General features: G+C 42.7%; 21 protein-coding genes and 1 pseudogene across 36 annotated transcripts in view; 7 read left to right on the forward strand and 15 right to left on the reverse strand.

The window, feature by feature from the left end:
- The window catches only part of LOC133953452 (uncharacterized), a 5,154-nt gene extending 3,868 nt beyond the window's left edge, over positions 1–1,286 (forward strand). Inside the window, exons 6-7 of the mRNA XM_062387375.1 lie at positions 1–125; positions 1,161–1,286. The exon at positions 1–125 is cut by the window's left edge and continues 880 nt beyond it. Of these exons, the coding sequence (XP_062243359.1) occupies positions 1–125; positions 1,161–1,286 (251 nt within the window). The remainder of the gene's footprint in view (positions 126–1,160) is intronic.
- A 2,506-nt stretch (positions 1,287–3,792) lies between these two features.
- LOC133953453 (uncharacterized) lies at positions 3,793–7,813 on the forward strand. Its single transcript, XM_062387376.1, has 7 exons — positions 3,793–4,265; positions 4,354–4,681; positions 5,019–5,820; positions 5,915–6,124; positions 6,226–6,623; positions 6,781–7,521; positions 7,634–7,813. Exons 1-7 carry the CDS (start codon positions 3,889–3,891, stop codon positions 7,811–7,813), a joined length of 3,036 nt encoding a protein of 1,011 aa, XP_062243360.1. The 5' UTR covers positions 3,793–3,888.
- A 1,217-nt stretch (positions 7,814–9,030) lies between these two features.
- LOC133954488 (protein PERCC1) lies at positions 9,031–10,151 on the reverse strand. Its single transcript, XM_062388935.1, has 2 exons — positions 10,058–10,151; positions 9,031–9,964 (listed from the first exon to the last, which is right to left on the reverse strand). Exon 2 carries the CDS (start codon positions 9,947–9,949, stop codon positions 9,104–9,106), a length of 846 nt encoding a protein of 281 aa, XP_062244919.1. The 5' UTR covers positions 9,950–9,964; positions 10,058–10,151; the 3' UTR covers positions 9,031–9,103.
- Positions 10,152–10,613: 462 nt separating this feature from the next.
- Positions 10,614–14,619, reverse strand: LOC133954487 (toll-like receptor 2). The gene has a single exon (XM_062388933.1). It carries the CDS (start codon positions 14,612–14,614, stop codon positions 12,269–12,271), a length of 2,346 nt encoding a protein of 781 aa, XP_062244917.1. The 5' UTR covers positions 14,615–14,619; the 3' UTR covers positions 10,614–12,268.
- A 2,457-nt stretch (positions 14,620–17,076) lies between these two features.
- On the reverse strand, positions 17,077–43,666 carry tmem131l (transmembrane 131 like). 4 transcript variants are annotated; one of them, XM_062388071.1, is made up of 34 exons: positions 43,479–43,666; positions 42,711–42,784; positions 39,243–39,286; positions 32,141–32,212; positions 29,858–29,981; positions 29,642–29,758; positions 28,418–28,522; positions 27,472–27,549; positions 26,234–26,387; positions 25,935–25,993; positions 25,748–25,853; positions 25,566–25,668; positions 25,208–25,328; positions 24,894–25,064; positions 24,739–24,805; positions 24,459–24,582; positions 24,293–24,362; positions 24,090–24,199; positions 23,893–23,962; positions 23,613–23,746; positions 23,224–23,366; positions 22,932–23,118; positions 22,469–22,654; positions 22,206–22,355; positions 21,564–22,110; positions 21,355–21,467; positions 21,006–21,175; positions 20,697–20,903; positions 20,442–20,520; positions 19,872–19,978; positions 19,621–19,753; positions 19,146–19,216; positions 18,831–19,021; positions 17,077–17,485 (listed from the first exon to the last, which is right to left on the reverse strand). In XM_062388071.1, the coding sequence occupies exons 1-34, from the start codon at positions 43,600–43,602 to the stop codon at positions 17,177–17,179; spliced, it is 4,620 nt and encodes a 1,539-aa protein (XP_062244055.1). In that variant the 5' UTR covers positions 43,603–43,666; the 3' UTR covers positions 17,077–17,176. The 4 variants fall into 4 exon arrangements, with proteins under 4 accessions (XP_062244055.1, XP_062244054.1, XP_062244057.1 ...); XM_062388070.1 differs by having other exon boundaries at positions 24,739–24,808; XM_062388073.1 differs by having other exon boundaries at positions 18,888–19,021; positions 43,479–43,664.
- Positions 43,667–45,082: 1,416 nt separating this feature from the next.
- mnd1 (meiotic nuclear divisions 1 homolog (S. cerevisiae)) lies at positions 45,083–58,098 on the reverse strand. Its single transcript, XM_062388081.1, has 8 exons — positions 57,801–58,098; positions 57,086–57,151; positions 55,773–55,830; positions 53,616–53,764; positions 52,303–52,377; positions 52,072–52,186; positions 48,514–48,558; positions 45,083–46,104 (listed from the first exon to the last, which is right to left on the reverse strand). Exons 1-8 carry the CDS (start codon positions 57,801–57,803, stop codon positions 45,998–46,000), a joined length of 618 nt encoding a protein of 205 aa, XP_062244065.1. The 5' UTR covers positions 57,804–58,098; the 3' UTR covers positions 45,083–45,997.
- A 128-nt stretch (positions 58,099–58,226) lies between these two features.
- trim2a (tripartite motif containing 2a) lies at positions 58,227–76,495 on the reverse strand. Of its 6 annotated transcripts, XM_062388076.1 has the most exons (13): positions 71,508–71,645; positions 70,504–70,682; positions 67,998–68,176; positions 67,043–67,280; positions 66,648–66,799; positions 66,250–66,430; positions 63,475–64,198; positions 62,858–62,961; positions 62,545–62,712; positions 61,793–61,961; positions 60,887–60,957; positions 60,641–60,781; positions 58,227–59,713 (listed from the first exon to the last, which is right to left on the reverse strand). In XM_062388076.1, exons 3-13 carry the CDS (start codon positions 68,129–68,131, stop codon positions 59,561–59,563), a joined length of 2,235 nt encoding a protein of 744 aa, XP_062244060.1. In that variant the 5' UTR covers positions 68,132–68,176; positions 70,504–70,682; positions 71,508–71,645; the 3' UTR covers positions 58,227–59,560. The 6 variants fall into 6 exon arrangements, with proteins under 6 accessions (XP_062244060.1, XP_062244059.1, XP_062244063.1 ...); XM_062388075.1 differs by lacking the exons at positions 70,504–70,682; positions 71,508–71,645 and adding an exon at positions 76,353–76,495; XM_062388079.1 differs by lacking the exons at positions 70,504–70,682; positions 71,508–71,645 and adding an exon at positions 73,623–73,653.
- Positions 76,496–88,423: 11,928 nt separating this feature from the next.
- Positions 88,424–110,829, reverse strand: fhdc1 (FH2 domain containing 1). Its single transcript, XM_062386933.1, has 12 exons — positions 110,696–110,829; positions 99,851–100,588; positions 98,225–98,286; positions 94,999–95,101; positions 94,754–94,839; positions 94,075–94,175; positions 93,183–93,253; positions 92,710–92,817; positions 92,053–92,123; positions 91,495–91,612; positions 91,188–91,352; positions 88,424–90,821 (listed from the first exon to the last, which is right to left on the reverse strand). The coding sequence occupies exons 2-12, from the start codon at positions 100,328–100,330 to the stop codon at positions 88,605–88,607; spliced, it is 3,582 nt and encodes a 1,193-aa protein (XP_062242917.1). The 5' UTR covers positions 100,331–100,588; positions 110,696–110,829; the 3' UTR covers positions 88,424–88,604.
- Positions 110,830–112,018: 1,189 nt separating this feature from the next.
- arfip1 (ADP-ribosylation factor interacting protein 1 (arfaptin 1)) lies at positions 112,019–126,073 on the reverse strand. Of its 3 annotated transcripts, XM_062388813.1 has the most exons (10): positions 125,551–126,073; positions 123,597–123,961; positions 119,471–119,572; positions 118,847–118,955; positions 118,205–118,306; positions 116,614–116,726; positions 116,091–116,312; positions 115,802–115,959; positions 114,787–114,961; positions 112,019–114,697 (listed from the first exon to the last, which is right to left on the reverse strand). In XM_062388813.1, exons 2-10 carry the CDS (start codon positions 123,957–123,959, stop codon positions 114,542–114,544), a joined length of 1,500 nt encoding a protein of 499 aa, XP_062244797.1. In that variant the 5' UTR covers positions 123,960–123,961; positions 125,551–126,073; the 3' UTR covers positions 112,019–114,541. The 3 variants fall into 3 exon arrangements, with proteins under 3 accessions (XP_062244797.1, XP_062244798.1, XP_062244799.1); XM_062388814.1 differs by lacking the exon at positions 118,205–118,306 and having other exon boundaries at positions 125,551–126,068; XM_062388815.1 differs by lacking the exon at positions 123,597–123,961 and having other exon boundaries at positions 125,551–126,062.
- A 516-nt stretch (positions 126,074–126,589) lies between these two features.
- On the forward strand, positions 126,590–143,528 carry fam193a (family with sequence similarity 193 member A). Of its 4 annotated transcripts, none has more exons than XM_062388808.1 (23): positions 126,590–126,981; positions 129,025–129,099; positions 130,680–130,922; positions 132,734–132,909; positions 133,018–133,185; positions 133,587–133,833; positions 133,977–134,101; positions 134,193–134,340; positions 134,447–134,521; positions 134,613–134,687; positions 134,767–134,879; positions 135,791–136,033; positions 136,171–136,327; positions 136,503–136,649; positions 137,105–137,383; positions 137,674–137,896; positions 138,349–138,702; positions 139,196–139,475; positions 139,576–139,762; positions 139,893–140,132; positions 140,254–141,157; positions 142,006–142,087; positions 142,515–143,528. In XM_062388808.1, exons 1-23 carry the CDS (start codon positions 126,760–126,762, stop codon positions 142,606–142,608), a joined length of 4,857 nt encoding a protein of 1,618 aa, XP_062244792.1. In that variant the 5' UTR covers positions 126,590–126,759; the 3' UTR covers positions 142,609–143,528. The 4 variants fall into 4 exon arrangements, with proteins under 4 accessions (XP_062244792.1, XP_062244794.1, XP_062244793.1 ...); XM_062388810.1 differs by having other exon boundaries at positions 138,349–138,654; XM_062388809.1 differs by having other exon boundaries at positions 134,459–134,521.
- Positions 143,529–148,342: 4,814 nt separating this feature from the next.
- Positions 148,343–152,486, reverse strand: tnip2 (TNFAIP3 interacting protein 2). 2 transcript variants are annotated; one of them, XM_062388607.1, is made up of 6 exons: positions 151,239–152,486; positions 150,312–150,608; positions 150,104–150,193; positions 149,719–149,982; positions 149,512–149,628; positions 148,343–149,391 (listed from the first exon to the last, which is right to left on the reverse strand). In XM_062388607.1, the coding sequence occupies exons 1-6, from the start codon at positions 151,539–151,541 to the stop codon at positions 149,104–149,106; spliced, it is 1,359 nt and encodes a 452-aa protein (XP_062244591.1). In that variant the 5' UTR covers positions 151,542–152,486; the 3' UTR covers positions 148,343–149,103. The 2 variants fall into 2 exon arrangements, with proteins under 2 accessions (XP_062244591.1, XP_062244590.1); XM_062388606.1 differs by having other exon boundaries at positions 148,343–149,394; positions 151,239–152,480.
- A 2,416-nt stretch (positions 152,487–154,902) lies between these two features.
- sfrp2 (secreted frizzled-related protein 2) lies at positions 154,903–157,733 on the reverse strand. The gene is made up of 3 exons (XM_062388906.1): positions 157,128–157,733; positions 156,791–156,871; positions 154,903–156,494 (listed from the first exon to the last, which is right to left on the reverse strand). Exons 1-3 carry the CDS (start codon positions 157,627–157,629, stop codon positions 156,190–156,192), a joined length of 888 nt encoding a protein of 295 aa, XP_062244890.1. The 5' UTR covers positions 157,630–157,733; the 3' UTR covers positions 154,903–156,189.
- Positions 157,734–173,873: 16,140 nt separating this feature from the next.
- dchs2 (dachsous cadherin-related 2) lies at positions 173,874–208,144 on the reverse strand. The gene is made up of 20 exons (XM_062387377.1): positions 206,396–208,144; positions 203,989–204,180; positions 203,673–203,904; positions 195,296–195,532; positions 191,990–193,018; positions 191,713–191,900; positions 190,916–191,015; positions 190,662–190,831; positions 189,182–190,016; positions 188,459–188,698; positions 185,301–185,435; positions 183,516–183,725; positions 182,529–183,389; positions 182,329–182,442; positions 181,294–181,505; positions 181,044–181,195; positions 180,229–180,359; positions 179,837–180,123; positions 178,815–178,956; positions 173,874–177,382 (listed from the first exon to the last, which is right to left on the reverse strand). The coding sequence occupies exons 1-20, from the start codon at positions 208,142–208,144 to the stop codon at positions 174,789–174,791; spliced, it is 9,810 nt and encodes a 3,269-aa protein (XP_062243361.1). The 3' UTR covers positions 173,874–174,788.
- Positions 208,145–209,756: 1,612 nt separating this feature from the next.
- Positions 209,757–211,949, forward strand: LOC133954196 (uncharacterized). The gene is made up of 5 exons (XM_062388515.1): positions 209,757–209,949; positions 210,026–210,226; positions 210,406–210,617; positions 211,387–211,527; positions 211,741–211,949. The coding sequence occupies exons 1-5, from the start codon at positions 209,813–209,815 to the stop codon at positions 211,947–211,949; spliced, it is 900 nt and encodes a 299-aa protein (XP_062244499.1). The 5' UTR covers positions 209,757–209,812.
- Positions 211,565–215,989, reverse strand: plrg1 (pleiotropic regulator 1). Of its 2 annotated transcripts, XM_062388514.1 has the most exons (16): positions 215,848–215,989; positions 215,529–215,635; positions 215,053–215,186; positions 214,742–214,792; positions 214,562–214,655; positions 214,362–214,449; positions 214,170–214,268; positions 213,970–214,062; positions 213,725–213,874; positions 213,528–213,629; positions 213,282–213,384; positions 213,059–213,167; positions 212,594–212,733; positions 212,263–212,456; positions 212,089–212,173; positions 211,565–211,927 (listed from the first exon to the last, which is right to left on the reverse strand). In XM_062388514.1, exons 1-15 carry the CDS (start codon positions 215,854–215,856, stop codon positions 212,114–212,116), a joined length of 1,533 nt encoding a protein of 510 aa, XP_062244498.1. In that variant the 5' UTR covers positions 215,857–215,989; the 3' UTR covers positions 211,565–211,927; positions 212,089–212,113. The 2 variants fall into 2 exon arrangements, with proteins under 2 accessions (XP_062244498.1, XP_062244497.1); XM_062388513.1 differs by having other exon boundaries at positions 211,565–212,173.
- Positions 215,990–218,302: 2,313 nt separating this feature from the next.
- Positions 218,303–222,381, reverse strand: fgg (fibrinogen gamma chain). The gene is made up of 9 exons (XM_062388669.1): positions 222,138–222,381; positions 221,995–222,042; positions 221,693–221,879; positions 221,488–221,572; positions 220,757–220,887; positions 220,123–220,256; positions 219,295–219,479; positions 218,836–219,113; positions 218,303–218,713 (listed from the first exon to the last, which is right to left on the reverse strand). Exons 1-9 carry the CDS (start codon positions 222,198–222,200, stop codon positions 218,529–218,531), a joined length of 1,296 nt encoding a protein of 431 aa, XP_062244653.1. The 5' UTR covers positions 222,201–222,381; the 3' UTR covers positions 218,303–218,528.
- A 4,521-nt stretch (positions 222,382–226,902) lies between these two features.
- lrata (lecithin retinol acyltransferase a) lies at positions 226,903–229,437 on the forward strand. Its single transcript, XM_062388670.1, has 2 exons — positions 226,903–227,544; positions 228,882–229,437. The coding sequence occupies exons 1-2, from the start codon at positions 226,987–226,989 to the stop codon at positions 229,032–229,034; spliced, it is 711 nt and encodes a 236-aa protein (XP_062244654.1). The 5' UTR covers positions 226,903–226,986; the 3' UTR covers positions 229,035–229,437.
- A 556-nt stretch (positions 229,438–229,993) lies between these two features.
- LOC133953455 (WD repeat-containing protein 19-like) lies at positions 229,994–233,012 on the reverse strand (annotated as a pseudogene).
- On the forward strand, positions 233,011–236,138 carry si:dkey-30k22.5 (lecithin retinol acyltransferase family protein). Its single transcript, XM_062388516.1, has 2 exons — positions 233,011–233,502; positions 235,569–236,138. Exons 1-2 carry the CDS (start codon positions 233,011–233,013, stop codon positions 235,722–235,724), a joined length of 648 nt encoding a protein of 215 aa, XP_062244500.1. The 3' UTR covers positions 235,725–236,138.
- A 6,015-nt stretch (positions 236,139–242,153) lies between these two features.
- On the forward strand, positions 242,154–243,291 carry npy2r (neuropeptide Y receptor Y2). The gene is given in 2 exon segments (XM_062387379.1): positions 242,154–243,041; positions 243,043–243,291. Coding segments are annotated over 2 exon segments (1,137 nt in total).
- A 3,278-nt stretch (positions 243,292–246,569) lies between these two features.
- On the reverse strand, positions 246,570–257,988 carry LOC133953563 (PDZ and LIM domain protein 3-like). Its single transcript, XM_062387526.1, has 7 exons — positions 257,830–257,988; positions 252,947–253,098; positions 251,688–251,772; positions 251,403–251,590; positions 249,621–249,748; positions 248,373–248,484; positions 246,570–247,801 (listed from the first exon to the last, which is right to left on the reverse strand). The coding sequence occupies exons 1-7, from the start codon at positions 257,920–257,922 to the stop codon at positions 247,612–247,614; spliced, it is 948 nt and encodes a 315-aa protein (XP_062243510.1). The 5' UTR covers positions 257,923–257,988; the 3' UTR covers positions 246,570–247,611.
- A 4,018-nt stretch (positions 257,989–262,006) lies between these two features.
- The window catches only part of LOC133953564 (sorbin and SH3 domain-containing protein 2-like), a 42,974-nt gene continuing 32,401 nt past the window's right edge, over positions 262,007–272,579 (reverse strand). Inside the window, 13 exon segments of the mRNA XM_062387527.1 lie at positions 262,007–262,187; positions 262,665–262,771; positions 263,043–263,080; positions 265,988–266,179; positions 266,345–266,473; positions 266,601–266,715; positions 267,088–267,185; positions 267,468–267,547; positions 268,632–270,452; positions 270,792–270,974; positions 271,644–271,686; positions 272,440–272,490; positions 272,492–272,497. Coding sequence (XP_062243511.1) covers positions 262,126–262,187; positions 262,665–262,771; positions 263,043–263,080; positions 265,988–266,179; positions 266,345–266,473; positions 266,601–266,715; positions 267,088–267,185; positions 267,468–267,547; positions 268,632–270,452; positions 270,792–270,974; positions 271,644–271,686; positions 272,440–272,490; positions 272,492–272,497 — 2,925 coding nt within the window. The 3' untranslated portion in view covers positions 262,007–262,125.

Raw genomic sequence — 272,579 nt, forward strand, 5'->3', positions numbered from 1 at the left:
CCAGCACAGTGGAAGCTGACCCCGCCCCTAAAAGGCCATATAGGCGAACAGTGGCCAGCAACACTTGCAAAAAGTGTGGCCAGTTCCGCACTTCTGTCACTGGACACAGCCAGTACCATGGAAAGGTGTATTGCCCTCAGTTTGAAGCCTTAACAAAAGACCAGTGGTTGGAGGAAATGAGGAAAAAGATGTAAATAGTTCATATTTGTAAATAATAGTTTTATTGTAAATAGTTTTTTTAAATGTTTGTATTTAATTCTGGGTACTACTGCGATAGTCAATTCCATATGCCCTGTTTTTTATCTGTCTGTTTAAATTCAATGTTTCTATAATTCTTATTTCTATGAACACATAAAACTGGTTTACAGCAATATATGAGTGGGTGTTTTTAATGACAGTTAGCAGCACATCAACAACAACAACAACCTCCATAAGAATAATTATGGTGATTCTTATAATGATGAAGCACATTCAATAAGAGAAACATGGTTTGTGAAGTTAATATGGGAGGTGGTCTCTGATGTACAGTAGAAGAAATGTCCTGATGAGGGACCGGAATGGAAAGATCCTCCACTCCTGTCGTTTGATGAGTCCTGTGGAGTGGGAGGTAGTGCAGGTAGGTGTTATTACACAATGAACTAGTCTCATAACAATATAATGTGTAGAAAAATAGGAGGAAATTCGTAATCATATGAGGAATGAACACGCACCTTCGCAATCCCGGAGTCTAGGGTTCGAGTCCCACTCGTGCAATGACCAAAAACATCAAAAGTGTTATATTTGTGTCTAGTCAGCTAGAAATACATTTATCTAATAGAAATTGATATAAAACTTCACATCGCTCCTTTCCTTTTCCTTCTTTCCCTTTTTCCTCCCTTTTCTCCTCTTTTCTCTTCTTCCCCTTCCTTCCCCCTTTCTTCCCCTTCCTTCCCCTTTCTTCCCCTTCTTTGACGGACTATTGTTCCCCAGCTTTAATCCCAGCAGCCGTCGGATCGTCCGGGGAAATGTTTGAAATGTTGAGGAAGATCTGACCTGACAGCCAATCAGGTTCGCGTCCTCAACATTCAGCGGCCAATCGCTGGGGCGAATTGTTCCCTTCGCTCGAACATTTCAAACATTTGACCAATCACAAGGCTTAAATGTTGAAATGTTTGAGACAGCTGATGTGGGCGGGGATGCCTCCGGGAGGGGGCAAGCTGGGGGCGGTCCCAGAGGACGAGCTGACCTGGGAGGACCCGCGCCGCCGGAGTTTACGCTACGCTAGCTTGAGAACGGTCCGACGCTAAAGCTAAGTCTTTCATTCGAAACTACCAAGTTCTTCAAAATGGTAAGAATTTACACATTGAATAGAGTTGCATGATTTGCCCTTAAGTAAAGCAGTTCTTCCACCTGTCTTGTTAAGTTGTCATATCCATGTATTTAGCTAAATGCATTAAAATAAACTCTGTTATCTGACGGCGATTTCGTCGGTTGTCATGGACGGACATTTGTTAATGTTATTTATTTAAGTTGGCTCTAGGGTTAACGTAGTAACATAGAAATAATTTCCCCTGTTGTCATGTTGTCATTGACTTTGTTTTCGTTTTCCACGTTATAAACTGGCTTTCTTTTTCTTGTGTCGACCGAGGGGTGGGGGTGGGGTGCTTAAACTGGGGTTGGGGGAGTTACAGTATGAATACAGTTTACTCTCAGCACTTACACATTTAATACAGGGGTATGACATAACTATACATATAAGAGTAATTCCTCCTGTCACCTAATGTCGTCATATACGTGTATTTAGTTTTCTTACAAACACTTTCACCATTATTTCACCTTTTATCTGCTGCCATTGTTTGCTATTGTAATAGGATATATATATACATGTATATGTCATGTTCTCATAAACATGTCTTTAGCTACCTTCTATAACATGCTTTAGTTTTCATCTGTCATAATACCCTTATGCCACAACTGAGTTTTTCATAGGATTATTACAATATTGCAAGACTGATGGTCTGGCTTTTTCATGTACTTACAATTTAAAATGTATTTTAAAAGTTCATGCATTTCTGTCACCAAAGGCAACATCTTGGGGTATAACATAACTATACATATAAGAGTAATTCCTCCTGTCACCTAATGTTGTCATGACCGTGTATTTAGTTTTCTTACAAACACTTTCACCATTATTTCACCTTTTATCTGCTGCCATTGTTTGCTATTGTAATAGGATATATATATACATGTATATGTCATGTTCTCATAAACATGTCTTTAGCTACCTTCTATAACATGCTTTAGTTTTCATCTGTCATAATACCCTTATGCCACAACTGAGTTTTTCATAGGATTATTACAATATTACAAGATTGATGGTCTGGCTTTTTCATGTACCTACAATTTAAAATCTACTTTAAAAGTTCATGCATTTCTGTCACCAAAGGCAACATCTTCGAAATCACATAAGGGAATGGCAGACTCAGAGTGGATGTCACGGCTGAGGAAGTTTGCCAACACTGGGTCCTGGCCTGCAGGGGAGGGAAACAGGCCAGCTCCCAGGCAGAAGAAGTGGTACCAGCTTTATCAAATGGTATATGTACATAAATTACCCTAATTTGCATTGTTTTATACTATCACAATGAATGTTATACATAAAAAGCAGTAACTTAAGTTGTATGCACTTAATTAAAATGTACATCTATTATTTTTAGATTGAGAAATGTCCAAGGATGGGACATTCACATCAGTCTTTGTTTGGTCATGTGAGACATTGTACATGTGGATTCCACACTCAGAAGGTAATCCTTTTCAATATAAGTAATATATATATATATATATATATATGTATTTATATATACACAACACTAATGTATGTACTCATGACACAACAGCCAACCACAGCAAGTACTACCCAGGGTCCCACAGGGCAACAGGCAGTAGCAGTGGCTCCCACCCTTCCAGGCACAGTGGTGCAACAGGCAGTAGCAGTGGCTCCTGTCCTTCCACGCACAGTGGAGCGACAAGCAGCAGCAGTGGCTCCCACCCTTCCAGGCACAGTGGTGCAACAGGCAGTAGCAGTGGCTCCTGTCCTCCCAGGCCCTGTGGGGCAGAAACAAAGTACAGCAGGCAGTGCGGTCCCAAAGCAGCGACCCCTGTTGAATTTGTCAATGGTATTCAGAGATTAATTAAGATTCACTGAATGATTGTTTACAATATAACCCTCTCGTGACACAGCCTTTTGCTCTATTGCCTTTCAGTTTACAAAGCCTAGATTTGGTGGCTCCCATGTCACGGCTGCAAAGCCGAATCTTAGTGCTAGCAGGAGAGTAACACAGGTAAATAAGAGATCAAATTGCATCACTTTACATTGTGTTTTTAAGACAACTCACTTAGACTGAATGCTTTACAGACCCAAGCCACCAACCTCCCCACAACTTCTCCGGCCAGCATTGCTATCTTAGTAAGTATTTTAGGTATAGGTTTTCCCAAGACTATTAACAGTATTAAAAGCCATTCAAGTCTAAAATAAAATTTGAAGCCTCAATATTATTGTTTCATGTAGCGCGGCTGTTTGAACTAATAGCTTATGTTTCGATTGTGTTGTCAATGTATCTTCCTTGCTGTGTATTTACAGGCTCCAGACCCTCAGACACATGCTCAGGCTTCGGTGCCTGTCCTCAGCACCACAGCAGTGTGTGCCTCTGTGTCAGTGAGTTATTTAACATTTAATTTCATACTGTGGAGCATAAGCAGCGTCTTTCATCATAATAAAATATGTTGATCCATTTTTTTGTTATTGCACAGACCGCTGACTCCAGGACAGAGACTGAAACACAGCTGCCCCGTTTGTGGTCAGAAGGCTTGCCTCCTGTGGACCATAAATGGATTGTGAAGTCTCTGTTCAAGATGGGGCCAAGAGGAAAATTAGTGCTTAAAGAGAATCTGAAGCTCTGGCACTTTCCACCACAGCCTAGTGGCCTTTACCATCAGGCTCCGGGTCCAGACCGCTTTTTTGCCCATCCACTTCTGGTCTGGATGCCTTACAAGCTGTGGAAGGTGAAGGTGGTCTGTCCAAACCTTGCCTGTGGAGGGCACCAGCTAACAGGAGCGGGTCTGCACAAGAGGGCACGCCGAGTCCTGGACGAGGACAGGATGTACAACATGGTGACAGAGACACTAACCTGCACCAAATGTAGATCCAGCCACGTGTCCTGGAGTCAGACTGTCCTCAAACAACTGTCCAAGGCACAGCAGACACAATTCCGGGTCATCCTCACACAAAAGTGATTACCGTTAATTTACTCTCTTGCCTTTTCAAGTAGAAATGCAGTATATAAAATACAATTACTGATATATCTGTCTATGATCAAGGTTTGCATGTGACATCCGGGTGATCCGAAAACTGCGGGAGAGAGGCCTTGGTAACAGCCCAACGCAGCTTTTAAAGAAGCTGAAGGAGAACCACACAGAGGAGTGGATGAGTCGCGCATTGATGTACACCGACGAGTGTGTGGACTTCAGCGAGCGACCCGCACTGCTGCCCCTGTCGTTTCCCGAGGCTCCAGAGCCTGCTGTTGTGCCGAGCTGTAAGTGGCTCCTGTCCGTTTACTGCCAGGACATTTTGACGAGGGTGGATGACATCATGGCCAGGATTACCTCAACATATGGCACAGTCCTCAAGATGGATTCCACCAGAAAGGTAAAAGAATCTTTGTCTTTCAAATCTGCTGATTATATTAAGATTAATAAGTAATTGATTAGTCCCTCAATGGGGAAATTTAGAATGTTACAGCAGCAGAAAGACATAAAAATAAGTAGCATGTAGTACTAGGGTGAGGGATATAAAGAAGGATATAGAAACATAGTACAGTGAATTTTGCACCGTTGAGAAGTGTTAAAGTGACAGTCCATAGTGAGGTTGCATGTAGTTTTACTAGGAGCAGAGGTGGTTGTATAGCCTTATAGATATATTATTAACGACTGCCTGTATTTCTGAATCATGTTCACAGAGGTCCTCTACATTTTTTGTGCTTCAGATCACCAAGAAGCTCGCTGGAACAGCCAAAGGGACAGCCCACTGGCTAACCTCTGTGGGTAATGAGTACGGTCAGGTTCTCATCAGTGTCATGACCGCTCAGGAGGGAGCTGGCCTGGACTTGATGGCAGCGGGATTGATGAAGAGGTACCAGCTGGCTGGTGTGGATCCCCCTGTTGCCTTATATGTGGACTGTGGCTGCTGCACCGAGGGAGGAGAGACCAAGCTGAAGGCCAGATTCAGCGGGTGGCCGGACATTATTGTAAGGCTTGATATCTGGCACTTTATGCGCAGACTTGCTCTGGGATGCACAACAGATGCTCATCAGCTGTACCCAGGATTTATGTCTCGCCTTTCAGCGAGCATATTTGAGTGGGATGCAGCTGATTTAGCTTTGTTGCGAGAAGCAAAAAGGCAGCAGCTTCGGTCCCAGGGTCTGCCCTCCCTCACTGATGGCGACATAGACAAACAACTCTCCAGGGAGGAGATGTCTCTCCACTGTCGTAGGAGGACCCGTGGTGAGGAGACCACCATTCGCCTGCTGGAGGAGCTGCTTGGGTTGCTGATGGGCAGCAGAGGTAATGACTCCAGTGGTGTTCCCCTGTTTGACCGAGAGAGGATGGAGCACATCTGGCGTGTCCAGAGAAAGCACGTCAAATGCATCCAGGACCCACCAGGTGTTGCTCTATACACCAAGACAGGGGAGCTCACAAAGGGAGGTGTGCGGTTACCTGTTTACAGATGTGCCAGGGGCTCTACATCTCTCGAGTCATTTCATCTACACCTCAACCGCTTCATACCAGGTTTGTGTCTGTCAGACATTTAAGTTTATATGCTGAATAGTCCAAGAATATTTCATCGTTTGATATTTAATATGTATTTAATGTGTACTTTTAGGGACGAGTGCCAACAGTCTGAACTTTCAGATATATCTCCTGGAAGGGCTTCACAGATGGAACCACGACCGGGGGGTTGCTGCTCTGTCCACTGGACAATCTCCTTTGCGCAGCTACTCCAGTGACCTGGTTCAGGCCCTCAACAACAATTATCAGAAGCTGTTTGGCAGGAAGGTGGTACCACAGTTCTGTCCACCCTCACGGTACACTGGTAAGCATTTGTGATTGCATTGGTAATTTACCTCAATTTTTAAACCCTTTATTAACTGTATCAACTTTTGTAAACAATCTAATTTAATTCTGTTGTTTCAGGAGAGCTCATAGGGATGCAATATCTGTTCCGGCAGACTGGTCAGGCACTGCAGGATATGCACCCTGATTCAGAGGAAGCTGCAACCCTGATAGAACAGCATGACGTGGAGGACGACATGGAGCTTGATGAGGGTTTTGCTGACATCATGGAAGATCCCACTGTGTTGAACCTTGGGGTTCCTCAGGCTTCAGCATCTCAGACTCCTGATCCCTCTGCCATTTCTTCTCCTCTTCTCTCCCTGGTTCCTGGTACATCCACCCTGGCTCCTAGTATTTCCACCCTGGCACCTGGCTCATCCTCTGAGGTCCCTGGTACATCCACCCTGGCACCTGACACATCAACCCTGGCCTCTAGTTCCTCCTCTGAAGATGATATTCATGCTGAAGATGAAGACATGGTAAGTCTAGCTGTGTTCGTTTTAGAATATGCATGTAGATATGTGCATGCTTCTTCACTATTTTTGATTACACATGTTAACATATTTTATCATTAAACAAAAAAAGTTTTGTGAGTGAAAGTTTTACACCCTATAAACTGTTGAATCTTTTTTACAGGCTGTTGATGACCAAAATCTCCCCGGATACCAGCATGTGGACAGACTTGCTGAGTATTTGGTGGCGCTTCGGGATCAGACGTCTCTTTGTCTTAGCAACCAACAGGCGAGTAGGATAGTGTCACTGTGGGACAATCTGAATCAAGGTGACAAGCAGCGGGTGGTTTATGCCGCACGACATCAGGAGAGACTTTTGAGTGGACGCTTCAGAACTCCAAAGACGCCCTCAAAAACCCCTGGTGTGGAGAGTACCACCCGCTGCATGTTGGGTGCGAGTAGCACACCTGCCCAGTGGCCTGACTGCTGCCGGTTGGTGGAAACCATGTTCATCAGACTCTGCAATATACACCAAAGCCCGGCAAAAAAGGGTAAGAGGGCTACTTCTCGGTGGTCCTTAATTTTGAGGGATTACCGCAAGATAAGGCAGCTTGTTGTCGGCAACTGCCGGGTGATGCAAGGTTCTGAAATTCAGCTGGTGGAGGTGAATCAGAGCACGCTCATCCAGTGGCATAATCACCGGCAGAAGAAACAGGAGCTCTCTGTGCTGCTCCAAGGCACTGCATTGCCTCCAGCCCTGGCAGAATCCGATGAGCCTCTTCAGGAGGCAAGATTGCTCCCTGCTGCACCCACGCCTGCCCGGAATGAACATCAATACCGGCTGCCGCAGAGTACAGCAGGTCAGGCCAAACAGAGGCAGACGGGATCTGGTCAGCTCCCTGTCAACATAAGGCCAAAGGGACCAGTGAAGAGACAGTTATATGCAACCCCACCAGCTCCAGCACCAGGACCCATCATTACACCTCACATCTTAACACCATCCGGACTGGTTCAGGTTGTCTTTCCTGTGCCAGTAGGCAGCTATCCTCAAACCAGTGCGCCTACCAGCACAGTGGAAGCTGACCCCGCCCCTAAAAGGCCATATAGGCGAACAGTGGCCAGCAACACTTGCAAAAAGTGTGGCCAGTTCCGCACTTCTGTCACTGGACACAGCCAGTACCATGGAAAGGTGTATTGCCCTCAGTTTGAAGCCTTAACAAAAGACCAGTGGTTGGAGGAAATGAGGAAAAAGATGTAAATAGTTCATATTTGTAAATAATAGTTTTATTGTAAATAGTTTTTTTAAATGTTTGTATTTAATTCTGGGTACTACTGCGATAGTCAATTCCATATGCCCTGTTTTTTATCTGTCTGTTTAAATTCAATGTTTCTATAATTCTTATTTCTATGAACACATAAAACTGGTTTACAGCAATATATGAGTGGGTGTTTTTAATGACAGTTAGCAGCACATCAACAACAACAACAACCTCCATAAGAATAATTATGGTGATTCTTATAATGATGAAGCACATTCAATAAGAGAAACATGGTTTGTGAAGTTAATATGGGAGGTGGTCTCTGATGTACAGTAGAAGAAATGTCCTGATGAGGGACCGGAATGGAAAGATCCTCCACTCCTGTCGTTTGATGAGTCCTGTGGAGTGGGAGGTAGTGCAGGTAGGTGTTATTACACAATGAACTAGTCTCATAACAATATAATGTGTAGAAAAATAGGAGGAAATTCGTAATCATATGAGGAATGAACACGCACCTTCGCAATCCCGGAGTCTAGGGTTCGAGTCCCACTCGTGCAATGACCAAAAACATCAAAAGTGTTATATTTGTGTCTAGTCAGCTAGAAATACATTTATCTAATAGAAATTGATATAAAACTTCACATCGCTCCTTTCCTTTTCCTTCTTTCCCTTTTTCCTCCCTTTTCTCCTCTTTTCTCTTCTTCCCCTTCCTTCCCCCTTTCTTCCCCTTCCTTCCCCTTTCTTCCCCTTCTTTGACGGACTATTGTTCCCCAGCTTGAACGCAGCGCCTTAGACCGCTCGGCCACGCTACCTGTAGCAACCCTTAATTTTATCAGTTTATAATTAGTCTAACAGAGACATACAAAAGTTCACACTCATATTCACACATATGGACAATTGAGATTCTCCAATCACCCCAACCTACATGTGTTCGTACTGTGGGAGATAACTCTTGTGCTCTTGTTCCAAAGAGAGAGACAGAAAAAACAAGACTTGAACCCAAGACCTTGCTTTGAGGTTAAAGTGCAAACCAACACAAACCAGTAGAATAATACAGGATAGACAGGAATAAAGGAGACACATTCAGGACAAGTTTTATTACAAAGAGTGAACAGGACCTCAGAGCTGTTAGCACAACTATCCTATCAGGGTTCAAATCTCAGAGACACAGGAAACAGACGTTATTCTTTTTTATTAAACTTTTTACAAAGACAAACTGTGACAGACACTACACTTCTCACACTTACTTCAATGCTGCATGTGTGTGGTCTCCGTCAGTGTGTGTGTGAGCTCTGGGTTCGGATCCCAGTACGCCAGCAAGTCGCTGAAGTCCAGCTGATTGTTTTCCAGGCCGTGTGCATTGTGGTCTGTGTTAAAGGGCATGTGTGTGTCATTGTCGGTGTGCGCGCCACCCTGTGAAGGTGTGTTTGTGTTTGTGACGTCAGGTGTGTTGGTGAAGCCGCCCAGGGAGCAGCAGGGGATCGGCTCGGTCCAGAAACTGAGCGGGAGATGCCGTTTGACCATCGGCCGGCCGCGGCCCAGACTCGGGCTCACGTGGTCGAAGAGTTCAGCGAGGGGCCCCAAAACGGAGTTTCCCTTTGAGACCCCGACTGCTTCCTGATTGGCCGCGGAGGAGCCGCTCTCTGGCTCCTCCGGACTTCCCGCTCTGGCTATCCTCAGCAGGTCGTCGTAGTAGCGCAGGCGCCCGCCGGTCATGGCGGAGACGGAGTCGCTGTAGATGTCACGAGCCTCGTGGTCCCCGGAGCAGCGTCCGAAATACCTCTGAACGTCCCGACTGATGAGGTCTGCGAACGTCAGCAGCTGCTTGGTCACATCCAAGGCGCAGGGGGCCGGGTTCAGAAGACCCTCCTCTGAGCAGTCGTCCTCCTCTTCCTCCTCCTGAGCGTCAGATTCTTCATCGTCTTCGTCGTCTTCTCTGTCCTCTTCATCTTCCCTCTCCTCTTCCCTCTCCTCCTGCTTGTCGTCGCCCTCCATTTCAATGTCGTCCTTGCACGGAGAGCTCTGGTAAATCATGGGGAAGTAGGCCGGAGTCTGGGCCTGGACGAGGAAGTTCCTGATGACGCCTGCCGCCATGTTCGCTCGTCAAAGCTGCAGAGACGAGACGAGAGGTGAGAATCTGACAGGACAGAAGGACGGTGACCGGATCAACTCTTTGAAAATACTTTACAAACGTTTCATTACCCAAGAGAAGTTGGAAATTGGCTGAGAATCTGTTGAAGAAAAGGTCTGGTCAGGTCACTGATGGATCCACCTTCCTGTTTGTGTACGTGCATGTGTAATACTGGGCCACTGGGACTGTCACCGTATATATACCTCAGCACGCGGCCGCAGACGTGTGTGTCTCCCGTCTGACGAGGCGGCTTCCAGAACAAATATTTGACTGACGAATTGGTCAAACACTCTTTGTTTACTTTATCACTGGGAAACCGGGGAGGGGGTCCGAGGCTAATGGATCCTCTGCCAGGGGATGATGGAGAGTTGTTATGAACACACACACACACAGACACACACGCTCAGTTGCCTGTTCCGTCCCCGTTATCGGGGCTAGTTAAAGGATAAAAAGAGCGTGAAATCAAATCACATGCTGTTTTGACTTCTAAAGGGGAACACTCTGCACCGACATCGGCCCAGCACTCGTCTCCCACAGCCGGACGCAGCTCGTCATGATCCGTGACGCTCTGCAGTGATTCTTCTTGTTTTTAATCAGACGCAACATTAACCAGGCAAACTCCCGAGAAACAGATGGAGAGATACTTTATTGATCATCAGGTATCACATAGAACAATCAACCAAAATAGCATGAGAATAATAAACTGTGTCGAGAATAAGTGAAAATCAAACCACCAGATCTGCTACGATGGTGTCACTGTAAAGAAGTTTGTGCTAATGGAGATATTGACAATACAGCATTTTAAGTATAAGATGATTTGATGAGTTTTGAAGCCTAATATTCATACAGATTTAAAGATGAATATCTGAAGCTATACAAAGTTGTGCATTAGACTATCACAGCCTCTACAATCACGGTGCAGCAGATATATAAAAAAAAAAACGTAAAACGTAAAATCAAATACAGATTAAAACAGGCAGGGATGGTAATAGCTGCCAAGTGACGTGGTTAATGCAGATGATGATTTAATCAGAGAATTAAACTCTGAGGTGAAATCAGATCAGAGAAAAGATCCACAAAGCAACAGACTGTCCCCGAGGAACAGGTTAGAACTCAACATGACAATAAACCAAGAAAACATGTGTTAAACGATTTAAAAGACACGGTTGGAGATGATTTATGTTTTTGTGACTGTCAACAAAAAGACCAAAACAAACAACATGTTAGTTCATTCTGTCGTTTCTCAGAATGACCAACTTCCTTTGCTCTGTGCCGCTCACTGCCCCCGCCCATTTGATCTTACTTTAACTGAAAATGAGATGAGTGTTTGTGTTAATTCTGTCTTAAACATATGATCTTATTTGGAAAAAGAATGTATCCAGCAACACTTTAACTTTCCATCTTGCTCACAATTTACCACAAACCACATTAATATGGATAAACCTTTTTGGACATCTTATCCTATAAAGAACATGAACTTTTACTTCAGAACATTCCCTGAAAAGCTACAATAAATTCCAATTGATTTCTAGATGAAGAGTATTTTAACCAAGATTTAAATATGTATGGTTGTAAGTTACAGGTATAAATCTGAACAAATATGAAATAAAAACCTTCTAGTCATAAACATTACATTATTCTAATGAATCTTCAATTGATGATAAAATGTCCTCTTCTTTAACGTGTCCAATTTTTTGCTTTTAAGGAAAAGTCGATGAAGTTGAGGGTATGAAACATCGACATCTTTCTTAAACTTAAAATGCACGAGTCATGCATCAGAGCCTCTGCATGGATGTAATGAGTTGATGAAGTCTCACTGAGTAACTCCATCACTCCCTAGATTTTACTGACCTTTACGGACATCTGTAACTCTGTACATATGTGCACGTAGAGCATTAATGTGTTGTTTGTGTGCGTGTGTGTGTGTGTGTGTGTGTGTGTGTGTGTGTGTATATGTGTGTGTGTGTGTGTGTGTTATCAGGACACCCTGGCTCCCCTGGCCTCCCTGTCATCAGTATCCAGGCTTCTGTGTTGACTTTAGGGCTAAAGATCAATAGCAGCAATATGTCAGCTCTTAAGATCATGACAATAAATTACACACGTTTTTAGGCACACAAGCACATGAACTCACACACACACACAAAGCAAAGCTATCGTCATTAGGACTTTGTAAGGACTTCTATTCATTTTGGATAACAGTATATTCCTCATCTTAACCACAATCAGTTCATACCCAACTTTAGCCTGTAACCCAAAACCCAAACTTCGAGCCACATCATCGATCAGTGTTCTTTAATAGCGACTCTCAAACTTTGCCAGAACCTGTCCACCTGGTTGTCATCATCGGGCCACTCCAGGTACGTCCTGGAGTTCATGACCCTCCGCAGCCTGCAGAACTTCTTGGGGATGGTCTCTTTGTCGATGGGCTCCAACAGAATCAGCACAACCGTGTCGTCGTTCTGGTCGAACAACCTGAAATGGGTGTAGTCCAGCTCGTACTTGCACCACTCACTCTGGACAAAATGCTGAGAAAGGACGAAGAGTGTTTTGCGACTCTTCTCGACGGCGTCCATGATGTTGTCCAGGATCCATCCACCGGGATTAAAGTCCCTCTTGTGGAGGCAGAGTCGGAGCGGGGGCTCGGACTGCTCCAACTCCGGGACCAGATGCGCATCCACCCAACCGGAGTCCATCTCGCTGTAGGACACGAAGGCATCGTACTCAAGAGCTCCCTTTTTCAACTTCGGCTTCCTCTTGGCCCTCAGCCAGGCCCAGGTCATCTCCATGTACCAGGCGACGTTGAACTTGTGACACAAACCTGCAATGAGCAGACACACCACCAGGAGGCCCAAGCAGAGCAGAGAAAAGGATAAAGCTGCGTGGCACTCGAACGCCGACAACCTCACGTCCGCCACACTCGTTCCTCTGAAGGCGTCGGGGGAGTTGCAGATGTACGACTTCAACCCGTCTTCGATTCTCACTCGATGTTCCGTCAAGCCGCTCGTCACCAACTCCACAAAGTCACACGAGCAGACGTACGTGTTACCTGCCGCCTCCAGACTCTTCAAACTATCAAAAGCACCTAGATCATTTCTGCTGAAAGTCTGTATGTTGTTGTTGTGAATGAAGATTGCTACAAGACGAGGGTATAAACGGCCGACAGGCATAATACTGATCTTGTTGCCGGTGATGAACAACTCTGTGAGGAGAGGCAGTCCCACGTTGAACACGGTCAACTCGTTGTTGGATAAATCCAGGATGTGCAAACTGGGCGGCAGACAAGAGGTCACCTTCGTTAAATGTGTCGATGAAAGGTTTAGAAACGTCAGACTGGGAGGCCAGTTACACGTCTCAGGCATAACGTGAAGCATATTTCCGCTCATGTCGATGCTGGTAAGGTTTTCCAGTTTGGTGAAGAGGTGGCTGTTGAGTGATCGCAGGTGATTTCTGCTGACGTTGAGGGTTCGCAGACTCCACAGGCCCCCCCGCCCGTCGCACATCATGTTGCTCAGCGTGAGATCACTGAAGAAGTTGTCACTGACGTCCATGTACTCCAGCTCGGAGAAGTCGGCAGCGGATTCACAGGGGAGGGCGAACACCTTGCTGTTTTGCAGAGACACCCGTCGCAGCCCCCTCAGCAGCGGCTTTAGGAAAAAGACAGGTGGAAAATTGAGGAATTGGGGGATGTCCACGTTTTTAAAGACAGCAACTTCCACCTGGGAAGAGTTTTTCTTCGTCCAAATGTCACCCAGAGGTAATAAGTGGATTTTTGCATCTTCAAGTGCCAACGTAGATATGTTCGAGTCTGGCAGAATGTTTAAAAGACCCATCCATGCTGAAGTCGTCATGATGACGTTTCTAAAAATAATACCTGTAATACCGCAATTGAAGGCCACTTGAAGTGGGTACATGTTATATTTGGAGAAGAAGACTGTTTCAGTGAAAGTCAGCGTTGTGGTTGGGTGTGCAACATCTGAGAGAACCGCTTCTACGAGCGGTCGATTCCTGTTAAAGGAACCATGTAGACCAAGGGTCACACGGCTAATGGGCCCAATTCGTCTCAAACTTCCTTCGGTGTAGTTCAGTAGGTTTTTCCCGTCAAAAACCAGCTCCTGAAGACCAGTAAGCCCCGAGAAGTCTGTTTCTCTGACAGATTGAAGGTAAGGTCCTCCAAACTGGAGGGTTTTCAATTTCTTCAGAGGCTGGAATAGATCGACTTCACCCAATGATTTGTATCTGTTTCCCAGGAGATTCAAGTGCTGAAGGGAGAAAAGGTTCTTAAACCAGTCAGCAGACAGCGCAGCCAGCTGGTTCATGGACAGGTCCAGTGTCTCTAAATGAGTCAGGGGGACAAAAGCTGGTCCCTGGATGGTTTTGATTTTGTTGTGACCCAAGATCAAAGACCTCAAACTGGCATATGCGAGAAAGTCGTCCTGCAGAATCATCTCCACTGTGTTGAATGAGAGGTCGAGTTGAGTGATGTGCTGCGGGGGGGCTGCAGGGACTTTCGTCAGGTTTTGGTTTGAGCAGTTCCACAATGTTTCATCATAGAAGTGACACTGGGGACTGGAAAGTGAGAAGCTTTGATGCATTAGAGGCATCAACACGAGAAACATCAGGATCTTCATGTTGAGCTCCTGTAAACCACAAAGACCAAAAGAAAAAAATCAGGCCTTTTGTTCCAAACTGTTGAAGAAGACAATAAGACAGTAAACAGCCATGCTATTAAATTAAATTGTGCCAAGATTAGCAATTTAGCACTGAACACAAACTGTGAGGAACATGAAATCTGAAATTTAAAAGCAATTAATTCAGTAGCATTACACCTGTAGCCACAAATTTCAACCTCATGGTGGCGCTAAAGTAAAGGTCGGGGATTCATCCTCTGGGGACAATGAATGTATTTAAAGTATGTGATGCCACATTTCCAACTCTGCAGCCAGGCTGTGGCAAAAAAAATACATTAGTGGCTGTTGTTAATTATCAAAAATGGTCGTATTTATCAAACTATTCCTACGTCATCTAATATTAAAAATACAAAAATACATTGTGAGTAAAGCAAATGTTGTCTGAAATATTTTTGGGAATAACTAAATCATTGAGATCATCAATGATCATTTTTTGGGTTAAAAGCTCCATTCACTCGTCTTATTTCCTAAAATATAGATTGTTTTAACATTACAAACATTTTGATCTGTATCTAATAACATGAATGCCTTTAAACCATGACAGTGTGACAATGAGCCGACGTGTAAAACACAAGCACCTTGACACTGAAGCAGCTATACGGAATTTAGAGATTGTTAATATTATTACATTTATCTGGGTGAATGTGAATCATGTCCTTCTTCAGTGTCAAAGGGAGAATTATTACCAGACGTGTCTGTTCCAACCGTTTCGCCAGATTCAAATACTGCATATTTAAAATAAAATGTTTTTTTATTGACAAAATATTTATAAATATTATTACTAAGCTCCTTTAGCCTCACTTTTGCTGTTTTTAATCAACAGTTTAAATTCTACTGCATTAATTCAACAGGGGACTCATGATGGAGAAATGTCTGTGGTTAGTGTGTGAAATGTATTTATAAATGAATAAAAAGGCAATGTTACATTATTCAAAGTCACATTTAATTCTCAATGCTGATTAAATTACCCACTGAGTCTTTATGGCAGCAACCAAGCAACAAATTAATTTACAAAATTGTCAGTGCATGATTTAAAAAATTTGAATTTGTCTGATACAGTAAATAATCCTGCAGCCGACTATAAAACAGAGATGAAAATACCTTGTTATGGGTCGTGTCCTCCTCAAACCTGCACCAGCAGAATCATGTCAGAAAGTTGAACTCGTTTTCTGTTACACTTCTCTAGTTTGAAAACCATTTCCCCAATTCTCACTATATTTATCGAACATCAACAGGAAGCAGTGGCTCCACTTCCCTGGCACAGCTCCAGGATCAGATCATTGCTGTGACAGCAGGAATACTGTGGTTTGACTTCCCAGATGAGTTGTGTGGCAAAACCTGACAAAAACAGCAGGAAGAGCTGGAGGCGGATCTGCAGCTGCCGGAACCCGAACCCGTCTCCGCTGTCGGCTTCACGACTGAAAGGTGCTCGAACAGCAGAACTTTGATGAGAACCATGAAAGTGTTTGTGTGAGCGCGTCTGTCTTCTGACTGACTGACAGCGAAATCTGACTCAAGGCAGATGCACCTTTTAGAGTTTGAGGAGGGAGAAGCTCTGCAAAGGAGCTTTTCACTGCTCTTCGTTTGTTTGTCAGCAGGATTTCACAAAAAGACCATTTCCACAAAACTGAGTGAAAGGATGAGACATGGGTCAAGAAGAGAAGACATATTGAAAGGGTCTGATATCTGTGATTTAGTGCAACTTGCTGCTGATCCAAATCAAATTCCAACTCTAAATGTGCAGCAAGAAATCTGTAACTTACACCAACGTGTCGCTGAGGTGATGAGGATCCAGTCGTTACTGAAGCATCTTCATTAGTTTAAGACTGATTCTTACTCATCTCCTCCAGGTCGTCTGTGGTGTCTCTCTCTCTTCCCATCGGATCCTTCTCATCTTCATCACTGGGGACAAGTTCTTACAGCCCTCCGTCTTGCAGTTATATTGCCTGGTGTTTGTTTTGATGCTGCTCAGTCTGGACCGGACAAACCAGTAGTTACGGAGTCGACTGTGAGCGCCTCTGGTTCTGTTGAACCGGGCCTTGATGCTGCTTATTAAGGCTTCTGAGATAAATCTGCCCCCAAAGCCTCACTGATGATGGTTCTTTAGATCTATGCCCCAAACTGAATTGTTCAGAATTGAAAGGCCGATTCAGATAAACTGCAGCTCGCTCTGACAAATGATTCATTAAGTTTCAAAGAGCAGCCAAGATGGAACGGCAGGAGGGTAAATTATTAAAAGAAACCGATGTGCCGTTCAAGTACAAAACCTTTTTTTTTTATTTTCTATGATCAAAACTGCAAAACATCTAGAAAAATATACAACAAATGGTTAACCTTTCACAACATTAAACATTTGAAAATGGGAACATAAAAGAAAAGAAATATTCACATTTTCCCCAATATTGATAAAAGAACATTCATTTTTATTTCCTTTCTTTTACATATCAATGTTTTTGTTTTTTTATACGTTTGCCAATATTGTTTTAAGGTCTGCCGTTGCTTTTAAACGTCTCCACAGTAGCCGGAGTCGTTGGAGAGCTGTGAGTTGGAGCTGCGGTTGGAGGAAGAATTCCATATGTCGAGGTTCATGTGCGGGCCGAACGGGTGGAAGCTGGAGTACTGCATCGGTCTGCAGGTCCCCTCTGGCTCCCGGGTGAAGGGAGAGTGGGGAGGGGTGATGGGGGACACGGGGGACATCGGGGCTGACCTCTCCGGCTGGAAGTGGCTCTGGTAGGGCTCGATCTGCGGCGTCCAGATGGATCCGAACAGGCTGGACATGGGGGAGAGGCTGCGGGTGCCCGAGAAGTACGGCTGTGGAGGAAGAGGGAAAACATGAACTCCTTTCTAATTGTTGAAGCTGGTTTCAAGGCTCAGGTGTTACCGTGCACAGTCGTATCTCAGCACCTGTAAGAGCTCTGTGCTGCCGTTGAGCATTTGACAGTTTGCTTCCTGGAGACATTTTGCATAATTTAAGTCTTGTCCCTCCTTTTCAGCTTAAGGCATTCGAAAGCACAAAATGAACGTCCTCACCACGGGACCAGTAGAAGTATTCTTTTTTTTCTTCTATTGTTTAATTCTGTTTTAACTTCCCGCAATTAGTCTAATTGTCCGAACTACCCCCCCCCCCCCCCCCCTAAAAAACAAAACAAAATGAACCTTGGTTCAGTTGGATCCGGACTGACACCACCTCTTTGGGTTGGAGTAACTCTTGGTCCTGTGGTTGGGATCATGGTCGGAGGAACCCTTCACAATCGTTACTTTGGTTCTGACCAAACAGAAACCAGGAAGGAGAGCAAGGTTTCCCTCCATCCTCAGCAAAGTAGTTCACATGTACTTGTGACCAGCGTTTAAAACACTTGCTCTGTTACTACAATTTACTGAATTTCAACAATCTACTAACAAACACCAGATCTGGTTTATCGAATCGGCTGATAATCCGCTCATTAGTAACAGGAGAACTGCAGCAGCATGCTAGATGAAGCAATTGAGTGAAAAGGAGAAGCAGCAGATAAGAGAAGTTTATAAAAAAAAACACTGTCTCAAACTGAGTCTATTAAAAGACATGAGATGTTCCTTATTTCTGATATAAGAGCTGAAAACTTCCCCTTAAAGGAGCGGGAGCCGAGGAAAGAAGAAGCTTCTGCACCAGCCCCTAATGCTGTGGTTACATTTTAAATTATAAATCACAGTGAACTATTTTGTGAGAACCTGTAATTAACCATAGTTGCCCTGTCCTCTCTACCTGTTCAGTGTTTGCCAACAGTCGTCCCCATACAGATGTAGTGTTTAATGTTCCAACTATTTATCAACTTTAACCGTAATATTACTCATTTATGTTTAATTTAAGACAACACAACTTAGACTACATCCTGTAGATCGATATTTTACTGTCTGCTGCTCAAAGACAAACGTTGTTCTTTTTAAGTTTTATACTTATTCATAGAGTTGGGCATTATTAATTAAATTTGACAGTTTTATGTGAAACCTTAATTAAAATAATTTGATGTATGGTTATGTAGATCATCTAAATGTAACTTAACATATGCATATATAAGGGTTTTTGGTTGTTGAGGAAATAATCTGTATATATTAATCAATAGACAGTATAATGGTTAGGAGCAGCTCTATGCCACAGATGTACATGTATCTCTTTTACTTTGGTAGAGGTCATTGAGGTGAGACAGGTGTGCGCTTTGGGGATGTGAGTCGTCACCTTGCTGCCCACACATGCTGCCGTGTCCCAGGTGGAGGGGGGTTCCTGTGGCTGTTCCTCAGTCCAGCATGTCTGGTTGCTCTGTGAGTTCTGAACCTCCTGAGCTGGAAAACCACCTGGAAAAGTTCCATTTCCTAAAAAACGTGAACAAACAACATGTACTGAGTTTCCATCCATAGACAACTTTAAGGACCCAGAATTAGAATTAGACATATCAATATAAAACTGGATAAAATTAAGCTACACATCAGCTGGTACCTATGAAGTTGGTTTCCTCGCAGTAGGGATAGGGGTTGTTGCACTGGGTGTTTGCACTATTCCAAGTAAACCTGCAGGAAACAAGGGAAATAAATTCTCAAATTATAAACGAGTACCATGCGCCGACACCTCCTGAAAGACATTTGAAGCAGACAGGGGTGTCACTTACATACATGTGCCGCAGCCATTTAATTCAGGAGATTAAAGTTAGAAATTTTTATTAATTTCGCCTTTAAATTAAAGTTTATTGTGCAGCTAATAGAAACTTAATCATTCTGTTCCCACAATGTGTAAAATACAATAACAGTCCACTTCTCCTTTAAAGCTGCAACTGATTTCTGACACTAGGGGGCAGACGAAACCCACCAGATTGCTGAAAGATAGCTTATCATGTGTTTTGTTGTCCTTTTTATTGGCTGTTAAAATAAAAACATATATTTGTAGATTTCAACCTGATATGCAATCTAACACTTACCCATTATACGGTCTGGTGGGGGGTGGCCGAGGTATGTAGGGGAGCGCCTCAGTGGTGTTGTATCTGAACTCAGTGGTGAGAGGTATGGACGGAGCCGACCACGTCTCCTCAGGTAGATACTGAGTGCTCAGGTCTGAGGAAGAACACAACCACTTTACATTAGACTTTACAGTGGAAGCAATGGAGATTTCTTATAGTTGAAGTTCAAACTTTGCTCCGGAGACACAGAGGTTTGTTATGAATCTCTTTACCCATGTTTCTTTCCATTCCTGCAGCAACAGAAGCAAAACTGGGAACAAAGCTGGAGGCTGGGGGGTCTGAGCTTTGGCACATGTCCTTACGGTACAAGTTGTTCATGCTGAATGAACAGAGGAAAAACAAAGGTTACAGGTCAAACACAACTTTGATAAAAACAATTATTCTTCACATCAGTTTACAATTTTAGTTCAAATCTAATATAGTTTTCAAAATTAAACTACTTTGTTTTATCGGATATACTAAAAGAATAGATTAAAACCTCCCTGTATAACTTAACTATCTTTTAGTTTTGACTAAATTCTTAATTACCTATTTCACTTTATTTTATTCAACTTTAAAAGTGCTGTGTACAATCCAAATATAGAAAACTCCTTATATTTTTTATATTTTCAAAAATATTGTCCAAATTAAAAAATACATGAACATGTTCATTTTCTACTGACCATCTCTAACAAACCCTGAAAAGTTTCCATGGAGGTTAATAAAATCACTAGAGCCTATTGTATCCACGTGAGTGAGCGTGTGTGGTGTGTGTGTGGGGGGGTGTGTGTTTACTTTAGTACCTTAGAGCCTTGTAGTTAGTATTCATGTTCTGGTAGCAGTCTCTCTCCACTGGGTGGACATTGTACTGCATGGAGTCCCCTGTAAAACCAAAGCAAATCATTATTGTAAATCATTCTTATCTGTAATAAAATTACAGTTACTGTTGAGCCACAGAAAAGAACCACTAGACACTCAAAGGAGGAAGTTGTGTAGCTCTAATATCAAAGTTTGAGTTCCTGTATTGATAGACAAGGCCGTGCGTAGAGGCACCGTACTTTTTCTAGATGAGGTAGTGCAGGCGTGTGTCCTGGAGCCGGGGTCCTTGTCTCCCTCTATGCTGCTGGCACTGCTCCAGCTGCCCCAGCTCCCCCTGCTGGCCCTCACGCTGCCTGACGAGCTCCCGGAGTCCGAGCCTGACTCGCACACTCCACCAGCGCGTCGCTCTGGGGCACACTTTCTCCTCGGGCGGGCAGGACACACACCTGTCAGACGACAATCAAAGTCAGTGATGTAACACTCAATTGTCAGTTGTGTGTGAATCTGTCAGGCTGCAGCAAACTGCGACAGGCCAGGTGTTCTCCCACCGTTTGGTTTCAGGGGGGTTTCGGCACTATGACTAGGTTTTGGTGCTTCTGGCTTGGAGCTGTTGCAGCAGCGGTTCCTGTTCCGGGGCGCGCTGACGATTCGCTCTCCTGTTTTCCACTCGGGTTCCTTTTCCCTCTCTGGCATCACTAGCATGTTGTGCTCCGGAGCGCTGGTGCAGCAATCACACAAAAATATAACAGTTTAGTGATGACATCACCGTGTTTTTACTGATGTAGCTCTCTGCTCACTAATTTAATATTTCTAATCAAAGAGCCTTATCAACAGTTATTTCACTATCAGAATTAATGTTCAGAGTTTCATGGATAAAAAGTATTCAGTGACGTCTACCTGGAGACAGCCTCTGTCTTCCTGCGATTCCTCTTTCCCTTATTATTCCCGAGTGCAGTGCCAGTCTCGATGCTCTGTGCTTTCTTTTTCTGGCCTTTGGTATCTTCTCTCAGCTGCAGTGTTAAAAACAATAAAAGGGATTATAGATATTGTCATAAACCCTTCTTCAGATTGTATTTTTCAATGATTTATTGTACGCTGTTTCTTACCTCCAGTTCTGAGCTGTCCCTTTTGTCAGAGGTGATCTTCTCTGCATAGTGCTCAGTGCAGCTCTTCTCAACAGGACTACACACTAACAGACCTGGTCTAGGTCCTGGACTCAGTGTGACGTTGTGTGGGAAACCAGCAGGCATTTCCATGGGAAACATAACTGCTGGGGCTCGACCTTCTATAGTGATATGGGGCTCCTCTTTAAAGTCTGCGGGTTTCTTTTTATCCAGCTCGGTGGTGAAAGCTGGTTCGTTGTTGTTGCAGACGTCGGAGTCCGGGGTCAGGGGAGCGTCTGGTGTCAGGTCCTCGTGCTCTTCATCCACTGTCACAGCGCCACCTGCTGGAGACGAGCTGGGCTTGTATTTGGAGTAATAAAGCGAAACTTTGTGTTTCTTTTGGGTTTGGGCTGGCGTAGTTGCGGTGCCCTTCTTCGTGGACTGAGGACGCTGGGTGGGGCTGTTTGCCAAGGCAGGAGAGCCACGCCCCTTTCCTTTATCAGAGGTGTGACAGGTGTCCACGTAGCTCTTACAACTTCCCTTTGTTTTACTGCACAAAAAAAAGACACATTTTAAGAATTTTTAAAACACAAAAAAATATCAACTTTACATGGAAAAGATAACCAAAACCATCACTGGACATACTTCACTCCATTGGGTGTTATATTGTTGACAGAACCATTGTCCCGGGACAGGATAGAGTTGTGGTTGCTTCTGATGCTGGGTGTGAAAAACTCAGTCAAGATGTACTGAGCCTGATGGAACGCCATCAGACAAACACCGAACAGCGAGAAGCTGTGGAGGAAAGAAACACAAGATTTGTAACTACAAGAAAAAACTGAGGATTGTACCGGAGACTGATAAAATGTTCGTGGAGGAAATCCTGGAATAACTGAGAAGGTACTGACCATGTGAAGATGAGGGTGATCACCCAGAAGGTTTCCTCCCAGCTCGGGCCGGGAACCACCTGAGCACAGAGAGGCAACATGTGGTGCGGCAGGGTCACGTTGAGGGTGAAAGGAAAAGAGGTGCCACGGGACGTCACCAGGGTCAGGTCCCGGATCACCCAGGACGAGGTGAAGTCTGGGGTGAACCTGAGGAAACACCCAATCAAATAGGAAAATTAATACAACTACTACTTTGTTGTGATGTAAATAAAGTAAAAGGTATGAAACTAAGTAAAAAATACAGCTGATAGAAAAAGTTAAATTGTGAAAATGCCCCTCTAGGATGTAAAACGTATGTTTACTGGCTGTGGTTGAATGAAATAAATCCTCCCTTTCAATTATATGTCACCATTACTTAAATACTAAGTGAACCAGATTCAAAATTTCCTCCGTAAACAATCCATTACGCTTGAACTCCACTTACGCGATGGTGATCTCTGCGGAGGTGTTGTGGTCAAGGCTGAAGGAGCGACACTGCAGCACCTCAAATCCAAATCCCTGACACTTGTATCCATTTATATTCATGAACATGACTGTCAGGGGAAGCTCTCCTGCATTCTCCACCTTGAAACTTTTTCTGATGGCGAACAGCGGCCTGTTGGTGCGCAGACCTGGGAGCGACATATGGGGACAGTTGAGACATTTGTGAAGCAAATACTTCTAACTAAAATCAAAGACAATAAGTTTTGTATGTTCGATGAAAACAATGCTCTCACCATCGCGACACTCCATCAGGGTTGACTGAGGGACGTTGAAGCGCAGCGAGGCTCCCAGGCCCGGGAGCTTCCCTCCAATTCGGAGCAGCTCTTTGGCCCCTTGGCCCTGAACCGTCACCATGTCGAACACAGTCAAGTTGTTCCTGAGGGAAAAAAACACACAAACCAAGACCTTATTTTCACACCTTAGAAAGAGAGAAATGAATCAACAGAGCACCCAAAGCCTGGTATTTATTAGAATAACATTATATTTCAATATTGACGATCGTCTGTGTTCTCATCATGAACCAAATTAAGTGAATTGTGGCTTGAAGTATATATAGCAGATGCATTAAAACTGTTGGGGAAAAAGGATGATTATATTCCTCCTATTGGGGTGAATTAAATACCTGATGACGAGAATGGTCGTGGTGGGTTTTTGTTCAGTTGGAGTGAAGACCACAGCGACCTCTCTGGCCTCCCAGGGCTGCAGCAGCAGACGCAGGACACCCCCTTGTGACATGGTCCCCATATTTTCACTCTCCTGGGGGCAGGATAGGCAACATGATTAAACAACATTAAAGCACAACAACAATGACAGTGTTCTACACGTGTCTCATGAACCAACAGTCAGAAAGCTATGCTATATATTAACAGTGCCACAACTTTATTAACCAGGGAGGTATTTACCTTTGGGGGAGAAGCTGACAGAGAAAACTCTGTGGTGCTGATGTTGACCGAGAGGGGGCTGATATTAAACCTGCCAAAGGAAAACAATGCGATTTTAATCAGAGCAATATGCTGGAGCATCGTGGCACGAAGCCGCTTGAGCAGAATTTGATTGAATCATTGGCTGTGATGTAAAACAGTGACGCTGCTCTGCGTACCACTTGGTCAGGAGGTCCAGAGCCTCTAAAGGGGCCGGATACAGGGAGAGGATTCTAATTTCTACAGAGACCACAGAAGAGGAGGGATTCTTCAGCATGAAGGTCTTCACCTGAAACACAAAAAAACAACTTCAAGCTTAAAATCTTTCTTAAAAATAAATGAACTATTATTTTGAGAGCAGAGTCTATAAGGAGTTGCCCACCTTGCTCTCATTGACTGGTGTAGCACCAAAGTCCAGAGCAGCAGACGTCTCCACAGGGAGTCTGGGCCACCTGAGAGAACACAAACATTCATCATTTATGAATGACTTAATTCTGGGAAATACACATCTTCAAGGTTCACAATGGCATGAAAAGGCTAAGACTCACCTGCAAGGCAGTTTGTCTTTGTGGTTCTGCCATCGGGAGCAGAGCTCAGCTGCCAGTTTGCTGTCGACCGCCCAGGACGAGAGGTAAAAGTCTGGGAGGAGAGAACGCTGCCACTCTGAATGACCTGATGTGAGAAAAGGAAAAAATATATATATTAACATTAAAATATGATGATGTTTTTAGCAGTTTTCAACAATTCTATTTCAGAATTTGAAAAGCCAAAAAATGTAGATGACTTCTAAACTTTTTATGACTTTGCTCAATGGTGATGACAATTTACCTGTTTCAGACAATCTGAGAGGGCAAGGTCGCCCACACTCTCGCTCCGCCTCCAACACCACCTTCCCCTGCTGGGAGAATGAACAAATCATTACACCACTGCACTGATCCCCCATCCAACATATTACTTACTAACCACTTAAGCTGCCATTGTACCTTGGAGGGAGTAGAGTGAAAGAGGAGGGGGACGTGCAGAGCTGAGCCGAGGCTGGTTTTCAGATTCAGGGAGGCCAGTTGATTGACTGGCAGCGCCCTGCTGAGCAGCTGGAGGGACAGGATCCGCCAGCAGCCCTGGGGAACTGTCAGTGGACCGCTGAAGTTCTTCACCTGACCAACAGAGGGAGGCAGAGATATTAGTGTCATAGCCTGTCCTTACCTTTACATCCTTGTGGTAGAAATAAAGTGTTTTATATAAAATAACAGAATGTTTACTGGTCACCATCTGATCATTATGGTGCTGTGGTGCATACCTTCATTACTCCGTGCAGTTTCTGTGAGAGGCTGGCCTTCATCACAGTGAGCGGGAGCATGAGGGTGTTCGTCATCCACACGTCCACCAGGTCGGCATCTCTTTGTTTCACCTGGAACAGGCTGAATAAACCCCCCCCCCCACGATTATTTGCAGGAAGACAAAATAGTTTTAAAATTGAACTATGGTATATTATTCAGTAACATATGTTCAACAATTACTGCTTATTCAGTAGAGACAATTATTATAAATGCATGTTTACTATCAGGTGCTGGTTTCTATTTGCAACTCAAATGTTTTAAAAAAATTGAAAAAAATATAAAATAAGTGAGTAAAATAGCAAAAGGTCTCCACATTACCTGTGTGTGATATGTAGTCCAGGGAAGCTGTAGGTTGTCCTGTCCCCCAGAATATTTAAACCGATATGACTTGTGCATTTTCTTCCATGGCCTGGCAATGAACCTGACAAAGAAACGTGTTAAGACATTCAGGTTTCAATAAAATGTCACACCGCAGGAAGTGAGAAATTTAAAATATTCACCTCTGCAGCCAAGGGTGGCAACTTCAGTGAAGTTTTTTGCCTCTGGTCTCAGATGAACCTGGTTCACTTCTAAGCTGACTTCCCCTTTTGATAGCACCTGCATTTCCTGGAAAGATAAACACATGTATAAAAAACTGAACAATTCTACTTAGAGGCTGTGAAAAAGCAAGATAAAGAGAAACCCCACCTTTACATAGAGTTTCTTGCCTCCAGCATTTAACAAATACACTCCTATATTTGGTTCCCCTGTAGGAAACAAACAGACAAATACAACTGAGCACATATATACATTTTATAATACTAATTTACTGATTAGTTCACACAGTAATAAGCGATCAAGTTTACAGTGAGTCTTCCGATATGAAAATAATTAGTACATTCAGTCCACGACAGAATCAAGTCTGACTGCAAAGACGTTTACTGGTGATTTTAGTGGAGGATGACAAACTGTGATTGGATGTTTCTGTTTTGGTCGCAGACACCTACCTACTGCAGCCTGTCCAGCAGTGGGGGCCACCAGAAGCACCAGAATATGCTCAATGACGTAGGGCTTGAGCTTGTCCAGGTCAGTGGGCCGGTCACCACGGGCCGACAGATTAATCTGCAGACTGAGGCGCTCCTCACTCTGGAGGCAGGACCCCTGGGACGGGACAGGAAAGACATACCAGTCACGCACCGGACAGATTCGGATAAGAACATGGGAACAATGAGAAGCTTAAGAGTTAAGTAAATAAACAAAAGACAAACAAATGAAAAAGTGAAACATTTTGAAATTTTTCTTTTTCTTTTTAGGAAAGTCACAGGTGGTAAGGTTTCATTGCTGTTGACCAACTGTCACTGAACACTGAGGGAACCGGAACAAGAAGGCAGTAACCTAGCAGTGCCACCGACCCTGTGACTAACACCCTCATAAAACTGATAGATCACTGGAGTGCAAATCTGACTTGGCTTGCCTTGCTGACGACCAGTGGACAGACGCCCTGGCTCAAAGCCACTAAGGCTCAAGGACGTCAAAAGCAAAACCTAATCACTTGAAACCAAGTTTGCTGCTGCATTCCTTCCTGACTGATTTAATCTGAGTAGAATCGACACTGACCAAATACCAGTTCACTATTTTGTCAGTGAAGGCCTGAAAAAAATAACAGAGGAACAGGTGTTGATCTTGGATATAAGCTGAAGGTCGCAGCTGGGACACTGAATGGATGATTTCAATCATGACAACATAGTTTGGTCTGCTGCGGTCTCTTGCGTCACCAGTGCTGCGCCGCATGTGCACTGGGAGCCCCAGGTCAATTATTAATTCTGTTGAGAAAGCAACTGAAAGTCTGGCGAGAGACCTCACCCTCCTCAGAGGCTCTGGAGAAAAGTGAAGGTGCTGCCTTTTCAAACTGACATCGTGGTCTGCGTTTCCCTGTAAAGCAACTTGTTTTCTTCTTGGGATATTTGCATTAATTTAGTTTTTTTGTTTTATCTTTGCGTCTGTTGCATGTTAGAAACTTCATCAACATCACAAGGGCTGGCAGGAAAATGACAGGAGCAACTGATTCAGACATTTACAATCTCACATACGGTCCTTCAGGCAAATGTCATTAAAGTGTGCAGCATTCAGTGCATGTCTGAAAGCAGCGATAATCTTCCCTCTGTCAACTGAAAAACCACTGTCTCCAAATTCAAGCATGTTTTAGTTTTCAATGATCAATTCAAGGGCGAGTGAAAAGAATTACCTGAGGGCTGTTAAACAGACTCTTGGGTAAGCTGCACTCCAGGAGTAGACCCACAATAGTGATGTTGGAGGCATCTTCCTTCAGGAGAAACATCACAACAAGCAGATTAATGACTGAATATAAACATTGAAAGGATGTTTGACTGAAATCTAGTGGTGGTACAGTGTATTACACTTTATAGTACAGTGGAAACAAGTTAAAGTGATCACGGATATACTGATATAGTGTCAGCCTTATCTTAAAAACTTGATTTCCCTCAAGTTCTGGGACTATCTTACAGAAATGCAGAGCAATACATTATGAAGATCACTAGGATACTAACTCTAGTCTTTAAACATACTGTTAAATGTCCTGGTAATTACAAACCCCAATGCAGGCCATGCAGGGGAGGGTTGAACATTCAGTTAATCAGTGTTTAAACCTGTATGTGAGAGGCTGTCGCTGTACAGCAGTTCCAGTCTTTAGTGATTTCTAGACCTTCAGGTTCTTTGCACTTGGCCAAACTGACATTTTGCAACTGCCCCCCCACTTCCTGTTGTGGCAGGGAGGATCTATTTCAGATACCTTCTCACACTTCCACTGCGTTGGCTTGTTTCTAAAACCATGCACTCGTTTCTCATTCAATTACATGGTGAATTACAAGCTCATATAATTTTATATTAATTGTGATTAACAGTGTTTTTGATTATCATCTACTGGTAAATATTTATTTCTTGACCATGGAAAGAATTCTAAACATTAAGTGGGATCCTTCTTGCCGTCTGAGCGCACATTCAGTAATTTCACAGCAACAAGTGCTTGTCAGTGTGTACCACAGAGTCTGTGTGTTTGCATTCAGCCCTCGTTTATCAGGCATGGCAGGAAAGAGGAAATCAGCTGTTTCCAATGATGAGCCGTTATTTGCTTATCTGTGTGGCACGCACAAACCATTTGTGTAAATACATACCTGAGTTTGGGTCAGCTTAATGCTCTGGATTTGAGGGAATAGTAGCAGACTATCCTTTCTTTGAATGGATTTTAATGACCCCCGATGAACTCCTGCCCCAAAAAGCTGGAAAAAGAAGAGTGAATATTAATAAAAAAAAAAGGATTTCATCACAGTCAACAGGGGAAACAAAGGAGCTGTGTCTTTTATTAGGCCTGAGCTGAACTTTCTAACATGCTAGGTAATGTTTTTGTTACCTAGCCAATTAAAAAAATAAGTTGGCTAATAATGTAACACCACAAAGGATGTAGCAATTTTGTATGTTATTAAAGACAATAAAAACACCAAGGGTACCATTATTTAAATTGTGGAAACAAAATAACAAGTGGGCGGATGTCACCGACTGACAAAGTGTCAACAGACAAGTGTGAAAGTGTGCAAAACACACACGCCAGTCCGGTGTTGTTGGGCTCTGTGTTAACATTGAAAAACAAGTGAACGTGAAAAGGGTGTGGCTGCTGGAGGCTGCACATGATAGTCCAAGTGGCTGCGTGCCTGGGCGTGTTCATAAGCACATTTCAGAAATACTGTGCAGGTTTGATACGGGATGGACAACATTCACAACTAACTGCTTGTGGAGTAAATCATGTGGAGTTTGTAATTATTTTGCTTTGGTTCCACTGCGGTTGACCAAGAACACAATTCAAGAAGAAAACAAGCTTCCAAGAACTGACATCGAAACTTCTGAAGAGTAAAACTGAAGAGAGAATACATAAATCCAACAACGGTAAAAAAAGGTCAGCTAAGATCGAGTGGCTAAAGTGGAACTTCAAGACCGAATCTGTGACTTGAGTGCAGTGAGTCCAGAGGATGCAGCAGTTAGCAGCATGTGGATGAATATTTCTGGACCACAGTCATATTTTTATAGTAAAACTGAGTATAAACAGAGGTCGGTACTGTAAACAAATGTGTTTTTGACTTCCTTTGTTTAAGCATGTGCATGTGGGATGAAATTGAAATGCGGAAAAACAAACATTGCTGATGCTGGTAAAGTTCAGAGCAGAAGCCTGGTCTGCTGTTAGCTTGATGTCTTAATTATTGAAATAAAAACGTTTGATGAGACTAATGTTGGAAAGCTCATATAGAGTTAATACAACAAACTGGTGAGCATCATTCAGAAGGGCCACAATTCATTTCAAACAGGGCCCTGAGGCTGTACAGAAGGGGTGTATGAATGGAACTGACCTGGTATGACAGCAGCCCATGGGCCGATGTGTTTATAAATAATGTGTTTTCTACATTGCCCTCCTCAGACGGGAGGAAAATTAGTTTAAAAGATGCCTTCCCTCTGGGTGGGATCACCTGGGAAAGAGAAAGAAACGTGAGCACAATACAGACACACTAAACATTTGAACAGAATTCATTCTGAACACTGTGTGGTGCACACATATGGAAACTTACTCTTCTGTGAAAGGAAGGTATGTAAAAATGCCTGCTGGATGTAAACATTGACAGCAGTGTCACAGGAACTTCCTGGCTGGGGTTGTGTATATATATGGTTTCAGCTCTTGGAAGCCCCAGCGGTCTGTAAAGACAGAGAGAACAGCATCATAAATAAATAACTTCTCCACTCAGCTTTTACCCAGGAAACACCGCGGTAGCCAGCTGAAAACCTGAAGGTCAACAACCAAATTTATAAAAGGCCCGAAGTTGTTCTCTACAGAACTTTTCTGTACAGTGTGAGTCAGCTTCCTCTAACTAACCACCATCTTGCACATTCGGAGTCGGGGGCTGTGCAGTAGCGATTGGGAACTGAGACACGGTAGTGAGGCCCTGCTCAAACACAGGCTCGACCAACCGAAAGTCAGTCTCAGCTGTTAAAGACGTTTCAGTAAGATTATGAAACATCGAATAACTTATTGGAAGCAAACTTACCAGAAAAATTAACACTTAAACACCAGTGTGACAAGAAGTACCTAAAACAACTCAAAAATGTTTTTAGTTAGGTCCATGTCCTATCCACTAACATGGAGGAGGCAGGATTTATGACCCCAGTCACTAGGGGGCGAGCAAGACACTATGGCTTCACTTTTGGGGGCTGCCTATGTTTATATACAGTCTATAAATAGCAGATACTGCAAACTAACTGCTTATCGAGTAAAACCATGCAGATATGGACATAAAGTAGGAAAACATTTTGAGTTGGATCAGCTCAAACATCAGATCTCTGGAATCTGTAATTTCTGATATAATCCACCATATAGACTGACACTCAACTTTTACGGCATTGCAAAATAAGAAACCATTTCATTTACTGTACCCTGCCACAAGCTTTTCAATTGATGATGTCAATACATTTAATTAAAAAGACTGTTCACAATCTAACCTTCTGAAGTACCGTGTTCTCACAAATGTATGGAAAGTACTTTCCTATGGGCTATATCAAAAGCTGACTGGGTCTTAAGACATAATGCAAAGTATATGCATGACTTACCGTACTTTTTATTCCTTCGATATAGAGGGGAGGGTTGTGACATTTACAAGAACCTCTCTACAACATAATGCAATTTAACACAACAGCTTTGTAATAAATACGGCCACTTTGAAGTCTTTATGGTTCAGTGTTCGTCGAGTCTGCTCCAAAGGGGGTGCAGTGTCATTTTTATGTTATACTTAGATGGCAGGGCTCTTGTTGTTCTATTGGAATGCATTTTAGAATAAAGCTGTCAGTGGTTGTGGTGCTTTATTTGCACACCTGGTACATAACCTTTAAATGTGGAATGTAAACACATTGTTATATGAAGCTTAAAATACCTGTTTTTACTGCTTTTAATTTAATTAAAAAACACATTTATCTGCCCAGCCCTGCTGTGCTTTAAACAACACAGCTACTGCAAACTGTTCAAGTCGAAAAGGCAGCGGTAACGCAGAAGCCTGTGCAACAATGATGACACTATGTAAAATCGAGCATCACTACAGCAAAGGTAAACATTTAGGAGACTCAAATCATGCCCATGTTGATCGGAAAACAGACAAGCTCTAGTAATAAAGTCTATTCAGAAGCCTGAAATAACACACTCGAGTACTCAACCAATAGGACAAGGTCAGCGCTGAAAGCCCCACCCCCAAGGTTTATATACTTGCACTTTCCCCAAAGTGGGGACTATTTGGGAAGTAGAACGAATTACCCCGGAACACAATTTAGAACCTGCAATTTTAATTCAGTTCCTGCATAGGTTCCTTGTTCCAGGGGAAAGTTCCTGCAGTGTAAACACAAGGCTGCAAGCTGGTGGTCGACAGCCAGTGTCTTGAGATGGAACAGAGCTGAACACAGTCAAACACCAAGAAGCACATGGAGTTCAGTGAGCTGATGTAATCAAAGCTGGTCTGTGTGAACATGTGTGCTTCTCTCTGCAGAGGGAGGCCACAAATACAAAAAGGATTTTTCTGTTCCTGGGAAAAGAACACTGAACTATAAATTATTTTGTTAAATTGATTTTTTTTATACACGCACTGTATATGGGTCTGCTCGAGGTTCCAGTGCCTACTTAAGGGAGAATGTAGGGGCTCTGTAAATAACATACAGGCTAGACTTGCTCTATATGAAATAGCGCCCTGAGATAACATCTGTTATGATTTGTTGAAATATAAATAAAACTGACTTGACGTTTCAGAACCAAATGAATAACATGGATGCTTGTTCAGACACGTCATATTAAAATGAGAAATGAGGGCAGTACTTACTGCGTTCCGAACTCCAACGCTGGGGGCTGAAAATGTAAGGGCCTCCCATTCTCAAGCGTGTATGGAATGGAGCTGGTGGAGAGAGGAAAATCACAATAGGAATAAAAATTAGGAAAAAGGAATAAAGTCATATTTATTAAGTTAAAAACTGAAAACAAACACTTGAGACAAAAGCATCAAGATGTTACATTTTCCAAACAACTTAAGGCACGAACACTGTGTCCCCTTTCTGGCCGAGCATGTGACAGTTCACAGGGATGAATTAACAGTGATCACGGCCTCGGGCTGCTTCACAAACCATTTACTTGCCTGCCTAACAAAAGAACTAAAAAAGAATTAACTATCATAGGGAGATGTGAGGCAAGTAAAGACGATTGATCACTTCCACATGAAAATAATTACCCAAACTAGAAAAAAGCTTTGCGTCATCGTGCGAGGACCTATTTAAAACTCCAACACAACAATATTTACACAATGTTCCGTATAATCAGGGTATTCTGGAGATTTAATCATTCAGAACTTCAACCAGCCAAACAATTTTTTGATAAAACTTCCTGTGTACTCACAGGTATCAGTTTAAACAGTTATACCATAATAAAATTACCATCAAGCTGGGTTCATAAATCCAACAATTTAAGCAATTTTTATGAATATAACATCACTTTATGAATGTAATGGCATGGAATCCATAAATATGTGGATTGTGTGAAGTCACAGAAGCTCCTTTAGGTGCTCCACTGTTTTTATTGGTGACGCTGTGGAAGATATGCAGTGCTAATGAGCTTGGGGAACGGGTGCTATTAAAAAAAAAACTAAAAAAACAGGGAGACAGCAGCTGATTTGTTGGTGCATGCAGATCTATATTTGTACCCGTGTGAAAAAAGTCTGAACTCTGTTGATAGATGACTCAAACAACTGTTAAGCAAGTGAAAAGAGGGTTTGAGCGTTCGTGGATCACTAGTAATGATAATTCAGATGTCTACGATCTCCCCAACATACTGCCACCTCTGCATTTTCATTATTTCACTAATGCAACAAAACACATTTCTCATTTCATAATTCAGGAAACGGTTATAGCAAGTTGTGACGCTCGTAAATATTACTTCTAACTTCAAACTGCATGCGTCATGGGACCATATTTAATTAGCTCAAGATGCATAATGACTGTGATACCCCTGGGTGCATTAAAGTCAGGGAACATGGAATGAGGGAACATTTTGTGGATTTAGAGAATTATTACACATCAATCAAACATCCAGCCAAAACCAAAAGATTACTATTTTACTGTCACATGTCACAAAGACAATCAGCAAATCGTGACAGTTGAGAAGTTTAAATTTAGAGAACGTTTGACACTTTCAATTGAAAAATGTACAAAATAGTGAAAGATCACCATTTACACGTATTAAATGTGTCGGATCAATCAACTAATTCTTTCAGCACCAATCTAGTTTACCATCAAGGGTGACAAATGGTCCGGTCCCCAGCACCAACACCAATGTGAGGCCTGGGCTTGTTTTGTTAAATATGCAGGGTCATTTCTATGCCATTTATTAAAATAATAGTTTGTCTAAAGATGTACAAAAAAAATGAAGTGCATTAGTAAAGACCTTCACTAGAACCTGCAGCACAATTCAATATGAAACCCAAACGGGTGAAAGGACAAGGAGGCAGCAGCATAAGAGAATATGAAGAAAACTTCCACATCAACCCAGCTACAATATAAACGGACATTGAACGAGAAGAGTCTGTTTTTTCTCCGTCAACACCATCAGCACCAAATCTACAATTTCAACAGATTACAACTTCTGCGTAGTTTCCGTCACCACATTATTTATTTATTTTTTTTTCATTTCCTAGTCAAGTTCAGATTATATTCATGACAAATTTCACAATTAATATTGCAGGAGCAAGACAAATCAGTCAAAGTCAGTAAAATACGCTGCACATAATGAATATGGAGCAATACTAAGAAATGGGAAGTTAAGCGACGGGCAGCAGGAAGTACGAATACTCTCGGCTGCATTTTGCCCACAGCAGCAACACCACATCTGGTCGATTTAAAACGTAACCACTCTTCTACCAATGACCCTTCATTAAAACACACAACCTCATCTACAGCTGGTTGCAAAGACACACACAGGGTGGTTAAACGTCTTGAGGTTTCTCCTGACCATTACAGTATGACCGTACATGAATTGAGCACCGGATTATTAAACATGTTAGTAACTACAGTTCCTCATACTAGTCACCAATAGCCATCTGCCACAGATAAATAAATATATATATATATATAGCATCGGGGGTGCATTACCTGGAAAAGACAAGCAGACTGTTGGTACGGGAGAGAATAAATTCATAGTTTTAGATTTGCAGAACAGTGGTTAAAAAAAATAGTTTGTGAGCCATAAATCCTACTGCAAGATATCATACTTGTTTCACCGACAACAGAATAAAATGTGTAACTGAATTGGAATTCCGCTCTATTAAAATACTGTATATGTGAGAGAAGCAAACAGGTAAGTGGCAACATTCAGCAAACTACTCACACTTATGTCATAAAAAATGGTGATGACTGTACTCTGCAACCTAGCGAGACTTAGCAAATTCGATCTACTTTCTATGGAAAGCAGTTGTTCTAGTTTTCAACTACATCCTCATTAAGCCATACACAACGTTTTGAGCCAGTCTGCTTTACATACCAACTCCCTTGATAAGGTTGGCAGTCTTCCTGATGTTATCCTTATAGAACGTTCTGTAGAAAAGTTTTAGGTATCTTGTTTCACACACTACCTTCAGGGGTAAGTGTGATTCGTCCCAATTTTTTTTTTGCAACATGACAATGATCACAAACATACAGCCACAGTTGTGAGAAACTATCTTAAGCCCAAATAAGAGTCCTGCATACAGATAGCCGGGTTCCCACAAAGCCTGTAACTCAACATCATTAAGTCCTCGTGGGATTAAGTGAAGCGACAGATGACCCCGAGCCTAAATCCACAGAACTGTGCAATGTTCTCCAAGAAGCTTGAACCGTTCTACCTGCCAAGTATCTGGAAAACCTGTGCAGAAGAGTGGGAGAACTGGTCCCAGCTGCCATGAAGTCCAGAGCCTCAACCGTGACAAGCAAATAAATTTAATGTTTCCAGAGCTGTATTAGGGGGTTGTGTGAGGAGATTATATTGGTATAAATGATTGCTGACACATTCTCCCACTTCTGGGACATGTGTCATTAGGCAACTCTTCATAACTGGAGCGGCATGGACTTGAATGACTTAAAGGTTAAACAAGAAAAAACACATGGACACTGGAGTTTAAAAGTTGTTGAGTTTCATGTTCAATACACTTAAGACTCACATGACAAGAAAAAAAAAAAGAAGGTCCGTGTCATTAAACTGGTGATAACTTTCAATTATTAACAGCCACACACTGGTAATGAATAGTTCTGCAAATATACACAACAGATGCAAATATTAGGGGAAATTATATCCTGTCAAGGCAGCAAACTCATTTGCCAATCTAATTTATAATGTTTGCAGAAGTTCCATCGTTTTACCTGTAATAAAAATGTCTGTACATAATGAGGCTTTTGTACAACTTCCATTAGAGACGAAATCTTGATAAGTCATTAAAATGTATCTGAGTTTAGGAGTGGCTCTTACTTGACAGCAATTACAACCAAATTTAGAGTGGTTGGAGAACTGCTGAGACAGCCAACTGAGTGATGTCAATATGCCGGCATCTGTTCAGTCTGTGTCGTTCAGATCTGTATCTTGTTTTGATAAAAGTGGTTGAACAGAACAGCATGTACTACTGGGAGAGAAAAAAGAATCATACACTTGACGCACTGTATTGGTGAAAGACTGATGATTAATTATATATTCTGCACCACATTAACTGCCACTTGCCACCTGTGCCAAAGCTCAAGTGAACTGGGTCACTTTCTGAACAGCAGCTAAGTGCTTATTGGCATTTTAAAAAGGATGCAGAATAGAAAAGAGGTCAATGCTGAGACAACAGAAAAGAAAGGCTCTGACAAATATGAAAACCCCCCAAAAAGCAATCTTCTCTACCCTATCTTTCTTCCGCTCTGGTTAATCAATAAGGGCAGCTTTCTGCATTTGTGCCCTAACAAGCATCAAGATAGGAAGAACAGAGAATCTGCTCAGTCGTCATATGAAACCACAGTTTACATCAGACTATACTGCGCTGGGACGAGCAGACACACAGGCAACTGGGGCAACGCACAACAATGTACAAAGACATCAACTACTTGTCAGACTGTAGGTGCCGTTTTACTGTGGAGGGGCAGGTGTGAAAACAAAGTTTAACAAGTTTGGCACCGGTGACTGGGGCCCGGCTGGGATTTCTGAGGGTCTAAGCCAATATGTTATTAGGGTGTTAAAAAATTCCGAAAGCATTACATCAGGCACTATATATATATATATATATATATATGAAATAATTTTGTAAGTGAGTACAAAAATGTTGTTGGCCCCTTAAGACATAGAAATGTAATCTAGTCTTGATATTTTACAGTTTAACTTTAAATAACCACATATATCACACGATCTCCAACTTGATGTTTTGAACCTTTGCTGAAAAGCAGATTGTAGACGTCTTATTGATAAATCTCTATAAACAATCATTAGTTTATGTATATATACATATTTGAAAGTAGCATAAGTGTTAAAAACAGAAACCTTTAATGTAAATATACGACTGAATCACTCATGTCACTGTAGGAAAAGCACACGTCAGGTGTAAATGATGAAATGAATTACTGGCCCTTGGACAGAACAGAGTCATTGTTAATGTGATAAGGAACACCTGGACCGTTCCTGCAGTGACCAGTCAAAATGTCAGCTGTGAAAAAGGCCTGTGACGACTCGCGAGCAGTGTCAGGTTCACATCAAGTGTCAGGTTCTTGTTGGTGAAGGGGAGGGGGGGCATTACCTCGTCATTTGTTATGTATAAGTCACTTAGTCTTTTCTGTGAACTCAGCAGCAGCTGCTCTTGAGGAAAAACTCAGTCCCTTGACAAGCGAACCACTGAGCTGTAGTCCAAAGGTTCTGTCCACTGTCACAGTACAGAAATAACAAGTTATGTTTGGCTCCATTTGATCCCCTGGATCTCACTCAGTGTTAACGGTGACCTCAGCCGCGCTACAGGCAGAGAGGTCAGGACCAGAGGAGAGATCAGGTCAACTGATGTTCACACGTTTGTAGAAGGTAAAGAAACAATGAGAATAACAGTGAAATGGAAACCACATGGCACAGCAACACTAGTGCCGAATGGTTAACACAATTACGATAGCTAGGTTTGTGTCGGAAAGATCTATGGCTTTTAAATTAACACAATAAAGGATGAGGGTATTATGGAAAATGACTGTAAAACAAGCTCATGAGACGATAAGTGGAGCCAAGACCTTTTGACACCAGACTGGACTGAGAAGGAGATATCATTAACCTCTGCATTTGCAGGCGGCTCTGCTCTACAGGCTGGAAGAGAGTGATGGCAGGCCTGCTAAGTACCTGATAACCCAGGCACGAGAGGCCTCGCAGCCCACAGCTCTGCAAGTCTCGAGTTCACCCGGCAATACAAAGCCTCTATTGCTTCTCAACTTCCCTGCATTTAAAAATAGGAATGACCCGGATGCAGGTTTTCTAAACAGATCTGTAGTCTTCACGCTGATATAAAAGGGTTATTTTATTCAACACTGGAAATCGAACTCCACAACCAAAGAAGATATTTAACAACTTTTTTCGAAGGACATAAGAGCAGCACCTAAAAATAAAATCTATGGATTTAAACATCAAGTACTCCTTTGAAAATGCTAAAGTTCTGTTCTAACATTACTCACAAGGAAAGATTTTCCAAACAGGTGTGGACCGAGTCATCTTGCATTAACTAATGGGCATAATGCCACTATCATGTTGGGTTGTGTAATAGAACTACTGGCATAACTCATCAGCAGAGCATGACACACATCTTGCAGGGACAGGTTAGCTGAACTTCACCCAACATGCTGAGGTACAAACCTCAAGGCAAGAGAAGGGTTAAAAAGGAACACGGTGAGCTAGCTGTGGTATATGACAGACGGGGCTCGTTACATTACTGACATTGCTTCTCTAAACAGAAAAACAAGGAGCGGAATGTGTGCAACTATTCACTAAGGAGGTATAAAAAACCAGCCTGTAGCAGTGACATCATCAGCCCGTTACCAAATATGACCACGACTTGGTGAGATTTTGCTGTGAACATCCATTTTCCCAACAATTTTCCTACGGGAAAGAAATGCAGCTGGGAAAGACGGACCTCCCCTCTGTTTTCTTTCAAGGAGTTCTAAAATTAGCCAGGAATTTGGTTCTGTGCCTCTTTAAACACACGCCCCCCCCACCCAAAACTCTCTCCGTCACACACCCCCCTCACTCACCGGCATAAACAACATACAGGGGAAGACTTTTAAAGGGCTTAATAGAAACCTTCGGTCGAGCTACCCTGAAACCACACCAGGTCGTTTGTCTGAGTGAATACAAAAACATTTCACCTTACAGCTGCAGTGTAACTCTGCATAAACCATTCCAAGAGCCGGTACTATAAATTTCAGAATGTTGTATATGTTTAAAGAACGTTGGAGCATTTCTTTTTTCAAATCCAGAGCACAGTTATTCTTTGGTGATGTAGGGGTAAGCTAGTTTTTCCACTGGGCTGTTCACAAACTGAACTCATGCCACGGCTCTGGTTTCATTCTGTGCCTTACAGTGTAATTCTGGGACACACCAGAGGAACACACTTCAGCGTGATGCAATCTGTATGCTGGTTTGCTGTTTTGTTAGTAATTATGTGGCTTGGTGGAAACTCCACCTACTCCCAAGTGCCACTCATGAACAGGTGGAAACCTCTCATCATCTCCATTCACTTTTATGATTGCTGAATGCATGTGTGGCTTTCTCTGACCAATGTTTGCACTAGGAAAGTTAGACTCTTTTTTTCATGTTTTTTTTTTTTAGGTCAGTTTCATCGGATGTGCGCAGGAAGCCACAGACGAGCTTCAGTTGTCTGCTGTTCCCACAGAGAGTGAACAAAAATATGAACCTACCTGTCTTCTAGAGGAAGACCATCTTTTTTCCGCTCCCTCTCCACCTAAACATGAAAGAAAAGACACATCATTGATCACAGTTCGAAAAGTAGACTCCAGCCCATGTTCTACTTCCACACTGTAGCCTGGAACAAAACCATATGAGGAGATTGTGGGATGGAGGTGGCCTCGACATGACAAACTATCTCCTAAACAAGACGTACAATGCATATTGACACAACACCAACTAGGGCTGATATAGTTGATATTGTGGATGGATGGAATTAAAATGTGTTAAGTGGCAATGACATCACTCCTTTCTTTACTCTTTTAAGCAGTCTTGGATACCTTGAAGGGAGATATATAAATCCAAGTTAGTGTTGTGATTATTACATCATTATTATTTCCAGTGGAAGGCAGCAATGCAATGGAAAGAATAAAAGCAACAGCCCATGTTGCTTTGTTTAGAGATGAAGAAATCAGGCACACAATGCAACACAATCACTTCCAATATTTGAACATGGTGCCGATTTAAAAAGTAAGACAACAAGCAGAAAACATTAATCTGCAAATGATGTCAGACAACAGTGGTTTCAGGAAATCCCAATTTGTTGTTTTGGCAGAGTATACTCTCCACAGAATAAAACCATGAACATCCGTTGTCACACTGGTGATAAACAGTGTTTACAGTGTAAACAAGTTTGAGACCACTTTCTCATTCCTACAAAGAACAGAGGATACTTCCAGACATCCACACATTTCACAAATCATGTCAACTTAAATTCACTGGGATTTAATCTAGTTATTCTTAACCATGTGCACACGTCTAGCCATTGCCTAACCAGATTACACTGTGGATGTCAACATACTGCATGTACTGAGTTCATGTCTCTTCAGAGAACATTTGACCGAAAGTGCATTACAGCTTACGGACTTTTCAGTGTTGCAGTGTTGGCTTGGATCAAACCCTGATTGAACACTGGTGTGTTAACGCCGCCGCAAATTTGAAACACGGAAGCTAATGTGGAGAAGTGTGGTCAGTTTCAGTTTCGGACAGTTTACTTTCACTGACTGGGGCTTGTTGACTGGGGATCTGAGGCAGTACAAACAGCAAATATGTTTAACAGTCACTGACCTGACCCAACATGGAGGCGAAGGCTAATTATTTTGATTGGCCAGTGGGCTCAGACGGAGAGGGCCCTGTTTTGTGCCAGGTTCTGGGTTCTTGCTGAGAACTGAATGCTTCGAGGGAACATGCAGAGCTAAAGCAGGAAACTATGTGTGAAATGCCCGAGTTCTGACTGTCTGCCAAGTATGGTAAAAACTTTATGGGCTCCGCTTTGGCTTCATGATCACACACAAAACAACACCAGTGGGACATATATGTTATATAGTAGCTGTCTGAGCAACATTACCATGGAGCAGGTTCTGTCGGGCACTTTATTGCCCCCTCACCCATCTTTTCACCACCTCACTCAATCCAAATACTAACATAAAAAAAAAGAAAAAGGAAATGACATCCTCACAACAGCAACATGCTGCATTTGTGTGATAATAAAAGAGACTGAGCCACATCATTGTTTACTGATGTAGAAACATCCTTTATGACTGGCTTTAGTTTAATAAGCCAGTGTATGCAATGCTGCAAATCAAATAGACGGGTTGCTATATGGCCCGACTGCAATTATATGATCTTTGCATTGCAATGGTACCTTGATTTGTAAGACATTTTATTCAATGCATAACCCAAAACAAATACATTTTTATTTCTTGACTGTTTAATCTAGAGGCCCTTTGGAATTATTGTTTTTCAAACTTTGAGATAAAATTTGATTTTATCTATAACTACACATGCCTTGTCGGAACCTAGCACAAGCTACAAGTCTCAGCTTGAAAAGCTCCAACTGATACATCAATTTTATCCTACAGTGCCTCCAGCAGCTTTAAAGCTTGGCAGGTTAATAGCTTCGGTGAATAAGAGAAAATGTATTTTCCTGCTGATTAAGCACAACAATGACAGCACACATGATGCTGCTGTTTGTGGCAACAGGTGAGCAATTACAGGCAGGAGGAATATTCAAAAGGTAGAACAACAGTCAACAGTAAATGAATCGGATTCTAGATGTAGGGATTTTAAGATGAATGTAGGGATTACATTTTTTAGGACAAAGGTTTGTATACAAAACACAGCACCTGGAAACTGACCTTATCCAGCATTTACTAGGGGACTAGACAATACAGATCTTAACATATTGTCCTTAGTCAAAACCATAACATGAGGCAAAGTTAGGAGGGAAATCAAAATAGCAACAATTAAACTGTCTATTTATGCTCACATCTGCTCAGGTATGACTGTGGGCCGGATCTGAAATCAGCTTTAATTATGTGACACTGCACATGACCCGGCATCCCCACTTCAGTGAGCCTGCGGCAACATACAATACTTAAATAGCTGACCAGCAGCAGCAGGGTATAGAAGAAAGACATCCAAGTCATGCTCTATTTCACATAGCCCATGTAACTGAGACAGTCCCTCCATTCTCTGCTGCCTAACCCTAACCATGACATCCAACAATGTCAACAATTCTGCCATCTGCCAATTGATCGGCAAGGAAGGGACGAGTGGAAAAACATGTCCGGACGCACACATAACCAGACATAACTTCCATGTTAACTATTTAACAGAGTATGTGTGTTTGGTGGAAGTCTGCGCTCAAATCTTCCCCTTTGCTTCCAATGCAATCCCATTACCACCGCTATCTGTTTACAGAGCCCTGCAGAAAATTGCCACACCTCCCCCCCTCCAGGTAACATGACAGTCAGCTGGTGACCTCATGACAGATCAGTAAACACTACCCTCCAGCAATTAGTGCTGGTCTGTCTTCAACGACCAGTGATGAACACACCCCCAGTGATGATCACACCCCCAACTGCTTGAAAATGTTTAAGGAAACAGGAACTAAGTTTCTTTTAAAAACTAAAATAAAGAAGCAAATCTTGCAAACTAAAAGGAGGAGCAGAATAACTGGTACCTAGTGTGAAAGGAGGCAGTGCAAGCGTGCTCCCTCTCTCTCTCAGTGTGTATTGGGGACTGAACTCCACAATGGACACTATGTACAAAAGAAAATAAGGAGGAGCCACATGGCAGGTGGCCTCCCGCTCTGGTCCCAGTTCAGCTCAGAGAATTGATCAGTGGCTTCTTGTTCACCAATTAAAAACATGTGCACAAAACTGTAATCATAAAATTTTGGATCTGGCGTGGATACTGATGTTCACGTAGACAGAATACACTGAATATACACAGAAGAGGCGAGCTGCAAAAGTGGAGGCAAACAACAATAGAAGATGCACACGTGTTCGTGCATGTGGCTGCGTTTGCAAATGCTGCGGTTCTATAAAAAGGTGTTTCTGCATAGACACACACACAGACACACACAATCCCATTTCCTCCTCCATGCGATAAGGCGGAATGGGTTTAGGGATGATTACCTGAAGCGGGGCTAGTGGCTCTGCATCCTCCGGCTGCCAGACCTCGACCACGCCGGTGGACATCTGACTCAGAGCTTTGTGGGAGCAAGAGATCAACAGTGAGACGTCGGGAGGTGGGGAGGGGGATTTCAAATAAAAAGACACACGAGTAGAGAATACAGGCACGTTAACACATCGAGATTTATTAGGATGCTAAACAGTGTGATCTGGTGTATTGTTAAGTGGAAAGCAGCGAGGTGACAGGAGAGGAAATGACTGAGCCCCCCCTTCCTCTGACAAAGGCTGTTTGCTAGCTGCTCGCGGAGGAGGAGGAAGGCTAGCTCGATGGCTAACGAACTTGGAGAACACATCTCCCGTGGCCGCTGCGCTACACACGACTACAGCTCGCGTGTGTCCCCGTGGAGCTCGTGTTCCCTCAAGACAGAAAGGGACAAATACCCTGTTTAAACCCCGGTGGTTCGTTTGTCCCCCCCTGTCTGAAAAGTTCTGGTTTGGTAGAGAACCAGAACAAGGAACTGGCAGCTAGCATGAACGAGCAGAGCTGACACACACACACAGCTCCAGCCCTCCTTTAAAAATATAATAACACACCTCAGCCACTTAAATATAATCTGAAATATTTTAACACGTATTTATAGTTTAATAATTCCCCTCGCTAGCATCCGCTGTCAAGTCAAGCTAGCTAATTGTTATTTTTTTGGTTACAGTCGTGTGTTTTTTTTTTTTTTTTACGCATAGCGAAAATAAAACTAAAAGGTGAGCACCGACCTTGCAGCTGCGCCCCTCCGTGCTGCACGCACGGTAAAAGTAATTGCAGTATTCCTAGTAGTATATTGATCCAGGTCTTCCTGTGACAGTGGCCGCCCGGTTGGAAGTCCTGTAGCCCCGCCATGCTGCCCTCTCCTCAGCTAGCGACCAGCCGTGTGTTCCGCCGCGTTGCTTCTTTCTTCTCTCGCCGAAGCAGCAGCAGCAGCGGCGGCGGTAGCAGCAGCTCCCTCCCCCTGTCCCTCCCTCCTTCCTTCCTCCCTCCCTCCCCTCCTCATGCAACATCCACAAGACACTCACAACAACACTGAGCGCCGTGTGTCCGCTGCTGGAGGCAACACACAGCTGATGCACACACAACATGCAAGGATACACAAGTACAATGTCCCCTGCAGTGGTGGGTAGTGATTCATTACTGTGCTCGGGCCCCTGGACTTCACCTCTGTCCTTAATATTTTACTGTACACTTTCACTCGCCAGCACCTCAGAGGCATAACAATACTCTCTCTTTGCAATACACTGGTTTATGTGTAAACCACTTTGCTGGTTATATTCTCCCACTGTATATTTTCTGTTTACACTGTCTATATTAGAGCATGTTTAATTATTATTTTGGACTGACCTCTTTGCTGCTCTAACATGGTACTTTCCCTGCGGCGGGACTAATAAATGATTATCTTATCTTATCTTATCTTTCTTTTCTTAAGATAAGTCTGGTACCTGGGGATCTTATACAGCTGCCATGTAGTCGAGGTCAATAGAGGCCAAACAGTTGTTTTTACCCCCGGGGCTCCACAGAAGGAAAATAGTTCAAACTAGCTAAACCTCAACCAGCAGTGAAATGCTGTTGCGTCAGTGCAATTGTGCACTTTATCTCAGTCAGTCGCCATTTGACCTCTGATATGTGATAACATTTAGCCAATAAGGCGTCTGCACCTACCATGGATTTAAACTGCAGGACTCAAGTATTTTTATTTGTTGTATTAGTGAGTAAAACCTGATCTGAATACATATCAACAGTCTAAGTATTATGAATAGTCCACTGATAGAGAAAACATTAGGGGAAAAATACTTTATTTTATATTAACCTTATGACTACTAGTTGGTCTTTTGAAGATCACATTTCTCTTCAGGAGCTCCAGGAAATGACTAAGTTAGGTGAGTGACACATAGGTAAAACTATGCTCTGTTTAAGCATCTCTGACTCATGAATCATAGTTGGGACGAGTTGGGCAGGTACACACATGAACACACACTCAGGTTACTAGTTTGCAGGTGTGTCAGGTCCTCCAAACCAAAGTGCAGTGAGGTACTTAGATTTTTTTTTTAGTGGATCAGTGTTGTACTAACAACAGGCTTAGGGTTGCCACAATAAATGTACATATGATAATAGTGGCATTTGCCCATTGTCTAGTGACTGATTATCCCTATGAGTCTATATAATAGAGCTTAATCACTACTGTGTTTCCAAGGATACATAATGTGCCCATGACATTTGTTTCCTAATATAAACTTGTTCTCCTCAACGACTTAGAGATGAAAGAACTCCAATATACTGTCAAATAAAAGAAAGTAACATGTTTACATGTAATTAATGACAAGACAAGCAGAGAGCACATTTGAAATTTAACTCGACAAACACAGATAAAACTGAACGTGACAACAGGGTCATTGAGTAAACACAGAACATGCAACTACCTGTTTTACATCTGGTTCAGCAGGAAAAAAAAAAGGGTTGAAAACGCAGAAGTTGAGTCATTCTAGATATTTCATGGCAACAAGGTTCCTTTTCTGTTCTTACAGAGGTAAAACAAAAATACAAACGATTTGGAGGCCTGCTGTAAATGCATTTAAAAGAATACAGCTGCAGGAAAAACGTCTTGTAAAACTCAGAGGGACGTTTTAGTTGCAACACAAGAAAAGGGTTTCTGCAAAAAACCTAAATATGTACAGCACTTGTAGACACAACATATCCTAAGCGTATCCTCTATAATTGAATTCTCACATCAGTCCCAGTACACTTATGAATGAACAGAATACGCTTCGGATTAAACAGTTTTTTTTAGCTGCCCGACAAGTACATGAAAATAAGGCATAAAAATTGCCAAAGCATTCGATTCCAAACCATCTGCTAACACCATATGAATTAGATCACTGGTGACACATCGGTGTTAAGTGTTGATTCCTCTCCATCATCAACTTGGAGTTCTCAGTTTTCATGCAAACAGGTGTCCCCAACGTCTGGCTGCTCAGAACCCACTCACTCCTCACAGCCACTAATGGACGGTTCAGTCTCTGGTTGCACCAAAGCAAAAATATCTGCTGATAAAGTCCATCTGTTGCAGCAAACTCACGGTTATCCATCCGGACTCAAAGCCCACCCCCGGGCTTTTGTATAAATCCTGGTAGCTTTATTTTCACTCTAATGCGCAGAACAGACGTTAGAGACCAGGTGCGGAGGCTTCAAACTGAAGCTTAAGCTCTTATTTTTCCTCTTCTGGTGTCCACGAGCAGAATATGAATCAGTCCATGTAGTCAAAGTCCTCAGGGATCCCGAAGGCTTTATTGATGCGGCTGTCATCAAAGGAAAACTTCTTCTTGGTCCACGACTTGATGGCAAAGACATTATCTGAAAACCAAAATCACACTTCATGAGTTGAGATACAGTGACAGGGCTGCCCATCAGGATATATAGAGTGCGGCAGCAAAATGAGCCTGGGATTATGAGAGCTTCACTCTGATCTCAAGTTCTTTCAGTCTACGAATCTAAAAAAAAAAAGCCCAGAAAAATGTGTGTGTGGCTCAGATACATTGAGAACCATTCATCCAATCACCTAAAAAGGAATAAGGAACTGCAGACTGTGGAATGTGCTGCGACTTGGACACACGCTATGTTCAATATTGATAAACTTTAAATGCACAGGTCTATGTACTGAGCACTTCACTGAACTTTGAATAAACAGGTGAATAGCTCTTTGTGCAGCTGTGGCGGAGCAGAAAGCTGCAAACAGCCCCGTTGCAAACAGGCAGGTTTAGAATAGACAATGCACAAATACCGACTAATGAAAGCATTTTAAACAGCAGTCAGCATTTCCATTCAACTGTGGGTCAAACGCTCTCTGTTGACTTGTGATGAAAGCAGGTGATTTGGAATACATTATCTCTTGATCTAATGATTCATGGTGGTGAATTTACCTTGAGAATCTAATGTGAGAATTTATCTTTGCAAAGCACAGTAAAAAGCTAGAAACACACATTTATATTCGGAGTGATCTGGATTCACAAATCAACTTTGTAGCCGATTATAAAACATTGAGAGTTATCTATCTACAATGTAGTAGTGATGGTGAACAGCGGAGCTATGCAAGATGACTCTGTGCATCCATTTTACATCCATCTATGACTTTTACGTATTTGAGTCATGTTGATCACTGTGTGCTTTCATACTGCATTCCTATTGGCTAATGGCTCTGTGTCCATGGCTATCTTTGGTCACAAGACTGTGACAGATGTCTTCAATCCTCTCCTCCTCTCAGGAGCATGGTTTTAAAGATATCGCCTAGTTTCTTTCGTGTATGTCTTCTTCTGTCTATAACAGCACAGCTTGTACCCGTCATAACTCTTGCCTGCTCACTGTACATCAATTGTTAAGTGAGCTTATATAATTTAAGTGAAATGATTTATTATGTCTGGGCTTCTATGTAAGCACTTGTCAATGTTTAGATGTCTGTCAGTTTCACGAGGCTACACAGCACAACTTCTACAGAACCAGTTGCAGCCCTCGGTGACTGAACTCACCTAACAGGATTGTTAAAGGCCTGCAGGGGTTTGCTGCGCCCTGCTCTATAAGACAAGTGTTCTAGTGAACAGAGATTACTGAAGCTACACAGTAAACACATTATTGTTTTATACATTAAAAAGGGCTCAAATAGATTAATCCACCACTTCTACCCATCCAAGTAAAGATGGTATTACAATGGTTCCAAGGAGAATGTAATCTACTAATGGTCATCCATGCATTTTCTTATAAAAATGTAGATCACAGCTGCAACATAATAAGTGACCATTACATATTGTAGTTTAAAAAAGCAGCCGTTGTTGCTGACAGTGCTGTGAGGAACCACCTCAGGCGGTTTCATTTTGTACTGTCCACCACAGATGAGGGAAGGAGAACTCAAGGCTGAGGTAGGTATGACTCACAGTCATTTAAATTTAGTATAATGCTATGTCAGTAAAGTCTAAATTTTCCAAGTCAGACTGAAAGCAGGACTTATGAAAAATGTTGAAAGAGCAGTGAAACACTGCAGGCCTGGCCGGTCCCCATGGTCCCCAAAGGTCAGCCGTCTCCATGGATACGATCGAGGTCAACTCACGAACACACAGAGAGCCTAAGTGCCGACGACCAGGAGGTGACAGGCCGGACACAAGTGCCCTCGCAACCTTCGTCAAGTAAGTAATCAATGGAATGAGCCAATCCACAGTCATTGTAAAGCTGAATATGTGCTGAAAAAAACCCAGGTGACAATGGCTGCTTTCAAAACAGATACTGCGAACGTGGTGCGGAGGAGGTGCACGACTGCACGTGTGAACGCAAACGTCCGAGAGAGAGGCAGGAACTCCTCCGCTGTGTTGTGCAGGTGTGAAGCAAAAACAGAAAACTGTTTTGACATATTAAGTCATTTCTTGAATAAATATAGTAAATCTTTGCTAGTTGAAGTCTCTCAAAGGGAAGGGGTTTGTTTGTCTGTATAATAACAGTAATGAGTCACATGTCACATTGTGTTTTTTTTACATTTCAACGGTCATACTTCACCATTTAATAAACCAAAAAATGATGGTGATTTAACCAAACGTCTTTAACGGCTGTTCAACAGCATAAATCCCCCTGAAACCATCAAATTGAAAAACGACTTAAATTATTAATTCATATTCAGGAATAGTTTCCAATTATCTAACTGATTAAAAAAACTCATTTTTGTAGCTGGATTCCAGACTTCTTATACCTTTGTTTATGAATTTAAAACTAAAGATGGCTTACCTGTCCACCTGGAGACAGCCTCTTTCGCTGTGATATTTGACTTTCCTGAAAAAGAAAGAACACAAATCAAATTCAACATTAATCCTTCAGGTAGTTTTTGCATCTCTCTGTAAAAAGATGTAATGAACAAGTCCTAAACAAAAGCAGGGAACTCCACTTAATTCATGCACATGGAATATTGTCTCTACCTTCAAGCAGTACTTAAAACATTTTGATGAGTCCATGATAACAATCCACAGGTGTTGATTTATCTGCTAGGACAAAAAAACAAAAAATCCAACTAAAATATCTGGTGCATTCATCACAGTTGCTGGAATGAGCCTGAACAGGTGGAGCTCCCACCACGCCTTCTCTATGTTTATTTTAGCTTTTAATGATTATGCCACAGTTAAAACAAAAGTTGATGTTCACGATTATAAACCCCAGCTCCTAGTGCGAGGGACTGAATGGAAGAATCTTAGACTCATGGACCTGGAGAAACTGTAATTACTGCCCTCACATACATGCCATGCATACAGCTTTGTTTTCTTCATGGTATCTTTTGCCCGCCCACAGCATCCCACTTGGGTGTTGCACAATTTGTCAAACATTTTTGCCTGACAAATCCAGCTTAGATCAAAAAATGTCATCTGTTCACTGTCGCTGGCATTTGTGTTTTCAATGGGGATTTTACTGAGAACACCTCGTACTGTGGGTGTGATCTAATGAGATAAAACACACACTCTAAGTCCAATGCACAAATGTATTCAAATTTAGTTCAATACATTTACTTTAGTTTCTGAACAGACATTTGCTTTTCAGATGTTTCCCTGAGCCAATGCGCATCAGATCTGCACGAACAGGTCTGAGCGCGCCCATTGTGCAAGTTCAGTATAACCCCCTTCAGGTGCAGACATATCATAATGTCATGCACACTCTGTATAACTGCACAACGCTCTCATGATACAATCTGAGTTTCACTGGAGGAGGGGTGGGTGGTTAGGGGTTATCTGCAACAGCGCTGTGCGTGTGGTGTACTTAAAAAAGGAGAAAACAAAACCTGAAGGCAAGTGGAGACAGAGATAAATGCAAAAGAAAGAACAAGAGAAAATAAAAGAAAGCCTCTCTTTTCTCTGCCTCATTAACTTCCGGGTTCATCTTTCTAATTTCGGTGCGTCTTTGAATAGCAAGCCGAGGCTGAGCATGAGAAAACGTTGCTGGAGCCTCCGATTTCAGTTAGAGGGGCAAGATCCAGAGAGAGTTGGAATGTCTTCTTTGACCGAGGCCTGGGTAATACATTTTTTTTGATTATGCAATATATTTTTGATAAATGGCACAATAACAAAAGTGATATAATGATATCATCTTTGGTCATATCGCCCAGTTCTACTTTCACCTCCACCATTGATCAAATGTCAACAAATTCAGTTTACACAGTTGTCTTAATTAAACACCTGATGATATGAATTTAAAGAGAGTTGAACTGCTAATTAAATTGATGTTTTTAAACATTTTTAATATCCCTGTAATGAAGTATGTTACAAAAAATACTTAACTCTTTAAGGTCTGTATGCCTTGAACACAACGATTCATTTGCTTGTCGCATACTTGTTCAAGTGCAAAAAAAGACTAAACAATAAAACCAATAGGACAATGGGGATCTCTGGTTTCATTAGCACAAGTTATTATGAATCTGCAGTGGAGTGACAGTCAGCAGTTGAGTTGTGGTGTGATGTTGGAATGGAAAAAAACAGCTGAAGTGTGTGTGCACACCAAATGCAAATCTGATGCAACATTAGGAGCAGCAGGTAAACAAACCAGATGGTTTTAATGATACCTTAACTACACGTGTACATAAAGTGACAGACACACACCCCTCAGCTGAAACATTAACACTAAGCCATTAGGGATGCTTGTTAAATCGTTATTAGCTGTGTACAAACCATGCAACAGGTGCATCAGTCAGTAAAGAGGTCATTCTCAGTGAACTGTTTTTTGTCTTAAAAGCTTTTAACCTCATCTCTCAGGTCAGAGGTTACCAGGTTCATTCAACTGACATTAACACTGAAAATCTAGTGTTAAACCCAGAAGAGATAAAGATGTAAACTGTTGAGTGATCATTTATGATAAGTTCCCACTTTCTCGCTGACTTTTACCGTGAGAAAGTCTGACTCTGTTGCAGAGCAATACAAAAACAAATGATTGTAAATGACACCAGGACCTCAGAATTGACTCCCTTTTGGTTGTTTGACACAAGATAACCTGTATTTAATTGTATTTGACAGCAGACTTATATTGACAAAAGGCCCAGAGGCATTTTTGTTCATTCGTACACAAGAATGTGGTCATACATGAAACTGTCAACATTTAACTTGAATTAAAGCTTCAATATGTGACCAATATAGTGTTGTTAATGTCTTATTTTGAGAGCTGCTGTTAAAAGCTCGAGTAAATCAGGCTCATAAAACCACCTGGCAGCAGCGAGGATATACTCTCATCTGAGTGAGCCTCGCCCTTCCGACCAATCAGAGCAGGCTAAAGTCAGGCGTTGTGACACATGGCACTCGTGAACACCCTTCTGGTGCACGCGGATGCACCGCAGGTGATGTGCAGGATGGAATGTGACCGAGCAGGGTGAGGGAGCTGTGAGAGGAGCATCGGATCGACTTAATCAATTTAAGCACTTAGATCAAGGTGCCTCCCATAATGCATTAGGATGCATTCAGACCATATACAGCATGTAGAGCTGCATGAACACCCAAGATAGCGTTGGGCCACACCTGTGTCTGTGTGTGTGAGAGAGTTGGAGCTTTTGATTGGTGTCCAAGTTCGTTGCAGCCCTTTTGGTTTTAAAGGGAATTTCTAACACCAATTAAGCTATCTGTGTTTTGAATAGCTTAAAAAAAATAGGTGAAAAATGTTGATGTCTGCCAACTTTATGGAGTTTTTATTTTATCACAACAATATTTGCCAATTTCTAGGAGACTGGAATGGAACAAAAAAGCTTTCATGTTAAGTTTTAGTCATAAACTCCTCAGGTGCTTAGTTTCTTGGATGTTTCTCCATTGAATCTCAGTTTAAAAGATCATTCACTGGTTGCAAAACAGCACCATCTGCCTCTGTGAGCCTCTTGATGTCGGAACCCAGCGCTCCATCTATCTTTCAATTAGTCTAATTTCCTTTTTATTACAAAAGAAATGGTGCAAATTAAGAATGAGTGGCTGTCATCAGGAAGCAAATGCAGTTGAAGATATTGTTTGATGTTTCCAAACGTCTCTATTTCTGTCCAGACTACAAAGCAGCCTAGGAGTTTTAACCGTAACCCTAAAACGGGACAAGTGGCGTTTACAAACTTCTGTTTTAGAAGCAGAAAAACTCTGAGCTAAACAAACAATGTAAATGTTTGGAGACAAACAAGAACTGAAGACTACATTTAGTAAAAGTACATTAACATTTCATTACTGTGCTGGACTGTGCAGCATTTTACACAGGGGTGGATTTCTCTTGTCAGTAATTACAGGGGAACTGATTTATGCTAAAGCTTAAAAGTTCAAACAGTCTTGGTGTGATTTTACTCACTCATCTCCTCGACAACTTCTGGGTCACATTCTCTGTACTTCTCCACCTCGGCCTTCAGCTGAGTTCGTTCCTCTCTCAGAGCCTGCAGCTCCTTCAGCAGGGAGCTTCTCTCTTTCTAAATAGACACAGATCAGTTTATGATAATCATTCATTTGAATTTATGCACTTTATGTTAAAAACACGTAGATCTTTCCATATATATATTAAGGAAGTATGTGAAACTCTTCTTACTGTATCTTGACGTCCGACTTTTGCCTTTTCAACAACTTTCTGCAGACTCACTTTTCTCTGTTTGGCATCAGATATCTTAAAAAGAAAACCGCATTAAATGAAATTCAAATATTGATATCAAACTAATTTTAAAATCCAACAGGATTTAACGGGGATTTAATGGGATTTCATGAAACAAATCAAATCAGATGTGCTTCATACTATTTTCCGGCGGAGCAGCAGACTTTGTCCTTTTGATTTTTTTTTTAAATAGCAAAGAAAAGGCCAGAGGTTATAACCATTAAAGAAGAAGAAGTTTGTCTTAATTTTCTTTGATTAAACATTTAATTTTTTCACCAATTTCCCAGTGAATCATCAGTGGATCTTGATGCATACTTAGGACACTGATATCTATGAGTGGGGGCGATTTGGGACTGTTGGATCTTGGTGGAGCATTAAGGTCGACCACATCATTACAGAAATGATTCATCTGCATTAATATATAATTAGAGTGCTGCTGAAGCACACTTTTAGTTAAACTGGCAGAAGGGAGCTATGTTGAAAATTATACCCCCATCAAAACACTAATTTCTTAGTCATAACATCCAGGACTCTATCATTTGTATTACTACAATTATTAAATAGATGCTGCCATTCAAACATAACACACAACATATTCTTATGGCCAAATTCTGTGGTGTCTTACTAAAGGCTGCACAGAATATCATTTTGTGTTGTGGTGCGACCAAGTGTCATTATCTCGAGACAGATTGCGCCTTCGTAACTTTTGTCCTACATATCTGGTGGCCAATGTTCTCTGTGGAGTCACCACCCTCACACCATCTGTCTGCCATGCAGTGGGAGAGGGAAAATGGGTCATCACAGATAACTGGATATTCAAAGACGAGCAGTGATGAGAAAAGCTCTCTTCACAGCCACCAAGTGAGACATCATTTTGAATAGTTATTTAATTCAGATCTAAAACATAAAACAACACATGAATAAAAAGTCTTCCTTTGATTCAATCGCTGTTTTTGCTCACTAAAGGCAAAACTAATTTACTGTAAACTGCAGTGAACACATTGCAAAGAGGAAGAAATCTTTCTCTACTCTCAGCCCATCTCTGTGCGGATGTGTCTTACATAACAAAGCAGGCTGGTGTGAAACTACCTGCATAAACCACAGCTCTCAGGAAAGACGCATCTCAATTATCGAGTTCAAAGCTTGATCTCTTTAAGCTACACACCGTGCTCCTCTGCTGTGATAATTTTTCAATTTAGTAACATCTGCAGATATTGAGATCTCAGGTCAGACTAACAGCTGTGGGGCCGCACCTGTTTCTGCAGATCCTCCAGTTTGTGCTTGCGAGCATTTAAGGCCTTACTGGGGAAGGCCCAGTAGTAGTTGGACGTACCCACTCTTTCACAGTCCACCATGTTGTCGTCCACCAAGCTTTGCAGCACATCCTTCACAGTCATGGGAGCTTAAAGCAGCAGAGAGGCAAGGACACCTTCACATTAAAACTCCACAATCCCTGATATTTTATCATTGCATTGAGTTCCCAGAGTTGATGCTATGTTTAGATTACTGATTTGATAACTGCTAATTCAGAAGGTATGGCCAGTACAAGATGAGAAGTCTTTGGATGTATTTGACCAAACAACTGCACATTTTAGTAGAATGCCATATTATACAAAAGGATAAAAAAAAAACACACAAGCCTAGCATCAGCTCTTATAGTTATGTTCTCCTGGCAACTGTTCACAAAACGAAACCCACACATCTGCAGCATATCTGGCCGGTTTATATTTATCTGAGAGAGCGTTGCATGAGAGGATGTGATAGAGCAGAGTTTGAACAGTCTTGAACAGTGTCAGTGGTGAAATGTGATACGCCCACACGTTAGCTCAGGCGTTCCACCGTGAAAATGAAAGAGCTAATCTGCTGTGGTGAGTGGCCGAGTCCTGAGAGGATGTTGAACAGCAGCAAATGTAAAAAAAACGGATTGAAAGTAAAACATTCTGCATGAACAACCACACTCTTTCTATGCTTGACTCTGCATTTCCCAATCCTTTTCTTTCTCTTTCTTAATTTCGTGATTGAATGAACTCTTTGCCTCTTTTCAAACCACTTCCTTTTAACAGTTCCTCGTGTGTTACCACTCATTTCCCTGAGATCATTTGCTTGGCCCCTTTCTCACATTTTCTCCTCCTCTACAGGAAAAGGTGCCCAAAATGTAGAGCTCTTGTTGCCCTCCCCCCCTTTCCCCATCACTCAGTAACTAAATTATGCCCCAGTACAGGGGACAGAAACATGTGCTTTTAATCACAGCAACAAGATCCAGTTTCAGCAGATTCATGTTTTGTCCAGTTTAAAACCAAACCCCTCCTCGGTTCTCTCGGAGACACAACATGGATCTGTTCCTCTGCAGGAGTGAGCACTTTAAAACCTGCTGTTCTCATGAAATCTCCCCCGATACTCGTAATGTAAGGCTCTATATTTACACAGAGAGGGAATGTGTTTTATTTATTTAAAACCCTTTCAGCTGCACTCTGCACTATGAGATTTCTGCTGTTGATAAGTCTGGTTCTACTTAAACAGGCCAACTGAATACAGTTAACATGGTAACGGCTAATCCAGGTTGCCGTTACTAACTCTGTAAGCATTTCACCGCAGTGTTTATGAAGGTGTAATAGCAGTTGAAAGAAGAGTATAGAAGTGGCGAGCAAATAGTGGTCAGAATTTGGGGTCTCCAACATGCTCCCTTTGGCACACACACAAATCTTAGTTTTACATTTAATAGTTGGAATAAAATATTTGCATTATTTTTCACATTTAATTTAGGTAGCAATGTAAATACAACGCCCTGTAATCTGACACTCCAGTTCATTTCCTGTCTCTTGATGTAGCAAAAAGCATACAATTGCAAAGTGACCTTTAACATCAGCTGCTAAAACACTGAACTGACTTAAAAAAATGTGCACATGCCCTTAGTTCCTAAAGTGTAATGCAACAATAAATAGCTCAGACAAACATAAACATGAGAAGTGCATCTCTACTGATTATCTCTCAAATACTTGTAGCCTTGCTGGGCTGTAGAAAGACAAAGGATTCTATGCTTTAGAAAAGGCTCAGCAGAGACATGAAATATGTGACAAATAGGAAGATAATCCCAAAAACATTTTGCTAGAGGAATATTTACCCCTAGCAAAATGACCTTTGTAAGTGACATTTAAGATTAAAAAGACTTTTCCGATCAAATCAATGCTTTTAGGACTTTGAAACTTCCAGATCCTCTGTTCTATCTATTAGTCTGCAGGTGCAAAATTCACATTTCTGTCAAAAAAAAAAGATAACTCTAACCTTTTCATTTGTTTCTCATATTTAGAAACCAGCCGGGGAAATGCATCAACAAGCAAGTACATAGTTTGTTAAGAAGAGAGCAAACATTGACTGATCATTAAAAAGTACAACTGTTGATCATTACTCACATATGCCCTTTGACTTTGGGGCAATCTTCTCAATGTCTTTCAGTTGAAACACATCTTTCTAGAAAGAGGGTGAGACATTTTGTTTTTTGATCAGTCTCACAGAAAAATGTATATAAATTAATATAATTTATAAATGTATGCATTGATATCCAACAATGTTTTAATTGTGTATGTATAGTTACATGACTTTGAATGTCTCTCTTAAAACCATTTTGAGGAGCCAATTAACTGTACTTTCATTCAAACAATTATATTTATTGTGGCGCTGAAATCGTTTTATTAGTAGTATATTCTTGTTATTATCATTATCAATTGGCCAAATAGAGCAACTGCTTCTTTACTTTGAAAGGTGGTTGGGGTATTTGTTTAGGGGGCCTCCTGGGCCCCTTCAATTTGGGGTTCTTCTGGGCTCATCTTACCAGTAGGAGACCCTGGGGTGGGCCCAGAACATGATATAGAGATTATATATCTCATCTGGCATGAGAAGGCCTAACGATGCCCCAGGAGGAGCTGGCAAATGTTGCCAAGGGACATATGGGCTGCCTTTCTCAAAAGGTATACTGTGCAGAAATTCCATAGACCACAATCTATAGTTTAATATAAATGTAATCCCACTTTATCATCATTCCTGAGCAAGTAGAATTGTGTATCGGCTGATACAGCGCTCGCTCCTAGTATTGTCTTTTATTATTTTGCCATGTTTGGGATGATTATCTGCTGCAACCTTTGCCCCAGCTAATGAACAGCCAGCAGGGTGTGAGTGCAAGACTCTATAAAAAAAACTTAGCAACCAGATTACTTCATTTCCACCACCTCTGTGTTCTCTGCCAGTGTGTTGCATGTTTAAAAGGCTGCCGGTCTGTTTGCATGTTTGACTGAAGGTGGAGGTGAGTTACACACCCTTACCCACACTGAGTTCCAACCCAGTGCAAATTTCACTTTGCTAATTTCTACCCTAATTATACAAAGAGTTTCTACAATGTTGAGATGTTACCCTTTTCAGAAAAGCTCAAATTTAAATCAGACTTCTTGAAACTGATTAATTTATGAGAATACTGTGTGCAGATCCTATATTTAAACAAACCTTGTGTATGTTGCAGGTTTTTATATAAGTAACACAACTGTACATGTCAACATAGATTGTATTTTAGTTTTAATCTACTTTACAAACTAATCAGTCAATACTACCAACATTTAACCAATGCTGTTGCAGAAGAGTTAAAGAAAATAAAAATCTATATTGATCGCTTTAATTAAATCTATGCATGCACAGTATGAATTGTGTTACATTGTGTGGCAATGGGAAAACTCACAGATTCAAAGAAAATCTCCATCATGCGAGTTCTCTTCTCCTCCAAACTCAGTCCTCTCTTCTTTGACTGTGGCAGAAAATGTAACGTGACATCAAGTAACAATGACAACTTTCTACTTCTATTATTCAGAATGCAAGTACAATAAACAAGACGTGCTCTCAAATTACAATTTGAAAAAAGGAGTTTGTCAGTAATCAGAACCAGAGACTGAACACGCTGCACGTACATCAGTGTTGTTGTAATACACTTTGCAGCCACCGGTGTCAGCAGAGAGCCACACTTGTAGCCGACGAAGAAGAAACGCAACATGGCTCCATCTTGGATTTCACATATGATGCGTTTTTAACTCAATATTTAAGAACTAACTCATGTTTAAGTTAGATTCGTACAAAAACAACAACTCCGTCTGTACTATGTCTATAATCCCATCATTGGTGCCTCAACAGGGACCTTATTGAAAATAGTCGTTTAGCTAAATAGTGCTTATGTTTGAAGAACTGTCCTGACAGTGGATAATGACGCTAATGGTTGAATAACACGTAAAGTTGTCACCGTATTTTAAGATGTATGACGCAAAGTAAATATGTGAGTGTCCTGTCGTCGCTGGGAAACGTCGCCCACTCGTGTTGTTCCCGTTAGTTAGATGCTAACTACTAGCTAATGCTAAGCGGTGGAGCGTCACACAAACAGCTGATAGACGTGAACATGTACTCACCATTTTTGAATTATCGGTTATTGTGATGTCACTCACACACACACACACGTGTGGTTATTAAGACGTAAACTGTCGCTCCTCTTCCTCTTCTTCTTCTTTGCGTCTGTTTGATCCGAGGAAGTCAAACGTCACATTCTGAATTTTCCCGCGGGTGGAAGTGACGTCAAGGTGTCGCCTTCCCTGTGCCTCGGAAATTCCCGCGCGTTGAGGAGATCCGGTACAAAACGTGTCATAGACCGACGGGATTTATTTAACTATAAAATTGTGTTGTTTTGTTTATATGTAATGTCACAAAAACCTTCACGCACAACCAATGACGTTAAACAGAAATAAACAGGACTAAGTTTATATAGGTACTGAAATAAATAAGTGTGTTGAGCGCCGAGGGCCTTATTCTCCTAACAGGTTACAACACAAACACAGCCATCTTTTCTATGGGCACTTTAATTCCATTTGGCATTACAAATACAAACAAGACAATGGATAAACAAATAATTTAACACAATTGGGTAGAAAATGAAAGACCAAATTCAGGACACCTGATGAAAACTTTGCGTAAAAGACAAACAGTTTGGGATCAAGGCTTTCAAATAGCAGCACTGTGCATTTTCACAACACACACCTCGACTGTTGTATGATAATTTGCATCTACAACTTGTTAGTTTTTTTGTTCCTGACATTTGTGTGACGTACGCTGCAGCTCGATGAACAAACCCTGTGAGTGAGGACTGACTCACATTACTGAGTTTATTTTCAGCACTTCAGCAATTTACTATAATTCGGCAGCAAATCCTAAAATGATGCACTTAATCACAGCAGATTGCGTAAGTCGTAATGTCAAGAGGCTTCTCACTCAGCAGAACTCAGCATGTGTGGTACTTTAATTTATCACAACACACACACACACACTCTCTCTCTCTCTTGCGTATCTTGCACACACACAAACCCTGTGTTTTTGTAAAACCCAAATAAGCAGAAATCATTATGGTTTATTTAAAGTGATGAAAATTACACTGACTCGTCATTTTCACACAGACAGAAGTATTGCATTTGAAACAGTGCCTCTATTTAAAGTTTATTTTGTCGACGTTGTTAAGTGTCTGCTTTAAATTAAAGGTATATATTGTGCACAGCAGCTTTTCAGGTGTTAATTAGTGATATTAGCATGCAAAGAGATCCCTAATCATGCTGGAAAATACCCATTAACCTACAGCTGCTGGGATATTTTTACTTCTATATGGTGAAACAGGCAAAATGTGAGGAGCATTTAACAGGAAGCTGCAGTTACTGAAACTTTAAATAGTTTCCCCATTGATTTCCAGGTGATTTTCTTTGCTTTAATTTCAATTTCACTTAAAACAGTGCCCAGCTAGTTTTTGTGTCTTGGAACAAGTGCAACAGCTTCATTTTTCCAGTTTTCCTTCCATATCACAACAAATCAAAGATCTAACATTATGTACAGTACTAAAGCTTTATTGTTCTGGTGGGTAAGATGAGATGTGAAAATGTGTGACACCTCAGTCAGCAACAGATCCTCTTGCTTCATTCACATCATCACACAGGAAACCCTCCCTGTTTTGTGTCCTCAGGGTCAAAGAGGACACCACACGTGGAGACCAGTCAGACAGACGGCACAATGACAGCAGGACTCGAGGAGGAACGGGTGAGGGCAACATGTACCGGTCGATCCGTGCTACTACTATCTGTGTATGTGTGTGTTTCTGTACAGGGGTGCGGTTTGTGCGTCACAGGGAGAAGGGCTACTGCAGGTAGCGGTAGACCTTGAAGCAGTGGTTGCCAGAGTCTGCGACCACCACGTGTCCGTCGGAGGTGAGGGCCAGACCCTGGGGGCCGTACAGAGGGTCGGCCGACGTGTTGATGTACGAGAGGAACGAGCCGCTGCCGTCAAACACCTGAGACACAGACACATCAGCTCTGTTAGGTTTGAGGTTGTGTTGGGGTCAAACTAGGAGCCGTGCTGAATGGGTCAAGCAAATGTTTAGCTGTGATAAGTGAGTGTGAATGAATGTTCAATTAAAAAATATCTAAATGAATAAAGGATGGTGTATGAAGAAAACTAAAACATAGAATTTGGAAACACTATCAGAATTTTGCAGTTTTGTTTGCTAATAATACTACTATGACTAATCATAATGATAAATGTGTATAATTTAAAAACCACCATCTGCATCAAAAAGTATTTAAAAAAGGCAGCAAAATAAAACCTATTGTACAGTATGTGTTGATTTAAATATATATTAGGGAGCATCCAACAGCAGGGGGCAGTGTTGTCACCACCAAACTCCAAAGACCAAATATTTCCAGTAAGTAATGCTGTACATTTATTTAAAAATATAATACAATCATTTAAATATGTCCACATTTGTTATATTCTGTTAAAAATCATTTCAAATCAGTTTAGAGTCAAACTGAAACTAGCAGCCAATTCGTATCAGAGGAAGGAAGTTTAATTTCTCACAAGAGGCCACTTTTTTTAATATCTCATTATGACGAAACTTTTTTTTTAACTAAAAGATGATTTAATAAAAAAGAGAGCTTCTGATTAGGACTGCCATTGGTCATTTGATGTGATCTGAGGACGAGATGATCTTATATTCTGATTAATTTGTATATCGCGTTTCGGTTTCAGTGTGTGATCACCTTCTTCTGCACAAGTGAAGGTGGTGCAGTTTAAATATTATTGATGAAAAGGCGCGACCAGCATCATGTTAATCCAATTTGTGTAAGAAGGTGTAGAAATCACACACAACCTCCAAATCAGAAAATATGTGTATTTTCCACATACTTGTTGTTTGGTACTTTTCCTTTTCTGTACTGACCTGAATCCTGCTGTTGCCCCAGTCTGCTACTATAATGTTTCCATTAACATCCACTGCCACTCCTGTGGGTGCATTGAACTGGCCGTTTCCTTCACCATTAGAACCAAACTTCAACAAGAACTCTCCTTCTGTGTTGAACACCTACATTTTAAAACATAAACAAGTTTACAATTTTTTTAAAACATCATACGCCTTTTTGACAGTTCACATCAGTAATACACTTCCACTGCTCTTAATTGTACTTACCTTCACTGAGTGATTGTGGAAATCAGTCACGATGATTTCATTGTTGTTGTTGACGGCAGCAAAATGAGGACCTGAATAAAAAAACACAACAGTATCTCTGATTCAAGTCAAATTCTGATCTTAAATTAGATTATAGAAACAGTTTGTTCCAGTAAACTGTTACAGGACAGATGATCTCAGTCCACATGCAGCTTTTTAAGTAGATGATGAAGTTATGAAAACAAAAAACAAAAGAATTAGGAAAGAAAAATCGGATTAGTGGGACAACATGCTGCTTTGAGGACACTTGAATTATAAATCTAATTATTAAAAAAGAGGCCCTTTTTTCTATTGGTATCAGGCTAATGAATTGTCAGCATGTGAAGTTTACCACACCAACTAGTAGAGTTTCAGTTTACGTTTTTTTCTGGACTCATTTGAGGTATGTTTGTTAAGCCCACTGAGGCCACCAAGACCTTGACCTTTGACCCTGGACCATCGAAATCAAATCAGTTAATCGAAGTCAACATTTGTGCTAAATCTGAAAAGATGAACTCAAGGCTTTCTCAAGATGATCCTTTCCCGGCGTGAAAAGGATTTTGTGACGTCACAGTGACCTTGACCTTTGTCTTTACACTATTCAAATCAAATCAGTTCATCCTTGAGTTGAAGAAATTTCCTCAGGGCATTCTCGAGCTATCGTGTACTGAAGAATGGATCTGATGGACGGACGTGTGGACGACATGAAAACATGAAGCCTCTGGCCACTGTCTGCAGTCGGCGTGGAGACATGAGAACCCAGAGGTCAGAGGATGATGAGACGATCTTTATGGTTCCTGGACTGAGCGTCCTTCATTCCACATGCAGGGGTGCGCGGGCTGCAGAGAGCCTGTAGGGGGCAGTGCGACGTATTACCATTGAGTGTACCTGCAAACTGCCGGTCGCCATTTCCGCGGTTACCGAACTTGGTGACCAGCTTGCCGTTGAGCTGGAAGATGAAGACGCAGCACGACTTGTTGTCCACCACGATGATGTGGCCGTTTTTGTCCACCGACACGCCTTTAGGGCCCATCAGCTTCCCCGAGCCGATCTTGTTCTGCAGCAGGAAAGTACTTTATGACTTAAACATATAGTAATACTAGTAGAGTACATTAAATGTGAGTATTAGTCTGTAGTCTTAAGTGGATTTATCAATTTCTGTTTGTGCAAGATAAATGAATATATACAGTGAACACACTCCATAAAACAGTCATAAATAAAAAGAGTAATTCATATTGTGAAGGTGGTTAAGAGAAGATTCAGCGACTGGGCCACATGGCAGCTTCTGACATTTCACTGGATCCGACAGGATTGTAAATGTCAGAAAGGAAATAGGATAAATTCCAGCATTAAATCATGAGACTACTGTTGGACTTAAAATGTCCACTGTCTTCTGTCATTCAGGGTCAAAGACTCAAGAGAAAATATTAATGTGTTTTTTGACATTTTCATCATTTTACCAGAAAATAATTCTTGGATCTTGGTGGGAAAGTAATCAGACACATTAAGGGGGCTCTATGAGTGAGTGCAATTTAATGTGGATTTAGAGGTGCTTCTCAACGGGAGCTCCCTGGTAAAATAAAATAATAATAACAATTTTTGAGTATAATTTGTTTTGAGTATAAATCATTGTGACTCACCTTAAACTTGCCCTCGCTTGAGAAGATGCTGACCCACTTGTTGTCGTAGTCGGCGATGATGATGTCACCATTGGGGTGGACGGCCACACCCGTCGGCCGCTGCAGCTGACCCGGCGTCCGGCCCCGGATACCAAAACGACTTTTGAACTGGCCATCGTTGGAGAAAATCTGTGTCGCACAAATAAAAACAGGAGCTTTAAATATCTGATGTGCAGCAGTTTGAACATGAACAGAGTCAACCACCAATGACTTCTGGCTTCCTCCTTCAACCTCTGCAGCATCTGTTTACCATGAGCAGGAGTCCTTGTTTTACCTGGACACACTGGTTGTTGCTGTCTGCGATCAGAACCCTCCCCAGGGCGGAAGCGGTGACTCCCTGCAGGTTCGTGAACTCCCCTTTGTTTCTCCCTTTTGTACCTGAAAGCATGAACATGTGTCATTAATACTCTTTCCTTCTGGAATTCTTACTTTCTTTATCGATTAATCCATCAACTACATTTATTACAAAAATAATTAATTAATTAGTCTATAAAATACCACTCAATAATAGACAAAAAGCTCATTGTAATTTCCTAAAATCTTCAAATGTTTGTTTTATCTGATCAGTTCAAAACTCAAAGACATTCAGTTTACACATATAGTAATTCAATTAAATAGTAAATGTCATTTTTTTTTTAAAGCACGAAACCCAAAACATTTTGTATTTTTTCTAGTGATAAATAAATTATGAAAAGAGTCAAATGTATTGTTAACCACTACCACTCTACAGACAACACACAGTATAAAAAAGTCCATATTCAAACTTCTGTGACCTGTTTGCATTCAAAAGCCTAGAAGCTATATTTGACTTGTGATCCAGCAGAGGGCGCTCACTATCAGCTTGACCCATATGCCCTGTTGCTGTAAGTGAATCAGTAATGTTTCTCTCACCGATCCTGAAGATGAGGTCGTCCTCGATGGGATTCTCTTTCCTCCTCCCGGTGCTGTACATGCTGGCCGGCCTCTTGATGGCCTTCTGCTTGACGTGCCCACTGCCCGGGGACTTCAGCCTCTTCTTCACGCCGTCTGAAGTCGGTGACACGTCGATGGACTTGGTGGCCTTTATCTTAAAGGGGCTTCCCTTGATGTGTTGGTCGTACAAGCGCAGCGATAAGTTCAGATTCCCCTCTTTCGGGGCTGTGAACAGATACTCGTAAGTGCCGTTCTTGTTGTCCAGTATTTCTCCTTCACCCTTGCTGCCATCGGTTGAGGAGATTTCTGCAGTTATGACCGCGTTACCCATCTTGCACAGTTCTCCATCTTTGTCTTTAGTGGTTACGGTGATGGAGGTGGGCACGCCCACCACGCAGTGCCGTAACGCCTCGCCTGTGGCCACAGACTCGGAGGCCACCGCGTTGGTCGTCAAGATGGTGCCCAGGTTGTGGATGGACTTCTTCAGTCCGTCCGTCTCCACGAGGAAGTCCAGCTGGTCGTTCTCCCCGGGCTGCAGGGGGAGCTCCTGGCTGGCCAGCTCGTTGAGGCGCTCGCTCATCTGCTTCTTCACCAGCAACACCTCGGCCTCGGAGCCGTGGCTCAGGGCCTGCTCCGTGAAGTTACAGCTGCTGTTGATGCCCTCCTGACCCTGCATCAGGGTGTCCAGCTGGGCCTGGAGCACCTAACACACACACAACACCAGGGGGCAGCAGGGTTACCAATTATCTTTTAGACTTAAGATCCTTTAAGAAGCAGTGTTGTCTGGCACCAGGTCAACAGTTAGTGTGCCAGTATCTTATATTGAGGGAAAACCCTAAACTATAAAGATAATCTTGTGAAGCAAAGATGTATATTCTTCTTTATTCTTCTTTCATTCATCTCACAGCCCTGCAGATATGATTCATCTGATTCATTCCCAGGTTGGATCCACTGAAAACAGCCTCACATAAAAGCCCAGCCAGCTGCACTGCTTTGCAAGAATGAAAGTGAAAGATATGCAGAATATAGATAAAATCTGGAACATGATCCGTCAGCATGAAGGGAGTGAGAGCATATCTCCGTACCAACATGGTGGCAAAACACACAGTGTGTTGTTTTTGTTGCTCATGTGCGAACTGAAGACCTCAATGTCAGAATCACACAGCTGAAGCTTCGGTGCAGGGAAACAGAAGAATAACTGTCAGACGTGGTTATGTCATGATGTCATCATCTCTCATGGAACGAGCAGAGCCTGTCGGTGAAGTTACTTTCACATTTACTGACCAATAACAACAGAATCAGTCTCAACAACCGACTCTACCAAGTCAAACAGACTTTTGATGTTTTCTCATGTCACTAAAGTGTTAAACTGCTAAACTGCTAAACTGCTTCAATTTCTCTCGACATTCTGACACCTGCTGGATGTTTGTGGTTTCATTGTCTTCTCCTCTACACTTCGCTTCTTTAACAACAACAAATATATCATTACAAAACAGAATTAATAAAAAGTCTTTATGAAGAAAATCCTACATCTGTAGTGTTTTAATATATTTATGCACAGGTGAAATCTGGATACAAATTTTGATTTTATAAATCAAGATAAATCTATTTATTGGGTCATCTTCAATCACTAACAGTAACAAGAAACTTTCAACTATATTCGAGAACAATAACCCTGTTATAATATGAACAGTTATGCAATACATGTATATTCAATATGGTGATAACATGGCCACTCAGCCCTGGTGGAGGTGTGTGCTCTTCAAGTGCCCTTCTAGTGTTTCTTATGCGTTCAGCTTTGTAACCTGAGCAGAACGTGTGATCATTTGAGCAGATTATAAGTCTACATGAGTCACATTAAGATCATTAAATCTGTCTGTAGCTGCATCTCAAGATTAATGTAGTTAATGCTCTCAAAGCTGATTTCTTACTATTTATCCTGATTACTGGAATAAGAACACACTCATTAAATCACCAAAACAGACTCACCCGCATCTGACCATCACACTCCTCCTCTTCTCCAACAAGAGAGGCCATTATCACATCTGTCTCCGATTACAGCCTCCTACTACCCTTCTCACGTCCACTCACTGACGCTCTGAACACACACATCTACACACTGTGGGAACAGACATCTACTGGAGAGAGAGGACCGAGTGTTCGCTGCCTGAGGAGAAAAGCTGTTGTGATCTCACTGCTCATGATGACACACCCAGACCAGCCAGTCATACTGTACATACAGTGCACTGGCTCCATCTAGCTACAGCAGCAGCAACTCCCACATCTGACATCCCCCAGTGTTTTGACTGCACACCAGCCGGTGACTTGTAAATCATTAGCAGCCCACGTGACGCAGCTCCCAGACTCCCAGGCTCTGAACCGGACCTGGTGATTGGTCAGGGTGGTGCACCAGCTCCCCCCCGACCCCTCCTTGTCTTTCTGCCTGTTAATCGGCCGTCAGACCAGCTGAGCCCAACTGACAGATCAGCAGGAAACGCTCTGTCGAGTGGAGCTGTGACAGGTTAAGTGCTTTCCCGAAATAAATTAAAACAAGGTCAGTTCTTTCTCCATTATTTCCTCATCTAATGTCCTCAATTATCTTGATAATGTCTGGTTAATGCAGCCACAGATAATAACTACAAAGCTCAGGTTTCAGATCTCAAACTACACTTATCTTGATGTCTAAAGTCTGAACCACACATTCAGCCTTCTCTCTGAAGCCACCCCCTGAGAGCTCTTTGTGTCGGACCCCACCTTCTGCTTGAGGCCGTAGTTGACCTCCAGCTCCATGAGCAGGACGCTCTTGCGCACGTTGAGGGTCTTCTGCAGCTCGTCGAACGTGGTGTGGATGTCATCTTCGATGGAGCTCTTCTGACCGGTCAGCTGCTGCAGGATCTCCGACAGCGTCTGCAGGGACGAGTCGATCTCCGGCAACCTGGGGGCGACGGAGGGAGAGCAAGGCTGAGCGGAGAAGTCTAAGAGCAGTCAGCCATCACATGACGGAGCCGCATGCACGAGAACGAGGACTGTGCTTGGTTCATTCATTCCATTATGAAATCCATTATTATGCATGTGTAAGGGTGGCTGTGACTCAGGAGGTAGATCCCGGCCTTTCTATCACATACCCTGATGGCTGTGGTGCAGCATGTTACCTCTTCTTGACGGCGTCCAGCTGGTCCTGCAGCGAGGCCTTGTGCTGTTCCACGACGTCTTTCAGGGGCACGGTCGGATGTTCTCCGTGCTCGCCGCTGGTGCACTCCTCACACATGGCTGTCTCACATGGAGGACAGTAAAACTCCATGACCTAAGCAACGAGACAAAAAGTAAACATGAGACCTAAACATGGGGTTGAGTGCGTTTCGAAAAATGTGGATCAGTCCACCATTTTGATCCAGATGTACAGTCGACATTCATGATCCCCAGAAAGTTGAAACCAAGGTACTTTGGCGACACGCTGACTTCACCTCCAACTCCACCTTAATGAGGATTTTGTTGATTTTTAATGAATTGCGAGAGAAGATTGGAAATATACAGCTGTGACCCTTACGTTGCCTCCATGGTTGGGGCAGGAGAGCAGCTGGCCTGTAGCCACGGCGGTGATGTTGTTGAGCACGGCGGCCTCCTGGCTGCAGCTGCCCGGCTCCCGCTGCAGCACGTCCATCAGGTTGGTGATGAAGAAGTTGTTCTGCAACGCCGCCACACCCTTCTCCGGCAGGATCGAGGTCTGGCGGCACACGGGGCACGACAGTGTGATGCTGTGGGCCGGGATGTAGTTCTGCAGGCACCTGCAGGAGGAGGATTGATGAGTGGGAGCGTTCTGCACAAAGCTGAATCAAGAGGAGTCAAAGGAGTGGGTGGTGGAGTGTGTGTGGGTGTGATGCATTGAGAAGGGGAAAGATGAAAGACTCTGCTACACTGGATACAGACACTGATGGTATACTGCATGGGATTTGAGACTGTGACTACACAAAGATTTAAACAGAAAGTTGCTTCAATTAGAATCTTATTTTTCTCAGATGGCACAGCAAAAATCATCAGCATTCAACAAGAAGCTTCAATGTCATAATTTACTCATTTATTATTAGTTATTTGAGCTTTAAATTGTCCTCTAGAGGTTGGAATCTTTAAAATGTTCAACTAATGCTTAATAGGACATAAGTAATGCTAAATAATGCTAATGACATATATACATATATATATATAAAATCAATAATCACATATATAATTTCCATCTATCATAAATCATTGATATTAGCATTCGACATATAGCAGACTTTAACCTGAAGATCGCTGGATTATTTCACAAAATCGTAATTTTAAATTCAAGAAAGACTATTCCTCGATCAGCCCCCTTAATCCAATCCAATCCACTCTTCCACCTAGTTTCAAGAAACTCAGCTCAACAGTTCTTGTGCAGTCCCAGTTCCCAGACTTTGGAAACACAACTTCCTTGGAGGAAGTAAAAAGACGAGCTTCCTAAAACAACATGCAGCTGGACTCACCTCTCACAGAAGGTGTGCAGGCAGGGCAGCACTTTGGGGTTCACGTAGCGGTCCAGACATATGCTGCAGATCAGGAACTGCTTATCGATCTGACGGACCACAGGGCTGGGGAGAGTGGAGCCTTCACTGGCCATCCTAAAGCCCGGACATGCGAGTCCCTCTTCCTCCTTCCCTGCGCCCTGCAGAGAGACACGGAGACAAAGTGAGGACGGAGCCAAGTGATCAAAACAGCGATGACCTCGGGGACGGGAAGAGGAAATCTGTGGGTGGAGTAGATCAAAGGTTGAAGCTCGAAGGAAAAATACCTGCTTCCTTCCAGGAAGAGGAAATACACAAAAAGACTCATCAATCAGCGGCTTCTCTAACACAACCCTTAGAAGTGTTAATATTAGAAACATTGACCGTCAACCTCTCCTCAGTCAGACAGTCAACAAGGCAGAGGAGAAACAGAGCCGTGTCTACATGTAACCTCTCATCACTGGTTGTGTTCGCCCGTTGAGCTGAGAACATTCAACCAAGGACACGGATTCACAGTTGACTGAGCAGCATGAGGACATGTGACCTCATGTTACCTCACATATACAATGAATTAGTATCGGTATCAGTGTTTTTAGCTCTAAAGCTGCATCCAGACATGCACTAAACTCTAGATGTTCTTCTGGAGTTTTCCAGAGGGGCTGAATATTAGAACACAAATGTCTGGGTCAATAGCTCCAGACATTTTCTGGAACTTTTCCTGACAGCTAGTAAAATGTGAGGGAGTGAGTGGGCGTGTTGACAATGTTATGAACATTTGATGGAAACGAAAGTGGAAACCAAAACAATAGAGTTCAAATATCTCAGGATATAAAGAGAGACAATGAAGCTCGAGAGCTTTTAGCGATTAGGGTCAACACCGGAGTCGATGGGCTGCAAACAAAAACAGGTGGTTTCTTCTGCAGACTTGATACATTATGACCTGCCTCCGGCACGTGGCACCCAGACCCCACCCCTCGCCGAACGCCACCCGCGTTGCATTTTCATATGTGAAAGACAACACTCCAGAAAATACCCGAACCTAATTTTGCTGCCATTTTCCAGAAATAAAGGCATGTAGCACTACATGCTAGAAAAATACTGAGAGAATAAACATTATAAATGATTTGTCCTTCTTTTTAATGTTATTCATTATGCTGTGTTACAGTTGTATCTGTGTGACCCCTTAAGAGGTTAGGAACCACTGCAGAGACAGAAGCATCTTGTATCTGAGCTGCACTGGAGCTTTGTGATAAAAAAGCACTTGAAGCTATAAATATTTGATCACAAAGTAAAAGCAAGGCACTCACTAATGAGCACATGTCGGTGAGAAACAGGAAACTGGAACTACCACAATAAAACCCTTTGCACAATATGATGATATTTACAAAGATTCTTCATCATCATGTACACATCCAACGTGGCCTTTATTTATTCAGCTTCATCAAAAGCATCTTTTCATGACATGATTTTCTCTCCTGTCTTGATTTCCCTGTAACATAACCTGGCAGCTAACTTAGACACAGAAAGTGTGTCAGTGCTTTTATTGTCCCCTCACCCTGGAAGAGGACAGGAAACCCTTGGGGACTGTTCTTCTTTCTCTCTCTCCTCCTCTCTCTTCTATCTTCATTAAATATCTCTCCCTCTTTCTCATACACCTCTCCCCTCTCTGAAAAGCCTGTACCTGTGACCGTGGTGAGTCTGTAAGCCTGAAAACACAGAATGGAGGATGAAAGGACTGTTGTGATGGAGCCGTTATGGGTTATTACCAACATTTTCCAATATGTCACACAGCTGGTATGTAATGTGTTTGCTGTGAGCTGCTAACCCGTCGTGATGCTGGTTTTCAGTCCACTTCAACAGAGCTGCTCTAGCATTTTGAAACAGACGCAGCAAGTTACTGCACCTCACTGAAAACCTCAAAACACTGTTCACAATCGAATCCACCATCAGGGAGAAGCTAAAACAAGCTTTAAACTCTTATATTCTTAAATCTCACATTTATATCAACACATTACAGAAAGTAAATCACCTGTATCTGCAGCTTGAATCACTGAACGTCTGCACAAACACACACAAACACAGATCTCACATCATCCGGCTGCAACTCACCAGCTCCCCAGGAACAGACTGAGCAGCCGAAGAGCCGAGCGACAACTATTGCACTGATTACAAATCCAAAATTCCTTTAATCCCCGTGCAGACAGACACAACAGGACAACAGAAGCAGCCCTGTGTGCTGACAGTGCACAAGGTCGCGGCAGCCACAGAGCTCTCCACTCTTACGTAATCAGATCCGTAGCATGAAGCGGAATAATTCCTGCTGGGCTGAGCTGTCAGATAATAACACACAGAGGCGTGTGCTCATGGGAAAGGAAAGGGGGGGGGGGGATCTTATTGTAGACAGTCTTTTTGCACGTGGTGACGCCAGGAGAAAATAGTTATCATCCCCTAAAACAGTTATTCCAAATATCGAAAGAGGATGACTCACAGTGCTGCATCTGTGAAGCGATCAACAGGCGTCATCCACCCCCTGTGCACAGAATCCAAACTGAAACGCAGTCGAATCCCTGTCCACCTGCCTCGGGGTCACGTCAGGTCACACATGTAGTGATGCTCCTTCCAAGAGACGACAAGATGTGTGCGAGTGTCACACACGCAGCTTCCTCCCTGTGTTTGTGGGTGTGCACACACACGTGAGCAAAGTTGAGGAGGGGCCATTCAGCTGGATTGTGTTTCCGTTTTTACATCCTCCCTCCCTCCCTGCCTGCCTCGCTCTCCCTCTTCACTTCCTCTCCTCCCATCTCTTGCGTTCTTTGCCCGGCCCTGTGTCGCCCATTCAGCTCCCTCCCTCCTGCCTCCCTGTCTGAAGTAAGTGCTGGCTCACCGCAGTGCAGCGAGCGTGTGCAGCATCAGGAGTATGCGAGCGAGTATTGGCTGCTGGCTGAGGATCCTAACAAATGGAGAGGAAGGGGGACAGCCGTGATGGGTCGCCTCTGTGGCCAATAGAGCTGAAGTCAGGGGGATCTGAGTCGGTGTGTGTATGTGTGCAGGTGTGTGTGTGTGTGTGCGTCCTGCTGACTCACTGCTCATGCGGAGGAAGAGGAAAGAGGCAGAACGCAGAGAAAGTAAAGAGGAAGAGGACAGAGAATCTTGATGTTAAGCACAAGGGGATTAAAGTATTAAAAGACGTTTGCACAGGGACTTATATCCAGAGATACTTATGTTAGTGCATGCACACATTCCTTCATATCTATACACACACACACGGACACACACTAAAACCAAATCCTAATGCTGAAACAGTCCATTAAAAGTCAGTCAGAAAGTGAGGAGCAGCCAAAATGTGATACCTTCCCCAATATGTCCTGTCCTAACTCAATCCAGAACTTTGCATTGCCTTCTCATTATTGGCAAACCAGCCAAACCAAAACTTTAACCGAGACCAATTCATGCCCAACCACAACGTCAAGCTAACCACAATTCACATCTTACCACAAACTTTAACCAGGACCTCTGGAATTAGGTTTTGCCTCATTATGACAAGGCTTTGGTCCCCACGAGGTCCACTGGTCCTGACACGGTCGTTGTTTATACTGGAAAAAGACCTTCAGAGGCACGAATAACAAGGACACACACACACACACACACACACACACACACACACACACACACACAGCACCATGTCCCTGCAACAGATGACCTTGTAGAAGTCGAGAATGATAACGTTTGCATGTGGTTGTACCTTCATAGTCTCTTGTCATGAAAAATGGAGGCCGAATCCAAATGTGCGTCACGTGATTTCACACTCAGTGATCTTGTTCACAACATGTTTCAGTTTCTGCTGGTTCCTGTTGACCGACACACAAACAAACACCTATGACATCATCACCTCCTTGGTGGAGGTAATGAGGATCCCACTCTACAGGGAACTGGCAGCTCTTCACCTACCAGAGAATAACAAAATGCTAAATAACTGAATGAGATCATTTCTATTATTCTGTTTCAAGAACAGCAGGAGTTGAACGTGAAAGAGGCTTTTCACAGACTTCATCACGCCTGGCAGCCTCAGCGCTGCTCCAGTGATCTCATCTGAGCCTCTGCCAAACTCACTGGGAGTCAGTCCGAGGAGCACGGCACAGAACAGCAGGGGCCGGTGTGGCTGTGGAGGAAAACCCAAAAACAACCACAACCAGCAATCGGTTCATTCTGAGTCTGCAGCGTTAACGTGCAGACGAATGACACAAGCAATAGGTCCACAAAGCTTCATCTGGGATTCACTGTGAAAGGGTGAGGCCGGATCAAACCTCGGGATCAAATCAAAAATGAATTTCAGTGCTCGTGTTCTTTTGTTATGTCACAGAGGGATGAGCTCTGACTACACGGATGATACTTGGTGAAATTTATTTGTTTTAGCTTTTCATCTGTTCTAGGAGGACGTTGACAATAGGAAAAATATAGAATATTAACGGCCTTAAACTTCGAAAGTTCTTACTCAATCGCTCAAGAAGCTATCAAAGCCCCCACAGGATGTTTGAATGAGTGTATATAGAGGCCGCCTTCACTTTGGATGATGCAGACTTACAAAAATGTCTATCACCAAACAGCAGACTGCTCCATCTTGCTTTATTTCTTATTTGGTTAAACGCATAGTCCACAAACCGGACACAGGATACAGAGTTTATGACCTATACTGCAGCCAGCCACCAGGGGGCAATCCGGCTGATTTGGCTCCACTTTTAGGAGTTGTAATGATGTGGTCCAAGATGTGTCTATGTGTCAACCAGTAGATTGCATATAAAAGCTGGATGACACAACTCCTTTTCCTTTTCTTGTCAAAACATTTAAAGCAAAACTATCTTGGACGGATCTCAAGTGCTTTCGATGTCATGTCATACACATAATGAGTCAGTCTCAGCTGTCAATCATGACGTGTCGCCCTGTTTTTATAGCATCAAATAACTCATTTTTTAAAAAAAAAAAAATTATCAGAAAAATGAACACTTGAACTTCTTAAAACAACAGAAACTACCTATGAAAAAAGTTTAAATTTAAGGTTAAGACTGTAAGAGCTCGGGGGCAGAAACACATCCTCACACTCTGAGGAGTAAACACGCCACTGAACCTGTTTCAGTTGCTTCCCTGTTCACACCCACACATCATCCCCCCTGATGCTGTCAGACACTTTAAAGGCTCCATGAAACTACAACCACAGCTTTTACACCAAACATGCATGAGCCTCCATAAAAACAACTTTAACCAACGATGTACTTCAACAGTTCTGTGCTGAGATTCTGGGTCAAGCTGTAAATTCAAAACCAGCTCGTTTCCACTCACTAGAACCAGCAGAGGAAGCAGCTCTTTGAAGCAGGTTCTAGGTTCTCATGCAGGCTGCAGAGGTTCTGGACTGAGCGTTACTCTGGGTTTCCCTCTGGTGTCCGTCCAGCAGCTCTTTCCAGAGCACTGACCTCAGCGCTTTCTGTCGTTTCCAAACCCACCAAACAAAACGCCATGTCACGCTGCACAATGATGACGCCGCTCTGTCCCAGCCACCACTTTGTAAACATGTAAACAACCCGGCTGAAGACAAACAGGTGAACGTGTACAAACCTGGAGACCAGCTGGTTTGTCTCTGAATGTTTTCTTAAGGTTTTATTGTGTAACACCCGTGAGTTTGTCGGGTTGAAAGTCCAATAGATCACATGCAGGTCTGATGAAATGTTAGTGTCGGACTCACAGGAAAGTTTAAAGCTGCACGTTTTGTGTTTATTTTACATTTGAAGTCAGATTTTAAACTTGCATGAGTGTTTCTTTTTATTTTATTTGTTTAACCCTAGAACTATTTTAATTCCAATTTTGATTAGACTGTTATATATATTGTTTTGTCACAAATGACTTATTATTAATATTTTTTAATTTAATTTATGTATGTGTGTATTCAATTATAAATGATCATAACATAATGTTAGTGTCAATTACAATTCATTCATTTTTTATTATTATTTAAGAATTTCTGTTCATCTATGCACAAGTTTATGAATTTAAGAAAATCTCTTGAAACATTTGGAGAAATTTGTACAAGTTCAAACTAGGTCAACATGTTTCTCATGTCAGCTGCGATATAAAGGAACATTTGACTTCTAAGGAAAATACACTTTCAGTGGTTGCTCTTTTCCACCGAGTGAGAATTCTGATAAAAATGTCTGAAGTGTGGAGCTGAGGTGATTGATGATGCGAGCCCTGTGCATTCTGATGTAAATATGTCAACATATTTGAAGTTTAATAATCACCATGATAAATCTAATTTGTGCACAGTGGTGGAGAAACTACAATTTCTGTCCTCTGAGAAAATAGGGAAATGCTCCTGTCAGTGGGTCACTTGGCTGCCGACCATCCAATCTGTGGACGTGAGATACGACTGATCTGACTCGGGACCTGACACTTTAAACAAGCAGCAGAATCCCATAATCCAGCTAAAGTCCCCACAATCAGGAGAGGATCATCATAACGTATGTTTATATACCCTTTTTTTATGCTTTTTTTGCATTTTAATCCTGTCGGCACCTAAAGACAGATGGTCGGCCTTTAAGGCTTAAATCCATGAAGTCCCTGGTAACCGTACTATTCCACAACATGGACAAAAACAGCTACGCAGCAGCTTCAGGGCCCTTCACAATAAAAACCACACCTTTATATGACATTTCCAGTTTTGTGTGTCAGTGAAATCTGTGACCTTTCATGCTTTTGATGCTGTAGAAGGGGACACAAGCCCCACCCCCCTCCTGTTAATCTAAAACATCCAGCGGGTTCGGGATGATGAGAGATTACAGCGGCAGAGCCCTGAACATCCCCTCGTCCAGCCCCGAATCCACCCCCCCTCCCCCCAGAACAATCTAAAACCATCTGTTAAAAAACGAAACAAGCCGCTGATGAAAGTGCGTTGGTCGACTTTGTGTTTGTCTGATTGTGTTTACTTGCTCCTGAGAGAAAGGCGGCACTCGGGGGGGGGAATAAGGAAGCCAGTGCGTCACTTGGTTTTATATCTGCCAGCCATGTATCTGGTGACACCAGATAAGAGCCGTGCCACGCTCCGTGTGTCAGAGCAGTTAGCTGACCTCAAATTAACGTCTTCAGATGTGCCAGCGTCAGACCAGTGGAAACTGTCCATGATGCACATCTGTCAGCCAGAATTCACTAAAACAGAATCCCTGACTATGAACAGTGATATTGTGACAACTGACCTTATTCTGAATGAGACACTATTATTTCCATTATGTCGTTTACATGAGTTACTAATAAAATGTAACGTGTATTTTCCTGTTTACATGTTACAGTCCCATTCTGCTTGTTTACCCTCCAACACAGAACATACGATGTAAAGCAGTTGGTAACTGTTTCATGTCGATGTCGCTAAATGCTGCAAAACATAAAAATGCTGAACGTTAGTTATCGACGGAGCCTTCTGTCTGTATTATACATTTTCTTCATCTGTATATGTGAACGTCTTCTGAAAGCTAGCAACGGATGAAACAGACGAAATGGAGCAGTACCGAAGGAAGTCATGGGGGGCACTGTGGCGAACAGTTACAGCCAGGTGTTAAGTTTATCAGATAATGCTGTTTTCAGAATAGATATCAGAATAACGTTGTTTATCGTGACTCACTGTCCAGACAAAATGCAGCTTTTCAGTAAAACAGTGACAGATGAGAACAGTTCTCGTTTTCATTTACTTTAATCAACTGCAAAGTTTTATCAGCAAATGTAGCACGTTCTGTACCCTGCATTAATCTAAGAAAAGATAGAGCTGTGTGTTCTGCAGATTGTAAAACCCATGGGGTCTAAAACTTCTGGCCATGCAAAGCAGTGTATGAACATGCCGCTGCTTCTCAAGGACAGACCAGCTGCAGCCTGCGAGCGTGGCAAACAGAAACAGGAAATGAGATTGCACGCTGTAGTGTGTCTACAGAATTCATGCACCTGCTCAGAAAAGCCTTTTAAAGCCCACATGCTGAAGGTAAACAGTGTTTCTCACGACACCTGAGATCGTGTGAAGTGCAGCAGGAACCTGTATTTCTAGTGTTTCCTCAAAAGACCTTCTGCACAACAACCTGGAATTACAGAGGCATCTTTTAATAAGTATCTTCTCCTGTTACAGAAGCTAAACACACATGGAGACTCTACTTTGCATGAAGACTTCTCCAAATCAACACCAGCTCAGCTTCTTCTTCCTTTATATGATACCTATTTTCTTTCTTCTTGTCATTTCTCCATCTCTTACTCACACTTTCCATCTCATCTCTTCATCTCTCATTCCACCCCCCAAAAAAAGATCCCACTTACTTCGACTCCATGGCTTCTCCCTGTCCTCTCTCCTCCCTGGGGTGAGAAAATAAAAGCAACACTGCTCTCCGTCACCTAATCCTCCTCATCTGTGATACACTGTGGTGTGTGCAGCCAGTGGGCAGAGAGGGGAACTCACGAGAGGCCTGAGCTGCTGTTACAATAATCCAAACAGACTGACAGGGTGCCATTGGGCGAGCGGGGATCGAGGGGGAGGGCTCGCCGCCGGTGTGGAGGGCAGGGATGGACCAATCGGAAAGCCAGGGAGGGGTTTGGGATTCTAAGAAGGATTGTGTTGCTCTTTAACCCCAGTGAGGGCAAGAGTCCCAGAGGTGTGAGACGCATGGAGGAAGGAGGGTAGGACAGAAAGAGAAAGACAGACAGGAGACTCACTATTGCATCTGTCCAAGTCTTGACCCTGGTGCATATGCAACAGCTGGAGTTTCTTACCTTTTGTGTCAAAGCTAAAGTGTCCATGAAGAGCTGAACATTGTGATTTACTGCAGAGTCCCAAATCAAAGCTATTCCTGAGAATCCTTGAGGTACAAACACGCCTGAGTCACAGTAACTGGAACAAGATGCTGAGACATGGCTGAAGAAAAGCCTCCACAACCACAACAGATTGTCTGAATGATCATAGCAGGGCATTTACAGTACACAATATCTCAAAGAGCAAAACTGCAATTATCCACCAGCAGCTCTAGCATGTTACCATCGCTCCTGTTTGCCCCCAGGGACTGAAGCTGGTAAACAAGAGAGAGATGATGCAACAGAACGAAAGACGCCAACTCAGGAGAGGTAGGAGGAAGAGAACGAGTTTAACCACAAATCACCAGGGATGAAATTAAAGCAGCGAGAGACGATGATCTGGCCTTCGATCCCCAGCGTGCACCAGAGCACATGTTCTGTTCCAATGACTATGAATCTGGTCTCCACTTCATCCCACTGTCTGGAAATGAAGCTAAAATATTTTGGATATGAACCCTGCCATCTTGCAAATCCCTTCGATACCTGTGCTGGGCCAATCACGGGTCAGTCCCAGTGGCCAATCATGATATTTCATCTTGTTTTTAGGGCATCAAATAACTAATTCGACCTGTACTTTGACTTTTTAGTTTGGGCCGTGTGCCTGTGTCCCTTCTGCTAACATGGAAGAGGCAGGATTTACAAAATATATTAGAGTCAGCCACCAGTTGGTGATTTAGACACAAACATGTTGTCTATCTTTATATGCATTCTATGGTCCTGATGCACATGGCAGTATAAAATATGTATCCAGCAGGTGGCGCTGTGAATTTGAATGCATTTTTATCTTCAGGCTGTGACTCATATCCAACATGTTCAGTTTGGGGCAGATCTGACTGTAAATAATCAAAATTCTAAAAGTTTCACGGCAAAACATTAAAATCTAAGACATGATGTTCTGTGTTAAGTGACAACTAAACTGATCTTATTAAAATCATAAATGATATAATTATATTATAGATCAGATATTTTTTGCCCATGAACATATTTCACTTGGTATGAAAGTGTAATGCGGGTTAGGCCCTTATTTACAAATATGTGGTGTGTTTGTAGAGTCATGTGTCTTCATGGAAATGTTATAGACGCACGCACGCACACACACACACACACACACACACACAAACACACACACACACACACACACACACATATATATATGCCCCCTGGAGAGTTTCCCCATCTCTTAGAAGCTTTAATCTTATTGGCCGGCCCCAAACAATGTTTATAGTAATTATCCAAATGCATCTGTTTTCCTGCTGTATATCTAATTCCAACTTAACTGGATTACCCACTGCACAGGAAGTGGCTCCATACGGAAACAGGGCATACCATTATTTTATTTATTTTCATCTTAGCGTTGTATAATGTGATTATGTAATTTGTGAGATAAAGTAAATGGAATCTGTTTAATTCGATGTGAAACAGGGAGTCTAAATCATTAACTGAAGAGAAAATGAGACTCTGGACCCAGAAAGGTACAAAAGCTCTCAAGATATCTGAATGGCAGAAGGAACTGAACACACACACATACACACACACACACACACACACACACACACACACACACACAAACTTTGCTACTTTGTAGGTTAAAGGATCATCATCAGTTTTATTTAAATTATCTATGAGGTTGTTGATGTTGTCTTTATGCAATGCTGATGCCCCCTACTGGCTGACACACACTTTACACACTGATAGTGTTTGTGTAGGAACAACACAGATCCAGTCCAAAGATCTGACCTAACAATAATTGACTATTTTATCAAGACTTACAATAATTATTAATTTTAGCTGTACTATTTATTTCTTATTACAAACCTGTGGGTACATCGACCCATGGTAAAAGCAGAACATGTCAATATGATGACAAAAACTAAACAAAAGAAAACCAAAATGGTGAAAAAGTATACTTGTGACTTCTTACGTCCAACTAATGAATACCACATCGGCTAAACTGTGGCTGGTTGGTGTTTTTCTAGTAATTGTAAGGTTCACATTAGTTGGCTTGGTGAGTTCCCAGTGAATCAATCAGCGGTGACCAGACAGACTCTGTGTCGGCGTGGTCAAGTCCCGGCAGAGCTCATCATCGATCCTGAGAGGTCACAGTGTCGCGGTGCAACACACACCCACATCAACCCCAAGGGCTTTCAATCAGTGGACCACAACACAACATCAATACCAACACCAGTCACCGTTTGTAATGTGCAAATACAAATCAAATCAACTGAAGTGCTGCAGACGGAGTATTCAACAGTGGTCACTAGATATTTGGATTGGATCATATTAGTTGTAAACTGAGACAGGCTTTGAACAACTCACAGACAAATGGCTCCATGACACTGAGTGAACCTAATGCATGACTACAACTGTGTGTAACAGCAAGGTTAACCTTTCACATTGCGTGACTCCAGAACACTGACTCATCTTGTGGAGCTGTGTTTGTCCTGATGAGCAGGAGAATGAACCTCCGGCTGCAGCCCAGTCAGTGTTTACTGCCGTGGAGGCAGAGTTCCAGTGTTACTGCACCGCTCTCTTCTTTCTATTCCACCAATATCACAATTACTGTATTCAATATCTAATGTCACAACGGCTGGAAGACCTTTAAATATAAGTAATAGCATTTTCAGACACGTATACATTTTCCGTTTAAAGAGGTGATTATCTTAACAATTTGTGGTTTCATTAGGAGACTGTGTACAAAGATGGACGACATGACAGCTCCACAAAAGTGAGGCCAAAGTATCATAATCGCCCCCTGGTGGCTGGCTGCAGTATGGGTCATAAGCCCCGCCTCTTCCTGACAAATGAATGGCTTCCTGACATATTGATGAGATTTTATCAAACAGTGACAAAACAGGATGGTTCAATTCTGTTACTTTTATCAAGAACATTAACTTTTTCATCTTCTCGTTAAAATGTCTACCATGAACGTTTGTAGCATCAGAGCACAAAGAGGTTTTTCATTGTAGTTATTTTGAGTTGTTATAGCGCCCCCAGGTGGAACCCACCATTATGACGGCTCCATCTCAGAATAAAGGTATTTAACACCAGTTCATCTATATTGATAAAAATAGAATATATGGTGGGAAAAGCTTCAATTTCAGTATCAAAACTTATTTAACGTCAAGTTCAACATCGAATAACTGGAAACTACAAAACGATAAAACACTCAGCATCTTATCAACAAACCTGCAGCTGAAGCCTTCTGACAATAAACCTGAATATCAAACATAAAGTTGTGTTGTCCTACAGATGCTGCTTGACTGTATTTGACAAATGCATCAGCAGCTTCATTCAAGTTTTCCCAGATTCAACATGCTGACACAAACACCATGCCGTGCTGCTGCAGACCTGTCTTGGGAATCGAGCTGCAGTAAACGGATCAGCACTGAAGTGCAGCTCGTTCATAAATTAACAAAGACACAGGCAGAGTTTGGTCATGACACTGGCACTTTAAATGATTGGATGCATGTGTAATTTTTAATTGAAATCAGATCTAATTCTGCATCTTGCAGCAGCACTTCTGGTTCATGCAATAAAAGTATAAACATTGATTCTACCCATTTTCCATAGAAGCACATGCAGTAGTTTTGGTTCCACTCACCTAAATGTGACGCTCTCTGCTGCTGTGAGAACTCCAGAGACGTGTGAACGAGTCAGAGGCTGAGCTCCTCACCCTCGTGTTCCCTGAGTGAACTGCTCCGCTCGTCTCTCCTGCAGCCGCGTCCCGTCTGCAGCTCTGATCAAACTACAGCTTCTCTGCCACCTCATCTATCAAAGGGGTCTGCCGTCAGTAAGAGGGGAAGGCGACTGCAGCCGGGATTCACTTCAATGAGCTAATCCAGTCCCGAAAATACCATCAATATTACATTATTGTGAGTGTAAAAATAGAAAATGCATGCATTATTTCTGTTTTATCCCTACACTGGTTATACAAGCAGTGTTGTGGAATACGTGACGCACAGAGTACCCAGGAAATGGCCTTATAATTTTTTTAATTGAGGTTACAATATGTTTTTAAATCAGGCTTTTAAAGTCAACTCTACACTTTTTCTGGTTAAGAACATCATGGGTTGGTTTATGAAAAAACATACAATAAATGTTTTTATCCTACAAAGGAAATCTGAAGCAAGATGCAAAGCAACAACAGATAGTGGCAGAATAATAGAAAAAGAAAAGTACTGCAATAAATAATTTATATGTACATTCATAGCTGTGGATCAAACCTTTGCAGGTTTGATCCACAGCTATAGAAAGTGCTCATGTGAGGTTATTGCTGCTAAAACAGCGTTTTCAACTTTTCCTCCACCAGGTCTGTGGACGCTGGATCAGATCATATTTTATGACCAATTAAAGCAGAAATTCTGGTCATTCCAATTTATAAAAACTGGATTTTATGGCAATTATATGCATCAAATATGAAGCAAGGGGGGAAAAATTAATAGCTTTACTCTGACTATATTTGCAAAGTTTCTCAGCCTCCCGATGGGACGTCCCAGTCCCGGTTGTAACTGTGGTTTCCAGTCGGGCCCCTCCCTTCTTATGAGGGAGTCGGTTGCTGGGACAACCCTGCATTATGCAGCAGCCCATGAAAGACTCTTTTCAGATTTATAAAAAAAAGGAAAGAAAGAAAAGAAAAGAGCAGAAAGAAAGACAGAAACAGGTTATTTGCATTCCTCTTCCATTACTGATTTGGTGCGATAGAGAAAAAAGTGAGGTTTTATTGTGTGGTGTGTATCGGAAGAGAGGGAGGGGATGGGGAGGGGGGAGGTGTCTATCATGAGGCATTTAAAGGCCTCACAACTATTTTAGAAAACTAATGCAGTGTGGATGTTTGTGTGGGTGTGTCTGTGTGTGTGTGTGTGTGTGTGTGTGTGTGTGTGTGTGTGTGTGTGTGTGTGCCTCAGTCAAAGGGCACCTGCTTAGCATTCACAGCACAGCCTCAGACCCAGTGCAAATATTTCTGTTTGTTCGCACCATCGCACCTTAGGTACAACAACAACTTAATAAAAGTGATGAAACACACGATCAGATCATAAGAGTTTGTGAACGTGTGTTGTAGTTCTTTCTCAGAGACACAGATGTTAATACTCTGTAGAAAAACTGAAAACAACTTCTGTCTCTGACTTTTTCAAGGCTACTTCCTTATATCTGGATACTTGATATATTTATTAATGTATTATGTTCTTAAAGGGTTTTTAAAAGTCTTAAATTGAACTTGTTGAATCCAGCAGACATCAACATTGAGACTTACTAATTTACCCTAAAGAAGTGTTATCAGCAGAATCTGTCCAAAAAGTTAAAGTTCCTTATTTTTCTGTCCTTATTTTTATTCTGTGAATCTGACTTGGCCTCTTATAAACCAAAGTTATTATTAATAATTTAACTATTAAAGGTTAGAGTGAATTAAGACAAAGTTTATGCAGTGGAATTCCTCCAGCATTTCAATGGTGTGCTAATATGAAATACATTCTTTATTCTATGTGACAGTTATATCTATAATAAATCATATTCCTGTAAAATCATACAATATTTGTATTTAATCTGCAAAGAAATAAGTGAAGCTGTGAGTTGAATCAAGTAGTAAAAACTTGTAACATCAAAGGTAAATACTAACGTAAAGTACAAGTACAGCTTAATGAATCAAAGTAACTTTCCACAAATACACAAAGTGAACAGTCCTTCCACTCAGTGCAGATCCACATCGTCTCTCTGCTGTAAACAGAACCTAATGGAGCTCAGGTCTGAACTCAATACTCATTATCAGACTGGACGTCAGAGGAGAAAATCAATGAGAGAGGCTCCATGTAAACGATCCATAAATCTGACACTGCAGCGTTTCACACACGAGCACTGATCCTGTAAACTGTCGTTCAGGAGTTTAGGAACAAAAAACCAGAGCTTCATTTGTTTTTTCCCATTTCATTGATATATCTGTCACAGCAGCATCATTTAGCATCAAATGTTGTGAGTGAATCGATAATAATTTAATTATGCCTCTGAATATTAAGGCTGAAACCCATATTTGTTTTTTTCTGTTACTAATTGATAGTTTCTTATATAAAATGTCAGAAAAGGCTCAAAGTATTAATCACAGTTTCCCAGAGCTGCTGTCAGATTCCAATATCTACAAAAAAATCTGAACATAGTACACGGAAAAGCAGCAAATCGTCAAAGTGAAACCAGAAACTGACTTAAAGGATCATTTGATTATTGATCGTTTCTAATTACAGCAGCTAATCCATCAAATAGCCTCGATTGATTATCAGAAAATCTATCTAAAGGCAGAGGTTAGGATTTCATTGATTTGTGAGACATCAGCCAATCGAGTGTGTGAGATGTGTGTCTCACCCCATCTCTGTTTTAGTGTCGTCTCCGTTCAGGGGTTTGATTCTCACCACATGTTCACGTCTCGTAGATCTGAGGACAGAAGGAATACAACAATCAGCTGTCAGGGAAAAACACAACTCTCCCGCACATTGACAATTTAAATAAATCTATTTCCTCCTTTAATACACACTGTATTTTATTTTTTCCATGTTGCAGCTCTGCACAAACTAGTGTCTGTATTTAACACTGTGTGTTAATCTGCAGCCTGTGTTGATCTGACCCTGATAATCCCTGTGGCTGTAGTAGAGTGAGTCCATGAGACCGAGGCGTGTTGGTGATGAGCTGCGTTCAGCTGCTGTACGTACATGTGCGGGTCAAAGGTCACAGTGATGCAGCAGCGACATCATGTCCCTGAAAGTGACAGAGTGAGGTCATCACCAGGGTCAAGAGAGAAACACTTTATTTGAAGAATGAACTTGCATAATTCATAGTCCTTTGGCAATATTGTTTTTTTTGTGGCTTGTGTGTAAATCAACTACAAATATCTGAACTATCAGCTTTGGAGGATTTGAAACTGATCAGAAGAAGATTTTAATTCCTGTCACCAACAAATCACTGCAAACGTAAACACACACACTGAAAATCCCTCATGACACATGTTGTAACTCACTCTTGTGCAGGAACTCTGTCGTCTCTAATCCCAGTTGTTTGATTCATGCAGTCGTGACGAGCAGCAGAACATCCTCCAGCCTGGTATTTGTATCCACACACACACAACTGCAAAGAAATGAAAAACTCTTCTCTTCTGCTGTGACGAGAGGATCTGTCAGAACCTGCAGCAGCAGCAGAGTGAAAGTAGAGATCCTCCTCTTCAGGTGTTAGGCTGAGCTGCAGGATGAAGAGGGATTGAGAGGAACCTAATCCCTCACACATGGCTACAGCGACTTTGATCTGGAGATTAACGTGGAGAGTCACGAGCCATTTGACATCTCGAGCCATGTAATACTTTGTTTTTCTGCAGGGACCCACTCGGGACAGAAGCTCCAGGATGAGACCGGAAGGTGAATCACAGCCGAACAGGACAAACCGCACAGTGGGCGTGGTATTGGATTAATTCTGAATATGAATGTCTTGTTAGTAAAAGACACTTCTAACTGTTTTTAAAATGTATTATGTGAGTGAGGATGGATGAGAGTTTAACAGTTTGATTTTCCCCGTGAGATTCTTGTAGCTCATGGGAGCCCCCTGCAGACAAACAGGGGAATAACAACAACTGTGATCATGAGCTCTCTGTCCGTAATGTTTGTACTAGATATTACTTTTAAAAGTTCATTTATAAAATGTCTTTTGCAGGATTTGGAGTGAACAATAATGAACATGTGATCACTTAAGTGTCTGTGATCAATGACATGCAGACAAAAGTGCTGATATTTGTATGTGAACGTAATATTGTTGCTGTTTATATTCTGTTATCTTAGATTGGGTATTTGAGTATTTCTGACATTTCTTCTCTTTCTTATAAAAAATAAAGACTAAATGCACCAGATATTGATTAATGGCTCTTTGCTATATTATGGTTTTGTAATATTTTCTTTGATTGAGTTTATGTCCAGTTTAATTCAAGTACAGCAGCTAAAACGTACTCCAACAAAAGTATTTAATTAGAAAGTATTAATCAATGTGATTTCTCTGTTGATGAGAATCAGTGGTAACGACAGAAAAAAGGGCAGCTACAGATTAACCGAGACACTCTGCTGCTCTCTAGTGGTTCAAAAGGAAAAGTGAGAAATGTTATGGTTTGCTTGCTTGAACATGTTATAATATAACAGCATATTCATCTTAGATCAGGAGGGATCTTTGTTTTGCTCATAATATCTTCTAAAAACATTTAAAATCTATCTCTCTATCTGTCAAAAAATCAAACCATCTTCAAATTTAATGGCAAAAACCTTCCTGGATCTACAGCTTCATCTGCATTTAAAGGTTTCTCCTCAGGCTCCATCTCTCCAACAAGTTTGGTTGAAATGCAATTAGTGGATAATTAAACAAACAAACCAACAAACAGACAGAGATGAACATGTGGCTAATGTAATAAACCACATTTTAAGTGCTCTACTTTTTTTTTTATTGTTACCACTTTCATCACAGTGGCCTAGAGGCAGCAGTTGAAATCACCATCACTTAGTAACAAGTCTGAGTTTTAAAGAAACACCAGGAGCTAGTTTTCAGTTTACACAGCAACATGTGATTTTATTTCATTCTTTGCCGTCATCAGAGACAGGAAGTGGAACACAGTTAACGACAGAAAGGTTCTTGGGGGGTCTGTGGCCCCGGTGACTAGACGACACAGAGCAGAGCAGCACCTACAGGTTTTATCCACCGGTGAGAAAACTACAACACGTTCTCCTCATAAATAATCACATCAGAGTTTGAAAATAAGACAATTTGGGTGGGGAGAAAATACCAAAACAAGACAAATTGATCATTTGGTGAAATATAAATTCAGGGAAAACGCATGAGAACTAATATAAAGATGATATAAAAAACACATATTCTCTAGATAATGAATATAAAGTCAAAAATAGTGATCGGGTTTAAAACTGTTGTAACTTGACAAAAAGTTTGCGGACGGCACTTAACAGGCAAATAACCCAGTTGTGGTAACTGGTGTTAGTCCTGTTCCTGTGGTAACCACCCTGTTAACGAGGAAGTGGATGAAAAGGGCAAAACACAAATTCAAATTCCACAGCGGCTCTACTGCTGCTGCAGGCCGCTGGGACATAACGTAAAGGGCAGCCATTGAAACGCTCGGGGCCGTTAAACAGTCAGCAGGAGGAGACACAAAGGAGGAAGCATGAGGACGGGGAGAGAGAGAGAGAGAGAGAGAGAGAGAGAGAGGGAGAGAGGGAGAGAGAGAGGGAGAGAGAGAGAGAGAGAGAGAGAGAGAGAGAGAGAGAGAGAGAGAGAGATGTAACGTGCACATGATGTTAGAGAAGAGCAGCTCAAGTTTTATAACAGTTGACGTGTCCTTTGTTATTTATGCTTTAATCTCAATGTAAGAAAAGTTGATTATCACAATTAAAACCTTGTGAATAGACGCGTGTCTGTAGCTGGATGCACACTGACTCTCTGGTGTCATCACTTCCTCCTCTCGAGTCACAAGGAACCAGGAAGAGGAAGAAACCCACAGCGTGGCGGCGCCCTGCGGCCAGGACGCTCCTTCATCTGATGGACGAGATGGACGAGGAACTTCCACCAGTTTCTTTAAATATCCGTTAACTCTCACACTCTTGACTTCACCCTGTTACCCTCCATTTTTAATGCTATGTAAACATGTTGATGAGTCAGAAAAATACTATTGTCTTTACATTATTTACAAAGTGAGTCACTGTTTGAGTTCCATGTGATGGAGGAAAGTTCCTTCGCTCCTTTTTCTTTTTTATTTTACAATCGAGGAGGTTTCTCCTGGTGACGGCTCGGCTACATCAGAAGCTTTAAGGCAATGTGCTGTCGTGAATGTTGTCGCCATCGAGGCTAATGGCACGATGCAGGTGGAAGGCAAGAGGTGTGGAATGATCAATGGAATGGAACTCAGCACCAGTTGATGACCTTTATGTCACGATGTATTTAAAAGAAACATTTTAAATAAATAGCTGTTGATCTCTGAAAACACATTCGTCTTCTTTGAAGGTTTATTTTCCCCAGAATCCTCAAAAACATTCGAAAACTTCTGGATGAAATGAATTCTCTCTTAAGGCAGATCTCACAATGCAGCAATATGTTCTATCCAGGCAGCTAGAGATCATGATTTGCTCTTTCTGTACAGGAGAAGAAAAATATAAACACATTATTTCTATATGAAAATATATGATTATTATAATGTAACATAAATATGGACAAAAACAAGCTTTAAGAAAAATTCTGTTTCAGCAACAAATGTTTTAAATCAATAATCCCCTCTTAAAAGGATTGTCCAGATTTAATCTGATTTGTTTATTTAAAATATATTTTTTATGATGGTAGAAAAACATCAGAATTGTGTCTCCAGTTGCAAGATTTGTTATGTTATGTTTTGTAAACTTATTATCTTTGTTTTTGTTAAAAAATAAAAATAAAATGCCCAGATGAAAATGATCTCCAAGCAAAGATAAAGTGCACAAATGATTCCTGCGCTCTTTCGTCATGATTTAATCTTTTTTGCAAACGTTACAGGTTACACAGCTTATTTTTTATGCAAAATAATATTTCTGTTACTGTTTTCAATGAGAGAGAAGAGTCTTTCTTGCTGAGATTCAAGTTTTTGATTTTTAATGACTTTCTTCTTACAAATATTCAAGATGAGATTCTTCCATGGTTGGAAGATTATTTGAGGATTCAGGAAACCACCTTCAGAGCAGCAGTTGTGTGTTTTTATTTGTGTTTTACCTGACGACTAACTGTGTGTCTGTGATCACATAAGAGACACAAACTGGTGCTGAGCTACATTATGAGAAGTCAGAGCGAAACGTTCGGTTTAACTAAACCAAGAAATGTGCAGACGTGGAGAAAACATGATCCATTCACAGAAGAAACATCTGATCACGTGAGCGTTTGTTGTTTCAGATGCATTCAATGCTTTTCTTTCAGAGCATTAGCGTTGTGTATTAGCCTACACTCTACAGTATATAGGAAGAATCTCCTACGTGTACATCTACTCCATGATAATATGGAGGAGTTCTATGACATTTACAAACTACTGACACGAGGTACGACAAGTACAACACACTGTGCGCATATAATCTGTGACTTCATATATATCCTTTATATATATACCATGGATTTTTAAAAAGGGATATTTTCTGTTATGATCTGAATTCGTCTACATCTTCCTCATGCAGAACCAAATAATATATTCTCCTTCGCCTGCTGGTCCAAGGCCACTGCAAGTTCTGAGCTGAGGTATCGAGCAAAGGAAACACGACAAAACTGAAGGACGGCGTTTAGAGCAGCAATTTTCTATAAATCAGAAAAACCCTGAATCAAAAGACACTGAAGCTCAGGTTCAAGCCGTCAGAGCGAATTAGCAGCATAACACAGACAGAAGTGTTCAACAGCATCACGGACACTAACACAGACAGGATGCAGACGGCTAAGCAGGCAAAGAGGCTCCTGGGTAAAAACACCAATTTGCCATTTGTCAGTTAAATTAATACAGCCCCCCCCCCCCTCAGAAAAAAGAAGGAAGTTGTGAATGAACAAAATGTGGTGGAGTTCATTGCATCTTGCAATTCGTAAACCGAACGCCGAGTCGGGTACGGAGCATCGAGGTGAGATCGTCTTTTGCATCAAATGAAAACGAGACGTCAGGAGATGAATCTAAATGGAGCTCAGGGGGGAGAGTCTCCACTGGGCCAGGTTTTATTTCCAGCCCGGTTTCGCGCTCCTGCTCGGCGTCGCCATCGACTTCTCGGAAAAGCTGCTCGTCTTACGATTGTCCTCGCGGGATGGAGGCGGGGTCTCGCTGCGGTAGGAGCTCCGACTCGTGGCCCTCACGCTTTGCACACGCCGCAGGTTTGTCCCTTGAGGCCGCTCCTCGCCGGCGTGAACCGTGGGCGACAACCTGTTCTGCTTCACGGAGGGCCTACGACCTACAAGGGAGGGGCTGCGAGACGGCGTGGAGGGGACGGAGGGGGGTGCCAGCTCATTCTTGGTTCTGGAGGTGGAAGCCACGGTGTTTCGGGCGAAGCTGGGGACATCGGAGGTGTTCTTTACGCTGAGGGCGTGCGAGCTGCTGTTCTCGGACGAAGCCCCGCCCTGCGCCTGAACCTGAACCGGAACCTGAGCCTGAACCTGCGCCTGCGCCTGAGCCTGAGCCTGAGCCTGAGCCTGAGCCTGAGCCTGAGCCTGAGCCTGAGCCTGGGCAAAGGCTCTCATCGTTGAGCGGCACATTTTCTCCTCTGGAACAGGTTTGGGGATGTTCCTCAGCGGTTTGGCGCTCGGCTTGTGGAGGGAGGCCTTCCTTGGCATTGCATCGCGCGCCCACCTTGAAATGCCACCGGTGAGGCTACTTCCCATCTGAGCTTTCATCTCATTGGGCGGCAGACTGGAAGGTCGAGGAGGTCGTGTTGCCTTCTCGCTCCTTCCTCTCGCTGGCGTGCTCTGGTCCCGGAGAGGACGCTGGGACTCCCCGCTCTCTTTCGCCAAAGTTCTCTCTGCGCCCTTGCCGCCCCCCGTCCTCGTGGGCCTGCCGATGGGCACGACCTTCCTCATGCCCTGGCTCTCGCTGTTCGTGAGCGTTCGCACTACACGAACTCCACCGCTCTTTGCAGCTTTGTTAGCTTTACTCTTTGCTTGCACCGGTTGTCTGCTGCTCGGCGCATCTTTCACTGCACCTTGTTTTCCCTCGGCCGTGTCGCAGCTCTCCGTGTCCCACTCCTCCGTGGTCAAAGACGTCGTCACGCATGTTGCGTCCACAGATTTCGGTGCTGAAAGCTCATTGGTGGAAACAGACTGGTTGTTGGTAGAATCTAAGTTCGAGGACAGAGAGCTTGGATCTTGTTGGCTCTCATCATCTTTGTTGCGTTCCGGCGTTGTGAAGTGACGCCCCTCTTTAGCTAGAGACGAGCTTTCGGCCTCAGAGTAATCCAGGGCGATGGAGCAGTCCGTCTCTGTGCATTCGACTATGTAAAACACTGGCTTCCTATTGGATGGCGAGGTATCGAGCGGGAGGGGTGTGTCACAGGTGGTAGAGGAAAAGGTGCTGTTGTCCTCTTCTTCAGGAGAGGACCCGGGCTGTGAGGGAGGATCCGGTTTACTTTCCCATGCTTCCTTGGGATCTGCTCCTCTTTCTAAAAGTTTGTCACCTGGAAAGTTGTCCAGACTGTTGGGGGGTATCCGTCTCTCCTTTTCCAAATCTGTCACCACTAAATCCCCCTGATTGACAAAGTGCACATGATTACTGTTACTGGCTGGACTAGGCAGCTCGAAGGCTTGAGGAACTCGGATTAGAGTGTGCTTCTCCACGCTAACGTTCATGTGGCTGCAGATTGTTGGGCTGGGCTTCTGAAAGACACAATAGGATCGCGGCAGCGCGCTGCCTTCAGACACAGACGAGTAACGATTGTTGTTGTCGCCGGGTTCCTCGTTACCATTTAACCCAGAAGAGGAGAACCTCGCCAGTGGGCTGATTGGTTCAGTTTGTGCACATGGAGGCGTCACCAGTCTGTCGCAGCCTAACTCACGGTTGTCATCCTGCGCCGAGATCCAGGGGGTCGTCCTCCGCTGCACGGGGCGGCCCGACCGTGGTAGGCTGTTAAACTTGGAACAGTCAGCGGGAGTCCCGGCGCCGCCAAACAGCTCAAGGTATCCCTGGAGTTCACGGTCGGCTATGGAGGTCATGGTATGCCGGTGGCGGCGGGCGCTGGCAGAGCGTCCCAGCGGGGTGTGTGGACTCTGAGACCTCTGCTGGAACAGATCCAAGAGGCCTTCCTTGGTGAGCATCTCCACGTCGTTCTCGCTGCTGCTGCGACCGAACCCCCCGCTCGGATCCGCACCCGACCACGCAAAACGCTTCTGCTCCAGCTCCCTCAGACGCCGCTGTCGAGCCGCTTCCTTCTCCTCGCGATCCAAGTTGTCCTGAGAGAAACACAAAGGGGAGATAATGGAGAGAGTCAGGCAGGCAAATGCACAAATAAATCAAATCAGATGAGAAGATTAGAACATTTAAACATTTGTTTTTACCTAAACATTTTCAATTTGAGCAAAGATCTTACTCTCTTTAGTTTTGCATCAATGTTATGTTCAAAAGGTGGAAGTTAAAACTGCAACCAACTGTCCGTTTTCTGTTTTTCTTTCAAATTAAATTGCCTTATGTGGTAGTTTCCTTAAAAACCTGTGTACTTACATTTCCGGCCCAATCTTTTAAGAAAGATTCAATGTTTCCCGAGCTCACCGATCAACGTAGATATCAAACTTTTTAATAAGTATTCAGACCAAACTGACCTTAACAGCTTTCTTGAACTTAAAGCAGAAGTCCTGAAAGATGCGGAAACACTCGTCCAGCTTGAACGTGTCCTTGTCCTCACAAAAGAAGTCGATGAGAGTGTTTCCTTGTTTACGCAGCTCCAGCCTGCGTCTCTTCAGGTCCTGAAGAGTCTCTGCTGAACTCTGAAACACAATTTTTTTTTTTATGTGATACAGCTGCAGAAAGGCCCGGTGGCCTGGTTCCAACTTCCTGTGTGTGTGTGTGTGTGTGTGTGTGTCTGTGTGTGTGTGTCTGTGTGTGTGTGTGTTTGTATTGCTGCTTCACCTGCAGAAATGGCTCCAGCTGCTGCAGCAGCACCTGATCTCCTTGAACCTTTTCCTCCAGAGTTTTAATCCGAACGTATAAAGAAGAAAACTCCACCTCGATGTTTTCCACCGAGATTCTACAGGAGAATATCACAAAAGACAGATTCTATTTGTGAAAATCATGTTCCTGTCTGTAAAGTGTCCCTGTAGAACTAGTTAATGTGACAACAATCTGCTGACATCACTGTCAGAATGTCATCTGTTCTATGTGAAAACATGGCCGCTGAGAGAAATGCGTGAACACATCCTGAGGGAGGGCGAGAGGAAGGGAGGGAGGGAGGAGAAATCTTGGTGCAGGAGCCACGCAGAGATGACCTTGTGAGGCTGACGGAGCCCGACAGCTTCTCTAATCCCACTGCGCTCTCGACATGATGTGAAGTGAGACGTCAGCAGGAGGAGGAACGAGGCTGGAGGAGGTTGAACTGCCATTTATCTCATTACTTGATACCTTTACACATTTATCACAGTCAGAATCCATGTGTGTTGTTCAGGACACAACGTTAAGGAGTTTGTTTACCTGGCAGCACTCTGAACATCCTGAAGTTTCTCCGGGAACTTGAGCAGGTTCTCGTCTTTTTTCTTTGCCTCCTGTAAGAGGAGAACACGTTACACAACGTTGTGATACTGCACAAGGTAAAGTGACATCACTGCTGTGTGAGGTACCGCTCTTTGTCTGGTTGTGCAAGAGCCTGAGCCGTCCTGTCACCATCTGCTGTCCACCTGCCTGCTGTACCCTTGGTGTGTGGTCACTGTTAACCTCAAGCACCACTGTTGTGTAAGATTTTAGATGAAACTAATTATCCGTGGCTGACAAATACCTGCATTTTCCTCCATACTTTACAGCTCTATATTACTTTGGGAGTTTTGACAGCTTGAACTAGTAGATCTATGGCTTTCTAAACCCTGTGTAATGTCTGTGTTGTGTATTTTATCCTCATAATACAGTGGAGGTTTAAGGTTAATGCAGCCTAACTAGTAAACCTGCAACATCCAGCGGCTGTGTGAAGCTAAACATCACATTTTCATGTCGTTCAATAGTTCAAGTGTTGATTTAACTCCATGGTAATCTCCATAGCTCCATTCTGCTGTGTTGAATAGGATTACAGGACAAGATAACACAGGCCCTAATGGCGCTGTGTGTGCATCGTATTGTTCAAGTGCAGTTTTCTCTAACCATGGCGACGAAGTGCAGCAGGTTCATCCCCGGCTTGTTGGCCTTGGTGTCGGCCAATGAAAGGAGGGAGGAGAGTTTGAATCCCACAGCGTTTCCTGCGTATCCACCCTGAGGATCACAGAGGAACAATAGAGACGTGTCACAAAAACATGGCGACAAGATTAGAGGAAAAATGTGGTTATATTTCCATCTTGACAATCAATCCCATGAAAAGACTAAAACTATCAATGAAGTCATTCAGATAAACACTATTGTTTATGGATTAAAACCCTCATTTTGTTTACTCCCATTACTACAAAACTTTATGGTATTCATATCTTGGACCACAAGTCAAACAAGACACTGATTTGGGGTTTGCAGGAAACTTGCAGCCATTTTTCACAATGTTGGGAGATGTCAATATTAAAATAATAGAATAACAGCAGCTGTGTTAACTGGACAGATGTGACAGTGTTTATGTAAAATGATCTTACAGCATTCATGATGTTCCCGGCCTGCAGCACCAGATGAAGGATGGCATGAAGCTCCTCACAGCTCAGCAGCTCTACAGGAGGAAATCAATACTGACACAATTAGAGGATCCAGAGCTGATCATAGCAGCCGTACATATTATTTTATTTTTATTCACAACTACCCCACCAGAGCAAACGGCTGTAATAATAAAAGCCTAACTTCCTGTGTAGTTAAACTTACTTATGGATTTTGACCATTTGTCCCTTTAGTGCAAACAGACACCTTCCATTAAAAGGTGTCATAAAAGTTCAACTCAATTGACCCTGTGCGGTGTGGAACTAAGAGCCCTGCAATGCAGTGGGGGACAAATTGTGCTGTAGAAGAGAAGGTTTAAGAAAAATCCAATAAAGCTCCGAGATGCAGTCTCAGCTGAAATGACCCTGAGGCTCAAGGGATGAGAATAGAAGCAATTTATTACTTTCAGTTTCTTGCTCATAAACTCCTCCATGTAAGTGGATGAGACATCTGCCAAAACTAAATCTAAACACACCTCATGATTGACCTGTATTTCCGAATGATGTCATCGATTCAAGGTGCCAGGGTCCAATATTTTTAGGGCAAAATATCTGGCTTCAATATTAATAACAACTTTTATAATCATTTCTAGTACAGTCAACAATTGAACGCACATGTAAAAGGAACCGTCAACGTTAACATCATGTCTTTAAAAGCATCATTTCAGTGCTAAGGCGACTCAGCCTTCCCTTTCCACTGCGTCACCTCATCCCCGGATCTCAGGTGACACATTCCTACTGTTAGTGTATCGCCTCAGACAGCTCAAATATCTGGGTCACATGCCCCCGAGTGCACGTGTCGGAGCGTACGGAGGAGGCGGAGCTCGCGTGTCGTTACCTTTAGTAGCGACGCGAACGGCATCGATCTCGCGGCTCATCACGGCGCAGGAAGGGACGAACTCTTCCTGGAGGACCATGGCCTCGATCCGGACCTCAAACCTGTCGGGACCAGAGCGGAGCACGGGTTAAACCTGCGATGGCTCCACAGAGAACTAGAAACATTATGATCCGTTAAACACTTTACACATGAAACTCTGCAGGCTTTCTTGCTTTGATGGTTTTTCATTTTCTTTTATAATATCTGTAGAAACCGGCTCAAGTATGAGTCCAGACAATCGTTCCATTATTTCTCTGCAGCACAACCCCAGTATTGACGACCTCGCCACGAGACTTCTATTACAAGTGTAATTGCTTTGTTAAAACCCCATGCTGTTGGAGGAAAGGCAATGTGTGGGGATTAAGATTAGTTCTTTCCAGAAAATATCAAAAGAGGTTTGTAGCAGCAGAACTTTAATCTGTGCAGGTTTAGGGTTAAAAACAGGGTGAAACCTCCGGGGACATTGTATTTCACTTACAACACGTTTACATTAACACATGAGAAGAAGGAGAGCAGTTCAAGCTAAATAAACAAATTAAGAGACACTTAACAGATCACACCCTTCATCTTTCAACAACTGTCAAACCAGTGATTCCACATTTCCGTTTAATAGGAAGCTCCACCACTAAAATCCGCTCACCGTGGCACCTGGATCAGGAGGAACATAAAGGAATCGACCAGCGTCAGCTTGTCTGGGTCGCCTGTAAACATCTGCAGCTTCTTGATCTGTGGACAAAACAAAGGGATAGGGGAAGCTCAGCGAACTCTAGTGTCCACGGTCCATATAAACTCTCTTTTGTCATCAGTTTACTAAAAACGTCATGCTATTCAGATTTTGTTTTAAAGGCGTCACCCACACGCACTATACAACGGTCAAACACAGACCTCCTCTGCCTCAGGAAGCAGCTTCAGCAGGTCTTTGAGCGGCTCCGCCCCGTAAATCTTCCCTTCTCCTCGTCGAATGTCTTCCACAATGGAGCGGTTGGACCTGGAAATCAGACAAGCTCATTTCAATCAGGGTTCCATGGTGAATAGCACAGGTGCTCTCTTTTACTGGCTTCCTCCCCTGTGTTTGCAAAGGCACCTCTAGTGCATAGAGAGAGAGAGAGAGAGAGAGAGAGAGATGTTCCTGTCCGGCTTAGTTTTAATAACAACCCAAAAACATACTGACAAAGACAACGTTACGGACGATGATAAAATCAGTATATACAGATTTTTATAACCTCGTAAACTCAATTTCTCAAATGAATTCATCACTTATTCTCAGTCATGTCTTATTACTTCCACTTTCACACTCAGTCATCACATATTTGGGCCTGTAGCACTGAAACACAATACCTGCAATAAAAGAAGAGTTCGGTAATCATAAACCTCACCACACAATGCCACCCAGTAATTTATACTACCTTTATGAGCCTTATATTGTTTAGACTCATCCAGCTCCCAGGGCCACGGTTTATAGGTTTATAGTTTCTGGGATCTCATCACTTTCTAAGATAATCTGGCATTTAGCTTCCTCCCTGTGCCCTGGGTCTTGGTGCAGTCCAAAAGTAAATACTGTGTATGCTTGGAAAGTATAGAATTGCGAACTGGTACTGAGAAGTGATTTCTGTTAGTGTTGTGTTTTATTGTGTACGTGAAAGTCCCACAAGTAGAATGGCAATGTGGACCGTATACAAGTCAGTTTAGAGGAGCGGCACAAGTGTCCTTCACAAGAAACAGCGCAGGTTCGGGGCAATGGGACAAAAGGACAAACTGTGGCAGCAAAGTTTGGAAACACAGACATTGACAAAGACTTATACTAAAACACAAAGATCGCTGGCACAGCTTAATCCTGAACACCTCCTTGAGAAAACATAAGATTATCACAGACCCCAGACGTCCACTTTTGAATGATATTGATATTACTCTAGATAAACAACCAAACAAGTATTGACAGGGGGTAAAAGACGGCTCAGTCATTAGAGGTATCTGCCTCTTTTAACTCTATTGTTAATGTTTATAGAGTTTAACTGATTTAAAGTCCATCTAAACTCATGTAATAATAACTGGTATAATACATAGAGACAATAAAAGACAGAGGATGAACACACACGAGTGTTGAAGTCAAAAGAAAAGCTAGTGATGTCACTTCTCATGCTCCAACAGTCAAATGTCATTGAAATAAAGTGGTGAGCCATGCAAATGCACAGAAATGTAAACAGACACCCAGCACACGCTTCCTACTTTCCTTCAGACTGGTTTTGCAACCCAGTGTTCCAGTCTGGCCCGAGCACACCTCGAGATTTCCTGAACCAATTAATTACAAACAATGGAGCTGAGGAAGCTTATTAGAACGACTGACACAGATTTTGACCCTAATCTCTTTCAGTTATGAAGGTTTTTTTTAAATGGAGCTTTTTTTTTCTCTCAGCGAAGCAGTAAAACACAAACTGAAAGAGTTTTCACGATAACATCAGTGTAGAGGCAACAGGACAGGAGAGTGAACCAGCTTAATACAGTAAATTAAAAATGTACAACATGAGAAACCATAGTAAACCTCTCTTATACTGGCAATACGTCTGATATCAAATTACACCAGGATCAATTCTACCAAAATGTCCGTTCTCCAATGTGATGAGGAAACAAAAGGTTAATCAGCTCATTGACCTCCTCATAATGTCCAAATCTATCAAATCCTCCTCAGTACTAACGTCGCCTCCTTACCATCAGTAGCAGTAATCCTCATTCACAGCCTCAGGCTCTGCAGCACAACATCTCTAAACCAGTTACACAACAACTTTGAGTTTCATTACATTTCTCCCAGTGAAATATTATACCGTATACTGGATATGCACACTGGTGACTACACGACAACAAAACACAATGAATGTTGATGCTTGCATACAGAGCGCAGATGTTAATCCAAATGAACAGTCAACAGTAATCCCCCTGAATTCAATCAAGTGGCACCAAATTTTTTAAACTCTGATATCAGTCCACAAACGATTCCCTGGGAAATTGACGAAAATGTTACAAAATAGAGCCTCGTCATAAACATTTGTTTCATGGGAAAATTGAACCTGTTTTTTCTTAGCCCGTGTCTCATCCTTCCACCAGATTTCGAAAAATCCTGATGACAAAACAACCAAACATCCTTGGCAGAGTTTAATATCAGAACCCATTGTTTTGTGCAAGTCCACACATCAGCAGCTATTTAAATGGAAAACAGAAAATGTTCTAGTCTTCTAATTGCAGCAGGTTCATAATTCATCACATTAACGCTCAGGGTCAGACTCTGCACAACTTTGTCTCTCTAGTGTCTACTTTGTGTTTAAGGAGTTAAAAACATGCAGAACCAATCACCTTAGAACTTAAAGCCCTCAGTGTGTAAGTTGTCGTTGTGTATGCAACAGTTAGTGTAACTTTCCAAACCTGGCAAACTGACGTCTACACCCACGTCACGCTGGGTCTGACCAGCTGAGTGGAGGTCAGTGAGTATAGTCAGGGTTTGAACTTTTCAAAGTGTTTGTACAACAGTACGGACGACTTCCAGGGGACACTGTCTCAAAGTGTGCTCCCACATCCCACCCCCCCCCCCCCCCCCCCCAACACCAGCTGCCTCGTCACTCTGCCCTTGAATGAGTCCGTTCAGAACAAAACACATTACACAAACTGGTTGTTTCACAGCCCTTCACTGCAGAATCTCTACTGGGTTGAATTTGTTCTGGCAGGTCCCCAGTAAGCCTCAGTGACCCACAGTTACCCATAACACCTTTCAGCGGGTGGACCTGTGGAAATGTCTTTTTTTAGAGATAATAATTCTACCAGGCAGCAGAGTGGTGCAGTGGTTGGCACTGTCACCTTACAGCAAAGAGGTTCTTGGTTTGAACCCCAGTTCTTTCACATTGACCACGGGTGTAACTCTCAGAGTGAATGATTGTTTGATTGTGTGTGTCGGCCCCAAAACACTGCTGACCTATTCAGGGTGACCCCCGCCTCTTACCCAATGTCAGCCGGAACCACAAAACACTTAACATTGGTGTTCACTTTAATTTGTCCCCCTGTGAGTACATATTCCATGGAGCTTTGTAAAAACAGCTCTGTCATCAGGCAGCGATGCACAACTCACTTCTTGAACTGCTTCAGGAAAATGCCGATATTCATCCCCCGCTTGGAGTCAAGAATGCTGATCTGAAAATAAAAAGGAAAGACACCATTAGTCAAGTAGGCCGGAGCTGTAATTGGGCAAAAGCCTGGAAACAGGAACAAGCTTCCCTGCACCCCCACCCGCCACCCAGCGTCACCCTGTGGGATATAGACATTCCACCTGGCAACGTGCACTCCACTGCTCCTTCATTAACAAAAGGCTTGTATGTACAGCGTGTACAGTACATTTAAAAAAGAGCTCCATCACAAGAAGTAATTATAGCTTTTAAACAGCAATTAGACACCTCTGTGGACGGAGCAACAGCAAGTGCAGCAGAGGTGGAAGTAAAGAAACCACACATACTGTTTAGTTAACATCTACATACACACAATATAACACACTGCTCAATAATATACGGTTGAAATAATACGTTTATCCATATTGTTGTACTTAATTACTTTAGTACAAGAACTTCTATAGATATTCTTAGTCTTCAGTTTGTTGGATAAAAAAGGAATTAATCAAATATAGTTAATTATAAGCTGCAGCTCTAGTAATAAACATGAGAGTCACGATACACAAAGACAAGTTACCAGATGATAACAGATGCTTCTGTGTGCAGAGATTGTGTTTTAACTTGAAAGTCCCACAGGTGAGTTTAGTCACAACTGATCCAGGAAAATTGTGCAGATTTTGAGTATAATCACGCAGGTATTGCTTTACATTTCATGTGTTACTCTCCAGGAGTACACAATGACGCACACACACCTTTATGTTCATTATGGTCACAATCATTCATTAGCCTCAGAGAAAAAGCTGTAACTTAGCACCGTTATCTAACGTGTCCCTGCAGGGATGTCACACAATAGCAGGAGCCGTGTGCTGTGGCTTTGTGTGGTTCTGTAACTGGGACTTTGAATCCCAACAGCCGTGTGTTCCGGATCTGAAGACACTAGAGCAACATGCACATGTTTGCCAATGGTTTGTATGTGTCACAGAGTCCGGTTTGTGTATTTACTGATGCTGAGGAGAAGGTGGTTGTTTGCGTCTGCTTACCAGTGCAGTTTCAATCTATAATTGTTTTTCCCAGATTCATATGAAGTCACTATCTCCTTTGACCTTTGACCCCTGAATTCTTTGATTTTAAATGACAGCTGGTCAAAATCTGAAGAAATGAATTCAAGTCAGACTTGAGATATCATGTTCTAGAGGACAAAACATGTTTCGAGATGCCACCACAACCTCGATGTCTGTCAACCTAACTCGAATCAGTTCATCTTTGAGTCTTTGTGAACTTTTATGTGAAATTTGAAAGGATTCTCTGGAAGCAAGATTCTCTGGAAGGCTTTTGTCAGGCAACCTTGCACTTTGGCCACCAAATTTTTATCAGTTCATCCGTTAGTCCAACTGATCATTTGCCCCAAATCTGGATTCATTTCCTCAAGGAGCTCTTGAGATATCGTGTTCACAAGGTAAACATTGTGCTTTGAGAGGTCACAGCAAACTCGACCTTTGTCCACCAAAACAAAAATCAGTTCATCCTTGAGTCAAACTGAACATTGACTAAAATCCCTTAAGGCATTCCTCAAACTCAAGACAATCACTCACCTCATCCTTGCTGTTCTCCTTGAATGAGCGGGTTCGGGACAAACGAGCCGACGTCCCATTGGCCGGCGTTGCCCCTCGTACGCCGGACAGCGCCTCCTCCTGTTGCCCGAACAGCTCCTCCACGGTGCGAACGTCGATCTGGTACTGCTGCTGCCGCACCGCCATGGTCCAGATGTTGGGCTTCCCGTGCACCTTCTCCTCCGGGATCGGCTTCCAGAAGAAGCTGCGCACGCGACGCTTCTTCCTGCCATTGTGGCCCGTGGTCGCCGGGGGTGGCGGAGGAGGGGGAGCGCCCGGGGGTGGGGGAGGCAGGGGAGGAGGAGGGGGGGCCTGGTGCTTGGAGGTGTCTGGGCTGCCACTGAGGGAAGGTAAAGTGGAGTGTCCAGACATAGAGGACAGTTCGGAGGTGGTGCCGCTGCTCCCCTCACCGCTGCAGCTCTCTGGCTCATTGGCTGTGGATGGGCAACTCATCACCAGCATCACGCTGATCGGCGGTCAGCACATGAGCCCTATGCTGAGAGAGAGTGGATCAGTAGGTCCTCTTTTTTTTTTTTAAGGTAGTTATTTTTCTTCTCGCTGCATCGGTCTGACGAAGGTGTCCCCTTCATCTAATCACACTGAAGAGAGCATGTCCTTTCATTCTGTCCGTCTCCATCACTCGGCTGGTCGTCCATTGTGCTGGGCGCTGTGCTTTGAAGGTTACCTCCCAGGGGGAAGAGGGCGGCGATGGCCATGGAGCTACGAGAGCAACAAAAAAACAACACAGGACCGGATTATAAGGAGGCAGTCAAGCAAACGGTCATGGACAATCTGAAATTAGGGGAAATTAAGGGATGTAGCAGATCAAAAGGGAAGGGGTCCCCGGTCACAGGGGCTCACAATAATTGTTTTCTATCTTTGAAGGGCTTTGAAGTGAGGCTCTGGAGTGGATAACGGACAGAGGACCTACACACATACAACTTATGTTACACAATCGACAACTTACAATCCCTTGTTGCACACTGCTTAGACATTGTAAGTGGAGCTTTGCAGGTTAAATTTTTCAACCCTTTTCTGTTGCTACAATGAATTGCTTTACTAGTCTAGAGAGTTTTGGGATTTACGTAAAACGATGGGTTAGGTCTAGAGATCGAAAAACGCCCTAGAGCACCAGGACATCCTAGCGTCATATGCTGGGTCATACTTCCCTACTCACATTATTTACAGCCGAATGTTGTACTAGTTGTTTCCTGTGAGTGATTTCCAAAAAACTGTTTCTATTTCATGCAATAAACCCGGGGGTATACTACCAAGCAGCAAAACCGCTAAATCCTCATTTAAATAAATTCAAATTTTGAATTTTGAATAAAAAAAGGGTTGATAATACATCAGTAAACTGTATTTTTTACACACATCATAACCATGTGTATTTATCAGAGTAGTTTCCTGCATACCAGAGGATAAACAGAGGATAACCTGTTATTCTAAGTGGTTAATGACGAGGTGGTAAATGAGTATGGACAAACCCAAAGCAGGTTTAAAGCTAATAGGCCCGGGTTAGGGTTAGGGACGGAAGTACTTGAGTGCCCCCCCGCCCCCTTCTCTCTTTCTCGGCTGCTGCTGCGCTCAGTTGGAGGGAAGCTAGTTGTGTTTCAGGACAACACATCACTCACTGCCACAGCACAGTGATCTGATACTGCTCCGTCCGAACAATGGCATGAAAAGCTGTCTCACAAACTGCAAGAGACACATCAGAAGCTTGGAGGTCACGTGGGTGAAGGAACATAATTTGGCTTCAAAGGAAATATCAAATATCATTAAGAAGAGTCAGGGCTTTTGTCTCAAAGTCGTGAAGCTCCTGACGTCTGCCTCTAACACAGCTTTAGTAGTTATAATGTGGCATTAGTTAGCATAGCAGCCTTGTCCACATGAGACCCGAAGTTTATAACTAGTTAATAAAGAAGAGGACGTCACAGCTCGTGTTGCCAGCGTCCACTTAGCTGTCCCGTCCTCAGAGACGGACCCCACCGTCACTCATGTCTAATTCATGAGACTGTGAGAACATCTGACCTCCCACTGAGTCATCTCTCCCCGTGCCGCTGGAAACGTGGCTTCACTCACGCAGCTACGGAAGAAACTCGAGGGCACAAAGGGATTCAACGCCCAGCAAGGAAGCACTAAAGGATATTTCCCAAAATGTCAAAATAATCCTTTTAAACAGAAAATACACTTGTGCTATAAAGTAATTTTCCTGAGTGAATTGAATTAATAATAAAACTGCTCTTAAGATATTCAGTTCCTTCATCGCTGCAGGATTCTTCTCCTCGACAGTGATCGATTAGTGGTATTTATATTAGTTGTGTTTCAAACCGGATAAAGGGGCGAAGCTCTAAGGGACATCATTGTCTAACATGATTTACAGAGGAGGAAACACACCTCTCAGTAACACAACACAGACACACCCTGAGGGAGGGGGGGGAGACACAGCCTCCAGATTCCTCACATCCACCTGCTGCTGTGAATGAACACAGACACATTGTGGGGGCTTCATCTACAGGTTCACCTGCTGTCCACCCTGAGGCGCTCCCGCTCCCATCAGTCTGCATTACCGACAGACAGGGACTACCCCGCCCTCACATCGCCCAAATTAACAAAGGTCAAAGTTAACATGAAGAAAGAAACGGCTTTCTGCAGCAGGGTGGGGGGGGCCCCCTTTCCGATAAATCCAAAGTACAAGCCCTGACAGTTGGGGCCCGAACTCAGACCAGGACACAAGCCTGTTTACATTTATACTCACTACTGGGTCTTGTTATAGTTGTGGGTTTCACGTTTTAAAATCATTAATTTAACTGTTATGGTTTTGAGTAACTGATTCATTCACTTGGTCGACTAAGAATCAGCAAAATTGTGGTTTTCAAATGTCGTCTTTGGTTCAACCATCAGTCAAAACCAAGGAAATTCAGATCACTATTAAACTTTGGTTAAAAAATCACTTAACAAATCATATTGTAGAATTTGAAACCAATTAACTGCCATGTTTGCTTAAAGAAATTTTGGCTAAAATATCAAAGAACTAATCGTTGATGTCACAGGGGCTGGAAACAAATGTTCAATGTTTGTAAATCCCTGTTTTACATTATCTCACAGAATAAACTGCCAAAAAACTAGAGATTACCAACAACCTGTTGATGCACAGACGCGTCACAAATTAGGGAATGAATGATGACCATTTCATTCACAGCAGAAAGGGTCATTAAGTAGTTTCATGATAAGAATCCCAGTCAGTATCCCAAACATGAGAAACTTTGGACTTATTGTGTGCAAAAGCATTTAATTAGGAAACATCTTATTTCTTGATCCCTCCATCAGAGTCCTGGAAACTTTCTTTTTCTAAAAGGGTTTTTCAACATGTTCCTTGAATAGTTCTGAGAAAAATTCATGACTCTTGATGAAAAACAATAAAATAGGCATGTTTTGGAGACTGATATTTATATAAAAATCATAAATCAGGTTTCATAAAGAGACTGCTATGGAGTTATGCGCTCGGTTGGGTGCTGTTCCACTTCATCATCCAACTGCAGTTTCAAAATAAAACAAAACTTCAGGTGATGCAGAGACTTCTGACAGCATCTTGTTCTATAAAAATCCATAATGCAAAACTGAAACGGATTTGAATCGGAGGAAACTGTCATCTTCTTTCCAGGGAGCCGGCAGTTCCAAAACAAACAAAATCCCCTCTAGCTCTCAACTGTGTAACACTGGAGGTCAAGGCGCCACTGCCTGCAGGAATAATCCCCTGTCGCTAACTTCCACTTCAATTTCCTCCAAGTCAGTGAGGCCCCTGCAGAGCGGAGGTCTTTCAGCGTCACCATAGGGGCAAAGAGGCGAGTTCACAGGGGATTTGTTGGATCCTGCTCCATCATCAGGACCATGGGAAAGCTCGTTAGCAGAGAGTTCTGCTGGGGGCTCAGCGGGGCGTCGCTGTCAGACCCCGTTTGTTTTTGCTCCCTCTGACCACCTTGATCCAAACTCGCCCGAAAGGGGGGGGGGGGGGGGGGGGTGAGGGGGGCAGGTAGTGACGGGACAGTTTGAAGCAATCTGATTTTCCTTTCCCACTCAAAACTGAAACACAAATATTTTGGTCAAGAGGCTGCAACTGTTCACAGGTTTTTTTGTGACAACTCATTTAATCTGCGAAAAAAATGTCAAAACATTGGTGTGAAACTTCCATCACAGGTTGATCCCAGTGTGTCTTCATCAAATTGATTTGTCAGACCAACAGTCCAAACCCCAGAAGAAGAATGTTAAGAATGTTAAGCTGAAGATTTGTCCCTTCTGTGTTTGTCGAACTGTCCAACGTACAGAACAGAAAAGAGAAACTCCACTTGGGAACTCTCTTCACAGCCCTGGTTTATCTCTGTGATTTCCATTTCTTTACAATGGAGAGGAAACAAAACAGAGATCCAAGGGTTGAGTGTATTCTCTGCATCACACACACAAACACACAAACAGTCATATTCACACTGCCCAAGCTCGTGATGTCCAGACACCAAAGACAAAAGAGCTGTGCTGCCAGAAGACTCCACTTCCAGACACAGAGGATATGAGAGGACACCTCTGAGGTCCACGCAGCAAACAGTCGTGTTTACAGTGCAGCACAGAGAGTGCAGGTTCATCACCTGGATGTGACAGGAGGCGACAGGCTGCAGCAGGATCACCAAGCTGCTCTGTTACATAAAAGTAATAGTAGTGTACGTTAAAAACATATGCATGCAAATCTTTAGAAGTCAGAAATCAACTAAGACGTACACATGTCCACACAATAGGACTAAAGCCAGGATACTCCACATGTCTTAATTTGATTATTGTTCATTCCCAGTTTGACCTTGTTCAGGTGTGATCAGAAAATGATGGCAGTGATGATGGACGTGTCTTAATGTCCCAGTCCATGAAGTCAATGTCTTTTTAACGCCTTAATATGGTTGCTCCTCTCACAGTTCAGACAAAATGTGCTTCAGTTACAGAATATCAGATATCTGGTGAGCTGAAGGTCTTAAATCAGCTGGAGCCACTGGTTATGAATTAGCACCAAAGCTCGTCAGAAAAACTTTAGTTCGGAAAACATCCGCCTACAAGGAACCGATTATTCAGGGAGTCCTTGACTTTTAAAATATTTTCAGAGACCTAGCGCTTGGTACCTTTCATTTCTGAGTGAACCCTCGCAGGACCTAAATTATTCATACGATCACATGAATAACGTAATCTCTCCTCCTCCGACTGGACTGCTGCTGTCCTGATCGGCAACTCACCTGTGTAAACTAATGGTTGAGTGAAATATTCACTGTGCAGGAAATCAACATGTACAGAACAGATCAAAGAAGGAAACTTAGTGGAGAATCTCTCACTAAAGTCTGGACAGGTCTCAATTGGATGTTAATTTGCTCTTTGCCTTCGGGCTTTATTAACGGATGTGATGTTCGCCTGTGCAGATCAATGAGTTTAAACATGAACTAACGCTAAACGCAGCCGTATCCCCTCGACGCACACAAGCTAATCACCGTTTGGAGTCTGGATGAGCGATCACATCAAAGAACACGTCAGTTCTGTGATCACAGGCTGTCAAATCAGATCCTCTTCATCCCGAGAGCCTCTGAGCTCCTCCCTTAACTTCTGTTTAAGTTGGTGGTCTGAGGTCGAGACGTTTTATTCTTTAACATCACTATTTCAATCCCAACTTTAAAGCCAGTTGTAAGTCATTATTTTGGTATGTGATTGAAACAGTACAGCGGCTGACAAACTTCAAGATGGAGCAGAGCAGATTAGATAAGTTAACAATTAGCCTACGTCCACTTAATTCCCACTTAATGAGCAATGTTCTGCACGTACGGGCCAGCCGCCTCCAAAACAAACAGCCGTGTGTGATACAGTCGGATTAAAGTGGCTTCAACAACAGTTTTCTTCTTTCTCAAATCTGCTAAATCACTTTTAAGGAGATTATTTCATGCTGCTTCTTGTCTAGAGTGAGGAATGAATCCGTAATGCGGTCCAGGTACAGCACCCAAACCTGCTGCCATGGGAAAATAAACCTGCCACACGTGATTGGACAGTGACCACTTCAACACAGGTTTCACTCGGCCGAATTTTTGCGTTGTACACGATATAAGATAAGATAGACGTTTTTGTCCCGGTGGGAAATTCGCATTGGACCACAGTGTCTCAATCAAAATCCAGAAAAACATTCATCCATCACACACTCTTCTACGTGGATGAAATTATAGTCAAGGTCAAAACAAAAAGGCTGCAACGTACGTTCCTCTGCTGTGACTTTTAATTAACTTGGATTCACAACCATTGAAATGAATTGGAAGCAGTCTCCCTTCCACCTCTCTGCATAGAAGCACACCATGAGAGGGGAGCTGTCAGATGGAGATGAGGCCTTGAAGTCATAATGCAGCAGAGATAACCTTCATTATTTCCCCTCTTCCTCATCAGCATCTAGCAGTTTTCCAGCATAATGAGAAACACTGGATGATTCATATGTCCCCTCTACTGTTAATTAAGTAACTCAAGTTGTTAAAGTTCAGACAAAAGGAAAGTCGCCACAGGTCCGTGGAGGTAAGTCTGAGCTCTGCTAATTGGAGAACCGGAGATTTATCCACAAAGTTCTTATGACAGAAAATGTGGGTTTCTGGGTTATGCAGTTAAGTCTGAAAAGAACAAAAGGCTTAGTCGGCTATTTGGGGCACTTAAAGGTTTGATTAATTATAACGTCAAATAACTTTGACACTGTGTTCTTCTGTTTTAGTTTCAGGCCTCAGTAATGAGTCACAACAACTAGCTGCATGGCACCGGCTAAGGACTGAGCTTATTTTATTGGATATAATGGTGCCATTATATTCAGGAATGTACTTTTACCAATGAGATATCCGGTGTCTGCTACAATTGCTACTTGAATATGAATTTAAAGGAAGTGTTTAAAGGAGTTTATAAGATGCTTAATTTCACCAATTGATCAGCAACCAAACCTAAGGGACAGAAGAACATCAGAACATCAAGACAAGAGCTAACATTTAACCACCTCCTTGTTAACCGTAACATCACATGATATGGAAGGTGTTGGGTTTCATGATATCAATGCACTCCTTTGACACATTTATCTCTTCCCGAAAGTAAAATGCACTGGTCGTATTTAAGCTCATTATAAGAAAAGATCACTGCACATTAAAACCATTCTAAACACACAAAAAGAAGCTGACAGCAAAACTTGAAACAGTCTTGCAGCTGCAGTCTTTTTGCGTTGTAGCACAAACACCTGCAGAGTCAGCGAGCGCCGGATTGGGTAAAGACCATGTGCAGATGCAGGAGCCCCCAACACAACATAACCCCCCGAGCTTAGCATAAACCTGCTAATGACAGCCTGTGTCTGAAACAAGTTTTTCAGATTCGAAAGATTAAAGCTGCCACTTTGCAGAGCACGCGAGCCTGACCCGTCAATGACTGTTTAAACCGGCTTCACATGGGTTTCGGGCTAAGACTAATATGAACGTGTGTCTCTGCTGTAAACGAGGATCATATAATCTGATCCAAACAAACAACACATCTGTTCACCCCACGAGAAACTGACAAAGCAGAAAAAAAACAGTCTTCAGCGTCTCACTCAGTTAAATGTTGTTGGTATCAGCAGCAGATAATTTGATGCTGTCGTCGAAAGAAATAAATATTAACTGATACATGAGCTTCAAACTCCATCCACCAAATTTTTATGTTTCTGCTGCAATGATTTGTGGATACTTTGATTAGTTGAACAAGGGATAGCTAGTTAGCAACACTTGGGATGGCGGATTAATAATCTGAGCCAGTTATTGGACATAAATGCCAACATTTCTAATCTCTGTTCTTCAAATTTGCCGCTTTTTTTGTTCTATATCTTTGTAAATAATAAAAAACATTCATATCTTCATGATTTGGACTAAAGGCCAGTCTAAAACAATCAGGTACTAAAAGGTTAATTGATTAAATATTAATTAGTTGACTTTTGGGGAGGGTGATATTCTGTGATGGAAAAACTCTGAAAATAATACTCTATACCAAATGGCAGACAAAGTTATCTGTTGAACTTAATTAAGTTTATTTAGTGGAGCTAGTAGAGCTACGAGAAGACTGAACATTGCATAACTTCTGTGAGGCTACAACAATTTAACGACTTATTATTATAAATACCTCTGGAAAGGATGTAACGTTTTCGGCCCTTGACTGAATTTCAGGGGACCTTTGGCCCTCGGTGGCGCTCTACTGCCATTCTAGGTGTTTAACTTACTTTATTCTTCTATTATTCCCTTGCCTCCCTTGTTTTATTGTGATATAAATGTTATTTTAATGTCTTCTTACCATCTTTCCTCTGCTTAACACTTTGATTTGCATTGGATCTGAATGTTGGTGGATAAATAAACATGACTCATCAGGTGGACACAGCAATGACGCTCCCTGTTTGCTAAACTTAACACATGAACTAAAGCCTGAATTATAAACACAGTTATAAAGGATGTTGACGTTGTGCGGCCTTCTCCAAACAAGAGTGAGCACAGACGGGCACTCCAGCATCAAACTGAGTCAGAGTGTTTTCTCCATCACACACAGCTGCCGTCAAACCGAGTCTCCTGCTCAAAAACACAAAGGAGGAAAAAGTAAACCAGTTGAAACCAAACCCACTGAGTGAGGAGGAGCAGGAGGGGGTGGGGGGGTACTTTGTCTGTGAGGCCACAGATCAAAAACCGCAGCTTCGACTCATCCCCCCCGTTTGTTCTTGTGATCGGCTTCTGGCCCTGTGGCACCACCGCTGCCACTCGGATCTCCAATTGTTGCTCCAGCAATCTGAGCCTGGTGCAGAGATATCAGCTGCAGGCAGGTCTCACCGGTGTGTGTGTGCGTCTCGGGCCTCTCACTCTGGCCCTGGTGCAGGATTCACACCAGCGGCTGCCACGCAGACTCAGAACTGGCTGGACGACCGCCTTGAGGCAACAGAGCGAACCCGCAGGCGACTGGGATGAGCGGAGGTGACAAATAAAGCAGGTGCTCAGGGTTCACCATGGAGACGACGCTGGGAATGCAAACATGTTTACATGGCAGTGGGGGAAAAGTGTTTGCCCAAGAGCACAGGGACAGAACAGGCTTCATTAGGAGCACACAACCCGAAACACCACTTACAGGCACGGATCACGTTACTCACTGCTGTGACTCGGCCAGTGAGCAAGGTGCATGAATCCTCAAAACAATGTTTAGAAGACAACGTGTTCAGGAGGAGTATTGTGTTGTTGTTGTTTCAGCCCTGAGGCTTCACACTTTCATTCTGTGTTTTGAAATGTCTTTGCCTCGACTCCTACTTTGGGCTTGTTTTTCATCCTCATTGAGACATAAAGGACACTTCAGTTGACCCAAGTTGCCAAAAACTATTCAGCTCCTCCATGCTCCCACACAAATAAATCAAGCCCCCCCCCCCACCCCACACCCAATATCTTCCTCCTCGTGGTGACGTCAGAGAATTGAGTTTTCCATGTTACCCTCCGCCTCCACAGCAACTGGGGGGTGACACCGCCCTCCCCCCTGACCTGACCCACCGAGAAGCTCCTTCTTTTTTTTCCAGGGGGGAGCATTGTTCCCCACACTTGAATGGATTGCCCTCTAATTCATCTCAGCGCGGATAATAGTGTACAAAAGCCAAGGAAGCCAGGGTCTGGGGTGCAGGACAAAAAACAGACAGGGCCAGAGTTATAAAGCCATACACGCTGAAGTAAACGGGTCTGTGAGGAATCCACAACAACCACTGCAGCACTGCACAGTGATTCTTACTGGAGAAATCACTTTAATGGAAAATAAAAGTGTCCATGGAGAAATACTGAACCTCTACACTGTTGTGGCAGCAGTCGAAATCCATCAATCCCACCATGCAAGGACAACTTCTAAGGACAAAGACACATTTGGTCCTAACTGGAGTAGTTGTTCTTCCAAAAGTCAATGTCTGCGTAAACGAGAGTTAAAAGTTACAATTTGAGAACTTTTTTCTGTCCAACTTTCTTAAATAAAACAATTATCTTTTAGGAAAACACGTTTATATGAAGAATCATTTCAAGTATTAGTTGAATGTGGATAAATACTCATCCACAATATTAGTCCAAGTAGATAAACTGCCACGTTATCAAAACTTAAGGAGGGAACTGTCAATTGCAAACAAAGAGTCTTGACTGTATACTAGTAGGAATTAGAGATATACATGTGTGTTTACATTATTAAAGTTCTATAGAACAAATAAAGAGTTTTAGTATAACTCAAAATAACGAATATACTCCCGTACAGTAAAGACAAAGCCTGGCAGTACTTTTCTCCTGCTTAATGTAAAATAATCCACATTTAATTCAGTTTCATTGATGTTCAGTGTAAAACTACAAGTAATCACATTACACAAGAGTGGCTGCTAATTTGCAAATCCCTCGAACTAGAACATATTTTACACTTTCACAAAATCCGTCCTTTAATCTGTCTTTAAGCACATTCTTGGTTACCATAGTAACCGCAATGAATGGACCAAGACCAGTTCTTTAAAGTGCAGAGAACAAGCTGCTGGTTCCTGTGGTTCTGCACCGTAACCCATGAGCAAAGCAACAGATTCACACCCTCGAACCTCCGCTGACGTGATCCCGGATCTGCACTGCAGGACATGTTCTATACCTTTCACCTGAGATGAGTGAGAAACAGCCGCAGAGGACATTTAACTCGCTCAATGGAGGGAGAGAGAGAGAGAGAGGGGGGGTCCTCTCAGAGTCCCAGCCCCAGGTCGAACACCCTCACTCGGCCGCGTCCTGCTCCACTTACCGGGGGATGAGGAGGTTGCTCCGGACACGTAATCCGCTCCGACACCGCTGGAGCTGGTCGATGAGGAGGAGGAGATGCGTTGCGTTGCGTTGCAGGTTGTGTGTCACTGCAGCCGTGACACACACAAACACTGACCCTCACTCACTCTCACACACACACACAGACAAACAGACACACACTGACACCAGCAGCCGCAGCGCGAGCTCACTGTGGCGAGCTTCCTCGTACGCGATTGGACCAGGTGGAACAGGCGCGTTCACGTGTGCCCCCCTCCTGTGCGCGCGACCGGCAACTTGTGACCACTGGTGCAAACATAAGTCATAACCTCTTGTACCGGGATTACAGTGACCAGCATTATCACGGTTCACAGTACTATTGTTAGAAATGTGCTGCAAATGTTCAATACACAAACAAACCATGTTAATATCATAGTTTTATCTTGACATGATATATCTTGTAAGTAAAAATTATGAAAGCGTTTTTTTTCATTTATCAAAGGTCAAAAACATATTTTCAAAAGATTTGAAAAGCGAGAAAGAGATTATAACTTAACATGAAAGGAGATCTGTAGAAATACAAGATTCAGAACCAAACAGAATCAGTTTATGGAACAATCTCTATAAATAAAATAAAATCACAATTAAAGCCAGTATGTTGAGGAAATAGAATGAAATGTGAAAGTTTTGCTCTGTGAAAGTTTTGCTCTGTGTTGTTCTGATGTGTGAAGTAAATCATTTTGCGATCTTCTTTGAAATGTATAAAATGAATAGTAACTTCGGGGAGATAGAGGGGATAGATGTGAGGGGCTGAGTTGTCCTGCAGCTATTAACATTCGTTATTCTATTGAGCTATTTGCTTTTCTTTAATTAATGTCTTATGAAAGAGAGATTGTTGTTTTCTTTGGTCGATGAATGAAATAAACTTATAAAAGAAAATATCAGCACTTGTTAAACGCACGCACTTTGGGGACACTATGTCCTGAGGCAGCCCCCACCTGCCAGCCACACCCTCCACCATGTTTTCACAACACACATAAAAACATTGCTTTTGATTTCCCTCCTCATCCATTATGTCTTGTAAGTGCTTTGATATTCTTATAGCCCTTCAACGTTTCCACAATTACACAATGATTCTGACACAATTATGAGATTGAATGGAGTGCATTGAGTATAATAAAGCTAAAAGTGTGCAAGGCAGTGTGTATTGTAGATTAATCTCATTGCTACAACTTTAAATATCCCTTGATTCATATTTCTTTGTTGGCCCCTGGGTGTCTCTTTCAAGCTACTACCATGAAAACCCAACAAAACAAGAGAGAGACGCTTAAAGAAAAGAAACTTTTATTTCCCCAAAGGTTACACCACATTCTGAATCTTTTTAAACTCACCAATTGTTAATGTTTCATTATTACAAAGGTAAAGATCCTATAGTACACAACAGTACTAGTGGATCATTCTGTGGGTCTTCAGGAAGAAAAAGAAAGAAACAAAGAACAAACGGCTGCATTGATCATTGACTACACACTCAAGGAAAAATAGAGAAAATTACAAATATATATATATATATATATCCACCTATTTCCAGGAAACAAGAGATTTTTTTCCAAAACTCACACTCTCACACTGCTACAGTGAGCCGTAGTAAAAGTACAAATCAACAAAGTGAGGATATGACATCCCCATTGAAAATTATACTTTTATAAAGCCCAATGAAGGAAACCGTCAGCAGTACAGGCAAAGGATGCTGGTCTTTTAAAGTTTACAGGTTATTTGTAATTTGGTTCACACCTTACATATCAAACAGTTCTTACAAGTTTTTGTTGTAATAAGTCTCAAATGCATAAATGTGCATGTGCGCAATACGGATAAATACCATAAGAAACAGCATTTCATCAAATAGATTCTGACTTTCTACAGTTAATGGAGCATTTCCTATTAAAAACAAACCACAGCTATAAGTTATTTTCGTATGGAGTGTTTTGATGTGATATAGGCTTTATATATATCATTGGAGTGTATGTTTGGTCCATTCTCTTCCATCGAGAGTTGGTCCTAAAACCTGGTAGTGACGGTGCCGGTTTGTGATTGAAAGACCAGTTAGCATGAAGGAGAGGAGCGGAACTAATTCATGAAATCAAGGCACGTTTCTTCACGTAAGGCTGGTCCTTCACCTTCTCTGGAATTGAGGAGATTCAACACACTGGTTCAGTCGTATGAAAATAGGGAATTTGTGACAACATGTCTCCACTCTATATACAAGTCACTTCTGTTCTCAAAGACTGAATGTGTTCCTGTTCTTAACCACGGGGGGCAGCATTTCACTCCCAATGTCTAGTCTGACAAAACATAGAAGAATTACAATACACAATTTAGAAAACAGACCCCGAACTCATCCCAGACCACCCCCGAATGCCTCTGAACCCTCGGTTGTCAATACATCACTCGGGTGCATTGGACCTTTTTTTTCCTGTGACACATGTTAATGCCATGTATGAAGAGGCTCTTGATCATATAACACGTGACATTTATTACTTAACGGCTAACTTTGAAATCTCAATTTAAAGAGTTTGACACTTTGGGAAATATCTAAATCTTATTCCATAACTCTGTCTGTTAGCTTAGCTTAGCATGAAGACTGGAAACAGGGAAACCGTTGGCCCACCTCTGTCCTAAGGTACAACCCCCTGCCCCACATAAAACCACAACTTGTTTTTTTTATACACTTTGGTTTTTGTATTAGTGTCATTTAGAGGGTAGGGAGATGTTTTTTTAACCTTAGCTGTTTTCATTCCATATGCTAAGCTAATTCTACCAAACCAGGTGCTGGCTTTCGTTAAAGGTTCACTGTGTAGACTTAAGTGACATCTAGTGGTGAAGTTGCATGTTGCAGCTGAACACCCCTGACCTCACCCTTCACTTCCAAACATGGAAGAGAACCTGTGGTAGCCTTCAGTTCTGAAAAAGGTGTTTAGTTTGTCCGGTTTGGACTACTGTAAAAAACATGGTGGCCTCTGTAGAGAGGACCCTGATGTAAATATAAAGTATTTAAATATAAAGGCTCCATTCTAGAGTAAAGAAAACAATTGTACAATTTAGATGAAACACACAAGGGAAAACATCACTTGGATAATTTTACCAATAGATCCCTTTTACCTAAATCTTACACGCTGAACCTTTAAATGACGAACGTGAGATGCTGTTGATTCTACGCAGAAGAAAGAAAATAGGCATATTTCCCCAAAATGTCAAACTATCACTTTATTCTGTGTTTGCTTGTAAAGATGATCAGTTTGCATTTGCATGATCCAAACATCTGAATTTGATTCCCCCCATTTATCACAGCATGTGTTGAGGAAAATCTAACGTTGAGAGTAGGTAATCTTCCTTGGTAAAGCATGGATCCTCATCTCAGTCTGCTGTTGAGAGGGATATCGATAATGTGAATATAATTGGCAGACGATGTTAATCTTGTAGCTGCCCGTACAGAACCAGCATGTCCGCCGTGCTGGGACACAACATTCATAAGCTGGAATACAAAAGACCATGAACAGTTTCCCGATGTGTTTGCTGCAGCAACTCCTGTTCAACGTTTTTTTTTTTTTTGTCAAACAGTATAAAAGTGCATTTCCTATGATTTGAAAAACAGGTACAGCTGAGAAGAGTTGTTTAAGAACAGTAAAACAGATTGTGTATTTTTTTTTTTGTTAAAAGATTTACAATTCAGAGATTTCAAAAGACAGCTGAAGAGTTGTAGTTGTAGAAGAGGGTTTCCTGTCGTTTGCTTTGTACAACTTGACATTTCCTGTCAAAACCCCAAACTGAGCCACTGTGGCTTTGAAAGGAGTGATTAGTGCTCTTCCAGCCAAGATGGACTGTCCCCACCTGGCATTTTCAACTTGATGTGGAACTGCTTGAGTGTCTGTTCCAGCTGCTGTTGGTTTCCGGCGTAGTATGCAGCTATGGCATTGTGGAACAAGATGAGCTGGTTGTGCAATACCTTCACCTGTTAGGGAGCCGGTGAGGTAGAAAGAGTGATTATGAGCAGATTTAACTTTGATGAAGACGATATAAAGACTTTAGGCTCTAGCTGACCTTGTTCTCTTCCAGGAACTTAAGCTTGACGGCAACATCCTCTCGCATCCTCTCGTACTTCTCACGATGGAGCTGGAACTGCTGCTGCGACAGCTCGATCTTGGGCATTGTGATGGCATCACGGGGCCCCAAATTCAGCTCCTCCAAATCCGTGCGGTACGCGTCGTACTCAACTCTGGGGAAGTGACATCATTTAACACCATCAGAACTATGTGTGTGTGTGTGTTTTTACATCACAATATGTAAAGACACATGGAGAAGTGTTGCCAAACCCCCAATACATAAGAAAGTGCAGGGTCACCAGAAATTGACCAATGACTAATTTTGTAACCTCTGCAGACCAGCTCCAGTCCACAAGTTATATTATTTATAATATATATTTTATATCCAAAAGATGTTTTACATTGTTATGACTATGGAAATCAATTAATATTCACATATTAACAATGTGTAAAGGGTAAATGTTGCTCATGGTGAATTATCACCTGACTCTGCAGTTCCTCTTAGTTTTACTGAGCATTTGAATGTTATTCAGCTCATTGTTTTAGTCTTGTTGGGCCATTTTTAAATTCAGTTTTACGGCTCTCCTCAGTTTTAGTAATCAGAGATGGCAGAGCAGAGCTAAAAATTAAGTGTACAACACCTGTCCAGCAACACAAGGTAGAAACAGAGTTGTCATCTAACTGGGAAAAAAAGAATTTAGACAAAAAGCCCAAAAAAGAGTGAAAGTGAGAAAAAATATTGGACTTTTATACTTCAGCAGGAAAAAAACACTCCTCTGAAGGACTTGTACTGTTCTTCTGTTGTCTGCTGATGTGTGGACTGTTTGCAACCATATTCATCACCTTTATGAAGATGATATGCGAGTGCTGTTTTTACAGCTTGTTGCCTTGCCCCGAAGTAAACGAAAAATGTAATTAATCAAGGTAGATTTAAGATTGATTGGTGTTTCTTTGACCAAGCACAGCTGGAAGAAAAGGTTCTATAAAGTTAAAAGCATAATTGTGCACGTTACCTGGCGACTTCATACTGTTTGATAGTAATCATGGTGTCGTCGATTGTTTTGTCCACGAGTGTGTTCACACTGGCGATGAAGAAGGTGATGGCACCCAGCAGGTTCTCTCCATTTTTGGACAAAAGCTTTTGGGTTTCAGCATTGAAACCAAACTCCTCCTGAAAAACACAATCAAACATGAACAGGCGTTTTAGAGGTTAATACGACTTTCAGTCAACTTTGTGAAAATCAATCATCACGAAACAAGATTAATGTTTACGTATTAATGTATCAATAGATATAGACTCACATGGAGTTCTGGAGACTTGAGGCTGAGGTCAGCGAAGGCGTCGCCCAGCTGCCTCTGGGTCTGCATTATCTGGGACAGCTGATTGGCCAGCGTCTGAGCCAGCCTTATCACATTCTGGTACTTTCTCTTGTTGTCACGAAGGACTTCAATCTGAGCCTCCAGCTCCAGGTCGACGGTCCTCGAGCCCCGACCTAACTTCTCGGACAGGATCTGCCTGGTACACTGCAGAGGAAAGCAGGCTGATTAACACACACGCTAACATTTTAGAATACTGTGGGCGACTGTGGGGAGTTTGTATTTGACTCAAGAGAGACTGATGAAAGAATATATCAAAAGAACAGGCTGTAACAAATAAAGTCTAAGACAAGATATCAGTTAACGCAGTTGTCAGTTTCAGATATAATTCACTTTGTCTGCCAACTTCCTACTTGACTGAGAGAAGATAAAGAGTGAGGCCAAGGCTGAGAAGAGCAGCAGAATGAAGGAGGGAAAAAAAAATAAGAGAAAGGACAGGGAGGTTTACTTTATAAGTGTTGATGCTCCACTTTCTCACTAGGTCCAGTTTTTCCATGGCTGGGTTCTTTAAGTCATCTGAGAGGACCAGGGCTCCAACGTTTGGCTGTGCATTCATTGTGCCTGGACAATTAAAAGTCATTCATTCATTTAGTTAGCGATTCAGTTAAATGATTTGAAAGATAGAAAGCCTGTGGTGGAGGTTAGGGAAGTACATTTCAAGGTATTATCGAAACAGTGTCATTAGGACACGGAAACTTCCACACAGAAACAATTAAAAGGGCATTAGAGAACCAGGGGGACATGTGGGATTATTCCAATCAAAATGAGAATATAATTAGTCACAATAACACACTTTGAATATACTAACAATTGCAGCAGCACTTTTGGGCACAGAGGGAAAGAGATGGAGTCCTGAAACTGACGAACTGTAGGTAAAGGTTATCTGACAGAAAATGTGTAGCTAACTTCTGGTTCAACCCCGACTCCTCCAGTCTGCCTGGTGAAGTGCTCATGGGCAAGACACTAAACGCATAGATTGCCCTGATGATTGCGCCAGCAGTTTGTGAATGGTGAGTGATAGAGGACCACTGCGTATAGAAACGTATGAATGTGTGTGTGAATGGCTAAATGCTTTGAGTGGTTGATATAAGACTGGAAAGTTACTACATAAATACAAGACGTTTACTATTTAATAATAAATATAAAAAGCTGTAATTTTAGCTTCAACAAATTGATGCTTACAGTGGACAAGCCAATGCTTCTCTTCATTAGGATGGACCACATTTATCTAGTTAATTAGTTGTTTATTAATCAGTCTCTTTTCTCATAGTGTCAAACTATCTCAAATAAAAACTTACCTAATTCAATTTGTTGTATTTGTTTGTCAAAGTCCTCCACCAAAGCTCAAGTCTACTAAGCTAAATCTTAAACTCCTCAGCTATGAGGGTTATATAGGGATGCTATAGTGGTATGAAGCATACAACTGATAATGATTAGCAACATCTACCCTGCAGCTTTATACAGACTGTATAGCATGTGTTTAGCAACCAGTGTTTCCAGTTAAGTTTTGTGTTACCAACACAGGACAATATCCAAATATGTATTAGACATTGGTCAAGTAAAATTGGTCCAACCTTTTACCACATTAAGTCAGTTTCGGTTCTCCACAGAGCCGGACTATGGGTGCCAACTTTTGCGAGGACAAAGGTTGCAAGCGGGAAAAACCCACTGAGATTAATCGTGAAAGCAGTTTTCTTTCCAAGCAAAGCAAATGTTTTATGGGCATCAAGACCTGGCATCGAATCTAGAAATAGCGATTTCTAGGTCTTAGAAAATGACTCTAAGGAGAATATAAACACTTAAAATTAGCAAGTGCAAAGCAAACAAACTACTTCTATTAGCCCAGATTTATGCAATGGCAACGTTTGCAGAGCCTTTAAACGAGAAAGGGGGAGAGGACAGGTTTGATTCTGAATGTAAGCGCAGCCTGTGGGAACAAGGAGAAGGTAAGAAACCGAGAAAGGTCCTGTGGATTGGGGTTAATTTAGTGTGCAGATGGGGATGATTCAGTATCATCTCGTTCACACTCCTGCGGGTACCTTGCTCAGCCTGACTATCGCTGGAAGAGCGCGCCAGGCGCCCGGCAACAGCCGAGCTGGGAGCTACAAGTGCCACGGGAGACGTGGGCAGGCTTGCTGACCCTGGGAGATATTCAGAGTTATGAATCATTAGTATGTCACTTTCCCTCCTACACAAGCGTAAGGGGGAAATCTGTCAGTGATGTTTATTTCCTGTGCGTTTTATTGATATTTCAGCGTGACTGTTTCCATTAACAAAAGCCTTCCTCGTTCTGTGTAAACAACATGGAAAATAGCCATGGCAACCCTGTGGTAAACTGGTCAACAACAGCTTGCTGCTCTGTGAGGAGACTTTTATTAGCATTTGTAATAAGGGTGTGATGATGAAAAGGAGAGGAGGGTTAAAGCCTGGAGATCATAGGAAACTCATTATTTTCAATTGGATGTCCACCTTTACAAATTCAAATGTCGGCCCTTTAAAATTTCACACAGATAAAAAAAAAATCTAGAGCCACAGGGAGAAAGATGGCCTGTAAACACTGAATGAAGCAAATAACAAATAAAACCTGAGAGTTTCTAATGAGCTGCTGCATCTTAAAACAGTAATTGAGACAAAAACAAAACTCAGACAATCATAGTGAAAATGAAGAGCGGAGTTTTTACCTTTGAATGGTCCTGATTCAATGAAGCCTTCTGCTGTTGAAGCAAAGTTACTGGAGGAGACACAGGACTCTGAGAGGTTGAGAGCACCAGGGCCACCGGGGTAAGGGTCCTATGAAAAGTTCAAACAGGGATTTTATTAACAGGTTTAGTGGTTGCGTGCAGACACTCAGGAATGACATGGAAAAGGTTTGGTGAACTTTCTATATTTGTGATCCACCAATAATTATATTACATTTTTTTATTTTTTATATTAGAAAATAGACTCTGTACTATTTGTTCATTTATTATTATAATAAACAAAATAGCATTTCTTTGGCACAGGGGTTCAGTATCAGACATTTTGTTACCCACTAATATCAGCCCCAAAAATCCCTGCAGTCGGATTCTTGAAAGAAGTAATCTGAATGTGTATATAAAACAATATAATGGCCAATTAAAAATGATGCAGTCAAGCTTTTTTTTTCTTCATACTTGTTGTTTGCACGGTTAATTAAGTGTGGAGTACACACAGGTGTCACTGTTGTTGTTAAGGACATCGTCTTTCAACCTGACGACCTTCAGGACCTATTCAAAGTTTTGCTTGTGAGTGCACACGTTCTGAAAAGTCTCTAAATAAACTCTTACCCTCTGGAAAACTGTCTCTGGGCTCTGATCCAGGTCTCCATTGCTGGTGACTGGAATCTCAGCGGCTGAGCTTCTATGGGACTCCTCAGCCATCCTGCTTTCCTGTACAGGGGGAGGTGAAATGAAGCAGGTTATTGCTCAATTCCTGCTGACAACCCGAGGACAGCTCACCATTAAGAGAACAGGACTCAGGGTCCACTAGTAGGACACAGTGGCTGTGGACTGCCACCTTGTGGACACTGCCACAGTGGAAGTTATTGGTCTGGGCCAATAAATCCTGAGAACAAAAGGTAGAAAAAAACTTCCCAATTTGAAGATATGATTGCAGCTAAATTGTCCAATCCCAGCAATTTACAGTAAAAATGTATCTTCTGGCCAAACCATCCTCTTTCAATTGTTCGTTTCATTAATTTGTGGGACAGGATGAGCGGCTTCGTGAGGTTTAAGTTCCTTTTGTTGCATCATTACAGCATTTCACAGTGAATGTAGTTCTTGTGAAACAACTGACTTTGAATTTCAACTGTCTTCTAGTTGACAGAGCTGTGTGATGAACTAAACATAACATAAGTAAGAGCCTGTCAAATTAAAACGTTTCATTCTGTCAATAATGTTCTAATTTGGAAAAATGTTGTGCTACAGGAGCCTGCAAAGGACAAAACTCTCCATATATAATACTGCTGAAAATCATATGGACAATCTGTCCCTGTGGATTAATATGTAACAGCGACACGGTGGCTGGCTAGCTGCACATTAACATATTGTCTCCTAGCGAGCCAAAGGGTGGAGACACCAGTTTGTGACCACATGAGTTTTGTTCAGGCTGTAATGAACTGGCTGTCTGTTTGCTGCAGGCTGAAAATACAGCTGTGCTACTTTTAGTAAACTTCTTTTGGACCTAATCACTGTGGACTTGGGAACTAGGCCACTTGTCTAATCACTATAGAGGTTTGCATGTGAGCTTTGAAGGGTCTCACAATGTAAAGCTGAATTGCTTTACTTTAATTTAATGATCCATAAATCTTAAGTCCCTCTGAAACAGATCCTTCCTCTATGGACCTCTGCCGGTGTGTAAATAATGTACACAGCTACCAGATCACCAGGTAACAAGATCCAGGTCTCGTCTTAACTAACTGGTTTCACTGTGCAGGTAAACAAGTGAGTTTAAATCATGTGTTTAAATCATAACACATACTTGAATGTGTTAAATTTCCCACATTTAATTGGTTGATTGTATAATTTATGTCATAAATGACCAAAATATATAACTCCTTTCAGTTCTGGGTATAAACATCTGATTCTAAAATGGAATGTGAAAGAATAAAATAATCCTAATACATGTAAACCGCACAAACTGCTGTAAATACACGGGGGCTACAAAATATTATTTTATTTACAGTTAAATTAATAGAAAACATATAATGATGATCTATTGTATTAAGATAGACTATTAGACATTAGTTCCATAATGGTTCAAGATACTAAAATCCAATAATCAAAGTAATCATTCAGATAAGGTTGACAATTACAATGAATATCAAAAAGATTTTATTATTACTTTCAAATTAAAAGACCTATTCTTACTCCTGAGTGAACACAGACTTTACTTTGTCTATTGCCGTGTGTCAGGCATAAATACTTAAAGGCCACACGACGCCTGCATGCAGGCAGGAAGCTCAGACATGCACTACTAGGCTTGTCCACCCATGTAATGCAGATCAGACAGACTCCTGCCTGATAGTCCTCTCTGACACCAGGTTTAACAGATTGTCAGACAGAGGAACATCTCTGGTTACATGCATTTAAAAAAAGAAAAAGTGTAAATAAAGGCAGGTTGTAACCAACATTTGCTAACCCTGTCCCCCCCCCCACCCATTCAGCTACAGCTGAACCATAACTGTCCACAGATCTAGATTTCAGTGTCATAAACCATTATGGAACTAATTCAGTCATGGATCCACAGATGATCAGGGCCCTGAGCCAAAATGATCCCACCCACCATCTGCAAACAGTCCACAGGAAAGCCTGCTAACAGTGTTGGCCCAGTGGATCAGGGAAGGTGGTTGAGTTGCTGAAAGATAATCAGGCGTATGTAGGGGCAAGGTATGGCATGTCGTGTTTTGCCATTCCCAGCAGTTCAGTATCCTGGATACAAGCTAACCTGACGTGAGAGGAAGGGATCGAGGGATAACAACAATGAGCTAATTGTGCAATTAGCTGCGTCAGCCAAAGAGGAGAAAGAAAAGCCTCATCTTGCCTCCCGAGCTGGATTCTCAATGCAAACGTGTTAGAAGTGGAATTCAGAATGGATGGATATATTTCATTATAACAACTGTGCTACATTTAGGGCTATTTAAAGAAGAGGGTTAAACACAAAAATGAGTTTCTCTGTTTAAAGTGTATACAATCTGCTGTGCAATACAGGCTCTGGGCTCCGAGCCTGAGGAGTCACACTTTCCAATAACACAATAAATGTGGGACTGCCTGAGAATGTGCAGTCAGGACTCCAAATCCGTCTCACTTTGCCAGCCATGTGACTGTTAGCATGTAGAGTTCAAGGGCTCTGTACATACCCAATATACACATAGGAACTATTAGGAGGAAATTGGATTGTTTACAGCATGTGTTTTTTCCACTTTCACACAAGGAAAGCGTATGGCTGTAGCAGAGGGTATACTAACCAACAAATAATGTCTCAATGTCTCAAATACATCATAGAAATACAATACTATATATACACTGTTCGAGCACTTTATTAGGAACATGTGCAGCGGTGCAATGAATAAAGTCACTAAATGTGGTGTGATGGTTTGGGGCCAATTTGTGTTTCTGAAACTGCTGATCTGGGATTTTCATGGAGAGTTAAGAGTTTTTGCTAAGAATGGTCTGAAATATCATTCATTGAGGAGCAGCTCTGTGGACAGAAACACTCCATGTGGTGATGAGGTCAGATGAGAATAGCAAGACTGGTTGGAGTTGACAGAAAAGCCGGGATGACTCAGAACCACTCTTTAAAACTGTGGAGAGCAGCAAAGCATCTTAGATATGTCAAAACCTGAGGCAAATGAGCTGCAACAGCAGCAGACCATATCGGGTTCTACTCCGGTCAGCCAAGAACATAAATCTGAGGCTGAAATGGTCCCAGCTTCACTAAAGTTGGACAATTAAGACTGAAAAACATATACTGGTCTGAAGAATCATGATGTCTCCTGGGACAAACAGACATTATCTGGTATCAACAGCACGTATGTGTAGGCTGGTGGTCATGGTGGTGTAATGGTGTGTGGGATATTTCCTTGGCAACTTAATATTAACCAATCATTGTTTGAATCTCAGAGCCTCTCAGTGAGTAATTGCTGAGCATGTGCATCACTTCATGGCCATCTTTATCTTTTAATGGCTACTGCCAGCATCGTAATGCACCAACTATTGGTTTCATGAACCTGACAGTGAGTTCACTGTATTTTAGTTGTCTCCTCAGTCACCAGGCCTGAATCCAAAGGAAAGTTTTTTGGATGTGGTAGAACAGAAGAATGTGCAGCTGACAAATCTGGACCAGAATGTCAAGGGAACGTTTCCAGCATCCTGTGGAAGCAATGCCACGAAGAATTGAGGCTGATTTGAGAGCCAAGGGAGGAACTGTCGAGTATGGCGTTCCTAATAAAGTGCTTGGTGAGTGTATTTTTTTATACAACGATAGAAATTAGAAATAACTTTCAGGAAAGCCAGCGTAATACAAAGCCAATAAACTGAGCGAATCTTAGAATATCCCCAAACACATACGGAACATCACAGACACTTAGAATCAGCGAGAAAGCCACCAACTGCACCGAGAGCAACAACGACACCAACACTTACAACCTCTAAAGCAGAATGGAATCTGAAACACCGCTACCAACACAAACAAAAGGCGAAAACACACACGCACACAAAAACAGACTCCTCAGGGCTATAAATCAGGTTAATGTTGTTGAATGTATCAGATGCAGCTTCAGAAACAACTCAATCATTCTTTGATATATAGGAAAAGAGACCGCCACCAACACAGCAAATCAAGATCACAACAGCCACATGAACAGGTGCGCTGCAAGGAAGAGCTAGAAAGCTAAAGCTGGAAGATAAATATCACCTTTGTTTCGGTGTCCGAATCTCTGCTTTCCTCTGGTGCCTCAGCTGTTTCACCATGATGATTTGTCCCGTGCCCCCCCGTGTCTACACTGACAGACTCATGTGCAGCATCAGCATCCCTGTGAGTCACCACACACTCCTTCCGAAAGTCCTCGTCACTCTTTTCTGCATTTTCCTCACCGCTGTCTATCGGGATGTCGTACAGCACCTCATCAGTGCAAGCTCTTCCCCTACTGTCGTCTACTCTCTCCTGTCTCACATCCTCACTCAAACTCTCCTCTGCCTTGTCAGTCTCTTCACTTTCCATCTGAGGGTTCTCAGCTGAGGTCCTCCCCGAATCAGCCTCAAGACTAACTTCAGACATACCTGAAAACAGACAGACAGGAGGGTGTGAATGGGTCCAATCGAACTGGCTAACTGCTACCAGTGCACTACTACCCAGGCCCCAGTCTTGTACATGTACAGTATGTTTATCTTTACATCCATTCATTCAGCTGAGCGTCTGCTTTTCTGAAAGATAAATCCCTGTTTAACACCACTGACTGCTCATGGGAGGTATTCCCAGAATCCTCAAAGAAACAAATCTAGGCTGCTGAATGAACAAAAACGTTGTTAACCTGTCTGACCAGTTTTCTACTTTTAACAATGGTACCTGGACATGACATATATACTGGTTCCTTTTTTACAGCACAAGAGAAGTACAGTGAAAGTTACATGTCCATCAAGAAATGTAGCTGATTAGAAATATTTTTCTCTAACAGGGTTATCTGTTGATTATCATACATTTGCACAGTACTTATTCCCAGACAAAAATGATCATACATTTATGCATTCAAACAAATAAATGGGAAATCTAACTGTGGTTTACATTGTGCAAATAACTAACATGTTTATTTGGTTGATATTCAGAAAAGCAGATACTTGGCGGTTCCACTCAGATTTGAATGATGATGCAAGAGAGACCCAAACTGAGGCTGTAGTACAAACCCCAGCATCTGCAAGGGAGACAACTTAAATGGGTCATAAAGGAAAAACAGAATGATGAAGCTACCATTAAAGTTACATACAAACCAGAAATCACAAATTGGTTATTTCTATTCAACTAACCTAAGCACATCTCAGATCCTTGAACACCATATGTGCCCGGTCGTATCCTGAGGCCATTTGTCAAAGTCCCGGCTGAGGACCAGAGGTGACCGGGCGTTTTCTATGAGGGCTTTCAAGCTTTATTCAAAATTTCTCTTAAAGACACATTCTTATTCATGTGTGATCCTAAAATTGCTATTGTTTGCTTTACATTTTTGTGTTAGTGCACAGCTTTCTATCAGTGTGCAAGAAAAAACATTTGCTTTCTAGAGTTTGTTCTTTGCAAATAAACCCAAACTGTACATGTTCCTCTAAAAAGGTGCAAGTGATGACCTCAAGCTTCCATCAATAATCGATTTGTAACAACAGGTAAATATCTGCAGTCACTTTGGAGAATAGGAAGTGACGTGCCCGTTCAGGGTTTCCTCTCGCTGGGGGGCAATAAGTTTATCTCTTGGTTACAGAGTAATTACCGTAAAGAGGAAGCTGACACGTGTCAAAAACTGTAGAGCTGCTGGAACATGACAAGTCTAAACTGCGATGTCAGGTGAATTACTTGTTGCTGCAGAGTCACGTGACTGAGCAGTACTTTAAGTGCAGTACACGGTGTAGTGTTGAAGGATGGAGGACACACGGATGTACTGCAAACATTCAACAGAACCTACGTGTGGCTTCCCCTCCCTGTGTTAGCTTAACGCCGACCACTCATCTGAGTTAAAGGAGCCATTGACCGTGTTGTTAGCTAACGTGGCTAATGCGACCCACTCACGGCAGACTTCATTAAAAAACTTTACAAGTCATCTCACTGTTCGAAAAGCTGCACAACTCTTTGCATACAAGGAAATGGCGATGCCCGAAAAAAACTTTACCTGTGAGTGCGGCCGTGGCTAACTCTGTAGCACTGTTAGCCGTTAGCAGCGGTTCACTGGGTCCCTCCTCGGTGTCGTGACGCTGCCGGACGTGTCGCCGCTGTCGCCTGTTTTCTAGGTAAACACTCGCACGGATAAAACTACAAAGTTCTCATCGGAGGAGCGTCGCTCTCCAGCTGCAGCGGACTCGCTGTTCGAACCCCGGAAGACTGAGCCACTGTGTACGGGGGCCCTCGGCTGTCATCTGAGGCGAACTGCATCATATGCTGCATGCGAGCTCCCCCTGCTGGTTCATGGAGCTGCATGCATTTAGATTGATGCACGGATAGACAGATAGATGGACAGACAAACGAATGGATAGATAGATGGATGGATAGATGGAGATAGTATGTATTATATAATATTTCCCTTTTTTATCCTAAAAGAAAATCGAACTGTAATGACATTATATATTAATTTGGGACTTTTCAGAAGTCCATGTTTGAAAGATACCCCAGAGAGAACTTGAAATATTATTTTTAATCGCAATAAAACAGTGAGGTATTCGGTCAGCTAACAACAACTTTCACCTTCTAAATTTTTTTATTATTTTTGGAATTTTGATCTGAACATTTATACATTCACATGAATTTCTCATATATTTTGCTCTCAGCTGTGAAAAATAATGTCCATGAACTCTGTTCAGCGTCAATAACAATAATCTGTCAGTCTTGCGGCCTTCCTAAGGAGACAAGGCTCAGTGACTTATTTTAAATCACTTCTTAAAACCCATATTTATAGACTTGCTTTCATGTGATGTTGTGTTTTTACTGTTTGTAAACTTCGATTGTTATTTATCTTACATGCTCTTTTCTTGCTTTGCTATCAAAGCGCTTTGTAAACTCTCTGTTTAAAAAGTTGTATATAAATAAAGTTAACTATTATTGTTTTGTATTGATTGAGAAAACTCAATTACCCAGAAGCCCCCGGGTGGGTTGACGCAGAGTTACGTCGCAACGTAAGCTGAAGCCTGGCTGAGGCAGTCCAGCCGGCGGCCATATTGGAATCTATGAAGTCGGCTTTACACTTTGGTTACTGAGCGTCTGTCGGTTTTGGGGAGTCTCTAAATTGCTACCCCGGAGTTGTACCCGAAGCGATTGCGCCTGGCCTCCCGCCCGAGACCCTGCCAAGCCCGGACGGCAAGTTGTCTCGTCTCTGTCGTGGAAGAAAATGAGTCCAACCGATGCTAAACGAGGGGCTAAGCGCAGGAAGAACAAGCGGGGCGGTGGCAGTAGCTGCAGTGCTGTCTGCAACACCAGCGGTGGCAAGGCCGGGGTCGCCTCGGCCCTGGGCTGTGCGGGAGCAGCAGCACCTGCCTCCGTCGTCAGCTTCCTGACACCCGGGAGCACCGGCAGCGGGACTATGGGCTCCATCACGGGCATTAACGGAGAGGTAAGGGAGCCACACTGCGGGGACCGGCGCTTGACAGAACGGGGGCGAGCAGCGCTATCAACGACACAAATCTGATCCAGGCCCGATACTGATGCGAAGGAGGCAGCTAGCTAACCAACCTGTGCAGCGTAGGGAGACATTAACTGGCTTAATTATCGCTAATGCCGGTGGCTACGCGTTGTGGAGCACCCCAGCCAGCTAGCCACCGCTAACGCTAGCTGTGTAGTTAAAGCGGCTCTACCATGTTATAACCAACTGCCGGAAACACACGCTAACGTAGCCCTGGCCCTGACTCCCCAACGTTAGCTCGAGCACAGATATCGCAGCCCAATCGATTGCAAAGTTTTAACACCGCGAAATATTATCCAGAGCCGATACCGCCCATGAAGGTTACCTCGGCCGAGCTACGATTACTCTCCGGGACCATTGGCTTCAGCACAGCTGGTCCACAAGCTGCTATTTCACAGATAAACACCGATGCTAACGAATGCTAACGCTCAAGAGTACCAACAACTGCAGCCCCATCGGGCCTCAGTGTGTTGTCACAAGCTGACCTTCCACTTGTGTGTTGTTTATTTATTTTGTGGGTAATAACTTAGTCATGTTGACCCGTAGATGAAGTCAACCTATCCGTAAACTGAGGTTACCCAAGTTATCTGAGCTGTACTCGTACAGGAGTGAAACGATTCTTCAGATCAACGGTTCAGCTCAGACATCGGTTTTTTTCTATCAACGGTTCGGTTCGTTTGTGTTGTTTGTCTGTTTTTTGATCTCACACCGTTGGCCTGAATGTTCCCGAGAGTTTGAAGCCTCTCACTAACCAGCTCTAGCTTAATGAAACCAGTTTAGCTTCCACCAAAGGCGAAACCATTAGGTCCTGATCGTACCAAAAGTGACATGTGACACAGATGAGGTGTAATATTTAGAAAAGCTGCCTCAACTTTAAACAGGATAATACTTTAGTGATTAACATTCATTTAAGTGTCAGTTTAATAGTACGAGTTATGTGACATTATCAATGGGAGCACACAGGAGGCACTTGCGTTAAATCGCAATACAAGATTGTCAACAAGTATCATGATATTAATCCAGTTTCAGAACCATTACAACCCCAGTATAAACCAAATAAGTTTGCACCAATACACAAGCTTGCATTGACACAATGGAATTAACACATGTCAATTCAGAAGGCATTTGTTTTGATTTTGAGTTCATACAAAAATCACAAATACTCCCTAAGGTTGTATAGTTGTGTGGCATTGAGGTGAAATATGTGTTCCTTATGTTTCTGTGTCAGATAACTGTGCTGCTTAACCATAAAAAAACACACGTGTATTTATATGTAGAAACATCCAGCTTCATTATAATATCAATATATATAGAATGTCTTGATCATGATAATTAATTGGATAAGAAAACACTATACTCAGGGAAATGCTGTACAATGTTCAAATGATGGATAGCTTGTCGTCACAGAGATCATTCCAAACTTTAAACTATAATGACAGTATACAGCTGATCAGCAACTGTCAACTTTAATTTAAAGTTTGGAATTTAAAAAATGTATTCAAATGATCCGCAAATCAAACAAACAAACCGTGAGACCTTTGACACAGTGCAAACCACCAGGGGCCAGTCAGAAAGTGTTCTGTTGTAATTTGGGTGAAGTGACATGTCATATGTCCAATAGTGAGTCATACTTACTTAATGCTTGCATATGAGTCTACCTGTTGTGTACTGTAGGAATTTACCGGCCCAACTCTTGCACATCAATCTTCTGCTTTCAATGTGCACGACACTCCCAAACAACAATGAAGCTCAAAACACATATGACTCCTTTTCACAGAGTAAGAAGTTTGCAACATGATGCCATAATAAGCCCACTCTCATGTCAATCAGCAGTAGATTTCCAACAAATTAATCTAAAGGGATGATTGACTCTCTTAGAATGTGCTAATATAACTTTTCATAACTTTAATCGATCAAGCACATAAGGGAAAGTTGTTACCTCGATGTAAACATTGAGTTGTTTTCATCTCTCAGGTCAACATGAACAACAGTGTTACACCGCAGTTTACAGAAGGACCAGTGAACGCTGACTTCTCCGGAGTCCTTCAGGTAAATTTATATTAGCTGTTTTAAAAGTTCACACAAGGCCACTGAAAAGTTTTTTCTTCCGAAGCTGTGACCGAATGTAATTAACGTACGGATGCCAAGAGTCTATACACAAACACTTAAGAAGAACAAGCACGCTACACAACTTAGTAATTTCCTTAAAATGTATTTCATTGCTTTTTATCACAGAATTTCAAACAGTCGTTATCTGAAATGACAGTTGTCACAAATATTAAGCAGATTCATTACTGAGGAGACTTTGCCCAATGAAAAGTTGTGTGTTCAGCAGCAGCAGGATGACAAGATGCTCCAACATTTGTGTTTGGACTACATATTTGGAAGATGATGGGCACCAGTTCCGTGGTATAGAAGTATAGTGACTGCCCGCCCTGCATGATCAATTGCAACACTCATTTTTTACCTACAGATGTGCGTAACACTGTTAATACAGTGATGATCACTCAGAGGCAGTGTTCTCTTTTGCATTCAGTCAAATTTCAACTGACTGTTATAAACTTAATCTTGAACATAAGAAAAAATGTATAAACAGAAAACCTGCCAGTCTTTTTGACAGTTCATACAAAGTATTCACAACTGAACATGCTCAAATATATTGTCCTGCTGTTTACGTGCAAGTAATCAATACACAAGTGTTCTTGTGTGGATTGCTTGTTCACAACAGGACTTAACACTAAGCTCACATGGTGAATCCAAGAATTCACCCCTCACTTGTTCAAAATATATCATGTGACTTTTAACCTTGGTTACCTTCTGTGCGGTTGTTATAATTTTAACCACTGCTTTTATGTTGATTATGAATTGCTCCAAATAGACCAGGCAGAAAACATTATAAATCGAAAGAAGACTTGAATGAAACATTGTCAGGTACTTGTTTTTAAATAAAGATTGGATGTTTTCTACCATCACACTCAACAAATCAAACCATGAACTATTTCAGCTCTTCTCCCTGCCCGACTTGTGTTTTTTACATTAGTAGTTTACTGATCGGGCTTTTTGCTGCAGCAATGATTCAGTCACAAAATACCCCTGCAGGAGGAGAGGGTGAAACCCACAGGAAACTGACACACTCGGATATCCCGCAAACTTAGTCTGTACCTGTAACATGTTACTGAAGTGGATTAAAGTCAAACCTCTTTTTACCAGGCACAAGCTGTCGATGTTAAATCGTTAATTAAAGCGTCTGGCTGCTTATTATTTGTTTGTGCCACCTTTTGTTCTCCTCACTGAGGGTCATGCATTAAATGAATGTTTCAGTGTATGAATGGACTGAAACAAGGTCGTTGGGCTTTTGTATCCAGACTGCAATGGGTTTCAAGTAATTGTGTTACTTGGCCTAATATATAATATATAGTATATACTGATCAGTCTGGCAACCATTGTCAAATTAAACTGAATTTGCATTAAAAAAGAAATGTGTGGACCATTTTCATATAGTGAGTTTTTTTTGTATTATATGCCTTTATCCGTAATCACAGAGTAACTATATGTAACGCTGAAGTGGCCGCTTATCTTACTATGTGTACTTATTTTTCTCCTTCCTTCTCCTGCTATTCCCCCCAAAGACCCCATTCACGTTCGGCTTGAACCAGCGAGCGCCCTACACGGCCGGCGACCGCTGCCTCTTGTGTCGATGTGAGCGCAAAGACGGTGCTGTGCCTTCCGAGGCAGGAATCTCAGGCCAGAACGGTACGGCACAGCCCACCAAGACGCCCAGTGCCCTCCAGCTGCCTTTGTGGGTGTGCTCCGACTGCAGGCGCACAGTTGAGAAGGAGGACCGGCACACTGCTCTGGAGCAGTCATTGGGGGTAAGTCACTGTGGTATAAAGCATTTAAACGCCTTAATTGATTGATTGTTGGCTTCGAAATAGGAAAATGTTTTGTGTCTGTGGTGAAGGGACTATAAGTCGTCTGGTTCTCTGTGCTGATGCCACATTATCTGGAGTTTAACTCTGTCTGCCAGCAGATGGTGTCAGTCTGGTGTTCGTTTGGCACCTCTGGTACTCCGCCAGAAAGGTCCAAACAGATGCAGCAGCTGTGGCTGTAAAAGGAATGTAAATGGACATCATCTCATTTAATCTTTGGACTTGGCTTCATGTTGAATTATGGCTCGATGATGGTATCTAGGTCAAATTGCAAACACAGTGGATCAAACACTATATACATCGAACACATACAGTACGATTTCATCGGATCTTCTACATTCCTTACTTTGTTTCCCTCTATTTGTACTTATTAGATTTCCTCTACACATAAGCACATGACTGTAAATACCCTCAGACCTGTGCCATAAGGTCCTCTGGGTAGTATGTCCTCATATAAAGAGCTTTTCTATGTTGCACACACTATGTGCACAGCTTGTGTCTCTGCTAGTAATTTATAAGGGGTAAGGTATTTCATATTCACATTTTTTGTTTTTTAAGTATAGCCTCTAAACCTTGCTCACCCGATAAATAGAAAAATTTTTGCCATGTCAGCATTAGCTCCTGGATTAATGTGCATTACTGCACATTTGCACAATTCCTAGTGAAATACTTAAAACCAGAAAAAGTAGCATTGTTTAATACAATGGTTGTTGTAAATGTTACACTCTTGAGCTGGTTCAGTTCCTATATATGAAGCTTTATATTAGGGATTGTCAGGTATGTGTGGGGCTTTAGTTTCCTCAGTGGTTAGTGTTTGTGGCTCGGCCGTTGAGCTTGGGTTTAGTTTCCTCCTTAATGTATCGTTTCAATGTATTGTTTCATTTCATCCTCATAACAGGGAGGGCACAATGCCGACACACAACATCATGGTCCTGTAGTAAACAAGGCCAAAGCACTGCGGGACTTTTACTATGAAGCAGCTGCAGAAAGTTGGCTCTAACAAACAGTTAGAACATTATTATAGCACAGACCCGGCCACTGAGCAGTGATTTGATCAGAATTCACTCAGGATTCATCAAGGTCAGTTAGTCAACGCTAACGCTGGTAATTCAAACTTAGAAACTGCTCTATGTGAAGATTCTGACAAATTTATAAGAGCTTTTGTTCCTGATGGTTATTTTCAGATATTTCAAGGAAGACAAGGATGAAAAGATGAAGCAATTTGTGAGAGTGTGTGTTCTTTCACATATGCTTTATTTTGGGCTTTCTGTAGTTTCTAGAGCTTTATGAATGTGCATTTCTGGACCCTCAATATTGGGGGTTAGTGATACAGATTTATTGATGTATCAATAAATCTGGCAGTAATCATTATGTCAATATCAAACATTTATGACAAGAAATCTAATTTAGTCTATTTTACAGTTAAAAAATAAATTACAACATAAACATAAATACACATCTTCTCTGCATTGTTTATTCTGTAGAATAAATAATTTATATGGACACGTACTAACAAACATAAACATGGATACTTGTGTGTGCTGATGTCTGTGAAAGGCTCATTGGCCAATTTGAACTAGCCAACCTAACAATCGGTCAGGCTGTAGGACTGTAGTCATTCCCTATGCATGCTCATCATATAACACGCTGTCGCAGCATTTGTATAAGTTTCCGTAAAGCTTTGCTCACTTGCATCTGGAGGAAACTGAAGATGGTTTTGTATCTCAGACTCCTTTTTTTCATATTTCACACAGAGTCAGGACTTCCTTTTGCACATGCCTGTGGGTAATGGAAACCTGGGCCAGGAGGCAGCCACAGGGGACAGACTGACCACTGCTGCGCCTACACTACCCATGCTCCCGGCCCCGAACCTCACCGCGCCGATGCCTGCTGACACCGTGTGCAGCTGTGAAGCCTGCAATGAGAGACGGTCAGTTATGATTGATTATCCCTGAACTAAATCTGAATCCAGGTTAGTACGTTTATTCTTAGACTGTGTCTCAATAGAATCTTTAAACATGAATATCTTGCATTTCAGGGAGATCTCTGCTGAGTCAGAGAGGGAGTCGCAGCAGCTGCAGAACCACTGGTCGGAGGTTCGCTACCTGGTGCGCTGCATCTACCGTCAGACAGGAACGTCCCTAGCAGATGACCATGACCAGCCCCTAGAGAGAGACAAGGACGGAATGAAGGAACTGGTGGACAGGTAAAACAACAAACACAGCTCTGCCTTTTTATAGCCTCACGTCTCTGTTTTAATGTATGTATCCACTAGGGGTAACTATTGCACTGCAACAGCCTTTTGGGGATTTTAAAACAGGCTGCTGTGAAACCAAACAATGGCCAGAAAGCACTGATGTCAACACACTGAAACTACTGCTGTCTTTGGTGTAATTGTCTCAAAGGTTAAAAGCCCCATATATTATTTTGTATTAAAACAATATGCTGGGCCATGCCATGACTCACTAAAGGAACAGTGTGAATTGTAGCTAAAAGAACCAAAGGGGGATTAAGGAGAGGAAACGTGAAAAGTTATTTTTACACTCCGCCAGTTTCAATTTCTAGTACTATTCAAAGACGTATTGTCCTATTTCTTTCCACCTGTAGACTCTGTGAGAAGGACCCCTACCAGCTATATCAACGATTGGAGCAGCAGGCTCGTGAATATGTCTTGGAAATGAAGGTGCGGCTACTGAAGCACCTCTCTGCAGGCTCCAAGACTGCGGGACAATCGGGGACTGTGGCTGCAGCCCAGGGTCCACCTCAGGCCCACCAGTTCATCTCCCTGCTGCTGGAGGAGTACAGTGCCCTCTGTCAAGCTGCGCGCACCATCAGCAGCTTCCTGCTCACCCTGGTCAGTCTGTTCTTTGGTGCAGCCAGAGATCTTGTGTTTGTTGTCCTGCAGGTGGCGCCAAAGAGCTCACATAACTATGTTTGAGATATCAGCATTTGTTACTGTTAATGTCTAAACTGTGACCTAAACCTTTTTTCCCTCAGGAGAACGAGCACCTCCAGAAATTCCAGGTGACATGGGAGCTGCACAACAAGCACCTTTTTGAGAATCTGGTGTTCTCTGAACCGATCTTGCACAGCAGTTTACCTGCACTGGTTGCACAGCTGAAGTAAGACAGAGTTTTTGTTTAAGGAAAATTACTGTGACTTAGACATTTATCATTAGAACGTCTTTGTTAAATACGCCCCCCTTTTTTCTAGACACGGCACAGCCTCCCACGATTCATACAATGAAGACATGTACAGGACCTTGTTAGACAGCTACCAGCAGCTACAGCAGCAAATGGCCTCTGTGGCTGCTGATTGGCAGGAGTGTGAGAAGAGGATTGATGACTATGTAGACGAACAGGTACACACATTCAAGTCGATGATAGATGGATTTTAAACTGACAGTAACGTCAGGTTCTTGATAAAGATGCAGCGATTAAAGGTGTGAGGTTGTGACCCTTCTGCAGCTGCTTTTTAAGGTGGAGGGGCAGAGTCTCACCAACCAAAGAACAGAGCCACACAAGTCCTTGATCAGCAAGAATGTAAGATTATAAACTTGAATCTAAGACGTCCTACCTCTTTCTATTTCTGATGCGTCAAAGTAAATTAATTTTATTATCTACCCATTTTCAGACTTTGAAGACGAAGCAGCGAATGCTGAAAGAAGACTGGGAGTTCTTTAAGCAGAGGAGATTTATAGAGGAACAGGTGAGGAATAAGAAGCCATCATTGATTATTTATACATATCTCTGCATCACAGCAGATATTGATTTCGTTCTCTTAATAGTTGCCCAACAGTAAGAAGTCCCCCAGCGCAGACAACAACTTCACAGACACTATGAGGATGCTCTCGTCTCGTCTGAGTATTCCAGACTGTCCAAACTGCAATTATCGAAGGAGGTGAGTTTCGAGGATTAGCTGTCATGTCATTATCTGTCCTGGGATCAACTTGCATCCAATGAAGTACATCACTGACTCAACTAGTGGCAACATTGAAGTAAGTAAGTGTTTCACAGAGCCAGGTGCTCTTTGCAGACTGTGGTTGAGTGAATTCAGCTATCCCTAAAATTACTCAAGGTCTAAACTGGACTCATAACAAAACCCTTGAGATATTTTTGCACATAGGATCTTCTTCTTGGGTTTCCTCTATCACTCTTGCCTCAGACTTTTAGTGATGCGTCTGAGTTTTCTTCTGTAATGAGAAACATAATGAAAGTTAAGAAAGAAAACTGATGCTGCCTTTACTAACAAGGGAGAGGAAGTAAATTATGTTCAGTTTGCGTCAAATGTTCACTTCCTTAAATCTTTCATCCCTCACCTGTGAGTTGTAAGGGAATTGACCCTGTTCTCAGAGTATATGTTCCTGTTTCCCCCAATGAATCAAGGTGAAATGAAATGAAATCAAGGTGTGCAATATCTGATTAGCTTTTTTAATTTATATTCAAATTGACCAACCTTTGACATATCAGGGACTGTTTGAATGAATGTTTCTCTGTATAATTTCTCAATTTATTGTATTGGCAAAATAATAACTAATCAATTCAATTTGTTGAATTCAAACTCGAAAGGTGCCGGTAAGCGCACACCTCTGCTAAGGCTTACGCCATCTCTCGCCATGTTAAAGAAAGTGGGGTGAAAAATCTAGGAACTGCCGTTAATCTGAATCCACAATCAGATTTTGTGTGTTGTTCTTTGGCTCATGCCCCACCCCTTTTTGAGTATTCTTGCTGATAGACAGACACATAACGGCAATGACAGCATAACCTTCTCGGTGGAGATAATGAATCACCATCATCCTCCCCGACCAACAGGTGCACGTGTGATGATTGTAGTCTCTCGCACATCCTGACATGTGGCATCATGGACTCTCCCATCGCTGAGGACCTCCACATCAAGCTGCCCCTGCCAGGGGAACCGCCCCAAGATTACATGGCAGAGGTTCACCCCCCCAGCCTCTCCTCCGGCAGCTCAGCATCAGGCTCCAACTCCAGTTCTCCCATCACCATCCAGCAACATCCACGGCTCATTCTGCCTGAAGGGGAGGCCAACACTTTGTGAGTCACGGTCCCAATCATTAAGGTTTTTTTTGGCACATGGTTGAGTAATCTCATAATGACATAGTGTTTCTGATAAACAACATTTAGCTTCTTTCACTTCCCCGAACCTCACTACTCATAACTCTCTGTTTTAGTATCAGTGATGATGACGAAGTGCCTCCATTGTCCAGTAAGTTTGGGGACATCTACCCGATGACTGGTTATGAGGGAAGCAGTGTCCTGACCGCTGCTGTGAACGGCCTCCACGGTGACATCAACAGAGAGGGGGGAAACGTGGCACTAAAGCCAGGGGTGAGTTCTGTATTCTGGTATGTGGCTTTAGATAAGATAAAAATATCCCCTGCTTCCCTTCCTGGATGATGAATGTGTGAGTTGCTGGTAGTTCAGGATTTGTTTTGTGTACTATTCACAAACTGTTTCCTAATTCATTCCTCTGTTGTTGTTCTTTTGCACGTTTTCCTCCCAGTCTCCTCACATTACCAGCAGTAGCAGTTCATCGGAGGGCGATGAGGAGGAAGCTGATGGTGATGTTGGGGGGGGACCCCCAGGGCAGCGGGAAGAGCTTTCCTCAGGAAAGACCACCAGTCCTCCACCTGCTTACAACCACCAACAGGTATTCACACACTTTCTTTGTCACAATTTCACAAGAACTTAGTGAATGAAGCTTTTGTATTTACGCAGGATGTGTTTTTGAGAGTTAAAACTTTCAGATAAGCTTGATATAACCATACATTATCACATCATCGCAAATGAACTGACGTAAAAGCCGACGCTGACATGTCTGTGAAAGGCTCATGTCGTATGATTCTACTGTTGAGTAGAGAAAGTCCTGATCAAATGTTTCCATAGAATTATAATTGTCTTAGTTAGCAAATTTTAGACAATTTGACTTAAGGGACTTTTAGCCTCTTCTGATAAATGGAAAATCAAATCAAATCCTGATATGTAAATTGGTGTTTACTGAACAGCCTAGAAGTGGAAAATGTCTTATAATTTAACATGTAATGGCATACCCACGCTCCATATTATACCACACTACATGTTGTGAATCTGTGTGACCGCTCTTAGGTAGAACAGGTCCAGCATGCCTGCGAGTGCCACGTATGCAATCAGGATCCCAACTCCTCCGCCCTGGGCCTTACCACATGTCTGCCCCCTAGTCGGCTCCACGCTGCTCCTCCCCCTGTTGTCGGACACCAGTTCTTCACAGACACCAAGACTCCCCCTGCGCACCCTGCCCTCCACCTCTACCCCCACATCCACGGCCACCTGCCCCTACACAATTTCTCCCGGCCCCTACTGCACCCCACACTCTACCCACCCAGTCCTCCTCTCACACACAACAAGGTGAGGATCGTTCTTGCGCCCATTCATCCATGAGCCTCATCCTTAATTATTTGATTGCCCTTTTACGTCTTGCACTGGAAGATTTTGTTACGGTTCCAGGAACAATACTACGCTAAGCTGCATCTAGTTTCACTTTGTGTCATAGTCATTTTTAGTATTTGCCACAAGGGGTCAGGCTAAGCCAAGTCTAAGATAAGTTCAAAATTATCTCAAAAGTGAATTGTACATCAGCTCTGTTCTTCTTATAAACCCAAGCTTTGTTTTATAACTACTGTCTTTTCTTTCTAAAGCCTCTGCCCCCAAACCCTACATCAAGCCACTCAGCGGCCAAGCAGCCAGCCTTCAGCCCATCACTCCAAGACCATGTCTACCAGAACTGTTTTGGCGGTGCGGGTGGAACGGGTGACTGGAACAGCTCGCTGCAGTGCCTCTCGCTCAAGTTTGAGAACCTGTGGGATGCTGCTGTGATGAAAAGCTGGAATCCATCCGTGCTGTTGCCCGAGTCGCTGCCAGGTGAGCCACTCGAATCCACTTATGCCACTTTCAGACGTGCACTACGGACATTTTCTGGATCACTTCTAGAAGGGGAAAACACAAGTGTATGAGTCACTTGCTCTGGACCTTTTCTGAGAATTTTCCTGCCAATCCCCTTGTAAAATGTGAGTGAGACCATTTGAGAGTGCAGCATGAAAATGTCAGGAAAGTTCAGCGAGCCAGTGCTCCTGTTGATGACGCTGGCGATAGATGCAGAACTGGGGGAAAAAAACAAAGCATCCAAATATCTCAGGGATGAAATGGAGGTGTCAAACATTTAGAAGATGCCAAAGAAAGTTTATATGTCACATCCTGCCTTCTGCATTCTCCCCTCTCCTGAATATTCTGGACAATTTCCTGTTGCTGTGATCGTGTCTGAATGGGACAATCACAGTTCCACAACATGCCTCACATTTATTATTAATCAACAGGTGACATGCTTGGAACGCCCCTCGCTGACGTCCCCCTCCCTCCAACGTCATCCATTGGCTCCCAGGGAGAGCACCCCTCACTACCCATCCCTCTACCTCCTTCCTCGTCATCATCTTTGTCATCATCGTCATCATCGTCGTCGTCATCCTGCTCCTCTTCAGAAGCCAAAGAGCAGAAGAAGAGCGGCGCCAAGAAGAAGTGTCTCTACAATTTCCAGGATGCCTTCATGGAGACCAACCGAGTAGTGATGGCCACCTCCGCCTCTATGTCTTCTGTGTCCTGCACTGCCACCACTGTCCAGTCAAGTAATAACCTATCCATCCACCTAGCATCTAAAAGACCCAACTCTTTAGGTAATATAGGAGGGTAGGACCAGTGCTTAGGTTTATAAAGATGACTGGGCTTTTATTGATCAACTAAATCAGAGGTGTGACATCCATTGTTGAGCCCATACAGGAAAACGTTATGCAAAGTGAGTTGTTAGTTTGATTTTTCACTTTGCCTGGGAGGATGACAGGACTTTGCTTGTTATTCATTAACAGTCTCTTGCAGACTTCAGCAGGATAATCATTCAATGTTCTGGGTTGGAAACTTTTAAGTATTTCTTTTTACCATACTCGTAGTTTATAAATTTATAAAACGTGGGAGGGAAGTATGATGCCAATTGCCAAGGCCGTGATAGCAGCTACACTTGTGTGGCTTAGAAAATTAACTTCACTTATTGGGCCATTGTTTAATTATTTTCTTTCTTTTCTTTTTTTTTTTGACCTACAGTGTCTAAACAGAAATCAATTTCAGTTTGACTTCACAAATTGGTCTCATTCAGTTCATCTTTGTCTCCTCCAGATGATGTATTTCATAATCTAGGTAAAGAGGACCACAGGCAGCCGGCTGCAGTCTCCCCAAGAAACGGCTCGACGGGATTGACCTCCCTCCCTCCACTCTCGGGTCCCACCCTTCCCCCAGCACCCACGCATCTCCCCACAATGGCATCACAGCCCTTTCCAAAGATGGCGGCTCCGGCTCCAGACTTTGTAGAAGCCCACCAGGGCTTGTGTCTCCCGCCTGCAGAGCCTCCAGCTTCCTTAACAGATGGTCCTGTCAGTGCCCCGCCCAGTGTCTGCAGGTAAGACGCTAATGAATGCTGATAGGTGGGAGCAGTGAATTTGTGGTTTCATATGAAAAAAGTATCTTTTGGCCCCGTTTTAAAATGTGATTCTTTTCAGTGATCCTGACTGTGAGGGCCATCGCTGTGAGGGGAACGGGGCATACGAGCACCAGCCGTATGATGGAGAGGAGAGTCAAGACGAGGACAGCTGTTCAGAGCACAGCTCCTCCACCTCTACGTCCACCAACCAGAAAGAAGGAAAGTACTGTGACTGCTGCTACTGCGAGTTCTTCGGGCATGGCGGGGTAAGACATAAGAAACAGATTTCCATTCTGCGTTCTTGAAATAGACATTTAGTGAATTATGGTTTATTAGCTTAAAGCTGTTTTTTGATTGTTTTCTTACTGCTCACATCTCCCTCTGTTTTTATCGCAGCCCCCAGCTGCTCCTACCAGTCGAAACTATGCAGAAATGAGGGAGAAGCTGCGCTTACGCCTGACAAAACGTAAGGAGGAGCAGCCGAAACGAGAGGAGCAGCCGCCAGTGATAGAACGAGATGGAGGGGTAGAGGACCACAGGCGGGTTGAGGACCTGTTACAGTTCATCAACAGTGCCGACAATAAACCTGCCTCCAGTTCTAAGGCAGCGAAACGGGCCAGGCATAAACAAAAGAAGGTGAACGTCCCACTTCATTTGGAAATATCAAAATTTAAATGACCAAAGTGCTGGTTATCATGCAAGTGTCCTTTTGTCCAAACTAAGGATTTTGGTGTTAAAGTGTGTCTCTTTGTTTCAGATGGAGGAGAAAGCTCGTCTGGAAATAGAGGCCCGTGAAAGGGAGGAGCAGCTTCTGTTGGAGGAGCAGCAACGGCGACAGCGGCAGGAAGAGGAAGAGGCGGCGCTTCAAAAGGAGCTGCTCCGGCTGCAGGAGCTGCAGCAACATCGTGCTGCCAAGAAGAAAAAGAAAGAGAAAGCAAAGGAAAACACTGCACCCCCTCAAAATAACCCACAGCCCCTCAAACAGACAGCTCAGAACGTCCTAGATAATCTTCACAACGGAAAGTCGCACCTGCTTCAAACCCTCATCCACCTCCCGCACCAGAGGGAGCCCAGATTTGAACCTGTAACCCAGTCCAACACACAGCACAGCCCGAAACGCACCAGCGACAAGGCTTTCTCCGCTGAGGCCAACACTCCAGCTACCCTGCTCAATGGCACTTCAACCTCTCACCTTGAGGTCAACTGCAGGGTCAAGGCCAAACAGTCTGCTAAGGTGGCCGCCTGCGAGGCTGCAGTAAAGAAAGCAGCAGAGTTGGCCAAGTGCACGGTTGTAACAACAAAGCTAATGAACGGCACCGCCCCCCCCACTACAACAGACACCAAAGCAACACAGATCAGACCTGCTGAGGCTCTGGCTCCGCTCCCAACCACTGAACCACGGAGGGAGGACAGGAGTCACAACAGAAGTGCGTGTGGAAAAAGGCAGCAGCAGCCACATCACCCCCCACACCCCCTGACCCAACTAAAGGAAGACAGGAGAAGTCCACCTGTGTCAAACCCCTCACCGTCCCCCCCTCCAGCCCCCCAGCCTGAGCCGATGCAGCAGAACGGCAAACCTCCCTGTGCAGAGTCTCCGCAGACCAAAGCCAAGGCCAAGAAGAACAAGAAGAAGAAGGGGGACAAGACGAGCAGCTCAATAGGTTGGTGTTCCCAGTGTTCCCAGTTAGATTTTGAAGATTCAGGAGTGTGTCAACCTTAAAATAGCAAACAGTAGTTTTGTCATAGAGGAAAACTTGCATGTACACATTGAAGGCTTCAGTGGAAGCGTGGCTCATTCACTTTGAATGGATTGACGTCATGTGTTGCCCAACTGCATGGTGGTTCTGACGCTTCATTTAGTTTGCACTGTGTGTGGAAGAAGTGCAGGCATCAGCCAATCAATTTGTGTTTAAGAAAACATTCAGGTGCAGGCACTAGCCAAACGAAATCCAAACACAGCTCCTGCCGGACGTCAAACATCAAACTGACAGAGAGAGTTGACAGAGGCAGTCAGTGAACCTGGCATGGACAACTAGCAAGTGACGTTAGCATTAAAGCTAGCTATGTTGTGTAGGCTGAGCGTGACACTGATTGATTGTTGCCGTTAAGATCAGACACGTTCACTTTTAAGGGTTAGGGTTAGGAAAGCATGTCTATACGACTGTGCTTCGTTTATCTCACTTTCCTGCTGGAACACCATAAACCTCATACGTGACATGATACCTGAGGGAAAGTGGAACTGGTCTGGAGAGATCTTTGACCAGGAACAGCCTGACTTTGACTGCATCACATTTTCTATGTCCTCACTCTGACAGCGTCATCAGAAAATGGGTGCAAGGGGCAGATTGCATTGCCCGTTTACTGTCACAGCTTTTCTTAGGAAGCAACAGAGGTCACGTTCAGTAGAATTACTTTGTCACGTACTGGTGGTGGATTGGTCTAATAGGGACCATAGTTCCTTTCAGAGATGGTTTTCATTATAGACTTACGAAATATGATCTGCTTTCAGATGACGTATTCTTGCCCAAAGACATTGACCTGGATAGCACTGAAATGGACGAAACCGAGAGGGAAGTGGAATATTTCAAAAGGTGAGGGTACTAAAGTCGACAACTTTTCCTAATACTCACAGGATGCGTGTGAAATCTTTTCTCTTGGCGTCTATCTTAACGGAACCTTGTGGAGTATGTGACCACAGGTGGCGCTGTTGTAACAAGTCCCTGTTATGTTTTTATGTTACTCAAAAAATGGACAAGCATCAGAAGACTTTTCCTTTGTTTTACACTCCTCTACTGACATCTGCCATCACAGGATTCAAATCTGCTCTCCTTCCCTAAATATAAATCTCATTGGGAAATAAATGAATTGATTATATCACTTATATATTAGTAGAACACACAAAAGGCCCTCTGTGAAAAAGAGCTGTGTTGATTTACATGAATTTCACGTGGTAACTTATTATTTAAAGGTGAAGTTGTGTGCCAGCATCTAAAATCAAAATGTTTTCTTTCTCCCCAGGTTTTGCTTGGATTCTGCTCGACAGACCCGTCAGCGAGTTTCCATCAACTGGTCAAACTTTAGTTTGAAGAAAGCCGCGTATGCTGCACATTGAGGGTGTCAGTGGGGACAGAATCAGTACCTTAACGGCTATACCGACCCTCACGCTCCCCACCTATCCCTTTACCTCCACCACAGCTGTTGTCCTCCCAGAACTTCTCTCTTGCTGTGCCCAAAATCACACCCACGCTGCCTTGCTTTGTTCTTGTCACTGTGTGGTTCCAACACAGGCCCATCCGGACTGATCCCCCCGCAGAACTTAAAACGAAAAATGAAAACGACACAAAAAGAATCACAAAAATGCTACTTTACATCCGGTTAATTTTCCTTGCGTGCTTGTGTGCTTTTAGCCTGAGTTGGGCATTTCTCTTGACTGGAAAAAAGCCACGGTCTGAATTTATTTTCTTATACTGGCCTCACTGTAGTCAAAAGATGCTTAATATGTCTGGCTGGATTCCTTCCAAAAAAAAGAGACAATGGAAACAATGGAGAAAAAAAAGAGAAATGTAAAGAATTAAAAGCTGTATTTGAGATATTGTGGCTTACTACCCCATCGCTTCCCCCGTTCCGAGCACGGCATCTCATCCACATGATTGACAAGGGAATGGGCTTGGTCAGCTGGTCTCCACTCCCTCATCCCCTCCACCACCACCACCTACACCCTATTTCACAGAGAGGAGGAAGGCGTAATACTTGACAATGTTCTTTTTGGGTTTTTAAGTTCTGTTTAACAAACTGTTGAGTAAAAGTGTACAAGTTACAGTTTTTGTTTTCTTGATTTTTGACCTGTAGCCAGCTTGTATCAGAATACTTTCAGAATGAAATTGAAAAAGAACAATACTCACACTATCAATCTGTTATAGAGTGTATATTGTATTAACACTGAAGCCAAACTGGCTACTTTTAACATATTGTTAAGTAATATTAAATCGTGTCTTTCTTTTTTGAAAGATGGAATACAGTAGTATGGCAGGATCATGTGTCTTGTGTCAAACCTCATTTCCTACACGCAGCAGAAAACAAAGAAACACTAACTTAAAACCACACAGACCTAGTCTGACCTTTTGGGGGGAAATATTTTGATTTCAAATTCAATATCTGTGCATGAAAAGAACATGGAGTAAGTTGCTAGTTAGCTTAGCACCATGGCCGTATTTACCTCCTAGAGAGTCCCAGTGGCAATGATTTTTTTGTTGGGCACCCATTGACCCCCCCCCCCCCCCCACACACACACACACACGTCAGTTTAATATTTTTTCCAAGGAACCAAATATGACTAAATAAGTAAATCATCAGAATATTGACACTATATTGGTATTTATTAATCATTCTTTTTTTACACAAACATGCACCTTCTCTTATGTGAATATTTGTTATCTGTGACAGTAACTCCACCTCTTTGGGTTTTTCGACTCTTGGTCAAACAACTCAGATCATTTGATTATGTTCAGTTGAGCTTCGGGGAATAATGTGTTTTTCCACTATTTCCACACTACTTGATATTTTATTAACTGAGCAGCGATGATGATTAATTTATATTGTAGGACCTGATTGCAGCCTCACTATTAGTGATGGAACATAACTAGCTTGCCCTAGTTTTCTGTGTGATATTAATGGACACTTAGCAAAAAAATACGAAAACCCGTTAGGAGTTGATTGGCTACTGTCAATTTCCTTTTCCTTCAAATCAAATTATGTCCACCAAATGATAGGAAATGACCCAGGGGCTTTTTGGCCTGGTCAGAGTCTTTGGGCCCTTGATCGCTTCCTGTCCTATGTGGTTGATAATTCAGCTCAATGATCAGAAACCGGTGGGAACATGTCCCACTGAAAAAAAATAAGGAAATGATAAATTAACCCCACAACACACACACGAAAAAGTTTTTCTCGATGGATTGAACAGAGGATTTGACCATTTGACAGTTGTGCAGAACCAGGCTAGTTGACTCACTGTTCCCAACCTTTGTGCCGACTTTAACAGGCATATAAATTGCCCGTGCTATCAATCTTTTCATCTGGCTAACTTGGAAAGCACGTGAATACGCTTATTCCGCGAAAGTCTTGACAAGTGAGCAATTCATTTAAATCCTGTTGCTCTGGTAAGTTTCACGTACTGTTTGCACGAAGGCAGGAATTTTACCCTTTGTTGTCTGCGGCTACACAAGGTGAGTCACACCCTCAGATGTGCGTGTTCCTTTTGGAAAACCCACTAATTGACAGTTACTATCGATGAAGTGTGTATGTAGATCCTGAGGTTCAGTTTCAGTCGTGGAGTATGTTAAACATGAGAAGGGGGGCAGCTGCTTCATCTGCCGTTTACCTGTAGCACAGTTCATTTTTTTAATTTTTTTGCACACGAAATCGAGGCAGTTATGAAATCAAGTACATTCCCTCTGGGTGCAGCGAATGAGAAATGAGGTCAGCTTATCTCGATGTAGATGAGTTAATACATACCCCCCCTCACTGTGTACATCAGCTGAGGTGACTGTTGAATGTTTTTCCACCAGTTTATTTTAGTAAAAAAGAAGCATATGACATTTAAAAATAACTTAAGGTAAGTTATTAATCACTGTTGAGCCAAACTTTCAGATTTATACTCAAGTTAGTAGGTAAAGGTGTCATGGTTGAATTCTGAAGAACTAATCTTGAATTTAAAATAGTTTATCTGTGATCTATTAATTTTACATCTATCCTCACAAAGACATTAAGAGATGTCCAACATTTCAAGATATGAAATATTCCCAATTTTCATTCTTACTTAATAGACGAAAACTGGATGGAAGTTTTTAAACAGCTCTCGATTTAAAAAAAAGTTCAAATTTTGTAATTACATTTACAGTCAAATGGATAAAAGTGAAGAGGAAGTGAGTAACAGGAAAGTTCTTCTCAGTGATCGCTTCCTCTTCACTTTTCCAGGAGACTTTTTTTTTTCAAATGAAGGGATTTCACGTCCAAAATTTACCAAACTTTACAAATTTGATGAATGGGTGAACTTTGCCTGTGTTAAGAAAAACACAAAAGGTTATGGTTAGTGAGAGCCGCCAAGAGCAGATATGACTCATAAATAATTTCAGGTTTGAATGATAGTCGGGCTGCTCGCTCTCAGTCACCGGTGATGTAAGATCGGATCTGCCACATTTAAGCAAATGCCCCACTAAGCTACGCAAATGAGGACAAGTCAAAATCACCGAAGAATTAAAAGGTCGTTTGTGCGCCGTGATCTAAATAAAACAAAAGCATGGCACAGATTTAAATGGAGAAAGATAAAAGACACTTAACGTCAACTCAACTCTTTCCCCCTAAGCGTACTTAAACATCAGCCTGCGAAGAAGTTCCCTAAAAAAATCCCTTTGTGTGTGTATACGTTCAGACAGAGATCCTTGTTTTGAGTTGTGCTGTAAAAACGTCCCTGGCTGATGAGTAAAAACACAATGGTGCACTCAGAGCAGCCTTGTAGCTTGTAATCAGAACGCTGATCTTTTCACTGTCGACTGCCTGCAGCACTTCAGGATCACATACATCTCCTAGGATGGAATCTCCCCCCTCTTCTTTCCTGGCTGCAATCCCCCGCTGTGCTGTTTTTGATCGCTGAAATCTTGGACTTCCTCACAGAGAAGACTTAAAAAAATAAATAATAAGTCAGCATTAATACCAACTATCACAACCAACACACACGGATCTGCCCGAGTCGACAGCACTCCGTTTGCATATGAGCTTGTCTGCTTTTTTTTGGGAATTCCCTCGTGAAGGCGGGAATTTCCCGTTCTTGTAGGATATACACAAGATTAAAGGCAGTGTTTATCCATTCTGTGTTTGTCTGGATAAGTGTCAGGCTGAAGTTTTTCCCTCTGTGTTAAAGTATATACGACTGCGACTTCAGTACATCCTGATGCTTTGAAACCTCTTTGCAACAGGAACTGCTCCACCACTGTCACCTGATTTTTCTAATTTATTCTCCGTCTCTTAAACAAAGTTCTCAGACACTCAGGTGGGGACTTGTGACCTATTTTTTTTTCCACCCTCAGATTGGTGGGTAGAGTTCAGTCACTTAGACCCTTTTGTAAATGCGTAGGTGTGCGCCGGGGGAGAATCCCTGACAGATAGATCACAGCCTTTTCTCGAGGCCCCTGTGTTCTTCTGCCAATGTGCATGTGGTTGACTTAGAGACAAGATACTCAAGTTTCCCCTCAGAGCCAAAATTAAACTTGCTCATTTGTGGCCTCGTGAATTACAGAAAGGCTGGTGTGTGTTCGGGTAAATGAAATAAAGTGTTTGAAACTAATTCGGCCACAAACATCTTCCCGAGCTAACTAATGTGTGTTATCACCGTAGAGAGAGGTAATCATGGGATGACGCCACGTGTCACTGAAAACTCGGGAACGTGAACAAGGTACAAACTTTTTTATTTTGATATGTGAAGTTTTCATTTCCCCCCACTTCTTATTTGCAACCATCACAGAGTTGGATGAGAAGATTGTCGGTAGCCTATCATAAATTTGAAGCTAGCTAGCAGTTGAGTTAGCTTATCATGGAAACAGAAAGTTAACCAGCTAGCCTAGCTTAGCGCTGTAGTTCCAAAGTCCTCCTATAGGCTTTACACGTTTATCCATGAACCGTAAAGATGTTAGCTTGATTGATTCTTAACATTGGACAGAGCTAAACAAATGATTGCTATCTTCCTTACCACAGACTTCTGTCGAGTTCCATTAAAATAACAGTTCATAAGCATTTCACGCATACTAACCCACACGTCCACAGATTAACTGGACAGCACTATGTGTACGACACATTTAGTTAACAGCAGTGCTAATAAGAAGTAAAATTACTACTTTAACTACTGATGATACACTGAACGGCCATCTTGGATTTAAAAGTCGGGGGTGGGGAGGTTCCTCAGACCTTCCGATGGAGTCATGCCCGGCTGGTGCTAAGTTTAGCTAACAGAATGCTTAGTGTCTTTATCAAACAGACGAATAGTATCAATCTGATTTGCATATTTCTCCAAAATATCAAAATTGCATTTCAATCAGCTTGATTTCATTTTAACTGAGAATATAGAATTTGGTTTATATGGTATTTCAAGCAAGTCATGCAACTCAATGCTCAGTAGGAGCTACTTTTACTCTTTTAATTCATACCTGCTCCTTTTAAAGTTATATAGTCTGACTTTAAACACGGTGCTCTGTGATCTGAGAACAATGCATCTGAAGGTGTGCATGTTCCCCCGCACGCAGAAACAACCACTATTGTTAGGCTGCAACTTTTATATGCACGGCAACTGCCTACTTCCTTTTTGAGCAGGGGATGTCCAGCTTCCTGTGCTTACTACACCAAACCCCATGACAACTGATTCACCCAGCACGGCTGCGTGTGTCAAAATGATACTTCATAACCACGGAGTGCAGAGTTTTGTTTATAGTCAGTGTCTTGTTTGTGAGGCAGTTGTTGAGGGTTGTGTATATAAAATGTTGGATGTAACTCGAACTACCGCGCCCCTGCAGTGTTTGCTTCAGCCACACAACAGCTGGGAATCTGGCTGTCACAGTACAGCGTGCCCATTCAGGCAACGCTGGGAAGGGGTTTTCCACCATGCACACACACGTGACACAGATAGACGCACAATAAAAGACATACACACTTAGATTAAGTAGCGCGCACATTTCCGAGGTCAGGCTGTGATCTGCGGTTACAGCCCCAGGCTGCAGACTGACATGAGAATTTAAATATACGCCACAGCATAATGAACATTTAAAAAGTATATAAATCACCATGAGCTACAGAAGGTGGGTGAACAGTTTTTTTATTACAAAAATAATGTGCCAGGTCCAGAAAAACTGCACCAGGTATCACAGAAAATAAGCATTATGTCAGTTGGGATGCAATCAGTTAAAAAAAAAAAAAAAAAGTGAATCTCAAAAACTTTCGAGTTAAGAAATATATATTTCTTGGCTTTGGCGGAAAAATAAAAAAGGCATTGCACTTAAATGATCTGCCTCCTCCTATATATGCAAGAAGAATAAATATTAAGTTATATTTTAAATTTGTTTAGTAGATAATTTACATTAAAAAAAATATGTCAAGTTCGATCAAAAATAAACTATGAATAGCACCACATTATTGACTAGATAACTAGTTCCAAAATAAGAAGCTTATGGATCTTTAAAATCGTACAATCCTACAATTAGTTTTGGGCTAAATGTCAAGAAAGTGCAACAGATTTGTAATTGGACATATTGAGGTATATGATATTTGATATATTGCATCGACATCCTCTCCCCCCTCCACTATAACCCCATGTGTTGCCCCAGGACTCAGAACCTGACACGTTTCAACTAAAGGCCTGATGAACTCATTTCTCCTGTGACAGGGGAACTGGGGGTTGTACACTTTTGTTTCTCTATGTACAAACATTTCACATCAATTGATTCATTTGTAGTCACGCCTTCCCGACAATGGAAACTCCACTCAGGTTATTTTCTGCCGTGTAGTGCTGCTCGTCAGTGTTCAGTTACTGTCAGCAAATGACTGTCTTTTCCGAATGAGTGTTCGCTTACAGTTTGGCACATTCCTCCCAGTGTTTCAGGTACTCTGCCGTGTCCGCGTCACTGAACTTAGCCATGCAGCGCGGGCACTGCAGCTCGGACAGGTCCTGGCACTCGCTCCAGGCGGGGCTCGACGTGGCGGCGGCAGCTGCTGGCTGCTGCTGCAGCTGCTGCTGCGTCTCGGCGGTGGTCCTCAGTAGATGCTCCGTATTGTCCTTGTGTCGCCGCGTGGAGATCCTGTGTCCTATGTGCACGCGACACATGGGGACCACACATCTGTTCTCTCTGGTGGCTCCCTGCTGAAAACCAATAGACACATACACAGTCAGGGTTGTACAAGCCACACACACAGACTGGGAGATGCTAAAACCCTGGAAGAAGTGAATGCTTCCTCATTGAAGGGGCCGTTGTCTCACCTGTTTGTGTAGCTGCTGTTTCAACTGATAGACCTGCTCCTTCAGGTCTTGGATCTGGCCCTGTGCTCGCTCTCTGTCTCTGCGCTCCGACTTAAAGTCGTCTGTGTAGATTATAACCTGAGGAACGACAAGAAACAAAAACATTACACATGTGCTGAATCAGATTCCATTTAGCAGAAGACACACAGACAATAAAATACAACCAACCTGTTGCTCCAATGTCTGGATGCGCTCTTGGTCCTTCCTCCTCGTGTCATCCACGTCTCTTTCCAGCCGCGCACACTCGCTCATCTTCTCTTCCAGTAAGCCGTTGAGCCTGGAGATTTCGTGATGAAGCAACCCAGTGCTGACCGAACCCAGCGCAGGCATCAGGCCCGGCCCAGTGCTCTCCTTCAGCCTCTGACACAGACCTCGGATGTAGTCCTCCCGGCTGGAGTCGTACTTCTGCCACTGGGAGTTCAAACCCTGCACCTGCAAAAGAATCAGTTATGAGTTTAGACCATTTGATAATGTGTCAATATTACTATTCAATACTGAATATAACATTCGACTGATGTTGTATTTAAGCCCATAAGTATTGATGGAGACTTACATATGTCACTCGCTGCTTCAGCTGTTTATTCTCCTCCTGAAGTTGAACGATTTGAGTGTTGACACCGCTCATGTCAGAGGACTCTGCCGTCTGTGGAAAACAATTAAAGAAAAGTTAGAGCAGGGTAATATCGCTGGATTCGAATGTGTGAGACAAATCAGGATTGTTTTGAGGAAAGACCCCACAGAGTCCAAACCCTTCCACACACCTCCTTAGCCTTCTGCTGATGGGGGATCTCCTCTACCGCTCCTCCGTCCTTCCTCTCCAGCCTTGCCAGCAGCTCCTGGCACACCTTGACTGTGGCGCCGAGCTGCCCCCGCAGCTGGTCGGCCTCCTCCACCAGGGAGGTGCAGAGGACGGATCTGGTGGCCTCGCAGCGCTCCCTCTCCTCCAGGGCCGAGCGCAGCCTCTGGATCTCGCGGTCCTTCTCGTGGTCGGGCTGACACCTGACGTTCTCCAGCTCCAGCTCCTTGTCTCTGAGCTGCGAGGTCAGCCTCTGGATCTCCTGGAGGGGAGAACAAGGGAGATGGAGCGCATGAGCATGGCAGTGTGTAGAGTGTTAAATATATACTACATGGTTATATTATTGCCACTAATATTGCTCTGTTTGATGTTTCTTCTTCAAACTGTTTGTCTAATTATTTCACTGCAGATGAGACGGAACATATTCAGGAACTTATTTTCAAAATAGAAGAAAGTTGTAAGCTAAAATTAAGGATGAAAATGCTTCAGGGAATACAATGAAAGAGAAAAGCAAAAAAAAAGGGGGAAATGAAATAAATATGTTTAAGAATAAAAGACTGGAAAAATTTAAGAAATAAATGCTTTAGGGAAAATTGGAAATTAAAATAAGCTTAAGAAGAGAAAAGACACAAAAAATGAAAACAAAAGAAAAGTGAAAGAAAGATGTTTAAGAAACAAGACAGAAACTAAACTAAGAAGATTATCACAGACATTCTTAAAAAAAAAGAAAAGAAAGAACGTAAACACGAAGGAAATATTACTCCAACAAACATTTAACCGGTTTTAACTTCTCACTCCAGTGAAAATACATCTAACATCCAGTTGAAGTAACTTTCCTCCAGCTGCCATTTGACGCTCAAACCCCCCACAAGCCCAGAGAACACATCTGTACCTCTTCCTGTCGCGACGCCTTGAACTCGGCGTCGCTGCCCCGCTGCTTCAGCTTGCAGATCTCCTGACACAGGCTCTCCAGCAGCGACTTGGAGGGACCGACCACCACCGACTCGTCGTCGCCCACCGACATGTAGAGCCGCTCGTACCGGCCCAGCCTCGCCTTCAGGTCCGCGATGATGTTGTCCTTGACGTGGATCTGTTTGTTCAGCAGCTCGGTCTCCTGCCGCGTCTCGTGATACAGGCTGGTGATGGTGCTGAAGCTCCGGATCTTGTCCTCCGTGCTCGCGCCGACATTATCCATGGCGGAGATTGGTGGATGTGAAGACAAAATATGGAGGAGGAGGAGGAAAATGTTTGTGTTAATAATCCAACATCTGACAAGCTGCTCCCGCGTCGTTCACCGAGGATCTGCACCGAGGATGTTGTCCGAGGCGCAGGCGAGCAGGAGAATAATATCCCCGAACAGAAAGGGGGATTTCCTGGGGAACTTCCCCCTGTACTTTTTGGAGCCCTGCCTGCTCCGAGACCCGCCGTCACCGGCGGCCCATTGCGTTCACATGCCGCCGAGCCCCGCAACTACAAGAACAACACGGGACACGAACCATTTGTTTTTATTAAAACGCGTGCTATAAACTTTTTAAGCTAGTTTCATTGCTAAAGGCTAAGCTAGAGGATCCCCGCGCACTGCGTTCACAGCCGTCGTAAACTCCAGCACTCCCAGCGAAAGCCGTTATTATTACGTTATTTTAGTTCCCTTGAGCAAGTGTTTCCTACAAGAGTCATTTTTTGTTTCCAGTTTCTTAAATTAGCCAAGACGTTACCGAGAAAATTAAGGTTAAAAATAAAGTTGAAATAACACTATAGATTAATCGTGTTGTTGTTGTTGTTGTTGTTTTTGGGTGGAACAGAAACTAAGGGTAATAAAAAGGCCCTAATAAGATGAAGTCCCCTGGTAGAATTGTCTAATGTGACAATTCCTAAACGATTACACATTCAGAAGATGACTTTCCCCCAAAGGTAGTTTACAGAGTTTCCACCGACACTCATCACGCCCCCTGAACGTCACATCAGGGCATTTCACCTGTTGCAGTAAATTTCCCAAATACTCCATATACTCCTATTTATATATTACAATGCTCTCTATATACTCCATATACTCCAAATATATTACAATGTACAGTTCATACTCGCTAAACTCCAAATATTTATACCACAATGTACACGTCATACTCTATATACACCAAATACTCCACATACATTAAACCCACAATCCATATACATTTAACATTAATGTCATTATGTTTTGTTTGTTCAACTTTATTGATCATGTATTATTTTGACTACCTAAGGCTTCATTGGGATGTAATTGAATTTTGTTGTGATGTAACTTGAATTGTGTACATGCTACTGTATGTGTGTGTGTGTGTGTGTGTTTTAGCTCTCCAGACTATTACATGACTCATATGAGTATGACTGACTGGATCATAATATTCCCTCCCCGGTCATCTCAGCTTTCAGAAACTTTGGAAATATCAGATTACACATGGCCAGTGTAAATAAAACTATAGTGCCAGTTTGGCCTCATGATGATTTACTTTAATGTAACACGCCTGTGATATCATCCTGTGTAGTGACTGTGCATATCTGAGAAGTTGGTTTAATCACTTCCTCTATATTACCTGTTCAAGTGACTGACTAATCCACAATTGAATATAATGAGATTGCACAAATAACCATTTACTATCAGTTCATCTGCAACTTTTGTCCAACCAACTGTTCTATAGTTGTTATAATGTAGTTTAAGGATTCTTAAACTACATTAGTAAAACTGTGATTGCACCCTGAACTATATGAACCCTGTATTTCTGAGACAGGTCATAGTGAAACTGTCTAGACAGAATAAGTAGAGTGTAGAGTTTTTCTTAAAGACATTCATTCAAGGGGCTTCTTAAGCTCTACTGTCCCTTGGGGAGTCCCAGGTATTTCTGGGCCAATCCCACTATAATGTCACGTTGTGACTCATTAAAGTCACATGGTTGTCATGTGACAGTGGCCAGAGTCATATGAATAGCAAGGTGTGAAGAGGGGGTTGTCAGGATGGAATTTGTGAGTCACAGATACCTTATGTTTGTGGTCGATCATGTTGAGCTCACATTGTTATTCATGGTGGTGAAGAAGACAGCGGTGAGGTGAATGTGGCGTCCCCTCTCTTCCTCATTTGGTTCACACCTCGACTCATGTGATAACTCTCAGCAGCTCATGGGACGTCGCTGTGATGGACCTGGATAAACGAAAATGTCTGGAGATCCCAACAAATCAGAATACACAGATGAAGCCCCTCAAACAAATGGGGAAACGTAAAAAAGGCAAATAAGGTCACTCACCCTGATAAGGACCATGTGTGCCGCAACATGTCGGTGCATTTTTACCACGACAAGGATATTGTGTTTTAATCGGACAGATTACCATGAAAATTGGTGGAAAGGTTTGTTATGGTTTAGGGAAGGTACTGTTAAGTTGGTGCGGGTCCAAAAAATTTGATCACTTTCTTTAACATCGCAGGATAAGGTGTTTTCACAGATTTCTCAGAGAATAAAACGTGGATCTTAATGAAAAAAATGTTTCTTGGACGGATATTTATGAGTGTGTGTAATTTAGTGAAGATCCAAATAAAGATCTGGATCTTGTGAATTTAAATCTGTTTTTCTCAAGGGTTTCCTTTGCCTTGCATTAAATGTCAATGCAGTCAACTATCAGGCCGAATAACATCAGGATAAATGTTACCAAATGGTTGACAGCAAATTAATCACCATCTATTTTGATGATTAAATCATTTTAAGTCATTCTGAAGCAAAAATGCAAAGAAGTTTTAAAATTTCAGAACTTCTACATTTATGAATAATGTACTTTTGTATAATCCAAACAATTTGAAGATGTCACTTGGGCAGCTAGGGCCCAGGAGGTGAAGAGGGTTGTGCGCTAACTTGAAGGTTAGTGGTTTCGATCCCTCCCTCCCCCAGTATCCGAAGTGTGATAGAGAAAGAGAAACAAAGAGTTATCTGAGAGGGCATGAAATAAAAGTTAAAGAGCGAGAGAACACTTGTTAGTTTAAAAGTACTAGGTAGGAAATAAACTCTTGAACGTTTCATAAACAAAGACTAATGTTGAATATTTTAAAAGCCTGTGGTGTCATTTCTGGTACAGTTGGTGAGATGAACCAGAATTTCCCACAGTAATCAAGTTATGAAAAACAAACGAGTATCAGGAACAAAGACCAAACAGGTGCAACATGTTTCTCAGAAAGGCACGGTCACAGCGTCGTGTCAAAATAAAAGCATTTCCGTGACGATTAACGGCCAAAATTCCCCACAACTGATACTGTCAAGAAGTTAAAGAGGTTTATTATTTTATTGGAGAAAAACTGTAAACAAAGATCTTAAGATCACAGACGTGGCAGCAAACGTTACGCAAGTTTTACAGTCGACTTCCACAAGAGGGCGCTGTTTAACAGCGGATTCTGCAAGACTTTAAATTGATCCTCTATCTGTGGCCATGTTATTATCTATTAGTAAGTGTTTTGTTTTCCTTCTCCTATTGAACTTAACCTTCGTATTGTCAGCTTGTTAGTTTTCTTTTTAAAACAACACTCAGTTCATGAGCAATTTCAAAAAACATGTTGGCAACTTTTAATAGCTGGAAACATTACACAGGATAAAACGGACAGTATTAGATATTTACACAGTAATACTTTCCAAGAAAAACAAACTTTACATTGCACACATACACACCACCACACAGTTATAAACCACCGACCACAAACTCAGATAATCAACATTAAACACCAGGACAAAAACCAACTTGTGTTACTCAAACAACAGGATGAAGTTTACATAAAAGCTTAACTGACGTGGGAAAGTCCAGACGGAGTAGAAAAATATTTAGGTTTTTTATCATATTGTGGTAGAAAAATATGCAGTGGCTCAAGTACAAAAGGTTTATCAAGAATATTACAAATGTGGAACAGGCAGAGAATATAGCCAGCTATCTCTCATCTTCTTCTTTTTTGCTGGAGAAAACGGAAAGAATACAAAAACACCAATATCTTTATGTTAGTCTCAGATACAGGATCATAGCTTCCCTAACAAAGTGACTCAATGTCTGTAACTGTAGGAAGCGAATACCAAATTTAGAAAGACTTTAATGAACCTGAATTAGAGTCCTGTCCAGTCAAGGCCTTTGACTTCTTCAATAGGAATTCTGAGGATTTAACACAGTTTGAGGCCTCCGCACAGAAGTAGACAAAAGAAACGTATTTTTTTAAGTCTAATAAAACTCAACCTTTCGGCAGGATTTAACAGTAGGCCTCATCTGCCAATGATTATTAGAGTCAGTCATTTTATAATCCTGGATTCAGAACTCTAACCATGCAATTAGGGATCCAGTCTGCCCATGGGAAGGAGGCCGAGGGCAATTAACTGCAATTAATGAGGTGACAGCGAAGACAGCTCCCCAGGGAAGGACACAGCGCTTGAGAACTGGCCTCTGCATTAACGGGGCCAATGCAAAATGAATGGGAATCATTGGATGAAAGTCAGATGAATGTCTGCACCCGATTTAATTTGTATTTTTTAGAATCCGGAGGTTGCCGTTTAAAGTAGTTTAACCTTAGTTGCAATGTATTGGCCTAAAACGGAAAATGCAGGCTCAAATAAAGTTATTGTAAAGTTATTTTAGCCCTGTCTGGGCCCCATATGACCTTTTTTTCCTGAATCTAGCATTTTAAATGACGAACCAGTGGCTGACACATGAAGCGATGAGTCTTTAAATGCCCGGGAAAACTTCTTTGTTGGACTTTACTTGACGGCAATGCTGAAATTTGAACGGGGGAAGAGCTCGACTGAACTTTAACTTCAACAGTAACACATGCAGTTTGTTTTCTTCTCTGCCTCCTAACACTGCAGCTTGCGGATGCTGCGTGAGATCCTCTTGAACTCGCGCTGTCCCTTCTGCCAGCGCTTCAGCGAGGTGATGACCAGATGGCCGTCCCTCTTCTGGCCCATGACCAGGTAGGCGGCGTTGATGTCGTTCATCTCCTCGCAGATGCATTGCAGGCCGTCCCTCAGCCACAGCACCGTCTTCTTCAGGTCGTGCTCCGTCACGCCGTTCAGCTTGTAGATGGTCTTGCTCTTGGTCTCCGGCACTATCTTGGTGTCGCCGTTGATGTAGGAGATCTCCTTCACTTTGATCTTCAGAGCTGAAAGATATAACACACAGATATGTTTTTATACAGATGGTCCTCTTGTGATGAAAGACACGTGTGTTTACAGTTGGTATGGAGCTAACATGCTTGCATCAGGTGACATGAAAGTCGGGAGAGAAATCTTGGCCAAACCACTTATTGTTTTGTGGAACCTTCTTGTGAAGTTTAACTTGTCCGACAGTGAAATGTGTCCCCCTTATTGCCTGGGGTCCCCTGGAACCTCCCTTCATGACCCCTTGAGGCCCCTCAGGAACCGGTGCTCTAGTAAAAATGGATTGGGGCATACTTACCAAAGTCATTCTTACACAGGTTGTCAACAATTTCGTTGTCATTTTCGTCCGTTTCCTTGCAAGCATCGCACACTCTGGGCACTGAAACAAACAAATGAGACACAACTGATCAGTGATGATTGAACTAATAACCTGCTAATTAGATAATTTGACATAATTCATGACAAGAATGTTTTTTACTGATCAGAATAAGTAGCAAACACATCCTGGTGCAACGCATGGAGACAAATATGTTGTATACATATAAACTTTATGAAGAAGTTAAAGATAATATATCTATTTTTAGGAATTTGGCATTTAAGTGTGCTTCTTTCAACACATGCAAACAAAACCATACCCTCCTTGGTGGCTGGCACAAAGTTGTCGATGCCTGCCGGGGGAATGCACAGGTCGTTGTCCAGCGGGAAACGGTCGCAGTCCAGCATCTTCGGCCAGGGGAAGCCGAACGCGGACATCACGGGCGCGCAGCCCTGCTTGACGCTTTCGCACAGGGACCTGCACGGCTGGATGGGCTCGTCCAGTTCGTCCAGACACACGGGCGCGAAGAGGGAGCAGAGGAACTTTCTCGTGTCCGGGTGACATTGCTTCTGCACCAGCGGGATCCAGGACGAGGCTTGCTGCAGAACCTCGTTCATGGTTTCGTGTCCGAGCAGGTTCGGGAGGCGCATCTCCGTGTACTCGATGTCGTGGCACAGCAGGAGGTTAGCAGGGATTTGCTTGCAGTGGTTCTTCTTGTAGAATAACTCGTGCTGGCCAAAGTTATACATTCCGTGGATGGCTTCCGTGCAGGGTATCGCGATCACCCACAGAAACGTCGCGGCTGAAACCAAGGCTCTCATCTTGTCTTGTGCGTAAAAGTTGTGAGCACAGACGGGTAATCAGGGTCTGTTGAGCATCAGTCAGCGTGGATGCAGCTTCTGTCAGTGGCCAGCCCACGACTGGAACGAGGGGTTTTCTTCCAGGCATGTCTGGGTGGAGTCTGGATGTTGTGCGTAAAGACGCGCTTGGTCTCCTCATATCAGGTGAAACCTGGCGGATCAGTTTAAATCAAAGCAAATCCTCTTTTGATTTCCTCCTTTATTTCTAATTATAGTTCATAGTATTTTATTACCAGTTGTCCTCTTAACAATTTCCCTCATCTCCTGCCCTTCATTGAAATTTTAACAAACCGTGTGTGACAGGTTTTCCTCATTAAACTCCACAGTTAGGAGTGATCCCTCACTTTGCTGTTCTCGGGCCTGCACTGTAAATACTTTGTGAATGTTGTCAGTGGGGGCATTTAGCTCTGTTCAGTGGAGCGTTCATTTTCCATCATTAGGAGTATACAGCAGTGAAATCCTCATGGGCAGGCCTGCAGGTTCATACCCACACATGATGAAATATTGGTGTGAGAGGGAGACCTCCATTCAGCACGCACTCGGGGGTGAAACCGAATCTGCCTCCTCCTGCTCAGGGCTCTGGCTCCCATCCACTGCCCCAGACCCCCTTGAGCTACAGTCTGGTCTGCAGCCGTGCAGCCGTGTGGTTCTTCTCAGGCTTCACCTTCCTCTTGCTCCCTGGGAAGGAGGTGAAATAAAGCAGCACTCCAGGCTCGAATGTAAAAGGTTCAAGAAACTCAACTGGTTCAGGTCACCCAAATCCCAAAGGTGTATTTTCCCATATGTTATTTCAAGAAATGCAGATATCTTGGTTTCACTTTCCCAGACTGAGACATGTCTGTGGACTGAGGCCTCCACTGAACCCCTGTGTACAATGGAGCACAATTTATGTTCCCCCAAAACAACTACAGGTATATTTAGTGATGATCAAACCTGTTCCCAAACCCATCCAGTGGCACATGTTGATTCCTCTATAGTCACAGCTCGGCCTCTCTTACCTTGTCCACACGGCAGCTCCTTCAATCATTCAAAAAACGTTATGAGTCACTTGCATTAAATACAGGAAAAACTGTTTGCATTGAAAACACAGCTGTAGTTTATTTGTTCGGAATTAAACATGTCATTAAAGTTTATAGCTCAACGTGTGCCAAGATTTTGTTTTTTTAGCAGAATTGAACTAATAGGATATTTCTGGTCAGTTCCCACATCGCTTGTTTTTCTTTCCATATACAAAACAGAACCTATTAAATATTTTTTGCAAGTCTGGTTTATTTAAAGAGTGTTTTATTAATACCTTACTGCACCCTTAAATGAGGTGTTACACTGCTTTTCTGCTGGCGAGACAGGAAGTGCTTCCCGTCTCCTGAACGAGAGATAATGAATTAATTAAAATGCCTCATGGATCTACATTGTTCACTCTCAGGAGAGCAAAGCTGCAGTTGTGGGGACACATGCTGTATCTGTTGTGGTGTGACAATGTCAAAATTTGTTTCAGAAATCAGAGTTTCTTACCGGTAAGTTTATCGAAGGGGTTTATTTATGGAGGAATCTGTCCCTGACATTTCAGTCATCAATCAAAAAGTTAGGATTCAAGGATAAATCTCATAATTTCTCTGTGTTGGTGGTTGGTTGGTTTATCTGAAAATATGACACATCATTATGACTGATGTTTCCTTTTTCTAGATTTATAAATATATATATTGACCTTGAGCGTTCAATCAGACTAGAAAAGTGCTGTTTGGTATAATGGAGTTTTTGTCTCTAGCACACCGACACTGAAGTTGGACATTAACCCCAAAAGCTCTTGAAACATCTTGTCCTGAGATATTGGTTTTCTTCTTGTTCCGTTCACGGTCTTTTTTCCTGTTGTATTCTCACACTCGGACATTCTTCTGAGATTTTAATCAGGGGGTTGGGAGGAAAAAGGTCTGGAGATAATCCAGAGCAACTGACTTGGACATTTGCGTTCTCACAATTAGCCCGTCTGGATAATTTCAGGAGTTCATGTCTGAAAGCGACTTTAGTGAATGATCTGAGATTTTTTTACATTTAAATCATAGATCTATTACTTTGACAAAACAATATCTATTTCCAGAAACAGTGTCTTTGTTAATCTGAATGATCCAGTGAACATGCTTTTGTAATAGGGAGCGTTCCTTCTGAATTAATTCTTAAGAAAACATTTGAGATCTGTAATTTCGGTGAATTTAACTCTTTAAAGAGCAAAAAACGTCTTTGAAATCTATCAGGATTAACAACATTAGGAGCCGGGGACTTAACTGGTTCTTCAGTCAGTGTCAAAGGTTTACCTTGCTTTTATAGGGTGACCCCCCCCCCCCCCCCCCCCCCATCCCAGCTCCTTAAAAGTGTGTTAGTTCTATTCAGCTCTCTGTTGAAACACTTATACCACCATTTAGGAGCTGGAGCCCCCTGTTAACCTGCAACTGGACTCCTTCTAGGTGAGCAGTAGGTCATCTGGCCAAACTGTACGTGGTAGGTCACTTGCTAACCTTCTCGGTGATCATCCGTAAACAGACGGCTGATGCCTCGTACGCCGGCTCCTGGGGCATCAAGTAAATATAAAACATGTGCTAAACTAGTCAAGCTGATCCTTCCCAGATGCTTGAGTTCATCCTGATGAGTTAAAGGGTATAAATGAAGGAAAAGGATCAACAGTGGATAGAGGGATTGGATGTGATCATGCTTTACCACGCAGGCTTTATTCCTCCAAACACAGAAAACATGCAGCCTGCATTAACAATAGGGTTTCACAGACAGTAAAAGTCAGGGGCTCAGGACAGAGGTAAACTGATCCTGGGCCTGTGCCTAAAGTCACCCCAGCGGGTTCTCATTACAACTCGGAAAATGAGACACAGCTTGTCAGACCCTCTGGTCCATCTGTCATTCGTTGTTCTACCCCCCCCCCCCCCTTCACCTTCTCCTTCCTGTCTTCATAAAGAGTCGAGGGCCAGACGATGCTGTCAAACACAATCACACAGTGTACGGCGCAGGTTCAAAAGAAGCGTCGGCTGAAATGTTGGAGGAATCAATTTATTGGATGTTCATGAAGAGTCCACCATCAAAGCCATCAGGGTTATAATGGGAACCAGGACGCATGCATTTTGAAAAGTCCACTTTCTTACTTGATCTTGATTTTCAAAGATTCTGTGCAGAAAAGCTAAGTAGCTCCATACAGGAGATGTAAGGCAAATGACGTCTGACCAGAATAAAGGAATGGATAGGTCTAGCAATCTTCTGTACTTATCTAACTGGTAACATGTTGCATTAGAGGCGACACGGACAATGAATTGATCCTGTCTGTGGAGCACAAGTCTAATATAGTTTATTCTCCTGTTCCATTGGTCCACTGTGTTTTCACTAAGAGGAAAATGAGCACAGTGTGTAGCATCATCTCGAAAGTCATAGGATAGTGCCAAATGTCCGTTAAATCTCAGTCGTCTGAAATCATTATTTATTAGAACACAATAAAAAAGATCCATTGTAAGGAGCAGGAGTCTTTACCGATCCTCCAAGGCCCCTCGACTGCCAACTGAGAATCAACCCTACAGCTCTGAACATTGTCCCAAAGTGCACTAATGAGCTTGTTAACTTCAATCACTCCTTGTACGTTGACATTTGGGAAAGAATTTGTCCCATCCAACAGGAATTAATCGGATTAGAGCTCGAGTCATATAGATGCTCCCTGCTTGGCCTAATTGATGTTCCCATTGAACAGGTCTAATTGACTCAGTGTGGCGGCTCAGAGCAGCTGTGGGATACGACGTGTATGAGAAACATGGACGTATAGAAGTGGTCAAATATGTGGAGAGGGAGCTAGAGCCTTTTTCTTTTCTGTTGAATTAAGGCATCGACATTTGAGGTTGTATAGGTTTTGGAAACATGTTTCTTTCTGATCAGACTTCCTTTCATTTGTTGTACAGATAAAACGTACACAACTCATACACTGTATATAAAGATGGGCGACATGACGCGCACCCAAAAGTGAGGCCAAAACATCTTGATCGCCCGAATCGGGTGATGCCAGACACTTGGAATCTCACAGAAATTCACAAGATACTTCTTCTTCTCCTTCAGTTTTTGTTATGGAGGATGGCAAACAACGTTTAGGTGCAACACCACCACCTTGAACTGGAGTTGTACACTCGCTGCACAGGTACGCAACATCCGGTTGGTGGCGCTTGCTGGTCAGCTCGCTCTCATTGGCTGTTACAGGTTTCTGTCTCAATCGGTAGCATTAAGTTTATTTTGTATACCCCCCACACTTCAGGATTATTGGGGCAGATAATCTGCACCAAATGACCTAAATCTGCCCAATTATCCTCCAAACAAAAAGCATCAAACACACACAGGTGAAAACAACCTCTTTGTTTTAATTATTAACTCTGAGAGGTGGTTTGAAAAGATGTGTGTATTTTCAGATACAGGCTTATAGTTTCCCACATTTTCTGTCTTTGTGCTAAGCTACGCTAACCTGTTCCTGGCTGTAGCTTGATATTTGCAGCACAGATTCAGCGATTAGCTCTGACAGCATTGTGAAGGCAAACCCACAGGTGTGTGATTATTTCCGGAACATTGAAGACACGTCTCAGTATCTAAAGTCTGAGACCTCGTCCAGGTCTGTGTCACAGGATCCACAAACAGGCAGGTTTATGCTCCCAGGATGTTAGTGTGACGAGCAGATCCTTCATCAGGGCCCTGCTCTCTGACCCCTGACCGATACCGAATCTGGAAGACTCACACTGTGAGCAGCTTTACAACTTCGACTAAAGTACGAGCAGCTCTGCAGCCACAGGGGAGTCTTCTGACTGACCCGTACCTGATCTGCACCCCCTGTGGAGGAGTCGTGCCCCCGGCCACCTTCACACATTCCTCGTTAAGAAAAGGATGTTGCTGTAGTTTCTCCCCCCTAAATTATTAAAATGAGCTTTAACTGAACGAGAATAAAATATGTTATTTAAAAAGACCTTGATATCGTTGAGGGAAGTTTACTGTGCTGGTTTTAAGTCACATTCTGGCCCACATTTACCAAAGTGATATTTTGAACTAGAATTTCAATACAAGTGAAAGTTCTTCTCGTTTACCCTTATTAGGAATTTAACGATCATTAAACTTCTAACAACTAAAATGCCTTTAAAGGGACGGATGTAACTTTATCTGGTGCCAGTAAGAGAGACGGCATCCTCAGTCAGATTGAATCCTTTGTTCAAGCACTTTTCAAAAAGAAAAGTGTGCATTTTAGCTTACAGATATATGTGTATTTGATTTGTAATTGTATACTTCACTGTTAGTTATAGTACATAGTTTGAAACATCTCTTATTCAAGTCTTGTTCTTCTTATAGCAAAAATGTAAATCCTAAATTGAAGTATTTTTAGAGAAGATTGATAAAAAAGACTATTATTAGGGTACTACTTAATATTTTTGTTTTGAAATAACAATTGGTTTGTTTATAGACTGTCAATGCAGATGATAAAGACAAATGATCTTGAAATAACTGTGTGTGAGTGCGTGTGTGTGAGTGTGACTGTTTGTGTGTGTGTTTAACTTCCTACGATATGTTTTGCGTGACATGAACAAATTGCAGCTCTGGAAGAAGTCACAGATCATTTACCTTTTGGCAGTTTGTGTTGTGAAATATAATCTCACATAACTTCATCTCAGGAATTTGAGGGTTACAAAAAAAAAGTAAAACGAAAAACCCACCCCTCTAAATTTTAGTGATGGTGGAAGCGGGCGAGCAAGTGACCCACAGTGACCCCTGGAATACCAGACGTGGGCTCAAGTGTAAATAAAGGTTTGGTATTCATTCACAGTTGCGACACCACAACAAGGACACATTTTATTTTGAAGTAACGTTGAAGTGTGTGTATGTGTCTGGAACAAAAAACTGACTTTACACCGAGTTCAGCTCAAACTCTGGACAAACTCTACTTCCTGGTTTCACCTCTGATTTTCACTCTGAACCAGGTTTTGACTCATTGCTTCTTTGTACAGTTTCCAAATGGAGCAAAGCCATCAAATTATAATTACACGGTACAGAAAACAGACCTGCAATATAATCATTTGTCATTTCCCCAATTTTTTCCTTACACTACAAATAAGACGGATAACTCCATTTAACTTAATTAAATGTAATTTGGGGTAATTTTATCCAGATACATCTGACCTGCCAAAAAATACACACACGCACGAGAAGACTGAGTTCGGACTTTATTGTTCTCTAGGAAATTTAAATGTGCTGAGGGATGAAAGGCATCTAGATTAAACCAGAAGCAAATAGCCCATAAAATGATATTTGCAGTGTTTAATATCTTTATCTGCTAATATTGGCAATTTCACAAGAAAAAAGTTGCGACTTTATCACAATCAGGTCTTAATGTTATAAATAATATCTCCTGCTGCTTATTTCAATTGTTTTCTTGTTTCTTGTAATATAATAACTTTATCCTTGTAAATTACAATAATTCATATAAAATCATGATATAAAGGAAAGTTACACAAGGGACAGAACAACATGGCCTCTGTCCAGAGAATCCCAAGAGAATAGGATTGATAAGCTTGCAGCGGTTCTTCACTAAGTGTATTTTCCTTTTGAGTATCATATTATCCCTTCGTAGCTTTTAGCTTTTTCACCGATACTCTCATCCCCCAAGAGATTTAATCGATTCCAATTGTTGCTTCACAGTGAAAAACGTCTCAAACCGCTGCTTCAGCATAATCTGCTTCTCTGCCGCCATTGCATCTCATATTCTACCTGGAAATATGGTGAAACAAGTTGCTTTTTGTGTCATTCACAACCATCACAAACAAACAAGTTGCACTAAAAGATTGTTAATCAAAGTAGCGACAAATGAAAGTTGAGTTTTGTGTTTTTTCAGGATGCTTTCCTCCCCAAAGGAACAAGCTGCAAACAGAAAACTGAAAATGTTTTACAAGTCATTTCCTAAAGAGAACCAGACCAGTCCGCCTCAAAGCAGCTGAATATGCGCATCTGTTTGTTTATGTTACTGCTAGAAACTGTGCTTCTGTACTTTTCATACTGTTATACAATGTCTGATAATCTTATTCCACTGGGCCACCAGGTTTATTTTACAGCCACTTTCCTCCATGGGAGCAAATGCTTTTGTAAAAGCGCCAACCACCGATTGTAATTTGTCTCGTGGACCCTCGAACATGTCATCATTGCTTTCCCGTTGTTTTCATTAGTGGAGGGCCACATTAAAACCCCATGCGCCGAGTTCTCCTGCGATGGCCACAGAGGAGCGCAGCCTGAGTGTGGTCGGAGGGAACCACCAAGACTTTTACTATCCCTGAACCCAGTCCCAGAAGCGAGTGGGTTCGTCCTGACTTCCAGTAGCGCCAGTGCCTTGTGTGTTTCGTTGTAATGGTGTGCGGACGCAGACGGAACAGGCCCGGGGCGACGCACGTTAAACCTGCAGAGTCCCGCTGAGAGGAGGCGGAAAACAACCGGCGTTATCCCAAACTCTTTGGGGGGACAGATCACCGCACACACGCTTGAAACCAGGCCTCGCATTACCTAGATGATGGGTCCCCTTTAATGCCCAGGGCTTCTCCAACCACAGCAATCGCACTAAACGGCCTCCCTCCAAAGTGCTTCTCCTCTAATTGTTTGACATTCTGCTTGTATTTGCTGCAGAGGGATAAAAACCTCAGCCCGCCACGAGACACTTCTGCACACGAGCAGACAGTAAACCCACGACAGAGCTTATCTTTCTCCGCGGCCTCTTAATCAAATATCCTTCAAATCTTCGCTCGGCAGTCCTGGTTAAATTATGGCGATGGCACCATATTGACTTATGGCGTTCCAACCAAAACATGGTCCTGGCTCTGCCTCACAGTGCCAGATGTGACGTAGGCCAGATCGGATTTCACAGCCAGTGTATACAAGCCTCGGTATACCATTCATTATAATGTGTGTGGGTTTCAAAGCTGCTTTTACAACTGGAGGATTAAACGAGACCTGCTCAGTTTCTTGTTTGTTGAAGAAAATTAAGGTTTTAAATTCGAAAAGCAGTTTTGGAACAGATGAAATAAGATTTAATTTGAAAATGGCATTGGAGGTATTGGGATTTATGAAGTTTAGAGGAAGCTGAAGTTTGTTGTTTCAGCATTATTCCATTCTATTTGCTTAGCTTGGCTAATCACCTCTGGGCTCTAGCTTCTGAATATTAAAATCATAAACCTTGATAAACCTTGAACATAAAAATGGTTCCCACTGTGAATCCATCTAAACAAATAATAACAACAACATTTGCATGGGGAAATAACGTTTTGTGAAGTGAGGGCTTCTCATAGAGCACTCTTGTATATGGAGCCCATATAGTATGGTGTCCCTGAAGCGTCTTTTCAACAGGAAGGAAAAACCGACAAAACATGTTTGTGTTTACGTAATTTGTTCTTTTTTTCCCCGTATTTGTCATTGTGTTTTGTGGTTTTTCCACTTCACGGCCACCATACCATACATATGTCTGCTATAAACAGCCTATTTCTACACTGTATATAACCCCCACGGTGTATACAGCGTCTCACTCAGCACTGTATATAAGCACATTACAAAGCGCAGAGTCCCATTCTTCTTATAGTCCAGTGAACTAAACTGTTTAAATGCACACATGCTTTATGCTTCTACACTCTGAGGAGTATTCTCAAAGTGAAGGGATTAAATGAACTCCACATGGGACACTGTGCACACTTTCATAGGCCTGGGAACCCCCAACGCACACACACACACACACACACCATGACTTCAGAGCTTCAGAGGTCATTACATCAACTTACATTAATTTCCTGGAAGCTTGCACTAACCTTAACCATAACTACTTCTTGCTTACCCCAACCTTAACTTTAAAACATGTTTTAATGATTTGCATGTTATCCCTATAAGGAAGACAACTCTCTCACACACACACACACACACACACACACACACACGCACACACACACACACACACACACACACACACACACACTGAGCTTTTCCGTCTGTCTCCCACATCTGTGTCCACGGCCCTAATTGTTTAATACCGTTCCCGGTTCGACCTCCCTCTGCAGCCGAGGCTCTAATGGCTCCAACAGAAAGCCGAGGCCCATGGACGTCGTCAGCCGGAGCAAACTGAAACAGATTTCACTGGTCAGCCGGTGAACTCATGCTGCACATCACCTGTGTTTATACCACGGCCAATGTGGCTGGTTTGTGTATATATACGTAAGTGTGCGTAATGGATGGTGGAGTGGTTCGGGGGGGACTTTGCTCGTGGCTTCTGCAGGGGGCTGAGGGGGAAAGGTTCTGGTCTGTTTGTTTCATTCTGTCTGTCCTCCATTTATAAAAACTGTTGAAGACGGGCACAGGAAAGATAAAAGTCTCTTTGTTTTTGCAGATTTTCTTTTGTTGAGTGGAACAAACACAAAGAGTGGAAGCGCTGAGTGAAAGGCGCCGGCTTAATGAGCCACATCCCTCTCATTCTATATTCTTTGCTTTGGCTTCTCCTTGATTCAGACTTCATTTGAAGGTCAGTTTTCAGTCTGAGTGAGGTTCTGACCAGAGCTTGTGATTCAAAACAAACGGTGGTCACACATTTAAAACCAGGACATTATGGATTGGCCTTCTTGTTGACATCTGGGGACTCTTTCCTCTGTCTTCCTTTCCTTTCCTTTCCTTTGTCTGCCCTTTCCCTGGTCTTTCTTTTGCTTTTCTTTCCTTGGTCTTAACTCTCCTTGCCTTGGTCTTTCTTTTCCTTTCCTTTTCTTAGTCTCTCATTTCCTTTCCTTGGAATTCCCTCTCCTTTCCTTGGTCTTTCTTATCTTCTCCGTTCCTTGGTCTTTACTCTCCTTCCCTTGGTCTTTCTTTTCCTTTCCTTTTCTTAGTCTTTCATTTCCTTTCCTTGGTCTTTCTTTTCCTTTCCTTTCCTTAGTCTTTCTTATCCTGTCCGTTCCTTGGCCTTTTCTTTCATCTCCTTAGTCTTTCTTTTCCTTGGATTTACTTTTTCATTTCCTTGGTCACGTACTTACTTACCTACTTACTTACTAACTTACTTGTGTCAGAATGTTAACGTTGGAAAATCCTCACCTCTTCCTCCTCCTCGTGTCTCCACAGACAGAAATGGATGGACTCTTTTGGGTCCAAGCTGTCACTGCCACCTCATCTATGCTGTGTCCGACGCGGTTGTTTGAACCTGAGGTTGGGGCATAAATCTCCGTCCTCAGGGCCAGCCCTGACATTCTGTTCCCAGACGGTGCCCCCCCTGCTGTGGACTCTGCCCCAAAGAGGCCTGGCATCTCAGCCAGACTCATCCATCACAGGAGAACCAGGCCTCTTGTGCGGGGAGCGGAGGAGCCTGTGGGGAGCACCTGCCCTAGCGTTTTCACCTTGTGGATAAAACTGCCCCCGATCCCACTTCAGCCCCACCCCAGCTGCTTTCCTCAGAGGTCAGAGGTCACTTGAGGGTGTGAAACAACTTTGCATGTCCAGAGACACATTTTTTTTTAGGCTGACATTCACACTCAAGTCTGTGGTCAAGTCTATTGGGCCTCACGTTACAGGCAGGTGAAAGGTCGAGGTATTATTATTGTTAACAGAGGGCCACACAAGCTAGAGTCAAAACATGGAAATAATCCAAACCAGGGACACAGAGCAAAGAGTGAAAACAACACCTTCAAGTCATTAGACATTTAAATCCTTCAGCCTCTGACATGGAAGAATACAGAGCGCCTCAGAAAACAGACCAAAAGAGCGTTAAAAGGAAAAGGAGATCTGCTCTTCCAATCCGAACAGCGTTTACACAAAAGAACCGTACTCCTCCATCTGTTTCATATACTGTGGCCAAAAAACATCACTGATTTGATTGGAGCCAAATGTGATGCTTGAGGCTCCTTCATACATCCAAAGACTGTTTGACCCTCCTTCTCCTGCCCAACACCAACAAAACTCCCCTTCCCTCTCACCACTGTGCTCTTTCAAGGGTGTGTGTGTGTGTGTGTGTGTGTGTGTGTGTGTGTGTGTGTGTGTTTGTCTGTGTCTGTGTATTTGTGTGACTCATTGAGCTGAGCTGCAGAGTAGAACTGTCAAGTAGCATTAAAAAGAAACTCAGTATCGTAAAATTGAACCCAAGGACAGTTCTCGAGTAAATGGACGAAGTTACCCTCAATTACATGAACTGCAGCAATTTTCAGATATTTACTCAACAAAATTGCGTCGGACATTTTCGTGTACTATGTCCTGAAGTCCAGGTGAGAGTTGGTATCTGGGTAGAACATTTAGGAGACAGGATATGTCGTATAAATTGCGCTGCAGAAATCATGTGTTTCTGTTTGTAGGACGTTGACACAGACGCTGGCCTGTGTCACTAAAAACTTTTCAAAGTTGATGTTTTCGTTGTGCATTCATTTTTGTTTCCTGGATTTCATTGTTGTTTTAGTAATTTTTACTGCTCTATCACTTATCTCAAAATGTTTCTAGCCCACTGTCTGTCTGTTGGTTTGGCTTCTGGTTATTTAGCACTTTGTAAAGAAAAGTGCAATATGAATAAAGCTCATTATTATATTATATTATTCAGCTCCTCCGGAGAATTTCAGGAAAGTGTCCGGAGTTCAGTGAATGTCTAAAAGCAGCTTGTAACATTCTATGATCTAAAAGTTTGATGTTGTTTTCATTTCAAAAGTTCCTCTTTTAAAATTAAAAAAACGTTTCTCCACAAAAAAATCTCATAAATATTCATATGTGTATGAAAGAAAAACCTTGCATCTGAAAAAGATCTCCCAAGCAGCGAGCCAGTTTCTACACGCTGCATGTTACCATCCCCACTTCAAACCCCTGTTTCCAGCTCTCAGCTATCCCACATCGTGTCTGTATTAATTTCCATCAGGCGCAGCAATGCACTCTGGCAAATATCGTCCCACACAGTTGTCAAACATCTGAAAAGCATAGAGAGGACGTCCCACATGGTTCTGATCAGAACAGAGGTGAGCTATGGTCACTGAGCAGTTTCCTCGTCCTGCTCTGCTTTGGTATCTCTTTGTTAAGGTTAAAAATATCTGGTCTATGAATAGATGCTGAAAATAAGTTCCCCTTTTATTAATAAATCACAAAGGTTAACTTTTACTTTGGCTGTCAAATGTGCCACCACGAAGAAGGCTCTCTGCATGACGCAGCGTAAATCAACTTAAAGATACAGTTTTAACGCACAATTGTCTCCAGGCAAAGTCTGTCCAAATACTTTAAGAGTATATCATCATTTAATATCAAGATCCTTGGGACTTTACTTTGAAAAACCGTCAGACGTCAACAGTGGTTTTAATATTCAGAGAACAGATTCTCCAACTCTTGAAAGTAATTAAGGCAAGAACATTTTATTATTGTGACAATCGGGAGGCAAACAGTTGATTTTCCTACATAACATTGTGGCAGCAAAATTTGAGTAATGCTTTTTTTTCTTTGTGCTTTGGCAAATTAACAAATATTAGCATGTCAAAACACAAAGATTGTTAATAAGGCAAACTTTTCTACTTGCTAAAAATAACAATATTAGCATTAAGCTCACGCACTTAACTCCAGAGAACCTACAAAAGTCAAAAGTCTGCTTACATAGATTTCTAAAGAACTAATAACAAAAAAAAATAAGTTGTTCGTGTGCGAAAAGCAAAACTCGGGAGAAAGTCTGGACCCAATTCTGAGGACATCCTCCGGAGTTCACGTCTGGACACGGCCTATGTGCGGTCTCAGAGCTGCTAGCATAGTCTTGTTCCCACAAAGGCCTGGTTCCATTTAGCGGAAGAAGCATAAATTCTCCAACGTTAAGTGTTTTCCAAGAACAATCAGCCACACAAAGAGTTTGTCTACATAAAATAGGAAATATGTTGACTGAAGCTCTCTAATCAAAGAATAGGTAAACATTATTATGAATCCGATCGGACATTGACGTCAGCTTTCTGAACACAGTCTTCAATCGGCTTCTTGGTGCTATGGGTATTTCAACTGTGACCAGGAATGTATTGAGGTTCAGAACCCGCCTCTCGGTTGGACCGAAGACCGTAGAGCTGCTATTTCTCAAGTTTACAGGTAATATAAAACTACGCTCAACGTCAATCTGGTTTGAACACAGAACGCTATAGAATGACCTGATCATGCTGTTTTCATTTTCCAGTCTACGTACCATCTTTCATCCTACAGGACTTCAGAGGATTTGATAATAGCTTAACTTGCAACAGGTAGAATTTTTTGATGAAAATCTCCTGCTACAAATATGTCTTATGCGTAGAAGGCTTCTTTCTTTCTTTCCAGTTCGATGCAAGTCTAACAATGTGGCGCACATCTGGCACCAAACAACATAATTTGCATTTAAAACTTCCAGTTGAGCTCAACACAAATTTATGTGTGACATCACACACAGTAAACAAGTCGACTAACAATTTGTATAATTGAGGACAAATAAGATTCTATTTTAGGGTCCACAGGAAACTAAGCAATCAATAGATTGTTATGATATTAACCACCCTGACTGCAACTTCCTCTCTCTGCCAAGTGAATGGAACCCGAGTTCCTTACGCGCATCATATAGATATGAGCCAGAAATCACAGAACTTATGCATAAGACCGCAATAGAATGTAAATTGGAATGAATATGAAATCCAAGCCGGGTTGAGAGCCCAGCTGTGTTTCATTTGTCGCTCTGCCTCCTCTTCCAAGTGACTATCAGACGGGACTATCAGATGATAATCTTTCCTTCTTGCTCTGGAGGTAAACACGGTTCAGGGGGGAACGTTGTGAGCTCACCGCTCACCTCTGGTCAAAATAACAAATGCTGTTATAAAACTGATGTCATCACTTCCTGCCGCTTGTTTTCTTGCTAAAATTAACTCCCCTTCTTTTTTACCTAAGCAAATGAGGCTCTGTTTCCCTCTGTATTTGTTTGTCTGTTCGTTAGCAGATTTATGCAAAAACTACTGGACTGATTTACCACAGAACTTGGTGGAGGAGTTCAGACTTTGTCAGGAAAGAGCCCATTCAATTTTGGTGTGGATCCAGAATAGTTGGTGGATACAGGAATTTATTTTGCGAGATGGGATGTTTTTCAACAATATCGTTGATATTTCAGAATAATTCATGGATGCACTGCGTGTTCAGTGGAAGGATATTCATGAGTGTGTGCAATTTGGTGTAAATACAAATAAAAATCCACATCGAGGGAATTTAAATGTGGTTTCATAAGTGGAGTTTTGGGCCTTGGCAGAGGAATGCACTCTCTGTGTAGCCTCCAGTGGTGTTTGTTTGTGAGATGACGCAAAAACGACCGAACTGATTTCAAAAGACATTCTGTGGAGGGATAGGGCATGACCCCGAAGTGGAGCCAAATAAATTCCGGCGCGGATCCAGGAGTCTTTTCTCACTTTGTCTAATGTGGCCAGATTGGATGTGAGCCTTCACCTAAGGCCTTGTCGGAGGTATGCAGCCCATCTACAGCTTTTTTACATTTGGCACATTATTTGTAATCAAATTAAAGGACCATACAGCAAACTAAGGCTCATGTGCTATTAACACATGAATACTGTGCATGGGTGCAGCTGGAATGAAGGGAGGGGACCAAGCAGCTTATTTTCTCCTGGACCTCATATCATGTTAATGTGGCCCTGCTGAGGATTTCACAGAGAATAATCTAAAGCATGTATTGAACACAGAATTCAATCCAAAAACCTTTTTGTCTTTGTGTAATTGCCAAAGAATATTTTTGTACTCAGCAGTGCCTGACCTCTCTCTGCAAATTCAGTTGCCTGATTGTGTGACAGGCAGCAAATGATAAAGATCCACAGGGCAGCTTGTGAGAGGGGCGGTTGAGCCGTGCACCGAGACACGGAAGCTTGTATGGTCGGATCACCTCGTACGGCGAGAGAGATCTCTTCCAACGCCGTGATCCCGGGGCCAAGGACCTGCTGAAATCACAAACACAGCAGAGCGAGGAGCCTTTCGAAGCCCACTTAGGTGCAGGGGAGAGACTGAGCTGGGTCAATAAATAATTACGCACCTATCAGCGGCTACATGCAGGGCACACTTGGCTGGTATGGCTCAGGGCCTGGGTGTTTATTATTTTTCATGAAACTATCTGATAAAGACTTAAGCTCCTCAGCTTCCTCGGCTTACATGTTCCCCCGAGGGCAGCACCATTTGGATTAACAGCAGACCAAGTGGAGCCATGTTGAATCACTTTGTGTTTCTTTACTGTTTTTCAGGGAGAAGCAGAAATTCTTAGATGTTCAGGTCACTGTTCCAGAGGGCAAAAAGGAAAATGTCTCCACAAGCCTCCTCTTACAGTAAATAACAGAAGACAAACCACGCAATGACGCTGGATAATGAGTTGTTTTATGATTCATCTGTGAGCAGAAGTGGTTGGGGTTGTTAAAAACATCTGAAAATGCTGATGAACAGTGGTATCCTGATAGCCATGCTGAATTCCCATTTTGTTTCACTTGATTCATTCCTATTTCATATTTGAATCACGGAAGATGTGGGCATGCGACTCCGAGGCAGAGATTTCGAATCCTCAAAGGGGTTTAAACCTGAAATGTTCTCCCATGTGACTTTGCTTTGCGACAACATCGAAGAATTGTGGAATTGATTCCATGACCAAAACCAATTTCAGGAGACAGCTCATCAGAATCAACTTTTATTTCTTGAGCCAAACTAAGCAATGTGAAGTTACTGAACTATGGAACTAAAATAATGGTTCCAACAGTTACCTCTGATTGGTTAAGATTTATGTAAATTATCTATAATGACACAGGGAGCCTATAGGGGAATATCAGACTGTTTATAAAGATGGACGGCACCTCTCAACTTCCCCACTCTGAAAAAGTTGAAGCCAAAATAACTCTGAAATGGGGGCTGTCATTTTTCTTCTGGTGAATGATTTGGAGCCAGTAGAGGTTGTGGAGTGGAGGCTGATCTGTGGTATCAACACAAGCTTTACCAATCATTAGCCAGTCTCAGCCGCCAATCATGACGTTTCAAAATATTCTTACTTTTTATGCCATTTACCTTGTTGTCTTATCATTGTCTTGAAAAGTTAAATAATCCCTGACCCTAACCCTAACCCTTTTTCTCATATAAAGATATCCTGTCTCTGAATATGACATACACACGAAATGAACAAATCATATCACACAAAAAAGGTTTCTTTATTAAAAATGTGATTGGGTATTTATTAAAATTACAAACTCATACATTTTCCTGGATATTTTACATAAAGTGCTGTTTATTGACGCAGTGTCTATAAACTACAGTTAACACACTTAAACACAACCATGAGGGACAGAGAACATTTCTGTCCATGATGACGAGAAGTGAAACAGAAAGAATGGAATATGCAAATGTGAAAATGAAATGAAAATGTGTCACAGGTCAACATGACAATATAATCCCATTCCTTGAATTAGTAATAGAAAATAGTTGTGGTGAAGAATCATTTTTAAGCATTAGTTTTCTCTTCTAGCTGGACAATAAAATACTGAAATTAAGAACCGCCCTAGATTGAAGGAATAATATCAAATAAAAGTTCTGTTCATCATTATATAATATAATATAAATGTGTCCAGATTTTAAAATGCAGTTTTCTTTTTATTGTTCCAGGAAGATAGACCAAAGAACAATGCTTCTTTTCTTTGGTTATTAAAGTTAAATCCGTTTAGAGGCTGCAACCGACTGCTTAAACAAAGTGTTTCATTTTCTGCACATATGTGTGTATACGTGTTAACAGTAAAACATTCAATAATGAATTGCTCACTCGAACATCTGCTCTTAGTCTAAACGCTGCTTTATAAAATTTATTGCAAGGCTGTGTTCCAAATATTAGTTTTATTACAGAAGCAAGTTATAAAATCAACCACAATCAGTTATTAAATGACTATATTACCTCCATATGAAAGTTCTGTCTGGTATCACCCCTTTGAGTCTCAACCCATGAAACCCACGGGTCCAAAACCATTGACAAACTGGGACAATTAAGGGAATAAGTCCTTTTACCCTGAACAAGACTTGAAGTCCCCAAAAAATGACTAAGGAACACACCTTCAGATAGTGAATGGAGTTCCAGTCTACACCTGTATTTCTGCCTCCAATAGGCTTGCAGTGTGGGGCCCTGCATCAAGTCTGATCCCCCCCACCCCAGTGTCAGAGACAACTGGGGAGGCACTGGGGGTCCTCATGGTGAGAGATGACAGTGATGGAGAGAAAGTCGGTGTCATGGCAGAAGGTGTAAGTCCAGTGTTATTGGCTAAGGGGGAATATGCATATCTGCGGCAGGAGGACCTCCTGCTCAGGGTTGGCACACGGCCCAGCTTTCGTGTAGGAACAGTCCTGATGCCAGGCTGAGCCACCCCGGTTATTAAAGGTGGTGGGTACATGAGACAGCTGGATTCCGCTGCAAAGTCCTCTCGACCACCCTGAAGCTCCTCGTCAGGGAGCATACTGATATCGCTGAAGACGGATGCCAGTGTCTGGTAGTTTGGTTCCCAGTCCAGTAGGTAGTCCCAGGTGTAGCTGCCTTGCATCTGCTCCTCTAGGCCCAGCAGCGACGAGTAAGAATCTGCAAAGCCATTGGCTTCAGAGAGGGCAGCGTATCCTTTGGTCCCCATGTTCTCCTCCATATCCCTCACCCTAAGGATTGCAGGCAGCAGCCCCTCACCCCCTCCCTCTTCTCTGAAGTGGTGGAGGCTTTCTGTGCTGGCTAATCCTGAGACAAAACTTTTATTAATTGATAAAATATGCTCTGGCCCTACTTGGATCGAGTGGCAGGACATGTTGTCTCCAGGTAAGGCAGAGTCTGGGATCTTCATGCCTTTCACAGATGCTTCCCTTTTACGACAGGGGTAGTCATTAATCCATTTGATCTCCTGGTCCTCAGCCGTCTCACCTTCTGCTGACCCACGACCGCTGGACTCAGACTGATTGTATGGGCTTGATACGTCGCTCTTAGTCACCACAATACTGGGCCGTTTAATCTCTTGAAGAGAGATTATACTTTGGCTGCTGGATCTGCTGAATGAGCCTGTACATTGGTTCAAGTTTGAGGCAATGGCAGCAGCCTTCTTGATTGCAGTTTCTTTAAGCTTGTACCGGAGAACCAGGGCCACGAAAATGACAAGAACGAGGAGGAAAGTGATTAATGACACACTCAGACTGAGCATGTGTGCATCCAGGGGAACCCCGGTCAGTGCCTCTGCTGAGCTGGAGATGTTGACAAACACCAAGCAGGTGGTGGACTTGGAGCCCAGTCTGGGACTACTGGCAGATACCACCAGCTCCACCATGTCCTCACCGGCGTGGCCTCTTCTGCGGAACACAGGACCTGACACAAAGATCGCACCAATTGATTTGTTCATTGAGAAAAATGGCGAGGAGTTGACCAGGGAGTACTGCACCATCCCGTCCACCCCGCCATCATAGTCCATCGCCATCACATAACCCACCGTCTCTCCCTGCTGGACATTTTCGGGCAGCAGGAAGTGGTACTGCTTCTGGGTGAAGACGGGACTGAACTCATCCACTCCGCTGACGGTCACTTGCACTCTCACCGTCGCTACTCTGTCTCCTTTGTCCCGGGCCTCCACTATAAAGCAATACTCACTCTCGCGCTCAAAGTCAAAGGTCTGTCTGGTGAGAATGTTGCCCGTTAGGGGGTCAATAGAGAAGGCCTCCTTCCTGTCGGGGCTGCCGCTGCCATAGTCCATGAAACAAGACGATGTTATTGAGTAGGTGAGCTGGCCATAGTGCCCCAGGTCATTGTCAACGGCAAGGACCGAACAGGCGTGGGTATATGCCGGAAGATTCTCCAACACAGAACAGTTAATGGTAGGGAACACGAAGTATGGAGTGTTGTCATTTTCATCCAGCACTGTGATGAAGACGACCGTAAAAGCAATGTTGTGTTCTTCCGATGAGTCACCGCCGTCAGATGCTCTAATAGTGAGGGTGTATTTTGAGTCCTCCTCATAGTCAAGGGAGTGGTTGACGACCAAAAGGCCAGAATGAGGGTCAAGCTTGAGGTGACTTTTGCTGTTCCCTGAGATAATGTCATACCGCAACAGGCCGTTGGTTCCCAGGTCAAGATCTTGAGCACTGACTTGCACCAGCCTTGTACCGACTTGGCTGTTTTCGCTCACATGTGCGTGGTACTCGATGTTCGAAAAGACAGGTGCATTGTCATTGCAGTCCGTCACAGTCACCATAATAACGGCAGAGCTGTTCAGTGGAGGATGTCCTCGGTCAGAGACGCTGACGGTCAGTGCGTAGCTCTCGGTGGTCTCACGGTCTAATGGGTTACACAGAACAAGTTTTCCCAAATTCTTCATCTGATTTTCAACTTGAATCATTTTCACTTCCAGGCAGAATCGCTTCTCCTCATTTCCCCTGATGATGGTATAGTCCATGTGGGTATTCTCGGGGCTCCAGTCCTGGTCGTCTGCAGACAGCGTCAGGAGGATGGTGTCTGTGTGGGTGTCCTCTGGGACAGTGAGGGTATAGATGTCCTGGTGGAACAGTGGGGCATGGTCGTTGGTATCCAGAATCAGTATGTCAATGGAGGTGACAGTGGAGCGGATGGGGTCGCCTCCATCGCTTGCTTCGACCAGAAGGTGGATCAGGTTGCTGTGAGTTATGGCCTTTAGGGGCCTGTTGGTGAAAACCGAACCTGGAACACATATATCAAGGGTAAATGTCTTTAGTTTCAATGATCATTTTTTACATGAGAAATAGATTCAATGACTTCATAATATTGTTAATAGTGAAGAACCGTTTCACTCTTTGTTGTTGTTGTGCAGTGTTGGCTATGTGTAAGAAAGGTTATTTGGACAACACTGTTTGGGGTTTGGCAAAAACGTAGTTACAACTTAGAGCATTTAGCAGCGTAGCTTGTTCTCATAGGGGTTGGTGGAATAACCCAGAAACACAGACACTAAATTTAAGCTTAATGCTAATGCTCTGTGTCAGCTCGATGTGAAAATCCAAGTTTGCCTCAATAACTTTGTAACGTGATACCTCAATGATCAATTATTAAAATATAAAACGCCTTTAACCGGATATTAGTTTCTGCTTCCGTGGGAAAAGAGACTTTAGGTAAGAACGATGTAAACGTCTCAAACTCATTTGAATTTATGGTTCACAAATATACCGATTTTTTTTCCTCTCCAGAATAACGACTTTAAAACACATCTGCTTTTATGAAGAAATATTAATGATGAAATCAAGATTGCAGCTTTCATTTGACGCAATAACACAACATAATTTCCTGGAGTACAATCAAATGAATTCCATGTGCAGCCTAAGAGAGAAAAATTCCTTCTTGGATGATTATGAAGTGTTTGTCCATCCAATTTATTTTTCCACTAGATAATTGCCACTTGAACTTTCCTCCAGGACGACGATATTCACTCTGAGGCTTTGTTCTAAAGCAGCAGCAACATTTGTTCTTTGTGAAACACGGAAAAACTGAAAGGTTCTTTACTTCTTGATGGTACGAAGAGAGCCTCCGTCCACATGGATACAGATTTCACTGTCCATTTGTGCTCCTCACCACAAAACAGCACATATCTCAGATAGTAAACCTTGAGGCTCAAATGTGGTAGAGGTCCAGAAATCTCTCATGAGTGCAAAAGACTGGCCGGTGCTGAGGATTGCTTGTTTGGATTCAGCTCTGTAGGACTTCAAAGCCAGATAATAGGACAGGCATGACTCATTTAAAGCACTTTATCCTAGATTTAAAAAATATAAACAATGGAGACATACACTGCTACCGGCGGAGGGAGAACTCCCGGTTAGCTCAGAAAATGTACTGTGTATGCAGAGCTGCTCATAACACGGCAAAGACTTTCTCTCTGCCCATTTGTTTGGCCTGGGCACTTTAACTTTGGTATTCATAATGGTTTTCATACAGAGGATAAGTCAATGAAATATGAAAATCAGACCAGCAGACAGTCCTGAGTCAGGAAACTTGTAAAGATTGAAGTAATGTCTCTGACAGAAGAACTTTCCCTTTATATGTTTTGCACCTACTTTCTATTTGCTATCAGTGGAATTCACATCAGAGTTTATGGAGGATTTATCGGCAGCTTAGACATTCTTACCATTGTTTGGCTGGATGTAGAAGCCCTGTAAAGGAGAGGAAAGCAGTCGATAGGTGATCTGGCCATTGAGTCCAGAGTCTCTGTCAGTGGCCAACACCGACGCAACTAACGTGTCTGCGGAGACCAACTCCGACAGCTCCACCTTAAAGAGAGAAAGAAGAGATTGATCACATCTGCAGCTGAATCCTGATACAATTCAGTTTCCTAAGGATTTGTAATTGTATTGAATGCTTTCTCAATGGTAAATGATCCATTAATGTTTTTAAATTCTAATTTGTAAGAAGAACTTTTGAGTTGCTGGTTTTAAGAAAATCTGGTATGTGTATATATATATATAACATCCTCCAGTTTAACTTATCTGAATTTTTCATGAAGAATAATGAACTGTTGCTCACTTATTCTAAGAAAAAGAACTGCAAATTATCGGGAAGGAAATCCATTAATCAATTAATTAATTAACTCATTATCAGATGTTTGTCATGAGGAGGTTTTAATAATGTCTTCAGTGCCTCTGGAATTTTCGAGAGTCTGATTAAATAATCGTGATGATGTCATCCGCATAATCTTGGGTTGTGATATAACAACCATGGCATTTAAGAGGCAAAACATCTGTTCCATGACAGCAACTGAGATTGACCCATACTTGAATGAGTTCACCAATTTAGAGACAACATACCTCTTTCTAATAAACATCAATAAAGTGTCACAGCTTCCGCCATCTAATAAACCATCAAAGTTCTTGAAACGGTTAAAAAATGAAGAAAGATCATTTACATTCCTCTTTCATGGAGGGACAATCTGGTAATCAGAAGGTTATTCTTATTAACCAACTTAATATAGCATTAAAAAGTAATCAATTTAACATGAACTACCATACATGAATCCAGGATACTTCAGCCCTTGTTAGAAAGCGGCTTCTCGTGTCATTTTATCATATAGTACAATTGTATTTGTGGCTTGGAGCCTCCGACCAGCCGGTGTCTAAGTCCTTTACTTTTTACTGATGAACAAACCCTCAGTACCTGGTAGGAGACCTGAGTGAAGATTGGAGCATTGTCATTGACGTCAAGCACTTGAACTGTGACCTCCCCTGTAGTCTGGTGGACGGTGTCGGACGCCCAAACTGTCAGTGTGTACTCCGTCTGCTCCTCATGGTCCAGCGCTCGAGTCAGAGTGACCACGCCCGTGTACCGGTCGATTGCAAAGGGACTGCTGGTGCTGAGGTTGTCTGTGAAGCTGTAGGTGATGGTTGAGCTCAGGTCCACGTCGTTCGCTGTCACCTGGGTGACCATGTAACCTGCCGGCAGATCTAGGAACGAACAGAAAATGTCAATGGAGGAGCAGGAGCATCGTAAATAGTAAACATGTATCATTAGAACCATTGAGGGTGAAGGGCTGTGAGGTTTGCTCTTACTCTCGGCTATAAGCACCGGCTCCATGGGGGGAATGGCGGGGCTGTTGTCGTTGACGTCCACCACCTGGACCCTGATGGTGGTGGTGCTGCTGAGTGGAGGGTTCCCCCTGTCTGCTGCCTGCAGAACCAGCCTGCAAGACAAAGGGAGCAAACAACTGATTGCATGGATAGTGTATTAATTTATAAAACCAAATTTATACCCAGGCATATTATTTATTATACTAATTACAGTACTTCTATTTATTGAAATACTTTAACTACATTCTGAAACCACTGATTCAAATTTTATTTCCTCTGAATACTGAATATATTTTAAAAAGCTTGAATGACGCAGGAGAACATTTGATTAGTTGGATTTTACCTTCTCAGAAAATGTGAGAGTCTGAGTATTCACAGTCATTATGAAACTGAAACTTTATATTTGCATATTTAGGCCAAATAACTATACATTACATTTGCTTGTGAGAGCTTTATAATACTTTAATATTTTTCTGATTCTTAAAACATTATGCTATAATGATTTGTGATCTACTCATAAGTAGGATTCACACACTGCTTCCCCTCATATAAACTAAACAAAATAAAACTTTTATAATCATTCACCAACTACAGCTCCCATGTTTTTATTTGGCTTAAAATATTCATTAGACTTTTTTTTAAATCTCATTTGACCGACCAATTAAAGAAAACAGGCAATGGATGGGATACTGGCTCAGCTTTGTAAATTAAACCTTTACTAAACTGATATAACTCATTCCGGTCACACATCCTTTAAAAGATCACCTCATACTGTTTAATGTGTGACTTCAGCGTACTTGTATGACGGAGTGATCTCGCGGTCCAGAACAACATTGGTAGCAAGGATCCCTCGCACCGAGTCCAAGATGAAGGCGTCGTTGAGGTTCCCGGACACGATGGAGTATTCAATCTGCCCGTTCTCTCCACTGTCAGCATCAGAGGCAAACACCTGTCCAATAGGAATATAGTGTGAATAGGACCGAATATCCAATCACAGCAATATGGTGGGCGTTTCTGATGAAGGGGGCTTTTATACTGAGGTTATACCTGCATGATGTAGGTGTTGTGCACCTGCCCCTCCCACACAGCGGTCCTGTAGCCGCTGTGTTCAAACAGAGGGGCGTTGTCGTTGATGTCCAGCAGGGTGACGGAGACCCTGCAGTGGGCCATCTGCAGCCCGTTGTCAGCCAGCACCACCAGCTGGATCTCAGGGCTCGCCTCGAAGTCCAGAGAGTTGTCTTTCTGCAGCCGGATCTCCCCTGCACCAGGGGGGAGGGCGAGAGGGAAACCCCAGAGAACAACAGTCAGAGCAGGTCAGGGCCAAGTGGGAAGTTTATTTTGAAATACAGCACATTGTTATGACTCTGTCAAGCAGGTTATGATTTGATTAGCGTTTGCTCAACAACTGCTTAACCGATTTTCACAAGACTCTATGGAAGGATGCAGTGGAACCAAGTCGGGGAAGAACCTGGAGTAGATCTAGATCAGAGCGAGTTTATGAATGTTTAGGTGACTTATATTTTTTAGCTTGCGCAAATCATTTTCATAAACTGAGCATTGGGGGCCATTATAGTTTCATTTTAGTATATTCCAAATTACATCATTAATATTTAAATACAATCCTATAACTTTTCATCCATAAAAATGTGTTGACAGAAGGTTGAGGATGTTGTGGGAAGCCTGAAATTCAGCCCTGTGTTGGGAGAACAGTTTGTATCACAATGTCTGTGTCCACTAAAACAAGCGTCCAAAAAACGTTTTAAAAATAATAAAATCAGGAAGGCACAAATCATAATACTTTAGGAAGTACTTGTACACAAACAACCAGATCAAACTGATAAGTTAAAAGGACATTTTTACAGAGAGAAAAGGAAACTAAGAAACTAAAATGTTTTTCGTTATTTCGACATGAACAATGACTTAAAATCAAGTTATTCTCTGGAAACTCTGGAGTTAATGAGAGTTTCCATCTATTCACATAACTTGAATAGTGAAAGCAGGACATTCCTGCAAAAACACAAGAAGAGGGCTATCTACTCATCACACTGCAAACTAGGGACACACCTTTCCCATGTTTCTCACCTGTGTGACGGTTAATGGAGAAGACGTGATTCTCGTTGCCACTGAATATGGTGTAGGTGATCCTTTGTCTGCTGTTGGTTTGGTCGCTGGCCTCCACTTTGGCAATCCAGGTGCCTTGATGAAAAGAGAGTGGAGAAGTTGATGAGGTTGTTAACGGTATCGAGTGGAAAGAGAAGGAATAAAGCTGGTTAAAAACCTACCGGCTCTGCTGTTCTCCTTGGCGGTGCTGTTGTACACCTTGTTGGTGAACTGCAGTCCTTCATGTTCTCCCTTCAGGTGGATGAAAACCAAGCAGGTGGAGGTGAGAGCGGGTCGTCCTCGGTCCGAAACCTCAACCTGCAGCTTCCTCCCGGAGAAACCTGCTCTCACTCGTCTCCGCAGTGAAATCTCCCCTGACTCAGCGTGGATGTCGAACAGGTTTTCTTCATCGGACAAGAGGAAGTGTATCGTCCCGTTCTCACCCTGGTCTTCGTCTCTTGCCGTAACGGTGGTGACTATCTGGTTCGGGAGAGTCCTCATGGAGACCCAGGCATTGATGGGATTCTGGTCACACACCGGCATGTTGTCATTCACGTCCTCCACCTGAATGGTCACAGACGCCATGGAGCTCAGAGGCCCCTGGGTGCAGCCGTCCGTGGCTACGGCTCTGAGGGTGTACTCAGCCCGGCTCTCTCGGTCCAGAGCCCTGGTGATGCGGATCACTCCCGTGGAGGCGTCCACAGAGAACGCCCCCTGGCTGCTGTCGTCCGTCAGCGAGTAGGTGATGTCCCCGTTGGACCCCTCGTCGGGGTCGACGGCGCCGACTCGCAGGACCTCAGCTCCGACCGGTAGGCCCTCGCTGACGGAGGCGTGGTAACTCTTGCTCCTGAACAAGGGGATGTTGTCGTTCTGGTCCAGCAGCAACAGCTGGAGCTGGGTGGAGGAGCTGAGGGGGGTGGGGCCGTAGTCCCGGGCCTGGATGTTGAGTGTGTAGTTCTGCTTTTCCTCACGGTCCAGGAGCTGCGTGGTGCTGACGCCGCCCGTGTGACTGTTGATGGTGAAGCGACCTCTGTAGTCGTCACCTGAACGGAATCACAGACAGAAATTAAAGGATAAATCTGGTTTATCACAGCTAAAATAACTTCTCTCCCCTTTGACGAGGCTTATGCGAAATTACAACTCAAAGAGCAGTTGCCTGTGTGCCTTACCTTGTATGGAGTAGTGTATCGTTCCATTTTCTCCGTTGTCGGGATCGGAGGCCTGGGCAGTGTGGACGATCCCGGGGGGCAGGTTCTCTGGCAGGCTGATCTGGAAGGACGAGTGCATGAACTCTGGAGGGTTGTCGTTGTCGTCCAGCACAGAGCACAGCACCGTGGCCGTGCCCGTCAGAGGCCGCGTGCTGCTGTCGCGAGCTTGAACTGAGGAGAAGGATTCACACGTTCACTCAGTGTCGTCCAGCAGAACAATGCAGGGAAACATTGGGGTCATTTTGATTTCACAAGAATCAATTTCCTTCTATTCTTTTTCTTCTGCTGTAAGGTTACTGTGACTTTTGACCTCTGAACTCCCTTAGTCTAAGTGCATTTTGTTGCTTTGTTACCCATATTCACTATATATATATATATATATATATATATATGTATATGCATATATATAAATACCTCCACTGGTAATAAACTGTATATAATAAAGCCAAGAGTATTATTATAGTCAGATTAGATTCTTCAAAGCTATAAAGATTTAAATAAAGAAAATAAAAAACTGTCAACATGAAGTATCCTGCGACAGCTTTACTACTGAAAAGGAATCAGCGTTTTATTTCTTTCCAAATTCATCTGCCGCCAGAGAAAATCTCCCCTACATATTTCTGTGTTTCCCAGTAAGCCCTGTGTGTTTCAGGCACAACTTGAACTTGTCCAGTCTTTTCCTGGTATTTCATCTTCTTATTAAAATTGAATTGATCATCGCATTGCGCACTGTAAAAACATTATGATTAAAAACATCTGAAAGCAGTTCATCACTAAACACGGCTGAGTGGCTTGAATGTAATTACTGAGAATGCCCACGAGAGAGTGAAAGCAAACACTCGGTGCAGTCGGTGCAGTCGGTGGAGGTTAGACACACGGAGCACCAGCCGGCTGGAACTCCACTTGTTTCCACAGCGTAAATCAATCTGCTGAGTAGCAGGAGGCAGATGTGAGTTTGGCTGTGAAGCGCAACAAGAGAATCAGAATCACAGCAGGTTCAAGTTTGATGGAGACTGAACACGACAACTTTGCTTCGTTTTAGCTGCTTTTTTCATTTTGTATTCAAAGTTTTTATTGGTTAGCGCTGTCGCCTCACAGCCAGAAGGTTCTGGGTTCGAACTTGATGTAGGACCAGGGCCTGTCTGTGTGGAGCTTGCATGTCCCCCCATGTCAGAACTCCGGCTGCCTCCCACAGTCCAGACACGTGCAGGTGACGTTAATCTGAGACTCTAACTCTGTTGGTTTGAATTGTGATGTTTGAGTGGTTGTTAGTTTCTACGTGTCGACCCAGTGATACGCTGACGAGCTGTGCAGGGTGCATCCGGCCTCAAACCCAACCTACGTCCACACGTGCGTCATTTCTGTTTGCAAAGACCGAATGATATTGGTTTTAGCAAGTCTGACTGCACAGACCATGCGAGTGAGAGTGTGTGTGAGAAGAAGAGTGGAGCCAGGAGGACGTGAGCGGATCAATCTGGATACGGGCTTGTAATAAGATTTTACCCCCTTCAAAAAATACAAATATAAATAAATCAATATGCGGTCGTAAATCTTGATATTGTGGTGGTGGCCATAAATAAATCAAAAATATGGGAAACATATGAGAAGAGAGAAAATATTTTAGTATGTTTGGTTCATTGTGACATTGCAGTGAGAAAGAGGGACATCAGGTCGGTCCTTCAATGTGATCTGAATGAATTGTGAGTGTGTTGCGAAGGACAGTGTGTGTTTTTTCACGTGTCTCACCCCTGAGGGTGTAGTGCTGCTGCTGCTCCCTGTCCAGGTAGGAGGTGGTGGTGATGAGGCCGGTGTAAGGGTTGATGCCGAAGAGCTCGTAGCCGGGACCCGGCAACAGGCTGTACCACACCACGGCGTTCTCCTCTGAGGGACGGACACAGAAAACTGAACTTATAGAACACAGGAAGTGGTAAAGCTTAACAGAAACTTAAGGAACCATTATGATATGTGACTGTCATCTTTATATTTGATATGATGAAGCAACAACTAAGATGATTGCATACTTTCATAACAGAATCGAACGGTTGGTTTTAACAAAAATCTACACATCATAAAGCAAATTCACCACATCAGCTTTAAACAGGTCATAGACCAGTGCTCTCATACTTCCCTCTTCTATAACAGTGACAAATAAACAGAAAATAGATATGACAGAAGCTTTTAAAGCAAAACAGCTGTTTGCATTACATTGTAAAGGTGTAATTAAGTGGTATGTAATAACTAAGGTGCCGTACATTACATAAGGTGTAATAACTGTATGCGATGTTTTCTGCCTAAATTTTGTCTGACTCCAGAAATCCTTTATTATAAAACCTTAATAAATTATAAATGAGACAATATATAACATTCATGAGGAAGGATTCTATACGAGGGGTTTCCTGATGACGTTTGCATGATTTTAATCAGAACCAATAAAGAGTGTTTTTCTTTTCTTTACATTAGCTCCGGCCCAGAGGTTCAGTTTAGCACCTCATCAGCCGGGTTCATGTTTCTGACCTTAAACCTTATCTGACGGTCAAATTGAAAACAGAACCAGGAGGTAGAAATCCCACACCGTAATGTGTCACCTCTGGAAGCTGACAGAGCTGACCTGTATCTGAGCCCCGCTGCTCTCATGCTCCTCGACTCGAAACCACACATCAACCAATGGAAAGAAAAAGTAAACATGGTGGTGAGGTTGAGTTGAGTTTAGTTTAGCTGCTGCTGCACAACAATCTTTAACTGGAGAATGAACAGATGCGTATTCATGGATGTGAGACCATTTGAAAGCTCTTATTCTTTGGTTCAGAGAAAAGGAAGAATGACTTTCTACACAACAAGTGTTGAGTCCCAATGAAACCTGTAAGTGTCTTGTTGGATAAATGGTTTGTGTGTTGGTTTGTTTGTCAGCTGGATTTAAACAAATCCGTCTTAAGGAATCTTCAGGTGTGAATCCTCACAAAGACGGATCCAGGAACTATTTTTCACTTTCTTTAAAATTGCAAGATGATGATGATGATGATGATGATGATGATGATGATGATGATGATGATGATGATGATGACTGTGTGCAGCTTGAATACATTAAGGAGGAGTGTTGGGCCTTGGCCGAGGTATTCACTCCAGAGTTTGCTCTTTTCAGCGTGTTTAACTTCATTTGAGTATTTTTATCAGTGCATTTCATTTTAAAGAAAAAGTCATGTGACTAAACTAATAATTGTTGTGTTATATGTCAGGTTTAAGTGTTTTAATAAGTTTAAGAAACATGAGTTGAGTGAACACTTACAGAGGCCAAGAGCTTTTGTGCCTAAATAAGTGAGTTGTATTTTTTTGAAATAACTTTGAAGGTACAATTACAAATAGAATGTGATGAGTATCACTAAATCATATGCATGTCAATGTTAAAGAGAGTGAAACAAGAAATCCTGGATCCGCTCCCTTGATTTATCTTTAATTGAATGGCCTCTTTCTTGGCTCATGTTTCATCCTTCCACCAAGTTTTGTGGAAATGTGTTTAAATCTGTTCCGCCGTTTAAACGTGCCGACAAACACACAAACGGACCGGGGTGGAAACACAACTTCCCTGATGGTAATAAGCTGATCAACACACCAAAGTCTTGTGTGTAACTGCAGTACTGTAGCGATCCTGCGTTTTACAAAGGTCTGCTGTGACAGTAAAATGAAAATTCCCCTTCAAATACCAAAATTGCCTGTTTCCTTCTGACCCCAAAGAACGAACAATCCTTCTTGAAGCACAGAGATCCGTCGAAACGTCTGGACATTTCCTCAACTTAGTGAAACCCGGTGTAAGACAGAGGGTAGCTGTCACACTCGCTGATAGTGCACATCTCCTCTGACTGACTCGGACACATGGGAACTGGACACAGAGGCACCAAACAATGGTCATCTTTTGGGGGGGGTGTTGAATGATAATCAAAAAAGAGCGGTGGGTGAGCGGCCTGAGCTGCCAGAGCGGGCGATTCGAGGAGACGGATGAAAACACGACGCTCTCTTGGCACAGATGGCTTGGATTATGGAAATAATTTCGAGACGGGACCTTTTTTCGATTCTCCCAGAGGAGCCACGTGCTTGCTGTTGTTGGACAATTCTCACCCCCAAGAATGTTCGCTCACGTCGACACCCCCCCCCCCCCCCCCCCCCGCCCTCCTCCAGCATCGCAACCCCATGGCTTCTAGAAGGAGTCAAGTACTGTCAACACCACGAGATGAAATGGGACTTTTCCGGAGGCCCGGTGCACAACGTGTTAAAATAAACAGGCCTGATGTGCAGATTTGTGAACGTGATTGGGGGTCAGATGAATGAGATTTGCTGGGATGTGCAGCAAAAGTAGCTTGAGTAGAAAAAACACATGCACACGCATGCAAACACACACACACACACACACACACACACACACACACACACACACACACACACAGAGCTCCTGAGGAAAAGGGGCAGATGTTTGGTTTGAATTAAACTTCTAATGGAGTGAAACAAAACAGATGATAACCTTGATTCACTGCAGCGCTGGAGTTTAACACAAACATGGCGGGTTGCTCAGCTCAGCTCACTGTCAAAGGGGGAATGTTGTGCTGCTGCTTTAACAGAGGAAAAGTGATTTTCTATTTTTTAACATTTAATTAACCAAGTTTTTGTTTAAACGGGTTTAAGATTTAAAACGTTTAAGAGCTGCAGAAAAGAGAAATAACTTTATATGTGTACAGTGAGTCTATGGGTTTAGAGACATATGCTGGTGCTGCCATCTAGGGACACAGGACGCACACTGCCACAAGATGAATGCTACAAACTGCATTTCATCTTTTTCCAATAACACCAAATCAGTATATTTAGGGGACTGATTTCTATAAGTGTGTGGCTTGATTAAATTCCATTCTTTCTATTACCTGAGTCCTTGTCTGTGGCCGACACTCTGACCACTGGTTCTCCGGGGTCTCTGTTCTCCGCCACACTGGCATTGTAGACGCTCTGACTGAAGACGGGCGGCTGGTCGTTCACGTCCCCCACCTCCACCGTCAGGGTCTGGGTGGAGGAGAGCTGTGGAAGGCCGTGGTCCACGGCACGAACGGTCAGGTGGTGGAGGCGCTGGGTCTCATAGTCCAGAGGAGCCGAGAGAAACAACAGACCTGGAGGAGTCGGAAGAAGATGGACTTGAACTTTAATGTTGATTATTGTGGTTTACTCAGTCAAAAATAATAACTTCCTAATGTTTACAGGAAGTAATATTTAAAGAGATACTGCTAATTTAAATATGTTTTTTGAGCTGTAAACTCAATCATATGACAGTTCTTTGATGAAACATATTGATGCTGATGTTAATTTCACATTTGAACCATCTCGGATCTTGCAGGGCCACTGCCTAGGTTAAAAAAATGTAATTATTAAACCACAGTTGGACAAATATGATTCAGTAAGAATATAAATATTATTATTTACTAGGTCAATATGTTGTTTTCTATTAACACATATATACAAACCTTATTATAAGGATCCCTTAATTTGTTTATATTTGTACTTTTAACAAAGTTAAGTCAACCAAAACAAACAGATACATCAGCCAGACCTACTTATCATAACTACTAAACTAATCTAACTGAACTAAAAAATACCTGTTTTCTCCTCTAGTGTGAAGAATCCATTCGTGTTTCCAGCTGTGATCGCGTATGAGACGAGTCCATTTTCCCCTTTGTCCCCATCGATGGCCACAAAGTGATGCAGCAGACTGCCCACCTCTGCATCCTCCATCACCTGAGCTGTGTCCACAGACACAAACACTGGTCTGTTGTCATTGGTGTCTAGCAGGAAGATCTGAGCCGTGACTGACGTCTGTCTACGCTCCTCCCTGCTCTTTGCCTGGTCAGTGGCTGTGACGGTGAAGGCAAAGCTGGGGGTGGTCTCTCTGTCTAAAGGTGCCGCCACCGTCAGGCTTCCAGTGCGAGGGTTGATCTTAAAGGGCACGCGTGGCGATGAACCGGGGTCAAAGGTCAGAGCGTAGTGGAGGTCGCTGTTAGGGAGGGTCCCGTCAGCGTCTCTGGCGTGGAAAGCAAACGCCAGTGACCCGACTGCGGCGTCCTCCCTCAGACCAAACGTCACCAGTTTATCAGGGAACCAGGGCGTGTGGTCGTTCACGTCCTCCACCATCACGCTGACCAGCACGGACACGTTTGCTCCAGGAGCCGATCCAACGTCTTCGGCTCGAACCAAGAGGAGGTACTGCATGGCGGACTCGTAGTCCAGCGGCTGGTTGACGTATATGTAACCAGAGGAGCCGTCGATGCCAAAGTGGACGCTCCCGTCCCCCTCAGAGATGGAATAGTGGAACTTCCCTTCATCTGAAACGCTGGCAGAGCCGACGATGCTGGCCAGCTCTGCGTCCTCTCTCACGGTGAAGCGCCGGATGATTTGGTGATCGCCGTGTCCAAACAGAGCCTCCAACCCGTGAACCTGCAGGAGAAACACACACATTCAGATATCCCCGTCTGCACAGTATCACACAGAGCAGAACACTGAAGAGAAATTCAATGAAGTGAATCATACGACTCATGTAACAGAGTAAAACCTTTGTGAACATACAGTACGCATCAAACAGTGTCATCATACCGAGTTCTAAAATGTAAAATGATCTTCATTCAAAGATAACAAATGTCTCTGCCATATTAACCACGTATAGCAATATAAATACAATAAGTCACAGGCCGAGGTTTCAATGGTTTGTGTGCAAATATTGTGTATTGTTTAGATGTCTCTGACGAAGCTCTTGATGTTAAAAGTTTAAAGTTATATTTTTTCCCTTCAACAGTGAAGTCTCATTGGCCAGAAATCTGCAATTCATCAAATACAATTCAAAATTAAAATACTGACTGTTAGCAGTTATGATGATTATATTGAATCAGTTTTGTAAGGAGCTCTGATCAACAAAATAAAGTTATTCAATAATAATACTAATAGAGAGAAGGAATCAAACATCATTTAACAAGTCAAGACTTATATTTAAGACATAGTTAATATTAAATGCATCATAATTGTTGCAGGGCTTCCATTTTAAATTAAAATCATAGATCTCAGTATGCAGCAGATCAATGATTGTACCTGTACGTGGATGACAGCAGTGTCCTCCTGAGACGTGGCTCCATCGTCTCTGGCCGTTACTCTAATGGTGTAGAACGGCTCCGTGCTGTGGCTGAAAAGCTCTGTGGTGCTGATGTCACCACTTTTACTGTCAATCTCAAAGTGTGTGAGATCATCAGCCTCAGAACCAGCTGAAAACAGAAGGAACTCAATGATAAACGGCATCAAAACACACGTGTCCTGTACCGTAAATTTTTATTTACTCAGGAACTCACCTGTGACCAATGAGAAGGAAACTGTTCCATTTTCTCCTGCGTCCAAATCTTTTGCAAACATGTTTGTCACCAAGGATCCTGTTGGTAGATCGGCCCAAATCTACAGAGAGGAATTTAGTCGAGAGCAAAAAATACACAAGATCACAATCATAAAAATCTCTTCAAACATTTACAGCTGTAGATTTGAGCCGGATGTCTTTTATGACTCTACATCATCAGTGGCGGTGTATTTTCCAGTTCTTCATATCATTACCACCACAGACTCACAACGTAGAAATGTGGAACCAGAAACGCACAGGAACCCATTTATCTGATGAAGATATCCTGTTGTAAATGCTCAGAATGAGTCATTCAAATACAAACACATTGTTATCTAGAATTTAAAATGGTTCCGTGTGACAGAAAAAGTCAAGTTAGGGTTGTCGCAATATTTTTCAAGTGGCCATACTTTTTTAAATATGACTTTGTTTGATAAAACTTTGAAAGAATTAGAAACACTAACAGAAATAACAAGCTCTGATATTGTGACTCTTATTGCCCGTATAGTTTATACTAACTGAAGATATGTCTCCTTCTAAAAGCGCACATTTCACTTCTTTTTTAATATATGGTATGTGTTACCATATAATAAAACTCTGAATTGTCCACAGGTTTATTTCTTGGTATTGTGGTAACACTGGGGGAGTCCGGGGTTGTGTCTTCAGCTCTCCCCATGGCCCTCAAAGGATGAGTGGTATAGATAATGAATGGATGGATGTGCTAAAACCACAAGAAGCTCCAAAAGACCTCTTTCCTACCTGCAAGTTGAGCTCCTTGCTCGTAGGCAGGTGTGTAAACTGCGGAGCGTTGTCATTGACATCTGTGACCAGGATCTGAACGCTGGCCGTGGCGTTGAGACGAGGGTGACCCTGGTCTGTAACCATCACCTTCAGGCAGTGCTGACTGTGCTGCTCCCGGTCCAGCGCCACCCAGTTGATGATTTCGCCTGGATGGGTGCAGGGAAGACATGTGACTTGAAGCCGAACAAGGGAAACGCAACATGACCCCAACTTGTCCCTGGTGCAAACAATTTACCTGTTTTAGAGTTGATGCGGAAGAACTTCCCGTCCGAGAGCAGGATGTAGGACAGCTGAGCGTTTTTCCCAGAGTCCTTATCCATGGCTTTCACTGTTCCCACCAGGCCTTGAGGCGACGCCCCCTCTGATACAGTGAAGAAGTAAACGTCACTGCTGAACACTGGAGCGTTGTCATTGATGTCCAGCACCAGCACAATCACTGTGGCTGTCACTGTGGCGTTCGCCAGCGAGGCGTCATTGGCTACGGCCGTCACTCGAAAACGATACTTGGATTCGGTCTCGTAGTCCAGGTTGAGGGACAGATACAACCATCCCGTCTTTGGATGAATGCGAAACGGAGCAGGAGGGAACCCAGCTTCAGCTTCCAAGGAGTAGGTGAGGCCGGAGTTCGACATGTGAGCTCCCCGGGTCCGGTGCGCCCTCACTTGGATGACCCTGGAATCTTTACGGTATCCCTCGCCTATCTCCACCTGGTAGACCAACGTCTCGAAGGCGAGGCTGTCCTCAGCAGCCGAGCGGTCCACATTGACAGTGAGAGTCAGAGTGGAGCTCAGGGAGAACTCCCCTTCATCTCTAGCCACGATTTCCAGGCTGTACCTCTGCTGATGATCCACCTGTAAACTCTGGTTTAACGTCACTGTCCCACGGTCAGGGTCAACAACAAATAAACCATTCCTGTTGCTCTTCAGGTAGTACTGCACCCTCCCGTTGGCTCCACTGTCCAGGTCATGTGCATGAGCGATGAACAACACTGTTCCTGGGAGAGTGTTCTGGGACACAGTGATGGAGTCACTGAGTTTGGGGAAGACAGGAGCGTTGTCATTGATGTCAGCGATCGTGATGTTGACCTGAGTGGTGCTGTACACGGGGGACGTGTTGGTGTAGGACTGAAGAACCAGCAGGGCGTACGGCTGTGACTCATGGTCCAGTAGCTCGGTGTTGCTGATCAGGCCGGACTTTGGATGAACTGAGAACAAACTCAGAGGATCGCCTGAAGAGATTCGGTAGGAGACAGATTCCTCAGCGTCTGTGAAGGCAAAGATAAAAGATACAGATTTCAACCGGCCAAACACAAACACTCAACCAACCAACCAACTAAACACAACCAATCAACAAACCAACCAACCAACCAAACACAACCAATCAACAAACCAACCAACTTAACACAACCAATCAACAAACCAACCAACTAAACACAACCAATCAACAAACCAACCAACTAAACACAACCAATCAACAAACCAACCAACTAAACAAAACCAATCAACAAACCAACCAACTTAACAAAACCAATCAACAAACCAACCAACTAAACACAACCAATCAACAAACCAACCAACTAAACACAACCAATCAACCAACCAACGAACTAAACACAACCAATCAACAAACCAACCAACCAACCAAACACAACCAATCAACAAACCAACCAACTAAACACAACCAATCAACAAACCAACCAACTAAACACAACCAATCAACAAACCAACCAACTAAACACAACCAATCAACAAACCAACCAACTAAACACAACCAATCAACAAACCAACCAACCAAACACAACCAATCAACAAACCAACCAACCAACCCAATCAACCTATGAGCCAACCAATCAAACCCAAGCAAACACAACTAACCAACCAAAATGTACCTAATATAGTAGTAACAGTTAGAAAAGAGAAACAAGCTTAAATATTTGTCTAATATCCTCTCTTACTAGCCTCAGATCCACAAAACATCTACATTATTTATGAACACTTGTGCGTTGGTGTAAATCCACAGTCACGTGTCGAAGAAACAAACAGTTTAACTTGCAGCATAATCTCACATGAACACACAGCGCACAAACACACACTCAGCAAGCAACATTAAGTAATTACAGTTGGTTCGAAGATCCCATTAATCCCTCCGAGTGTTTGTGCCACTTCAACAGTAACAACTGAGACAAGCAGAGAGCTTAACGCTGCCCCCCCCGTCCAACAGGTTCCAGTGCTGCTGCTTTAAGTTGAAGTGTTAATCCGTTAATTGATTAGACAACCTTAAATAACTGTCTAGTTCAGGGGAGTGGTTTGGCTGCTGAAGGGAGTTCATGGGGGTGAGTGGCACAAAACAAGTGGAATATGAAGGGATAGTCCAAGAAACCTGGGAAACCATCAGAAGAGAGAGGAGACTGTATGATTCACTGTTTAATTCAATATTAAGCAGAAAGCAACTTAAAATCCAGTTTTTACTTAAAATGTTGCTCATTTTGTTAAAAATAAAAAACTGCATCCATGAAACAAACACATTTAAATAGTAAAATACCAACAGATCTCTTCAGAAGAACAATGATATAAAATACTGCACCGCTCCACGTTTACGACTTCATCTTTGACCTGTAACAATACTGATAAAATATATTGTCTCCGGCTCTTTATCACCTGTCATCTGCCCTTGTGGCTAAAGAGGATTGAAGATTAAACTGCAGCCTTAGCCTCCTCATGTCTGGAGGGAGATTTCAACAATGACAAAGATCGCTCCATGTTTTTAATCACGATCATCTGTCGGGATAAATACGACATTTCTGTGTTGACGCACTGGTTCTTGAAATCATCTATTAAACCTAAACTGTGTATTTTTCTTTGAACTGAACTGTGTCGATAAGAAAGTTTTTGTTATAAGTATATAATGATGGTACATTTACCCTCTGCATATACGTATATACATAAACCAGCTGTTTGAATTACTTTGAACATGAATTCAGAAATGTTTCCTCTCGTAAAAAAACAAGCCAATTTCATTTCAATCAAGACTAAGAAAATAATCTCTCTCACAGTCCTGGTTTAAATCCACCTCTTCTATTTAAGGTTACATGAGTTTGCAAATCAGACATCTTTAAACATAATGTCTTGTAAGTGTTGATGTTCATGCATCAATATTGTTTTCATGTGTTTTGTATTAGAGGATCCATATAAAAACATGGTGTTAGAATAGAATGATTACAGCTGTGTCTGAACTCCTTTCCTGTATTTACTGTATAGTTCCTATATTTCAAGGGGATAAGTGACAAAGTATTTAGATGAACCAATACATTATTTTGAATGTGCTTTGTATATAAACTCGATTTGACTTGACCTGTGACCTAAATAGTGGTGCAGGTATCATGTAGTTAAGTGATTGTCACTGCCTGTATGAAGATGCAGAGAGATTTGAACCTTTTCACTGATATTAAGTAAAGTAATCTGATTACTCTTATACCAGTCTGTGGTATGTCAACCTCACACTCAGCTCATCCCAGACGGTCAAATGGGAAACACTCTCTCACCTGCCAGGTGTGTGGCCGCCACCGTCCCCACAGACGTCCCCGGCAGAGCGTCCTCCGGCACAGTGAAGGAGTAGCGTGACCTCTGGAACACGGCTGGAGCCTGAGCGCTGCGCAGGATGTTGATGGTGACCAGCGCAGGTCTGAGCGACGTCAGACCCCCCCCATCCTGCGCCGATATTGAGAGTTTGACGCTGGCGGCACCGAGGTGGGTCAGCGTGGAGGTCAGGAAGAGCATTCCTGCAAAGACAGTCCAGGAAATTCAAGTTGTTCATCAGGCTTTAAGCATCAGGACATTGTGATCTTTCATTCAACATTACAAATGGTCAAGGCGTCTTACTGAGATTCTAGTGAGACTAGGAAAACGCTGGTTGCAGCTTCTTCTCTATCAGTTTTGTATCAAGTTCAAGTTTCAAGTTTTATCAGAGCAATAAGTCAATTCAAATAAAATGCAGAGAGCTCAATACAAAAAATCATATTAAATACTTTATACATTCGAGGATGTAAAATCAAAGAATGAATTTCTAAGACAAAAAGTTGACAAAAAATGTCAAGATTAATTTCTAATGAAAATAGTTGCAGCTGTTGATGTGATTAAGATTTTAAATTTTTTAGTTTTATAGAACAGTGGTTCTCAACCTTTTTTCAGTGACGTACCCCCTTCGAAGAAAAAATTCTGCCGGGTACCCCCTAACCAGCCCAAAGCATTTTTGGTTGAAAGAAAGATGTAATGTGATTTATTAAGCCTTGTAACTAGACACATTCAAATTTAAAACTCCATCAATGTCCATAACATTGCTCATTTGTAGTGGTCTCTCTTGAACTATTTCGAAATAAAAAGATATAAAAGTAACTAAAGACTTTTATTATTATCTCAATATAAATAAAGATTTGTGCACCTCAAAATAATTATCAACTCTTTTGGGATCATAATAAAGATATGTTCTCAAACTGAACTCATGAAAACATATTTTTTTAAATATTTATCATCTTAAAATATCTTCTTTAAGCATCGAAAAGAATACTGACAGGTAGCTTGTTTCCGTTTGCTTTCGGGGAGGCTTTTCGCATCGTGTCTTGAGATGACCTGAATTCAGAAAGTTTCCTCTTAAAAAACTCAGGTGGCTTACCAACATGACTTCCATGTTTTGTCTGGAGATACCGCTGAAGATGTGGTGGCTTAATGGCACTGTTGGCTAATCTCTCCCCACAGAAAAAAACAAAAAGTGTAAATAACCCAATCTATGTTATTGTTAATATTATTGAAGTGTCTTTCTGTTATTTTATTGTGAAATATTTGCTCACTTTAAGGTCATACAATTTCATTTCCGCTTTTGTATTACATGCTTTTATTTTGAAAGGGTACCGGTAGAGACGCGGACTTCTTGTTATGAATCATTAACTTCACAACGGAAAACTTTTACGTTTTAGCGCCCCTCCGAAGAGGCACAAGCTCTCACGGTGTTGTTTAGGGAAGGCTCTCTGCTCTGGTTTCGCCTTCTTTGGTACTTGTCCCTCCGTGTTTCAGCAGCATTGTTGCTGCACTTCAACTCGACTCCATTGTTGAAGTTTTCAAGCCAGGTGATGACAGGTGATGAAAGGTGGCGTGTGCCACGTTGGGTCAAACCATCGGTATGGGGGAGACTCTGTTTTTTTAGGATAATTAAATTGAAAAGCCTACTGAATATAAAATTTAGTTCATGAACTTACACTTATATTTTATTGAATATTTGTTAAATAACAATTTTTCAAGGATTTTTGAATGGATGCTAATTTTAAATATATTCAAGTACCCCCTGGAGTACCTTCAAGTACCCCCAGGGGTACGTGTACCCCCATTTGAGAATCACTGATCTAGAGTAGCAGGGCTTCATCTTTTTGGCAAAATATATTGACACACAGAGTGTGAATGCTATAGCCCATTGAACAACATTTATTGCAGTTTTTGCACATACACAAACTAGGGTTACGTTGTAGCACTAACGGGGCCGAGCACAGGCAATTTCAAGCCTGTTGCGGTCGGTGAAGAGAGAGAGCGATCGATGACCAAGCGCGAGTCTCAGCATTGCATGCGTTTTGTGCTCTGTGGCCAGGATAAACGCTTCAATTCCTAGCCTTGTGTATATACAGAATTATCCCTACTTTTTTATATATTTCTACATTTATTCATATTTATTGTTTTACTATATTTCTTGAGCTGCTTCTTTCTTATTGATGAATCGCAGAATTTCCTCCGTCTCTAGATTCATGTTCAAGGACTTTGTGAGAGACTCAGAGAATCCAGAAAAAAGGGGCAGATCCAATTTTTTTTCCCCCTTTTTGTTAGCTAATGTGTGTTTCGACCTTCACAACAATTTCCCAAAAACGTTTTCAATTTGAATATTTAGGGGATTAATAATTATGATTGTGTGCAATTTGGTGCAGCTTAATTGAATTTACAGGGATTGTTATGAACTCTACTGAGGTGCTGTTCTCGTTGCCTACTTGTTGGTGTGTAGGACATAATTAATTTCTTACACTAAAATGTCAACGAGAAATTAACTTTTACTACATTAAAAACATTTGAGGGGAAAATGAGAGATAACTTGCTTTATGATTTCTATTAAAATAGTGAGGAAATGTCAGTTTAACAAACTGGCAAGTTACAAATGTTAATGTTCACTTTTTCAAAGACTGCAGCTCATGGTGATGGTTGGAGAAAGATCATCGTCTGGATTTAATACAGGAAAGTCTTGAATATGTCACACAACAGATTAATATTTCTCTGGACATAATTTACAAAAACATGACAATATGATGCCTAAAAATCTAAATCCTCACAATGATACTCAAATTACACACAATAGGTGTTTTAATAACGTATAATCAGGCATATTTAAGTGAGTAATGCAAACTTCTGCCTAACAGACACGTTCAAGGGCAGATGTAGCGGTTAGTTTCCATTTTGAGCCGTGATGAATCTAAAAGTCATTTTGAGACAAATCACTGATTTCTCTCTACCACAATGAAGCATTCTCTGGTTTCTCTGTCTTCTCCGGCAGCCCTGTCTCCTTGGGTTTGGGATCAGGGAAGACATTGGAGAGAACCTCTTCCTCAGTGAGCTCAGTTCTGGAAACATAAGGTTTATGTCTTTGGAAGACCTCATCAGCAGTAACCCTGAACTTCCACAGATTTTCTAGGAGAACATTCTTCTTCCTCTTCTCCTCCTGGAGCTCTGTGTTAAACTTCTCCTGGTTGGTTGCAACACTTTGGCAGACCTCATGATGAGAAGCTTTGAGATTTTTCAGTTCTTCTTGGAGAGAGTTCTTCTTCCTCTTCTCCTCCTGGAGCTCTGTGTTTAACTCCTCCAGTTTGGTTGCAACACATTGGCTGACCTCGTAATAAGAAAGGATGATATTTTTCTGTTCTTCTTGAAGAATGTTGTTCTTCCTCTTCTCCTCCTGCAGCTCTGTGTTTAACTCCTCCAGTTTGGTTGCAACACATTGGCTGACCTCGTAATAAGAAAGGACGATATTTTTCTGTTCTTCTTGGAGAATGTTGTTCTTCCTCTTCTCCTCCTGCAGCTCTGTGTTTAACTCCTCCTGTTTGGTTGCAACACATTGGCTGACCTCGTAATAAGAAGCTATGATATTTTTCTGTTCTTCTTGGAGAATGTACTTCTTCCTCTTCTCCTCCTGGAGCTCTGCGTTTAACTCCTCCTGTTTGGTTGCAACACTTTTTCTGACCTCTTGATGAGAAGCTTTGAGATTTTTCAGTTCTTCTTGGAGAACATTCTTCTTCCTCTTCTCCTCCTGGAGCTCTGTGTAAAACTTCTCCTGGTTGGTTGCAACACTTTGGCAGACCTCATGATGAGAAGCTTTGAGATTTTTCAGTTCTTCTTGGAGAGAGTTCTTCTTCCTCTTCTCCTCCTGGAGCTCTGCGTTTAACTCCTCCTGTTTGGTTGCAACACATTGGCTGACCTCGTAATAAGAAAGGATGATATTTTTCTGTTCTTCTTGGAGAAAGTTGTTCTTCCTCTTCTCCTCCTGGAGCTCTGTGTAAAACTTCTCCTGGTTGGTTGCAACACTTTGGCAGACCTCATGATGAGAAGCTTTGAGATTTTTCAGTTCTTCTTGGAGAGAGTTCTTCTTCTTCTTCTCCTCCTGGAGCTCTGTGTTTAACTCCTCCAGTTTGGTTGCAACACATTGGCTGACCTCGTAATAAGAAGCTATGATATTTTTCTGTTCTTCTTGGAGAAGGTACTTCTTCCTCTTCTCCTCCTGGAGCTCTGCCTTTAACTCCTCCTGTTTGGTTGCAACACATTGGCTGACCTCGTAATAAGAAAGGATGATATTTGTCTGTTCTTCTTGGAGAATGTTGTTCTTCCTCTTCTCCTCCTGGAGCTCTGTGTTTAACTCCTCCAGTTTGGTTGCAACACATTGGCTGACATCGTAATAAGAAGCTATGATATTTTTCTGTTCTTCTTGGAGAATGTACTTCTTCCTCTTCTCCTCCTGGAGCTCGGTTATTAACTTCTCCTGGAAGGTTGTGTGACTTTGGCAAACCTCTTGATAAGAAGCTTTGATATCCTCCAGCTCTTCTTGGAGAACGTTCTTCTTCCTCTTCTCCTCCTGGAGCTCGGTTATTAACTTCTCCTGGAAGGTTGTGTGACTTTGGCAAACCTCTTGATAAGAAGCTTTGATATCCTCCAGCTCTTCTTGGAGAGAGTTCTTCATCCTCTTCTCCTCCTGGAGCTCGGTGTGGAACTTCTCCTGGTTTGCATTGCTGTACTTTTGTATCCGCTCCAGCTCTTGCTCTGTTTTCCTTTCTCTGTTAATGATCATTTCTTTCATCTTTTTCTGTCGAAACAGCTCTCGTTTTTGCTCCTCCAACTCTTGGGTCAGATGGATCCTCCAGTGGTGCTCAGTTCTATGGTAGGCATTCTCCTTGGCCAGCAGGTCTATGAGGTAGCTTATCTGTTGAGTCATACCAATAGAGTTCTGCAGAATCATTGCTGGGTTTTGAATAGTCCCCATGTTTTGGTGAAAAAATCCTTCCATCACTGGTTTGATCTATTAGTTTTAAATAGAAAGTTAGAAGTATTCTTGACAGATTCCTGATTAAGTAGGAGTTTATCCCCTTCATCTTATTTTGCTATAAAGGACCTATCAATGGAACCTCTCAGATCATAAAGCACGATCCTTCGATATATAGAACATTGAATGTATCTTTAATCTTTAACATTAAAGAAGTTTTGTGATCTTTATGAGGAGTGTTTTTCCTTTACATGTATTTTTGCCAAACCAAACAGCGATCTTCTTCCGGAACATTCCATTTTTAGTCCTTGAGTTTTTTATTTTTACACCGTTCCTTCCAAAAGTCATATTTCATCACAAAATGAAATTTTTGGGGAAAATCTAGATTAATAATCATGGATTCCAGCAGTCCCCTAAATGTAGTATTATTATTATCATGATCCATGAATTATTCTCTGTGAAATCAGTGAAAATGTAAAATAATGAAACAAAACTGTAAATCCACAATTACTGCTGGTTGAAAATGTCTTAAATATGCCCAAAATATTACGCATCAAGTCTTCATTATGTTTAGCTATCTCTAAATTATTTTAATCTTCATATATATTTGCCAATATATTGGTATTTTGGATTTTTTACTCCCCACTATCAACATTGGCATCTGCACCACAAGTCAACATAGGACGGGCTCTCAGGTTTTTGTTTTTTTTGCGGACAGGACAGAGCAGGTAGATGAGTCGGTTCGGGTCTTAACTTAAACCCAACCCTAACCGTAAAACCAATTCTTAACCTTCAAACAGTTCTTTGAATTTGTGAGGAAAAGCCAAAATGTCCTAATAATTATGGTATTGGACCAAAATTTGGCCTCAAAACTATAGATAGCCATGCACAAGTTTATAATAATTATGAATCTGACCCTTGACAAACGAGATCCCTTGAAATTTCCACAGTGGAGGCAGCAGAGTGAGATTTGAGGCTCCGTCATATCTCTGATTTTCAAATAATCAATTTCTCAATTCTTTTAACAATAATTCATTGAAAGAAAAACCTGTAAATGATATGAATTTTCTTTAATTTATCATCTAGAGTAGCAGGGCTTCATCTGATTGGCAAAATATATTGACACACAGAGTGTGAATGCTATAGCCCATTGAACAACATTTATTGCAGTTTTTGCGCATACACAAACTAGGGTTACGTTGTAGCACTAACGGGGCCGAGCACAGGCAATTTCAAGCCTGTTGCGGTCGGTGAAGAGAGAGAGCGATCGATGACCAAGCGCGAGTCTCCGCATTGCATGCGTTTTGTGCTCTGTGGCCAGGATAAACGCTGGATATATAAACGCAAGGCTACAGAATTATCCCTACTTTTTTATATATTTCTACATTTATTCATATTTATTGTTTTACTATATTTCTTGAGCTGCTTCTTTCTTATTGATGAATCGCAGAATTTCCTCCGTCTCTAGATTCATGTTCAAGGACTTTGTGAGAGACTCAGAGAATCCAGAAAAAAGGGGCAGATCCAATTTTTTTTTGCCCTTTTTGTTAGCTAAGGTGTGTTTCGACCTTCACAACAATTTCCCAAAAACTTTTTCAATTACAAACATGACTTTCATGTTTTGTCTGGAGATACCGCTGAAGATGTGGTGGCTTAATCGCACTGTTGGCTAATCTCTCCCCACAGAAAAAAACAAAAAGTGTAAATAACCCAATCTATGTCATTGTTAATATTATTGAAGTGTCTTTCTGTTATTTTATTGTGAAATATTTGCTCACTTTAAGGTCATACAATTTCATTTCCGCTTTTGTATTACATGCTTTTATTTTGAAAGGGTACCGGTAGAGACGCTGACTTCTTGTTATGAATCATTAACTTCACAACGGAAAACTTTTACGTTTTAGCGCCCCTCCGAAGAGGCACAAGCTCTCACGGTGTTGTTTAGGGAAGGCTCTCTGCTCTGGTTTCGCCTTCTTTGGTACTTGTCCCTCCGTGTTTCAGCAGCATTGTTGCTGCACTTCAACTCGACTCCATTGTTGAAGTTTTCAAGCCAGGTGATGACAGGTGATGAAAGGTGGCGTGTGCCACGTTGGGTCAAACCATCGGTATGGGGGAGACTCTGTTTTTTTAGGATAATTAAATTGAAAAGCCTACTGAATATAAAATTTAGTTCATGAACTTACACTTATATTTTATTGAATATTTGTTAAATAACAATTTTTCAAGGATTTTTGAATGGATGCTAATTTTAAATATATTCAAGTACCCCCTGGAGTACCTTCAAGTACCCCCAGGGGTACGTGTACCCCCATTTGAGAATCACTGTTATAGAATATAATAAAAACTGTTGCACTACACAGACAGAGAACAAATAATATTCAGTAAATATGCAGATACAGCTATTAAAATTTTTAATTTTAAATGTTTTATTTTTATTAACCATGAAAATTAATTAAAACCGTTTTCCAGGCCTGATTTTAAAATTAACCTTGTTCCAGGTCAAATAACAGTTGTAGTAAATGGCTGCAAACCATAAAATGCATCAGTCAACTGTTTGTGTGTGATGTCAGCTCAAGAATGTACAGATTTACCTCACACTCTCGTATTAAAACAAGCTCTTAATCAAAAGAACTTCTGATTGAGTATTTATTAGCAACTAATTAATATAGAAACTCAATATATTATTGTATTTAGTATGACACTATGTCTGAGTTCTAATCTTATTTCACACTCGGCCTCATGGGGATCTAAAGCTTTGGGCTTTCTGCTCTCCCCTGCTGAGCAGTGACACTAACAATCATATCCTGGAGACTTACACAGAGCGAGCAGCTGTTTATCCCCGAGCACCGAGACGCTGTCAGTCACACACGTTACTTACAGACAAGGATCTGATACTGCAAGTCTGAATACAGCTGAATGTACCTGAAGCTCTCGTGTCTGTACCTGAAGCTCTCGTGTCTGTACCTGAGGCTCTCGTGTCTGTACCTGAAGCTCTCATGTCTGTACCTGAGGCTCTCATGTCTGTACCTGAACCTCTTGTGTCTGTACCTGAACCTCTTGTGTCTCTACCTTAACCTCTCGTGTCTTTACCTGAACTTCTTTGTCTGTACCTGAACATCTCGTGTCTGTACCTGAACTTCTTTTGTCTGTACCTGAACCTCTCGTGTCAGCACCTGAACCTCTTGTTTCTGTACCTGAACCTTTGTGTCTCTACCTGAACCTCTCATGTCTGTACCTGAACTTCTCATGTCTCTACCTGAACTTCTCGTGTCTGTACCTGAATCTCTCGTGTCTGTACCTTAACATCTCGTGCCCTCCTACCTGAACCTCTCGTGTCTGTACCTGAACCTCTCGTGCTCTCCTACCTGATTGTTTATCCAGTGCAAACAAACTGGACACGTCCCCAGGGAGGATGTTGTAGGTGACCTGTCCAAAGCTGCCAGAATCCCGGTCAGTAGCGATAACGGTGAGGATGTCTGTGCCCGGCTGGGCGTGGCTGCTGATGCTCACGGTGTACTCATCAGGGTTAAACACCGGAGCGTTGTCATTCAGGTCTTCTATCTCAATGTGCACGTAGGTTTGAGCACTCAGGCCGTCCTGCATATGGAAAAAGGTGAGAAAAGAAGTTTGGAAATTCAAGAAACAGATAAAAACGTGAAAAGCCGCAGTAAAAACTCTCACTGGATCTTCAGCTTTGATCAGGATGTCGTGAACCGTCTGTCCTGTGTCTCGGTCGATGTCCTGAGACACACACAGCTCTCCGGTCTGAGGCTGGATCTGGAAGAGCGGGTGCTCGTCCTGTTTGTCGAAACCATCGGACAACGAGTAGAGCACGGTGCCGAAGTCAGGGCTGTCTGCATCTGTGGCCACAACCTGAGACGGTAGACAAGACACAAATAAAACAACAGTTATAGATTCTACGCAACAAAAGTTTCATTGAACTATGAATCATAAATTATTGTTGGGGATCTTATTTGATTATAATCTTGTTTTATTTGCCTCTGTCCTGTTAAAAACTTTGTAAAGCACTTTCTAGCTTTGTGTTGAAAAGTGCTGTATAAATAAAGTTTATAAAAGGGCTCTTAGTCTAATGAGAAAACCTTTTCCAAATAATCATTATAATAAAAAAACATGTGCATTTGTCATTTGTTCCTCTTGGAGCAGGTTTTTGGTTTTAAAATGTTGCAAACAATAGTCGAGAAGAAATGTTTTATTTCCCTTTATCATAATTCATAGAAAAGTTGCAGGCAATCAATATAGTAAAGTTTACATTAGATTATTTAGAATAAAAATTTATGGTTTTGGTATTTTTCCAAAGAACCTTGAACCATATTGAAAAAAGCTTTTGTTGTTTATCCCTTTAAGATGTAAATGTAGTGTGTGTTTTATCCTTGATAGTAGCTGAGTCCTGTTCAACATAATAAAATAATAAAAGGGAGAGTGAGTGCGACTGGTTGAAAACATCAAACAAGCCTCGGACCGGACGGAGCTGCTTTCATGTGTCGGTTGCGTCCATGACAAGAGACACACCTTCAGCCATAAATATGATATCACCTTTATGAAGTGGTTCAGGGTCAAGGTCCAATCAGACGTGTAACTCACGCAACACTCACAGTACTTTCAGTTAACAGGATCTCAGGGACACTCTGGAGTCTGTTCTCGTTACTTATTTATACATATCTAATACATGTCTGAACAGCCATGAGTCGTCAGCATAGAACATCAGCTGAGTTTATGAGTATTGTTTGTAATCCTGATCATATCCTGTGACTTACTTATGAGGGTTTTCATGTTAATTTCAGGCTAAAAGGTGAATTCTCATAAGAATACTTTCTCCCTTTGAATTTGCACAGATAAAATAAAATACCTTTACTTTTAAACTAGTATTTATTATGACAACTATTATATTTTTCATATATGGCTGTAATTACATAAACAAACGTGAAACAGCGATTTCACATTGAGGATATAACACTAACCTACACTCTAAAAGAATACTAGTGCTCTGCATGGTTATTTTCCTCCACTATATGGAGGCCTCCTGTTTTTTACAGAACTCAATGTGTTGCCTGATTTTTTCAAATCATGATTTGTGCATTATTATCTGAAAACTAACCAAAATGCTCAATGACCTATGTTACATGGTTAAAGAAAGTGAAACAAAAACATTCCTCTTCCCCTTAATCTGCATCTGAGTCCAAATCTAATCCCGTTAACAGATAAACCAACAAACAAGGGGGTGAAAACATAATCTTCTTGGCAGAGTTGAGTAAATTTAGGCCTTAAAATTAAATTCCATATAACACTTATGTTTACAATACGCTCATTGATAAACACAACTTCTTTTGTAATGTGCTTCAGTCTGTACCAGGCAGCAGGAGCGTGGTGCCAGGATTCACATCTGTCATATCACGGCCACAGCGCTGAACTGGACAGAGTGAGTGTGTCTGTGTGTGTGTGTGTGTGAGGGTGTGTGTATTTGTTAGAACAGTGCTGTCTTTTGTGTAAACCGACTGAGGGCGACTTGTGTCTTTTGAGACATCAGCAATGAGACAGCACGAGATGTGGAGTGTCCTCAGCAGAGACTTTGCACCTCAATATTCAGGGTGAATTCAGGTCGGTTGATTTACTGATATAACTGACAGCAATAACAAGACGAAAAGCAAAACTATCCAAAGGACTGTGTGGACCAATAGTTCTCAAACATGTGACCCATGGCACAGGGCAGGCAAATCGGGCCACTGCCTCGGGGCCTGAGGAGAGAGGGGCCACGAGAATGGCTGACAATTTAGTTTGTTTAGTTAATTTAGTTTTATACTCTGATTCACTGCCTGGATGGATGAGATGTATCTGTCCACAAAAACTGTTACATTACTTCATTCAAATTGTAGAAAATATTGATATATTAAACTTTTGACAATTAAGGCCATACAATATAAGACTGAATCCTCCCTAATCCTTTAAACATGTATTGTGATGACGGCTGAAATGTCTGATAAATAGGGTCTGTGAGATATAGGCTAATAGGGTTTGTGAGGTAACATGTGTTGTCTAATCTGTGTGCACTGATCCTTCAAACACAACGTACTTGTAAGAAGCACCTTCCGATGGCCCCGTGCTCTGGTATGGACACGTTGTACAGCTGCTGCTGGAACACCGGCTCGTTGTCGTTGACGTCCTCCACCAGGACGGTGACTGTGGCCGTGGAGGACAGAGCCGGCTCCCCTCCGTCCACCGCCACCACCAGGAACCACACCTCCATCTGCGTCTCCCTATCCAGAGCTGCAGCCGTGGTGACCAGGCCTGACTCCGGGTGGATGCTCACCACACTGTCCTGGCTGGACTTGAGGATGGAGTATCTGACCTCCGAGTTGAGGCCTTCATCCGCATCTCGGGCCTGCATCTGGATCAGGGAGCTCCCCGGCGGAGCGTCCTCTGAGATGCTGAGGACGTACACGTCCTTATCAAACGTCGGGGGGCAGTCGTTGGTGTCGGCCACCCTCAGGAGAAACCCCGTCTCACTGCTCAGAGGTGGGCTCCCAAAATCTGATGCTCGAACCTTCAACTCATACAGGTCACGTTCCTCCCTGTCCAACTCGCCATTGACACACAGAGCGTAGAGGAAATCGTCTGTCTGCTTCAGGTCAAACTTCCCATCACCTCCCTCCAGCGTGACAGTGACCCCCGCCTCCTCCTCCAGGTCGGGGTCTGACACTGAAATCCGGGCGACGTAGTCCCCGACTGCCGCGGCCTCGGACACCACCGCATCCCCGGTCTCGCTGAGGAACAAGATGCTGATGGTGGGACTGTTGTCGTTGATGTCGACCACTCTCACGCCCACGAACGTGCTGCTGGACTCGGGCTGATCCCCGTTGTCTCTGGCGCTGACGATCAACTCGTGGAAAGCTTGAGTCTCAAAGTCCAGCGGCCTGTTGAGGTACACCACCCCCGTGGTTTCGTTGATGGAGAACACCTCGCTCGGGTCACTCTGACGCCTGTTGATCTCATAGGTGATCCGGCCATTGTCCGCCAGGTCGAGGTCAGTGGCTTGCACCTGACAAACAGCAGACGTGACCTCGGCGTCCTCGCGCACCGAGGCGTGATATTCAGTCTGGTTGAACATGGGTGGGTTGTCGTTCTCATCCAGGACCAGGATGTTCACCTGCAGGGTGCCCGTCCTGGCTGGGATGCCTCCATCGAAGGCCTCGATGCTCAGGGAGTAGAAGTCCTGCGTTTCTCGGTCCAGTTTAATGTTGAGGATGAGATCCAGGCTCATGTGTTTCTCAGATCCGCTGCTAAATTCCAGGTGGAACAACTCCCCCATCTCGCTCTCGGTGATCCGGTACCCTCGGGTGCCAAACTCACCCTCATCCCCGTCTGTGGCCCCCTCAAGTTTAAACCGACTCCCTGGGGGGCTTGACTCAGAAATCTCCAAGTCGACCTCCTCTTTGGGAAACACGGGCGAGTGGTCGTTCACATCCTTCACCTCAATCTTCACTCTTATCATCTCGCCTGTGAGGGTGGCTGCGACAAACTCGTACCTGTCCCTGCTCTCTCTGTCCAGCACCACAGCGGTGGAGATGATCCCGGTGTCCGCGTCTATCTCCAGGTCCCTGAACACGTACGAGTCTCTGCTCTCTGAGATGAAGAACCCGGTGCTCGGCCTGGTGAGCCCCGCTCCCAGGTCTCCAACGATGGTCTTGGCGGGCAGACCCTCTTTGACGGAGAGCGTCAGGTTGAACACCTGCCCGAGCGTCCGTGCGTAAAGCAGCCACAGGACAAGCGCGCGGAGGAGCGACGCTGTGGTCCTCTCCCGGCCCATTCCTCCTTCGCACATGATTGATACCTCTTCTTTAATGAGTCACACACCCGGTTACATGTTTTCCCATCCAACACACGCCGATCACTCACGTTTTAGAGGACTTCTCCGAGCAAAAGCAGCTGAACGCTCGGTGCATCTTTGTGCGCAGGGAAGCGGCCGGCGGTCATTTCTCCATCGCAGAATTCCATCAACTTGTTGCGTGTTTTTTCGAGACTTAACAATTCACACATGCGGGCGCGTAAATCCCTTTGGCTCCTTCGCACATCAGGGAGCAGAGTGGCCACAGAGTCTCAGGTCGCGCGCACTAGACTCCCCTCCCCGCGGGCGGTGCGTCCCTCGCTGATCTGCTCCATCTGTGGCCCTGATTGCTGAACTGTTTTTTTTTTTCTAAGGACAAGAGATTAGGTTCAGTGGCACGTGCTGACAGGTGGCACGGTGAGTGGGTGCATGGTCATAAAGTGAGGAGGAGGGTACAGAAAGTAGAGATACAACTCATTGAACCCAAATCCACTGAGGACAGAGAATTCAATCTGTGGTTTCTTTCTCCACGTTTTGGTGAAGTGAGACATTTAATGACTGAACGATTTTAATTAATTTGCAAAAGTACATCTAAAATTGCAGGGGCTCCCTCTACTGTTAGAGAGGTGAACTGTCTCTCAAATGAGCGTGAGGAAGGTTTGGACCTTTTGCAGTGAAACTCAGATATCATTTAAAACCCTGTTCTTTACAAGAAATTATATAAATTACAAAATGTCGTTGTAAAATGAAAACATCTCTCCTTGAGGAAAAAAGGAAAGAGGTTAGACAAAGGCAGAAAAGGGGCTCATTCAAAGGTAAATTAATTTATATATGAGATTTAATATTTTGGACTATGCTCAATAACTCATTTTCTGCCTAAAACCTAAAATCTGAATTATTTTGAACTTTTTTTATATGATCCAGACTTTCATGTTTGTTTTTTAATTTATTCAACAAAAGGCACAGAACATGTTTAATAAACATGACAACACAGATATCAACCAAACTTCAGGTTAAATAAAAAGGTGAAGCTGCTTTTTTACTATATATTTATTGCTGTGACTATAAATTCATAATAAAATCTGAAACATGGTCCTGAATTAGATTTTATCTTCAATTATGAATACTGTATTTGTAATACAAGTAAAATGAGCGTCTTAGTTACAAATACAACCTTTTATTTACTATAAATTGATTGATCTGACTTTTGTACAATTTGCTATCATGGCAGCTTTATTTTATTTTGTGAAGCACCTTGTCACTCTGGTTTTGAAAGGTGCTGTAAATGTAAAGTTTGATATTATTATATTTGTTATATTTAGCTAAAAAGAACACCAGACATTGAAAGTGTTAATTACTTTACCAGTTAACACGTCACACCTTTATGTCTCTGTAACTTCATTCTGTGGTAACAATACTTGATTATGATTGTGAAGCCGTTATTGCTGCTGCAGGTCACTCAATCCATCCTGTGTCCTCCCTGTGGGGGGGGGCTGTAACCTAGCAGCAGATGTAACCCGAGCACCATGCCCGAGTAAACAAGCAGCATAACTACTGACGCTCGATTGTTTGGTTTGTTCAGACGACTGACAACTTTGGCCTCAGCTGCTTCACACGCGACTAGTTTCAGAGAGATTTTAGGTAAAAGCGATAAAAATAGATAAAATGCCGTCTCACATCATGCTCTCCTACCAGTGGGACAACCAGGCTCTGGTGAAGAAGATCTACAACCGCCTCAGAGACGATGGGCTGCCAGTGTGGATGGACGTAGAAGGAGGGGTGAAGGGGAACATCAATGATGCGTAAGATTATACATCATCTTCTATCTTTGGGAGTAACATAGATTAGAACACGTGTTTAGCCTGTGTGTGTTTTCAGGATGGCTGCAGGCGTGGAGGAGGCCGTGGTGATTTGCCCCTTCATGACCCCGGAGTACCAGGCGTCCCGCAGCTGCAAGAAGGAGCTCAACTACGCCGACACCAGGGCGGTCCTCGTGGTGCCCGTCATGCTCACCAAGAACTGGGAGGCCAGTGAGTGGCTGGGGCTGATCACTGCAGGCCTGCTGTGGGTGGACTTCAGGTGAGGAGGCCTCTGAGAGGAGCAGGTGGAACATTTAAAACCACGTCAGCAGCTTGAGAGTTTGAAAAGTGACATTTATGCTCCAAAATGAAATATAACCATAGATTAAGGTTTTTAAATATTAGTCACCTATATGAATATTCCACCCAACTTCCACTCTCAATGCTGTCATGTTGCAGAAATGCAGAAAAGGACGAGGAGATCTTTGAGATGTGTCTCAGATCTCTGGAGGAGGAGATCATGTTTAACGTTGGTCACCTCCTGGCCGTAGAGGAAGCTCCCAGAGAGGAGGAGGAGGAGGATGAACCAGAGCCACCGAAACCCTGCCTGAAAAAGAAACCAGGCCGAGGGTTCCGTCACGCCGTCTCCGAGCTCTACATCCACGACTCAGGTAAACACCCCATAATATTAAAAATGTAAATATAAAGGTTGGTTCAGTCACAGAACGGACGAAGAAGACATCTCAGAGAAGGGCACTGAAGATGTAAATGCACTTAATGGATATGAAAGAACAAATGTGACATCTATATATCATCAAAATCTGGTTTGAGATTGTGAAGGATTTTGAATTGGAGCAGTTATTTCCATATGTAAATCAGCAACTGCTCAATAAGTCATATTTATACATATTTTCTGATGTAAACTTGTACATGTGCCTTCAAGGTCGTCTTCCTCATGCTGTCAATACAATTGTCTTAGAAAACAATTCAACCTTTATAATGCAAACGATGTTTGAAATACTAATAATAGGCCTAAAAATAATAGCTTGGATTTGAATAGCTGCTTAGAGGTTGCCAAGGTCACGTTACAAAGTTAGGCAAACAAAAGAACTATATGATGCAAGTATACTGGAATTGTCCTAAAAATCTTACTTTTATATTTTCTTTATCATATACATCTAACTTTATATCTGTGTTTATTAATTCCTTTTTGTATTTTATATATATATATATAACATTATTTCCTCGTTTCCCTGACTTTGGTGTCTACTAATTTAAAATCTATTGAGATACAAGTGTATTTTAATGATTGATGAACACTAAAGGGAGCTGGGAATACATTTCTGTGAAGTGACTCTTTCATCTTGGGGACTCTCCTGAGATCTGCCCATTAAAACTGAACGTGTTCACAACCTACAAAAGGTCATGACTTGTTTTCAGGCGAGCAGATGACCCCCCCGACCACTGAGAGCAGAAACACAGTGGAGCTGAGTGAGGCTGCAGGAGATCACTGCTACTGGGAGGAGATGAAGGGAGACGGCTGTAAGTTCTACAGGAACGTGGTCACCAACAGATTCCTCGGTGAGTAGAGAAATTCATCAACACTCACCAGAACAAGACGAGTGAAAAACGTGACCTTTTATTAAAAGAAGCCAAAGAAATGTGACATTGCAATCCAGAAAAAAAGGGGCAACGTTATATTTTCCACACGTCTGTACAACTGGCAATTCTTTAGAGTCAGGACAAAAACAAAACAGTTTTCTACAAAATCTCAACAGTCTCTTCCCTCTGCAGGATTTGACTGGATCAGGAATGAGGTCCACTCTGAGGTCAGCCCCTCCGAGTCCGAGGAGTGGCTGCTGCTGGTGGACCAGACGGACCAGAGCCACAAGAGAGCCGTCATCATCAAGCACAAGTGCTCGGGGAGTTTCCTGGCGGTCCGAGACGGCAACTTCCTCGGACTGACGTCGTATGATGAGGACTGCAAGTGGTTTTTGGAGTAGAGCAGAAATACTGTAGTTTTTAAGGGGGGGGGGGGGCTTGTGATAAAGAAATCTGCCTGATCATAAAGTAACTAACAAACAAAACTGGATTGGTGTATCTACAACAGGAGGTTTTGGTAGAAATACATTTTATTGTTACCGTGAGAAGAAAACATGACAAATAATTAGAATCTCTTTCTCTTGAGGATCTCTGGTTTCCAGTTGACCGGGTGGCTTTCTTCTGTCTGCAAGAGAGAAAAACAGAATCCCTCAAACTACGTGGAGACGAGCACAGAAAACACACGGCGGCTTTGAATTGAACTGTCGAACTTACAGCCGTGTCGTCCTCTCTGTACACTTTGATGGTCTTGTCGGCCTCGGCGGTGATCAGGCGGCTTTCCGAGTTGTCGAACATGCAGGCGAAGATGCCCGACTCGCTGTCCAGGGATCCCGGCTGCACAGCCGCGTGGATCCTCTGGAAGTTATAGCCTGTCCTCCAATCCCACATGTGGATGGTTCCATTGTCGGCTGGAGAGAGAAGACACAATCTTTAGTCAAATAACGACTAAACTACAAAAGAATTAAAGCTATTTTATAGATGAAACAAGTTCTTTAAAAAGGGGAGGGGGGAGGGGGGAAGCAACAGTTAAGGTAATGATAAATACCTCCAGACACCAAGACGCCATCTGAGTTCACAGCCAGAGTGTTGATGATGGCGTTGTGACCCGACAGGTTCTGGATGAAGTTGCCATCTGGAAACATCCACTGCTTGATGTTGTCGGCAGAACCAGAAGCAAACGTGTATCTGTTAAAAAAAACAAGAAAAATAAATTAACATTATGGAGTCATTTCGAAACCCCAATGGTCAAATGTGAGACTGCACCTGGAAACCATGTCCTTCAAGCAGGACATTTCATTATTTGTTTTGTTTTATTGTTCACTGTAAAACGTCAAGGAGCTCATCGTGTCTCAACTTAAATCTCAGGCTTAATCTATTTAGAATAAAATGGAGAACGATGGAGACATTTATTATTTGTCAAATGATCAACAGCAATAAATCAAATCTCTCTGTATTAACTTCCTGTTGACTGAATGTTAATATTCAAGGCTCCACTCAGCATCACACTTACTGTCTGGGGTGCATCACCAGATTTCGGACGGACTTCTTGTGGTTGGTCAGCGTGGCTCTGGTTTTTCCAGCGATCAAATCCCACAGCCTGATGGTTGAATCGTGGCTGCCTGTAAGAAGTGAGACAGTCTGGGATCAGCAGTAGAAACCCCACTGAGAGTTCACAGCAGCTTTAAACTGAAGGTGATGGTTGATTTGAGTTTGTAACATGTCCAACAATCTACCAGTGATGATTTGCGGCTCCGCAGCTTGACATTTCACTGTGGCCACGGTGTTGGTGTGGCCGCTCAGCGTGTGCACGTTAGCTTTCGTCCTGATGTCCCACACCTGCGTGGACGGAAAGGAAACACAATTAGTCTATTAAATTAATCCTGCAGAGGAAGAATTTACATAATATAAACAAATTGTAGGTTAGACCCGTCAAATCACTTCATCCGTCCATTAAACACATGTAGCAGAGGGAAGTTTACCCTGGCGGTGGCATCTCTGCTGCACGTCACCAGCACATCAATGGTCGGATGCAGATCGATGCCATACACAGCACTCAAGTGTCCGTGGTAGTGTCTGATGACCTAGAACAGATTCAGACTGTCAAGAGACTTCAACAAAAAAAATGCAAAAGTTCCACAGTGACTCTCTCTGTGAGTGACTCTTTACGGTGACAGACCTTGTTGTACTCCAGATCCCAACATTTGACTTGCTTGTCTTCACCGCAGGAGAACAGGTAGGGGCTGCGGGTGCTCACGGCCACACCGCGCACGGTGCTGATGTGTCCGGTCAGGGAGAGTTTCAGTTTCCCACTGGCCAGGTCCCAGATCTGTTATGACAAACAGCATTCCAGTCATATGAAGATCCTATAAGAACAAATCTAGATAGTGTCTCCAGACTGCCAGTTAGTTCCACTTAATTCACCTTGATGGTTCTATCAGCAGACCCAGTGACAAACCACTGGTTCCCAGGTTCCACAGCGATGGACCTCACCCAGCCAAGGTGACCACTGATGACCTACCAGACAAAACAAAGATTATAATTGAGGTGCAGAGCAAACCTAAACGTGTGTGTGTGTGTATCAACAAATGAAAGAAAATATTATATTAAGTCTCTGCAGTTACCCGAAACAGTTTCCATGGTGGATGCCACTGGGGCTTGGGCATGGTTGGTCCTTTTCTCATGAGCGCAGAAGTCCTGGTGCCACCTCCTTCCAAGAACGACTGAGAGAAACACATTCTTCACATCAACTCTTCTCACACCAAAGACAAACACTGCATCATGTGAAGGGACCGTGGAGTCACAGTGGGACCTACCAGAGCAGTCGAGTGAGGGTGAGATCTCTCTGCTCCTGCGTGTCGATGGATGTCACCAACACTGGCTGCAGTGCGGCTCAGGTCCTGCCTGAAACACAACAACGACCAAAATAAGTACTGTTGATGTACTTCAATAAGTATTTAGAATAAATTACAACCAACAACATCCTCGAAAGACAAAAATAAAAAAAGGTGTGTACCTGGCTTGTGAGGGCGGCAAAGCCAACGCCATGGAAAGGACTCCTCCCTCACTGGGATTCCTGTGCATCTTTGTGTCAGCGGTCAAAGCAACTCCTGTTGGGTGAAACACTGGTGTGACACTGGAAACACTGGCGCAGTTCAGTGAACGGCAGTATGAAGCTTGGTTAAAGTGTACTTACCAGGTCCGGAGGGGTACGCATGTGTCCCGGTGATCAGGTATTCTGGGTCATCTATTGAAACACAAGAAAAGGAAAATATGCCAGTGTTCAGAAGAAGAAGAAGAATTTGCTTTCAGAAGAGGAACTTACTTCAGATTGATTGCAAAACTAATGAGTGCATTACTGCTTTGAGTGCTCACTTAATTTCATACACTTAGTAGAGGATATAAGTAACTGAGATGAATTGACATTTGAGTTTAAATTAACTTGTTACTCTCACTAGTTTCAAATCAATACAATGATTATACTGAAGTGTGCCGTGTCCTCCTCACCTGGTGCGTAGCCCTGGTGGCCTGACATGCTGCCGGGCAGATGTGGTACTCTGTCTTTTCCTTCCTTCAGGATGGGCATGTGTAGAACAGCCGCGTAGTCCGCCTTGAGTTTCACACCCAGCTTCATCTTCTGGCTACAAATGCGAGAAAAACACACAAATTGATTTTGACAAGGATTGAGATTGACTTGTATGACAAACACAACATCTTTTACTTGAGGAAAAGTGTAGAAATACTGATTACTTTAGAAAATCCTGCATGTATTAGATTATAATAACTTTAGAATGCATGTGTACACAACTTCAATGTTGGAGCAGGTACATCTTATTGTGTAAACAGCCCAGATTGAAAGCAGTGGAGTGGATATTGACCTCTGAAGAATCAGAATATTATACTTCAGATAAATACGCGTCCTAGAAACTTAATTTACAATTTATTGGACTTTTTAAGGGACAAGTAAAACTTTCAGTGTGTACCTCTCTTCGTCCTGTGCGATGGACTTCGCGTGGTCGGACACAAACATGTCGTGGGTCCGCTTGAGGGACCTGAAGACCAGCGTGTGGACCGAGTGTTTCTGGACGTCCTGCGGAACAAACACATGACTTCTGTGAGACACACTTAACTCAACCCGACCGGAGACTGAATGGTTTATCAGACTCTTCAATACACGGCGCCCAACACAGAACGTTACGCTAACGCAGCGGGCTCCAGTGGTTAGCCGGGGCCCGAGGCTCCCGGTTTTAAAAGCGGGAGCGAAGAAGAAGAGACGCAGGAGAACTTCAGACGTGGACTCACCTCCGACATTGTGCTGGTGAATAAACTGATGTGGCGATCGAGTTAAAAAATAATGTGAATAATCTCTGTTGGTGTCGCTCCGCGGGTCTGAAAACACGGAAATCACCACATAAAGACCACACGGTGACCCGCTGCACCGGAAGTAAATAACACAAAGAAGCTTTTTTGAATCTGTGGAGCGCCCTCTAGCGGCGAGGAGGAGGAGCCAACACTATTTTTGCTGAGCAAGAATATAAGTTTTACACATAAGTTTTCCTCTCTTTACACACATGGGTCAAAAATTCAGTGCTTAAAATGTACAAATCTGATGACACTGATTTACCTCCATAGCATATTTATTTATATTTTTATTTGTACATTAATTGTGTATTTATTTACTTTATATTTTTTCTATTTACCTTCTTATTATGTCAATAATGAAAAGACCGAAACACCCGATGACACTGAGGTGCACAACTGAACATGTGTCCCAATATCCGCTAACACCAACTGGTGTGGTAGGCATTGATCAGTGCGGTGAGGGATATTCTCCATCTTGTCCTTTGTTCTAGATTAGGACAGTGTTTAGTTTAAAAACGTGTAAGAGGCAATGATGTCTGATCTACTGAGCGGCTACATGGTTTTCATAGTGCTGCCATTCCAGCCAGTAGCCAGTCAGTTTCACCTTTAGCCTCAGCGTACCCTCAGATTCGGCCCGCGTCGTTGATCACGAGGCCAAAACACTTGATGACACAGCCGCTGGTGAGTGCTAACACCTGCTTACATCTACTGGTAGTTAGTAACTTAAATTGTGCAGAAGACTTTCAAACGTACAAAAGATGTTCCCCATCTAGTCCTATATTCTAAAAAAATACTTATTTCGTCAAGATGTCTGGTTTGTTTTTAATATATTTGATTATGTTTCCCTTGTAATGTTTTCCCACAGTAGTTTTGGTCTTTTAGTGTTTGTTGTATAGATTTGTATATGAACGTGTGTAATGGATGTGTATATTAAAATGATTTCCACTTTTGTCACCTTTGCACAAGAAAAATCTAAATGTCCACATAATTAAGTTTTCCCGTCTATGTAGAAACGAGTGTAATGAGTGGCCCAGGCCAAAGTTTGCTTTTCCTGTCTTTGTTTACCGGGCCATGTTTGCCTAACAAAGTACATAGATTTAAGATTTTCCAATCCTCCATAGCCAAGAAAACAGTTTAGCCAGTAAAAGACATAGTGTTTAATTGACCACGTTGTGACATAATAGGACGAGAAGCAAACATTTCCTTGTATATTTCAGTTCAGTTGAATCTGATCTTGCAGACTTCAGGCAGTGGTGAGCTGCGTACAGGGCCTTAGTCTGTAAATAACCAGTGTTATGCCACAAACAGGCCTCTGCAATTTTGGCACAACCACCTGCAAAGAGCCGGATGGAATTTGAACTCCACAGGTGGTGAGTGATATGATGCATGAGGACAAATACTACCAGTACACAACCCAAGGTAAACAAACTGTTCTTGTGTGAGTCAAAATACACACGCTAACATGTTCTGAGAAGAAGTCTGTCACAACAACACGAGCACAGAGCGGCTTCTCTGTCCTGTTCTATTGTTTAATAATTAACTGCTGTCGATTATAACACGTTTTATTCCAGCTGAAACCGTTATTCTGGGCTTAATCACTGAGAAGTGAAAACAAGACAATTTTATTAAAGTTAATAATTTGTCCAGGCTGAGATATAAAGTTTAACTTAATACCAATCCACCTTATATGACTTTGCTTTTACCAAACAACCAAATGAAGAGGCTCTATGAACAGCACTTCAGTTAAATAAATTTAATCATACACTTCCTGAATTTCTCCTGGGACGTTTTCAAGTACCCTTTAGGAAGTACTTTGAGTATTACTGTCCTGGTCAATATCTTTTATTTATTCATTTTGTGGCGACACACCTTTACTGATGGATTGTGTTTGGCTGCTTCTCAACCAAATCGCCAGACTCTGTTCGATCCCTATTTCATATATTTCACGTGTAGCCAACTCCCTCATTAATCAAAAAGCTGTTTGATTAAATACAAAACAGACAGGCTGCTATTTGTATCTCTCCGCTTTATAAATCCTCTGAATGTTTGTGTGTTGTCTTAAGAGAATGAGCCCGGAAATCTGCAGTAAAAACTACATTCTGATATTGATACTGTCACAGTGTGTGGTTGATGCACAAAGGAAGTTGGACAAAATATTTACCGGTAATATATTTTTTATTTCAGGGCTGTTAAACTGCATTTGAACTTTGTGGACGACTCAAAAACCTTTGAATCATCTCAGGATCGGTTCAAACACGGATCTTGTTGGTGTCACGTTCACTTTCTCGGTGTTTCAGTCTGAATCTCACGTTGTTTTTACAAAACAGATGTTACGGCTGCTACAGGACTTACCGGCTGGTGTTTGAACTTTTTGGTAAAGTAACGACAAATCAGATTGGTAAAGAAAAGACATTTATTTCAAGCTCTAAAACATTGACGGAAGAAAGGAGAGTGTGAGCGTCAGTGTCCGGCTGCCTCGGATCACCACAACACACCGACGTCACATGGAGAAACACCATGGAGTCGGACATTTCCCCCCTGGAAGCATTTGGGGTGATTTCAGGGTTGTTGTGCTGAACAAACTGAGTGCGGACCTCAAACACGTGCGTGTGTGTGTTCTACTAAATTCCAAGTCCGCCAAACTGTTTCACCCCCGCCTGCTGTTCGCCCCCTGCTGCGATGCGGCTCAGGGGAATGAGCTTCATGGTCGTCTCCTTCAGGGAGTACCAGCGGTCGTGCCATGTCACCCAGATGATGCCGTTGTCGTAGCCGAATTCACCTGCATCCTTTTCTGAGTATACGCCGCCTGGATGAAGGGGAACACAGACAGTTCAGAGTAGACGACACACACATGACTTCGCTGTGTTTGCTTGACCGAACCTCCAGGTTAACGGTGGTGCAGCCCTGGTTGTGGCCACGTGCTCTTACCCTGGTAGTATTTGCCGTTCAAATGTGCGGCGTGGCATCGGTTCATCCACCAGCCGGAGCCGTCCTGGCGAGCACAGCTGCCGTCGAACTTGTCGTTGTCCTTGTCGAAGGTGCTGAACTGCATGCCGTTGTGTGACGTGTAGAACTTGTCGCTGGGGTCGTCTCCGAAGTCGAAGCCGTCGAAGGCGTCGCCGGCGTCACCGCCAAAGTAGTAACCGTAGGTCAGACGATAGTTGTCGGCCTCTGTCCCCAGTTTGAACATGGTGTAGTCTGCATACCTGGAGAAAGAGCAGGCCACGGGGGGGGGGGGATGGAGGGTTTAGGGTACTTATGTTCTTCAAAGGGAAACCTCATCACTGGGGTCATGTTTGCCTTGTAAGAGAGTCCCTTTGCTCGCCTCTTATATCATCTGTTATCGTATGTGTGTCTGCGTGTGTGTGTGTGTGTGTGTGTGCATACTTTTTGTTGCCCAACCAGTCCACAAGCTCTATCCTCAGCACAGTGGGGATGCTGGAGCTGATGGTCAGCTGGTGGATCTTCTCGTTGCCGAGCCAGAACTCGGTGGTGTCGTCCGGGGAGAGGTAACCGAAGCCCTGCTTGTACTGGATCCAGTCCTTGTAGAAGTCCACGCTGCCGTCACGTCTCTGTGGACAAGCGGGAAAAAAGCATGATGTTGCTGTAATAAGCGAATAAAACAGTTCTCGGTACAGAATCAAAGTTTAGCTGACTACTGGACTGCGTAAAAAATGATTAGTGAGGAAAGGGAGGGTATTACATTTATTTATCTCTCGCTATAAGATAATCCTTTATTGATCCCATGGGATAAATGCTGGTATTATTATTAGCATTACTATATTTAAAAAAAATGTATCTACTAATCAGTGTAATTGTGAAAAACAGATAAATCTCTTTAGTCACACATAACATCACCTGATACCATATTTTTTTTCCATTTGCCCAGAACGAGAAAATCCGTGTTTAAACCAAATGCTCAGTTCTGTTGGGTCATATATTAGAATTTCTGCAGAGTCAGCAACTTATTTATATCTTTATTCCTTTATGACTGTTTTCATATGTTCCTATGTTATGTTTTTATGTATTTTTCTCTATTTATGAAGCACTACTGTTTTACTTCGTTTGGAAAAGTGCTTATTTTCAGTAGTAGTAGTAGTTGTTGTTTTTGTTCTTATTGGCTTGTTACTTGTTATTTGACTGTTCAGAAGTAAGACGTGTGAGTCCTCTGCTGCAGGATGAAGACGTCACAGAGTCAGATGAAGTGACACGTACCCTCTGAATGACCGTGAAGCCGCGGCCGAAGCTGTCGATCTCACAATAGACCAGGAACTGCTCGGTGGCCGTGCGCGGCTTCACGTAGTAGAGGCCGCTGACCGTCGCACCCTTGTTTGCAACGTCCTGGCAGTCTGGTAAAAAAGGAGAAGAAGAAGAAGAAGAAGAAGAAGAAGAAGAACAAGAAGAAGAAGAAGAAGAAGAAGAAGAAGAAGAAGAAGAAGAAGAAGAAGAAGAAGAAGAAGAAGAAGAAGAAGAAGAAGAAGAAGAAGAAGAAGAAGAAGAAGAAGAAGAAGAAGAAGAAGAAGAAGAAGAAAAGCACAAGTCGATTTGACACATGGACAAAAATAACATTCATAAATTCTCTTATTTCAGTTTATGATCAAATTCTTTTTCAGTCGTCGTTCTGAATGATGTGGAGAAGTTCTCTGAAATGAGGTCAAAACAAATGACATGTGGGATACAGCTGTTTACTCTGCACTGATGCACCGTATTGATTTTCTGACTAAACACTGAACGAGGACAAATGTTGTTCAGATGAGGAACGATTGAGAAATTTCTTGTGAAATTGGAACGGCCTGGGTCAGGGTCAGAGTTGATTTGATTAGAGTCTCTCTCTTTCTTTTTTTTTTACCAAGTCCTGTGATGGGTTGGATGTCGACCGTGTCGGTGCAGGGCTCGGTGCATTTCTGCTGCAGCTGGATGGCGAGCTGCTTCAGGTCGGCCATTCTCCTCTCGTTAGAGGAGATCAGATTCTGAAGTTCACTGGGGGGGGGGGGGGGGGGGGGGGCAGAAACAAACAGGAGCTGAATGAGATGTTTCCCGAGTTATTCACGCCTGCGTTTCTTAATAAATAAAAATAAAACTTAAAGTAGATCAAATAAGAAAATGAGAAGTAATTGGAAAAAAGCCAAATCAATCTTGGGAATAGATGTGTGTTTAAAAAAAACAATCAGTCACGAGTTTGAGTCGTGTGATGGCAAATCGCCATCTGATCTGTGATCAGTGCAAACTGCGTGGGCGAGGAGGCTGGCGTGCATTGACCTGAAGGTCCCAGCAGAGTTTGTACTTTGTGAAAATATTCCAATGCAAGGACGAAGTACAACAGGATTTCTTTGAAAGTGTTATTCTACGGATTATATTTGACATTTATCAAATGTTACTTAGCCAGGTTAACATTACTGATCATTTATTATATTATTTATTTTATTTATTTATTTCAAATGAAACGGTGGAGCTACTTTTCATGTCTACTGCAGTGCATCATGACTTATAAGATATACTTACTTATATTAAGTTGTAGTGATCTTAAACTTATAGTAAATACAGTACTTGAGTATTTTGACTTTACTCATGGTAACTTACTATATTTGCTGCTCTTGTGTGATGATGGTCTTTTCGAAGCGAGCCACGTCGTCCAGCATGTTCGACGACTTCTTGAAGTAAGTGTCTGAAAAGAACAAATCAAATCGACCCAGTTCAATAAAACATCCAGTGCATTGACACTGGTTTAGTTATTATCAAGTCAAATAAACTGCTTTATAAAGTGCAATGATTTTGTGTCAGGCACCTTGCAGGCTGCTCTTTTGAACTGTAGAAGTCGAATCCTTCATGAAGGTGATTTTTTCCTCGGCGCCCTGGGTCAGATTGGTGATTGTGTCCAGCTCTCTTTGCAAATGGCTTAAATCCCTTTCGACCGTTGGCATGTACCGGATCATGTAGTCAGCCACGCCGCATGTGGTGGGACAGTATAACCCCTGAGTGCAGAAAGAGCAAGTGAGAAATGTCCATCATGGGGTGACTCAGTGATAAAAGAACATCACGCAAGTCACACAGCAAAAACATTCAAAGTCTTTACATCCGTTTACTCACAAAGCCGTCATTTTGGGTGCACGATGGGGTGGCGTCTCCTCTGAGCTGCTGCAGGACACAAAGAGACAAAAGGATTCAGATTTTCTTGCTGCTGACGAAAACTGCATCAGGGAGAAAATGTTGGATTCAATTCGCTGACTTACTGCAGAAGAAAAGGAGACGAGTAGCAGAAGAGCCCCGGCTGTTCTGACAAGTGATGCCACCATGTTGCTCCAGCCACCAGTCGTGGTCTCGAACTCTCGGAGAATGATGAGCAGTCGGACTGGGGGGGGATATTTATCTACAGCGAGGTCGTGGGTTCAGTGTTCGATTAGAAGCTCGTATGCAAACATCCCACTGGCTGAGCCGGGACAGAGCTGTGACTCAAACGTCTGAGTGAGAGACAGTTACTGACAATTGATGTCACAAACTGTGTGTTTGTGTTTTAAAGGTGACAGAGCAAGTCCAAAAACTGATGACTCAGATGTATCCAGGCCTGGAGAGTCAACTATATGTTACAGATATCTTATCTTATTCCTGCATATTCCAGTAAAGCTTGTAACACAGTGTGTGTTTACAACATTGTTACTTTGGTGCGTTGTGTATAAATACTTTTATGTTCGTGAACGTGGCTGAGGAAAATATAAATTATACATCAGCCAGATTCACTTCTGAACTTTAAATTGGACTTCTCCAACATTCTTAAGTTTACATATATAAATAATATCAACATCTAGAACTCTGTATGTGATAAAAAAGCCCTGAGATTATTTCTTTGATAATTTAAATTATTAAGATACATTTATTCGTCCCAAACACATGCACAGTCACACTCATGCAATTGTAGGGATATTTAACCTCTGCTTTTGACCCATCTGGTGCAGGACACACAGAGCCGTGAGCGACCATGTACAGCGCCCGGGGAGCAGATGTTGGGGGGTACGGTGCCTTGCTCAGGGGCACTAGACAGGGAAGGGAGAATCCTCTTGGATTTTTGGACAGATCAATCCAGGTTCGTCTTTTTGTTGTTTCTCCGTGGAGTCGAACCAGAGACCTTCTCTGCCCATAGTCCAAGTTTCTGCCACTAGTCCATCTTATCATTCATCACTTTTAAAACTGCTCATATACTCTTTACATTGGTTCAAAACTACTTTTGTTATAATTTGGCGCAGTGTAAATAAAACTGACTTGACTTGAACTATTTGGAAGGAAAACAATAAAATGATTATTTAAAAAAAGCAAGTGTGGTAGGAAGTTTCCTTGAATGAATAAGGTTTAATCACAATGTCTGAGTTTGCAAATGTAAATTATGACATTTTGTATTTTTTTAATTGCATATTTGAGAAAAAAACATAATTCCTGTTAATACTTTCCTTATCTTAACCAGGACATTTTACCAAGTTGTGTCCATGAACCTTATCAACCTGTAACCACAGCAGTTTAAGAGTTCTATAAAGCTCCTAAGAAAATTGTTGTTGTCCTGCTAATGAGGGCATCAGGTCAGAATCGGATTTGTCCCAGTCTCTATTTGACTGTTACTTCAGACTGGGACTGTTGAAACAAGCCGCTGTAAAAAGTGGTGATGTTTGAACACTGCAGAAAAAGGCTTAAATGGAACTGATGTCCTAACTGGCTGCACTGGTCGGTCAAACCACTAGTGGGAGTGGAACCACAGTAAACCAAACAATCTGGGAGCTCACATGTATATGTACACAGAGTCATGCAGCTCATTTGGTAGCTCTGGTTAAAGAGAGTATAATGGCATTTCCCTTAAAACAAAAAACTGGAAACACACAGTATGTGAGTCTTCGTTTGAGCCGACACACAAAGTGGAGACGCATAAATCCTCTTTTCTCTTTTTACATGAACCTTTGCTTCTGGAGGGGTGAGGGTGATACAGGGTTGAGTGGTGCACAATCAGCTTCACTTCTTGCAGTGTTTCATGCGGCAAGTGTGATTAAAGTGTGACACACAAGACAAACATTTGACATTACACGCTAGTGCTCGCCGCTGTGCTGTGGAGGACTTTAACCACAGAGAGACATGAATTTAAACTTACTTATAACCTGATTTATTGTATGTTCAAAGACGTCAAACTTTATTGTACTTACATATCTAATTTCACAACTCCAAGAGAGCAAAAAACGCCTCACGGCCTCCTTCCCACATGTCTCTTGTTTCACGCTTCTACTCGTTCTGATATCTTACAAAAGTTCATTTGAACATGACTGCTGTAGATAAGGGGTTTTATGTTCTATATTCTTCAGGTTGCAGGAGGCATCAAAACAAACGGTGGAGACACATGTGACCAAACTGAGCAAACTAACGATTCGTCCGTCGGCCCCGTGTTGACGTTGGATGATAAATCGTCCCTCCACCACCTCCCGGTGACCTGCTTTTTATTATGTGGGAGAAACAGGCTCCTGATGGATATAAAGCCTCGCTGACCTGAGAGTGAACCGCCAGGGACATGAACCTAAACAGAGCTGAACCTTCGCTGAACTGGCCTCTTTGTGCAGAAAAGCACCAGATGGAAAGTGTCTCTTTCTCCCTCTAAGTGCCATGAAGACGTGGAGACTCGCTCTGAACTCTGTGTCCTGGAGGTTGAGACGTGCTCTGGCGTTGTTGTTCCCTTCCAGGCCAGCCTGACATTCATCTTCTTCTACATCAGAATATTAGACAACAAATGCAATATAATAGTCTTCAGCTGCAAACCCCCCCTCAATTTACCAGTCATAGGAATATGCTGCTGAGTCACTGTTTTTCTTTAGCGTCTCTCGGAAATGGCTCCACCGGTAATCAACTTAGGGTTTTAAAGGAATAAAGTCGACATATTTCACAGGTTGTCTGACCAGGAATTAATTTTAAAGAGCCCTGACCACGGTGTAAATCCCCCCCCCCCCCCCCCCCCCCCTTGACACAGGGCAAAGGTTTGTTGTGGTGCCAACTCGGGGTTCAGCCTGCGGTCAGCGGCGGTAAGTCGACTCAGCTGAAGGTGGTGTGATGCCGACGGGAGCAGGCAGCGAGGCGGGCGCTCCGCTGTCCACACGACACACCGGACCTGAGTGTAATCAGTCAATAATATCACAGGAAACACATTTTGTATGATGCAGTTTTCTTAAGTTTCCAATGAGGTGGACCACAATGTGTTACTGGTAATGTTACAGCACTGTTGCATTGATAGTACGTCCGTGTTTATTTTGGAGAGGCTTCACTCGGTCCTTCAGCTGCTCTTCAATAAAAGATGTCAGGCACATATACAGTAACACTGTCTGTTTTCAGATGTGAACTCTGCCTTTCACATATGAAGAAAACAGCAGAGTCAGACATGTTCACAACAACAAGAAAAGGTCTGTAACATTCAGTTAGTACAATAACATTACTTAGTTACTTTGCTTGAATATTCTTCTACTTTCAGGATGAAATAGTAAAGGTTTTGAACAGAGCAGTACTGGCAATCTATCAGAGTATTTATTGATGATTGAAAATAAGCTTTTTGTTAACTAACATCTTGACAGCATTATAAAATACAGATTGGAGTGGTGTAGGGTTTTATTGGCCTCTCATGCACTTTACAAACAGTGATAACCTGCTTTTTGCTTATCAATTATGAACCAGCTTATCATCTGAAAGTTTTCCAGGTTAGAAGTATTTCAAATGTGAGTGTTATAGTGCTGCAGGATCATTAATCACAGTCATCATGTGTTCACTTTGTCAAACTGGTTTCCCCGCAGTCTGAACAAGCAGCTGTACGTGGCCTAAACTAAACACCAGCAACATGTCCCTCTTACAAGGATTCTACAGATCCGGGTTAGTAAATGTAATGAAACGACTCAGAGACACTGAGAATCAACAGGCTGAAGCGTTTCTCAAGGTATTTGGGGTTTAAAGATGAGCGTGAAACCGAAACCCCGACAGGATTATGGTAATCAGGTCAGAGGAATGTTTTATCTCATCATATGGTTCCTCTGAGAAAGTGCAGATCATCAGTGCAGCGCAGCCCCGGCAGCTCATTCAGGCCTGATCCTGGATTGAGAATGGGACAGAACAGAGCAGCCTCTATGAGTTAGTTACTCCATCCCAAAGGAGTTTGATGGGATTGAGGTCAGGGCTCAGTGCGGCCCAGTCAAGTTCGTCCACACCGAACTCAGCCGGCCATGGACCTGAAACAGAGAGGGACCTTCCCCAACTTTTAAATGAGGACTGAACAATGGAGCTCATTGCCTCCAGTGGTTAATTTGGTCACAGCCTCCAGTGAGTTAATGTACTGGTGTTGTGGCTATAGAGTAAATCCTAATGGAAACATGACTGGAAAGATAAATACTTACTGGTGGTGACAGTCAGAACAGCATTTGGCAGCAGGAACCAACTTTCCAGTGGACTTATATTCTCCATTTATGCTTCACTAACTTTTAAATGTATTAAATATGTGGTCTACATAAATGTCTTTATTTTTATTTTGATATTCTTATTATTGTTATTATATTTTGTACTTTTCTATTAATATTATATCACTCTCTTTATTATACCTCTTTTTGAATATCTGCCACAATGACAACTTAATTTCCCCCCATAAAGTTTACTGTATATTATTTGATCTAAAATAATGTTACTCCACTTAAATCATCTTTTCCAAAAAACCTCCTTACTTTTCAAAATATTGTTATTGCACTTAATGATAAGACACCCTTCATAAAGCTCTTTACAGATGTGTCATAGAAGGACAAGTCTCTTTTGGGTTGCCAGGTTGTGAGAAGGATACACACCACCATTTCTCTCATGAATGACTTATAATGCATTATTAAGGATTAGAAATGAATCCCGTGCTCCACAGCTAATTCTCCTCCTCACTTTGCTGCGTTAGCACAAAACAAGATTAATGGAGAGCTGCTGCACATTCGTGAAAAAGGAGAAGGCGCACGTTCAAAAGGTCACTCGTGTTCTCGAGCCACCGTGGATAAAAAGCTCGCTCCCACCGCGCCCTCGCAGACATTCCCCTTTTACGCGCTCACGATGCTGCAGCTGCTGACCTTCCTGGTGGAGAAGTTCTCCCTCCTCTCCAACTTCAAACTGTTCGAGTGCAGCTGGTTGGACGCAGAGGAGCAGGAGGAGCAGCGGGAGCAGCAGGAGCAGCAGGAGCGTCCCGCGCAGCGCGGTGCGCCCCCGCGCCGAGGAGACCTGCTCGAGGTGCCAAGGACCCTTTTCACGCACTTCGGTATTTACCTGGGTGACAACAAGGTGGCTCACATGATCCCCGACATCCTCCCCGTGCTGACAACCGACCAGAGGCTCATCAGCTCCGTCATCTCCAACAAGCGGCTCATCCTCGGCTGCATGTACAAGTGTGCCACGGTGCGCGTCGACACCCTGGAGGACTTTGCGTATGGCTGCAGCATCCTGGTGAACTGCCGGGACAAGACGATGAAGGCGCCGGCGTTCCCCAATGAAGAGGTGGCCAAGAGGGCTGAGAAACACGTGGGATCGATTCCCTACAGTCTGCTGTGGAATAACTGTGAACACTTCGTGACCTTCTGCAGATATGGACATGCAGCGAGCAGGCAGTCAGAGAAGGTAACGCTCCACAGCAGAACTAAACAACTAAGAATAAAATCCATGTAATCTAGAAACATGATGCCTCATTCAAATCTATTCACTTGTTTTTTTAAACAGTGCCGGGTTAAAGTGTTTGTCGGCACATGGGCAAAATTTGTCATGGGGGCCCCTATACTCCCCCCCCCCCCCTTGGTAGGAGAAGGACATGAACTTAAAATTGAAGAATTGTGACCCTAACCTGAAACACATGTGAACGAAAGCCCCCACCCTGAAGCAATGCACTTCTCACAGCCACCATCAAGTCCGGAGCATGTGCTTAAAGTTGATTAGATAATTGGGGGTTGTTGACAAATAAAACAAGTGCTGAGGTTCATATTGATTGATTGGAATCAGGGTCTAAGTTATACATAACGCACCCTGATTGGGCTCCCTCCTCACCATGGTGCTTTATGTATAACCTACACAATGATTCCTGCATCAACCAGTCAATTAATGAATCACTTAAAAATATATATACAAAATGCAACGAAAAGCAACGAACAGAACAAATGTATATAGACAAAACCTCACATCCCGTCCATGCACAGAGCAACTAAGTCTCATACGTTTAAAATGTGGATGAAACATAAATAAGATAATGGTAAACAATAGAATAATATACTATTAACCAAAGCTCCGACTTAATATAGGGTAAACGAAAACTCAAGGAAACAAACCAAAACTCAAATAATACTCGGTGCTGGAGTAAAACTAGATCTCTGTCACTTAGTTTGAATATATTTGAGTTGTATTCATATTGTATATATATAATGAATGTAATATTTAGGAATATTTGTCATGTAACAATAGCTTAAAGTGAAATGAGGTCTTCAAACTACACACAGGACATCTCTGACAACACAGATCCATATTTGTTGCCTCTCTAGATGAAATAGGACACCAAACTCTTCAATATGTGTCATCTGATGCTTATTTTCTTCAAAAAGCGAAAATCTATAATAAAAAAATGTGTTATTGCTTTATTGTTAGCAGATGCTGACTTAATCACCACATCTGCTGGAAGCCCAGTCCACCCAGAGTTCATGTTCTCGTCCATTTAACATGCGCACATTCCAAAACCAAGGTGGAAATCTAAAATCAGCAAACCACACCGAGTGAACTGGCTGTAACCTCACAAGCTGATTTACAGCTGCAGTTAAACCGTTGGCCGCACGCTTGAAGATTTTTTTTTACTTTCCAGGGGACGGCTGAGTGGAAAACTTTTCCTCCAGCGAGAACCTAATCAAACGTGATCCAATAATCCATCAAACATGTGAAGTTACTGAACTTTCTCTCTTCTTTCTTTCTCCCTGTAGTTCTGTGAGTGCCTGAAATCAATCATCAGAGACCAGCGCAGCGTCATCGCCTCAGGGCTGCTGGGAATGATCTCCATTGTGTGTTTTGGCATGGCGGCTTCAACTACATTACCCACAATTCTCATCCCCTTCACGCTGTGGATGGCTGGTTAGAGGGGCCCAGCACACGGGGACAAACTGAACTAAACCTTCACTTGGCAAAGAAGGACCGGACCCCTCTTCCAGACTCTTGTCATGAGACGCCTTTCAAAGTCCGCTTCACAACAACACCTTCATTTTACTGAGTAGACTGATGGATGTGACTGTGCATTGATTTCGTCCTTTATGCCTTAAACTTAAAAAGTGTGGTCAAATGCATGAAATCTTTGGTATAAGATTAAATTTAGTGATTCGCATTTTTAACGTTTGAGTCACGACAGAAGTGGATATAAAGAGGTACATGTAGCCCTCTCAGAGTAACGTAATATACTGTGTATATATATCAGCTTTTTTATCGCATTGTACTTAATATAAACCTGTAAATATGACAAATGTTTAATAAACCATTTATTTTTTATTTGTGTGTCTTGTGTGAGCACGAGCCTTCATATATTTGCCATAACACGACTGTGGAAGCAGAGCTCTACATGAACCTGAACTAGAAGAGCGCTCGGAGGATGTGCCGTCGCTAACGCTCTAATTCGCCATGTTAAAGAAAGTAAAAAAAGAATTGCTTACCACCTCTGCAGCATCTCTTTCTTTCCTCCCCTCTCCCCATTTCTTGCTTATTATGATTATTATTTAGTGTAAGATAAATAAAGATCTACAGAGATAACTACAACGTTACAGCCTATATTTATCAATCGTTTAGTGAAAACAATAAAGCTGATAAATGTCAGCTGTGACGTTAAAGTTATCACTGTACATGTTTTTGTCTTTGTGATTATTGTCTTTTATGTTTTTGTTTGTATTGTAAGGGTGTTGATGTTTCGTTTTGGTAAAAAATTTGCCTAAAAGCACATACTCAGATTGTCATGGCTGGTAGCAATAACACAAATTAAATACCTTCAACACTTGTAAGTATTATATTAACAAATGGGAACTTGTAATATAGATTTTAATACATTTTAAAATCATTGATCCAGTTGACAAGTGTGCATCTTCTTCAGCAGTTTGACCCTCACAGTCTCTGAGCACATGGGACACACACCCTCCGTCTCCAACAACAGAGTGAACTCCGAGTAGAGAGCAGGGAATTCACAGTGAGGACACACAGACCAGTCTTCTTTCAGCATGTGACGACCCGTGGCGATCCAATAGGGTACGTTGTTCTTGCAGGAATAACACTGCAGCTCGTTCTGTGGAAGCTGGCAGCCACAGAACGGACATGGAGTCTTTTCCTCCTCCAGATCTGACGTATCTGTATCTGGACGTCGAACCAACCACCCAATCCTCCTCCGGTACTTCTTGTCGATCTCGTTTCGGTACTCTGGTCTCATCAGCATGGCCGCAAGCCTATAGGCCGAGTCTTTCAGCGGTGACAATCTACGACTGCTCCCGTCAGAATGGTAACAACATGTCCCAATGCAGGTCCGCAAGTCGGTAGGAGTGATAGATCATCAGATTGGTGGTGCGGTCCTTAGGGATCTTAACCTTCTTGGCCTTCAGCTCCGTGTACATGCTGAACAGCACGTCATGGGCTTCACGGTAGTTCCCTGCACACTGCTTCTCTCTGGCGATGATGATGGCTATACGAGCAGCCTCCTTGTGCTGCTGCAGCGCCATGTAGAGATGGAAGAGGTACTTGGCATCCTTGGGCATGCCGTCACTCTCCCCGATCAGGTAATCTATCAGCTGATTGGTCAAAGAGCTGTCTTTGGCCTGACCGACTGTCTCAATGGCCATCTCCACGGCCAGGTTGTTGTCTGTGTTGGAAGACTTCAGGAAGTGTCTCAGGGCTCTGCTGTACTGTCCACACTTCTGGAAGAACTTTCCAGCCTGCAGATGTTTCCCTCCTCCTTCAAAGTAGAAAGCTCCTGTGTCGCCTCAGAGCCGATGATGTCAACGTAGAACTCCATCTTTCCGTGCTGCGCTGCCAGCTGGAAGGCTTCTTCGTTGCACTGGGTTAGAACCAGGAATGGGATGGCTGAGCTATAGTCGTTCAACCGTAGAAAGAACCTGGCAACCATTTTTATTCTTTCAATGCTTGGTGTCTCCATGACGATGCGCACAGCGTCCTCAGGGTTGTTCAGGTGGTCCAGCAGAACTCGGATCACGTTGTCCCAGTCCTTCGCGATCTCATAGGCCTGGGCTGCGATCTTTCCATCCGCTTCTTTGGCCCTGGCATACTGCAAGTGGATCTTGGAAGAGTAAACCTGTGGCAGCAGGTCTCCCTCCTTCGACCAGTCCTTGCAACGAATGTAGAGCGACGCAGCCTTATCATAATATTGGCCTTTCTCATAGAGCTGAGCAGCTTCAGGGAATGTCTTCATGCTCTCCAGTATGGCTCCACATACTTTCTTGAGCACACTGCTCGGGTGCCGAATAGCCTGTGTGGCTCCTCTCTTGATGTCACCCATTCTGATGGACGTCCTGGCTATACCTGCTTGACACGCCTCGTTGTGCTCCTGGGTTAGGGTTAGGGTTAGGGTTAGTTTTTTTATGTGGGTCATGCCCTTTTATAGTGAGCCAGTACATTCACATAGTCTCCAATTAACTCCAAGTGGACAGCATATTCTTTGGATATAAAAGGGATCTGATCTTTTGCCAGCCTCTTCGCTAAAATAAGAGCGCTCTCCCAGTGCAGCAGGTCTCTCCTCATCTCAAGGGGCAGTTTGAGGACAGGTAGAGGTTCTGTTAATACAGTGTGGAAACGGGCCAGGGATGTGAAGGAGAATACAGCACGTCTGTTTAAATTGAGATAAAAAAAAGTTTCACTACAGATCCGTTTACATTATTATTTATTTATTTATTATTTACACATTTCTTTAGACACCAACAGATTTGCAAAAAGATTACAACCATTACTGCCATCACAAGTTTGTATGTAGTTAGTTTTCTATTTCTATGCTACTCCTTGACCCCATTTTCTTAATCAGTCAAACTTTATTCATTTAGCACCTTTCAGACGAATCAATTGCAGTTAAAGTGCTTTACAAGCCATTGTCAAAATGTTGTAAAAGTATAACATATAAAAGTTCATCAATTTAAATTTAAAGGAAGGGCTAGCAGCAGTTTACAGGGTGAAGGAGTGAGGAACATTAAATTAAAATATAAATACAATTTCTAAAAAATTGCACATGTATGTTGAAGCGTTGCATGCGTTTTGCCTGAAAAAATAAATTATAACATAGATCCAGTCAATAAAAGTGAAACGCTCCAAAAATATTGGAATATTAGTAATAACATAAATATTGTAAATAATATATTTCTGTTTCCACAAAAATATTTGATTTATTTGATTGGGTTCTTCCTTGTGTCTTTCCCATACCGTGATCAAAATGTCATGGAAATCAGTTCAGTCATTTTTGAGGGAATCCTGCAGACAAACTAACAAACTATGTAAAAATTATCTCTAATGGTGTATTTGGTTAATTGCTGAGCTGTGAAATTTGTTTAGGGTAAAATCTTCTAAATATATTAAACACTGTAAAAATGCTGAGGAAAATCTGATGACTGAAGCAGTCTGAAGCAATCTAGTTTCTATCAATATATGACATTAAAAACTATTTTACTGGGTTCAGACCGTGTGAAATATGTTGTCCGACTTTTGCTGTAGATGACTTTACGTCTTCTAAATTATTTTTATCCTGGAAAGTGCTGAATAATGATGAGTGAAATTGGAGCCCAGACTAATCCATGAATAAAAGGCTGGTTTATTTTGCGATGGCTCAATATCTGCAACCTTTGTTAAATGAGGATTTAACTTTCAGCCTTCTTAACAAGGACCCCTTGACCTGAATACGCCACAAACAAGGCCCGGGTTGCAAAATCCCACCACACAGAGGAGTGATTAGTGAAAGCTCCTTTATTTCTGTCAAAATCAACCTGCAGCGTTGACCAATGTTTAATCCCACTAACCACGATGGCTCCTCCTTGCTCCGAAGTAAATAAAATCCTCATGTGTCGCCCTTTGCCGCACTCTGCCACCATGTTTCTCTACACGCTGCTCAACTTCTTCTTCGTGGCATCCCAAAAGGAGGAGGAGGACGCCTCTAAGTATGACTTGTCCCTCTACAAGTGCGGTGACCTTTTAGAGGTCCCCAGGACGTTATTCACACATTTCGGTATCTACCTGGGCGACAACCGCGTGGCTCATCTCATCCCGGACTTCCTGCCCCTGATTACCAGGAATAAATCGGCGATCGCCAAGATGGTGACGAACACCCGGCTGCTGCTCGGGGTTCTCACCAAGGTGGCGAGCGTCAGAGTGGACTCTGTGGTGGATTTTGCCTACGGCTCGGAGATCCTTATCAACCACATGGACAAAGTGTGCAGCCAGCCGCCGCTAGATGGAGAGGAGGTGGCACGGAGGGCGGAGAAACTCTTGGGCCCGGTCACCTACAGCTTACTGTGGTTCAACTGTGAACACTACGTCATGTACTGCAGATACGGGATGGCCATCAGCTACCAGACGTACCAGGTACCGTCTCCAGTCAGTAGAGATTCAAAGATTGTGACATATAAAGACACATAGAGGTCATGCAAGTTTTACGAGAATACAGATAAAAAGAAATAAGGGACGACACACTCTATACACAATATATGAAATATGGAAGGCTAAACTTAAATGTCGAAGAAAATATATTTATTTTTGAAAAGACAAAAGTCAATTAAAAGACACGATTTCAACTATGTTTGAATTAACTTAGAAACTTTAGTGAATAACTGTAAAATACAGGATTCATAGATTCTGTTGCACACCCCTCACACTGGAATCATTATGGAGAGGATCTGCTTTACAACCAGTGTAAATAAGATAAATGCTAAATGGTTTGTATTTATACAGCGCTGTTCCAGTCCTAGTGACCAGTACAGTTTTTGCCGTTCACCCATTCAGTCACATTCATATTGTGCATCAGCATTTCTCTACGATTTATTTCTCACACACTGCCGGTGCAGCTGGAGGGAAGCGGGGAACGACCCGCGAACCTTCTGGTTGGTGGACGACCCGCTCTACCTCCTCCTGACCCCGGATTGTCTACTGAGAAACTGCAGAATTCAGAACTTGAATTCTGCAGTTTCTCAGTAGACAGAGGTTCTATCTCTCTCCTGTAGTTATCTCTGTCAGCCCTGTCCCACACTGACAACCTGTCCTGGCTTCACCTGCACTGGTGTACTATTGCCAAACATTGTGTTGGTCAGGGGATAGAGTTAATAAATAAAAGAATAAACAGTTTATCTTGTAAAAAACAACAACCACAAATGGGTTTCAAAATATTCCTGATTAAAACCAATTATATCCTGGTTAGGCAGCTTGTCAAAATCTACTTTCTTGAGAGCAGTGAGTACCAGGGTTATTTGGAAAAGCTGATTTCCTTTTTTAAAATTTAATTCACGTTAATCTTTATAATCTGTATCCCGAAGAATGTTGCATTACAAAGGTCACGTCTGATCACACGTGCAGCATTTGAAATAGCTTTAGTTATTATATAAGGGTTTTAGACAGAGACAGTTTGCCTGTAATACTCTGTGTAATGTTAGTGTACTTATGAAGGTGTGTGACTGAGGAAAAACACTGTCACACTGACATTTGGACTCATGAGGATATTTTCACAGCAGCAGTCTGTTTGTTTTGCAGTTCACTGGGGTGAAACTTTACTCACCAGGCGAGTGGCTCCATCTAGAGTTTCACTGGCACACATTTCAGTTTTCCTGCCGAATAATCAGGACTTGGATTTATCTCTAAGAGCAACACTGACGGACTCATGTGTCATTTAAAAAAACAACAGGTTAGATATAGTCTGTAGTCTGTAACTTTCTAGTCTATCCCAAAGAACAATCAATTCAAGACTCACAGTTGTTTTCAAATCCTTACACTGAGGTTACCAGTTCTAATATTCAATGTGTGGATTTTCTCTTTTAGTTTTTCCACAAAGCAGAACCAAAACTTTTGCCGATGCCGCCGTCAACCATTCTGCTCAAATTCACAGGAACAGAACTTTTTATATTATTAAAATAAAAACCCATATATTTGGTCTGGCTTCGTAATGATATGGATCATAACTCTTTTCAAGACAAATTACAAAGACATGCAATGACGTAGTTTCTGATAATGTTTTATTATGTATATTAATTTTTGTATCATTATTACTTGGGCTATATTATTCTTCATTCTAAATAAGTGTACTTCTACAGCACTTATTTTAAACAAGGTGATTAACAAAATACATTGATATAAAACAACTCAGAACAAAACAAGACAAAACGAGAATAGGAACGAAAACATGAAACAATACAAAATACAAATAACATGATTTGAAATGAGTAAAAATCTGTATTTCCTATAAGAATATGTTCAAGGTTTAAAAACAGATAAAGTGCTGACAAGTATACTCTCTAGTTGCCTGGTCACCAACCTTAACCTAGCCTTAATTATCTATCTTATCTTTATGTTTAACTGTTTAATTGGATTTGATTTGTTTGAACGGTGCTTTGATTGATTGATTGATCGATCGATCATCATTTATTATTTATCTTTTCCCTCAGTTCTGCACAACAGTGAGGAAGATCGTGTGCAGCAGGATGAGCTCCTACCTGACGGCCCTGTGCGGAGCGGCCCTCCTGCTCTACCTGGGCTGCGTGACGCCGCTGACTGTTCTACCGACCCTCTTCGTCTCCTTCACCATCTGGATGGCGGCCTGAAGGCCTCACGAGTAAAGACTCTATCCTCACTCACCAGTGGATGGTGAAATGAGGTCCTGTGGTTTGACTGCGTGACTCAAGGATGCAGAGTCACAAAACCTGTTCTCAGTTATAAAATGTCTTTATTTGGACGGTTGTAGATTATTTTATATATATGTTTTATATAGATAGAATTCGCTTTTTATGCTTTTTTATGTATCTGACAAATGAAATAAACTTTAGGGTTTATATAAACGTGATGTTTGGAGCAAAGAGCTTTCAGGAATATCGCAGTGGACATTGTTCTACATTTCAGTGTGATACATTCCCATCGTGCTCTATCCTAAAGGCTGGCTTGGACAAAGTGCAATAACCTTCTTATGTAATAGTACTTTGATAGATTAAATGTGTTTTCCTCTGTACATTAAACATGTATTTCTACCTGTTTACAGTTGTCGTTGTTTATTTATTTTCACATTTCCTTTGCTGCCATCAAAGTTAAAAATATCCTGTGTGCTGCCAAATGAAAAAACAGCATAGCTCCAGGGGACAAACTGATTAATACAGGCCTGGGAAGAAATAAGCACTAATAATAATGTAATGAAGAGTTAAATGTTTTGCTCTTTTCTGCTGAGAATGAGGTCAACTGCCCGTCATTGCTCAAAGAGAATAAGAATTACGCAACGTTTCTAAAAGTTCTTTTAGCTTTTTCCCAGAGAATATCGAGGCAGGCAAAGAAAATGGTCACACAAAGAAACGAGTCAATACCAAGCAACACAATGAGACAACACAAATATATTTAAAGCAACCCTGAAATTCAGATGAATGACTTATTTTAAGCATAAGGGTCAGAGTGATACATCATTGAGGCATCTTCCGCCCAAAGGGAACCCCCTCTGAAGGGCTTTATGCCCCAGAGGAGACATTAGAAGTGAGCATGGAGTATTTATATCATTTAACAAACATTTATCATAGTTTAATGGTGATTGTAGATCCGCCTGCTAAGATATTAGGTTTATTTAACTCCATAAAAGGGATGAAAAAGACTTCAAGCATGAGTTATGGGCAAACAAGCGCAAATGAGGAAAAAATCCTTGAGAGGTGACACAGATATTTCATTTCACACTTGTTCATGGTGAGCCCCCCCCCCCCCCCCCCCCCCCCCCCCCCCACACACACACACAAACCCAACTTTCAGAAGATTTAACTGTAGAATATGTAAGCATTCAGGCTTCATAGAAAAACCAATTAGTTCACATGGTGCATAAAGCAAAACCATTACTGCACATTGTGAGATGCCAGCCAAGCTTTCTGTAGCTGTTCACTGTTTGACTTACTGCAGGCCAGGGTGACCAGTGGAGTCTGAGCTCTGACAACATCCATCTTCCATAACATCCTCATAGCAACCTCATCCCTCTATCTCTCTATCTATCTATCTACCTATCTCTATTCATCTATCTATTAGGGAGGAGAGAGATAATGAGAGAGAGAGAGAGAGAGAGAGAGAAATTGAAAGAGCAACAAGTTCACACAGACGAAATAGGTGAAATTATCAGGTCATATCTAAAGATTTCCCATCTGTGTGTGTGTTTGTTTGTTTGTTTGTGTGTGTGTGTGTGTGTGCACGTGCGCTTGCATGTGTATCCAGGGCTATTTCAAAAAACCCTCATGGCTGATGCTCAGACCCTGCTGACACCATGTCGAACCCTTTTCAGTCATAAACAGGTCCACACTGTTAACTTTTAACTTTAACCAAGAGCTGTGATTAAATATGTTTAATGAGGCTTGGTCAGTACAAATGGAGATAAATATGTTGTCACAGTGAGATTTTTCCAATGTATTCTGCCTCAACACCGTCGGCACCTGGTAAACAACACAATTAAAGAAAGTGTAACACGGATACAAATATGTTTCCTACAAAACATATTTGCTGTTGCAGTTTAGTTGTGTAGCATTTCTCCTATTTAATCTATATGGAGTTTATAAAGAAGAAATGGCTGCCTATTGCTGACGGACACAGTTGTTATGTTCCAGGTCTTTATTAATCACTAGCTGGGTATTTATGTCCGAGCAGCAACTGTAGTAATCATGATGAATGGCAGAGGTAGAGAAGTAGGTGGAGAGACCATTTTCCGCAAATGGTTGACCAGTGTGGTAATACTGGTCTAGATTGATTCTGTACACGCACTGATATCCAGGGGTATGTGAAAAGGAAGGATGAAGCATTTTTGTTATTTAACAGCAAATTTGCAGCAGCCATGACTGAGGGCGGATGGTATCAACTCGTTGTGATTCATAAAAGACTGGTGTGTGTGGGTCTGTGTGTGCGTGTGCGTGTGTGTGTGTGTGTGTGTGTGTGTGTGTGTGTGTGTGTGTGTGTGTGTGTGTGTGTGTGTGTGTGTGTGTTTGCAGATGAAGAAGATTGAAGAAAACATATTCCAAGAGGTGAAACCTGCTCGGCCGTTTACGAGAAGAAAACACCGTTATTTTCTCATTAGGTATGAATAAGTAAAATAAGTCAGCCGAGGCCAGATGGCATCCTTCTTGCTCTTTCTTGGTCAATATCCCATGATTTCAACAATATTAATTTGAAATCTATTCACCAGTGTTTGTGTTATCCTGCTGAAATACCAAAAAAACAACCGATCAACCAAAGCACCGACTGATGGACCAAGCAACTGACAGACAGACCATCACACCAACAAGTGGACACAGGGGAACAAACATAACCATCTTGGTGTAGGTTATATAAGCCAATACTGTATATCTGTAAAAAGTTGTTTGAATGAGGAAAGTAATTATTTAATTTCTATGGTAGGGTTTGAATTTGTAAGTGTGTTGATTTAGGTCCTGAGTTTACAAAGCATCAACCCAACTGAAAACAATGGCCTAATGTCATTATCGACATCTCAGGCCAAAAAACGACAACAGCTCAGCGACTATTACACAACATTTAGAGAGAACTTCCTCTGGTTTAAAGGAGATATTTGATCATTTTTCAGTTTTTCATACCTGTAGTGTAATTCATAGGTTTATTGTGAATGTAAAAGCTATACAGAGCTTTACTACGTAGCCCAACGTCCAGGATAAAGAGAGCTCCTCTCATAGTATACACAAATATACACGATGGTGAATAAAGCAAGTGCGAACAAAAAAACTGATTGGTTCAGTTGGCCAATCAGAGCAGACTGGGCTTTATGGGGAGGGGGGCCTTAAAGAGACAGGAGCTAAAATAAAGTGTCTGTGACAGAGGCTGAAAGGAGGAGCTCCAGCAATGGACATAATGAGTATAGTGAAGTGTTAACTGAACATTCAAATTTGTAAATTATTTCAAATAATATTCAAATTCAAAACGATGAACCTGAATATGAGAATAATACGTCTCCTTTAAGCAGTTCACCTTCATGCTGGTATTTGGAGCATGGATCATGACATGGAGCAGCGGTCTGCAGCATTGTAAAGAACAGGTGACATTTGTTCAATAATCTCATTTAATAGGCCTGGATGAAGTATCCCTGACATGAGGGTCCTGTGTAGCTTTGCATCTTAATGGTCGTGCTCCTCAGGATGACAAATGGGCCGCTATCCTCCACAGACACAGTGTGAGAGCCACGAAGGCTCCTGCAGGTATTCTGGAGGACTTCAGTCCCGTCACATATCTCTGGAGCATGATTCTGCTCAGACGGAGCCGATCGTTAATCAGTCACTGCTCTCCGCTGTCATGTTCAGTTACCAGCTCAGCAACATGATGTTGTTTAGTGCAGTGGAGAGAGACAGGTCATATGAAGGGTCCGAGACAATCTGCAGTATGTAGGATCAATAAAGCATAAGAGACGAGGAGATGAATTCAGCCTCATATATATTTCATCTTTTCAAAGACAGGGTAATGGTGCAAGGATGGAAGTCTTACAGCATGTATTTTTACTTATATATTTTTCTGCATTTGTTTCTAAGTTAGCAGGATTACACAAAGACCACACTCAATTTCCAGAAGAGTGTGTGGAGGTCCTGGGCATAACGCAAGAAAGACACTTCGCAGTGGATCAAGATTAATGGGCAGATCAAGGATTTTCTTTTTCACCTCATTCAAAATGCATGTTCATGCTCTCTAAGCCAAACATCAGGTCAATATTGAAATCAAAGATTGTTATCACTTTAGCTGAATGTGAAAGGAGTCACTCACAGATTTGGTTTTCTGTCCCTTCTGATCTCACTGGTTTCATTAACTAGCATTTTTGGTTTTAACAGGCAGTTTGTTCTTTTTCTTTATTTGTTCATTAAGCTAAAAAGTTTTTTGCAACCCTTGCCAATGAGCTCTAGAATTCTTAAATGTGCTTATATCATTCTTGGCATCAACCGATATCCATTTCTCCACTGATTGGATTAAGATTAATCAGCAGACTCTCGCTAGCGTCTTGAGTTGTGCAGCCTGATCCATCACAGTGACATTAAAGCAACTTAACTGTGCCGTGGCCCTGAATGGAAAACAGTTGGAGAGGAAGCAAAGCAAAGGAAAAATCTAACATTGTATAGAGACCTGGTGATTGTAGAAAAGAGGGAAATATCAGGTAAACATGAACTGTGGTTCCAGAGCTGAAAACACAACTGGCTTATTGACACCAACTCAAGTTCTAATGACCGCATGGTGTCTTGTTTTAAACCGGTTAAAACCAACTCATGAAGTTCAAAATGAGTCGGCTGCATCGTGCCACACATTCAACTGTGAACTCTCACCGTCACTGAACACAACATGAAAAGTCTGGGTTATTAAACTGGGTGAAAAGTCATGATTGACAGTTTGGGACTGAATTGTGATTGCTCATGTGTGTGTGTATCGGTGGGACCTTGATATTGTGGCTCTGTCCTTCAATCGCATCTGCACAGTCTCCAAATTATGTCATCATTCACGTGGCTTCATTTCTGGTTAGTGGGAGAAAGTGAAGACACGTTTATGTACGGTCTATGTTTATCTCAGTTAAGTGGCAGTTTGCTTGAAATGCTTCAAGTCGTCAGGGCCAAAGTGACGCTGTTGTGTTCAGGGACACATTTCTGTGTCATGTGATGGATGATGGATGGATTGAAGGATGAATTGAAAGATGGATTGAAGGATGTATGGATGGATGGATGGCAGTGCAGCCAAATCCATTTATGTTTGTATTTTCCACTGTTGGGAGCTTTAAATATTATAAACTTGCTCTGAGAACAGGTTGGTGAATGTGTTCAGGTCGCTTCTAATTCCATTTCTAGAAATAGGCTCCCTTTACTAAGGGATTGGTCTTTAGAAGCTCATTATCAAGCATTAATTAACCTTAAGCTTAATATAATGTCTTCTGTTCTGATTCTACTTCTCACACTGTCTGTGGGTTATTTACCAATATCTCAATACAGATGCTACATCTGCATTACAAGCCTCTGCACTAGCATTTCATTCTGCTTTACACAAATTGGCGGAAATATGACATTTGCCATTCGAACAGGAGAAGGAGCTCGTTAAAACGACCCAGTGCAGAGAAACCAGGCGCCAGACATCACCTCAGTGTTTCCCGTTGTTGATGACTGGTGGACGTGTCCCCCCCCCCCCCCCCCCCCCCCCCCCCTCATGTGTGGGTCTCTCACAGTCTCTCAGTGCCGGTGATGCGCGCTCGGTGCCAAACCGGCTGAAGCGCGCACTGGCTGATGCTGCGCGCGTTTGCTGTTGCGCTCACTTTGCTTCGGATGGGAGAAGATTGTTCCCTCGGTGTTGGAAGGAGTTCCATCGGTTTGTTAATCTGGATGTCACAGACACGCGGAGGCTTGGACGTTTAAAATAATCCGCAGGTTGAGGTGAGTGGAACCAAAATAGGCTTGGTGATCTTTAATCTCTTCATCCAGACACTTGAAATGAGAGGTTGGCTGATTTTTCCACGGTAGGTTTGTGTATGAGCTGATTTTATTACTTGTAATGTATTTTTTTCATTCGCAAGTGGCACCGCAGAACCGACAGCTGCATTTCAACGTTCACTTTTAATAAATTTAACAACAATTAATAACAAGGGTATAGGAAAGTAGTAAAAATCCAACATCAAACAAATGTACATTTTGACTTTTTGCAGAAGAAGTAAAAAACTACAAGCTCATCAGGTCCTTTATTGGCTGGAAACAGAGAATCGTGAAGTGACACTTGATGGAGCTTCTGATAGAGAGAGCTGTCAGTAAATACTGCATTCTCCGCTCCTGGGTCAGTGTCCTGAAGGCATCACCTGTCTCTGCGATGCTCACTCTTCACATGTAAAACTATCAGATTGTCTCTGCAATATAATTGTGCAATACAGTGCAAAATGTGTAAATGAATTGAATATTGAATTTACGAGGCATCAGTGGAGTCGTTTTTTCTTTTATTATTATTTTATTTATTGCCCCTTAACTCAGAACTCTTTCCACAGACAGACTTATGGGGACTGACTCTCAGCCATGGAGGCATCAGATCAACTGAACTCGACTCGAGGGGAAGATTCACCACTCGAAGTTAAATCTTCCAACTGCTGCTCGACCGCAGCCGCAGTGAATGATGGGAACTCCTTGCAGCTGGACGACAGCACCAAGCTGGTGGGAGTCCAGGTGGTTCTCATCCTGGCCTACAGCACCATCATCGTGTTCGGAGTCATTGGAAACTCCTTGGTGATTTACGTCGTCTACAAGTTCAAGAACCTACGGACGGTGACCAACTTCTTCATCGTGAACTTGGCGGTGGCGGACCTGCTGGTCAACACGCTGTGCCTGCCCTTCACCCTCGTCAACACTCTGTACGGGGAGTGGAAGTTCGGCCACGTGCTGTGCTTCATGCTGCCCTGCGCCCAAGAGATGGCCGTGCACGTGTCCACCATCACCCTGAACATCATCGCCCTGGACCGCCACAGGAGCATCGTCTACCACACGGAGACCAAGATGTCCAGAGACATGTGCGCCTTGGTGATTGTCATGACCTGGACCGTCAGCGCCCTGTTGGCTAGTCCACTGGCCATCTTCAGGGAGTACAGCACGATTAATCTGTGGCCCAACGAGTCTATTCAGGTGTGCATGGAGGAGTGGCCGGAAAGCAGCATGAACGGAACCATCTACAGTATATCAATGCTCCTGGGTCAATATGGCCTCCCTCTGGCCATTAACTCTGTGGCTTACATCCGCATCTGGAACAAACTGAAGAATCACACTGCTTGCGGGGGCCGGAACGACCGCCACCAGCGCCGGAAGAAGACCACCAAGATGCTGCTGACCATGGTGGCGGTGTTCGCCATCAGCTGGCTGCCCTTCCACGCGTTCCAGCTGGCGGCCGACATCGACAGCAATGTGCTGAGCAATGAAGGACTTCAAGCTGCTGTTCACCGTGTTCCACATCGTGGCCATGTGCTCCACGTTCGTCAACCCCATCCTGTACGGGTGGATGAACAACAATTACCGGTCGGCCTTCGCGACCGTGTGCTACTGGCCCTTCACCTCGAGTGCTCCAAACGCAGAGACGCACGGAAGAAGGACTTCAGGGTTTGCAACCATCAAACTAACGTGTGAAGAAAGTCCCACAGTCACTTCAAGGCTCACTGATATTCATTGATGGGAAGTTTAGGGACGGGGACATGTGTGAAGTTTTGGGAGAAATGACTGAGAACGTCTTCATGTTTAAAATTACTGAATTATCTTCACTACGCTGAGGTGCAGGTCATAGCAGCTCTGATTCCAAATGTTAGTGCTCGTCTACTCAGGTATTTGTGTGTTAGACTCTGATTGACCTTCCTCTTTGTTGATGCACTTTGTGTGTGTGTGCATGTGTTCGGACTGTTGTTGCTGACGTGTTCAATAATATGAATCTGAAAGATGACGCAGCATTTGAAACTGTTGTAGAAGCTTTTTTAGAGACGCCGTGACAATTATTAGGTGACGATAGATCAACGTAGAAATCAGATTGAGGCAAAAAAGTAAAGTTGTGCAAATACACGTAGGAGGTTATGTTTTCACCTCTGTCCATTTGTTTATTCGCCAGCAGGATTAATGCAAAAATGAGTGAAACCAAACTAAAGGTTGGATGTAACATAATTTTTCTTGAACATTGTGAGATACGGTGTTTTTGACATTGTAGATTATTAAAAAAACAAAACGAAAAAATCTATGTATAGATGCAGCCTTATAATAAACTTACTGGGACCTGTTTGTTTAGTGCTTTATCTCAATGAATCGAATTACATAAAAAAGTCAAAATGTACTTATCTGAAAAGACCTGTCCCAGGTTTGACTGAGCAGGTATCTGTCAAAACTGTGTAATTCAATCCCAACCCCAATGGGGTCCCTTAGCAAAAAGAGAAATTAGATTTACTTGGGAGGATTAATGTTAATATTTGTCTTCTCGAGCATCTTGTTTCCTCCGGCTCCAGTGCATGGTTTTTAAAGGAGGAGGGTCCTGAGGCAGGGAGCTGCAGAGCTGCGGGGGGGGGGGGGGGGGGGGGGGGGGGGGAGATATCCAGTGGGATCTACTCATCCAGCGAGTGTTACATCATACAGACGTGTGGCTTATAGAACATGTGCTGCATATATGATAACAGCACACATGTTGTCTGCCTGGTTCCACTTAGGGACCTGTTTTTGTGTAATCCTGCAAATAAACAAACAAATGGACAGGGGTGAAAACCTATTGGCTGACGTGTGGGTGGTAACTTTTACTGCATGATAAAATATACAAACAAGATAACAAAATAAATGTGAATTCATGATGTGAAATGGGGGATGTGCAGACTCTTATTGTGTGTTTCTATTTCTTCTTATCTATGTATCAGACAGTTCCTCCCCCCTCCCCCCCCCCACCACCCACCCACCACCCTCTCGTCTTTGTTCACAGCGAGCGTTCCCTAATTACCACTGTTTGCTTTTACAATGATTACACCGGTGCAGGGGTTCTGAAGGGCCTTCCTGTTGACCCGGGCCTCGCTGACTCCCTCTGCGTGAGCGTGAGGACCTGGGGCTCCGGGATATTAGCTCCATTTTTAGTAAAGCCATTCACGGGGTAAATCAATAAGTGCTTCTTTAACCGTCTGATGCTATCGAGCGACCGCTGCTGTCACAAACCGTGCTCTCAGGAGGATACTTGCTAATCGAGTCAAATGAACAATAGTTTGCAAACTAATTGAATTCAATCCTGGTTTACTGATGGTCCGGTCTTTTTTTTTTTTTTTTCATAAAGAGAAAGAGTTTCTCTGGAATCGTTCCATTCAAGAAGAAGTCATTTGATTTACGACATCTGGTCCGTGGAGAGAATATCGATTTTGGCCACTTACTTCTATCTCGCTTGAGAAATAATTAAGTGCTGGAAGCGAAACAGTGAGGCAGCATATTCAGTCAGTGGTTCACATCCAGATCACTGAGCCTCCTCAATCAGTGGTGCATCATGGTTTTCTGTTTTCTTTGATTCACTGTGGTCCATTTAATCTTGATGGAGTTACTGTAAAATGTATTTATTAGAATGCACTCTGAAAGAGAAGACTCTGAAACCTTCACGGCCTTTAGCGCTTAGTTGATTGAGGTTATTTATCGGTTCTTTTTGTAGATTATTACAACTCAGATGTTTGGACTGATGGTCAAAAAACTGTTGTTCTCATCTCATGCATCTATGAAGAAGTCAACTCCTGTGAAAATTATCCATTTCTGATTTAGCTAAATTGTTGCTAAAATGTTTGTTGATACACAGAGACAGCGGTTTAGCAGAGTCTTCGTATATAAAGATGGACGACATAACTGCTCCTCTAAATTGAAGCCAAATCATCTGTACTGCTCCCTGGTGGCTGGCTGCAGTATAGGTCACAACTCCTGCCTCCTGCATGTTAGCAGATCGGACAACCAACCCATAAAGCGAATGTCAAATATTTTGAACATCTTAGCTAGTTACTGTATATGGTGATCTATTTTATATGATGCATGTTTAAGTGTTAATTTTTCCAGTGAGAGAAAATAATCTATATTGTGTCCAAATGAGACGATCATCTTTCTAGACAGGTTTTGGAAAATCAAACCAAAAATCTTGGAAAAGTGTATTGGTTGTAGATGTTTGGTAATATTAGCAGCTTGACTTGATTTTATATTATTGTTACTATCATTACATTTCATGAATGCAGTTTTCACAGATGACTTTTCCGTTCGTGGGACTTTGGGGAGTTCGTCTGTTTACATGTTAAAGGCATTAATCAATAATCAATGTAATTGTTATATTCAGCACTACAGTGATCAGCTGTACATACATACACACACACATATATATATATATATATACATATATATATATATATATATACATATAAACAGTTAACCTGGTGAGATAAATTTACCTTGAATGAAAAAAAAAAAAAAAAAAAAACACTAACAACTTTTTGAAACTAACACTTTACTAGCACTTAAATGGCACTTACTTATAGCACTTTGTAGTTTTGCTTTATTTGAAGAAATTGTATTTTCTTGATTCTTGTCGTCCTTGGTATGTACCCTCGGGTTTGAATGCACTTATTGTAAGTCTCTTTGGATAAAAGCGTCAGCTAAATGAAATGTAATGTAATGTAATAAAGTTCTTTCTGTTGCCATGGGAGCTGAATAATGACCCTACAGCGCCCTCCAGTGTCTCAACAGAGTCTCCACCCTCCTCTCAGTGTAAAACTGATCTTAGAATGTATAAAGTTATAAATGTATAATACATTTTAAATGAGACAAACATGCCTGAAGGCTCCATCAGCTGGTTTCAATGTAGCCTCGGCCTCCACAGTTGTATAACCTTTATCCTTTAAGTATATAAACGTATGATTTAAATGATCTAAATGTGGATAATGAATAATGAAACAGTTATTCATTCTCGGGCTGTTCAGTTAATTATTAGCTGATTTATTGAACGGGGAGAGTGCACATTAATAGACATTGATTTAAATGCAGCAGAATTCACCAAGAGGCTGTTTCTTTTATCTGTAAGTCCCTGAACAGATGTAGAACAGACGTCCTGCTCCACCTGCCGTCATCTTCATCTGTCAGCTTAACGGTTAAATTCGTTTAAATTATTATTTGATGCAGATTAATATCTTTTTAATGGGGAAAATACACACACACAAACACATCTTCACAATATAGAAAGTATATCTGGGGATAACACATTTAGACTCAAATCAAAAAACAAGTGATATTGAATTTATGACTTAATTGGCATGGACAGAATGACTGTCCATGCCATTACATTTCATACTGGGGGGGTGGGGGGTGGGGGGGCATGTCTGTCTGAGCCAAATATCCATTCAACTGTTGCTCAGAATTTGTCTGAGACTCTGATCAATTTAATCACATTTGTAGATCGATATTTAATTATTGAAGATGGCGAATATGTATCAGAAGTCTGAGGAGGAGCCTCGTGCTCAATACATCTCCACGACAAATACAAGCTTTGACAGGAGCTTGTAGGTGTGAACATCTACTTTTTTCTGATGAGGGACAAACGTGTGGACTGATGAAGTGTGTCCAAACCTGCAGTTTGTGCTTTACATCACGTCTCCACACACACAGAGACACACACACACACACAGACACACATGTCATCTTACAGTAGGAACAGAGGGTCTTTATTGAAAAAAGACATCAGACTGTGAGAAACCAGCAGGAAAGACAGAGACCAGTTCTGTTGTGTCTTGGTGTGGGACCTTTACAAACCTGTGAAATGTTCCTACATGTGGGAGCTACCTACAGGATCCTCACTGAAAAGTGACTGCACACGGACAACCTCAAAGTGCGGAGGACCCCTTCCACGTACGACTGAGGAGTGTGTGCTGAAGTGTGTGTGTTTGCATGTGTAAGTGCTTGTGTCTGTGCTGGCAGGAGGAGGAGGAGGAGGAGGAGGAGATGGAGGAGGAGGAGGAGGGATCTACGCAGTCGGATAAGTCGTGACCAGGTCGTGTCCCTCTGGTGGTCTCATTCTGGCCCGAGCGTGGGCCTCACAGTACAGCTGCCCCTCCACGAAGAAGTAGCCCTTCTGCTTGAGGTTGACGTCACAGTCGGTGCACACAAAGCAGCCGGGGTGGCGATATTTGTCCCGAGCCTTCACCACCGTCCCCCTGCACCATCACCAACACAGAGACGGACGGGTTCAATGCAAAGAACGCAAAGAATAAATAATTACAGCATCATCATGCAGTATCACACAGTAAAAAAGTATTTATGCCATTTTAGTTTTTGACAGGTTTGTATACAACATTTGTGTTTCTGCTCTAAAATACACTAAATAAATTGAACAACAAATTATATATAGAAATGAATATTTTTAACAGGGATAGATACTACTTACTGACGGACTCACTATAAAACCATAAGCAATAGTATCAATGTATTTTCAAAATGCTGAGAATTTATTGAATCATTTTATTACATAATTTGCCTATAGGGTGTTTTAAATATCTGAAGTAAAATGTGATTTAAAAAAGGTAAATAAACAGTAAATAATAATTATCTATTGAAGGTGGTGAAGTACAGACAGTTCAGACAGAGCCTTGTTTACTCGTCTCCACAAGCTTCACATAGTTTGTGCTGCTGTGTTATTCCTGCACTTTCCTCTCAGCCATTGTTTGGCTTCGATTCCTGAAACGTCTGAAATGTGATTCACAGATGATTCCTTCTATTTTTACTCACACGATCCCATTCCCACACTTGTCGCAGACGGGCAGTTTCTGCAGGTTTCCTGTGGGTGGCGTTGGTTTGTTCATCGGGGCTTTGACAGTCCTGGTCACAATGGGACGTGTGCCTGCCCCAGTGCAAGAGAAAGAGAGAGAGAGCACTCAACAAAACAACACTGGACATGATTACAGCACAACCACACAAAACAAAACCCTTCAGAGACATGGACGCTCACAAGCACTCGAATCACTTCAAAGACTCTCCTGGTCGGGTCACAGACACATTTCACCCTCCGCTCCACCGGGACACTTTCATACTCATTAATTATTAAAGGAAACACATGTAGGAGTGGTTCTGTAAAAACGTATTGTGCAGCTCCAGCACAACACACCTCATATAATTAGGATTGTGTCACAGTGGCTTTATTGTGTAGCTTTAATTATGGCTGTTACGAGACTGGTGAGTCAGTCATCATCATGTTCTAATGTTGTACAGTTCACATCTGTTGCTGGTGTCATAATCATAGACTGTACATAAAGATGGACGACATGACAGCTGCCCAAAAGTGAGGCCATATCATCTTGATCGCCCCCTGGTGGATGACTGCATTAAAGGTCAAACTAAAATGGTTTTCTGTCATTTTAAGTGTTGTTGTTATCACACTGATGGTTGCTCATGGGTTCATGTTTCTGGTTAGCGGAAACTAAATGATCGACAGCTGAGACTGAGTCAATTGGTCGAGTGCTTGTATCTGAGGGACCTGGATCCACACCACAAGATGGCAGCATCCATTCTTTTTACATCGGGAGGAGGGGGAGACATGTCGTCCATCTTTATACAAAGTTTATTGTCACCATGAACAGAATTCAGCTTAAAAACGAGCAGCTTAAAGGTAAAGGAGTAAAACTCTGATTCGCTAAGGGTCATACAAGTCGGCATATCTGATTGGTACATAGAGGTTAGGTAAAAGTTTGCGGAAAACAGTTTTCCGACTACAAACCAGCGAGAAGAGCTCAGAAAAAAGAAAATATAAGAATCTCTATGTTGGAACAACCACAACTCTTAACTTTTGTCACAGAGGCCACAGCAGATGATTGAGAAAATATCTCTGCAGGGTCTTTTAAACATCTCCATGCATCTGCAAGCTAAAACAATGTTTTCCTTCAAAGTGTCTGCTCTCCCTACTGGATCATTTCAACCTATAGAACACTGTTTGTGTCGTGGAGGGAAAGCATTTGTCTGGAAGTGAAAGGAAGAGCTCACCATCACTGTCAATAAAGTCCTGCAGCGCTCGGAAGGAGCCAGACTGTCGAGGCTCCTGAGGATCCTCCTGGTCCTGCTGCAGCATCCGGTAGACGTCAGACTCCTCAATGCTGCTCAGCGTCCTGGGACTGAGCACACACACACACACAAACACAAAAACACACACATAAATACACATGAGTCTTTGACAGTGATAGATTCAACTTTTCGTCAGACCACCCAGTCCGCCTCATGAAGACGGATGGTTTCATGCTCTAAATGTTTTATAATCTTAACTCCGCTGCCCCTGTGTGTTTAGTTTTTTTATCAGGTGAGAAGAAGCTGGTCGACTTCACAGAGCTGCAGCATCGTGTTTCGTCCTTATAAGGAGAAAAAGGAGGATGAGTCAAAACTAAATTTATGGACCTGACCACAGAGAGCAGAGCAGGACATGATGTTGATGAATGAAGCTCTGGTTGAGATGTAAAGCTGCTGTTGTCCTGCACAGTGCAACAGATTCTCTCAGGATATGAGTTCTGCAGTTTTAAATCCATCACAACGTCGATTAAATGATTCTAAACCATCAGAGCGAGTTGTATCAGTTGTCGCGGCATTCGGTTGTTGTGAGTCATGTTTCGCTCATAAATTGTGCGTAAGCGATGGAGGGATTCGTCTGGCGTCCTGTGGTCATATATCCTCGGGCTGACACATCGTATATATATATATATCGGGTGGCCTCCTGAAAACCACAGGGTCGGGATTTGAGGGCTGAGGCGCTGACAAGCTGTGACACCTACAGAACAACTGTCCCACTGAGTGGCACATCTATTTAGCTGGTGAGTCATGTGAAGAGCAGGTGGAACCAAGTGAAGGGAACGTTACTGCAGAAAGACACAGAGGAGAAATCACAGCAGGAACAAGATCCACAGATCATTTTTACCCACTGAGGAAAAATTAAGAGAACTTGAGGCCTGAAAGTGATGTAATGTTAGTTAGTTAGTTAGTTAGTTAGTTATTTAGTTAGATAGTCGACCGGTGCCAGATGTATTCAGCTCTGTCAGCCGTGATGGGCTTCCGCTTTAGGACCCTGCATATAAGATCATTACTAATAGATGGATGGATGGATAGATAACCAATTTCTGCTTATTAATATTCAATTTATATAAATGTCTTTTGCATGTTAACTTGTTTACTATTATCTTGTACAAAAAGCTATTTTATTCCATGTATCATTGGATAGTTTTGTACATTTGTTATGGTTTATTTTTTACCATACCAGTACCCTACTTGTTTATGTAGTAATTTTTTTTAACTTATAATCATGTTATTATATAAATCTGAATTTCATTTGAGTATTGGTAAATATTTGCTTAGAATTACATTAATACTATTCTTCTCTTATGTGTGTGTGTGTGTGTGTGTGTGTGTTTTGGCCCAGATGTGGCCCACATCCTACATCCGGTCCACGTACCACATGGAATGATGGCACTTGGACAGCTCGCTCCTGTTCTGGACCAGATCTGGGAGACAAGTCAGCCATAGCAGTACCACATGTCAACCAACGGTAACAAAGGGGGCCTGAACTATCATGTTTGCCAAAAAAGGGCTACATTTGTTTTGAGATATTTGGGCCACATGGTCACTTTACAAGTGGGCCACCAGAAGACCAGAAGTGCTGCATCACTGCCTGAAGTGGCCCAAGAAGCTGCACCCTGTTCCTATCACAGATGAACTGACTGAACACCTCACATCCTGTTAGTATCTGTTGCGTTTGACTCCTGATCAGCTGCAGGGACCAGTCACCTGTCAGGCTTCGTGGGGAAGATCCCTCGGATCTGACCCTCCATGGCGTCCTGGATGTTACCCGAGGAGTAGAGGCCTATGGGCGTGTTGTAGGCCGTGCTGACCACCTGGCGCTTCTCATCGATGTTTGCCGCCGCGACAAACGGCTGAGCTTTGCGGTTGTGACCGGTGCCGATCGGTTTAAACTCCTGAGCGGAGGAGGAGGACGGAACAAGCAGAGGAGAGGTGAGATGAGGGTGGAGACGCAGAATGTGGTGAATGATGTTTTCTGACACATTCACAAACCTGCTGCTCTGCTTCAAGGTTGATTTTATACGGATGAGCTCGGCCCTCCTCCATGACACGAGGCGTCCACAGTCTGGTTTCATTCCTGGGTATCAGACACAGATCCTGGTCAGTGTGTGTGTGTGTGTGTGTGTGTGTGTGTGTGTGTGTGTGATTTTTATTAATGTTTGGTTCAGTACTATTTTCTCATAAAACTTAATTCACAAGTAGAAAGTCAAAACATGCTCACAGCTGAAACTAAGTTCAGATGGTGGAAGGAAAGCTCCAGGAAGCGGTTTGCTATTTTTGGTCTTGGATCATTTCTGAATGTTACAAAACCATAAAGTCCTTTTTTTGTATTAATATAAAACAGATGAAACTCTGGACTGTTAAGATGAATACGTGGTTCATATTAGAAAAGAGAGGTGATTTTGAACCTTTGCGAGGACCCTAGAATTTGATTTTAACTGATTTACTGGATGATTAAAAGCTTTAAAGAATTATTTAAATAGTTAATAAAGTCATTAAATCCACAGGGGGCGAGTGGGGGTGTCGATGATGCTTCGAATGCAAAACTGGTGGCCCCCATTCCCAGTTCTCTGTGGGGTTGCTTCAAAGAAACTCAATTGCCTTGCCACGGGAAAAGTTGCGAAAGTTCATCTTTGCAATCCCAGCAGAATTAATCTTGCAAAAATGGACAAAGATCTGAACTAAACGAGGAAGGATGGAGCAGAAAAGGCCAGAGAGAGAAGAATGAAGTCAGTCCAAGCTGATGCTGCAACATGACTGAGGATTAACTTCATGTTTATTGGCAGCAGGAGCTGAAAGTCCAGCCCCAGCATGTCCCTGTCTCAGGATGTAAACAAGGTTTCATCATATAAGACACGGACAGAGACGTCAACTTGGAAAGACAATGAGTTTCAAGGGCTTTTGGCCATAAGGACCAACGCCTGTGTCAATGTCGGTCATTGAAAGGAAAACGTCTGATCCCAATTTTCGTGACTTTTTTCCTGAGTTTGTCTCGTGTGTGAAAGCATCTCGATATGTGACCTGAAGCAGTTCATTGGACGGACACAGTAAAAGGAACAACTGAACCATTTGTAATTCAATACAGCTTCATAACAATCGCCTTCAAACGTTACTTGGAATTAGATCCACAGCTGCTGGACACAGGAATGGAAAAATGAGAGCTACACAAACACTGTGATTCCTGCCCAGCTGTTGTATTGAGTTTTATAATACTGTGCAGGTGTCCCTCGTAGCTTGTGCACTTTAACGACCTTTCCACAGTGAGACAGAGCTGACTGGTGGACTCTTTAATCTTGTTCTGGGCTTCGCTGTGCAGCAGGCCCGAGGCCGGGAATCCCTCGATGGCCAGGATGACGTCGCCGGCGCACAAGTTGGCGACAGCGGCTTTGCTGCCCGGGGTGATCTGAGAGAGAGAGAGAGAGAGAGAGAGAGAGAGAGAGAGAGAGAGAGAGAGAGAGAGAGAGAGAGACTGGATTGAAATAGGTGATATTAAACTCAATATAAAAAAGTGGAGAAACATGACAAATCCAGATGTTTCTATATCAGACTTGAGGGATCGCTGAAAGGTTTGATAGGTAGAGAATTATGCACATAATGTATAATGAAGAATGGTTGCCTTGAGGTAGATACTCTAGAATTACTATTCAACACTTTGAGCCCATTATCTTTCATATATATATTCATATTCATGCAAAGACACATTCATAACAAATGTGTTGGTCTCAAATGTTTTTGTTTTCCAAGTCTCACAAAGTTAATCACTCCTTTAAATTAGTGAAATCTATAGTTTAAACTGTAGTTTGCTTCATCGATCACATCCGGAAACATCGCTGGAATAAAATATGGCTTACTTCGAAAAGACCAATGCAGCCGGTGCTTCTTTGACAAATTTTGGTCATTTTTTAATTATGCTTTTGATTTTGCCTGAAACCTTTTCATTGCCAATACTTGGTATGTGATTATTTCAACACAGCGTGGCACATTTGAACAGAAAATAGATTTTTGTCTTTAACATATTGGATCCCAAAAAATTATTCAATCACTCCAGAGGATTAAAATACACGACTGAGATTCCAAAACTTAAATTATCTAAATAAATGTTCCTAGTAAACATGATGAAGAAGTCCTGCAGTGTGAATCTAACCATTGTTTTTTGTCATTTGGCTCTAGGGTTCAATACAATGTGAAATTTGCTCTGTTAATTAGTTATATCACTGACAACAGAAAACAGTGTCCTGTACTTTCTGTTCATTCATGAAAACCTGTTCAACCAGCCCAGATGCTGCAGCCTGATGAAAACGTGTATTCTGTTCTCCATGAGCGACACCTCATCTCTTAATACATTCCTCTACGACCAGACCCCCTGTTCACGATCCCCTGCTGGGATCACAGCTCTTACACGACTCGTTCTCGGAGTCTCACCTGGTCTCAATACGAAGAAACAGCCTCCACTAAGAATCCAAACTATTCAAACTTATAACAGCGGAGAGTCTGGTTCTGAGGTTCTGTTCAACACATGTAAACTGTGTATCTGAGGTTCCCGTTCCACACAGAAAGCCACTGCCCCGGTTGGTGTGTGCACGTTTACTGTCTGTCCCACGTCATGGAGATAAAATAGTTTCTCAGTAAGTGATCGCATCCAGATGGAACATGTAACTCCGTCTGCCAGGAAGTGCTCAGCTTGAATGAGAACTCCCAGGAAAAGCCTTGAAGGTCGGGGAGGACGGCTTGGGACCGATCCCAACATTCCCACTGACGTTCCGCAGGTCGTGACCTATGATCAGACATATTGAATAACAGGTTGTAGGAAACTCAGCTTCACTGGGACGTTACACCGAAACTTCTCTGAGCTCATCTGCCTATAAATAACGGTGGATGAAAGTGCTGAGGGACGTCTCATAGCTGCCAAAGAGGGAGCAGCCATTTACAGTGGACTGCTGCTGTCTGACTGCGTGTTTTACTGCTCTGGAGTCTGTTACCTGAACCTGAACTGGTTTTGTTGGATCCTTTTGTTTCAGGGCTGGCTCCTTGTCTTTTCCAACATTCGTCTTTATATAAATCACAAGAACAAGATCTGTCTTCTTTTGCTTTCTTCTCTCTGTTCGGTTGTGTCTCTCGCTTGCTTCCTTAAATCTCAACTAATTTGAATAAAACTTCATTCTTTTTTCACTTGAGATAATTGTCTACAATTTTCCATTGATTAAGATGGAGGGATTGAAAAGGGGAAGAGAAATTGCAGGTACAGCAAATAACTATCAAAACAAATGAGGCAGGTTTGATGACTTGACAAAAAGTAATTTAAAGAGTATAACAATTTAATAATGGACTAAATGCTGCATTCATTGATATTCAATATTAAAGTTGGCTCAAATGTCTGCGTGGAAACTAAAAGCTGTTGTTTTCATTTGAGAAACGAAGATTAAAGGAGAATAGTTATTGATCTCACATCCACTAATTGTCCAGAAACACAACACTGCAGGTTTCACATATCTGCTGAATGAGTTCACATGCAACAATTAGTCGTTCCTTTCTTTAATAAGGTCATAATTATGATAATTATATCAATATTGTGCTGCCGAAACAAAATCTGTCAGTGAAGTTTGGAAAGTTACAAGGACACAGATTTCTGATTTACTCCACGTATGAATCAAGCTCAGATAATCCTAGAAGTGGATCCTACACTTCCCATAATGCAAATCACTTGTAAATTGGTTTCCAGTGATCTTTTTTTTTCATGTGCATTTTCAATTGCGTAAACACTATTAACACAAATTTATCAATAACATGACTAGTTCCTTCAGTTATTATGCATCTCACCCCTTTGGTAATATTTCCTTTTCATTTATGTAATTTCAGGCCACGTCCGTGTCCTAATTAACCCCTAAGCTTGTTTGAGAAATCCATTTCCTTAAAAGTTTAATTAGAATTTGCACAACACATGGATAGAAATCTAGTTTGTATCCTTCATCAGATCCGTCCCACCTGGTAAATGTCTGCATATCGTCACTCAAACTAAAACGACTGTGATCGTCTCAGACTTTTTAAAAAGCTGCTCCAGAGTCTCGGGGGGAAACGATCCAGCTGTTTGCAGCGGCTCAGCGTGACATGAGGGCGGAGCTGGTCTCCATGTGGTCATGTGACCGAGTCGGTGGCTCTTTAAGGCCGCTCTGGGCTGCGCGGAGAAAAAGATGATAATCACTTGTGTTTACTTTCCTCGAGCGGCTGGGAACTTCTGAGGCTTGTGAGGATGTTCCTGACCAAACATGGCAGTGAAGAGAAACACTGGCCTCACGTGTGCTGCAGTCTGTGGCTTCACTGTGGCAGCTAACACACACAAACACACACACACACACACTGAATGTAATATGAGGTGGTGAACTCTTCTACCGCAGCTCTCAGTCTTTTTTAATTCTCGTCTACATCCTCCTTCCAGCAGATTTCCTTCTTGCATTACGTCTCACATTGACGCTCCCAGTCTTCTCTCACCACTGTTCTCATATGAGCCACTACCACAGCAGGTGTGAGGTGACTGGGCAGAGCCGCTGGTCTGAGGCCTAAACCCTTTTGGGCAGTAGCTCCTGAGGTCTTTCCCTAAATATAGATGCAGTCATAGGCCCAACAGAGCAGGATTAGTGGATCTCCTCGTGCAGGCTCCTGTGTGGCTCCGGGGATTCAGCCCACAGACCAGTCCAGACACTGGTGAAGACGCCACTGGTCATATTCAGGCTGTTCACTGTTGAGTGAACTCTGACTTAATGTAAACGTTAAATCTAAATAAAGTATTTGTAGGCATCACGTTGAGGGAACTCAGTGCTCATCCTACCTGGTTTATCTGCAGTGAAGGTTTAATAGTCAAGGTTTTGTTTATTGCTCCTCGTGTGTGTGGCTGCGTATGAATTTAGATATAATGTATTTATAGTTGTGTTCATAGCATATTTATAATATTCTATTTTAGAGGGACAAAGCTCATTGGTCAACACAGAAAATACTGTAAATGAGACAGAATGAACCATAATGGCTAATTTTCATCCGTTCACAAAAGGCGTGAATGATCATATTATTAATGCCAGAGCTGGTCAGTTTTAGCAAAAGCTTATGGACAGAATAAAAGGGATTATTTACTATCTTAGTTTATTTAATGATTACTTATATTTGACGTTTGTCTGTTTCCAGTCAAGTTGAGTGAACTTGTTGCTAAATTCAATCCTCTCGTCTAAGTTTCTTCGTATAAAAAGGGAATGAGGTCATTTTAGTGCCTATGTTCTTTGTGGTTCCTTCAGTTTGATACAGACACATGATTTAGTTGTTTGGCTGCACTTCCTAACAACAGGAAATGCCTCATCAGTTCCAGGAAATGCTCTTTTTGAAGGTAAATTGGGATTGGACAGTTTCAGTCCGCAGCCAGGACCTCCTTCCACTTCTCTTTCTAAGATGTCAGTCTAATAAATCATGCATTGATGCAAAATGATAGTTTCTGTGGACTGAAACGTCCGTGTCTGTTTTCTGTCAGCTCCACCTGTGCTGGAGACAAGATGGTTGATGATGTGATGGAATAAAGCTTCTCTTTCCCCTGAGCAGCTGCATTATTACACTACAAATTCATTCTCCTCTGTCGATCCAGCTACAAACGTGAACTAAAACAAAAACATAGCTGAAAAATAGTTTCTTTGTTGAGATTCAAATACATTTTTCCATCAGATTCTCAGTCTGACAGGATTTACATGCTCTCTGCAGGACTGAAGCTCATTTTCAGGAAGGTTTTCCTAAATTCCTCAGTCTGAATTCCACTCTGAGACACACGCACGTGTGTGTGCACATGTCAGAGGAATAGTGTAAGCTGCTATTTGGGACTAAGCCCCTTGTATTTACTGTGGCACAGGTGCAGACCCCATAGCACATGTCATTCTTTCTCCAGCGAAGCCCCCTGGAAACACAGTGTTGACCATAAACCAAACACTGACTCATCTGGACTCTAGCACAAATGTTTAAAAATCACATCGACAGAAGCAATAAATCACTTGCCCAGAAAAATCCCAAAATGTGCCAGAAAGGGAAATTAAATAAAAATTGAGTCATTGAACAGAATATTAATTTAAAAACCAATATTTTTATCCTCATGTTTTCTGTCACTCACCCTGGAGATGGTCAGGGGCTGGTTGAAGTCCTTCCCCCCCGTCAGGCGAAAGCCCCAGGGTGCCGGACCGTCCAACACGACGTTGAGTGCCATGACCCTTCAGTGCCCGCTGCTGTTAGCTCACCACAGCAACACACAGTGGACCTCTCGCTGCGGGGAGCACAGTCAGAGAGCACTGCACCATGGGGGTGATGGAGATTTTGTACCATGTTGGGAGGGGGGGGGAGGAGGAGGAGGAGAATGGACAGACCCCTCCCCAGCAGTGAAACAACTTGTCAGATTTTGGGAGCCGACTCTTTACAGTCTGTGTTCGACCGGCACTTTCTCATCAGTTCTCAAGTTTCTGCTGAGAATTTATTGTTTTCTTATTTGTTTCTTTCCCCTCGGACTCTTTTTCCCAGTGTTTAAATCAGGTGCAACTACATCATCAATACTCACACACACAGTTTTGGATCACACACTATAAATAAAGAACGTGGACACTTGATGGATGTAAACCCACCCCTGGTGTTTCTCTTTCCCTGGAGGTTCTTGGGTGGGGGGGGTGACCGGCCTGGCCCTCCGCTCGCTCTGGTTGACGGCTCCTGCTGCTCCTGTCCTTATTTGGTCTGGAGACGCAGCTCCACTCTGAGGCCTCCGAGGTCCCGCTCACACATTCCAGCCACTATTGATCTGGATTGGGCCCAGGACCCTCACTCACAGCAGAGGCCCTTCTCTCTGTTTACAACACCAACTTCATCTGTCACATTTCTCACAAGTTATTTTCCATCTCTCGAAGATCTTTCAGGTCTATAGAAGAATTTCCTCTGCTGTTTATTTTTTAGTGTTTAGTTGAGAGTATTTCCTTGTTTACTGTCGCATGTCTGCATCATAATTTATTGATGTACTTGGACTTTATGAGGCTGCTTCAGGTCATGGTCAACAAACTGGGAGAGAGGCTTGTTATGTTTATATGTACGTCAGCACTGACCTGCATCAAGATAAGTTTCCATCAAGCAAGTGAAACAAGGGGTCAGTTCTAACCGGTGTAGGAATAAAAAATAAATAAATCCATCATCTGCATATACAGTTTTAAAAATCTGGTTCTGTGGAGGGTTTTCACAGCGAAGTTGAGGAAGCACTCATCTGGCAAAATGTCTCATTGTATTAACTGAATACGTTTGTGCACTTGTTCTATTTCTTCTAATAAAATTCCCTAAAAACCGGAGCAATATGATCACATAAAGCAAACATGTACTCAACCTATGTTTAATTGATAAATCTGAAAATTTAGACATGTCGTTTTGCGTTTAGCATTTCTATTTTGAAAGTTTCCAGTGTGTTGAACCTTTGACCACACCCACTAGTGCGGTCACACACTTCAAACATTGAGTTAAAGTTGCCTCTTGTAGTGAACGGTTATATTTTTGCTTTTTTTTTAAGAAATTCTAGGAAAAGACAAAACCTTTTTTTTTAAATCATACAAATTACCTGTTTTCAGAGATAATGGACTTTGAGCAAAGTGAAGATCTTTAGGTACGATGGACCAATGAAAGGTGTTTCATTTTCATTGTAATCAAACTTCATGAGTTTTCACTTCATTTTTTGAAACGTTCGTTTGTATACATCAGCTTCCAGGGGAGGAGCCTTCAACCGGCTCAATACCGCCACCAACTGTGAACAAGTGGAATTGTATGAAACAGGCACGTGAATGTGTGACACCACCCTCACAAGCAGAAAAAGAAGTAAAGGGGTTAAACACAAAAGTTTTCTCATCGGTTAACCTGACAGGAGAAAAAAAGTTTGAAATATTGAATCTACCAGCGTGATTTTATTAGCAATACAGCCCCATAAAACCATTAAATAACTGCTAAGATATTGTAGAAATACTTAGGTCCAAGTGTGCGCACGAAATCTGGATATTAACATGAACAACATAGAAGATTTTACACTTTCGTTATATATGTATAAACATCTCAGGAGTCAATTAAATGCCCTCAGTCCAAATCTGTCCCCCCGGTTGTCGCATGAGAGGCAGATTAGATGCTTACTGAAAGTTTGATCACTGTTGAGTCTATGTGCACACGGTCAAACACTGTCCTGATGTGTTCTACACTACATTAATGCATAAATGATTCTTTTTTTTTGCATCACAGAAGAGGCTCACATATACATGGCTATTAAACTTGCAAGTTGGACATAAGGCAGCAATTCACCAACTCAGTCTACCTACATTAACTTGAGTCTAAATGCGTCACTGACTCTGAAAACAACAAAGATCCGGAGCAGGGGGGAATAAAGGCCTAACGCCGGGGGGGACACACAAAGTGGAAAATTAGCAGCGCCGGTGACGAACAGGTGAAGAAAGGAGCGAGAACCGAAGATGATGGTGGGTGAGAAAAAGCTGAGTTTATAAAGCAAAGTGGATGTTGGCCATTTTACAGCTCTCATACAAAAAAAGCTTACAAAAACACCACAGACACACACACAAGTAACACACACCAAGTGTTCTCACACCATCGGAAACAGTGGATGACAGTGAGGTGGGGGTGGGGGGTGGGGGGGAGTGACATGGAGGACAACGGATGATGAAACAAAAATATACTTTAAGGTGCTTTAACATTTGTTTTGTTGTCAGTGTTCGTCTTTCGTGAAAACACAAAAATGAGAAGAAAAAAAAAACAATGACAAGTAAAAACTGATCATTCGCTGTGCGTGACAAGCTAAGATGGAGATTAGCCAATAACTCCAAAAGGTTTACAAACACATGAACAGTGACACGCTACCTATTCACTCGGCCTCGATAAAAAGCAGCCGTCAACCAACGTCTAGTGGGAAGAAAAACTGCAGTTTACACGACTGAAGTTTTTTCTCGATAAAATTCTATCTCATACAGTAACAGACTTAAATAAATTCAACATAGCATCAGTCTCTGTCTGAACCATAGACTGTATATATGTAGAGATGGACGACATGGCAGCTCCCCAAAAGTGAAGCCAACGCATCTGCATTTCCCCCCCTAGTGGCTTCCTGCAGTAACAGCTCATTAACCCCGCCTCCTCCGTGTTAGTTGACGGGACAGGAGCCGCACTAAAAAAGTCAAAGGGACGTGTCAAATACATTTTTCTGAAAGATGGTTTCTTGTCATTTTGGGTCGTGCTCATCACACTTGCTCAACTTTGGTAAGATGCTTTAAAAATTGGGTGAAACATCATGATTGACATCCGAGTCATCCCTCTTTATACACAGTCTATGATCTGGACAATGACACTTGACAATAAAATAACATTCCTTCAAATGTGGGTCTTGCTGCTGTTAGAATATGTTAAAAAAAGAGCAACATGTTCTAAAATCCTCTCATCACGAAGTTTGACCAGCGTTCGTTCCTCTAATAAATATAATACCTAGAAAAGGTCAGTAACCTTTTTGCATACACGTTCCCCCCCATGAGCCCCAGAGTCATAGCGACCTCTGGTGTATGAAATCAGGAGTGACATTTGAAACCAAACAGAAACACAACGTTGTGTTAGAATTGCGTTAAAGTGCATCAAACCTAGTGTGGAGACGAAAAATCGTTGTTTTCAAATGTTACACTTGAAATCTAATGTACTATGTTCGAACAGACAGTAGAAGAGATTCAATAATGCATTTTTCTACTTCCTCGTTTGCAATATTCATAATATTTGCACGATTATGATACATGTACTGATCAATACATGGGGTAACACACACATGTCTGCTCCACACGTTACTCCTCTTACTTTTTGATGCACCGTGTCGGCTGCAAGTCTAAAACACAGTCCATGAAACAGACGTGCGGACAGAATACCGTTTGTGCAACACTCTCTGTACTCAACGTCTTTGTGATTGAACACTGAAATGAAATGTGACAAGTGTTTTTAAGTTAAATATACAAAAAAAGGTGACAGCGGTGATCTTACTGCCCTTAACCAGCTGAAACAGAAAGAAAAGCATCGCTACCTCGGGCTGCCTCACTGTTTTTCCATCGCTGTGGAAGGTTAAAGGTCACTGACCGGAGAGCACAAAGGTTTGGGTTTTTCTCCGTCATAGAAAAATAAGGATAAAAAGATAAATTTAAAAAAACAACAGGTATCTTATAGAAAGTCTTCCGTTAAAGATGGCGAGTTAGAGCTAAAGAGTTCTGTTCGCGTGAAGCCAACGGGTCTCTGCTCCAACGGGTCTCTGCTGAGCGCTGTGGGGGGGGCGGCGTCCTGCAGGTGCTGTGCTGAGGGCGATGAACGTGTCACAGAAGGGGGCGAGGCGAAGAGGAGGATTGCGGGGGGTGTGGAATCATCATTATAGCTGCTTCACATAGTTTCCTGGGAAGGTTCCAAACAACTTGCTCTTTCGAGACGTCCCTGCACACACAAAGAGAAGTACAGTGAGGTCGGCAGAGTTTGAAACGCTCCATGAAACTTGGCAGCAGCTGGAACCGACTCTCTGCAGACTGGAGATCAGCCAACAGAGGAGATCACACTCAACCACTTAAACACATTTTGAGAGGGCAAAGTTTACTGTAGAACAACATAAAGATTAAAATGATAAAGGCTCTCGAGGTATACAAATTGAATTATGCCCAGTGAGATCATGTTGACTTCTTCAGAAAATGATCTGATTAAAATATGTGATGAGACTACAGTGCCACCTAAAGGTCACAAAATACTTTTCAATGACAGCTGCACTGTACATGTAGATGCACATATTTAAAAAAATATTGTAATACAATAATCTGGCATTTAAGTTTTGATATCATCACAGCGAATATTTTAATATTTGCATTAGTTTAATTTATTTCTGGTAGCTAAAATCAAATCCTAATTTTTCCGTCCTCTTACCGACAAACCAGCCATCGTCACACTTCTCCATCACATCCACGATGTCGCCCTCTCTCAGCTCCAGCTCATCCTCGTTGCGAGGCGTGTAGTTGTACACGGCCTGGTACCTGTGATTGAAAAACGCACTGTGAGCCGACATCCATCATAACACTGAACAATGATCTCACTAGTAAGTATTTCCCTTGTCTATATTCTTTGGCAACAGGATTATTTATACATTGAATGCATATACAGCACAAAGCACATAGGATTAGAGCCAATGTACTGTAACCCTGATAAGTCAATCCACATACTATTAGAAAAAGAGGCATGTTTATATTTAATAACAGCAATTCAGTGAGAATACTCCTGATCTCAATGATAACAACTATCACTTACGGGTCTCCTCCGCCATGTAGAGCATCCTGGACTAATCGCTGAGATAGAGACACAGAGAAACACAGACAGACAGTGAATTCAAATGTGGTATTTGCTCGGTTACATTTACAGTTTCAGGAGTTAAATTTCTCCCCATCAGTCAGAAAAACTACATTTGTTATAGAAACAGTTTTTACATGTATGTGTCTGATGTGAAGTGTGGGGATCCGTCATGTTACTTGTACAGTAATTGCATGGTTGAGTGAAGACATGCCCCCCCTACCCTTCGACCTCTAACGGATGACAGATAGGACCTCCGGAACAAGATGGGGCTACGGGGAGGTTTACCCCCGACAACTGCATCCTGCTTAACAGGCAGAAAGACCAGAGGCAACACACCTGAAATCTCCATCAGTAACCAACTCAGCAGCCCGCAGCTGAACACAGGTACTGCAGGCCAATGACATGCTCCAAAACACCATCATCACCATCACCATGCCAGTACCATCATGGTACAACCAGCACGAGTAGAACACACACTAACTCAAGAAGGGTCTCCACCGGCCCATTGAAAGTTAGTGCACAAAACACAAATTAGTCTCAAGTCAGTTTGTTGCATCTAACGATTATTTCAATATTTAGAAATCTGTCAATATATTTTTGATTAATTGTTTAGTCTATATAAACCCAGAAATAAAAATAAATGCCAAAATGTCTTTAGATAGGGAAGCTTATTATCACTTGTCACCACACACGCAATCCAAATCAAAGCAGGCGTCTCCACATTCCAGCTTTACCTTCACCTTGGGGGACCTATGCCCTGGATGGGGTACAATGGGAGGAGTCGAGGGAGGAGAGGTGAGTTTAGGGGGAGACCGGGGGGGCAGGGGGAAAGGCGACTCTGACTCGGGGAGGGACGTGACCGGATGAGACGGACAGGGAGCGATTTGAGAGGGAGGAGGGGAGTGGAGGGGAGGTGGCGAGACAGGTGGAGAGAGCGCAGGCAGGGGCGATGTGGAGAGGTGAGGAAGGGATGGTGGGGGGCGAGGGGAGCAAGGGGGAGATGTAGGGGGGGTGCATTGATCACGCTGGTGCAGACGCAAGGAAGAAGGCGAAGAAGGAGTAAATAAAGAGGGAGAAGAAGAAGATGGGGGAGGAGGAGGAGGAAGAGGAGGAAGAGGAGGAGGAGGAGGAGGAGGAGGAGGAGGTGAAGAAGTCAGAGGTGGTGGTATAGAGGGTGAGGAGACGCCGGGGTGAGAGAGTCGTGTCGGGGTGGGTGGAGAGACATCAGCCTATGGAGGCAATGACAAACACATCAACACTGAGGCTAAAACACACAACACTAACTAAAGAAATCCTTAAATTCCACTGTGGCTGTATTCTACTGAAGCCCAGAAGGGACAGGGAGGAAAAGACTCTAATAGAATAAAGATATTTAAAAAAAACTACGGATTTCTCTTTTATCCCAAACATTGCAACAACACACTATCCTCACTCTATAATTTGAATGTGTAAAAAAGGAAAGAAACAGCATTTTAGGGTGATTTCAAAATAAAAGTATAATTTATTTGCTGAGTAACCCAGGTACAACAGGTCTATTCTTCTCTACAATCAAAAAATGATTTTCCTCTATGTCCCTCACCAGAGGCAGCTCACACCATGCTCTACCTGTGGACTGAGTCTTTCATTTAAAACTCTAACGTCCTCCTCTTTCTCCTCTAAAGCTTCATCCTCTTCCTCAATGAACAACTCAGTGAATCCTTTCCCCTTGACCGACGGCGGCCTGTGAGACTCCACCGGTTCATCCTCACTCAAACCTTTCGGTTGCCCTCCCCAGGCGACTGACAGTGGCTCCATCGTCACAGGCTTGTGAAGCTGCACCTCTAAATGTACGCCCCCTGCTGGTTGGCTGGCGGAAGTGAGCACTGGCGGTTTCCCCACCGGGTGATGGGATTCTTCTGCTTTTAACTTAAACCTACTCTGGGATTCATTGGTGGATGTAGCTGGAGGACAATCTATCGGAGACAATCTTGAAATGGCAACGTCGTCTGTGCTGGTAGAATTGTCCAGGATCATGGACAACAGCTCATCATAAGGATCTTTTACTTGCAGCTCAATGTCGGGCATTGTGGCGCTTTTATTTACTGGTGCAGTTGACTGGTACCACATTTGTGTGGGTGACTTTACTGGCTCTGGCGACGTGCAGAACAAAACCTCTGGCTTAGCGATGTGGAACATTTGGGCTGTCTCTGTGCACCCCCTGCTGCTGTTGTGTTGGAGAAAAGAGTCAGTCTGTGGAGAGATGAGTGAGGGATGAGGAGCGGGAGGAGGAAGAGGAGGAGGAGGAGGAGGAGGCTGGGGAAAAGGCTGAACAGCTGGTATGAGTCTCATTTCTCTAAAAGGTGGATTTCTGGAAAACGACTGGGGCGGAAGAGCAAAGGCTCTCTGTGCCGGTGCAGGTGAGGGCGTGGGTGAGGACAGGGGTGTCTTAAGTTCGTGAGCTGCTTGAAAAGCTGCAAAGTCAACTGGAAGAGGGGGGGGTGTGGGCGGTGCAGGGGTGGTGGTGCGGGAGTGAGCTGGTGTGGACTGGGTCGTGTCCAGAGTGAGGGACAGCCACTCGTTGGTGACGGCTTGCAGGTCAAGCCTTCTCAACGAGGGGGGAGGGAGGGGGAGCTCACGGGTGGTGGAGGATGGAGGTGGATGGCAGAAAGGCTCCATGAAGGAAAAGTGAAGGAAAAGGAACAGAGTGTGATTTATACACTAATCTATACAAAGTACAGTTTGTGTACATTTTAAAAACATCAGACATAACATATGGGATGTAAAATGTTTGTATTTGAAATGATGATTCAAAATAAACAATGCTGTTCACATAAATACCATAAATCAATTTTATGAGGAAGATTTAGGTGGCTTGATGATCTTAAACTTAAAACATATTGACTTTATTGTAGTGATTTCCTTACCTTGGTGGATGTACTGCTCGGCGTCCTGTGGCCAAGGTGCCCACGCAGGTCCATGTGGTGGTCGGAGCTCTTGGACGGGGAGCGCTTGATGTCAACGTAGGCCACGGGAAAGATGCCCTGCTTGGTTGAGTCTGGGATCCTGCCCTCATACCAGTTCTGATCCACCTGCCTTATCACAATGACTCTCTCACCCTAAACACACACAAGCAAACACAACAAACACACCTTTATGACCTCAGAAAACCGTTGTTACACCCTTTGTATTTCAACATGTAAAATAAAAGATTGTGCTGTCAGCATGTATGTATAAAGTCGTGTTGCATGCAGCTGTTTGCTTTAATGCATTCGGGAGGCTACCTTTCTGAGAGACAGCTCCACGTTGGTGTCCGCATTGAAGTTATAGCGAGCCACAGCCTCTCCGATCTCTCTGACGTGTGCTGGCGGAGGAGGACGGATCGGCTGCTGCTTCTCTGTGGACGGCATCTTCTGTGTGTGTGCGTGTGAGAGAGCATTGTGTAAACAGATGTGTATATTGAGTTTGAGGACTACACAAATGTGCACTTACACAACCACAGGACCAACATATAGATTGAGGTATCAGTTGCGCATTTACCTCTACATATGATATGGGGAATATCCCCACCCGTCCTCGGTGCTCTCCCTCATACCAGTTGTTGTCTATCTGCCTGATGATGTTCACCGCATCACCCTTTTTAAATGTCAGCTCCCTGTAACACAGTCATATCATTTTTGATTCCACTGCCTGGAAAAGGAGGATATGAACTGAACAAGACACAAACATTTCTCACAGCAGAGAGAGAAGAGTGAGACCGAAAGCCGGCGACCAAAGCAAAACAAGAGATGCGGCTTCAGATTAACTCGTGCAATGATTTTTAAAAAAGATTAAGAAGATAAAGTCAGCCAGATGTCATTTAACAATTAAGTTGTTTTAAGAAGCAAAAGAAACTTTATGCAGGAAAGGATGATCAACGTGTAATAGCGACATGTTTAACAGCAAGTCCAGATGTGCAGTTACATATCCATGCAGTAGAGCCTCACGCCATTGATCCCCCCATGCCCCGTGAACTCACTGTACTCACTTAGCTGTTTGTGCCTTAAAATCATAAATGGCTTTTGCAGGCTGTTTCTGATGGAGGAGAGAGAACAGAATAAGTTGTGTCATCTGTTTATGGGAGACCTAGGAGATGAGAGTGAGAGAAAGAGAGCCGGCAAGCAGCTATAATATAAAACACAGCTTTCAGAGTAGATTTGACCTAAAGACAAAAAATGTAGAGCCGAGCATCGATTATTAGATATAACTTAATGTTAGCTTGCCAGCTAATGTGCTAATATGTTTTGTTTTTCAAATAGGCTAATTAGTGCTGCACAGTCACACATTGAACATATATACTGCTTCAGTTATTGTTTCTGATCTCTAACCAGGTGCTGAGAGTATTAAACATCAACTTCAATGCTGTACCTCTCTGTCAGGAGTAGCTCTTCTACTCTGGGGCGTGTGGCGTCCGTCCATTGTGGAATAACTCCTGGAGACATCCTGGTCTATGATTGGTAGAGACACATGCCAAAAGGTCACAGGGGTAGAATAACCACAATCATGCCCAAAATATAAAAAATAAGTTTCGGGTGAAAGTGCAGAATGGAACAGTGACGATGTCATTCCAACAGGTGAAGGAGGGAATGAAAGCTCGGGGTCAAACAATGGCTGAGCTTTATTTCCATTCCAAAAGGAAAAAACAAAGGGATTTGACTTTTGCCACAATCTGACACAAAGTGACACATGCAGTCCTTCAAAAGACATGAAGACAAAATGAAACATGGAGAATACAGCCCAACGAAATGTGATGACAACCATTTACAAAATAAAAAGGCTTGAGGGAGAGAACGATGATTGTGGGACAGTAAAATGACTCCACAGATATCCATTTTTAACACAGACAAATAATACAGCCAAAAAACAATATTGAAATTAAAAACAAAAAAATAATATAAGTTTATTGACTCAACCCCGAGAAATATACTGTAAATTCTCAAATATTTCTGTATCTCAAAAACCAGGCCTTAATTTGAGACACTCTCCTGAAGTATATTTTAAAAATATTAAACAACTATCTGAACTGTTCTTCTGCACAATAAGAAAGTCGCTCAAATTGATCTCACTCATAATTCCAATTTCAAGTACTTTGCAAATTTTTTTGCATTTAAGTACGTTCACTTAATCTCAACATTTCCTGAACATGCTTCAAAATAAAAGCCCTCCAAAAAAAATCAAAGGCTGTTTTCCTAGAAAACCATTAATGTGAAACTTCAACAGGAAGTGTAAGGTTTCCTTTGACAGAAGCTTTACACTGAATTTAAGAATCAGGTTTTACTTGAGAATTTATGGTTTTCATATATAAATACATAGAGATGCATAGTAATGTGTACTTGCTGAACAACAAGGGGAACGATGGGGCAACGGGCGCAGGCAACACTCAAAACACTGAAAAGTACATTACCTGTATGTGGAATGTATATTTTTGAAATATGTATGTTTGAGTAGAATAAAACTATGTGTAGGTATGACTGGTTACATTACAAAGTGTACATGTGAAAGGTTGTGTGTAAGTAAGTGTATTATCTCCACCTGAATAACAGTGACCATTTCCATTGCCCTGCTCCTCTCCATATTCATTATTATTTGAGGTGTCCAAGTGGCGAGCATAACAGGCACTGATTGGTGACTGTAGCCGCGGTGTGGGTGGATCCTCTCTGTATGAGGCGTTCTCCGTGGGGCTCCCGTCCGGGTACAATGAAGCGGAAGAGTGACCCCCCTGCCAGCACCCCCTCCTCCCCCGCAACGAGGAGCTTCGTTCAGGCACGTTTGGCAGCAGTTCAGCCAGGATTCTCCTCAGGATGCTGTCATCAGGGGCCCGGGTGCCTCTCTGGCCTCTCTCTGATTGAATGTGCTCATATATGTCTCTCAACGCCTCATCTAGTGCTTCGTAAATGTCCTGTTTTGACTTGGGCCTGCTGCCTCGACTGCCGCCACCACTGATTCTTTTAGAGGTAGGTGGTGAGCCCTTTTTCCTGCGGAAAGGCACTGGGCTGACCAGGAAGGCCAGCTTGGACATCGCTTGCTGGGACTGGGAGCTCTGGATTTGAGAATGGCTGCTGCGGCTCGGCTGTGGCGGTCTCTGCTGCTCCTGACGCGCTCGTTCTCTCTCATGGCGAAGCATCGTTGTGAAACGGGTGTAAGAAGCTGGGCAGCGGCCTTTGCAGGTGCTTATGAGGTGGCGGTGCTGGTACCCCTGACTCTGCCCCACATTCTGGTGACCAGCTGTGTGGCGGTGGCGATGGTGGTGGAGGTGACGGAGGTGGTGGTGGTGGTGAAGGGTGGAAGAGCCGTACAAGCTCTCAGAGGAGGTTAGTGAGCAATGGTCAAAGTCACTCTCACTGCAAAAAGAGGAGCCCTCCACCTGGATGAAGTCACTGAGGTCTGACGCAATGGCGTCTTGTTCACTGTCAGAGTAGTCTGGGTTGGCTTGTGGGATTTGGGGGATCGGAGGAGCGGGAAAGGACCTAAGATGACGTGGCTCTGGCCCACGAGGCTGGCCCTCAGGTGGGCTACGAGGTCGATGTAAGGGATCCATGGTATGAGATACTGGTCCACTGCTAATCTTGATGTCTTCTTCTAGCAGAGATTCTATGGAAAAACGGCGTTTTGGAAAAATGGGTGTGGCACCACCACCGCTGCTGGCTCGGGATGATGAGCCACCGGGTGTAGTAGTGCCTGAAGGCCCCTCACTATCACCCAAGTTGGGCATGGATTTAGATTTCTGAATAAGGCTTTCATATTCAGAAATGCGGTTTGGCACCGTATCGGTAGGCACCTCCACGCCCCACGAGGGTGTCCAGGGGGAGAGGCCGTGCCGAAGCAGGTGAGGTTGACCCTCCAGATCCAGGATACGAGCCCGGACTGAGCGGATGATATCGGACGGGATCAGCTGAGCTCGATCGATCTGGTGCATTTTACGATAGAGCTTCAGGAAGCCTGGTGAATCATGCGCCCGTCGCCGGTGGAGTCGTGTTAATGAGCGAGTGGAAGTGGATCCAGTTGAACCTGAGGGATTCCCATCACACACCAGTGACCCAGCACTTTCTGAGCGGGGGGCATTGCGCCCGCCCGAGCCAGAATGTCCTTCACTGAGTAAGTCATCACAGCTGCGTGACCTGATTTTGCCAGAGGAGGGCGGCGCCTCCTCCGTACCGGTCCATGTCTCGGAATCCGGGCGTTCTGTCGGCCAACTGTTCTTACAGTAGACAGACTGCTTGGAGGAGGAGCTGCCGTCCGGGCTCCCGTCCTCGAGGCAATGAACAGAGTCAGAAGGAACAGGGGGCACATAGGGGCCCGGATGAGGACCTGGGGAGGTCAAACTGTTTGAATACATGTTGCATGCGTCCCCACCTTTCAGATGTCCAATAGAAAGCAGCGTGGTGAGAGAGAAGAAGGAGGAAAGCAGGTTAAGCAAAGATACCTGATAAAAAGGCGGAAGAGGTGAGGAGAGGGAGAAGATCAGAGGAGAAAAACTGGGTTGAAAGTAAAAGAGGATTTGAAGTCGTTTCTTCACCTTCCAACCAACAAAGGAAACTTACGACCTCTCCACACTCACATTATAGAGTGAGAAGACAACACGTTAATACAGTTTGGGGAAAAACAAGCTCGGGAAAAGAAAGAGAGAAAAATATCCATTGAAAGGAAGATGTTTGTCTGTGTGTGTGTGAGTGTGAGTGTGTATTTGTGTACCTTTGGCTCTGGAGGGCGAGGATGGTGAGGAACGAATGACGTTCTTTTTTATGCTGCTGCTGGGTCTGTAGGCATCCACTGGTTTGGGGGAAGTTGCAGCTCTGCTCTGAGACTGAGCGTTCACTTGGGAACTTGACGGCTCCGACTTCCTTCTCTTCCTGTAGTCGCTCGCAGCACTGGAAGACAAACAACACACACACGCTTTAAGGCATTTACTTTAGTTCCTGTGGCGTCAATCCTTATAAAAATATAGAATAGGTGAATTATGAGCAAATGAACAATGTGAAAATTGAATAAAACATTTTTACGCTTGAAAGATGAGAAAAACAATTCCACCTACCGATAGTTATTCTCATGCAAAGAGATGAGACTGAGTCACTGTAACTTTCCTTATTTAAAATAGTGCGCTTCCTATTCAGTGGCCTATTCATCACATCCCATATCTGCCCTTTCTGTTCACCGAGGAAAATGCGACTGAATAAGCAGGCCACTGGTGAAAGAGAGTGGGAGGAGAGGAGGAGGAGGAAGAGGAGGGGGGTTGAGGGACGGGTAGGAGGTGAAGGGCAGAATCAATGGATTTGCCGGGGTTAATTTATTCTGTCTCAGTTAGAGAGAGTGGGCTGCAAAGCACCAAGCCTTTGGTGACAAAAGAAAATAAAGACAAACACTAATCTTTGCAGATCCTCAGTGGTAGCAGCCACTGAGGCTATTTGCAGCCGAGAGACGGGGTGAGAAATCGCAGAGTTGTGATTCCGCTGCTGAATCACAACATGGGCCAGTGCTGTGGAGAGGATGGGGGAGGGGGATGGAGGATGAGCAGAGGAAAATAAAGGAAGCAGAGGTTACCTCGTAGTCTCTCCAGAGCCTTGTCAGGGGGAGCGATGTGCAGGGACGCCTGAAATAGGGCAGACAACAAATGAGAAACGTGAGCTCCGCAGGAACAAAGACTGGAGGCAGAGCGGCTCTTAATGCACAGCCCTGCATGCGGTTGATGCTGTGCCACACTCAAAAACACTCCCCCCAGCGTAAGGTGCGGTGGAAGCTGGTTCCACATGGCACACCTGAACGCAAAGAGGCCTACCGGCATAACAGTGAGGGGAAATTCCTGCTCTCTCTTGGGCTGCTCTGGAGGATGACGGTAAAGGTGATATAGGAAAGGATGTATAAACTCAGCTCAGGGGGCAAATTCTGCCCCTGCAAAACCTGGCATGGATCAGCTGGAATGGGTCTTAGTAGTAAAGGATGATTAATGCGTTTGAACTGCAAGGGTCTGTTGGAGGACGTCCTAAGTATAAATACATATAGATTAAAAAATTGTGTTTTGAGCCCAAAAATCTAGAGATTCATATTTTTCAGAGAGAGAGGATAAGAAACGAGGAGTCAAATCTGTCTGTGTACAACACAACCTGCAGATCTTCACACAGTTCCAACAAAGAAGCATTGAATATGTGAAACAGTCTTCACAAAGCAAGGACACACTCCATTTTGCTTTGAATGGCTGACATGTTGAAACGAGATCAAACTGCATTGATGCTCCACAAATTAAAACTCACTTTTAAACAGCTGTATCTAACGTCAGTGTTGTTTTCTATCATTGGTTAGAAACTGTGAGATTAAAAACTCTTGACACTCATGAATGTGAGATTACCTCAATGCGCTGGCGGGCGGAGATGTCTGGATTATAATCCAGTCGTTTTTTTAGGAGGCTTGAGCCCCAAGCAGCAGCAGTGAGCAGGAGTAGGAGGAGGAGGAGGAAAAAGGAGGAGGAGGGTGAAGATGAGGTGAAGG

This window comes from Platichthys flesus, chromosome 5, assembly GCF_949316205.1.
Source record: "Platichthys flesus chromosome 5, fPlaFle2.1, whole genome shotgun sequence".
NCBI lineage: Eukaryota > Metazoa > Chordata > Actinopteri > Pleuronectiformes > Pleuronectidae > Platichthys > Platichthys flesus.

Excerpts from the sequence above, each read along its gene's own strand:
- tmem131l (XM_062388070.1), bottom strand. The coding sequence starts at position 43,602 with ATGGCGGGGCTACAGGACTTCCAACCGGGCGGCCACTGTCACAGGAAG. Across the intron at positions 23,367-23,612 it reads ACGACCATTCTCGTCATCAG|GAACAACTTGACTGTGTTCG; the intron begins GTATTTAATTCA and ends TTTTTCCCTCAG. Across the intron at positions 22,655-22,931 it reads TCCGCAGAGATCACCATCGC|GTTCACCCCAGACTTCACCT; the intron begins GTAAGTGGAGTT and ends GTGTTTCCTCAG.
- mnd1 (XM_062388081.1), bottom strand. Across the intron at positions 52,378-53,615 it reads TGGAGGATCTGCAGAAACAG|ATATCTGATGCCAAACAGAG; the intron begins GTGCGGCCCCAC and ends TTTCTTTTTAAG. Across the intron at positions 48,559-52,071 it reads AGAAGTTGTCGAGGAGATGA|GAAAGTCAAATATCACAGCG; the intron begins GTGAGTAAAATC and ends TTTCTTTTTCAG.
- plrg1 (XM_062388514.1), bottom strand. Across the intron at positions 213,168-213,281 it reads GGAGCCGCAAATCATCACTG|GCAGCCACGATTCAACCATC; the intron begins GTAGATTGTTGG and ends CACTTCTTACAG. Across the intron at positions 212,174-212,262 it reads ACAGAGAGGACGACACGGCT|ACAGAAGAAAGCCACCCGGT; the intron begins GTAAGTTCGACA and ends TCTCTCTTGCAG.
- lrata (XM_062388670.1), top strand. The coding sequence starts at position 226,987 with ATGCTGCAGCTGCTGACCTTCCTGGTGGAGAAGTTCTCCCTCCTCTCC. Across the intron at positions 227,545-228,881 it reads CGAGCAGGCAGTCAGAGAAG|TTCTGTGAGTGCCTGAAATC; the intron begins GTAACGCTCCAC and ends TTCTCCCTGTAG.
- arfip1 (XM_062388813.1), bottom strand. The coding sequence starts at position 123,959 with ATGTCTGAAGTTAGTCTTGAGGCTGATTCGGGGAGGACCTCAGCTGAG. Across the intron at positions 116,313-116,613 it reads GGAGCATCAACACTTATAAA|TGTACCAGGCAGATCCTGTC; the intron begins GTAAACCTCCCT and ends TTTCCTCTGCAG. Across the intron at positions 115,960-116,090 it reads TCAAGTCTCCAGAACTCCAT|GAGGAGTTTGGTTTCAATGC; the intron begins GTGAGTCTATAT and ends TGTGTTTTTCAG.
- si:dkey-30k22.5 (XM_062388516.1), top strand. The coding sequence starts at position 233,011 with ATGTTTCTCTACACGCTGCTCAACTTCTTCTTCGTGGCATCCCAAAAG. Across the intron at positions 233,503-235,568 it reads TCAGCTACCAGACGTACCAG|TTCTGCACAACAGTGAGGAA; the intron begins GTACCGTCTCCA and ends CTTTTCCCTCAG.
- sfrp2 (XM_062388906.1), bottom strand. The coding sequence starts at position 157,629 with ATGAGAGCCTTGGTTTCAGCCGCGACGTTTCTGTGGGTGATCGCGATA. Across the intron at positions 156,872-157,127 it reads TGTGCCAGCCACCAAGGAGG|TGCCCAGAGTGTGCGATGCT; the intron begins GTATGGTTTTGT and ends TGTTTGTTTCAG. Across the intron at positions 156,495-156,790 it reads CCTGTGTAAGAATGACTTTG|CTCTGAAGATCAAAGTGAAG; the intron begins GTAAGTATGCCC and ends TATATCTTTCAG.
- fam193a (XM_062388808.1), top strand. The coding sequence starts at position 126,760 with ATGAGTCCAACCGATGCTAAACGAGGGGCTAAGCGCAGGAAGAACAAG. Across the intron at positions 133,186-133,586 it reads ATGAAGGAACTGGTGGACAG|ACTCTGTGAGAAGGACCCCT; the intron begins GTAAAACAACAA and ends TTCCACCTGTAG. Across the intron at positions 140,133-140,253 it reads CCAGGCATAAACAAAAGAAG|ATGGAGGAGAAAGCTCGTCT; the intron begins GTGAACGTCCCA and ends TCTTTGTTTCAG.
- LOC133953563 (XM_062387526.1), bottom strand. The coding sequence starts at position 257,922 with ATGGCACTCAACGTCGTGTTGGACGGTCCGGCACCCTGGGGCTTTCGC. Across the intron at positions 251,773-252,946 it reads CTCTGTCTCACTGTGGAAAG|GAATGAAACCAGACTGTGGA; the intron begins GTCGTTAAAGTG and ends TCTGATACCCAG. Across the intron at positions 249,749-251,402 it reads TTCCCCACGAAGCCTGACAG|TCCCAGGACGCTGAGCAGCA; the intron begins GTGACTGGTCCC and ends GTGTGTGCTCAG.
- fhdc1 (XM_062386933.1), bottom strand. The coding sequence starts at position 100,330 with ATGCTGGTGATGAGTTGCCCATCCACAGCCAATGAGCCAGAGAGCTGC. Across the intron at positions 93,254-94,074 it reads CGTTCGCGTCGCTACTAAAG|AGCTGCTGAGCTGTGAGGAG; the intron begins GTAACGACACGC and ends TTCCTCCTGTAG. Across the intron at positions 91,353-91,494 it reads AGCTGGAGCCATTTCTGCAG|AGTTCAGCAGAGACTCTTCA; the intron begins GTGAAGCAGCAA and ends ATTGTGTTTCAG.
- LOC133953453 (XM_062387376.1), top strand. The coding sequence starts at position 3,889 with ATGGGGCCAAGAGGAAAATTAGTGCTTAAAGAGAATCTGAAGCTCTGG. Across the intron at positions 4,266-4,353 it reads CGGGTCATCCTCACACAAAA|GTTTGCATGTGACATCCGGG; the intron begins GTGATTACCGTT and ends TCTATGATCAAG. Across the intron at positions 6,125-6,225 it reads TCCACCCTCACGGTACACTG|GAGAGCTCATAGGGATGCAA; the intron begins GTAAGCATTTGT and ends CTGTTGTTTCAG.
- fgg (XM_062388669.1), bottom strand. The coding sequence starts at position 222,200 with ATGGTGGCATCACTTGTCAGAACAGCCGGGGCTCTTCTGCTACTCGTC. Across the intron at positions 222,043-222,137 it reads TCGTCTCCTTTTCTTCTGCA|CAGCTCAGAGGAGACGCCAC; the intron begins GTAAGTCAGCGA and ends TGTGTCCTGCAG. Across the intron at positions 220,888-221,487 it reads ACACAAGAGCAGCAAATATA|TGAACTTCAGAATCTGATCT; the intron begins GTAAGTTACCAT and ends CCCCCCCCCCAG.
- LOC133954196 (XM_062388515.1), top strand. The coding sequence starts at position 209,813 with ATGCCGTCTCACATCATGCTCTCCTACCAGTGGGACAACCAGGCTCTG. Across the intron at positions 210,227-210,405 it reads CTGCTGTGGGTGGACTTCAG|AAATGCAGAAAAGGACGAGG; the intron begins GTGAGGAGGCCT and ends GTCATGTTGCAG. Across the intron at positions 211,528-211,740 it reads GGTCACCAACAGATTCCTCG|GATTTGACTGGATCAGGAAT; the intron begins GTGAGTAGAGAA and ends TTCCCTCTGCAG.
- LOC133954487 (XM_062388933.1), bottom strand. The coding sequence starts at position 14,614 with ATGAAGATCCTGATGTTTCTCGTGTTGATGCCTCTAATGCATCAAAGC.
- tnip2 (XM_062388606.1), bottom strand. The coding sequence starts at position 151,541 with ATGGATAATGTCGGCGCGAGCACGGAGGACAAGATCCGGAGCTTCAGC. Across the intron at positions 150,194-150,311 it reads ATCAGCAGAAGGCTAAGGAG|ACGGCAGAGTCCTCTGACAT; the intron begins GTGTGTGGAAGG and ends TGTTTTCCACAG. Across the intron at positions 149,395-149,511 it reads AACAGCAGCTACACAAACAG|CAGGGAGCCACCAGAGAGAA; the intron begins GTGAGACAACGG and ends ATTGGTTTTCAG.
- dchs2 (XM_062387377.1), bottom strand. The coding sequence starts at position 208,144 with ATGTGCGAAGGAGGAATGGGCCGGGAGAGGACCACAGCGTCGCTCCTC. Across the intron at positions 203,905-203,988 it reads TGATCAAAGCTGAAGATCCA|GACGGCCTGAGTGCTCAAAC; the intron begins GTGAGAGTTTTT and ends TTCCATATGCAG. Across the intron at positions 180,124-180,228 it reads GCCGGTGCTTATAGCCGAGA|ATCTGCCGGCAGGTTACATG; the intron begins GTAAGAGCAAAC and ends GTTCGTTCCTAG.
- LOC133954488 (XM_062388935.1), bottom strand. The coding sequence starts at position 9,949 with ATGGCGGCAGGCGTCATCAGGAACTTCCTCGTCCAGGCCCAGACTCCG.
- trim2a (XM_062388075.1), bottom strand. The coding sequence starts at position 68,131 with ATGGCCAGTGAAGGCTCCACTCTCCCCAGCCCTGTGGTCCGTCAGATC. Across the intron at positions 61,962-62,544 it reads CAAGCGAGGGCAAGTTTAAG|AACAAGATCGGCTCGGGGAA; the intron begins GTGAGTCACAAT and ends TTCCTGCTGCAG. Across the intron at positions 59,714-60,640 it reads GGGGCAACAGCAGGATTCAG|GTGTTTGACGGCAGCGGCTC; the intron begins GTCAGTACAGAA and ends TCTGTGTCTCAG.